Genomic DNA, 288,358 nt, shown 5'->3' with positions numbered 1-288,358 from the left:
ATAAGAACCATATGATCATCTCAATAGATGCGGAAAAAGCATTCAACAAAGTACAGCATCCCTTTATGTTCAAAACATCAGAAAAACTAGGAATAACAGAAACATACCTCAATATTGTAAAAGCAATCTATGCTAAGCCTCAGGCTAGCATCATTCTGAATGGAGAAAAACTGAAGGCATTCCCTCTAAAATCTGGAACAAGACAGGGATGCCCTCTCTCACCACTTCTGTTCAACATAGTTCTCGAATCACTGGCCAGAGCAATTAGACAGACGAAAGAAATTAAAGGCATAAAAATAGGAAAAGAAGAACTCAAATTATCACTATTTGCAGATGACATGATTCTATACCTAGCAGACCCAAAAGGGTCTACAAAGAAACTATTAGAGCTAATAAATGAATTCAGCAAAGTGGCAGGATATAAAATCACACCCATAAATCAAAGGCATTTCTGTATATCAGCAACAAATCCTCTGAAATGGAAATGAGGACAACTACTCCATTCACAATATCCTCAAAAAAAATAAAATACTTGGGAATCAATCTAACAAAAGAGTTGAAAGACTTATACAATGAAAACTACAGAACCCTAAAGAGAGATATAGAAGAAGATCTTAGAAGATGGAAAAATATACCCTGTTCATGGATAGGTAGAACTAACATCATCAAAATGGCGATATTACCAAAAGTTCTCTATAAGTTTAATGCAATGCCAATCAAAATCCCAACGGCATTTCTTGTAGAAATAGATAAAGCAATCATGAAATTCATATGGAAAAATAAAAGACCCAGAATAGCAAAAACAATGCTAAGCAGGAAGTGTGAATCAGGCGGTATAGCTATACCAGACTTCAAACTATACTACAGAGCAATAGTAACAAAAACAGCATGGTACTGGTACCAAAACAGGCGGGTGGACCAATGGTACAGAATAGAGGACACAGAAACCAATCCACAAAATTACAACTATCTTATATTTGATAAAGGGGCTAAAAGCATGCAATGGAGAAAGGATAGCATCTTCAACAAATGGTGCTGGGAAAACTGGAAATCCATATGCAACAAAATGAAACTGAATCCCTTTCTCTCGCCATGCACAAAAGTTAACTCAAAGTGGATCAAGGAACTTGATATCAAATCAGAGACTCTGCATCTGATAGAAGAAAAAGTTGGCCATGATCTACATACTATGGGGTCGGGCTCCAAATTCCTCAATAGGACACCCATAGCACAACAGTTAATAACTAGAATCAACAAATGGGACTTACTCAAACTAAAAAGTTTTTTCTCAGCAAAAGAAACAATAAGAGAGGTAAATAGGGAGCCTACGTCCTGGGAACAAATCTTTACTCCTCACACTTCAGACAGAGCCCTAATATCCAGAATATACAAAGAACTAAAAAAAATTAGACAATAAGATAACAAATAACCCAATCAACAAATGGGGCAAGGACCTGAACAGACATTTCTCAGAGGAGGACATACAATCAATCAACAAGTACATGAAAAAATGCTCACCATCTCTAGCAGTCAGAGAAATGCAAATCAAAACCACCCTCAGATACCATCTCATTCCAGTAAGACTGTCAGCCATTAGGAAGTCAAACAACAATAAGTGCTGGCAAGGATGTGGGGAAAAGGGTTCACTTGTACATTGCTGGTGGGACTGCAAATTGGTGCGGCCAATTTGGAAAGCAGTATGCAGATTTCTTGGAAAGCTCGGAACGGAACCACCATTTGACCCAGCTATTCCCCTACTCGGTCTATTCCCTAAAGACCTAAAAAGAGCACACTATAGGGACACTGCTACATCCATGTTCATAGCAGCACAATTCACAATAGCAAGACTGTGGAACCAACCTAGATGCCCTTCAATAGACGAATGGATAAAAAAATTGTGGCATTTATACACAATGGAGTATTACTCTGCATTAAAAAATGACAAAATCATAGAATTTGCAGGGAAATGGATGGCATTAGAGCAGATTATGCTAAGTGAAGCTAGCCAATCCCTTAAAAACAAATGCCAAATGTCTTCTTTGATATAAGGAGAGTAACTAAGAACAGAGTAAGGATGAAGATCATGAGAAGAAGATTAACATTAAACAGGGATGAGAGGTGGGAGGAAAAGGGAGAGAGAAGGGAAATTGCATGGAAATGGAAGGAGACCCTCAGGGGTATGCAAAATTACATACAAGAGGAAGTGAGGGTAAAGGGGGAAAAATATAAGGGGGAGAAATGAATTACAGTAGAGTGGGTAGAGAGAGAAGAGGGGAGGGGAGGGGGGATAGTAGAGGACAGGAAAGGCAGCAGAATACAACAGACACTAGTATGGCAATATGTAAATCAATGGATGTGCAACTGATGTGATTCTGCAATCTGTATATGGGGTAAAAATGGGAGTTCGTATCCCACTTGAATCAAAGTGTGAAATATGATATATCAAGAACTATGTAATGTTTTGAACAACCAACAATAAAAATTAATTAAAAAAAATATTACATAGTGTCAAACTGTCAAAAATACAGAACAAAGAAAGAATTTTTAAATCTGAAAGAGTAAAGTTCCATGACATATTTAAGGGCAATCCCATTAGACTAACAGCAGATTTTTCAGAAGAAAACCTATAGTCAAGGAGAGAATGGAATGACATACTCCAAATTGCTGAAAGAAAAAAACTGTCAACCAAGATTACTATATCCAGCAAGTCTATCCTTCATGAATGAAAAGGAAATAAGGACCTTCCAAGATAAGCAAAAAACTGAAAAATACAGGGCCATCTACATTCTTATAAAAGATAAAAGTAGCCTCATAAAATTGCTTAAGGGAGTATAATATCCAGAGGTGAAAGAAATATAACCACCATCATGATAGCATGTGGAAGTATAGATCTCACTAAAAGAGTGATATACAAAAGAAAAGTAGAAAAGAAGCAACACAAATTAAAACAACACTGAGAGTTCATCTCACTCCAGTCAGAATGGCACTTATCAAGAATATAAGTAACAATAAATGTTGGAGAGGATATGGGGCCAAGGCACACTCATACATTGTGGGTGGGACTGCAAATTGGAGCAGCCACTCTGGAAAGCAGTATGGAGATTCCTCAAAAAAACTAGGAATGGAGATACCATTTGACCCAACTATCCCACTCCTCAGTATATACCCAAAAGACTTAAAATCCGCATTTTACAATGATGCAGCCACATCGATATTTATAGTACACCAATTCACAATAGCTAAGCTATTGTGGCACCAACCTAGATTCCCTTCAACAGACAAATGAATAAAGAAAATGTAGTATATCTACACAGTGGATTATTACTCAGCCATAAAGAAAAATGCCTTTGATATTTGCAATGGATCTGGAAACTATCCTCCTAAGTGAAATAAGCCAGTCCCAAAAAAAGCCAAAGGTTGAATGTTTTCACTGATATGTGGAAGCTAATTCACAATAAAAGGGAAAGGGGGAAGAATATATATTCAATAGATTAGAAAAAGGGGAATGAAGGGAAGAAAGGGGGCATAGGAAAAGGAAGGACAAAGGAGTGAATCTGAAATAATTTTCTCTATGTACTTACATGAATATACCATAGTGAATCCCACCACCATGCATATCCATAAGAATGGGGTACTAATTAGAATAAGTTATATTCGATGCTTGTACAAGTATGTCAAAATGAATTCCACTGTCATTTATAATTAAAAAGAACAAATAAAATAAAAAAGAATCAAAATTGTCAATAAAATAAACTGCCAACCCATAAATATGAATAATAAGAAGAAAAGAACAAAAAATATATAAACAACTAGAAGAAAATCGATAAAATTACAGACATAGCTCTGTACCTTTCAATAATAACTGAATATAAATGGACTGAATTCTCCAACTAACGTATGAAGAATAGCTTAATGGATTTTTAAAAAAAAAAAAAAGACCCAAAAATATGCTGCCTACAGGAAGCTCACTTTACCACTAAAGACACATACTTACTATAAATGAATGGATGCACAATGGTATTCCAAGCAAATGGAATCCTAAAGTGGGCAATAATAGCATATATGCCAAAATACTTTAAGATAAAAATTGTGCAAAGAGACAAAGAAGGTCACTACATAATGATCAAGGAATAAATTCATCAAGATGATGTAATGATTATAAATCTATCTGCACCTAATGTCAATGCACCAAATTTTATACAATAAATGCTATTAGACTTAAAAGGGAGAGATAGGCTCCTTACAGAACATTCTGCCCCATACTTGAGAACACACATTCTTTTCATCAATGCATGCAACTTTTCTAGATCACAAATTAGGCCATGAATCGAATTTTAACAAATTCAGTAATAATGAGCCCTATCCTACACTTTTCCTGATTACAATGGAATAAAACTAAAAGTCAATTACAAGAGAATCTTTAGAAACTTTACAAATATATGGAGAATAAACCATGCAATTTTCAACAAATGGGGTAATTGAGCAGGTCAGAAGGGCAAAAAAAAAAAAATTTCTTGAAACAAATGAAAACAAAACTCAACATAACAACATTTGGAGGATATAAAAAAGAAAATACTAAAGGGAAATTTATAGCAATGAGCATCTACATTAAAAAAAAAAAAAAAAAAATAGAAACCAGGCACATTGGCACACACCGGGAATCCCAGCAGCTCAGTAGGTGAGGCAGGAGGCTTACAATGCCAGTCACAGCAACTTAGCAAATCCCTAAGCAACTTAGTGAGACCTTGTTTCAACATTAAAGAAGCAAACATAAAAAGGGCTGGGGGAAGTGGCTCAATGGTAAAGCACCCCTTAATTTAATTCCCAGTACCAAAAAATTTAAATTTAAAAAAAAATAGAAAGATTTCAAATAAATAGCCTAAGTCTCAAGGACTTGGAAAATCAAAACTGAACTAAATTCAAAATTGATATAAGAAAAGAAATAATAAAGATTAGAGCAGAAATAAATAAAATAGAATCTAAAAACAATACAGACGATCAATGAAACATAAAGTTGGTTCTTTGAAAAGATAAACGAAAGTGACAATTTTTAGTTAGACTAACCAGAGAAAGAAACCCAAACAAATAAAATTAAAAATGGGGGAAAAGGCATTATATTTGATATCACAGAAATACAAAGGATTATGAAAGATTACTATATGTTAATAAATTGGATAATCTAGAAGAAATGCACAAGTTCTAGACACATAGAACCTACCAAAATTCAACCAAGAGGATATAAAAAAATCTAAAAAGACTAATCAGAAACAATGAAATAAATCAATAATAAAAAGCCTGCCAACAAAATAAAGCCCCAAACTGGATGGATTCACTATTGAATTTTACCATATTTTTAAAGAAGAACAAACACCAATGCTTCTCAAACTATTCCATAGAACTGAAAGGGGGACAGCCCTGCCAAACTAATTCTATGAGGCCAGCACTCTACCTTAATACCAAAACCCAATACGAACACAACAATGACTACAAAAACTATCGCCCAATAATACTTTTGATGGATATAGGTGTAAAAACCCTCAACAAAATATTAGCAAATTAAATCAAAAAAGATCATATTCCATGATCAAGTTGTTTCATTTCAGGGATGCAAAGATGTTTCAACATACAAAAACCAATAAATGTAATATGTCATAGGAACAGAATAAGGATAAATCATATGATCATCTCATATGATCAGATGCAGAAAAATCACTTGATAAATTTTCACATCTATTCATGATAAAAGCCCTGAACAAATTAAGTATGGAAGGATCATACCCCAATATAATAAAGACTATGTATGACAAACCTATAGGCAACATCATACTGAACAGAGAAAAACTGAAAACATTTCCTTTAAGATCAAGAACAAAACAAAGGTATCACCATTTTTACTCAATATACAACTAGAAATTTTAGCCAGAGCAGTTAGGCAAGAGGGAGAAATAAAAGGAACATAAAGAGGAAAGGAGAAAAGTCAAATCCTTCCTGTGCACAGATGATAGGATTCTATACATAGAAAAAACTAAAGACTCCATCAAATTACTATGAGAAATGATAAACTTAATAAAGTAGCAGGATACACAATCAATATAAAAAAATCGGTAGTTTTTCTGTATACCAATAACTCTGTTGAAAAAGAAATTATAAAAGCTACCCCATTCTCAGCCACAAAAGTACGTATGTACATGCATACATACCTAGAAACAAACTGAAGTAAAAGGCCTCCACAACAAAAATTATAAAACACTAATGAAAGTAATTGAATAAGACACTAAAAGGAAAAAAGACCTCCCATGTTCATGAATTGGAAGAATAGTGTACATGTCCATGGTACCAAAGCAATTACAGATTCAATGCAATCCCCATCAAAATACCAATGACATCCTTCACAGAATTGGGGGGGGGGGATTCCCAAAATTCACATGGAAACACAAAAGACCATGAATAGCCAAAGCAATCTTGAGCCAAAAGCAAAGCTGACACCTTCACAATACCTGATTTCAAGACATACTACAGAGTTACAGTTAACACATATACATAGATGGAATAGGGTAGAGAAAACAGAAATAAACCCACACACCTACACCCCACTGATTCTCAACAAGGTTCCAAAGACATATGTTAGGGAAAGAGCTGTCTCTTTAACAAATGTTCCTAGGGAAACTGGATATCCATTCAGAAGACCACATCTTTCACCCTGGACAAAAACCAACCAAAATGGATCAAAGACCTTAACATAAGACATGAAACTCTGAAACTACTAGGTGAAAACATAGAGGAAACACTTTGACAATGGTACAGGCAATGATCTTATGGATAGGATCCCCAAAGCATAGGAGACAGAACCATTTACAAATGAGATCTCATCAAACCACAAAACTTCTACATTGCAAAAGAAACAATCAACAGAGTGAAGAGACTGTCTACAGAAAGGAAGAAAATATTGTCAACTATTCTTCTAAAAGAGGGTTCACATCCAGAAAATAGTAAGAACTCAAAAAACATAGCAATAAAAAAGTAATCCAATTTAATAAACAGGGAAGTTGTCTGAGCAGAGACTTCTCAAAAGATGAAATACAGATGTCCAGCAAATATATAAAAAAATGCTCAGTATCACTAGCCATTAGGGAAATGCAAATCAAAACTATAATTAAATGCCATTTTACCCCCATTAGAGTGGCTATTATTATTATTACTAGAAGAAGGAGGAGGAGAGGAAAAGGAAGAGGAAGATAACAATGATGACGGAGAAATGGTAGCAAAGAATTGAGAAAAAGGAGCCATTATTCACTGTTGGAGGGAAAGTAAATTAGTTTAGCTGACATGGAAAGTATGGCGGTTCCTCCAGAAACTACATATACAATTACCATATGATGCAGGCATTCCACTCCTGGGAAATGAAATCAGCATACATAAGAGATACCTGCATGCCCATGTTTATTGCAGCACTCTTCACAATAGCTAAGGTTTGGGATCTGCCTAGGTGTCCATCAACAAATGAATAATTACTCAAAAAATAGTGTATATACACAATGGAATATTATTTGGCTATAAAGAAAATAAAACTTGTAATTTTCAACAAAATAAATGGAACTGGAGAATATCATGTTAATCCAAATAAGACAGATGCAGAAAGATTAATATTGTGTGTTCTCTTTCACATAGATGGAAACCAGAAGAGAAAGTCAACCTGAAAGTAGAATAGTGATTAGCAGGGACTGGGAATAGTGGCTGCTGGGGGTGGGATGGAAGAGGGGGTCAGGTAGCATTAGTGCACACTATAGGCATGTATGGAAACATCGTGTGCACAGTTCATGCATTTCAAAAAATATGTATTTCAAAAAATAAATAAATTTCATTGTGTTCTTCCTCCCCCAAAAATGATTTCTTTTCATTTTAACTGAATACTTGTCAAGCTCAGTTGTAAAAGAAAGTCAGGAAACAAACATGTATATATTGAAAAATAAAGTAGAAAACGGAAATGAATGTTCAGATGAAGAATAAGACTTCCAATAAAATTTGCTTTTATACCCCATCTCTCCCCTTCCCAATCAACTCTTTCACATCTTCGATATCATGGACAATTCTATGACTTCCCCATAGGACTCTCATTCTATATTGAAAAATGAATTCTCATTTTCTCTCAAACTTGTTTCTACCTCTAGGGATCCTATTTCTGTTAGTAGCACCACTAGTCTAATAGTGACCCAGTATCGAAATCTAGTATTATGATTTCTTTCTGTCTTTGGTTGCTGGGTCCAAGCAGTTGCAAATTGTGCTCACCCTTTCATCAATTTTCTTATCTCATTTCTACCTTGATTACTCTTCTTCTAAGTTCCTACATCTCTTTGCCTGAAGTATTGCAACAGTGTCCTATATTTTTTTGCTATCCAAGTGTATAATATATACTTTCTTCATAATTTTTGTTTTCTCTCTCAGAAACTTCCTGCTTCCCAATAGCTGCTGCATTGGGGTGGAACTTCTTAGACTCATACAAAATCTTATCTTTTTTTTGCTTCTATGCACCAAAGTTCTCATGTTCTCACAGAAAGACATTTCATCGGAGTCTTATGTTAACCTAAGTATTTTTCACATGCATAAGGAGGGGGGAGTAAGAGTTTAAATAGCTGTCTAAATAAACACCTCCATAGGAAAAATTTAGATTTTTTTAAGTGCATTGTGGCCTTTTTCTGCAAGAGGGTGTCCTCCAACCCAGTGGTGGCATGTGTTAAGCAGGGTACATCATCTTCCACAAAAGCAAAGAGAGGTTCCATTTCACTCGGTCCATCTCTCCGTGTACAACATTGTTGGTGACTCCCTTGGGCCACTTGGATTTCCATGTATGTGTATGTTTTTGCATCTGTGTGATCTCAGCAGGGATAAATGAACCTAAGATATTAAAATGTAATTTGTTCAGATCTTTGCCTTTGGGGTGAGCACTAAGATGCTGCCATCAGCCAGAAAATTTGTGATCTAATTTAGAAGCAGTGAGGCATGCTGTCTTTTCTCAGACACTTCACAAAGCTGCGCTGGGTCCCCACATTTCTACAGTTTTATGAAAGGTTTTCTTTCAAACTATAAACAGTGTTGATTTTTTTTTCTCTACCATACCCCACGCAAAAAAAAAAAAAAAAAAAAAAAAATCACTTTAGTAAAGGCAGAGAGTAAGAACCATACTCTTTAGCTGTCACTCTGTTGAAATGCCATTGTGCACAAGTGACTTACCTTTAATCTCTCAGACTCCCTGACCCTGACTGGCTTTTTACCTAGACTTTTTTGGAGGAGATCTCTCCCTGACACTTTACAGACCAAGTTCCATGGTCAGCATTGAATTGGCTTTAAGCAAAGAATTCTAAATTGATAATCCTCATCCTCTGAAAGATTTCTCACCCAAGCATCCTTGGGTTAAAATAGTCATCTCTATCATTAAACCAAAATCAAAGGAAGAGTTTTAGTTTTTCGATAGATGATTTTTACCAATATTAGTTCCTCTCTCATCTCAGCTTACAGACAGGTTGCTAGTGCTAGTTCATTGGCTTATTCGGTTTTTCCTTTGATTTCTTAGAAAAAGAAAACCAAATGCTGGGTTTTAAAAAAGAGTACTAGAAAAACAAAAAAGCATCAGGGGAAATTTCTGGACTTCTTTCTTAACCCAAAGCATAGTTAGGATAGAAGTGGAAGGTATTAGACTCAATTTTGTTTAAAAGACTTCAGCCTAGTGAGCATTTGGATTAAATCCAATTTAGGGAAGAACCAGGAACTACAGACGGATGAGTTGTTAAACATCCTAGAAGGATCTGAAAGATTTAGAATCCCTTTGGGGACTGAAAATGTCCTAATACTCTCCTGCTACCCTCCAGGAAAATGGGGAAAGGAGCGGTTTTAATTTCATAAGTGAAATTTTACTGGGGATGTCACCGTTTCATTTTTACACAACATATTAGGCACACATCCAAAAAAGAAAGTGAAAAACAAAACCTATATCCTCATTAACTTCAGAGTCATGTAACAGCACAGTGCTAGACTGGCAGTTGAAACTCGCTGAAGTTCATCATTTCCTTCTCTTTTTCTTTCTGGCAACTTCTTGAAATACAGCTTTTCCCGAATTAGATGTGGGAGAACAGAAAGCACTGGAATCCTTAGGTCTCTGGCTTAAAAGCCACTGAGTCACACTGGTGTCTGCTGCAGACACCAGCAGGATGCCTTTTGCAAATACTAATTGACAGTTTCTTGCTGCAACTAAGATGGATTTGAAGTTTTTAAAATAAGAGAGATGTTGTCCTGTGATTCAGAAGGTACGTCAGATAGGAAGCAATTAGCAGCCAACGCAGTGAGGCAATGCACCAGCAAGGGTCTTACCAAGCAGGAAGGAAGTGTTTGAGGGCCCATGGCTACACCTTTAAACAACCTTAAAAGCAGCAGGAAATAGACACACCTTTAAAATTCTGTTCACCCCTAGTTCTCAGTTTCCTCCAACCTAGAGTCTCAGTCACTTCCTGCAAAAACCACCTCTAGCTCCTGCAACTTAAAAAGTCAGAATGATGACCCTGGGATACAAATATACATGTTTTAATGCCAATTTAACTCTTCAGTGAGAGGAATACCAGCAGGAGTATTACTCCAAGGTCTTTAATCAGAGCTCCAAATATACATGGCATTCCTTTCTCAATCCAGGATACTGAGGTGTTCTTCTTCTTTTGAAATAACAAAGATTCCATGCAGATTATCAAAACAACTTTGTGAGCTTGATTAAAAGGCGTATCAATTTCTAGGAATGGGTTTTATTTTTCAATCACATTTTCCTCTCTGAAAACCCTTATTAGATTTTCAACTCTGTGTTCTGACCATATAATTTAGCAGAATGCTGCACTTCCATGAGCCTATTTTCATCATGCAGCCGATTGTTCGTCATGAATATAAATATAATCCATAGGCTTCAACAAAATGTGATATACTTTTAGGACAACCTTAAAATAAAAGTTGAATAAATTGTCACTGAAAATTACACAGCCACATTACCTGTATTTCAAATTGTACTGATTAAGTCTTTCATATAGCCAACCCATTCAACAGAGATAATTAGATAGCATAGGAAGCGCTAGCATTATAAAATCAAAGAACTTAAGTCTCATTGTAAGCTCCCAAGTGCCAATCAGGTCTATGTCTCCAAAGTTTATAAGGCACGACTGCCACCTACTGGCAAGTATTGAAGACTGCACCGTCTGACCAAGAGGTCTTTGAAATCTCACCATGACAGGGATTTTCCCCCAGGGCGAAACTCATCACTTCCATTAGTTGTATAGCTTGTGGGTGTTGATTTTTTGAGAAAGAGACCACATTAAAAGAGGTTTGGCTTTTGTCATTATGTCTTAGGTTGTGAATGTACTATATGTAACAAGTATTTGTATTTGTTCACTTGCTTTTTTTTTTTTTTTTAACTATCACCCCCAGGTAGAAAGTAATCTCAACAAGGGCAGCAACTTTGCTCTGTTCACTAATGTATTCTATTGGGCCTGGAACAGGACCTGGCACCTTACTAACATTCACTGTATAAATAAATGAAAGAATAAGTGTGTACAATGATGTGGTCTTAAGGCAAAATACTGTATAAATGCATAGCCTAAGTTTTAAAGACAGACATGAGTTGAAACTGTGGCTCCTCTTCTTTCCTCCACACATGGAATTTTGTCACATTTCTTAATGTCTTTAAGTGTCAATTTGCTCATCTAAAAAGAACGGATAATGCCACCACAGTAGGTGAAACAATTAATTAAAAGGACAAATATTTATAAAGCATGCGACACAGAATAAATGCATAATAACTAATACTATGAACATTATTACTAAGCTCTTTAATCTTAACAGGTCTGTGAGAAACTTAATGATAACATGAAGGAGTTTAATTTTCAGAGTCCTTGCCTGTCCATCATCCTCGTCTTCAACTCCAATCTACATGGTTCCAAACTGGTGTCCATTAAGCATCAGCATTCAGATAATTGTAGATCCTGGAGGCTGTTAGGAGTTAGGGCATAATATTTAAGCAACCATTCTAAAAACTCCAACTGTATTCTGAACTGCTTGCATAGTTCAGAACTGTCTCTGGAGGGTTTATGCAAGAATTTTAATTTATATTGCAGCTGATATTACATTTTGTTGCCTGCCAGAGAACCATTTGGTACTTGCAGGGAACCCTCTACCGGTGAGTGCCTCCCACAAGCACATTAGGCAAGTGGCAGAACACCCACTCATTAAAGAGCACCCCTGTCTCCTGGAACATGAAGTCCAGGCGCCATGCTGTTGCTGCTCTAGCCACACAGCATCATGAAGAGCCCAGGTTGTTTTCGTGGTGTGCTCTGCCATCCACGGTGTTGTTTTATCCTGAGGCTGGTTCTTCTTGTGCTCTTAAGATGTTTTCAGTAGAAATTTGCACCACATGGTGTTCTCACTCACACTGGGAGGACACAGACAGAATGGTTCCCAAAGGATTTTAGAAGAGGAAGGAGGAGCTTTTCCCATAAAGCCCTGACAAACCATTTGTTCTGGCACTTTGATCAAACTACTATTCTCAAACTGGCTGACTCTAAACCAAGAGATTAATCTTAAGAGTCGTAGATCACTCAGTATCCATTCCTGGAGATAAGTGGGATCACCGTCCTCTGTGTCTCATGGGCTGCATGAAGGAGGGGAGGAAATGGGCTATGGTTTGGATATGAGTGGTATCTCCACAGGTCCATATGTTAGAGGCCTGGTCACCTGGGTGGTGGTTTTGGGAAGTCCAGTAGACCATTAGGAAGCGGGGCCTAGCAGGAGGTCCCTGGGTCATCGGGGGAAGGCCTTCAAAAGGAATGTGGGACCCCACTTATCCTCTTCTTCCTGCTTTCTTCTTGATATGTGCCCCCTTATTAAGGCTCTGCCATAATGTGCCCCCTTCACCAAATGCCAAAATCCAAGGAGCCACCTCACCTTGGACTTGAACATCTGAAATCATGAGCCAAATTAAACCTTTTACTTTAAAAGAAGTTCACGGTAGGCATTTCATTGTAGTAACGGTAAGCTGACTAATTCAAATCCTGAACAAAATCTGGGTTTGTTTAAAAAGGAAAAGGAGAAAATGGAAGCAGGCAGGCAGCTCAATGAGTGCACACAGAGATGTGTTTGGAAAAACAATGTCAATGCATTGAATTATTCCTGACTTAAAAAAAAAAAAAGTCTCTGAAAGCCAGCCACAGTGGCACACACCTGTAGTCCCAGCTAATTTAGGGGCTGATGCAGGAGAATCACTTGAGCCCAGGAGTTCAAGACCAATGAGCAAAACATGGTGAGATGCTCTTAAAAAAAAAAAAAAAAAAAAAAAAAACAAAAAACACTCCTGAAATCATTTTTAAGGGAACATTTTCTCATAGTCCACATACAAAGAAGCTGATGTACTTCATCAGAAATAGCATACATTTTGTAATGTAAAATAATCTGTAACCTTTCACTCAACATGAAATAGATTTGACAACAAGAACACACTTTTGTTGAAACACACTTTTGTCGAGTACAAGTGTCTATTGTTTCTCTGGGTCTCAGTTTCCCCACCTCTGAGTACAAGATGTACTAGGTGGGTTCGAAGCTCTGTCCAGCCCTTACCTCTCTGTCCAGCCCCCACCTCCACCTACATCATCAAATTCATGCAGATGATGACTCCCACATTTATTATTCACCGTTCAAAGAAGTACTAACATCCCGTTTTGTGAACTCTACCCTGTGAGAAACTACACACACACACACACACACACATACACACTCACACACATACAAGGGTGAGGCAGGTTCCTGCCTTCCAGAGCCTTTGTTGGGAAGAAAAAAAAAAAACAGATATAAGAAAAAGTTAGAAAATAGGGCAGCCCATGGTTGCTAAGCAACCACAAAGTGGAACAGAGGAGGAGGGCTCTGGGCAGTGAGAATGAGGTGAGGGGGAAGGTTAGGTTCAAGCTGTACCCAGAAGAGCAGGCGTGGTTCAGAAGACAGAACAAAAGGAGGGTGGAGGTACAGCCAGACACCTCGGATCGGAGGGCTGGAGTGATTTAACACCAAACAGACAAGAAGATGGTGACGAAGGATGGCGATGATGAGGCTTGATGGGTGACAACTGCAAGTTCCTGTGACTTACCAAGAGCCAGCACTTTGGTTACAGTATTTTATATAATCCTCTCAATGACTCCAGGAAGAGTGTCATCATCTGTATTTTACCCTCAATTTGCCTTACCCAAAATATTAAAACAAAACAAAAAAAAATTGTAGCAAATCAGTGATTAGAACACAGTTCTCTGAAACTTCACAGACCACTGCGTCTTTGCCACAATCTGCCTCTTTGAAATGCAGTGGTTTTCCAAATACCCCCCATGGGCCTGAAAAGTAGGCTGCATGTCTGTTACCCATGAGGTTCAACTTGGAAAAACAAAAAACTCTTTATTCATACAAATGAAAATAGCTTTACTGCTCCCACAGAGAAGGGCACCCTTGTTCGGGGAGGGATGCACGGATGATCTTAGATTACCTACTCATTAAATAGAATTACAACAGTAAAAGCCTCTCCAGGGCGTGTTAGCCACTCAAATGTTAATATCTGGGTTTATTTGAAAAATAATAACACAGAGGCAGCTTTTGCCTTTTTTTTTTTTATCTTGAAATTGGATTGAGGGGCTTTACTGGAAAATGACACAGCCCCTAGGTCACTTGCTGTTCTCCATGAGATCCTACTGGGGAGGGAGAAGGCTGGTGGGTTCACAAGGAAGCAGAAAGAGACAGACACAGCTCACACCTCGACAAGCCCCCACCCTGCTCAGAAACTGCTCATCCCCCTCTGTCACCTACAAAACAACACTTCTATGGGATGCTCCATCCAGCCCAGTATGAATCTGGTGCTCTCGGGATGGCTTCTGGGGCCCACGCATACGTCCTTCCGTCCTTCCCTGCCACCCCAGAGCATGACTGTAATGTGAAGCTTGCAGAAGACACAAACTCTTATCGTGTAGTCGGCATTGTTCAAATGGAAATGAATTTCCTGGCACTCTGCTGTGATTGCCACACACGGTCCCCAGGAAGCCATGTACCATGGCTGCCCAACTTTCTTCTCCAGCCACCGTTTCCTCCCCTACAATTGTAAAAAATGCCTTTTGATCTGTGACCTGCATTTAAAAACTGACATCTGGTGGTTAGGGTGGTAATTAGACATCATTTTAAAGTTATTTCTGCCTTGTTAACTGAGTTACTCTGTGATCAAATTATGGGATAATTTAGAGGAACTCAGGCATATTGATTGTATAATCCATAATGTGTGTAATTAATAACTACCCCCTAAAAGCTCTGTGTGAGGAATTGTAAGGATTCACATTAAACAAAAAGTCAAGGCCTGAATGGTGCTTTTTCCTCAATGCCTTTTATTAACCACACATAAAAGGGAAAGCTTTCAGGGAAGATGAAATCAAGGTTCCATGCCAGAATTTATTGACACTGTTACACAACTTACATCCTTTAATGGCCGCAGCCTGGTGTCAAGTGGAAATGCTCTTGCCCTGGGTGCCTAACAATGTCATCTTTCTGGGATGGCACATCCATAAGGAAACTCTGCTGGTGTCTTATGAATAGTATCACACATAATTTTGAGTTACAAATGGGGCCTGTCCTAGCCTTGGGGGTACAAGATGGTTTATCTTGCAATGAACTGAAGCCACAGTTTAGTCAGTATAGGACATCTCTACTCACTCCAAGAACGTTTACAATAATTGTAGTAAAGATGATGAGTATCATATCTCTGTATTCTTGAACCCTATCTTGATATTTGCCATCACACCCGGTCCCCCAAAAGATGAACACCTACACACACAAATATTATTCATTATTAACTAAGATATCTGCCCCAAACTCCTCTCTGTTCTCCTACCCTGTGTGATGGGCTACATCTTCAGACACCAGGACATCCTGACTTCGTATTATAGGAAATGTAAGATACTTGTTCAGTGGCTACTGTCTTGGCCCATTTAGGTGCCAAGGTACCTGAAGGCACCTAAACAGAAGAAGCCTCAAGAAGTAAAGACAATAAAACTTATTTTTTTTAAAAGAGAGAGAGAAATGGGGCTGCAGTTGTAGCTCAGTGGTAGAGCACTTGCCTAGCATATTGGAGGCGTGGTTCAGAAGACAGAACAAAAGGAGGGTGGAGGTACAGGTACAGGGTTCAATTCTCAGCACCACATAAAAATAAATATGTCCATCTACAACCAAAATTTTTTTCTTTTTTAAATTTATTTATTTTAATTAGGTATATGTGACAGCAGAATGCATTTTGATTCATTGTACACAATTGCAACACAACTTTTCATTTCTCTGTACACCATGTAGCATCGCACTATATGTGCAGTCATATGTGTACCTAGGGTAATGATGTCCATCTCATTCCCCCATCTTTCCTGCCCCCATTCCCCATCGCTTCCCTCCCCTTTGCCCAATCAAAGTTCTTCTATTTTTCCCATGCCCGCCTTCCCCCCCCAAATATGGATCAGCATCCACTTACCAGAGAGAACATTTGGTCTCTGGTTTTGGGGGATTGGCTTACTTCATTTAGCATGATATTCTCCAACTCTATCCATTTACCTGAAAATGCCATAATTTTATTCTCTTTTAATGCTGAATAATATTCCATTGTGTATATATACCACAGTTTCTCTATCCATTCATCTATTGAGGGGCATCTAGGTTGCTTCCATAGTTTAGCTATTGTGAATTGAGATGCTATAAACATAGATGTGGCTGCGTTACTACAGTATGATGATTTTAAGTCCTTTGGGTATAGACTGATGGTGTCAAATGGTGGTTCCATTTCAAGTTTTCTGAGGCATCTCCATACTGCTTTTAGAGTGGTAAAAAGGGAGAGAGAGACAGACAGACAGACAGATAGATAGGAAGTCAAAAAGAAGGGTCTGCCCTGCCCATTTTCATATCAAAGGAAATGTGATCTTGTTTTGTGTTGATCTTCTTGTTGTGTAGGCTGTTTGGAAACTTGCATCAATTTATCATCCTTTTTCTCTACCTGCTGATGTAACATTTAATGGGTCAGTGACAGAATCACAGCAGCTTTTGGGCTGAGAGTATGACTCAGAGGTAGAACAATTGCCTAATGTGCTAGATCCCAAGTTCAATCTTCAGCACTACAAAAAAAATATATAATAATAATAATAATAACAACAACAATAATAGCAGCCTTTGTTTGCTGAGCTCAGCGCTCCACTAAGTGCCTTACAGGCCCTGTTTTTACTTAGTCATTAAAGTAACTTTGGTAAGGCATGTGCCAACACTAGCACCCATTTACAGGTAAGTCCTGATGAACGCAGAGGTTCAGCCACCCACCCCGACTCCTACTTCTGGCAAGCGGAGGAACTGGGATACAACTGCAGGCCTGTCTGACCCCCAGGCACAGGTTCTGAACACCTCTGCTGCACCTGCCCTGTGTGCCCTCCCCACAGAACGCCACTTCTCCCCTGCAGTTCAGAGTTCCTCCTCCTCGAGGGTAGATGGAAGAGAGGTAAGGGAGGCTCAGCAGGGAAACGAGGCACTGATATCCTGAAAAAAAAAAAAAAATCAGATCTTCAGAAAATGGACAGGCATGAGAAATTTTTCGTGACAGGGGAAGCCAAGAAATCTCTGAGGTAAAGATGGCCACCACCCAATTTTTAATTGTTTCCCAGGCCGGGCTCTTTTCTAATCTAGCCCACCTATCTCAGGATGTTAGAGCTGCCATAACAAATCACAGACTGGGTAAAAGAACAACAGAAAGCCATCTTCTGGAAGTCAGATAAAGTTTTCAGCAGGGTTGATTTCTTCTGGTGTCTCTTTCCTTGACTTATAGATGGCCATCTTTCCCCTTTGTCTTTTTGGGGTCTTTTTTCCGTGTGTGTCTGGGTCCTAATCTCGTGTGTGTGTGTGTGTGTGTGTGTGTTTTGCTGGGGATCTAACCCAGGGTCTTGTGAAGGCAAGGCAAGCACTCTACCAACTGAGTTATATCCCCAGCCCCTCATCTCCTCTTCTTATAAGGACATGAGTCATATTGGATTAGGGCCCACTCCAATGACCTCATTTTACTTGAATTATTGCTTTCAAGACCCCACCTCTAAATACAGTCACAGTCAGAGATGCCAAAGGGTAAGACCTCAACATTCGGATTTGGAGTGAGGTAAGACACAATCCAGCCTCTAGCCACACACACACACACACACACACACACACACACACACAACTTTCTTTATCTCCAGACTTTTAGTAGAATCTACTAGACACACTGTCTGGAATAAGAGAAAAATATTGGAAAATGAATTAAAAGCAAAGTTGTATTCAGTAAGAATTTATCAGAAGTAGCATCAGGAAACCCAAGAAAGATATGCCAGGAAGAGTTTAGCTCTTCCCAAGATGAAGACAGGATTCCCAACTGTATGTGGGATGGCCCTTGAGAGTATTTTGTACTGTTGCTTTCGAGTATTAAAGAAAGGCTAACTCCTAAGGGCTGGATAACACTGGGTGACATAATGATGAATGGCACAGCATTTTTTCAGTGAATTACCATCAAGTCCCAGCCTACTGCTCAAATCAAAGGCCACGCGACCCTTGGGGTAGAAATTTGATCCGAATAGTCACTTCTCAATTCCCAGCCCAGTTTACCATCCCTCAACAATAAAACGGAACTAGAAAGAGTGCCAAGTGGTAGAGGTAAGAGGAACAGTAGCATCTCCGTGGATCCAAAGCAGCACCATAATTCAAAATGGCCAGGAGGGAGATCAAAGTGACTCACAAAAACTCTTTGGTTCGATCTTGCATTATGGAATTTCAAGACAGAAATAACATTATTAAATCTCCTAGCAATTCACAACCAATATTTTCAACTAAAAAATCATTGGGTTCCCCTAACCTTAAATAAGCCTATTAAATCAGTTATGCTAATAAATGGATTCCTTTCACACTTAAAAAATTCTCCTATACAATTTTGAAAAGTCACTTCTGCTGACACTGCAAAGGGAAAAAGCTTTGCTTTGATTCTCTTGCTGGGTGAATGGCCTGCTTGTGAGGCTGACTGACTGGGCCCTTGTGCCAGCATGGTGCCATGTACCAGCTGGTCAGTACAGCTGGAGAGCAGGGATATACTGAGTCCTGTATCAGAAGTCTCAGCTGGTCACTGATAAGGAAACCATGCCAGAGGCATATTTGGCAATTTGGTCAGACAAAAAATTTGATTATGTGTGTGCGTGTGTGTATGTGTATGTGTGTGTGTGTGTGTGTGTGTGTGTGTGTGTGTGTGTTTGATGGCATGAACCAATAGTTTATTGGCAATTGTTTCTCACGCTAACCACAAGCAGCACCAATGCTCTGATAAATGAAATTTGTCATCTCTTTGGAATCATATGGAACAAATACATGTGCCAAAAAAAAGACAGCCAGAAAAGAGGAAAGACAAATGAGTTATTTTACAGTATATTAAAGTGTGAGGCATGGCTCTGCACTTTCACTAACCCCCCCACCCCAACACACACACACACACACACACACTGGAACTGTTGAAAGTGAAGATAGGTTTTAAGCTCCAGCTACCCAATGCAATTTTCAGACATTCCATCTTTATTATTTATCCCCAGAAATTCCCATCAGATCAATATGTTGGGTGTGCAAACTTAAGAATAACAAGTAAAAATAAGGAAATAGAAATAATGCCCGAAAATCTTAAGCAAACTAAATATGTATATCTGAAAAGAAATAAGCGTGACCCTAAAAAGAAAATATTGAAGCTGGCACTGGAGCACGATGAGCAGCAACCATGTCAGAGTTCCGGAAGCTGTCGAGGTAGAAGGGGGTTAAACCAGTAAGGGCAGCCCGACCCTCTACAGGGCCATGCAGCAGCTGCAGGATGGAGAGGAGATGCTAAGCAAGAAACAGGAGTTCCTGGAGAAGAAGATGGAGCAGGAGCTGAAGGCAGGAAAGAAGCCTAGCACCAACAAGTGCACCTGGCGCTGAAGCAAAGAGGAAGAATGAGAAGCAGCTGGTGAAAACCAACAGGACACTGTTGGCCACCATGCTCCAGCAGAAGGCCCTGAACAACATCAAGATCAAGAACATGGGCTCTGCCACCAAGGCCACAGAGGCTTCCCACTCAGACAAACATCAATCAAGCCAAGGGGTTCATACAGCACATTGCTGATCAGCAAGAACTTGTGGAGATTTCAAGAACAATTTCAGAACCTGTAGGGTTTAGAGAATTTTGATGAGGTTAAGCTCATGGTAGAATTAGAAGAACTCAAATAGGAGGAACTGGGTAAGAGTTTGCTGGAAATCACTAGATCTGAAGCAGTCCCCCTATCAAACATTCCCTCTGTAGACCCACCATCAAAACTCACTCAAGGTCTGGGGTTGTGGCTCAGTGGTAGAGCACTTGCCTAGCACATATGAGGCACTGGGTTTGATCCTCAGCACCACATATAAATAAATAAAATAAATAAAGGTATTGTGTCCATCGAGAACTAAAAAATAAAAATAAAATTTTTTAAAAAATCAGAAGAGGCAGAGCAAGACATTAAGGAAGTAGGGAATTGGGTTGAATCCATGCAACTAGTCCAGCTGGGCTGGGCAGGCAGAATGGGGGACAGAAGATTCCATGTCTCCTGACCTCATTTCAAGGAAGCAGGGCTACATACACCATGCTCCCTCTGCATAGCATGGTCTGCACTCAGTAGGATGGGGGTTGGGGGTGGCTCAGGCAGGCAGGCAGGCAGGAAATCCTACTGTTTATAAGGTTTAATTTCTGTAAAACAAACAGAATTTGGAAATCCAACATTGAGCTGTGGGACTATACTACTCCACTGCTAAATCCTCAGTGGGAAGGTCGACTGTTTGCAGTTGAAATGATCTGAAAATGTCGTTTCTATCCTTTTAAGTTGGTTGGCTTGTGGCATTTCTCCTTGTAAGGTTTGTATGATAGTGGCAGAAAAGTCATCTTTTAAAAGCCATAGGCTTTTCCTCGTCCTTAGCTGCAATAATGCATCTGGTTTTGGTTTCCTCAAGGGTTATATTTCCATCCATCACCTGTGTAGTGACCCCTGTGTCATCCTCTCTGGCCCACTTCTCACTCCCACTCCCTTTGTCGTTTGGAGTTTGTGACACGGTTGAGATGGAGAGTGTTCCCTTGAGAGAAACTGTTAGAATTAAATTCCAGTTGTACAGTTTCCTGACATGCTCTAAGGTCCTTGTTGGTGTTAGTGATGACTGACAGAAAACTCCCTGGAAACGTGTGCAAATACCTGTATCTGGATGAATTTTTTTTTTTTTTTTGCACTATTAAACGTCTCCATTAATTTTCAAGGAAAAAAAAAAAACATTGGAAGGCACAAAATAGCAATTTTTAAGACCCCCATGCATAATCACAACATAGGGAGTCATGTGGCTATCTGATATCTCCATGAACAAAAGTAATTTCAAAGATGGTAATCCTGATACAGATATCATTTGTATTCATTAAGTCCCTTCTGGTGGTAAGGAACAGAGATGCTGGCTAGATGCAGAGTCACATGAGGCAGGAGGGGAGAGAACAAATCTATTAGAAGGACACTGGAAGGATTTTGTGAAGCTCCTGGGGCTTCATTGGCAATTTCCTATAGAGCATTGATTTTCAACCTTGATTACATAATGGAATCACATGGGTAACCTTGAAAAACAAGCAATGCACCGGCTGCACTCAGGCAAATTATATCGGAATCTCTGGGGGCAAGGCCCATGAATACGTATTTTTAAAGCGCTCCCCAGCTGATTTTAATGCATAGCCAAGGCTTGAAACTACTCCTCTGAAATGTTAGAACTAACCTCACTCAATCTTGATGACCTCTAGATCTGATGGTTTTTTGCTTAAATTTCTAAAACCCAGAAAAGAGAATGTAAGTGGTCCTGTTTATATTCATAGGTTACTACTGGAAGAAAAAAAAAATTAGCCACTATGAAGAATGCAGGGCTATGTTGGATCAGACATGGTGTTTTAGTCAGCTTTTTCGATGCTGGGACTAAAAGACCTGACCAGAACAACTGTAGAGGAGGAAAGGTTTATTTAGGGGCTCATGGTTTCAGAGGTCTCAATCCAAAGACAGCAGACTCCATTCCTTGGAGTTCAAGATGAGGCAGGACATCATGGCAGAAGAGGGTGGCAGAGGGAACCAGCTCACATGATCATCAGGAAGGGGAGAGAGAGAGAGAGAGCCCATAAGCATGGCCCCAGTGAACCACTTCCTCCAGACGCATCCCACCTGTCTCCAGTTACCACTCACTTAATCCCTATCAGGGGATTAATTCACTGATTAGGTTAAGGCTATAACCCAATCATTTCTCCTCCAAACCTTCTTGCATTGACTCATATGTGATCTTTTGGAGAACACCTCACATCCAAACCATAACACATGGCATTTCAGAATCCATATCTGTGGATCAAATCAGGCTGGATCACACCGTGAACAGCCACCCCCAAATTGTCTGCTACACCATCTATGGGCACGGTAGGAAATGTCATGCTTAACCAATCCTCCCTTCTTCTCTGAGATCACACACGGATGAAACGACCAGAGTCCAGTTTCCAGAAGGACACCAAAACATGAGAGAAGAGACAAAATAACAGAGACCTGAAGAGTCATATAAAGTACATAATGCCTGTCACACAACAACACAGACTTGTCTTAGTTAGGCTCCTCCATAAGCAGAAATGTATTTGATGGGTGAGGGAAAACACCACCGGGGGGTGGGAACCTGAGTGAGACAAGGAAGAGAAGTCAGATAGTGAAGGACATGTCATCGGCAAGTTACCCAAGTTACCTGTGAAGTTTCAATCTGCCAGGGAGGAAAATCAGGGTGGCTGTGAAGAACACACACTTTGCAATTATCCCACTCAAGAAGGGCAAGCTAGGATATTGATAAGCCAACTGCCATCAATCCTGGTTGAGGGTTGCTGGGGGAAACAGGAGGCGTTAGCACCTGGCAATTTAGGCCTACTGGGCATGGGCACGGGTCTGCTCCAGCAGCTCGCAAACACCCACAGTGAATGGGATGTGATGCTGGCATTGACTTCAGTTGGCCCACAAAGAAGTGGTAAGAGGTGAATGGATAGGGTGAGTCCCAGCAGCATCTGCTGTGGCAGGATAATGCCAAACAAGACTCAGTGGAAAGAGTGCTCAACTTCTCAGAAGGATATCTCCATGTGAGGCCAAGACCAACAGTGGTAGGAGAAGCAGATTCGAACGATATACGCTCTTTACAAGACATCAAGCATAATAGGCACACTACCTGAAATTATTAACTCACAATTTTTAAAACAGAAATTATACCTAGTGCTTAGGACTTGGTCTTTGGAGCACCACATAAAAATAAAATAAAGATTTTGTGTCCACCGAAAACTAAAAAATAAATATTAAAAAATTTTCTCTCTCTCTCTCTCTCTCTCTCTCTCTCTCTAAAAAAAAAAAAAAAAAATTAGTGCCAGCTTCTGCAGACGGAAATTCTTGCCCTTGGCCAGGTGCATTGGCAACACATGCACCTGGAGTCCCAGCAATCAGTAGGGTGAGGCAGGAGGATTCCATGAGCCCCTGGAGTTCCCTAGACTGGGCAACATAGTGAGACTTTGTCAAAACAAAAACAAACACAAACAAAAAAACTCTTGGCTCATGAGAAAGCTCTTAACGCAGAAACTATGAGTCCTCTAATTCAACAATCAGGCTGATCTTTCCTCAAGTGGTCCAATTTTTGAGTTAGGTATATGTTATAACCTTAAATAATTTTTCAGTCTTCCCTACTGCTGAGTGATCTTGTGACTGAATTCTGGCCACTAAATTCTAAAAATATTGTATGGGATTTCCAGAAAGTTCTACTGAAAACAAACAAGTGCACTTCTCTTCCATAACTCTATCCTTCTGCCTGCAATGCAGATGGGGTGGCTGGAGCTCCAGCAGCATCTTAAAATATGTGGATGACAGTTACATAATTGAGACAGTAGAGCAGAGAAGCTAGAAGGAATCTGGGTCACTAATAACTTTTTGAGTCCCTATTCCAACTTTATATTTCTGATTAACAAACCACCCCAAATGTTATGGTATAAAACAACAGCAGTTAATTATTCTAATTCTCTCTCATGGTTCTCAGACTGACTAGAGTCATCTAGACAGTTTTACTCAGGGTTTCTCACATGGGGCTAGAGTCATTTGAAGACTTCCTCACTCACATATGTGGAGGTTAATACTTATTATTTGGCTAGGATCTCAACTGCAGCTGTAAGCCAGGCACATGGCTTCCCAAAGTGCACTGGGCTTCCTCAGAACATGGTAGCTTCCATTGTCAGAAACAAGACATTGTACAGCCCTCTATGACTTACCCTTAAAAGATACCTAACATCACATCTGCTATGCTCTATCAACTAAAGCAATAGTACTTTGTGCCCAGGTTCAAGGACTCACTTTTAGAGGGAGGGAGGAAAGCAAATGGCAAGATCCTATTTCAACAAGAGCAAAAGATATTGCTGCAATCATCTTTGAAAAATGAAATCTGCCCCATGCTAGACCTGGACCTACTTCCACATGCATTTATGTGAGAATCAAACCTATTTTGCTTAAGCCAAAGTCGTTATGGATTTTTCTACCATGGACAGTCAAATCAGATCTGGCTGCTAGGCCAGTGCTCATGGTTGAACCACATTTGCTGTACGCACAGTGCTCACCAGCTTGTTTCATCTGGAGTCTCCTTCCACCAAAGATCAATGACCATGAAATTGAAAGAGGGAAAGTACTGTTAGAACCAACTCAAGCATAAACATAGCAACACAAATTGAGAGAAATGAAAACATCATGGAAAGTCAACCCATACCTTAAGGATACCTAAACTTCTGTGGCCCCTTGATAAGAAGACGCACAGTGCTATATGAATCAAAGAACCCCAGAGATTACAACTAAATTTAGTAATACTTCATGAATTAATGAGTGTCCTAAACTGTTAAAAGGGATAAGGATTTACTCATGGCAGTCTCAATAAAAATGACTTTTCTTCATATTATTACTGAAGACAATCCCTGAGAAAAGATTGTCTTGTAGGCTTTTGAGATATGATTTCATATTTTCATATTTTTTCCTTAAGAGAATCCCTGAGAGATAATTTCTTAGTTCTCCATTCCATTTTTTTAATTAAAAAAAAAACAAGGAGAATAAAATCATGGCATTTCCTGGTAAATGGATAGAGTTGGAGAATATAATGGTAAGTGAAGTTAGCCAATCCCCAAAACCAAATGCCAAATGTCTTCTCTGATATAAGGATGCTGATTCATAATGGGGATGGGGGAGAGCATGGGAAGAATAGAAGAACTTTAAATAGGGCAAAGGGGAGGGAGGGGGTAAAGGGATAGGAGAGACAGTGGGATGAGATGGACATCATTACCCTAAGTACATGTATGAAGACATGAATGGTGTGACTCTACTTTGTGTTCAACCAGAGACATTAAAATTGTGCTCTATATGTGTAATATTAATTGAAATGCATTCTGCTGTCATATATAACTAATTAGAATAAATACAATTTAAAAATTAAAACAAACCCTCCATCTAGGTATTCATTTTGACCCTAGAGGACTCACCATGTCCGAGGCAGCACACTGTAACGTCATTTCTGGTGGAGAACCTAAGTCTTAGAGGAATAATGAGACAGGAACTCTGGGTGGGAAAGCCCACTGTCTGCAGAATTATGCCCAGCCCTCCCATTCCTTTAGAGAGCTGATAATTAACATTGTTTTCCATGGTTGTTCAGCTTTAAGTCACAATATTTTTCTTGATTTTCTGGTTCTAAAATAACTTGGGGTGGGGTGGGTGGCTGGGTACAGCTCAGTGACAGAGAGCTTTCCTCGCATTCCTGGGTTTGATCCCCAGCTCCACAAGAACAAAAAGAAAAAATTGTGGAATATCTTGGCATTAACTAATACTGAATTCAGTTTGGAAACTCAAAAGGAGAAAGAGTACTTCAATTAATATTTTCTTCCTTCTTCACAAAGAAGTTAAGATACAAATCTATTTTCTCACTAGAAGTGTTTTTTGTTTCTGTTTTTTTAAGATAGGGCAAAAAAAATAAAAAATAAAAAATAAAAAGAAGAAAAACCTAATTCCTAGGAACATTTAAGTTCTTCCCCACTTGATCTTATTTGGCCTTACTGAAATTAAATCTCTACAGACGTGCCACTTTCTCCACTAAGCTTCAGGATTGTCCACAGTTTATTGCATTCAATAATGGAGTCCACATTTATCAAGAAAGTGACTCACTTTTCATTAGTACCCTACACACCCTGCACACACTCAAGCCTCAAGGAACTGGCAGTGCAAATCCACACTACTCCATCCTACATTGGCCATTCTATTCCCACAGCTGGAAACGTCTGATCTGTTTCCAATTGCCTACTTTTCCTCCCCTTTAAGTCCTGTTCTAAATGCCTCCTCTAGTAAGTCTTTCCTCATTCTCTAAATTAAAATCAATGTCTCCCTCCAACAAGTACACGTTAGAATGCCCACTGAAGACTGGACCCTGTTTTAGGGGTGAATGCTACAGTACAGAACAAATAAGCCACACACCACCATTCCGCTGGAAGAAATAAATATTAATCCAATAATTGATGAATAAATGTAAGGTTGATTGATGGAGGGTTTGACCAGTCATGCATTCAGCCAAAAACTGTGAAGTGTCTGAAATGTTATTCAATTTGCAAGTTAGCAGTCTGCCAATTTTATAGACATGTAATATCAGAAGATACAGACTCCTAGGTCAGAAACCTGGGTAGTTTGTTACACCCAAAGCAGCAGCCAGGGCAGTTCTTGTATGGCTTTGCCCAACCCTGAGCCCCACAGGGCAATGACAAGGGGCCATGTTCCCTGCTCTACAGTAGAGTGGGCCACAGAAAGTAACCCTGAATTTTCGGAGATTGACTCATAAGGCTATCCATCTCTCACCCCTCTCGAGAAAGAGAGTAGCGTGAGCAAATATCCAGGGAAGAGGAAGAAACATCATGATGACTCTGGAATGTCGAGTAGAAGTCTCCAGAGACCCAGAGACGGGTAGCAGAGGGCTTTATCACCCCAGATGTGTCCAAGAAGGTTTGTCTCCAAATCTCTCCAGGAAAATGCTACCTCTCCCTTCCAACGTTATTTGCTATTTAAACGTATCTTTCCTCAGGAAAGCCAGACCAATGAGAAATGAAAGAAATCTTCTGATGTCATGAAGATCTGAGAAGTCTTCCCTGAAGAAAAAGGTTGTGCTGAAGATTGGATAGGAGTCGATGGGATGGGGACAGGGGAACCTTGGAGAGGAAATAGTACATGCAAAGCCCAGGGCAGGAGAAACCATAGTGTCCTCACGGAAGTGCTACGTGGTTGTAGCATACATCACTAGATGGATCTGGAGAGACAGACGGGGACCAGATCAGGCAGGGCCTTGCTGCCACCTTTTAAGAATTTGGTCCCTTACACCAAGAGCAGTAGCAAGTTAAAGAGGTGGTTTAAGCAGAGAAATGATAGGATGAGACTTGCCTTTCAACAAAGCTACTCTGTGTTATGGAGGATGGATTAGACTTTGTGTTCCGACTTCCTGCGGGGACTTCAATTATGATCAATTCTTCGATCTGTTTCCACCGCACCCCGGTCTTCCTTGCAACCCCAGTACAATGCAGCCCAGTACCTGGGGATTAGTTATTATAGATGAGGTAAAATCCCACCTCTCACCTCGGAGGGTCCCAGCTAGGCCTGAGAATTAAACTGACATGAAGCAGGCCAACAGGAGAAAAGCATGCAAACTTATTTCAGACACTTTCAACATGGCACTGGGACTTTAATAAGGAAATGAAGGCTCAAAGAACCATTTACATTTACTTATCTACAGTAGTGGACAAACTGGTAGTAAATTGTAAGAACGTGGTACAACAAAGGGCATGGGCTAGGGTGGTTCATTGGGTGGGGAAGTAGCCAGAGAAGTAAGGGTTAGTATAAAAAGGAATTGACTGTCCCTCAGTCTCAGCTTTTCATCCTGGCATTTTATAGGGAGGACCCCTTTCTCAGGAGAATTTTATCTCCTGCTTTTAAGAAACAGTGAAGAGGTCAGAATGATCTTGCCCTTGCTATTTTGAGTGATTTTAATTCGAAATGTCAACATGCCGGAGTGGAACATTTTCAACTCTTTCATCATGCATCATTTATTCCTCACCTTTCATGTGCAAGAACACCTCCCCGTACCAAAAAGTGTGTTCATTGTCAAATCAGCAGTAAGAGAACTCCGCACTCTCCTGTAACTGCATTTGCAAACAAAAATGCTATTTGTCTATATTTAGATCTTTTAATCTTTTGATTTCTCTACTTAGGATACTTCAGTCTGTCCACCACACACAAGACCTAGATAAAAATTATTTAAATTTATCAAGTGTTCAGCTGCTCTGAAAAATAGCCCCTGAATTAGATTAAATCAGGGTGGTTTATGAGGACTGTGAGCTGTTTTGGGTGCCCTCGTATATAAGAAAAACAGGATTTGGGAATAAACCTAAGTGTTCATCAACAGACGGGGGAAGAAAATGTGGTACAATTATGCAATTGGAATACTATTCAGCCTTTAAAAGGAAGAAAATTCTGTCATTTGAGACAACATGCGTCAACTTGGAGGACATTGTTTTAAATGAACTAAACCAGGCACAGAAAGACAAATGCCATATGTTCTCACTCACATGTGGAGTCTAAAAAAACTGAACTCATAGAAGCAGAGAATAGGATGGTGGTTCCCAGGAGTCTGGGGTGAGAGATGAAGATTGGGGAGTTGCTGTTCAAAGGAGATAAAATTTTAGATAGGCAGAAGAAATAAATTCAAGAGGTCTACTGTGTAACATGCTTAATGTAGTTAATAACAGTACACTGTATGCCTGAAAATCCCTATGAGAGTAGATTTAAGTGCTCTGACCACAAAAAAGTGATAAATGTATGAAGTAAAGTATACATAGTCAGCTCCACTTAGCCATTCCACAATGTATGCGTATTTCACAACGTCACATTGTGCACCATGAATATATATGATTTTGTTTATCCATTAAGAGAAGTTTTTTAATTAAGAAGTTTCCAAACATAAAATATAAGCTATAGCTCTGAATCTAGAACCGAGTGAAAGATCTGAAATCTCACATAGCATCATGCGAGAAAGCTAAAACTTTAAGACAAATCCTGGAAGGACATAAAGGGGTAAGAAGCAGAGAATTCAATGTTTTTTGTTTTTTTGGTTTTTGTAATGCCTTCTTCAGAAATAGCTGATTAGTTTTGTATATAAGATACCGTTAAAAGTGTTACCTTTTGCATTTTCCCCTTCACCACAAATTTAATAACTTTATTTTCACTGCAGATCCATCAATTTTGGCTTGGATGTGCTGTGATTCACTTCCCCAGAGTGTTTGCATAATATGTATCCCGCAGGTTTCATTTCTGTAAATCACGGCTTTGTGGGGGAGATGGGGGAGGAGATTCCAGGTGAGCTCCAGCCTTTGACTAAGTTTCGAGACCAAAAGGAGATTGCATTTCCTGATTGCTAAGTTATCTCTGCTGTTCACTGAGAAATTATTTTCCCTATAACACTTCCGTTTGTATATTCGATAAAGTTAATATCTGTGAAATCAGTTGATTCTCACTGCACTAAATTATACCAGAATAGACAGGAGATTGACTTTCTGGTATTGACAAGACAGAACTCTCAATGTCTTTTGACTTATTATCTCCGGCAGTTGAAAAGAATTACAATAACACACAAAATTACTTTACAGGGTATGTTTAGAGAGCAAAGAAAATTAATGGATGGAGAGAAGGATTCTTATGATATTTTTGCCTTTTTGACAAAGATGTCTATTTTCTATCAAACCTGTCTTTTGAAATGAACTGGAGGCACACAATGTAAATTGATTTATCCATACCTTAAGAAACACCTGAAGCTTAATTGCATCTGAAATATTTATGCTTACATAAATAATTCAATGGCAAATTAATCCAGCTTTTATAATTGCATCCCATAGAGGCACATGGCTCAGTCCCAAAGACTTAATTGAGGTTTGATGAAGGTATTTAGGTCACTACAACCAATAAGCCATATAGAAACTCTTAAAGACATAAGGGAAAGAAATCTATAGCTTTCAAGCTTAGGAAGAAATACAATATTTACAGTTGATCCTTAACACTATGGGCTGCAGGAATCGCTGCTCTATTAATGACGAACATGCTAAAAACACATTGTCTTTGACATCATCTGGGAGCTCTTGGCACGCCAGCTCTTGGCACGCCAACTCCTTAATTCACTCAAGTGACACCTTTCCCCTGAGTCAGCGTAGTCCCCACATTAACTGGTCCAAGTGGCCCTCTGTGTGCAGCATTTCTTCACTATCATCAGTCATCATACGTCGAACCCAGTAGTCTCCTACATTTTACTTACTCTCCTTTAATTCTTCCCAGGGCTAAATTTGTGTTCCTGGACAGAGCTCTGAGGTAGAGGAAAGGCCAGTCTGCTCAGTGCCTATAACTTACTGGATTTTACTAGTCAGGTGATATCATTTTTCTCTTCTTCTTAGAATTTATATCATGTAAGTCAGGATCCTCCTACCTTCCCCCTCCAAAAAAGAAAAGGAAAGAAAATTTATACATTCTGTTACTTGCTAGTTGGAATAGTGGTTAAAATTGGCATCAAATTTATTTTCAAATGTTTTAAAATGTTCTTTATATGTATTTATTTATTATGATCAGTTATACATGATAGTAGAAAGCTCTTCGATTCATTGTACATAAATGGAGCAGAACTTTTCACTTCTGATTGTTCATGAAGTAGAGTCACACTATTCATGCAATCATACATGTACCTAGGGTAATGATGTCTATTTCATTCCACCATCTTTCCTACCCCTTTGAACCCTCCCCCACTTTCCTTTGCCCCATCCAAAGTTCCTTCACTTATCCCATGCACTCCCAGGCCCCATATGGATGAACATCCACTTATCAGAGAAAACATTCAGCCTTTGGTTTTTTGGGATTGGCTAACTTCATTTAGCATGATATTCTCCAACGCCATCCATTTACCTGCAAATGCCATAATTTTATTCTCTTTTAATGCTGAGAAATATTTCATTATGTATATGTACCACAGTTTCTTTATCCATTCATCTATTGAAGGGCATCTAGGTTGCTTCCACAGTTTGGTTATTGTGAATTGTGCTGCTATGAACATTAATGTGGCTGTGTCCCTGTAGTATGCTGTTTTTAAGTGTTTAGGGTGTAGACCAAGGAGTGGGATAGCCGGGTTAAATGGTGGTTCCATTCCTAGTTTTCTCAGGAATCTCCATACTGCTTTCCAGATTGGTTGCACCAATTTGCAGTCCCACCAGCAATGTCTGAGTGTGGCATCAAATTGTATAGCTTAAATTATTTAGCTACATAATCTGGTATATTCTACTCCTGATGGAACATGGAGGAATTATTGTAATTTGATTGTATAGACAGGAATCCAGGGCTCAAGAAGGTTGTGTCATTTTCTCCATATGAACAAGATAATAACATATAAAGTCAGACTCACAGGTGAGTCTTCTCCTAGCATGTGAGCAGGGACTTCATTTGACTCACTACGATGTGTCTTGATCCTAGAATGGCGCCTGGCACAGAAGTTGTCAATAAATGTTTGTCAAATGAATGGAATGTAAGCCCCATGCTGTCCACACTGTCTTCCTAGGAAATATATAAACACCTCTGCTTTGAATGTTGCTCAGTCTCCAGAACCCTCCTCCTCCTTCCCACAGCCCATCCAGCCTGTTCTGCAAACCTAGGGGACTATCACCCAGACTGTGTCGCTCATCTTTCTCCATTGTAAAGTCTTCTGGTGCAACTCTGTTCTTGATGTAAGATTCTTACACCAGCTGCAGTTGGGTGTTGGTCTTTTCTCTCAGTCCCTCGGCCTTCCTTATTTTGGCTAAACTAGGTGTGTCTGTGTTAATCTGCAGGTGGGATCCTTTTGTACAGAAGATTAAATAGCTAAACAGCAAAATTTTGGCAAGGCAGCACACTGAATCCTTTTAACTCTTACTATGACTGCAGAAAGAAAGAAAAAGTAGGTGGTAGAAGGAGAGGAAGGGGACGTAAAGTCATGCAGAAGATTCTTCCAGGTGTCCATCCATTTTCTGCTAAAAACGTCAATAGCTCATGAGACAGCACTAGCCACAGAAGGACAGAGGGGAATTCATTTTAGAGGAGGTGTCTTGCACAGTGGATTTATAGTAAAGAGAGCTGCACCCTCCAGAACTTGTTCAGAAATAAGTCACACCACCTGGCTCATGGCTTCCATGATACTCTAGTAAGGAGCAATTCAGAAGGAACACAGGTACCAGTCAGAACCTACAGCTGTAAATTATTTTTAAATCCCACATTTTTGTATGTGGAAGATGTGGTTTAAGTAAATAACTTTTTTCATCGTGTAAATTCATCTATTTCTCAGTTTTAATTTTCATTACAAAATAAAGTCCTTATTCAGGTGCACTTAAGGGCAAAAGCTTCTGACATTAACAGACACCACATAGGTGCCTAGATTGAGCTGATGAACAAGTCGGACAGCCTGAGGAGATCAGTGCTTCAGAACCTCAGACTAGCCTGGCCTTGTAAGGACTCCTAAGAAGCCCTTAAGTCCTGTTTTTCCCCAACTCTCTGCTTCCTATCTGCACACCTTTCCCATATCCTGACCCTGGAGCACAGAGTTTCCCTGGACTCCTTAACATTATATATTGGCTCCTCATAGTTTCTGCAGATGACATTTTGGGGTAGCTCTTTGCATCCATGAACCAACAGTATATTTCTGCTTCACCATATCCTGTTAGATTCTTCGAATGTTCCCTTGGACTAGCTAAAATCCTGAAGCAATGTCTAATATTTCTCTTTTATCCCCTACAGGTATAAGCAAAGGGCAAATGTTCAATATGTACATACTGAATTAAAGCTCGTTCAAGTTTAAGTTTAGAAATGCATAAAGATTTTCAGATATGAGAAAATAACAGCTAACACGTGGTTTTTTAACCTGTGTTCTGAGAATGGATTTCACTAGGCTTCCTTTAAGCGGTATGACAATTTGCATGGTAGGTACAAATGTTCATTTTTTCTGGGAGGAAGGCAATTACCTACCTTCAGCTTCTCAATGGGGCACACCACCAAAACTACAGAGCCATGTGTCAAAAAAAAACCCTGGAGTTTGCAGACAGGCAAGGAGATATGATCCTGTTGTCAGTGGGTCATGCTTCTTCAGAGCCAACCATCTTTTTTGCTACACTTACATATAATGGTTGGTCTCTTCCTTTCTGGGAGGACAGAAGACCTTCGATGGAGATGTCAGTTTATCTGAAAGCAGTGTTTAGAGGATCTGTTTATGCCCAAGTCTACCCTAATGGCCCCACTTCGGTGGTCATGGGCCTACAAAATGCAACTACAGGGAAGAAATGGAACGTGTGTGGGGAAAGCATCTAACAAAATTAGCTCACATCCAAAAAGCAAGGGTGAAGAGTCTTCTTTTGCAGAAATATTTGAGCACTTCATCAATTCTCCCAAGAGCCTCACTTCGTCCTCCAATACCCAAATCATTCTCTTTTTAAAAGCACCTCTGATGCCACTTCACAGCTGTTTTTCCAGCCTTGAGCATCTGGCAGAGTTAGACCAGTTAACAATTGAAAAAAGTGGAAATCATCCCTCACATGGAATCCTGCATCTTTTGTAAGGTTCACAGTTGCTTGTTTTGATCAGCCAGGGTGAGCATTGGAAGGTTGGAGCACTGGGTGTGCTGGATACAAGGATTAGGCAGGAAGGGAGAGTTAAGAGCAGGAATTTTATAATTGGTCAGTTAACTTGTGAATATTTGAATTCTGCTCTATTCTAACAAGTTTGCAACTGCTGTGACCCAGATAATAAACATTCCGATAATTAGGGCTCCCCTCCCTATATCTAAATGGTAATAGCAGCCATCTCTAAATAGTGGGACTAGGGGTAATAAAAAAGCTAACTGACATTAATTGAGTGTTTGCTATGCACGCAAAGCATTTTACAAGCATGATCTCATTTAATATTCACAGAAACCCCCTGAGAAAGCTACACTTATTTCCCCTGTTTTCAAATGAGGAACCTGAGGTTTAAAGAGGTTAAAACACTTATCCAATGCCATGTCAGTAAGTGGCTTGACTGGAACTCAGCTTGTCCAACTTTGAAGCCCAGAGCCCTAACTTCCCCAATTATTTGTATTTTCTTCTTTTGTACAAAGAAAGTTTATTTCTAAGGTCATAAAAAGGGGAGGGTCATTTCTTAAAACCACTGAGCATAACTATCATTTTGTATAGTTTTTCAAAGCCATATTCCCCAGTATGCCTGTGATTCCTTTGATAAGTATCAACCACCCAACTTTATTTTTCTGAACTTTGATGAAAACTGGTACTTAAATTTCTTTGTTAAAAGTGAACGTGTTAGTCAAAGGCTTTTAGCAGCTCACCAATCTATGGTTAGAAGCGTATGACCTTCATTGCTCACAAATTTCCTCTTTTGGCAGGAACACCCACCTACCTCTTTCTCCTAAGCACCTCTAAATAGGGGGGCCACATAGAAAGGGCTGAACTAGAAAGAAAAGGCCAGAAATTGCACGTTATCCTGTAGGAGACAGGAAAGACCTGTTCAGAATTTGTTTTCCTTCACTTGTAAAATATCTATTTATGTTCTTTGATCATTTGTTCAGTAGATATTAAATATTGCCTATATAGATGTATTCATTTTACATGTTATTAATGTTAGTGCTTTATCTACAGTCTTCATGTAGTAATGCAACAAACGATAATTCTAAAGAGTCGGACAATAGAAAAATCACACATGTCAGGCTATTCTCTAAGGAACCTGCTTGGAAATAGGGGCCTCTAGAGGGTGGAGGTACAGAACACTTCAGACAGACTTTAGGAATGATTGGGAGATAATGGGAAGAACATGGCTCCAGGAACAGACTGGGGAAGGCAACTCTTCCAGAAGCCCCCCAGCTTTCCACAAATATACAACAGTGTTGGTAGCAGTACTGTAAGTTCTGGTTCCATCAACAATGGAGCATCTTGACAAACCAGACCCTGGGTGGGCTGAACACCATGTGTCAAAAAGAGCAGTCAAAGAACATCATGACCCAACCCAGTGGCAGCAACAGCAGTGCTAATTGGAGACCCAGTGGGTTTATCAGTTTTCTTTCCAACTCGTCAGTATATTAGAGATTGTCATCCCAGACTGAATACACCCATTGATGAAGGGTCTTCAAAGGATGGAAGAGAAAATTTCTTAATAGCAAAAGATGGTTTTATTAGTATTCCAGGCTGGTGAAACTGAAACATGGTAAGATATATTCACAAAGTTTGTATGCTTCTTTACATTATTTTTCCATTCTATCTTAATTTAATTGATTTTTATTGAGAAGAAACTTGAGGGAGTCTTTTAGTATAATTAAACTCATCAACATTGTTTATAATATTATCTATTGCCCTAACAATAATATTTCACATTTCTAAAGCATACCCTATGTGATACTAAGCAAAACACAACTTAGGTGAATTTATTCAATCCAACAGCAGCTCCAACTCCTTTCCCCTTCACAACTGGCATATTTTTTTTTCTCTAATTTTGTATTCTTTTGGGTAATGTCACACTCTTTTTTTTATAGTATGTAGAATGAGGGCTGGATATAAATTTATTTATCTCTATATCAGTAATTAATATTCCTAAGAGTGGGGCTCTACAAACTATGACTTGTGGGCCAAATCTGGCCCACAGCCTGTTTTTATAAATAAAGTTTTATTGGAACACAGCCACATTCGTTTTGTTTACATATTGTCTATGACTGCTTTCACACCATAAATGCAGAGTTGGGTAGTTGTACAGTTGAAAATATTTACTATCTGGCCCTTACTAGAAAAGTTTGTTGACCCCTGCCTAAAAGTATTGATCATGTGATTACTTTTTTCTTGTTTTATCTCATTTCATTTGTTGTTGCTACTTACTACATTTTTTTTTTCTTCTCACAGTGCTGCAGATCAAACTCAAGGCTCATGCATGCTAGTCAAGTGCTGTCACAGGTCACCCAGGTGCTGTGTGTGTGAGCTGTGAGCATTTTGAGTGCACGAGCAGACTGGATTAACGTTGCTGCTCTGTCTGGGCTGTGCACATACGTGTCCTTTTTGCTCACTCTGCCTTTGATCTCACACAACACCTGAGATGGGTGTGGCCTTCCAAGATGTCAATCTGCTGACTGCAAGACATCACAAGCTAGACTCAACCCCCAGAAACCTGACTCCTGGCCTCATTGGGGTGGAACTTTCTCCAGTGTCTTCCCCTCAATAAATAGGGTGGTTCCAGGCGTGCCCCTCTCTTTTGTCTGCCTCCCTGTGGGAGCTGCAGTAAAGGAGCCATCGCTAAAGAATCCCAAGCAAAAGGTATTTTCCCTGTCTTAGTGTGGTTATTCCATGCCAGCCCAAATTCACCCTGACTGATTTAATAGTGTGTCACGGCAAAGTGGGGCACCACTGAGCTATATCCCACGTCCTGTTCATTACATCTTTTTAGTTCTTCTTTTCAAGTCACAGACTGAAAAGTGCCAGGCAATGAGAGAGGGGGAGGGAAGCAAGAAAGGGAGGGAGGGAGGAAGGGAGAAGAGGCAGGGAAGTTAAAGATGCAAGGATGAAAGAAAGAAAAAGTATATATATATATTCAAAATTTTTCTTCACTGGCTTTTCTTATTTTATGTCAATTACATTAATTAAAATGTTAAAACTTGTTCAAGTGAAGGCATATATATGAATCAGTTAAGTAATTTACCATCACTAATAATGGTGCACAACAAGTAGCTACACTATTCATTGCCATGCAACAATGCACGTTCATTTAGTTCCTGAATCTGCTGGAGGTTGGCTGGACCAAGTGGAATCAATTAGAACTGCTCTGCTCCCCGTATCCATCAGCCTTCTCCTGAGACCAATGGGATAGCCAAGCAGATTTTTCTCAGTGTAATGCTAGAAAGCTACAGCATTTCTTAAGACCTAGGTTCAGAACTGGCACAGTGATACTTTCACTTCATTCTAGTGGTCAAAGTGAATCACAGGGCCAGTCCTGATCCAAGGGGCAGGATATGATACTGCAAAGTAGCAGGAGAGGTGAGGCTGCAGGGAAGGATGAGAAATTGAGAACAATGAGGTAATCACATAAATAGATAGATACATAGATACACACACAGACACATACACACATACATATACATATCTTCAAATCATATGTGCATTTCTATCTTATATGGATGTGAATATTTAATCCTGATAAAGATCCTAAGAATGAGCTATCACCATTGTGGTGTCTTAAAACAGAAAGTTGGATTGAGGGATCTGAGTTGCTCAACGTCAAATAGTTTGGAATTGGCAGAAGCAAAATGTGAATCCAAATCTATTTCCAAATGCTTTCCTCTAGGTGACATGTGGATTATTAAATTCATCCAATGTGGTAGAAATGGCTAGCTGTCTGGTCAAATTCAGTCCTCGTTGTGTCTACTCTAGAAGTGTTGCTAACCAGTCCCCTTGAATAGAAGCACACAAGGCCTATTTCCATCCACAAAATGTGAGCAGACATGGTGTATGCCATGTCCAGACCAAAGCTTTTGGTAAAAAGTCTGTGGAAGGCTGGCATTATGGCTCAGTGGTAGAGCGCTTGCCTAGTATGTGTGAGGCACTGGGTTCAATTCTCAGCACCACATTCAAATAAATAAAATAAAGGTCCATCCATTTAAAAAAAAAAAGTTTGTGGAATAGTGCACTATAACCATTTTACCCTCTGTTTGCCCTTTGGCCAGTTGGAAGAAGACAACTCTACAATGAACTTTCTGAGATAATGGATGTATCATTCATCCACCTCACATGAACACTCAAAATGAGCAAGTACAACTGAGGAATAGGATTTTTAATTTAATTTCAAACGTAGTTATTAAATTAATGAGTCGTGGGGCAACAAAATGGGAACCTCATTCCCAGAATCATCAGGGACATGCAAATATCTTTTATAAGTTTTGGGGGGATGGAGGAGAACAGTTTGATTTGTCATTTACCTACTGTAACTAGTATCTCTAATAAAGTAATTCTAATAGGATTAATCAAATAGAGTACTGAGGACTGAGATTGGAAATAAATGTGAGGGCAACAGAAAATTGTTTCCTAAGTTGGCAGAACTATTTGGCAGAGGCCAAATAGTGGTCAATAACTTTGGAAAGCAAAAGAAGAAACCAATTCTTAATGTGGCTACAGTTTGATATTTCCACAGTTTCCTTCTGACTCAGGCTATAAATTAAATTCCCTTTAACTACAGAAGTAATTTGCCTCTCTCCCTGATAAACAAATTATCGTTTTGAGGCAACCTGACATACAGTACACAAACACACAGTCACCTTTTTGTTAAATCCACCAGTTCCCTAGAGTAGTGCTATCTTTTACCAGTATTTATTGTAACAACTCAATACTTCTAATGAGTTGTGAAACCCAGCCGCCCCAGACACTTCAAAACAAATAGCAGGGCTGAAGTAGCTCCTGCACACACCGCCATTCATCACTAGCAAGAAAACCGCCGTGGGAAGCCCCTGGCTTTATGGATGGGTTTATGTTAACAGTCTAGAAAATAAGCTTTTATTCTTCTAGTGGAGTGATGGGGGGGGGGGACTTGGAGCATACACTCTTAATTGGCGATTAACATTTTAATTGTGAAGGTTGGAGAAAACATTGGCATTCTGCTCTCTTGCACACAATCAGATGTAGAAATCAGAAAATGAAAAGAGTATTTTGACATTAAAACACCAGAAAACTTCAATGTGCTTTTTAGCTTGTATTTGTTACATAAATAGCTCTAAATACCACCAGGAAAGGTCACCATGGTGGGTATTAATGGCAAGGAGTCCACACTGGTGAAGGAGACTGCTGCTTTAATTAAAGCAAAGTCATGACACAGAAAATGATCCAGGCTCGGTTATCTACTCTTAGGTTTCTCTAGTACCTCCTTCTAGGAGGACCTCTTTGCTCTTGGCTATGGAGCCTATGATTAAGAGTCAGAGCTAGTTTATACAATGGCTTCTTCTCTTACCAGCTGAACCTCAGTCTCTTCTTCCCTGAGAGGACTAAATGTGCAGGTATAACATATAGCACACAGTAACCGCATATTGTTAGAATTCAGTACACGTAGCTGTTCTCTCTGAATTCAGAGATTCTCCAACCAACCTATCCAATGCTACCACATATATGTACAGTTCTAAGTGATAGGTAGCAACTCTGACCCCATTTCATCTTTAAAGCCTCGAAACTCATTCAACTGAAAATAGCTTCAAAACAAAACTAAGAATCATGGACACATTTTAGAAAGCAGATAAAAAGGAAGCTACTCCAACAGGTTCCATGCACAGGTCACTTCAGTTACAGAACAGAGCTGGAAGATGAGCAGATACTCCAAACAGGTTTTAGCCAAATATCTTTCTTTAAATTACCTTGGATAAAGATTTTACTGCTTTCCTTATTAGGTTAGTACTTTTAGTAAAAACTGCAAGCTCTTTAAGCTTTATGAAAAAACTATTGTGATCACAGAATAGATAAGAAACACAGGGCCGTCTTTTCCTTGGATTTATGTGATTTGCATGCTTTTCTTATGTTTGATATGCAGATGTCAGACACAGCTGAGACCAGAGGGGACATAAAGCTTTTTCCAGGCAGCCCAAACCCAGGGCATTAATTCAGATGGGGAGTTTCAAATATTGAGTGCCAGGTGTTTGCCAGGGATCTTCCAAGAGACTGGGTGAGATCATAAAGATAAATATCCTAAAATGTGCCCCTGTACAGTCTCACCTCTCCATTTCCTTGAAAGTCCCCTCCCCTTTACTTATTTTTGGCTATTATCTCTGTAAGGAAGATCTCTACAGGAAGGGGATTGCATAAGTTGTTACCATACAAACAGGAACTGACTGCGTATAAGCATCTTGTAAAATAGTCTTCCTATGAGCTGCTGTGTCTCAGCAACACATTATTTTTATCCATGACACACTGATCCCAGCCAGTTTTCTAAGATCCTTTGATTGAACTGTCATCACTCCTCTAAGCCAGGGATCCTAAAAAAGCATAGTTTTTAAGGAATTGGTCCACAAAAATGACAAGCAAATGTGGTTAGGTATGAACCAAGCATTTGTGCTCCTTTCCCACAGCCTGCAGTTGCTAATGGAAGCAGCCACCCAGCTAGGGAACACCTTTCCCTACCTTTTGCAGCAAGCAGGGCCATGAGACCTGCTGCTACTAAGGGAATGTGAGCAGAAAGGATCCTGTGTCGCTTCCAGGTTGAGATAGCTACAGAGACTGTGTGCCTTCTCCACAACTGACTCCTCTGGACGTCAGTGCTCAGGATGATACTGGAATCCCATGTTAAAAATAGTAGAACATTAACAGAAAAGAATCGTGAATACGTGAATCAGTTTTACAATGAAGCCACGAGCATTCCCACTTATGTGTTTTTGCTTCTGCCATCTCCTCTACCACAAAGCTGTCTGCCCTTGTCTTCATGCTATTCTGGCAAACCAGGATTACTTCTATTTTTGATTTTCCATAGCCCTTACAGAACTAATACATGGGTTCTTAAAAAAAAAAAAAAAAAAAAGATACTTGAATCACTTCTCAGAGGCAAGGAGACTACCTTATTGGGAATGCACACACTGAATTGCTATAGAGTGAAAAAAGAACTTTATCTACTGCAAAAGCTGATGTTACCTTAACTAATATATTCCACACGACCCTATGACTGGCTTCTGGCCATTGTAGGTATGAAGCTAAAAGAAATGATAATTTTAAAATGTAGTTTGTTCACACATATCTGGCAAGAATATAAGTTGGTAAAGTCACTGTAGAGAATTGCTTAGCAAAGTCTACTGAAATCAAAATTTTGTGCACTCTTAAGACCTAACTACATATATTGCCATCAGTAATGTCATCATGTTCACCAAGAACATGAACTAGAATGTGATATATACACATAATGGAATATCATTCAACCTTAAAAAGGAAGAAAATCCTGACACATGCTGTAATACGGACGAAACTTGAGCACATTAAGCTAAATGAAATAAGGCAATTACAAAGAAAGTAAGTGCCATATGGTTTCACTTTTGTAAGAGTAGTCAAATCCATAGACACAGAAAGTACACAGTGGTTGCCTGGATCTGTGGGTAGCAGGAAATGGGAAGTTTTTTTTGTTTCGTTTTTTTAAATATATATCTTTAGTTGCAGATGGATACAATAACTACATTTTATTGATTTATTTTTATGTGATGCTGAGGATCAGACCCAGTGCCTCACACATGCAAGGCAAGTGTTGTACCATTGAGCTACAACCCTGGACTGGAAGTTGTTTTTTAAAGCATACAAAGTTTGAGTTTTACAAGATAAAAAGAAATCTAGAAACTAGTTGTAGCACAATATGAATATACTATTTTAAAAGAATAATTTTACACAAATTGAATCTACAGTTTATTTGGGAAATATACAATTCATGGATTAAGTCGCCCTCAAAACCAGGAGAGGTTTGTAGAACTCCACCCAGCACCATGAGCACTGAGCTATTATAGACGAATGTGGAAGCAAAGTAGAACAATCATCTGATTGGCGCCTGTAATCCCACCTTGGGAGGTTAAAGGAGGAGGAGGATCTTGAGTTCAAAGCCAGCCTCAGCAACAGTGAGGTGTTAAATAACTCAGTGAGAACCTGTCTCTAAATAAAATACAAAATAGGACTGGGGATGTGGCTCAGTGCTCGAGTGCCCCTGAGATCAATCCCCATTAACCACTACACCAAAAAGAAAGGAAGAAAAATCATCTGATTGGCTGTAGCCAAGCATTTGTCTTATTTGGGTATGTTCCAATCATTTGGCTGCCTGTGATTGGCTAAAGCTCAGTTGTTTACAATTGGCTGAAACTCGGGTATTTATTTAACATGCATACATATTCATACATATATACATTCATATATATATATATATATATATATATATATATATATATATTCCTAAGTTAGGTTTCAATTTATTTATGTACTAAGCTAGGTTGTAATTTGTTATAGAGGAACTTAAAGTGCTTGGGCCAATGGCTTTCTGCTTATTTATTTTACTAGAACTTTACTGAACTGTGTACTTAAAAATGGTTAAGATGGTAAATTTTATGTTATGTGTATTTTATCACATTTAAAAATAAAACCATGTACTAGAGTAGCCTAACCCAAAATAGCCAAAACTGGAAACTAACCCTGTATCCTATGACAATAAAATGGATAAGTTCATTTTGGACTGTTACAGTTCAAATTTGGACAGTACATTATTACAGAGAATAAGAAATGGGTGACCTATGACATGTATCAGTATGAATAAATCTTACAATGTTATGCAGAACTAAAACTAGACAAAAGAAAGATACCATCTATTCTAAAAGGTTCCATTTATTAAAAGCATGAAAACAGGCAAAGTGCTTCAATGTTGTTAGAGGTCAGGGGAATGGGTCCCTTCAGAATGTGGCTACTATGTAAAAGGAAGGCAGGTGGGGAGTAAAGGGTAGTTTGGTATTGTTTTATTTCCATTTAAATGTTTTCATAATATAAATAAATTGTCAAAATAACATATTTCTAAAATTTTCAAAAAAAAATTATCCTTTCCAAAAAAAAAAAAAAGCCATTTTCATTCCCAGAGAAAATTATCTTCTGAAAGTTAAAAGAAGTCAAAAGTACACCCCTCTGCCTGAGGGCAGCATACCCTCTGAAGCAGCTGAGATGAATGTGTATAGAATCTGTACATGAACGGTTAACTAGAATCAGGACACCTTAGAATTTCTTATTATTCAGCAAATGGCCCACTGTATACAGATTACCTACTTCCTTCAAATTATCATTCATCTGGGAGTACCAACAAGAAATATGTTTAACAATTAAAATTCTATGGTAATTTCACACTCAACAATGCCTTGTGTTCATAATTTCAATATTAGACCTGATTGAATATGATTAAATACAGCCTATGCTTTCCAAAACGAGTTGCATGATGGATCTCAATGAACTCATTAGTAGCTAATGCTGGAGAGATCTTTCTAAATGCTAATGTTTAGCTGCCTTTGGCTCATTAATTAATTTAAAGATTGTGTAATTATCAGAGCTTTTGATTCAAGTACATCTAGCACTTTTTATTATTGGATAATGCTTATTTGCATGTGAGCATAAAAGAATTATATCATCCTAAGATGTGCAGCATAATACAAAACCATACAGGTTATGTATTTATTTAGAAAAGAAGAGAGAAAATTAGGAGATGGCTATTTTCTTAAGCACATAAGGAGCTTGAACCTCTACAAATAAATATTTGTCACCGAAATACACATAATGAAAACAATTGCGGAAATGGGCAAGGAGTCAAATGCCAGGAAGACATGAGTAAAATACCAACCAAACACAGTGCACAGACAGAAGGGAAAGTCTGGTCAGATTCAAAACCAAGATAGTCCCACTCTAGAAATTTAAGCAAGGGGAGTCCAAGTTGACAGGAATACCTTCAGTTATCATTCTTTTGAAACCTGAACTTTGGAATCTTCTTTCAAAGACCTTATGATCATCAAGGGTTGTAATAGAATTAAAACCTTCAAATATTAGTGGTTTTCTTCCATAATCAGGGGGATTTGAGGTCTGTCTGGTATCCTCCCTGCTCACTGTCAAGCAGTTTGGCAAAGTGGAGAAGAAGGAACATCATAGCTCACACGCAGGATGGAAAGCAAGAACTAAGAGCTAGAGGTGACTGGAGGAAAAGGAGAAGTGAAACTAGGAAGTATTCTAATAGATCCCACCTACTTCCCTCTGATCTCCGTTATTAGGAAACCTCATTGCACTTAAAGGTAGTGTATCGAGTACAGAATTGGAAATAAGGAAATATTTTTTAGGCTACAACTTGTTTTCTGTACTAGTGATCAAGTTTACAGATATCACCATCCCATGAGGGTGAGGTTCATGCAGCAAGACATTTATGAGAAGATTTTAACAAAAGAGAGCACAGCATAAACAGAATTTTAAGTGATGCTTTCTCACTAATTTTCAGTACATTTGGAGAGATTTGGGGGTTTATTGGGATCTCACATTGATTTTTCCATCATGCTTACAAATTATTCAGTTATGCCAGAGGAATTGCTAGGAAAGTTCAAAGATCTCTGATAGAAGAAGTCAAGCTATGGATGTGGTAGGATTCACCCTGAGCACTACTGTTCCAGACATGAGAACCATGGTATTGAGGACATCAGATGTCCCAGCTCATCCACATGCTGTCGCCTCTCAACACTCCCAAAAATGGTCTTTAAGAGCCATGTCCAAGAATGGCCACTTGCTTTTCCTACATTCATGTAACACCGTGAGCAGATAGCCAAGTATAATCCAGAGCAGTTTTCATGTTCAGTCAATTGATATTTATATAAGAAGCAAAAAGAGATGATTCTCAATTTCTATGGATTTAATTTAGTATTTTTCAACTTTATGGGGATGCAAAAGCAATACATGTTTAAAAACTGTAGTTTGAATTTTGATTTTCAACTGCTCCCAAGTTAGTGAAATGCAGTCTGATGCTCTCTTACAATGCCCAACTATAGGCTAGTGTGAGTATTCTGATAATGCTCACAGCAGCTGGGCTAAGCTATGACGCTTGGTAGGTTAGGCGTACAGGTTAGGCGTATGAAATGCATTTTCACCTTACAACGTCTTCAACCCAGAAAGTGTTTCCTGGGATGCAACCCCATTATAACTTGGAGAGCATCTGTATGAGGTATTAAGATTAAGTAGATGTAACAAAGAGATTCCCAAAATATAATGACTTATGTAAGAGAAAATTATGTCTCATAGAATAATATGCCCAGTATGAGCTGGAAAGATTTATACAAGTCAGGAACAGAGGTTTTTCTAATTGTTCGCCATCACAAAAGTTGTCAAAAGTTGTTAAATGTCCACACCTAACTGGAAGGAAAGCTGAGAAATGAATAGAATTTTCCCAGAGTTCACCCTCTGAACACCCAAAGAGCACTGTAGAGATTTTTATTCTCTCACATAGAACACATTCTCCTCTTCCCTAAGAGACAACCCAGGATTCCTTTTGGCTCCTGCAAAACTTAAAATCTGAGCTACCTGGGCAATGATCAGCCTCCTCCACCAGATCTGGATGTGTCTCCCAGTTGACAAGTTACCAGTTCATCCTCTCCCCCTACCATCGCTCACCTCTGATGCTCCCCACACTCGCAGCATTCTCAATAAACAATAGTATGTTAGACCAGGTATGCAAAACAGAAATTCCTTCTCAGAAAAAAGAAAAAACAAGCCAGGTAGAGTATGCACACCTGTAATCCCAGCCACTCAGGGGCTGAGACAGGAGGATGCCAGGTTCAAAACCAGCTTTAGCAACTTAGTAAAGCCCTAGGTAATTTAACAAGACCCTGTCTCAAAAAAAAAAAAAAAAATTTAAAAAGGCTCGGGATTTGTATCAGTGGTTAAGCACTCCGGGGTTCAATCTTAATGCCAAAAAAAGATAGAGAAACAAATATATACCTGCCATTGGTCCTTGGCAATGATGAAGTCTTGCCAGGCAGTAACTACAGAGAGCACTGGCCTGGTGGTAGTACTTCCCTTGGTAAGACTTTGGTTCTGGATTCTAAGAGGAATTCCCACATCCATTTCCCCTAAGCTTCTGGGGCCTTACCTCTAAGTGCTTGTTTTTTGGCTGTTATCCTCCATGGTCACATCTGGGTTTGGAATCATCCCTTCCCTGGCCTCTCTTTGGGAATTTCCATTTCTTTTTAGATTGCTTTCCACTCATGCAGTTTTATGAGCCTGAGGATTGTATTAGGATTAAACAATGACAGATCTGTGGTTTGTTTAGCAACATAATTTGCCCAAATACATGGTAGGTCTCTGGTTTATTGGATTCCGGTTGGATTTAATGTGTCAATAACCACCCAGAGTTCTTACTTGTGAATATTTTAGCTTGCCTTGTTCTCTGGCTTCAGAATTTAGCCATCACTCTCTCCCCACTTTAAAGACAATTTCCTTGAGGCTGTCTGACATGATAGGCTTAATCTGATCTTTGTTGCTGGATCTAACTCACTTATTCAGTTGAGAATCTTTCAAGCGGAAGCCACTGAAGAACACTCTTACTGACACCCCATCTCCTGTCTTTGTGTGATTTAGAGTAGTTGATTTTTCCAACCACATGGGTTCTCTTCTCTCCCAGCTCTCCTTGCAAATTGGTTAGTTTTCCCTGGACTCATTTATTTCCCATAATATCCTATGAAAAGCAGCAAAGAGGAGCCAGCATATAGAGATCCTGGCTCTTCTCAACTAGCTAATGATGTGACATGTGGTCTTCTTTCCAAGTAATTGCAGAGGACAATTTTACCAAATATTGCCTTGACATTTACAAGGTTCACCAGCTTTCCAGTATCTGCAATATTTATTTTTTTCATTGCTTACTATCCAACATCTAGGGCAAGGACATATATTTAAGGTTTTTGTAATGATAGCTATCAATATTTGTATTAGTTGGAATAGGAATTACATTACTAAAACAAAGACATCAAAAATAAGTGACTTCAAAAATAGATTGACTTCTTTTTCTCTCTTATTTAACAGCCTAGTGGCTGGAGGCTGGTGGGGGGAGGTCTTCTCCAGGAGATCACTGAGGAATATGAGTTTTTTCAGCCTTATTTCTTTGCATTATTTTGAGGCATTGTCTTTCATGGCAAAATTGGGTCAATGTTAAATGAATATACAAAACTATGGGAAGGGGGACTGAGGATATAGCTCAGTTGGTTGAGTGCTTGCCTTGCATGCACAAGGTCCTGGGTTCAATGCCCAGCACCACCAAACAAAGTCCAAAAATAGCAGCTTTTCTCTTAGTTAGGAAGACAGAGATTGCATATATCCATTTTGCTCATGTCCAACTGGCTCAAGTTTCATTATATGGCCACTGAATGAGTGCTGTAATAGTAATCAGAGAGGAAGAGGAAATGTCAGAAGGTATCATTTTGCTACTGGTATCATAAGAAGGAATTAGAAAGCTGACTACACCTATGAGGTACTAGGCAGGAACTTACAGGGTTAAGCATCCGTCTTCAGAAGAAACTGTGGATTGCTAATAGCCCTTCAAGTTGTCCTTTCTTTCAGACAAAGCCTTCCAGAGTTAACCACAAGGAATCAGTTCAAAACAGTTGAAATCACCCAGTACCTCCTCTAGGTGACCTAGAGGAGTGAACTTCGTCCATTATAACCTCATTCTAAGGCTAAATTCTCTATCCCAGAGGTATTCTCATCTGCCATTTTTAAACATACAACATGTGAAGAACCACGATCTTAAACTGTGCGTGTGCAGGCACACGTCCACCTCCACAGGCAAAGACACGTCTCCCCTGTATGAATGTGCCTAAGTGTCCCCTTGCTTCCTTTGTTTGGGGAGAAACTTCAAGAGTTGTCCCCCGCATTCTCCTCTCCTGCTGTAAATCATAAACCTCTCTTCCTCTTCTATCTCCTGCTTGTGCTTATTGGCTTTGCACTCGCCAAGAGGCAAGCCCTTTGTGTTAGGTTACAAATTTTAGCAAACCAGTGTGATGACCTCTAGAAGCTTTGTGGACCTATGCCAACGTGGCTCCCCACAGAAACAGTGGGCAGCAACAGCCTGTCCTGAGCTGGCTCTTCCATGATGCCAAGAGCAGGTCCCAAGCACACAGAGAAAGCACTTGGCACCTGACAGACCAGCCCTGTGCTGCCATCATCCTAGGTGAACTTTAGCAGCCACCCTGAACCTTTTGCTTAGAAGTTCCCTGGATCAATGAGTAGTGGCAGACCCTTGGGTAGGCTAACAGGATTCTGGTGATAATGTGAAGAACCTAGTGCAGAAAGTGGACATAAAGGTCAACTAGAGGTCCGGGAGACTATGACATCTCTGTTGTCGCTAATATCAGCTAGAAGCTTGGCAAATTACAAGACATGTCCATTCTGGCTGCCACCAATTAATGGATTTGGAGATGATAAAATATCTTCACCCAGCCTGAAGGGGAGACTGTTCGGGGATGTCTGGCCATGGTAAGACTCACTACAGAATTTGGGCAGATCTGCTCTAGGATAAAAAGAATCAAATCTCAGAGCTTCAGAAAAAAGCATGGCTTTTTAATATTTCAGAACCTGCAGCTATGTAAGTTTACAGCTTCAATGTTCTGAAATCCTTTGGCAATACACCAAATTTGAAAATCATAGTTGGGTAAAGTATGGCACTTGTGTTCCATCTAATCATTTTTGCCAGCCCTTCCTTATGTAGCTGGAGATAAATTTGTGACAGAAGGTTACTTGTATAGGCACAAAGTCTCCATACCAGAAGGAAGCCCATTGGGGTATCTCCGTCACTGGCAAAAAAGAATTGGTTATTTGTCAATGACCAAGAAACACATGATCTTTTTCTCTACCACATCTGGGCCACAAATGGTCTGGGGGAGACCAGGAGCAATGGCTTGAGAATGGGTCCCTAAATCACAATACTATTCTACAGCTAGATCTAGTCTGTAGAAGGAGGGTAAATAGGATGACATTCCCCACACACATTGTTTTATGGCTTTATATCAGAATGAAGGACTCTAAAAGAAGAGTAAATTAACCAAAATGAAGGTTAAACCTTTGACCAAGAAGGGAAACACTCTCCTAATGTTTGAAAGTCCTCTGAAAGATGAAGAGTGCTTTACTTTCTCCCAGGTCTGGGAAGAGTTGAATCATACCGCTCCACAAGACCCAACTCATGAACAGATGAAATCAGTCTCCTCCACACCCTCTCTGCCCAGGCCTTCTTGTTTGAAGGCCTCCCTTAGAGCCTCTGCACCTAGACCATCCCCTGATCCTATATATCCTCCTCTTCCTTACAGTATCACCAGATGAGAGTAATTACAAACCAGGAAGTGGGGTCTTCCCCCCAACAGTTTCCAGGTGGAGAGGGACATCTTGCTTATGTACATGTGCCTTTTATCATGAGGGGCATGATTGTACAGATTGTACTCTGACTTGTACAACAAGAAGACACATGGCCAGGGAGGACTGCTCTCTCTTATGAGGGGTATCTTTACAACTCACACTTCTACATGGGTAGATATTCAAACCATTGTGTCCACTCTCCTGCCTGGAGAAGGAAAATCAGCTGTGCTGACAGAGGCCCCCAAAGTAAGCTGATTAGGAGCCTGTTAATCACACTGACAACCAGGTTTGGCTGACTGCTGAACAGTGGGTCCCAGGAGTCCTTCCTGATTGGGACTCCAACACAGCTGCAGGGTGAGCTGTATTAGAGCATAATAGGAATATGCTCTTCAAAGGGATAAAAGAAGCTAACAAACTCTCAGTTAACTGATGCAAACAGAGACATTCAGCAGAGGCCATAAGAAAATACTTTGGCCTTCAGGCACAACTGAAAGAACGAGGAGAGGGGGAGCCAGGTAATCTTGGGAATCTAGTTCACACTTCAGAATGCCCCTGATATCCAGAGAAAACTCCAAATATTGGTTGTGGGCCCAAAAGCTAACCCTTCTCAACCGGTAGAGATTGCCTGCTTTGAGTAACCCAGGAGTAAAAAGCAAACTATCATGTGCACTTGGACCCCATCAAAGCTGGGACTGAACCAGTAGTATGCTTTCTGCAAGCAGGAGCGACACTGGAAGAGTTAATGCCTGAATTGTTCCCAGAGAGGGAAGGTAGGGGACAAATCCAACTCCTATCAGCTTCCCCTTGCAGAAGATGAAGATTGATGGGGCAAACAGAATCCCTGTTTGGCTTCCCTTAATATGATCCAGATTTTCTCCAAGGAACTCCAGGTTGCCTTTAATATAGCTAGAAAGGAAGTGGAGTTTATATTCAATACTGAGTCTACATATTCCATATTGACTATTGAAAAGATAACTGCCTGGGAGAGAATGTAACATAAAAGGGGTCCAAGAAGAGGGAGAAACCAAGTCTCTAACCTGTGGAGCAGGTTCAAATGTTTTAAAGCACTCATTTCTGTATATTTCTGAGTTCCCCGTTCCCCTTTCAGCAAGAGACCTGTTAACTAAACTAAGGATAACCATCAATTTTCAATAGAATAAGATGGAAATACAGGTTCCTAAGGGCTGTGGAGTTGAGTTTGCCGAGCTCTTGATGAAATAACAACAGTTCCTAAAAATGTCACTGAAAACATACTGACTCAAGTAAAACCTGAGGTCCGGGCTCAGGGGCAAGTGGCATGAGCTATCAGTGCCAAACCTGAATAAAAATTATCTTAAAACAAATTAACACTTGGCCTCCAGTAAAACAATACCCCCTGAAACCTCAGGCTATGGCTGAAACCAAGCCTGCCTGACCAGTTTCTCACTCGGGTTTAATAAGACCTTGAAGGTCTCCCTGTCATACTCTCACCCTGCCAAACAAGAAATCAGGGGTGGGAGAATATAGGTTTGCGTGGGACTTATGGGCAATAAACAAAGCTGTGGGAGACAAGTCATTCTGTAGTTACTAATTCCTATACATAATTAGTTAACTTGCCCAGGGGCAGTAATTACTATATGGCTCTAGATTTAAAGGATGCTTCTTTTGCATCCCACTGAACTCTGGGTACCAGCAGTTTTTTTGGCTTAGAATGGGAGAACCCAAAGACACACCAAACACAGCCACATTGCTAAACTGTGCTTCTTCAGGGATTCAAAAACTCCTCTATCATATTTGGAGAGATTCTGAAAAGAAACGATGGAAATAAGTCTGGAAAGTCAGACATAATGACAATATGTAGTCAGTATACTAATTATAAGTCTATCTAAGGAGGCTTCAGTAGAAGCTTTAAATTCCTTGAAAAAGGATACAAGTTCTCTAAGGAAAAGGCATAGATTTTCAAAAACCAGTAAAATATCTGGTTTATAATATCTGAAAAACAATGTACCTACCCCAAGGGGAAAAAAAAAAAAAAACAACTATCTGCTAGTTAGCCCCTCCAAAAACCCAGAAGCAATTGTGAGGAATTCTAGTGTGTTAGGCTTCTGCCATATTGGATTCCAATTTTTGAGTTAATAATAAAACCTATATGACAAATTATAGAGATGAGAGACTTATTTCTTTGAACGAGACAGACAGTGCAAACAAGCTTTTGATAAGCTCCAGGAGAAGCTGATGAGTACCCCTGCTCTAGGTTTGCCACATCTAAATAGGTAATTTGATTTATATGTGCATGAAAGATAAGAGATCACAGCCAGTGCATTAATTCAGATTTGAGGTCCCCTAAGAAGAGTAACGGTCTATAAAAATTGTATCCTGTGTCTTAGGGATGGTCACCATGCTTAAAGGCAACCTGTTTATTAATCAAGGAGACAGAAAAACCAAAACTGGGAAAGCCACAAACAGTATGAACCCCATATGAGGGAGGTCTCCAGTAGCCTGGAGACCAAAATCATCAGAGATGACAAATGGCTGGATGCTACAGTAGCCTAACTGGGTGGTAAATGTCCCCCATCTGACTACAACCTTGTTGGACACTTAACCCAGCCACTTTGCTACCTGTATCACAAGAAACATAAGTATGTGTTAATCAGCTTTTCATCACTGTAACCAAAACAGCTGACAAGAACAAATTAAATGAGGAAAAGTTTATTTGGTTTCAGAAGGCTCAGTTCATGGTCAGTCGACTCCATTGTTCTGGGTCTGAGGTGGATCTGAGGTGAGATATAATATCATGGTGGAAGGACATAGTAAATACAATGGAGGAAAAATGGTCAGTTCATGGTAGGCAGAAAGGCAAGAGAGAGAAAAAGAGAGAACACACTAGAGAAATGATCGAGTGCTCAAAGTCACAGTCCTAGTGACTGACTTAATCTAGCCTTGCCCTACCTGCCTATAGTTATCACTTAGTAGTCCTTTCCAATTATTAATCCATCAAATGGACTAATCCACTTATGAAGTTATAGCTCTTATAATCTTAATGATGTTACCTCTGAATATTGCTACATTGTCTAACACATGTGCTTTTGCAGGGGACATTACAGATCCAAACCATAATAGTACATGACTGCTTAGAACTAATAGGCTAAGTGTATTCAACCAGAAAATACTTTCAGAATGAGTCCCTGCCAAATGCTGAAGCATGGTTTGTGGACGGGAGCAGTTCTGAGCTAACAGCCAACCTCAGGCTAGTTATACAGTGGTCTCTCCATAAGACTACTGAGATAAAATACCTCCCCCAGAACTTCACTCAAACGGTTGAAATAAGACCCCTGCCCAGGCCCTGAATTTAGGAAAAGGGAGTGCATTTAACTGTACATACTGATTCCAGATATACATTCCCAGTGATCCATGCTAATAGGGTAATCAGGAAAAAGAGAGGCCTCCCAGTGACAACAAAAGACATTTAATTCTGGAAAGCAGATCCTTAGACTGCTCCAGGCAGTAACAGACCCTAAGAAACTTGCTCTGGTACACTGTGGAGTGCACCAGAGTAAAGACTCAAATAACAAAGGATACCAACAACTGTCAACAAAACAACATTCCAACAAGGTTGCCTGTGCCCCTACTGGTGAGGGGAGTGCAAGCCAGAGGCATGACTGCCTGGGAAGGACAGGCAAGTGGATATCACAGTCACACCAGCTTCCCCAGGAGGACTTAAGTATCTCTTAATTTCTGTGGATGTTTTTGCTAGGTGAATGGAGGCCTTCCCCTGCAGAACAGAAAAAGCAAGAGAAGTTATAAAAGGTCTTCTAAAGGAAATTGTCTCAAGGATTGGATGTCCTCAGTCTACCCAAAGTGACAGTGGACCTGCTCTTGTTTCAAAGACAGCAACTGGAGTCTCCCAGATGCTTAGAATACAATGGAGATTATATTATACACTTAAGATTACCTTGGCCAAATTGCACCAAACAGCTCAAGAAAACCAGTCAAAACTCTTACCTGCTGCTCTGACCCACATCGGAGATACTCCCAAAGGGAGGCCAAGCTCAGCTCCTTTGAGATGCTGTATGGAAGGTCCTCTCTGAGGGAATATGCTCTGGAATATACCCTGCTCTCGAGGTTGAATGGCAAGAAAACACATAATCAACCTAGGATGGGTAATGTCTGCCCTTAATAGATATATAATCCTCAATCTTCCTTCTCCTTCAGAAATAAAACTCTAGGGCAATGAACTAGGGAATTGGGTGCATTTAAAAGCCTAGATGTTGGGGTCTCCTCAGGATCATCCTAACTCATTTTGGACAAGGACTTATTTAATTTTACTAAGTATTCACTCTTTTCTTAAATTGCAAGGTGTAACTCCCTGGATTCATCACACCTGAGTGCGATGAGTGATTTTTGTGTTTTGTTTTGTTTTGGGGGCTCTGCCCTCCTGGTTGATCCATTCATCTCCATTATTTGACCATCTGTCTGCTTATGATGTGTTTGACCAGAAAGTTGTAACTGTTCAATGCAGTTACGCCCTAACCAATGGGACTTGCATACTACTGTAAGTAGGCATAAAACACGACAACGCTGCTGCTTTTGTCTCTGATGTTTAGCTCAGGGTGCCTCCTTATTCTGTTATGGTTCACTCGCCAATACTCCTGCTATTCTTCAAAGTAAGGACAGTGTTCATCAGTGTCACTGCTACTACTGCTTTCTGGGTCCTACCTCTTCAACCTCTTGTTTGTTCCTTCTTGCCTGGAGTGGTTCAAGGTATAAACAATGGCCATGTGGCAATACTGGCCCATACAGAGTGCCCCCTGGTAATCTCAAGACCTAATTTGTAAGAATCAAGAGGGTTTTATTTCTCTAACTCAGGGCTATATGAAGGCAACCCCACTCAGCAGGAAGCAGTTTTGTAAGAGTGACCTCCATCCCTGGACTCCTTAAGGAAGAGGAGTTAGGCATCTCAGCAGGTGCCCAGCTAAGCAGGAACTGACAGGGTTAAGCATCTACGCACTCTGCTGGGGAAAGAAGCTGTTGACTGCTTGCATCCCTTCAAAGTTGTTGTCTTTCAGATAAGGCTTTCCACGGAAAACCACAAGGAACCAATCCAAAAGAGCCAAAATGGCCCAGTCCCTTCTCTAGGTGACCTAGAGCAAATAAACTTTGCCCACGAAATCTCATTAAAATGCTAAATTCTCTGCCCCAGAGGTGTGCTTATCTGCCATTTTTAAATACCCAAGAAAAATCATATGTTGAATTGTGCATGCAGGAATGCATCCACTCCACATGCAAAGACAAGCCTCTCCTGTATGGATATGCAAAAGTCTCCCCCATAAAACTCCCTTGCTTCCTTTGTTTGGGGATTCTCCACTTCAGGAGTTATCTCCAGCATTCTCCTTACCTGCTGTAAGTCATAAACCTCTCTTTTCTATCTCCTGTGCTTATTGCCTTGGGCGTTCACCAAAGGGTAAACCCACCATGTTTGGTTCCAAATCCTACAGGAAAGCTGTATATCCTGCCAAATGTGTCAGTCAAAGGATACATCTTTACTGGTTTAGGGTAAACAAAAAAAAAAAAAAATACTTATCAAGTATACCAACTTGAAGACATTGATTACTTCGATGATAAAGAAGTTTGGACATGCCCAAGGCCCATTCTCCCATATCAAAAAATCTCCATGACCATTTCTTTACATCCCAAGTTATTTTTTCCATTACTAATAAAGCCAAAATCAAACACATTCTCCCGGGTCCAGAAGACTTCACAAACATTTTCCCAGATCCAGGCTAAATCAGAAGCTGCCCACTCTTTACCCTTTTGATAGTGTACTTGTAGCCAAACAGCAGAGACTTGTCTGGTTTATTGTTCTCAATGTGCCTTCAGGTGGCCAAGTGCTATTCTGTCCCATTCCTAACACCACTGCAGGTGTCTTCAGATGTGGCAATTTGAGTCCAATTCACTCCTGGTCCTAGGAGTAAAGAAGATCTTTCTACATCAGTTTCCACCTCTTCCTATTCTGGGATTTACCTCTTCCCATGAAGACTATCAGTCATAACTGCCATCCCTTCAGGGGATTCCATTTCTCACCACAGGGTGACATCTGGGTCCCATGACCCCAATCAGAAAAAAATAAATAAATAAAAATGCAATTGGCACATTTTCCAAAGTCTGACATATATTATCTTATACATGGCCATTTTGTTATGAATCCATTTTATTAAGTAAGCTCAGTGAAAGACTCAGTTTGTATTAAAAACTTTAAAGCAAAGGAAATTTTACATTTAATCACTCAAATGTAGAACTTTATAATGTGCAATTGTTTCTCAAATGTCAGTTCTTCTTCAGAAACAGATAATTTTTCAACTAAAATTTTTGTTTGCGGGGCTGGGGCTATGGCTCAGAGGTAGAGCGCTGGCCTACCATGTGTGGGGCACTGGGTTCAATCCTCAGCATCCATATAAAAATAAAATGAAGATATTGTGTCCACCTATAACTAAAATATAAATATTTTTTTAAAAAATTTTTGTTTCCTTTCTTTTTTTCTGCAAGTTGGTCGGGGACTGAGGTATTTGGATCTTTGGGATCACACACACACACAGTCCCTTTCTAGAAAGCTAAAATGGCAATCCTTAAACATTGGAAGTTTGAGTAATACAATGTCAACAAATTAAGTTTCTTATCCATAAGAATAATAGGGTTCCCACATCTACAGAATTTAGACAAGTAACTGCTAAGCAGTGCCATCATCAGTACTGGCTATTGTCAAAAGATGCAGAAAGGGCACCTAACCCCAAACTGAGAACTAAATGCAGGAGGTCAGAAGAAAGTTTCCTACTGCTGTTGAAACAAACTATCCCGAACTTGATGCCTTAAGATGATAGAAATATGTCCTCTCACAATTCTGGATGCCAGAAGTCCAAAATCAGTTTCACTGGGCCAAGATCAAAGTATTGGCTAAGCTGCACCATTTCTAGAGGCTACAGGAGAGGATCTGTCCCCTGCCTCTGCTGGCTGTCAGCAATCCTTAGCTAGTGGCTGTATCACTCCTCCCTCTTCTTCCACAGTCATGTAGCCTTCTCTTCTGTTTCAGATTCCCCCTTGTCCCCTTCTTGTGAGGACATAGGCGATGACATTTTGTGTCCACCCAGATAATTCAGGATAATCTCCCTACCCCAAGAGTCATGGTCACCTAAAACAACATTCCAGAGTTAGGGCACGGATATCTTTTGGAGAGTCATTATTAAGACTATCACATAAGTAACATTTCAGGTCGGACTTCAAAGAGAATAAGGAATAAGGAATGCATACATGTGTTTCTCTCTCTCTCTCTCTCTCTCTCAGTTTAGTCCTGGAGGTTTGGTTTGGGCTAAGAAATCTGTATGTGCATAACACATAATTGAAATTAGGTATAGATATGTGAAAATGAAATTGTATTTTTAACTGTAAGACCACCTAGTCCTATAAAGAGAACCTATGGCCTTGAATTCCTGGTTTAGTCCTCTGATTAGGCAGAACTGGAACAGAAGCACAATGAAAAATGACAACCATGATCGCAGTGATTCCAGCCCATTAGCTGCTCCACCACATTGACTGGGCACTCACTCAGTCTCCTCCCCAGGGACCAGATGATTTAATATTCACCTCCACGCAAGCATGTCCTGAAAAATCTATTTTCTGGCCAAGCTTTTACAATAATGAGGCCTGATGCTGCCTCCTCCCTCACGTTTGAAGCTGTCCTCATCATTCTTCCCAGGCTCTGTACATTTGCATCTTGTCTGTCTAATGAGTTTACATACTTGTTTCCACTGCACAATCTGAATTCAGGTCCATCTTTCTGGCTTTTGATAAGAAACATGTTTGTCATCAATATATTTTGTTTCCACTAAATATGGGATTCACTGTGGCAATTATCCAGAGCCATAATCAGCTGAAGTGGCAGTGAAGTGTTGGAGTTAAAATAGGGAAGTTGTGGAGTTTCATTAATATGCACATAAACACGACAGAAGAGCTTCACAAGGAAGAGCTTTGCCTCCAGCAGCTGCCAGAGCAAGGCTGCGGGAACCAACAGAGGGAGGTACATTAAGTGATGATGATGTTTTCTAAAAAAAAAACCCTAAAGAACTTCAGTATGCTGCAATATTGAACTTAATAATTAAAAACAACAAAATGTGTAATTTAAAAAGTAATGAAACTACTTTTAGGTGCATATGAGTATTTATTGCTGTTTACTTTTCTCCTTCCTAGAAAACAGAAAAAGAATAATACCCCAAAAAAAGAAGGCAGAAAAAAAGACCATTATCTCTTAATACAAGTTAATATTATTACATATCATGATTTCTAAGAGGATATTAGTTCATAGAAAAAAGGTAAGTCAACCTGTACATATTCTTTAAGTGGCAGAAAGAGTGAACCAAGTTCTGGTTTGTTTCCCATAGCTCCTTTTTATTTATTTATTTATTTTTCATACTCAAATTTTGGTATACATGTTTGTCCAAATAGTTAAGTCTGGTGTGGGGACATTTAAAAGATCTTAGAGAAAGAAATAACGAATATGAGAAGACCAAAAATAAATGCTGGAATAAAATTAACAAAATAGTTTTATTGTACGATAAAGTCTAGGGATTAGTAAAGAAAAGGGTATTTGAAATGCTTTTTTATTTAAGTCTATATCTCTATACTTGGCTATTAAAGACAGACAATATTTGGGGATATTAAGAAGTCTTTTTAATCCTTTACTGTTTCTCTCCACTTACCTTTCAGATAGGTGGTGTTATGGTTTAGATATGAGATGTCCCCCTAAAGCTGATATGTGAGACAATGCAAGAAAGTTTAGAGGTGAAATGATTGGACTATGAGGCTATTAACCCAATCAGTAAATTGGTCCCCCTGATGGTATTAACTGAGTGGAGACTGAGGGGCAGGTATGGTGTGGCTGGAAGAGGTGGATCCCGGGGGCGTGTCCTTAGGGTTTATATTTTGTGAGCTGAGTGTAGCTCTCTCTCTGCTTCCTGATCATCATATGAGCTGCTTCCTTCCACCACACTCGCCCACCTTGATGTTCTGTGTTACCTGGAGCCCTAAGGAATGGAGCTGGAGGTCTATGGACCTAGACCTCTGAAACTGTGAGCACCCAAGCAAACTTTTTCTCTTAAAATTGTTCTTTTCAGGTCTTTAGGTCACAGCAGCAATGTATTCATTACCTCCAGAGGGAATTCTTACTTTCCCCGGTCTTAAGCTCTAGAATTTTAGAGTTTGCTAAGTGCTATGGTTTGAATATGCCCTTCCCCACAAAGCACATGCTGGAAACTTAAACCTCAGTGCAACAGCGTGGGGAGGTGGAGCGTATTGGGAGGTGTTTGAGTCACAAGAGCTCCACCCACATGGATGGATTAATGCCAGTTATGGAAGGGTTTGAGGAGGCAAGTTCTATTTGTCTGCTCTTTTACCCCTGCAGCAAGAAGTCCCCCTGATGCAGCTTGACCTGGACTTTGCAGACTCCAGAAGGGTGAGCCAAATGAGTTTATGTTCATTACACATTATTCTGTCACAGCAGCACAAAATGGACTAAGTCACTAAGGAAGCAAAAGGTGGCAATGAAAGTTTAGTTGTGAACAGCTTCTGTGGAGAGACAGCAAGGAACAGTGAAGAAGAATCATCACTTCTCTGCAAGCTCTTTGGGCTTGCAGGGAAGGAGTTAGGGAGGAATTCTTTGGAAAGAGTCCTTCCCAGTTCTCCAGCAGGGCTGGCAGAAATTCAGTGGCATCCAGTGTCACAGCCAGGAAAACAAGGCAGCCTTGCAAGATGTCCCTGAGGAGCTTGTACAGCAGGGAGAATCTGTCCCTGAAGGGACTCTAAGACAGGGACAACAATGGGTGAGCACCCACTACCAGGACCACTGCTCCGTGACTACCTCAGTCTGCCTCATGCTTTGGGTCCTGGGACTGTACCTTGACCCTGAGGTGCGGATGAGATCCAAAGGAAAATCCTGGGACATTCCGGGGTTTTGCTTGGTAGAATTGGAACTTCAGCCAGATAAAAGGTTAAGTATTAGAAAATAAAGTACTTTCGTTGGGAGAATAATACTCACCACATAATGAGAGCCAAAGAATTCTTAATTAATCAATAAAATACAATGAAAGCACATGGCTCACCCAGAAAGGAGTGTGGATTTCCTGAAAGAAAAAAAGACTCAAGCTGTGGCCTGAAAAATTGTCACCAGGCAAAAGATAGCATCCTAGGGAGAAATAAAATGCTTTTGCCAAAAATCTAGAAACCAGAAGACCATAGAATAAGGCTTGAGATTAAAGAACACAAATCCTTTTACTGTATCTGAAACACAATCTACATGAGGAAAGAGAGGATGACACTGGAGATGTGGACTCCGGCCAGAACCCCAAAGGCAATTAAAAGCCACTCATAAGGGTATCATCTGAGGCTAGTAGAAAGCTTTTCTGTGCATTCAACCCCTGCTAGCCTGGGTTTCTGGAGACTTCCAGGATATGGGCCTCATTCTCACTTTGACCTGTGGGTAATCTGTGGCCGTGGTCATCACCTTCCCTCTGAGCTGAGGGCACTTACTTGCTGTGGTCTCTAACCTCACTATTCTTGGTAGACACTGGCACCCCAAAATGAGAGGGCCCAGAAACTCTTGCAGATGCTGTAGCACTGTCCACCCTTTCACATGCACCCAGGGGAATGGCCTAGGATTGTGAGGATTGATCCCAGCCTGCTTTCCTAAAGACAGACAGTAGATTCCAGTCAACTGTCTGCTGTGGAAATATCAAGGAGGCCCAGTGGGAACTTCAACAGTGTCTCTACAAAAGCAGAAACACTGAATCCTCTTTTTCTAGAGCAGGTGAAATAAGTTACTCTGTGAAATAACTTATCCATGTGGAGACTAACATTTATCAAGCTGCTCCTGTGCGCATTAAACACTTCATATATACCAATATATATGATGCCATTCAGTCCTTATAATAGCACTGAAAGGTCTGGATTATTATCCCAACTTTATACATGGGTGAAAACAGAACACTAAGGAAATGTAATAGATCCACATTTCAAAACCAGATGTGTGTAACTGCAGAAATGGTTTGTGTATTGAAGCACACCAGCAAAGTGGAGCAGAACTCTGAAAACTCCTGGGCTTTTGATACTGGACTGCAAGAAGAATACTCTTCTTCAAAGAAAGATACAGCCACATGCACCTAGTCCACATTGTGGAGAGGCAATTCCTCTGTGTGTAAGAGTTTCCAGCATGTCACAAGATGTTAGTACTGTCTGAACAAAAATGGTGGCATCTGGACATTCTGACAACACCTGGCATTTCCCTAATGCCTGCAGGGGAACTGTGCAAGGAGCTCCCTCTCTTGAGCACCACTCTTGAGTCTATTGCTACTAAAATAGCAAATCTGTTTCTTAAGTAGATCTTTTCCATAGTTATTTAGCAGAGACTAATATTCTCCAGAATGATGGTCATTGAACTATCACTATCAATTTATCATTACTGGGCAAGTTTTTTGATGTGAGCCAGGGAGAAGGAAGGCAGCAGGGAACCAACAATGGGGAGAAGGACCTCAAGCAGCTGTCACCATATCACCCTCTACTCATCACAAGGCCAAACGTCACACAGTGTCAATTCACTTCACATCATGGTCAAAAGTCCCAACACCTGAGCCATCTGTAAAGTATGGTGTTGTTAATGGAAAAATGACATAAAACAGTTATTATTTTCCAAGTCATCCTGCATATAGCTTGCGATCACCAGAAAGTGTCATACTTTATTTCTACTCTTCAGATTTTTTAAAAAGCAAACAGAATTTTAAAGAAGATGGGCCTGTGTTTATATGAGTTGCTCATTTCAGAGTCAGATTTCCATGACACCCCAATGCTTTCAATGAATAACTGGAGAATTAACTAGGACCAAATATTAGTATGTGGATCTTTTATTTCATGGACTCAACATATGAATTAACAAAACATAGTACATATACCAAAGACTTAGTCTTTGCTCTCTGGAGTTCATGACCCTTCTCCACCACTGACTTGATATTTAGTACCAGCTGTTAAATATTTACTTACTTTTGGTCTTTAAAAATGCTACGGTTGATTTTAAAGGTAATCTTTATATCTACTCCAAATCCTAAAATTCTTTTACCAAGATGGCTGAAAAATCATAAGAATATAACTTTTTCTCATTAAAAAACACTTCAAATTCTACAATTTTTCTAACATTAACTCTTATATTTTTAACTCACAATCTTGATGTTTCATTTAGGTTCATAATCTCAAATATTTATGCAAAATGTATTTTTAATTTCATTCTTAATGCATTGTCATTATTTTGTAATTTACTGTTCTTATCATCTTAGTAAATGCAAGCTGCTAATGGAGAATGGCTTGAAGTCCCATAGCAATTAGATTAACCTATCTTGATGATAACTGATTCATTTTTCCCCCATTATCAAACTTTTTAAGATGTGAGTAAGAGAGCTGTGGGTACTAAGGGAGACTGACAGTAATGGAGTTTGGATTTATGAGAACACATAACTCTACTGAATTTGCAGAACAGTAACTCCTAAAAAAAAAATTAACCCAGTAAATCAATCAACTGGTACAAATTAATTAAACCTCCGCTTCAAGAACAAAAATATTAGGTACTTTTTCCCCCCCTTGAAAATGTCTCAATCCCAGAACATTTTTCTTTTACTGACAAATAACAATATTTAACATCTGCAGAGTGTGTTGTGCCCTATGTATGAATGTGCTTAATCTCCAGAGCAACCCTGTGATGCCAGCATCGTAGCGGGGGAACAGTTTCTGGGAGCTTAGGTGAAACACAAAGCATCACCAACTCAAACCCAGATGCTCTTTCTGTTCTGATCCACTCCATCAGGGACCACAGTACAGTGAATGCTCTGGAGTTGGCCAAGCGAAGGCCCCCAGCTAGTGCAGGTGGGAACTGCTGTCTTGAGCATACAGCAAACACCCAGTCTTACTGACATGAGTTGCCATGACTAGTCTATTCATTGATTTGTTCTTCTTCTTCTTCTTCTTTTTTTTCCAAGTTCAATCTAAAAAGACATTTTAAGTACCAACCATTTACTAGGTACTTTCTTAACTATTAGTGATACATGATAAATTAAAATCAGTTCAGTCACACAGGAAGTCATTCATTCAAAGCAGTTTTCAAATGTATACAGCATGTGAAAAAGAAATGGTGTAAGGGAGGAATTTGTGGTCTCTTAACAGCTGCTTTTACACTAGTTTAACACAGTAATGAATACAGCATCTACATGTGTCTTAAAAGTACTTGCCCACCAAAGCACCTTCTCCAACTTCTGCTTTAGTACACAGTGATGCTGCAGAGATTCACGAATCATTCCATTCAGATTTATGAAGAAGCCTTCCATTTTCCCTCACTTCAATCTGATTATTCAAGACATAATCTTCACTCTAAAGAACCCTAATTTCATTTTTGGAACACTGTATTGAAAATGAAGAACACCATTTCAGACTATTTGTTTAAAATGCTGTCATTACCTGTCAAGAAGTAATTTTAGATAATTTCTTTTAAGGGAAGGTGAAGAGTTTGTAAAAATGTTATCAAGTTATAATATTAGACTTTAGAGAAAAAATTTTTAAGCGAGTTTAGATTAAATCCTCCCTGGATCTTCCTGACTATAACTGTTTACTCCACCTAAAATGTGTCAAAACCAACTGATTGCCAAAGGATAACTTATATTTAGACTTATATTCTGCAGTTGAAGATATTTAAGTAAATTTCTTTCCTCACAGGATTGTTAAGTGAGATAAACAGATGACTCATCTTATTTTTACTCTTCACCAACACTGTTGAATACAGAAGTTTATTTTGTCAATTTAGGCAGAATAAATTATTTTCAGGCAAGCCAACTACAAAGCACCAGGTGTGAATGATATTCAACAACATGTAAAAAAAAAATTTCAAAGTAAAGGAATTTTCTTTTGTGATTGATTGTGGTTCTAGGGATTAAACCCAGGAGTCCTCTGTCACTGAGCTACATCCTCATCCTTTTTATTTTTTATTTTTGTTTTGAAACAGGGTCTCACTGAGTTGCCCACGATGGCTCAACCTTGCCATCCTCTTGCCTCAGCCTTCAAGTAGCTGAGATTTCAGCTGTGTGCCACTATACCCAATCTTTTTTCTTCTTCTTTTTAAACAAAACTTTATTTCTGATTCTGAGCGACCTTCCAGCCTACTCTATTTCACTGGCTTAGATTAAAAAAATAAAAATAAAAATATGCCTTAGTATTCATGAAGATCCCACCAGCCTTTTCTCCTGGGCTGTGACAGAGCCCTCAGGCCTTCTGAAATTCCAAAGGACAGACAGGGACAGGAATGTTCCTTTTAGATAATCCTTTATTGGTGCAACAGATTAGCTCATCTGCCCTGTTTATGGCCTCCTTAGAATTGATGATTCTCTGCCTCTTTTAGACTGTTCTGGAGACATGGGAGCCTTTGGTTTGGCTGCAGGGTCCCACCTGCCTGTACATCGTTTACTGTCCCTCTCAGGATTAGGCAGACTACACGGGGGTGTGGTCTGAAAGCGAGGTGGTCTTCTCTGATCCTGCAATGCACAGCCCTTCACTTTTAGTTGCTCTTTCCCCTTGGAAAAGTCCTTGGAGACCTGGTCCGCAGTCCTTGCCACCATGGTTGAAGAAAATCTTTTTCACTTCATATTTCTTGTGACACTCTGTGTTGAAACCCCACTTTCTTCTCCAAAGGACTTGAGCTTATGGGTAACAAAACTTAGAGACCTGGAGAACATTTCTGCTTTCTGTCCTGCCATATGCCTTCCTTGAGGCAATGTACAAAAAACTTGCTACCTGCTAGAATGTCAGGAAGGAGGGGACAGAGCTTCCTGTTTATTACTCAGCAGAAGTATAGCTGCTCAGCAGCAATAAGAGTGATTCCTAATGCTAAACTCTTCAACATTTCATATTCTCTAAAACAACTTTTTTTTAAAAAAAGAAATAAGGATGGCTGCACGTAGTGATACAGGCCTGGAATCACTACTCAGAGACTAAGGCAGGAGGATCGTTAAGTTCAAGGCTGATCTGGGTAACTCAGAGAGATCTGTCTCAAAACCAAAATACGAAGGGTCATGGATGTAGCTCAGAAGTAGAGCACAAGCCCTGGGTTCAACCCATAGCACCACAACAATAAAATAAGTAAGTAAAATAAAAGAGAGGTATGATGGAATGAAATAGGCAGAATTATGACCCAACCCCTCCGCACCCAAAGATGTTCATATCCTAATCCTCTGAACAGGGTACGATACCTGGCAAAGGCAAACCAAGGTTGCAGATGGAATGGAAGCTGCTCATCAGATGACTTAAAATAGAAAGAAAATAGCTGGGGTGTGATGATACATGCCTCTAATCCCAGCAGTTCAGGAGACTGAGGCAGGAGGATCATGAGTTCAAAGCCAGCCTCAGCAAAAGCAAGGCTGCTAAGCAACTCAGGGAGATCCTGTCCCTAAATAAAATACAAAATAAGGCTGTGGATGTGGCTCAGTGGTCAACTGCAACTGAGTTAAATTCCCGGTACCCGCCACCCCCACAAAAAAGAACATGTGAGATGGTAATAGGAGAGCACTTGGTTGACTTTTGCTAACTTTGAAGACAGAGGAAAAAGGCCAAGGCAATGTTGGTAGCCTCTAAAAGTGACAAGGACTTTTAGAATATGCACTCTTCCCTAGAGACAAAAGAAAGAAATGCAGCCCTTCCCATGTTGTAGCTCAGCCTTAGATTTTCAACTGTAGAATATAATAAAGTCCAATTGTAAATTATACTTTGGGAGTTAGTTGGTTTTGACACATTTTAGCTGAGTAAATCTAAGTCTGGTCTTGATTTTAGCCCAATGGGACCCATTTGGGTTTCTGAACTACCGAACAGTTAGATAATAAATTTGAGTTGTTTTAAGCACTGTGTCTGTGGTAACTGGTTACAGCAGTCCTAGAAAATAACTACACGGGATACTGCCGCAGTCTTTCGGCTGGGCACAAATCACGAGTCTCCACACAGCTTGTAGATTCAAACAGCAATTCTTTATTCCCGAACTCACACCGGCTGTCTACAAACACGCTCTGGGGGAATCCACGTTCTCTGCCCAAATCCCCTCTCTCAAATCCACTCCTGCCTAAATCCACCCCGCATGGGCTTCTGTCTCTCAAAATATACTGTTTGACCCTAAGCACTCAAGAGGAACTCAGCAGCAGGATACGCCCTATTCCAAAAGAGGAACACCCTAATCTCCTATTATACTAAACTGCCCTATTCTAAAGGGGAAACACCCTACTCTCCTATTATGCTAAACTGCCCTATTCTAAAGGGGGAACACCCTAAACACGGATCCTGCCCTGGTCCTTGAGCAAGGTCACCTTTCAGAAGTCCTTCCACTAGACAGCATGGGAGTAAGCTGGCAAGGAATTTGTCATACCTACTTGGCTGATGGCTCCCAGCATCTCCCCCCTTCTGATTAATTAAACAACAAGTAATGTGGCTTAAGGACCGTGCCTGGTAGGTTGTCCAGTTCAACATATGGCTCTTACCCGTCATTGGAAAACTGACCTTTAGGTAACTGACCTTTAGGCGTCAGCCTCCTGTCTTAGGTTGATACCATTGCAACTGGATCATACCCGTCACTGACTACCGGTCCAGCATACAGCCATACTTGTGGATAGGTCTATGCACCAGTGGGGGGGTGAGGTTCTTTGCCTCACCTCTGTTGGCCCCCAAATTTGGCCTTGGTGCCAGTGGGGGAGTGAGGTTAATGTGGCTTAAGGACCGCGCCTGGTAGGTTGTCCAATTCAACATATGGTTCTTACCCGTCATGGGAAAACTGACCTTTAGGCAACTGACCTTTAGGCGTCAGCCTCCTGTCTTAGGTTGATACCATTGCAATTGGATCATACCCGTCACTGACTGCCGGTCCAGCATATAGCCATTGGCCCCCAAATTTAGACCATCACTAGCAGAAGGGAGGAGGATACAGAAATGCCACGACACCAAGCCAATTGACAGTTCCTTTGGAAAAATTGCATCATTGGTGACACCATCAGCAAAGATCACTGGTGACACCATCAGCAAAGATATGCCAGCATTACCACAATTTGCTGCACTAAACGTAGTTACATAGTCCAGGCAAGTTCTGCAAGCGGTTCAAAGTGGAGGAATCTATCAATCTGTCCGTCTCTTCCCAAAGTCCGTTTCCTCCCAAAGTAAGTTGACTCCTTGATTGAGCATACTTGTTGAGTTATATTCATTGGGATGAAGATAGGAATTCTGGCAATGATGCTAAAAAGACATTAACCTGAAAAGAATTATTAAATATAATGAAAAGGAAAGGTGAAAGTAAACAAACAGATCTGTTAACCTACTTAAAAAACAATCCTTAACAGCTGTTTACCTGATTTAAATTAGTAAACAAGCAGATCTGTTAACCACCTTTAAAAACAATCCTTAACAGCTGTTTACCTAATTTAAATTAAACCATTTAAATCACGTGAATAAAAAAAAATAATAATTTGGATCCATTTTCTCATGAGCGCTCCTCATATATGAAATATGGACATACGCACACACAGACATATAACACAAAACACAAATGTGCAAACAAACGTACAACACATAAGATCAATGCCTTTCTTGCTTCAGGAGTTAACATGCGAGGTGAGTTTGGATCTGATGGACCTTTTAGAATATCAAATAAAGGTCCCAACTCTCCTGTTGGTATGCCTAGATAAGGCCTTATCCAATTTATGTCTCCCAATAACTTTTGAAAGTCGTTAAGTGACTTGAGTTGATCTACTCGTATTTGAATTTTTGGTGGACGGACCATGGTTGAGGATAATAGAACTCCTAAATAATTAATTGGAAAATTTAATTGTACTTTATCTATTGCTATCTCTAGATTATAATTTTTTAATAAGTTTGTAAGTGTGGCATAACATTCCAGCAATATGTTTTTATCTTTATGTGCCAATAATACATCATCCATATAGTGAAATATTTGTAGTTCAGGATTTTGATTTCTAAGTGGCTGGATTGCTTTATTAACATATATTTGACACATAGTTGGACTGTTAGCCATCCCTTGAGGGAGTACTTTCCATTCATATCTCTGATCAGGACCTTCATGATTTAATGCAGGGATAGTAAATGCAAAACGTGGACTATCCTCGGGATGAATTGGAATTGAAAAAAAACAATCTTTAATATCTATGGCTAAAACATGCCAGGTTTTTGGCAAAGCAGACAATTGAGGAATCCCTGATTGAGCAGGTCCCATAATAACCATTTCATTATTAATGGCTCTTAAATCTTGCAATAATCTCCATTTACCAGATTTCTTTTTAATAACAAAAATGGGAGTATTATGGGGAGATATGGAAGGTTGTATATGTCCTTCCGCTAATTGTTGTTTGACCAGATCATGGGCTACTTGTATCTTTTCTTTAGTCAGGGGCCACTGAGGAACCCACACTGGTCTTTCTGATTTCCAAGTAATTTTGATTGTCTCAGTGGCCCTTTCTGAAAATCCAACCCATGTCTGTCTGTTCCTTGATCTATTTGAATTGGTGCTGCTATACCTTGTCCTTGTTTTCCTAATCTTTTTTCTTTCCTAAAACCTTGTTTAGCCCTAGTAGTGGGGGCATTAGGATTGATGTTATTTGTTAACGTCAAACCTAATTGATCTAGGACATCTCGTCCCCATAAATTTATAGGAAGATGATCCAATACATAGGGCTGTATAGTTCCCTCACAACCTTCAGGATCCTTCCAATCTAATATCATTGCACTTCTATGGGGATTAGTAGCCACTCCTAGGCCTCGAAGCGTTTGAGTGGCTTGTTGTAATGGCCAATGTTTTGGCCATTCCTTACTAGATATGATGCTAAGGTCTGCACCTGTGTCCAGTAGCCCATTAAAGTCGTGTCCTTGAATATTTAGTTTTAACATTGGGCGAGAATCTAAATTTAAAGACAACATAGCCCAATCTACACCTGTGGAGCCTAATCCCCTGGAACCTCTTTCTACACTATGACTAGGAAATTTATTATGTAGGCTGGGTATTATTAACAACTGTGCTATTCTGTCTCCAGGTGAAATTACTGATATACCTCTTGGAGAACTAGCTATAATTTTTATTTCACCTACATAATCGGGATCAATTACCCCGGGACTTATCATAAGTCCTTTTAATGTAGATGAACTACGTCCCAATAATAAGCCTACTGTCCCTTGGGGAAGAGGTCCTTTTATTCCTGTGGGAATGATTTGAATTCCCATCTCTGGAGTTAGTACTGCTCTGGCAGAGGCGCAGATGTCCAACCCTGCGCTCCCTCGGGTTTGTCTGATGAGGGATTTAATGGACAATGTGTCCTGGGCACTACTCTGATGGTGTTGCTGGGTTCCTCCATTGCCCCGTATATTTGTGGTTGTGGGCCCCGGAGCATTGGGCCCGGCTGTCCGTTTTTTGGCAACGGAGCCTGATGCCTTTCTCCACGGTATCGTGGGTAAATACCTGGTCCTTTTCCGTTTTTTGGTAAGGGAGTACCCTCTATGGTAGTTTGAGAACGGCATTCATTAGCCCAATGTCTCCCTCTACGGCATCGTGGGCAAATACCCGGTATTCTATTTCTTTGATACCTAGTTTTGTTAAATCCTCCTCCTATGGGGCAACTCCTTTTAAAATGTCCTGTTTGTTCACAATCATAGCATGTTTTTGGCCTGGTATCTAAAGCCTGTTGTACTGCAGCTGCCAAGACTTGCCCTTGTTCATTAATATCTCTACATAATTTAATATATGTGTTTAAATCTTCATGTCTCCATGGTCTAATAACCTCTCTGCAGCAACGATTTGCTTGGTCATAAGCCAGTTGTTTTATTAATGGCATTGCTTGTTCCGTATCCCCAAAAATTTTGGCAGCCGTTTGAATTAGCCTATCTACAAAGTCAGCGTAAGGTTCATTAGCTCTCTGTATTACCTTAGATAGCTGACCTTGTAAATCTCCATGTCCTTGTAAAGTCTTCCATGCCCTAACTGCGTCTGCAGCAATTTGTGCATATATAGCAGGATCATATTCAATTTGTTGCCGCTGACCCTCATAAGGTCCTTTTCCTAGCAACATTTCTAAATTTCTTTGAGGGTAACCGGCTGCTGCATTTCTCCTAGCTGTCTCTGCACAAAATTCCTCATTGGCAACCTTCCATAACAAATATTGTCCTCCATTTAGCACAGATTTACACATGCTAGCCCAATCTGCTGGCGTCATGTCCAAGTTAGTAATGGACTCGACCATGCTCACCGTGAAGGGAGCTTGGGGACCATAGGTTGTTACAGCCTCCTTTAACTGCTTCACTGTTTTAAAATCTAAAGCACGATGAATTCGCTGCCCTCCTACCTGTTCAAGTACAGGGCATGCTAATCTTTGAGGTCCTGTCTCAGGATCCCATTTATCAACTACGGGGTTTGAGGGCCACTCAGCTGTCTCTATCGGTGGGGCTGTTGGTTGAATTAAACCCTCTTGTGATAAAACGGAGTTAGTAACAGCCTCCTGTTGTGGCCTTTTTCCTAACAACCCCTTTTCCTTTAAATTTTCTTCCTCTGTCTGACTAGCTGGAGAGACCTTCTCTTTTGCTTGATCTAAAATGTCTTTCACCATATTCTGAACCTCTAACAATTTACTTAACATCTTTTCAGTTTGTTTTAATCTACTATAAAGATAACACAACCCAATAAGGTAACACAAAACAAAACTGAAATTGAATGAAGCAAAAACAGAATAAAAAATCGTTGTATCAATTTTCTCTTCCTCAGGGCCGACAAACTTCAAACCTTTAGTCAACCATTTTTTCCAGTTTGCCTGAGAAATTTCTAGGGATAGGCAGCTTGAAACAAAAACAAAATAAATCAAAAGGAGAACACATTGTTTTTTGAAATGGTCACCCATTCTCTCGCCTTCCCTCAGGGGCGAGCAATTTCACTTACCTCCAAGTTTCAGGCGTTCCGCGTACGAGCCACCAGATGCCGCAGTCTTTTGCTGGGCACAAATCACGAGTCTCCACACAGCTTGTAGATTCAAACAGCAATTCTTTATTCCCGAACTCACACCGGCTGTCTACAAACACGCTCTGGGGGAATCCACGTTCTCTGCCCAAATCCCCTCTCTCAAATCCACTCCTGCCTAAATCCACCCCGCATGGGCTTCTGTCTCTCAAAATATACTGTTTGACCCTAAGCACTCAAGAGGAACTCAGCAGCAGGATACGCCCTATTCCAAAAGAGGAACACCCTAATCTCCTATTATACTAAACTGCCCTATTCTAAAGGGGAAACACCCTACTCTCCTATTATGCTAAACTGCCCTATTCTAAAGGGGGAACACCCTAAACACGGATCCTGCCCTGGTCCTTGAGCAAGGTCACCTTTCAGAAGTCCTTCCACTAGACAGCATGGGAGTAAGCTGGCAAGGAATTTGTCATACCTACTTGGCTGATGGCTCCCAGCAGGATACTGTGGAGTCACTGCAAGAGCTGCAGCGACACAAGGCGGATTTGAGCCTACACTGTCACATCTGGAACCTGCATGGCTGTTGCCTGAGCAAGTACACATAGTTGAAAAAAGACTGGCTCAGTCATCTTCCAAGATACCTCTCCCCCACCAGCTGTCTCTTTAGGAGAGTGCACAGGGAAAACAAGAAAGTCCTAGAAAGAGCAATTGCAGGCTCCCTGCCCCAGCAGGGAAGCTGGGCAGAGGGCAAGGATGAGGCTACAGACAGTGACTACCTAGAAAGCCCTCCAAGGTCCACCAACGCTCCTTGGTGCTTTCTCTGTGACAATTATTATTCTATTCTATTTTATACTTATTCTCATAAGAATCCTGTAAACATTATTGTCCTAATTTTTTTTTTTTCAGATGAAGGAAATGAGAGAAGGTAAAAGATTTCACTGAAGCTACTAAGTGACAGAGAAGTGGTGGGTGGCCAGGGTTTCTAGATCAAAGCAAGCTTAATATTCTTTTGAATATACTATTGATTTTTTTATCACAAGGTACAGATTTTGAGATAAGAAGAAAGAATATAAAGTTAAGAGGACTTTATTGCACAGAAACAATGGATACTAAATATGTGTGTGCCTAATAAGAGGACTCCCAAGATATGTAAAACAAAAAATGATAGAACTCAAAAGTAGGCAAATCCAAACTTTCCTCAAACATTCAATACACTTTTCAGATTAATCAATAGACTAAGTAGACAGAAAAGCATCAATCATCCAGAGGAGCTAAACAAGATTTGGTCACTTGACACAACTGTCACTTCATAACATTCTAACACACTCTGTTCTAGGTTGCAAAACAAACCTTAGTAAAGCCCAAAGAACTAAGTTCATACTAAGGATGTTCTCTGAACATGATGAATTAAGCTAGAAAGAAAAACCTGAAGGGTATCTGGAAAACACTCAAATATTGGAAATTAAACAACACATTACCAACAGAAATCCCCAAAACAAACAAATGAAAACTCCCTACCATGGGCCAAATAAGAAGTCACAAGGAAAATTATGAATTATGTTTAAACTGAATAAAAATGAAAGCATAACATATCTGTAAGATATAGCTACTGAAGTCCTTGGAAGGACATGCAGAGCATTAAAAGGGAAAGTGTTCCTCCAACGGGGAATTGAAACTTCCACTTGTACTAGAAAATTAAATGCAAATTTATCTAAAACATGAAGAAGAAATAATAAAGAACAGAAAGGGAATCCAATTGAAAACAGAAAACAATAGAGAAAACAAATCAAAACTTTATTAGTTAGAAGGAGAAATAAAATAGATAAACCTCTAGCCACTTTGACAAAGAACAAGAGATGGCATAAATTACCAATATTAGGAATGAAAAAGCAAGCAACGTGTCTTAGAACTATTAAAAACCTATATTAGAGGACATTGCAAACAACCTTGACCCAGATGTTCAAAACTTAGTTTGTGCCTTTGAAAGATTTGTCCGTTGTGCATATCAAAGAAGAATAGCAAACATGGGTAACTCACCTCTACTAAAGAAATAGACTCATAGTTAAAACATCCCAACAGAACAAGTGCTAGACTGAGATGACTTCACTGGTGATTTCTAGAAACAAATAACACCAATTATTCATAAAACTTTACAGCAAATGAAAGAAGAAGGATCAGCAGGGTTTGGTGGTGCACACCTCAAATCCCAGTGACTCAGGAGGCTGAGGCAGGAGGATTGAGAACTCAAAGTCAGCCTTAGCAATTTATCAAGGCTCTAAACAATTCCGAGAGACTTTATCTCTAAATTAAATATAAAAAATATCTGGGGATGTGGTTCAGTGGTAAAGTGCCCCTGGGTTCAATCCCTGGTACCAAAAAAAAAGAAAAAAAAAAAAAGAGGAAGGATCACTTTCTAAATCATTTATGAAGCCAGCCTTATCCTAATACCAAGATACTGAAAACAAGATAAAGAACAACAAAGCTACAAACAATATACCTCATGAACATGGAACCAAATATTAGTAAAATAGTCCAGAAATATATAAAAATGATAGTACTTTATGATCAAATGGAGCATATTCCAGGAAGGTAAGACTGGCTCAATTTTGAAAAACCCATTGATGTACTCCACTGCATCCATAAGCACATGAAGGAAAATCAGGAGTATCCCAATGCATGGAGGAAGAGTATTTGTAATTTAACATTTATTCTTAACAAAATTTTCAACAAATGACTGTATGCATTTATCATAATAAAATTTTCAACAAACAAGAAACAAAATGGAATCCCTCCAACCTCATGAAAAGGCATCTAGAAAAAGCTTATAGCTAACACCATGCTTTATAGTGAAAGAATGAGTGTTTGTCTCCCTCGGATCAGGAAAAAACAATTAAAGATGTCAGCTCTGACAGCTCCTATTCATCATCATACCAGAGGTCCTAGTGAGTGCAACCAGACAAAAAGAATGTATTTTAAATGGCATGCAGATTGTAGAAAGAAATAAAAGCTATGTCCATCAGCAGGTGATGCATTATTATCTACACAGAAACTTGCAAAGAAACCCTTAAAAAGCTATTAGAACAAATACGTACATTTAGTAAATTTGTAGAATAGAAAGTCAATATACAAAAAACAATTGCATTTCTATGTATTAACAACTGGAAACTGGAATTTAAAAAACAACAGTATTGCCTATGCCAACAAATAAGAAAGATTTAAATTTGATGAAGAAGGACAAAGGCAATTCAGTGGAGAAAGGACAGTCTTTTCCACAAATGTTCCTCGAAGAATTGGATACCCATTAGAACTTCAATTCATATCTTGTACCATATGCAAAAATTAATTCAAGATAAATACACACAAGTGTAAATTTGAATACTGTGAAACATCCAAAAGAAACATAGATGTTTGTGAACACTGATTAGGCAAAGGGTCTTAGATATGACACAAAAATGATAAACTGAACTTCATCAAAATTAAGAATTCTTGCATTTTGAAAGATACTCTTAAAAGTGGAAAAAATATCTAATGAAGAACTCATATAAAAGAACCATCAAAACTCAAAAAAGGGAAACAAACATTTCGATTAGACAATAAACAAAAGTTCTGAACAGACACTGCACCATGTCTCTGGCTGGTTACCAGGTGCCTATAACCCCAGTGGCCCAGGAGGCCGAGGCAGGAAGATTGCAAGTTTGAGGCCTCAGCAAATTAGTCTCTAAGCAACTTAGTGAGACTTAAAATTAAAAATAAAGAACTGGGGATGTAGCACAGTGGTAAAGCATCCCTGTATTCAATTCCCAGTACCAAGGAGAGGGGAAGATACCTGGCTGGCAAATAAATGCATGAAAAGATACTATATCGAGATACCACTGCACACCTGTTAAAATTGGTTAACGGAAAAAAAACAAAAACCCTGACAATTAGAAATGCTCGTTAAGGATGTTGAGCAATAGGGACTCTCATTTGATTGTGGTGGGAATAAATAAATGGTTTAGCCACTTTGACGAACTTTTGCTGTATAAGAGTTAAATCTATATTTCACAGCATCTCTCAATTCTACTCCTGTACATTTACCCACATGAACTTTAAACTTCAGATCATACAAAAGCCTGTACATGAATATTTCTATCAGCTTTATGCATATCTGTCAAATGTTTGAAATGGGAACAATCAAAATGTTCTTCAACAGATGAATGGATAAACAAACTGGTATATCAATACAATGAAGTAGTAATTTGCAATAAAAAGAAATAAAGCACTGATAAACCCAACAAAGAAGATGAATCATAGATTAACAACTGAAAGAAGCTAAACTTAAAGGCTATACAATTTATCTGATATCGCAGAAAAGGCAAAACTTGTGGAAAATAGATCACTGATTGAAGGGTGAAAAGAGGAGAGGAATTGACTGCAAAGTGATTGCACATGGGAATTTTCATAGTCCCACAACTATCTCTCTACCGTATTTTGGTGGTTGGTGTAAAAATGACTCTGCATTTATCATAATCCACAGAACTGCCCATTGCAAAGAATGAATTTATTACATGCAAATTTAGAAATAATTCACCAGGGTGTCAGGATGCAATCTAGACTGATAAATGAAACCAATAATATTGCAAATGAAAAAAACAAGGTTACGTAAGCTCACTGAATGGATAGGGGGAAAAATACTGATCCAAGAAACACAACTTTGACTAGATTCTGGCAGAGTAAAGATGAAAGAGCTCTACAAAACACACTGTACTCCAGTTGGTAAATTGGTTTTGCACACAGGTATAGTTTAGTAATTCTATAAGGAATTCACCTATGAACTAGGACTGAAAAAACAAATAAAGGAATTGTAGATAATGGAGCCAGGTTACAAGAAAGAAGTGAAAAAGGCTAAAATTCAGTGATGCTTAGAGGCACAGATATCAGTATGAGTGCATTTTTTTTTTGGTACCAGGGATTGAACTCAGGGATGCTTAATCACTGAGTCACATCCCCAGCCCTATTTTGTATTTTATTTAGAGACAGGGTCTCACTGAATTGCTTAGTGCCTCGCCATTGCTGAGGCTGGCTTTGAACTTGCAATCCTCCTGCCTCAGTCTCCCAAGCTACAGGGATTACAGGCATGAGCCACCATGCCCGGCTGAGTGTATTTTTAATATGTATAAATATAAGTATACATGTGTTAAAATAGACCTGTTTACTGGCTATACCCACTGAGCAGACTAGCTCAGTATTGGTTTCAAAATACTATTCTCCAGTTAAAGGAACCAGGATTCTTTGAAGAAATGACTTACTCTGCGGCTGCGGCAGAGGAGTAGAAAAGTGCTTTATTTTAAAAAGGATGGGGACATGTGAAAAGGACACAAGAGCCAAAATGAAAGAGCTCTCACTGGGAAAGGAGGTATAACATGAGCAACAAATTAATTTTGTTGAATTTTAAACCTAAATAAAAATGTAAGGTATTCAATAAATATTTGTTGATTAGATGAAAACAAAGAATAAAATATCTATAAGTGCACTCTAATGGTACAATAAAGGGTGAACTTTGCTGAAGTTGAGAGTCTGCCTTTGTCCCTGGCTTCTGTGAAGTAAGCTCCAAACCCTTGGAAGGTACTGCTTTATAAGGGTATTTTTGTTTACCTTGAACTATATCAATAAACCATGCTAATACTGAGATTTATGGTGGGTAGCCTTGGGGCATTGAGTATTAGCTCCAACTCTGATCTCAGCCCTGTGGCTAGCCATCTACTTCCATATAACCCAGACTCTACCAAATCTGGACACCAAGGCTTGGGAGAGCTTCCCTAGCTGGCAAGCCACGTGTGTGTCCCAGGCAATGGTGAGTGCTACATGCACAGCGCCATCGGGAAAGGATAGCTAGAAACCATACTAGTTGTTTCCTGAACCTCACTCCACGTTCCTCTTACATTGGCTTTCATACATCATTTTTTTTTTTCCTGTAATAAACCACAACTCTGAGTATAATGGCTTTGCTGAGTTCCTTGAGTCCTTCTAGGGAATTATTGAATCTGAGAGTAATCTTGAAGACATATTTGCAGTTGGCATTAGAGGTGCGATTCCCAGACTGGGGTTGTAACTCAGAGGTAGAGCACTTGCTTGGCATGTGTAAGGCACTGGGTTTAATCCTCAGCACCACATAAAAATAAAATAAAGGTATCGTGTCCACCTACAACTGAAAAATAAACATCCCTTTAAAAAAAGTGAGATTCCCAAACTTTGCACTGACATAAATAAGTGATTGAATGAACACATGAATATAAGAGAAGGGATAAATCATCTTTACAGAAAAATTCCAAATAAAATGAAAAAGTGATGATGAAAATAGAAAATCACGCATGTATGGAAAGGCCACACTTAGTCCTATTAATATGTAAAATTAACATGTGTTAATAAATTTTTTTAAAAAAGAACATGATCAAAACACCACAGTAATGATTGACACAGGCTAGATGCACTAATGAAAGGGAAAATTAGAGGACCAGGCTTGAAGGAGAAACAAGCTATTTGCACAGCTTTAGAGTATTCCCCTAAAATATGCATCAACGGCCAGGTGGTTTCAACATACATCCACTGATGTCCTTCCCCTTTAGGAGGTGGAGCTTACTATTCCTTCTTGGAATATGGGCTGGTATCAATAACTCAGTTCTAATGAGTATGGAAAAAGAAAAATATGAATTTCATGGTAGAGAAAACTACCTTTGCAAAATGTTCATTTAACATTACCAATAATCATGTTGTTATTGTGTACCCAATTGTAATAAAATATTTCCTGGGATAGTCTTCTCCAAAATTCTGAACATGAAGAACACCAGGCAAAGCCAGCTTCAGGATCTATAAAATACTTAAAAAATTACTCCCCAAATGAAAAGAACATAACAAACAGGGGAGACTGATTGCAGACCTGAAAAGCACAATGACTCCATTGATGTGGTATCCTGGGTTGGATGCCAGAACAGAAAAAAGACATCAGTGGAACAACATAAATAAATTAGTTTTGTTAAAGTATTGTACCAATGTCAATTTATGAGTTGTGATAAATATCCCAAATGCATTACTGCAAGGATAAACTGGGTATAAAGGATGTATGGGAACTTAGGGCCTATGGGAAATTATGGTATATTCATATAGTAGGACACTTAGTCAAAAGTACTTCATCCCAAAAGGGAATGACTGATAAAACATGAATGAAATTCAAAATAATTATGCTGAGTGAAAGAAGTTAGAAAGTCTCCTCCCAAAGGTAGTGAACAATGTATAATTCTATTTGTATATAACTCTGGAAAGCATAAACCAACTTATAGTGACAGAAAGCAAATCAGTAGTGGCCTGAGAATGGTGGGGCAGGATACAAAGAAGAGTTTAAGATATAAGGATGTCCAAGAGACAAGAGGAAACTTTCAAAAGTGACAGATATATTAAATGGGATTATTTCACAGCCACCTACATGTTAAAGCACATAAAATTACATAAGTTAAATAAGTATTTATTTTGTTAATTAGAGCTCAATATAGCTGTTTAAACAGCTCAATACACCTATATTGTTTAAACAATGACATGGTAAAATATTTTATTAACTTAAATAAAATCATGTCACACAAAAACAAATATAGCACAATTTCCTTTATGTCAATACAAAATTTGTTTATAAGTGCATAGCAAAGTGTTCCTAACATTTGACATTAAAAGAGGCTATTTCTAAAATGAAAAATGTCCAGCTGGGTCAGCATGTGAGCAGGGGAATGAGTATAATCAGTATCAGTATGGTCATGCTACAATGACTGCAAAATCTCAGAGACTTGACTTCTCACTCATCCTACATGTCCAGTGGGGGTCAGCAGGATGCCTATTCTTCACAGAAATGGCCTAATGGCCTATAGTTAGTAGTATCTAAGAGTGCTGCTGTGCAAAGTCCAGTAAAATTTACACTGTAATTTTCTCTTATATACATGTGTTCGGACACATTTTATTTACTTGGAAATTTTGTAAAAAAAAAAAAAAAAAAGAACATGTATTACCATCAAAAGTAAGATTGCATAGAATAAAAGGTCTGTGCTGAAAAGACAAGGGCGACCAAATATAAGCAGAGTAGAGTGTTATTTTGACCATGATTAATGTTTCAAATTGAAGTCTGAAATAATTGAAATAGAAGTCCAAAGGAAAAAAACTGTGAAATATTTTTCTTAATTCTAATGCAGTTTCTGATATTTTCTGAAAATAACAGATTACAGGATGGACGTTTGGTGCAGTTCCTTTAAAAAATGTATTACTCATTTTTTTTTTTTAACCCGGGGGCGCTTTTCCACTGAGCCATATCCCCAGCTCTTTTTATTTTTTCACTTTGAAACAGGATCTCATTAAGATGCTAAGTGCCTTGCTAAATTGCTGAGGCTGGTCTTGAACTTGCAATACTCCTGCCTCAGCCTCCCCAGGAACAGGGATTCTAAGTGTGTGCCACTATTCCTAGCTCATTACCCAATTCTTGACAATGCAAAACAAACAAACAAAACATCAATGTAGTAGTCACTACATCAAGACACAATACAATAAAGTAAGAGAAGGGAACTGATTACACACACATCATTATCACCTAACCAGTTGCATGCAGAAAACCAATTATGTATTTTAAGATATTTCATCATAAAAAGATACAGTGTAAAGAACGATTTGTTTAACAATTTACTTCCACATCCCTGTCCATAGCTTGTAAATCTAATTACAACAAATTATTTTCAACAAATCATTCTGTGTTAAATGTTTTCTCCACAATGTTTTTAATAGTAAAAATAGCAACAATAATGCAATGTATGAAAGCCTAACATATGACAGTCACTGTGCTAAACTATTTAGATGACTGCTAATTCTTAAAATCACCTGATTCAAGCTCACATCCACAGGAAAAAGCTGGTGTTTTTTTTTCACTGCACTATGTTAGCGTCTCATTTCTACAATGTTATCTCCAGGAATATCTAATTATATGTAATTTTCATCACCAATAGCCTTGATGACAATCTTGCCCCGCTTATCAACACTCATATTAATAGATAACTATCTACTATCTTCCAGGCACTGTGCTAGGCTCTGGAGATCCAGAGGTAAGTATGATAGTCTTGGTCCTTTAGGAAACGAGTGATTATTAAGAGACACTTAAGAAACAATTCTATAGGAAAAAAAAAAAAAGCTGAGAGAAATGGTGACACAACACAGAGCGGAGGCAAGAAACAGTTGACAGTGAGAGTAGGTGGATGGCAAGTTTGAAGTCCTCAGCTAAATAGAGTCTAACAGTTAAGAAACGGCTGGTGTGGCAGCATGTGCCTGTAATCCCAGTGGCTCTGGAGACTGAGACAGGAGGATCACAGAGCCAGCCACAGCAACTTAGTAAGATCCTCAGCGACTTAGTTAGACTCTATCCTAAAAATTGAAAAAAGGGGTTGGGAAGACAGCTCAGTGGTTAAAAAAAAAAAAAAAAAAAAATAGGGCCCCGTGGGATGCCACAGGCCTGCCTATATAATCTCAGCAACCTATGAGGCTGAGCCAATAGGACCACAAGTACAAGGACAGCCTAGGCAACTAGTAAGACCCCTGTCTCAAAATGGAATTTTCTTAAAAAAGGGCTGGGAATGGGGCTCAGTGATAAAGCACTTGTCTAGCATGTGTGAGCACTTAGGATCAATCCCCAGTACTGCATAAACCAAGGTAGGGTACCTGTGAATGTAGCTCAATGGTAGTGCAGTTCCTTAGCTCTAGATTTAATACCCAGCAAGTGCGCGCATGTGCGCGCGCACACACACACACACACAGAGCAAATGAAAGAAAGGGAAAACGAAGAAACCTGGGGGGATTTTCAAGATGGTGCAATAGAGGAGGTAGTTTTCCTGGCTGCTCCATGGCATGAAACCAAGAAAGTAGACAGGCAACTTCTCAGCAAGGTGGGTAAACCAAAAAGGAAAAAAAAAGGCAGTGGGAACTTTACTGGAATTTAAAATTGAACAGTTGAGCAGATTGAGGACTCAGGAGATTGGATATATAAGAAATCCTCAGCAGCATAGCCTCTGCCATGGCTGACCCAGAAGCACCAACATGGTCCCTCCCCGAGCAAAGTGGAGGGATAAGGGAATTAAAGGAACCCCCATTATTAGGAGGCTTGTCTAGATACTAAGCATTTAGAGATCAAGGAGAATGCTGACTAAACTGAAAGGCTGGCAGCACAGTATCTTTGGGCAAGAACGAAGCCACCATCTTTCCGAGCAGTAGCAGCTGAGGAATCCAATTCCTGGCAAACACAAGTTTGTCCCAAAATACAAGCCCAGTAAACATGTTATATGATATAGAGTAAGCTTAAGTGACCAGGAGAAAATCAAACATGGAGAGAGGTTTACACAGGAGACAACTGGTCATGGGAACCTGCCTGGCTCTAACCATCCCCCTACAATGCTTGCAGCTGCTGGAAGAGATGTATCTGGCTGGGAAGGTAGAAGCACAGGGGTAGCAGAGATTGAGTTTGGAGACTGAACTCAAGACCAGGAAACATGGGGTCCACACGTGATATACTGTACTAAGAATTGGCTCCTTGAACCCAGGATAGATCCCTGGAGTACGTTCTTCCATCCTGGACAAGTAAGTAGTAGGCCCTAGAGGTGCACTGATTTAAAATCTCCAAATTGGCATTCAGCAAAGAGCCTGCAGCCCAACTACGCTTACATACACCCTGCTTCCAGGAATTCTGCCTGTCAGATTACCTCTCTCACTCCAGCAATCTAAAGGCAGGGAGCATCCTCCTCCAGCTGACCCCACCTAAAACTGCTGAGAGAGAAGCTGAGAATCTTTTGAACTCTAACCGAAAAAATTCTTGAATATTTCATTGAGATTTTATTTCTCTCATTTTCTTTTCTTTGTGACCTTAATAGTGTACATGGACATTTATACATACTCATATTTTTTTTTTTTTACTGATTTCTAGCATTTTTGAATCAAATTATTTTTCAGGGATCAGTTTTTTTGAGGACTAGGATGTTTGATTAGTATATGTTAGTTTTATTTTGTACTCTTTTATTTTTAAATTTTTATTTTATATACATTTCGCTTATGTTTTCTGATTCTTTTTCTCTTTTCTTCAATTAAAAGCTAATCTCTATTGTTCTTTCATTCTCTTAAATTTTTTGTTTCTATCTTTTCTCCTCCTCCCTCATAATCATCACTTCTGTCCTCTCCCTGGTTCAACATTCAAAACTGTAAACCCTTTTGCAAACTTGAGCAATAACTGATCATATCATTTGTTTATTGTGATGATTAACATTGTAGAAGTCATAATAGGAACCATTTGCTTTAATGCTCTATATTATTTGCATTGGTTGTTATTATTTGTCTCCCCCTAAACAGTAACGTACTGGAAATCTTCAGGGACACTATATGTCTCAGCATAGATACTCTATTGCCTCAGATCCACGTGGTTAGATGGGTGGACGCAGAAACAACATGGAAAAGCAAGGGAACAAATTGCCCCAAACAAGCCAAGATACTCTAATAACAGAATCCATCATCATCAAAGTGGAAGACATCTCAGAGAAGGTTAGAATATACACAATTAAACTGATCTGCAAAGTAAAGGACAGTATAAGAAGTAAAATCAGAGAAAATGCAGGAATTAAAAGATCACTTCAATGAAGAGATAGAGATTCAAAAACAAACAAACAAGCAGAAATCCTCAAAATGAAGGAAGCAATAAACCAAATTAAAAATTCAATTGAAAGCATCACCAACAGACTAGATCACTGGGAAGACAAGAGTTTCAGGCAATGAAGACAAAATATAGAATCTTGAAAACAAAGTTGACTGTGGAGATAAGATGCTAAGAGACCATGAACAGAACTTCCAAGAAATATGGGATAAACTGAAAAGACCAAATGTAAGATTTATTGGGATAGATGAAGGCTCCAAGATATAAACCAAAGGAATACACAATCTTTTCAAAGAAATATAAGAAAAAAAAATTTCTCAGACCTAAAGAATGAAATGGAAAATCAAATATAGGAGACTTATAGGACCCTAAATATACAAAATTATAACAGACCCACACCAAGGCACACTATTATGAAAATGCCTAAATTACAGAATAAGTATAGAATTTTAGAGGCTACCAGAGAAAAATGAAGGTAACAGTTAGATGGAAACCATTCTGGATCTCAGGTGATCATTCAACACAGACCATCAAAGCTCAGAAGTCATGGAATAATATAATAATATATACCAACCTCTGAAAAAAAAAAAAAAAAGGATGCTAACCAAGAATACTATACCCAGCAAAATTAACTTTCAGAACTGATGATGAAATAAAAACCTTCTGTGATAAACACTTTAGCTAAAAGAATTCAAACCTAGAAAGCTTATACTACAAAACATACTTGGTAAGATATTTCATGAGAAGGAAATGAAAAATAAAAGTGAAAACCAGCAAAGGGAGAAACTACACTAAAGAAATATTGAATCAACAGACAAAGTAATTCAAGTTAAAAACCAGAGATAAATCAAAATAACAGAGAATAAAAATCATATCTCTATAATAACATTGAATGTAAGTAGCCCAAACTCATCAATTAAAAGACATAGAGTGGAGGTTGGATTAAAAAACAAGATCCAACAATATGCTCTCTTCAAGAGACTCACCTTATAGACAAAGACATCCACAGACTGATGATTAAAGGATAGGGAAAAAACATATTATTCACATGGATTTTGTAAACAAGCAGGGTTTTTTATCCTCAGATAAAGTGGACTTCTAGTCAAAGTTAATCAAAGGGAAAAAGACATTTCATATTGCTTAAGGGAATTATACATCAACAAGATATAACAGTTGTAAATATTTATGCCCCCCAAAACATAGCATCTATACACATTCAACAAATCCTTCTCAATTTCAAGCAAATAGACCAGGGCACAATAAGACTGGGTGACTTTAACATACCCCTCTCACCACTAGATTGTTCTTCCAAACAAAAACTAAATAAAGAAGCTACAAAACTAAAAAATACAATAAATAATTTAGGCTTAATAGACATATATAGAATGTTTCATCCATCAATGATTGAATATACTTTCTTTTCAGTAGCACATGGACCCTTCTCTAAGGGGCCATATCTTATGCCACAAAGCAACCCTTAGCAAAGACAACAAAATAGAGATAATACCTTGCATCCTATCAGATTATAATAAAATGAAATTAGAAATCAATGATAAAATAAAAACTAGTGAGGCTGCACTTGTGGTCAGTGGTAGAGCACTTCCCTAGCATGCGTGAGGCACTGCGTTCGATAACTCAGAAACACATTAAAATAAATAAAGGTATTGTGTCCATCTACAACCAAAAAAAAAAAAAAAAAAAAAAACAGAAGCTATTCTACACGTGGGACTAAATAATACGCTATGAATGACAAATGGGTAGAAATCAGGGATGACATAAAAAAAATACTTAGAGGTAAATGAGAATAGTGATACAACATATCAAAACCTCTGGGACATTATGAAGTCAGTACTAAGAGAAAAGTTCACTACATTGAACTCTTTCATTAAAAAAATAGAAAGGCAACAAATAAACCCTAACATTACATCTTGAAGCCCTAGAAAAAGGAGAACAAATCAACACTAAAAGCAGAAGACAGAAAATAACTAAATCAGAGCTGAAATCAATGAAATTGAAATAAAAGAAACAATCCCCAAAACTGACAAAACAAAAAGTTGCTACTTTGAAAAAAAAAATCAATAAAACTGATATACCGTTAGTTAACCCGAGAAAGAGAGAAAACTCAAATTTCTAAAATTCATAATGAAAACGGAAATATCACAATGGACACTACTGAAATACAGACAATAATCAGAACCTATTTTGAAAATTTATACTCTAATAAAATAGAAAATCTTGAAGACATTGACAAATTTCTAGAGACATATGACCTACCTAAACTGAATCAGGAAGACATAAAAAATTAGAACAGATCAATTTCAACCAATGAAATTGAAGATGTCATCAAAAGCCTAAAAACCAAGAAAAGCCCAGGAATAGATAGATTGTCAGCTGAGTTCTACCAGACCGTCAAAGAACTAATACCAATCCTCCTTGAATTATTCCATGATATAGAAATGGAGGGAACCCTTCCAAACTCATTCTATGAGACTAGTATTGCATAGATACCAAAACCAGACAAAGACATATCAAGGAGAGAAATCTTCAGACCAATATCCCTGATGAACATAGATGCAAAAATTCTGGCAAATTGCATACAAAAACATATTTAAAAGATAGTGCACCATGATCAAGTGGAGTTCATCGTAGGGATGCAAGGTTGGTTCAACATACGAAAATCAATGAACGTAATTCATCAAATTAATAGACTTAAGAACAAGAATCACAGAAAAAGCATTTGACAAAATACAGTATCCATTCATGTTCAAAACACTAGAAAAATTAGGGTTAGTAGAAACATACCTCAACATTATAAAATTATTATATGCTAAACCCAAGGTCAATATCATTCTACATAGAAAAAAACTACATGGAAAAAGTATTTGCTCTAAAAACTGGAACAAGATAGGAATACCTTCTTTCACCACTTCTATTCAATATAGGTCTGGAAACTCAAGCCATAGCAATTAGAGAAACAAAATTAAAGGAATACAAATAGGAAAAGAAGAACTCAAACTATCTCTATTTGCTGATAACACAATAATTTAGAAGAGCAAAAAACTCCATCAGAAAACTTCCAGAACTCTAAATATTAAATTCAGCAAAGTAGCAGGATATAAAATTAACATCCATAAATCAAGTGTGTTCCTATACATCAGTGATGAATCCACTGAAAGAGAAATTAGGAAAACTATCCCATGCACAATAGCCTCAAAAAAATATTTGGGAATAATCTCACAAAAGAGGTTAAAACACATCTACAATGAAAACTACAGAACACTAAAGAAAGAAACTGAAGATCTTAGAAGATGGAAAAATCACCCATGTTCATGGATAGGCAGAATTATTATTGTCAAAATGGCCATACTATCAAAAGCATTATACAGATTCAAGAAATTCCTGTTAAGGCTCTGGTGACAATCTTCACAGAAATAGAAAAAACGGTCAGGAAATTTGTTTGGAAAAATAAGAGACCCCAAATAGCCAAAACCACCCTCAGTAAGAAAAGTGATGCAGGAGGCATCAGTATACCAGACCTTAAATTATACTACAGAGCTATAATAACAAAAATGGCATGGTATTGATACCAAAGCAGACATGAAAACCAATGGTAGAGAACAGAAGACAGAGACAAACTCACATGAATACAGTTATCTCACACTTGACAAATGTGCCATAAACATACATTAGAGAAAAGAACAAATGGTACTGGGAAAACTGGAAATCTCTATGTAGTAGAATGAAATTTTATACCTCTCTCACCCTGCACAAAACTCAACTCTTAAGTGGATCATTAGACCAGAGATCCTGCACTTTCTAGAAGAAAAACGTACACTCAAATCTCCAACTTTTCAGCTTGGAACTAAACCCTTCAACAAAAATCCTAAAGTGCAAGAAGTAAAAGCAAGAATCAATAAATGATTCAATAAGTGAATAAATGAATCAATAAACGATACAAACTAAAAAGCTTCTTCACAGAAGAGGAAACAATCAAGAATATGAAAAGGGAGAAAACCTTTGCCACTTGCATCTCAGACAGAGCATTCATCTCAAAAAACTCAACACCCAAAATCTAATAATCAGATCAACAAATGCGCAAAGGAACTGAACACACACTTCACAGAAGAAATACAAATGATCAACAAATATATGAAAAAATGTTCAACATCACTAGCAATTAGAGAAATGCAAATCAAAACTACATTGAGATTTCCATTTCATTCCAAAATGGCAATTATTAATAATACAAGTAATAAATGTTGGTGAGGATGTGGGAAAAAGGCACACTCATACATTGCTGGTAGGACTGCAAATTGGTGCAACCACTCTGGAGAGCAGTATGGAGATTTCTTAGAAAACTTGGAATGAAACCATCACTTGACCCAGTTATCCCACTCCTCAGTATATACCCAAAGGATTTAAAATCAGCACAGTATAGCGACACAGCCACACCAATGTCCACAGCAGTTCTATTCACAATTGCTAAGATATGGAAGCAACCTACGTGCCCTTCAATATACAAATAAAGAAAATGTAGTACATAGACACACAATGGAATATTATCCAGCCATAAAGAATAATAAAATTATGGCATTTACTGAAAAATAGATGGAACTGGAACTATCATGCTAAGTGAAATAAGCCAATTTCAAAAAACCCAAAGGTTGAATAGTCTCTGATATGTGGAAGCCGACTCACAATAGGCTGGGGTGGGGTGGGTAGAGTGGATGTTCAACAGATTGGACAGGGGAATGGAGGAAAGGTAGGAGGGATGTGAATGAAAAAGAGAGTAGAACGAAAAAGATATTCCTTTCCTATGATCATGAAAAAATACATGACCAGTGTAACTCCTCATCATGTACAACCACAAGAATGGGAAATTATACTCCATGTACGTATGATATGTCAAAATGCATTCCACTGTCACGTATAACTTAAAAGAAAAAAGAGAAGAAACCTTAGAGATGGTGCATGTATGTATTTCAGTATGGTATAGACTGTGATTGAATTTGGGGAGAAAATAATTTTCCCAGATGCTTGGTTCATAATGAACAACAGGTCACCCCCAGGCCCTGCCACTTAACTTCCACCCCAATCCATCTCCAGAAGATTCTCCACAACTGAGCATCCTTCACTTTACAAACAGATGTGCCCTTTTGTTGCAACATAGCTTCTCACCTACTGATGTCTACACACTAGACACAGTTAAACTCAAACATGAGACAGTTTGTTCTTGTCCTCAAGGTAGGCTGCAGTTTGTTCCCTTCAGAGAAATGGAGTCTTTCCAGACCTAAAACTTTCCAACAATGTTACCTGTACCTCTCCTAGGTATTATCCTATCCTCACTAACTAGAGGGCTCCCTGGACAGTTAAATGCTCTGCACCCAGTGTTCCTGCTTTTCTCTATCACTACCCAAGTCATCTACTTCCTAGATCTACCAAGCACTAGTGGAGAAAATAAAAATCATAATAGTGCTTTTATATATTTGGTACTATTGTATCTTCATACTTACTTACTTCAGCTGGGTTTGCAGCAAAGATCAACAAAACATCATGAAATGCCATACTCAATTACAAATAAGCTTTATTTCCTTTAAGAAAAGGGAAATATAAATGTGTAGCTAGACATAATTTCCTAAGTTCTAGGACCAAAGCAGACATGATCAATACATAGGCATAACCTGAGTAATTACCATATTTAAGGGTCAAAGAATCCTTGGGTATAAAAATCTTACCTGTAATGGGCTGGGGTTGTGGCTCAGTAGTAGAGCACTTGCCTCACATGTGGGAGGCACTGGGTTCGATTCTCAGCACTGTATATAAATAAATGAATTAAAAAAGGTCCATCAAAAAAAAAATTCACCTGTAAGAAGAAAAAGTCTACATTGGCCTTACACAACTACACAACAACTATGACTGACAAAAGTTGGTGGGTCCCACGCCAGCCATTCTCTAGTAGAGTGTGCTTTCAGAACATCTGTAAAGTTCATGAAAGATGCAGACCGTGGATACTCACTCTGCATATGTTCTACTGTAGTAGGTCTACAATAGAATGTCACTGACTCTCATGTTAGAGTCCTTGAATGACTTTAGCAGCGACCAATTGAGTTGTACACTGGTATTGAGTATTCATTTCTGGGTAAGGTAACACAGGTAGTCACAGATATGCAAGGATACAGGGAAGATAGGACTCACCAGCCCTCTCCGAAAATAAAATCCACAGGATGGTTCCAAAAGAATTTAAGCAGCCATAGTCATTTTCACAGTGATTACTGAACATCAACAGCTGTGGTAACATAACCCAAGGTACATAATGTAAATCTGTAACAGAGAAGGACAGGAACTTCTGCTCCTGAAATGTCGTCCTACCTCTTGTACCACCATCACAATCAGGGGAAGGGAATGTTCTACTTCTCATGCTTTACTATGTGGTGGGTTTAGCACTTAAAAATGCATGTGTTATTTTTTAATCTTTACAACCTGTGGAAGTAATCATTCCCCAGTTTACAGATAGACATAAGTAGATAGGTTAGGTTGCCCAGATTATCCAAGTAATTTGTTCAATTGTTCAGAGCCTGAGATGATTATGACATTACTAATGTAGGCAGGATTACTGCTTATTCTTACAGTACTGGAGACTGGACCCAGGACCTCACACATGCTGAGCAAGCACTCTGCTGTTGAATTATATTCCCAGCCTTTTTAATCTCACCATGTTATCAGGTTGGCCTAGAACAAGCAACTCTCTGGCCTCAGCCTCCCAAACAGCTGGGATTATACATATGCACCACCACTCCCAACTAATTAGGGTTCCCGTCTTTTATGAGGATCCTTTAAAGAAAGGTGGATACTGTGTATTGTTTTTTCACTCCATCTTCTAATCATTAGAGTGTCAGGGTTCCTTTTGGAGACCTCTTCCTCTCTCCCTCTACTCCTACCAATAACTGTATTATAGTGGTCTCAACATTTGCTGCTAGCCTCAAGAAAGTGGGATGGGCATGGAGAGGGAGGTTTATGACCCTCCATTTTGACTTGGCCATAACTAGGAATTGTCAAACTTTCAAGTGTGTAACAATTCTCTTGGTAGATCCTACAATTGCAGCTTCTGATTTCACATAGGGATCTGAGATGATTCCTAAGAAGTCTCCAGTTGGTTGATTGGCTTTGTTTTGTTTTGCCTTTTTGGTACCAGGATTAAACCCAAGGGCGCTCAACCACTAAGCCACATCTCCAATCCCTTTTTAAGACAGGGTCTTGCTAAGTTGCTTGATAGGCTACTCTTGAGCAGGAAAGTACTAAACAAAAATAGCCTCTGGTGATAAAATTAGCTCATATCACTTTTAATGTAATTCTTTAATATTCTATTGCTTTTGCTTCTTTGGAAACCTGATAGGGCATGAAGGTTTGAGGAAAGGGATACAATGACTGATACAAGACTCCAATATCTCTGAGTTCCTGACTATAAGAGCAATAACAGTTGAAATATGCCTATTGTTCTTAACAGGTAAAAAATCATAAACTTCTTAATAAGAACTACTTAATTTCTTTGTCCTTCATGGTTAAGGAATCTATTGGACACTGTTTAAAAGATGTAAATATGCAAATATATAAAGTTATAATAGTGACTACTACTACAAGATAGACAAAAAAAATTACAGATGCAGTCATGCGAGCTAAAGACTAAAAACCTCTGACCTTCAGGTATCTCTCTCCTTTAAATTACATTGAATGGCTTGAATCTTCAACAGTTCTGACTTAGAAAAATGGTAGTTTTAGATATTTCAATCTAATTCTTTTCCTAACCTCCCTTTGAAAGAACAGAGCCTATTTCTTTCTAGCTCACTAGTCATCCAGTGCCAGACACACTTCTTGGGACATGCTAAATACTCAACAAATATTTTAAGAAAAAAAAAATCCAACAAGAACTCAGGAATGGGGGTGGGAAAATGAGTTAAAGTGGCCTTAAAAAAAAAAAAAAAAAAAAAAAACAAGTTCCAGGAAAAAGAAAAAAAAAATGTTTTGTAAGCTCCCATATGGACTAAGAATTTGGCTCTCAATAAAAGTATATGGTATTCAGTTTGGTAGTTCCATGTACCTTAGTTAGATTTAACGTGTTTACTGTGCTCTGTAGCAGAAAAATCCACCCAAGATTAACAAAATCCTAGTTGTATCTTAAGCATTTCATCACTAAATGCTTTTAAAAAAGGCTGTTTTTTCCTAAACCCTGCCATGCCTCTCACTTGTTAGTCTAAATTACCTTCTCTCACTATTACTGAATCTATAAAACATGATTCCCAAGAACTCTCCCTACAACAAATTCCTAAATGACCCCTTTTGAAATTGCCAGAAAATGACTGAGCGGTGAGTTTTATAGATTCTTTGAAGTGGCTGTTAATCTGGGATGTGAAACAGAGTGGACTGCTGAACTGTCCTACATATACGCAGATATTTGTTTATTGCACTATTGTGTTTATGTGTAGTGGTAGAAATAGAGGGGCAGTACTGGGGATTGTACCCAGGGACGCTCTACCTCTACCACTGAGCTATGCACCCTGGCCTTTTTTGAGATGGGTGCTCATCTAGATTGCCAAGGCTGGCCTCAAACTTGCAATTCTCCTGCCTCAGCCCTCAGAAAAGCTGGGATTATAAAGGTGTGCAATTACTGTGCTCACTGTGTACCATTGATTTTAATGGGAATAAATGAAGAAAAGTAAATATACATCGAGGAGGCTAAATTTTGGTGTGTAATAGAACGCAACCATAAAAAAAATCAAAATGGCGAAATACAGTTTACATAACCAGGCAATGTTCTTTAAGGGCTTTACAGATGTATTAAAAGTTTAATCCTTTAACCAGTCTATGACGTAACTATTACTAACAACATTTTATAGATGGGGAAAACTTAGGTAAAAAAATAACAATGATGGAGGCTAGGGTTGTAGCCCAGCAGTAGAGCGCTTGCCTCGCATGTGTGAGGCACTGGGTTCAATCCTCAGCACCACATAAATAAATAAAATGTATTGTGTCCATCTACAAATAAAACAAACAAATATGGTGGAGTTCAGATTCATCCTGGGCCATTAGGCAGAATGCAAGCTCTGAAACCCTATAGTTGAAGCTACATCTACAGGGTAGTGACAACATTCCCTGATGAATTCAATGAAAAGGTGAGTTTCTCAAGTCCATGACTAAAGCCACTTAGCCAGACTTTGCCTCAAAATAAAAAATTAAAAGGGCTGCAGACATGGCTCCACAGTTAAGTGGCCTTAGGTTTAATACTTGGTATGTGCTCCTCCACCTCCAAAAAAGTCTGGAAGGATACAAATGCTACCAGCAGATATCACTGATGACCTGGTTAAGGGTTTTCAAAGGGAATCTATTATTTATATCTTGTATCTGAATTTCTTTTTAAGTATACACTCTTATAATAAAACATATGCCAATGACAGTGCCCCCTCCCACACAGGTCATCTATACAAAGCAAAGAAGCAAATGAAAAGAAACTGCACTTACTTAGTGCTACCATATTGACCAATAGGTTAAAGGTAGGGCCAGGTATTTTGTTTTAAAAATAATTCCAATGTACACTGGTATTTAACTGACAGTTTTAAAAGTCAAATAAACTTACCTCTAATTTAATCTTGATTTCTTTATCGCAAGACTTTAACAGTAGTCCCACTTTAAATCTTATTTCCAAACATTAAAATATCTCAACTTCAGCTGGAAATATGAAACTAATGCTACATAGTATATCCCCATGTCATTTTAAACTCAATTATTTCACTTTATGCCATCAAATGTGCAAGAGTTTCTGCTTTTAGCTATTCTTTGCCCTCCACTGGAGTATACTGTTCCTTAGGTAACCAAATTGGAAATCAGAAAATTAACCTAATGCAATACTGTGTATAAATTAAGCCAACAAAAACTTACACAGAAAAAGTCAACATGCAATGTGTAGATTTTTCAAAATTTCCTAAGCCAATGTTTTTCAGACATCTAATCTCAGGCTGAGTCAGTCTGACTGTATTTTTAAGGCAAGGATTTGATTGCTTGAAGTTCTCCTGCACTGCTTGAGTTCTCCACAGTGCTGCCCAGCAGTCCTCCAACCTATGCTTTTGTACTATCTTGTAGCACACTATTTCTTAACACAGCCCATTCTGATAATGGATTAGTATGTTAGAAAGTTGTTTTTAAAAACAGAACAATGACTAAATAAGAGGACTGTCATCTTTTTCAATGTAGATCTCCCCCATTGGTCTTAAATATTAAAATGTGAATTGTCTTCCCAACTAATCATGCAAACCCAACAACCAAGAAACATTAGTAATTGTCATCTGTACTTTACTAAACACTTTGTGTTTAATATATTTTAAATTATAAAGAAATTACAAGGAACTCCTAAAAAATTTAATACAAAAATATTACAAGTTAGGACAATTAAGCATTGAGATATAACATTTAAGAAGCATGCAGAAAAAGTAGCGTAGGGTTAACATTTCATTGTTGACAGGGAGCTTTGGGACAGTAGAGAAAAGCACCCTCCACGGTGGCTTTTCCCTCGCTGTACTTTTCAAAGGACTATATTGAAAAACAGTAAACTTTCATTGGCTATGTATTATAACAGGTAAGAAATCTAATCCATGGTAAAGTATAAGAACTATGAAATTAAAAGTAATCCCTTCAATGACTGCTTAAATTAATTTTAGCTTAACTTCAAGCTCACATGGACTCTAATCTTTAGTAGTCCAATACTTTCTGGAAAAGTATAAAATGCATATTAACAATCTATGCCATGCAATAAAAGTTAACCCCTTAAAAACCAAAGATTTAGTTAGCAGTGGCTTATAACTAATAAAACATGGTAAGAGTATACTTGTATTTTTTCTGTTTAAGGAAATGGAAAGAAAAGACAGAAGACCTGGAGAAAGAAGTTTTCTAAAGACAAAATACAAAAATTTGCTCAATGATTCTTCTGAAAAAGTCTGTATGTAACACTGAAGAACTGAGATTAATTAAACCTGGAAGGTGCCTACTATCATTTCTCATAGGCTATTAAGGTTGTAATAACATAAACATCCTGGCAAAGTATGGAAATGAATGTGATAAATGTTCTATATGAAGGGGAAAATATCATTAAGGATATTGAGCCTCCTGCCCTAAAAATTGCCAATAACATGTAGACACTGTTTTGTTCTCAACTGCATGCTAAGCAAACAAATAAATCTGAGGTCTCTTTTAGATTGGTTATGTGAGATAATATCCTTTAAATACAATATTGAGTTTTCAAAATAACTTAAAAGTAATTGCTATCCCTCAGCTGATTAGATGCTCTATTATTCTTTAATAAAAATAGAAAATAATTCCTTCATTTAAAAAAATCTTATCTTCTGCAAGAAGTAATAAAATAGTAGAATTTGTAATTTTATCTATGGGCTTAATTTTTAAGTATTTATCTTGGAAAACAATGTTTATGAAAAACAGTGTTTGGGGGTTCTGATGAAAGTTGTTATAATTGGTAACACTAGTAAGGGAGAAAATAGACATGTTATGAAGGCTAACTCAGAGCAAGAAGGTTTATTCTACACAACACTGGAGGAAATAAAGTAATTAAATGTAAACAGGAAATATCATCCCTCTCTCATTACTTAACTATCAAATAGACTATACAAACTACATAGATATCAAAGGTTTTATATATGTACACAGCCAACATAATATCAAAATATATTTTATTCTGGACCTCTTTCAGATCTGATTCAAATTACAGTTGTCAAAGCAATACAATGCAAAGGGAATCTGCAACAACAACAACAAAAAATGTGCCTAGAAAGGATAAAAGGGTCATTGGGGACAAATCATTGTGATGTGGAACCAAAATACATCATAAGTGTAATTAACATGGTCCAGGACAGCATAGAACATCTATATCAGTCTTCCTTACACAATAATCATGAAAACTGAACAATAAAGTTCTTTAACATGTACAAAAAACTGTCATGGGCTGGTTTACACTTTTACAACAGTTTTAAAGTTAACTGGATAACTAAAGAAATGATGCAGACATTTTAATCCAGTGCTATAGGTAGGCTCACAGAATTAGACCCAAAGGATTTGTAAAAATTAAAATGAAAACATTATAGCTACAATGTCAAAGTCAGGAAAGAGAAAATTACTTCTGTATTCAAGGATTACAGAGCTACAAAATGCAGTCTGCCTGGTTTTGTTTTAATGAGATGGGTAAGTACATCAGACTAGATACAACATGCAGAATGTTTTCTTGAACTTATCCAGAAATTCCAAAGACAACATCATGAAACAGCTTACTAGAAAAAAAAAAAAAAAAATATGCCCTAGTTATTCACCCTGCTTCAACACTGGTAACGTAAAGGCAGAAATAAAGAATGCTATCAATACCTCAGAACTACTGATATAAGACATCAAATTTCTAAATCAGTGTATTAAAAAAAGTGAACACTTCCTTTTTTTCTCTCTCCTACATTTAACTAGAATCATGTTAAAAAAACAAAACTGATATTAAATGTGACACTTCAGAGCTACTACTGGAAGGAGTAATTCATAACTCCCCTACCCACCTCCTTCCATCCCTGCTGATTCAGAGAAGGGGGGAAGGGACCAAAAACAAACCAACAAACAAATAAACAAACAAACAAAAACACCAACCAGGGTCTCTTGTAGGTTTGCTGCTATTCCCCAAAATGTTGGCATTTGCTGCCATGCCACAATGTTGGTCCACTGAAACAGGATTTCTGCGGAAACTGTTAACAGTAATTTACCATGTGCAAGTACCTTCCTTACCATATGAGAATAAACATAGGTTCTGTAGAAATGTACAATGTATATAAGAAAATGAAAACTGACTTAAAAGAGTAAATAGCACTGCATTTAAGATTTAGTTTTCTACTTATCTAATAAAACTCGTCATTTTTGCTCGCAGAAGTATGGTCATTTGTGATTCCTTTAATAGCAAAAATGCACAGTCCTCTTCAGGCCTCTACTCATTATTAGTTTACATTACTCTAAACAAAATCAGGCTACATAAACAGATAGCTCCTTAAAAATAGTACTCTCTCATTAAATCTAATTTGACAGAAAGAAGTTTAAGGAAAAAAGGAGTGCTTTTATAAGTTAAGTGAAAAAGTACAAATCTTTGGCCTTTCTCTTGACATTTTTGTATGTCAAAAAGCAAAAAACCTTCGTGTAATTCAATCTAGTGATTACTTTTGCACCATAATTTGTTTTTTACACCACAAAAGGAGGCACTTTCAGTATCTGTAAAAGATGTTTTACCCTAAAACATACTTACCTAGAGAATAATTAATTAAAACAATTTGATACGTTCTAAGACCTATTAGGAAATTACCAGTTACCACTTCTAAAAGTCATTTGAAAGTCAATAATATTACCTGATTGATTGTGGGAAAGGGGACTGGAGCAAATGTAAGTACTTAAGGGATTTCCTACTTAAAAGAAAAAAAAAATTCCTTTATGACATTTAAGAGTGGCAGCTGTTCTTTCTTCATTCTATTTTAATCAAATTTTCCCTTCCTATTTTTCCATATGATCATACATTTCTTACAGTAGCATATAAAACAATGAATTCCATAGACCAACTACTGGATTCAGTTGATCTTCAGGAATAAATTCTCAGGAAAAAAATGGGAGGAAAAATGAGTAAGAACCCCAAATATAGAACTTTACAGGCTGTGAAACTTGGTCTCTTGCAATCATGTTACTGCTCAAATTAGAGACGATCTTATTTTTTTCTATTGGAGCAGCATCGTGGCACATCAGCAGGCAATGATGATGTGAGAACAGCAGCAAAAACAAACAATTGTATGCTCACCAAGAACCCAAGCCTACAAAATGGATACCTTTCAGAGAAGTTTACACTTGAAAGACCCAAGACTTCAGGATAATAAAGCTCTGCATTTATAATCTTTATATGTCCTACTGTGGCTATTATGCATAAGTAAAATAGCTAAAGAATTAAAAAAAAAAAAACAGCAAAGATGACAATATCATAAAAATGTAGCTGTCCATTTTGACAGCTATATTGCAGAATTTCTTGACTATCTTTTAATCAGCTGGGAAAAAAGTCAATAACTGTATGCAAATGAATAAATTGTCCATATCAAAATACAAAAGTACTATCAATAATCACCTCTGACTTTCAGATTTAAATTCAGTGCAATTGACAAATGCATCACTAAAGGAAAATGCAGCTTAAACATACTCAAAACATTTGTGTCTATTCCTGGGAGCACATTTAAAAATTATTGCACAGATTTTTTTATTTTTATTTATTTTTTTTAAACAACAACAGAGGTCAACCAGATGTGAACCTCTAGCAATAAAAGCAGGATTTCAAGTGCCAGATACTCAGCATATTAGGTTTCCTACATAAGTCACAGGGTAATAAGTTCTAAATTATCTCTAATGTGATCCAAAACCCTAAAAACAGCTGGCACAAAACCATCATGAATGACTGCCTCTCTGGATGTAAATCTTAAAAAATATTATTACAGTATCATAGTCCCCACTATCAACAACTGGGGTACATATAACAATGTATTGTGAAAATTAAGTGTATTTATTCTCTTTACCTATAGCAAATGCTACTCTACCTTAGTAAAACCAAGACTTGCTTCAATCAATGCTGTTTTGTAAAAATAGCAAAACAACAAATGCTGCAAATCAAAGCTGCATTAACTTGGGTTAAATCAGTTTCCACTTAAACACAGAACACAGGTTAAAATTTTAGCAGTAAAGGCCTCAAAATAATTATTGACAGAAATAGTGTTGTAAATTTGCTAAGCTTGATAATAAACAATTCCTTAATTAAAATCTGTAAGATATAAATTTGACAACTATTCTCTTCCAAATTGACACTCCTAGATTCTTGTTAATCATGACAAACCCTGGTAATCATACACATAAACATGGCCTCATGCTAACATTTGACTGTATACTTTACTTTCAGTTGCATGAGCACAAGAGATTTGATGCCTGTTATCTTTAAGAAAACACTTGACATAAACAGAGTAAAAGACATGATAGAGTAGTGATTACTGGAAAAAAAAAAAAAATAGCAGCTTAAATCTATCTTATACTTGAAAAAAAAAAATGTAGTCACAAGTACCACAAATGCAGAATCAGAGCAGCAAGGAGGTTAGTGCAATTATCTTTTTTTTTTTTTTAATTCTGAATCACTGCTATTAAAAATACCTTGAAGCAAGTCTTTTGTTTTAAAGATTGTTTTTTAAACTAAGGTAGCAAGCATTTTGCCATGTAATGGCAGTGTTATATGCCGTTATCTTGCTTTGTATAAAAGAAAAACAACATGAGAGATTCTTAATACTGGAGTTTGGTTACATTACATAGTTAAGCTTCTATACAGAATGATGGACACTTTGAGAAGCTAATCCTTATCCAGAAACGTTTTAATCTCTTAGAAAACAAAGCAAAACAAATAAACAAACAACAAAAAACCCAAAACTACTTTGCTCCTTTTCACAATAGTGCACATTTTAACCATAATTCAGTTATGGCTACAAAACATCAGAAGATTTTTTAAAAATGTATCTTCTCTATGGTATTTAAAAAAAAAATTTTTGTGCCCTTCTAGTCTTTAATTGGCAGAAATATGTCCCAAAAAAGAAACTATTGTATTTAAGCCACATCACAAAAAAAGAACCAGAAAAAAAAAAAAAAACAAACAACAACAACAACAACAACAAAAAAAAAACAGAGCATAATACCCTTTTACTGATGTGTCTTACAGATTGCCATGACCCAAGTCATATGTTTTCATTTAATTTCAAATTCCCCCTTCCTTCCACAATATGCACCAATTGAATATATGCTCTGGGAGCCATAAAATGTACCAAACATTAACCTCTTCAAAAGAATGCATTAAAATATTTTTAAGATTTTTTTTTGTTTAAAAGGTGAAAAAAATATAAACAAGAAACTGATTCACTCCCTTACTTCATGCATCCATAATCTAAACCAAAAACAAAATTTAAAAGCAAGAACAAACTACTGCTGCAAGTTTTTTTTTAAGTCCATTTTCTCTGTACATACAAACTGCTCACTACTGAAAGGAAAAAAAAAGAATATAATCCATGGTGTCTGCTGATTCAAAGGGGGAGACAAGGCTGTCGTTAGTATCCAAAAACTGGTACATGTATGTATGGTCTGCTTTTATAACGTATATCTCTTTCTTGTTTTTCATATCCAAACTTCTAAATGCTATTTTAGGGGCACAGCAGATTAGATTCCAGCACTTGGTGAACAGAATTCACAAGCTGTGACAAAACTCTGTCATCTTCAGGGTGCAATTTTGTTTATATACACTGTATGTATATATTTCTTTTAGATTTGGCTGTAGTGGACTGGCCATGGTTCAAGTGGGACTATAGCAGTACGTGGGTCAGGGACAGTCATTTTGGCTATGTACACATTCATAGTCGGTCCATGGCTTCCAACTAGTAGCGCTATTTCCGAAGGTCTAATACACAAACCTGAAAGAAATTAAAATAATCAACCAATGTGTTCAGAATTTTTTTTTTTTTTTTTACATTTCAAGTTTAACTTTTCAGAAGTACAATTTCAAATCTGTTTCTCAGTTCTAAGTTCATGAACCTTCAGCAAAATGGGCACTTTACTAACAGAGAAGTTAAAAGATTATCTAAGCAAAGGAAACAACCATAAGCTAATAATATTGGGGAAGAAACATAGCTAGAATTATTAGGGATTGCATTGTTCATGAAAAAGAAGGGGGGAAACATACAAAATAATATTTAGCTATAGCTTCAGTATACAGCTAATGGTTTTCCATCTTCCCTCTGCTTTTTAGAGCTCCAGAAGCCATAGCTGGTATATTTTTAAAAAATGTACAAACTCATCTTGAGAGTCTTTCAATATCACACCTTACTCTGCAGAAATCAACAGCATCTAATCTTCCTTCCCTGAACCACCAACACTCTTCTACAGGAAGGAGAAAGTAGAAATAGGCATTAAAAATTCCAATTTCTCCCAGAGTGAAACTCCACTATATTTAATCTCACTAATGAAGATTTGTGTAAAAACTGTTCCTTCCTTGATTATGAAGAAAATCTTCCAGCAAAAGAGAAACTAAATTTTATTTACATTATTTGAATATAATGAACATAAAGAGTATATAGCCTTCAGGGGAGAAAAAAAAAATCAATATCACTTCTTAAAATTTACTTTGCAAACAACTTCAGTAATTAGTTGCTACTTCGATAAGCCACATTCCAATTGGTAAACACAGGTGCATGCATGCGCACACACATAAACTCACTCTCTCTCACACTCCTTTAGAAACTATTATACTTACTGAACCATCTGATGCACTGGCTCCAACTTTGTCTCCTGCTGCATTCCAGCAAACTTCAAAAATTCCACCTGTTCCCCTATAGCTGTGAACTAGAGCACCTGTCTAAAAAATGAAAAGCAGAATCTTAAAAATTAAAATTACAAATCCAACAGTGAGGTAAAAATATTACATGGTTTTATGTCTAGCAATCAGAGGCTGGACTTAGCTTCAAGTCCAAAATAAGTGCAAGTTCTGAAATGCTAGAAATGTAATGAAGAAAATCTATCAGTTTGCTCTCAAAAGATTACTCTAACACATATTCAGTTCTACTAGTGTTAATGACAACACTTGACTAAGATATCTTTGGCTTGTTTGACACAGACAATAACAGCCATAAATAAAGATTTAGTATGTGACATGAAATACATATTTGTTATTATCACTTAAAAAAGCATGAGTTTTGCTATCATGTTCAAAAACAAAATTAATTCTGTTTGATAAAACATTTCAAAGAGGAAATATAACAAATAAAGATAATCCCAATATAAATCTATTGTTTATACCATATTTATTTATTCAGTAGTCCTTAACTACAGAAGGAAATGGGTCAAAAAGGAGGATAAAATAATATTTTTATTATTATTATTAGTAGTAGTAGTAGTAGTAGTGCTGGGGATTGAACCCAGGGCCTTACGCATGCAAGGCATGCACTTTACCAATAGAGCTATATCCCCAGCCCTATACATTATTCTTGAAAGATGTTATAAGTTAAAAAGAAATGAGCAGGAACACTAATAATTTCATTGATAATTTAGCCAAATTTGGAACTAAATTATTTAATTCCTTCAGTAATGAAAACAAAAATCATTACACTGCTCTAAATAATTACAATTCAGTCCAAAAATGTATATTCCTATGAAGTCAGTCATTAATAGGGCAGAGGGCAGAGGGCAGAAGCCCTGTTTCGAGAACTGGAAAACATGAAAAATGTGCTTCTGGTACTCTGCTAGGACAAATCACAGAAGTGACCCTTGCAGTTTTATGTTACCCTAAAAAGTCAAGCAAAAGAGCAGCTCTAATTAAAAACAACATGATAGCAAACCACATACCTTACAAATACTTCCTAATATAGTCTATACATGTTAACTACTGGCGTGGAATATTATTTTCCTTTCTTTCCTCTTCAAATTCAGTCTGATGATAGTGGCACAAACCACAGATGCTTGCTATGGCTGATTTAAGAATGTGAAGGCCCAGCTGTTTCTTTTGCTTTCTACCTAAAATTTCTGATAATTTATGGGATTAATGAAAACTGAGTATACAGTAAGCCTAGAGTATAGTTAATTAGAAAAGAATGTCATCAACTAAATCTAAACTCAGCTGAGGTATAGAAAATAAAATATGTATAATCTACAGATGTCTTTGGAGTTAAAAACATACTTTTCAAAATACTTTAAGTTTTAACTGGACCACAATTAACCAAAATGGTATGGTCAACAAGTCAGGGTTACGACACTAAAGGGCAAATGGGCCAGATATTGGGAAAAGCCTCAATCATTTACCTGTCAAACACTTAAATAAGGCATTACCCAAGTAATAACAGGAAACAAATGTATGTAGATATGACAAAACAATCATCACTTTCTCCTGCAATGAAAATCCACTAGGTACCATTTTATTACTTTTAAACTTAAATTAAAATGAGGTATCTCATAAACAAAGTGACACAATAAAATATAGTTAGCTGATCAAATGCCCTTATAAGCACAGCAATGTGCTGTACTACTCCCTACTTCATTACCCAAATTTCATTAAAATTGACTTTGTCACAATGAACTAAATGAGAACTTAAAAATGGATCAAATATAAGCAAAGAGTAAATTAACGAATATATTTTAAGGAATGTATTTTGCATAGTAACATAGTAACATAAAGGTACCTCAGAATAAATTAAGAAAAAGAAAAGATGATCTTGGTAGAAAATTATAACATTTTAATGAATTTATGAATAAAAGACAAATAATGGAAATATATTTATGGGTGATAAAATTCAATGACAATGATTTCCTCCAATTTCACCTATAAATTCAAAGCAGTCATAAGCAAATTCCAGAAATGTATATGCTCTTTGCTGGAAATATTAAAGACCAAAGGCGAAGAACAGTAAAGTAACTTTATTTTGCACCATATATAAAAATCAATACCAAAGGAGTTAAAAACACATACAAAATGCTTAAAGTACTTTATGAAAGGAAGCAATAAAAAAAAAATAAATCTGAAAACTAAAATTAAAAACTTCTCCATGATAAACACCATAGTAAAAAAAAATGAAAAGACGGGAACTGCAAGATCATTGCAATCCATATGACCAAAGTGAATTTGTATTCAAAATGAACAGAACACCAACTATTCAATAGGGGTGGGGGGATGAATACACTATAGAAATATAAGGTGAGATGTGTGCACTGAGTGTATCTACTCCAAAAAAAGAATATTCAAATGGAAAATAAGAATTTAAAAAGAAATTAAACTCACCAACAATCAAGGAAGAACAAATTAAAACAAAGTATTATCCACCAAATTGGACAAATATTTAGCAGTTTGAGGATCTCAAGACAGAGAAAAATAGGAAATCCAAAATATTGCTACTAGAAGTAAAAATTTGGTATAAGGAGTCTGAAAGCAGTTTTGTAGGCCCATAATCTCCATACACATTCACAGACAAGTATGTATGTGCACGCACATTATGTATGTGTGGTAAAAGTATTAGAAAAATCTTCATTCATTTGCAAAAGAAAACACATGCAAGAATGTTCACAGCAAATGTTTATAAGCCAACCAATAAGAAAATGAATAAACAGCTACATTCAATGTTCTAGAGTAATCATCATTCTTGACCTACATGTATTCATGTGATTATAATTAAAACATAAAATGGTAAAAAATACAAGCTTTAAATGATATATACAATTTCATACTATTTATGTACAATTTGACAACACAAAACAGTTAATACATGTCAGTTAATACATCATGGGAATAACAAATACGCTGTACAGGTTTGCTTAGAGCCTCTAGGAAGGAAGAGAAAAAAGAAAGGAGGTAAACACTTTAGCTCTATCTACTTTTGTCATGTAAATGCAGAAAGAAAAGGATCTAAAACAAGTGTGGCAAGAGGTTCCTATCAATTAAATCTGGTTGGTAGGCATATGGATGTTCATAATAATATTTTGTTTGAAATATAATTAAAAGTGAAAATGAAAAACAAGACTAATTTAAATGTGTGAAGATTTATATTACTGTTATTTATATTTTGATTCACTTTTACAAATATTCTACTGAAAAGTTTTAAAAGGTTGAGTTAGGTACACAATTAGTGTCCTCTCAGACACAGTTAAAATTTGGAAACAAATTTCTAAAGCATGTACATTTAGTTACAGAATATATCCAGCACAGGCAAATATTCATAAAGAGAGAAAAAGGAAGAGCAGAGACAAGAAAGTAACAGTGAAATATCAACATTAAATATTCACATGTCAAGGGCCTCATTTTTCTAGTATATAAGAAGTAAATAGAAATCAAAAAGATCAATAACTCAAGCAACATGTGTCCTACAACTGCAAAGATGAATGAACAGACAGGTGACTGCAGAGCCTATACTATAAAAGAAATGTGGTACATGGAACACAAAAACTAAAACACGGGACACAAAATTTTTTTAACTTTTTAAAAAATTTCTTTATTTTTATGTGGTGCTGAGGATCGAACTCAGTGCCTCACACATGCGAGGCAAGAGCTCTACCACTGAGCTATAACCCCAGCCCCAGAAAAATTTTTTTAAGAAAAAGAAAGCGATAGGCGGTGCTACTTTTAGGAAAGGACCTGTACACAGCACAGTCTCTGAAAACATCATATGGATTACAAGTTTTTTTTTCCCTAATAATTCACTGTGTTCAGCCATAAAATCTTATCTCGTAATACATTTTTTTGAAGGGCAGGGGAGAACCAGAGATTAAACTTGGGGGCAATTGGCCACTGAGCCACATCCCCAATCCTATTTTGTATTTTATTTGGAGAGAGGGTCTTACTAAATTTCTTAGTATTTTGACGTTGCTAAAACTGACTTTGAACTCACAATCCTCCTGTCTCACCCTCCTGTGCTGCTGGGATTACAGGCGTGCACCATTATGTCTGGCTTCTTAATATATTTTTGATTACTCATATAGAGCTCCTTCAAAGAATTCTTTTAGAAAGTGTCATTTACTTAAATAAATGTGTCTTAAGTTTTCACACTCTATGTTTACTACGCTACTTAAAAAACCAAATATAATAATAAATAAAAATAAGAAATCTAAATCTATTTCTAAATTATGGTATAAATATGAAAATATTTGTTTTCATCTTTATTTAACTGGAAATTCCCCCAAAATGTATTGTATTTTTAGAAGAAATGAAGTAATATTGCATGAGGAATAACCAAAGGGGTGGCGGTTGGGTAAGCAAAAGCAAATGTTTCCCATTAAATCCTTGAGTGTTTTATCATTTAAATAACTTAGACATACCTGTGTGTTCCAGATGTGCACACATTTGTCAAAAGAACCACTTGCCAGATACCTGCCATCAGGACTGAAAGCTACACTGTACACAGGCTCTTGGTGTTTTGTCAAAGTATGGATGCAAATTCCTCGGTCTACATCCCATAACCTAACAGTAGAATCGAAGGATGCACTGAAAAGGGAGGTAAAAAATTTTTTATTATAAGTTATAGAATGCTTTCTCAGACTTGCTCCCAACCTCCCATAGTCTGCTATTCCTAAATGGCTTGCTACAAATCCTTTATGAGAAGCAGACTAGACTGTTAAGATGAAAGTATTTTAGAAAGTAAAAGCTAACCAAAGAGAAAGGCAGCTTTAAACCATCTCCAAATTCCTGAATTGGAAAACATAAATGGGCTAATTTACTGCATTCTTCTCTTTAAATAATCTATTTTTACTGATCCACACAAAATTGCCCATATTTTATATTTTATCTTTTTTTAAAAATGCTGATGAAATTTTATCATACTATGCCTCAATTACTTGCGTTTTAATCAACATTAGATATCACCAGTTGATATTTGATTATTTCCCAGAAATACTACTAAGAAAACCCCATGTTTAAAGCTTTCCATAAAATGTATTCTTGTAAAATAGACTCCTATTTCATGGAAACTTCCCTAATTTTCTGTCATAGTTAGTAGAAGTTATTATTTATAGAAGAATCATAAAAGGAAGAATAAAACGGAAATATCACCTTGCTAACATAAGGTTGGCATTTGGATTATTTGTCCCTGGTCCTGTTGGACTCCATTTAATAGTATAAATTTCTTTATTATGTGCTTGCAAATCATGGACACAATTGTCTTGTTTCATACTCCATATCTAAATAAAAAGGAAAAATAAATATAATTTTTTTCTATAAAATGGAAACATTTAAAATGCTATTTTGCCAGAAAATCAGAACAATTATAGGAATCAAGAGAATATTTATAGAGATTTGTATGCAATGGAATATATTTAACATTTCTCTCTATATAAAAATGATAAATTAGCTTTTAAGCCCTCTATAAATATTCACTATTCTGAGAACTTGAAGGCTGAATTAACTGTAGTTGTTCTAAGATTACTTTGGATACCTTTAGATGATGCAAGTTCAATTTTTAGATGGTGTAAGTTCAATGATCCTAAATTGTTGAATGCCTAGTTTTTATGCTGTTCCCCCCAAAATTATAAATCGCTCTTAAAATATAGAAGTGAAAAAAAAGCAACCTACAACTAATATAATGATAACTCATAGAGAATAAACTAACAGATACAATAATTAAAGTTGAAATGACCACGTGGAGAATAACTTTTCCTAAGACCAAAATGGGCCTATAGTTTATATTATTATTTATATATATATATATATACAGATTTTTAAATGCTTATTATTTTTGAACAAAAATTAACAGAAGTCTGTAACAGAAGTATTTCTTGTATTCAATACAAACATTGGCGGGGGCAGGGGATGGAGGTTTTGCAATATCTTGCCAAACACAAATAGTAACCTCAACTGAAAGAGAAATAAAAATTAGCTGAAATTCACATTTCGGTAATGTAACTAATGGAAGGCAATGAAGCGTTATCATAGTGATATTTTTTTTATGGTTAAGTATTTATAACCCGAAATAAATAAATCTAAAACACGTTTCCAAAACTTATTTTATTAGACCGGTCAATAGCAAGTAATACTATTGGCCACCACCATCTCTTGAAAAACTCTTCTCTACATACTTGCTTCTCTTTCCACTTTTGTCATTACTTCTCAGTTTCCCTTTGGAAACATCCTTCTTGAGTTGGTAATTCTTAAAGAGTTTCTTAAGATTATTCCCTGTCACTTCTTTAAAATCCAAGATGAAGAAAGGCTGAAAATTTCTAGGTCCAACCTATTCCTCCAGCTTGCAACTCAATCCATGACACTAGCCTTCTTTCATTTCCTCATATGTGCCATACACTGTCCCAAAATAATTTTTACTAGCAAACCTTGCAAGATGGGGCCAGACTCAAGAATTGTCTGTCTGAAAACACAGCAAGTACTTATAGGGATGGATGGAGGGGTCCATAAGGTTTCCAGGATAAATTTAGTCTTTTTATTGCAGAAGGAAAACAGTTTTCACAACTGTCGTATCTGCAAGGGGCATTAGTCTGCAGCCATTGGTACTGCAAAGTCAAGAATAAAACTGTATTCAGCAGAGTTAGTTAATGCAGAAGAGGAGTCCAGGTTTCATTCATTTGAGATTTGTGTTAGGTTGTTCTTTACCTCAAAATTCTTTTTCCCTAACTGAGGTATGCCATATTCTTAGGTGAAAGACCTCTTTTTGTTTGTTTGTTTGTTTGTTTTTCCACTCACACAACAAAGAAGGGGGAAAAAAATCCACATTGAAATGTGTATGTGGCATGTTCATTAGGCTCCCTCACTTACTACAAGGTTCTCTGCTATGTATGAAATTTCCCAGTAAGGGTATTATACAATCATACCACAGTAAAATCAAGTTAATACAATTCATAGAATTTTAGTAAAATGCACAAATGCTACCAAGATCTCAAGTATTTAGTGGTCAAATATTTACAGGTACAATTAAACTTTAACTGCACCAACAAATAACTTCCTAATAGTGAAGATAACTTATCACACTTATTATTATCTGATGGTTAATTTTCTGTGACAACTTTATTGAGTCACAGAAATCTAAATTAGGTAATCCAAGAAAAGGAGTTTAATACAAGGAAATAATTTTAGAAATATTGGGAAGAGTGAAAAACAGAGGAATGTGAGGTCCTTCAGAGGTGAACAACTGCAAGAAGACTAAGACTGCAGAGAAAGCAGGAGATGTTTGTCCAGTGGGAACTAAGAGATACAGAGAAGAACCTGACTGGCAAGAGCAAGACCCTTCCCAGAGACCCAGCCTGTCTTTCATTGTATGAACCCATCTGGAAAAACAGGCACAGGAACCTGGGAAGTGTGATTTGCAAAGTGAGCCCCCTGGGTTACAGAACCCAGGGCACAGGGCACAGTATGGTCAGGAATGAATCTGAGAGCAGACTAACAAGAGTAGGACAGCCATCCACACTGCTGCTAGAAGCTGAGATACACCCAGAGCAGCAAAGTACATACACAGTGCTGAGAGAAGTTGATCCACATTTACTTGCTGATTTAGGTTCGATTTTCTAGAAATCATACACTGAGCCAACTGTTTGAGTAAAGTGATATATTAAGGAAACTTTGAGGAGAAACAAGTAAGGTAATAGAGGAAGCAGGATGGAAAAAAGGGAAGAAACCAAGAAAGGATGAGGATGGGGTACTCAAATATTTGGTTAAACTCTACCTCTGGGTGTTTCTGAATGAGAAACAAGTGAAGCAGATTTCCTTTCCTAATGTAGGTAGACATTATGCAGATCTAGTGACAGATGAAATAAAATAAAAAAAGCAGAGGAAGAAAGAATTCTCTTCCCTGGCCTGACTGCTGAGATGGAACATGGGTCTTCAGCTCTTGAATTGAGACTTACATCACTGGTACTCCTGGTTCCCAGGCCTTGTGACTCAGACAGCACCAGCATTCCAGGGTCTCCAGACTGCACACAGCAGAGAGGGGGACTTCCCATCCTCCATAGTCATGTGTACCAAATTCCTCATAATCTCTTACAGATCAACCCTCTCCCCTTCTCACTTCCTATTGGTTCTATTTCTATGGAGAATACTGATTAATATGTTATCATAATTTACATGATACAGCCTTTCTTTTAATAAAATTCACTTATTCTATTCAAGAATTTTTACATATTTAAGAAAATACAAAATATGTGGGAGGGGGATTAATCATTCAAGAGTCAGCAAGTACTCAGCTAGGCTTAAATGTATCAGGGATATTCTAAACAGTCTTAAAACGGCCAGAGTAGCCATACTATGTGTACCCCTAACCCATCTCTTCCCACTAAATGAATTACCTTCAAAGTCATGTCATCAGAACAGGAGGCCAGGAGATTGCCAGTTGGGTCCCATTTGATAGCATTTACTTCATTCTAAAAATAACAGTAAATTTTCACATTTTTGGTTTACAAACTACAGTGATACTTGGACATTAAGCATACATACTTCAAAACATTCTGGAACATTATTTTTTCATCACTGTCATTTTAAAGGGGGAAAAAGATTTCTTACCGTATGTCCCTGGAATGTTTTAATAGGTCTGTCTTGTCCTAATTTGCAGACATGAATGCACATATCTGTACTACAAGAAGCAAAGGTATTGTTGCTTTGCCAGTCAACATCCAATGCCGGTGCTGGAAAGGAATAAAAGTTATTAGGTCTGCTTTTATTCCACATGTACTGAATAACAAGTATGCTAAATAACACTTAAGTATTTCATCTTATACTTTTTAAGAAACTAAGAAAAAATTTAACAAGCTAAATAAATATAATAACCATTAATAAATTTTGGTTTAGTTATTTCTATGTGAGACAAAGCCTAACAGAAAATATACTGGCCTAGTAATCTGTTGCAAAAATTACTAGCATAGGAACTTGATTTCAGACACAAGCAAGTCACTAAACTTCTCACAGTGATTCCTTATTTAAGAATGATAATATTCTACCTATAACCTTAGTATACAGGATATTATGAAGATTATGCAAGAACTTTGCAAAATTACAAGAGTTAGACAAAAGTTATTCAAGTAAGTATTACTGCCATTAACCCCCTGATAATGGAACAATGAAACATCATTAGTGAATATTTTTTCTAAGCAATATCTAGTCAAATTCCCCTTAAAAAAAATCAAATACCTCTTAAAATAATTGAACTTAAAACCTAAAAAGCTGGCTGGCATTTAACACTTAGTTCGATTTTAGTTCTGATATGATTAAAACATTCTTTCATTTTTCCCCTATTGCATGGTACAAGGCTCTCTGTAATTAGCAACAACAATTAAGGTAATGATAGCAAGTAATTGGGTTAATATGAGCCAAAAAAACCCACCGGATTTCAAGCATACTGTGGCACAGAAGCCACAGTCATTTGGGGTAGAAGTAGGTGGCTAAAAGAAGATACTTGAATGTAAAAATTACATGAAATTTAAATTTTTGTGTCTATAAAAAAATTTTTACTGAAACCCAGTCAAGCTCATTAGGTTACATATTTCTATGTCTGCTTCTGCACTGTTAAGGGCAGAGCTGACTAGTTCCACTGAAGACCCTCTAGCAAACAAAGCCCCAAAATAGCTCCTTTCTGGCCTTTTACAGAAAGTATGTCAATAGAATTTAGAAGAAAAACTCTCTAACATGGGAAGACTAAAGTTAAGTTGTACACATAGTACTCGTTATTATAATAAGACACAAAGCATTTAATAAAGGAGAACAGAAAATAAAACCATTCCTTTACTGTATCTAAGAACAGTAGTGACTGGCTATGCTTAAACTAAACATATTATAAACAGATGTTTTGATCCCTGTCATACTAAACAAGTAAAGGAATGTATCATGTATGAGAACTTGCAACAAAGTAAAAATGAACAGTCAGAAGTACAAAAAAAGATAGGAAGAGCCAGATGTGGGGGTATAGGCCCATAATCCGAATTGTTCACAAGGCTCAGGCAGGAGAATCCTAAGTGTGAGAACAGCCCAAATAACTCAGAACTTGTCTTAAAATAAAAAGGGCTGGGGGTGTAACTCTGTGCAGAATACTTGCCTAGAATGCACCAGGTCCAAGGTTCAATACCAGTATTACAATAAATAATTAGACATAAAAAAAAGAAGACTTGAAGCATTTATAGAGGGAAAATTAATGACAATTTTCAGAATTATGATGTAACATTTTAAAAAAGATAACGGACAAGAGACAAGAATGAGACTGAATTCATTACCTGGCTCAGGACAATTGGGTAAACACTAAGATCTAATGCATAGCTCAAGGAAGCTTATGGTAATGATATGATTAGATATCACCTAGTTTGGGATATATCTCTATAATGAAAAACCAGGAATCAGAATACTTTCTGGTTGAGTCAGTTTATAAACAAAAGTAATACTAGATGGGAAAGGAATATTTAAAGGGAACTTGCCACAGAACGTATATGAAATTCACCAATTCCCTCTCCATGTCATATTTAACCCTTCCCAAAAGCAACCTTAAGAAAACTACAGTGACATACATAAATTCGCCTTTAGTACAAACTTTCAAATTAAGAGACTTTATACCAATTTAAAAAACACTTGAGAATTGCATCATTTTATGGCAAGACACTGAGTAAGCTGTTGACTATATTCCTTATTGTCATAAGGTAGCATTGCTCTAGCTGGTATGTGGCCTTCTTCTCATTTAACCTGTGCTGTGTCACAGCTAACTTCAGAGTGCTTGCTAAGGACTTCCAGTGGCAAACGTCGGCACAGAACTGTCCTACTCTGCTGTTGCCTATGTACCTCATGATGGCTAATCCCTAATGACTGGTGGCATATGGTTTGGGGAGGAAAGAGGGTTAAAAACCTAGCATTGATCCAAAATGGTAGGCTAGAGGGAGGCTGCATTCTGTGTCACTCCATGACCTGGGATTCACGTAGTGGGAATAATGTTTCTCTGCAAGTGATTAGATGATCCCCACAACTGCTCCTGCACAGAAATCACAGCCGCTGTGCCGGCTTAGGTCTTCAGGCCTAAGCATCAGTGCAAAACTCCAGGCCACTTGCCCATGCAGGACCTCTGGGTGCCAGACCAGGACTACCTACATCAGCACCACATAGGACTTCTGGCTGCCCAACTGTGCAGGAATCCTGGGTGCTGCTCCCATGTGGACCCCCATCTACCAACGTGGGGCTTTCCCCAGTTGCCTCCATTTTGGTACACTATAGCCACTTTCACAGTCCACTATGCCCAGTAGCCTGCACCTGGGGATACTGCACAGGATCTGGAGATAGCTGCCAGCCACAACACACATGCCATGGAGCTACATCTCGCCACCACCTGGCCCCACCAACCTGACACCCCATTGCTGAAAGCAGCCACCTCTATCTTGAGACATCTTCATCACCATCTTTAGTTGAGGCAACCGCCAGCTTGGAACCCTGGCTAGGGCTTAGAAGCAATATCATAGTACCTTTCTTTAGTCCCCAACTCCCCCAAATCCCTGGCACCTGCTAACCTGGCACAGTGCCTGTGGCTATGCAGTCCATCCATAGCTCACAAAACGTGGCCCCAAACTGCCCAATACAAAACAGTTCTCTGCAAAGAGTGTGCAGCCCCAAAAGCAAAGACCACAAGACCTCCAGAGAGAAAGGTTCCCGATTGAAAGTAGAAAGGAAGGGGTAAGGTATAGTTAATTAGAGACCAGGAATTGTGAGGTTTACATGAAATATAAGGAGATAAGACCAGGCACCCACATCGCACAAGCAGGCCCCAAAGGAGATCCTTAAGGTGCAGTCTCCCCCATCAGGACCGGCAAGTGCTATATCCCATCTCCACCAGCTCTGCCCAGAAGACCAACCGTCCCACCCTAATAACTTTTACCATCCTGAGGGTGGATACACCAGCAAACAATTGAAAAACCCACCCATTGGATGAGAAGGGAAGCAGGAATGATACTGATCTCCAACAAAAACAATCCCTATATCTTCCTTCAAGATTCCCCCCCACTCTCTTTTTGCCCTCACATCCCCAACATTTGTGAAACCAAGTACTTTTCATGAATTAAGCTACTGAGAATCAGATTGTCTGAATGGTACAGTACCATTTGTGTTGCATATTCTTTTATCTCCTATTTTTATGTTTCTTATTTTTCTTAATATTTCTGTTTTTTGTACTCTATTGTCTTCCCACTTATTTGTATCCCCAAAATCACTCTCTCTCTCCTCCTACTACTAAATCAACTTCTTCAGATTCTCCTTTCACGCTTTCTAAGATCTAATAACTCTATACCATTACCTCCTACCCCCTCAGCATCTCATCCTACACCTCACCCATGGATCTCTGTCCACCATCAGAAACTGTAGACCGTTTTTGCAAACCTACTTTTTATATTGTAGATAATGACCGAACTTACAATTTCTGTATATTGTGACCAAAACGTAAACGTCTTAATAGCAGCTATTTAGCTTTAGGTTTTATATTTTGAGATCTGTTAATATTGTTCTCCCCCTTAAAGGAGAGAGGTATTGGAATCCTGCAGGGACACAATAAACCTATAGGGTAAAAACTATAATGCTTCATATCCAAAATGCTAGAAGGGAAGACACACAAACAACTTGAAAAAAACAAGGGAGAAAGTGCCTCAAACAAACCAAGATACTACATTATTAGAATCTATGACAAGCACAAAAGAAAGCAGTGACAGAGGAGGAGTTCAGGATGTACATGATTAAACTGTTCTGTGAATTAAAGGGGGATATAAGAGAGCAAATAAAGGAAGCAAAAGATCATTTTGATAAAGAGTTAAATAAGCAAATCAGGAAGCAAAAGATAGAGGTTCTGAAAAACAAAATACAAAACCAAACAAACAGAAATCCTTAAAATGAAAGAAACAATAAACCAAATTAAAAAAACACTAGAGAAAGCACCAGGAACAGATTAGATCACGAAGACAGGACCTCAGACAATGAAGACAAATATATAATCTTGAAAAGAATGTTGACCACACAGTAAAGACAGTAAGAACCATGAGCAGAACATTCAGAAGCATCAGATAACATAAAAAGACAAAATTTAAGAATTATTGGGATAGAGGAAGGCACAGAGTTCCAAACCAAAGGAAGGAACAATCTATTCAATGAAATAATATCAGAAAATTTTCCAAACACGAAGAAGGAACTGGAAAATCAAATACAAGAGGCTTACAGGACACCAAATTTACAAAATCACAACAGATTCTCACCAAGGTACATTACAATGGAAATGCCTGGCACACAAAAGATGGAGAGAATTTTAAAAGCCACAAGTGAAAGAAATCAGATTATATATATATTATATATATGGGGGAAAACAATTAGGATATCTGAAGATTTTTCAACCCAGACCCTGAAAGCTAGAAGATCCTAGACAACATATACCAAGCTCTGAAAGAAAATGGATGCCAAGCAAGAATCTTATACAAATAGAACTACAAACTAGAACCTGCAATACAGAACATCCTCGGTAAAATATTCCTTAAGGAAGAAACAAAAAACAATAATGGAAATCAGCAAAGGGAGGTATTACACTAAAGGAAAAACCAATCAAAGGAGAAACCAAATCAAGTTAATACCAAAAATAAACAAAAAACACCGGGAATACAAATCATGTCTCAATAATAACCCTGAATGTTAATTGCCTAAATTCACCTGTCAAAAGACATAAACTGGCAGATTGGATTTAAAAAATGAAACAACAATATGCTGCCTTCAAGAGACTCAGGTCATAGGAAAAGACATCCAGACTGAAGGTGAAAGACTGGGAAAAAAACATACCACCACATGGACTGCAAAAACAAGCAGGGGTTTCCATCTTCATCTTAAATAAAGTAGATTTCAAGCCAAAGTTAATCAAAAGGGACAAGGAAGAATATTTTATACTGCTTAAGAGAACCATTCATCAATAAGACATATAACAATTATAAATATATATGCCCCAAACAATGGAGCATCTACCTTCATCCAACAAACTCTTCTCAAGTTCAAGAGTCAAATGGACATAACACAAGAATTCTGGTGACTTTAACACATATATTGACTATTTCATCGATCAACAAGTGAATACACTTTCTTCTCAGTAGCACATGAACCCTTCTCTAAAATAAGACCAAATACTATGGCAAGAAGCATTTCAGCAAATACAAAAAATTAGAGATACTACCCTGCCTTATATCAGATCACAATGGAATAAAATTAAAAATCAATGATAAAGTTAAAAAAAAAATAGAAGCTACTCCAGCACCTAGAGACTAAATGACAATGCTATTGAATGAACAATGGGTTGCAAAAAAACATCAAAGAGGAGATTAAAAAGTCCTTAGGAGTAAATGAAAACACTGACACAACACATTGAAATCTCCGGGACACTATGAAGGCAGTACTAAGAGGAATGTTCATTGCATGGAGTTCATTCCTTAAAAAAAGAAAAAGTCAACAAATAAATGACCTACCATTACATCACAAAGCCCTATAAAAAGAACAAATCAACACCAAAAGCAGCGGAGACAGAAAATAATTAAAATAAGAGCTGAAATCAATGAAATTGATTTCACTGACAAAACAAAAAGCTGGTTCTATGAAACAATAAATGAAATTGATAAACCTTTAGCCATGCTAATGAACACAAGAGATAAAACTCAACTAACATCCCTGTTGAAAAAGGAAATATCATGACAGACACTACAGAAATACAAACGATAATTAGAAATTACTTTGAAAATTTGTACTCCAATAAAATAGAAAATATCAGAGGCATCAACAAATTTCTAGAGTCACATGATTTGCCTAACTGAATCAGGATGATACACACAAATTAAACAGATTAGTTTCAAGCAATGAAATAGAAGATGCCATTAAGAGCCTACCAACTAAGAAAAGCCCAGGACTAGATGGATACACAGCTGAGTTCTACAAGACCTTAAAGGAAGAACTAATACCAATACTCCTCAAATTATTTCATGAAATAGAAAGGGAACACTTCCAAACTCATTCTATGAGGTCAATATTACCCGGATTCCAAAACCAGACAAAGATACATCAAAGAAAGAAAACTTTAGACCAGTAACTCTAATGAACATAGATGCAAAATTCTCAATAAAATTCTGGAAAGTGTGTGTGTGTGTGTGTGTGTGTGTGTGTGTGTGTGTGTGGAGGGGAGTCTGGGGTAATGGCTCAGCAGCAGAACGCTTACCAAGCTTGTGCAAGGCACAGGGTTTGATCCTCAGCACCACATTAAAATAAATAAATAAATAAAATAAAGATTTTGTGTCCAAATACAACTAAAAAAAATTAAAATAAAGTTTAAAAAAAATAAATAAAATTTTGGCAAATACAAAAACATCAAAAAGATAGTGCACCACAATTGAGTGGGGTTCATCCCAGGGATGCAACGTTGGTCAACATACGGAAATCAATAAATGTAATTAATCACATCAGTAGACTAAAGATAAAAACAATATGATCATCTCAATAGATGAAGAAAAAGCATTCAAAAAAATACAACACCTTTTCATGTTCAAAACACTACAAAAACTAGGGATAACAGGAACATATCTCAACATTGTAAAAGCTATCTATGCTAAGCCCCAGGGCAACATCATTCTAAAGGGATAAAAATTTAAAGCACTCCCCCTAAAAACTAGAACAAGACAGGGATGCCCTCTTTCACCACTTCTATTTAACATAGTTATTAAAACTCTAGCCAGAGCTATTAAACAGATGAAAGAAATTAAAGGGATATGAATAGGAAGATCAGAACTCATACTATTACTATTTGCTGAAAATATGATTCTATAACTAGAAGATCCAAAAAATTCCACAAGAAAACTTCTGGAACTAATAAATGAATTCGGCAAAGCAGAAGGACATAAAATCAACACCCATAAATCAAAGGCATTTCTGTACATCAGTGACAGATCCTCTGAAAGAAAAACTAGGAAAACTGTCCCATTTATAAAAGCCTTGAGAAAAATAAAATATCTGGGAATTAACCTAAAAAAGGAGGTGAAAGGCCTACACAATGAAAACTACAGAATGCTAAAAAAAGAAATTACAGAAGACATTAGAAGATGAAAAGATTTACCTTGTTCTTGGATAGGCAAAATTTATATTGTCATTATGCACATACTACCAAAAGCACTATACAGATTTAATGGGATTCCAATCAAAATCCTAATGCCGTTGCTCATAGAAATAGAAATAGAAAAAGCAGTCATGAACTTTTCTCTGGAAAAATAAGAGACCCAGAATAGCTAAAGCAATTCTTAGCAAGAAGAGTGAAGCAGGTAGCATCACTATACCAGACCTTCAACTATACTATAGAGCAATAGTAACAAAAACAGCATGGTATTGACCAATGATACAGAATAGGGACTAGCCCACAAAACTACAATGATCTCATATTAGACAAAGGCACTAAAACCATATATTTGAGAAAAGATAACCTCTTCAACAAATGGTGCTGGGAAAACTAGAAATCTACATGCAGCGAAATAAAATTAAGCTCCTATTGCTCACCATGCACAAAACTCAACTCAAAGTGGATCAAGGAACTAGGAATTAACCCAGAGACACTGCGCCTAAAAGAAGAAAAAAGTAGGCCCAAATCTTCATCATGTTGGATTAGGCCCTGACTTCCTTAAGAATCAATAATGATTCTAACTAAAAACCTTCTTCTTAGTTAAAGAAACAATCAGTGAAGTACATAGAGTCTACAGAATGGGAGCAAATTTTTACCAAACGCACATCAGATAGAGCATTAATCTCTAGGGTATATAAAGAACTCAAAAATATTAACACCAAAAACCCCCCAAAATTACCCAATCAGTAAATGGGCCAAGGAGCTGAACAGACACTTCTCAGAAGATATACAACCAATCAACAAATGTATTTTAAAAAATGTTCATCATTGCTAGCAATTAGACAAATGCAAATCAAAACTACTCTAAGATTTCATCTCACTCCAGTCAGAATGGCAGCTATTATGAATACAAATAACAATAAACGTTGGTGAAGATGTGGAGAAAAAAAAAGCACACTCATACACTGCTGGTAGGATTGCACATTGGTGCAGCCAATCTGGAGAGCAGTATGGAGATTCCTTGGGAAACTGGGAATGGAACCACCATTTGACCCAGCTATCCCACTCCTCAGTCTATACCCAAAAGACTTAAAAACAGCATACTAAAGGGACACAGCCACATCAATTTTATAGCAGCACAATTCATAATAGCTAAACTATGGAACCAACCTAGATGCCCTTTAGTAGACAAATGGATAAAGAAAATGTGGTACATATATACAGTGGAATACTACTCAGCAGTAAAAGAGAATAAAATCATGGCATTTGCAGGTAAATGGATGGAGCTGGAGTATATAATACTAAGTGAAATAAGCCAATCCCCAAAAAACAAATGCCTAAAGTTTTCTCTGATATGAGAATGCTGGTCCAAAATGGGGCTGGGAGCTGGGGGGAGGAGCATTAGAGGAAGGGAGGAACTTTAGATAGGACAAAGGGGAAGGAGGGGAAGGGAGAAGGCATGGGTGTAAGAAAGACAGTGGAATTAGATGGACATCATTACCCTAAGTACATGTGTGAAGACACGAATGGGTGTGACTCTACTTTGTGTACACCAGAGACATGAAAAACTGTGCTCTATATGTGTACTATGAATTGAAATGCACTCTACTGTCATGTACAACAAATTAGAATAAAAAAAAAAAAAAAACTAGCACCCTTGGTTCAAGACTGGAATTACTCTGAAGTTACTAAATATTCCTAATACCTGGGAATCTGAACAAGATTGGGCCTTCTTTACCCAAGAAACTCATCCTTACTTGGTTGTCCCCCCTTCTTTTCCAATCTACTCTCTATTACCTCACTGCTTCTCTTTAAAAAGTTTCCTTAAACAGCGGAGTTCAGTGGTGCACACCTATAATCCCAATAGCTTGGGAGGCTAAGGCAGGAGGACTGTAAGTTTACAAGCCAGCCTCCGCAAAAGCAAGGTGCTAAAAGCAACTCAGTGAGACCCAGTCTCTAAATAAAATACAAAATAGGGATGAAGATGTGGCTCAGTGGCTAAGCATCCAGAAGTTCAATCCCTAGTGCCCCTCCTCAAAAAAAGTTTCCTTAATATATCACTTTATTCAAACATTTGGCTCAGTTGGATTTCTTGAAAAATCAAACTTAAATTAAAAGCAGTTGCAACTATATAAATGTTTTATTTTTTATTTTATTTTTTGAGCATTTATTATGTGCCAGGGATTTCAGAAAATGTAATTTTTTATGAATACAAATTAATAATTAATGAAAAATATAGTGTTATATAAGAAACAGTAAATGGTTACCTTCCTTAACTACCTCATTCCTAATTCCGCTTCCTTCTTATCAGAGGAAATTTCTTTCTGGTAGTATCCAGGATATTTCTAAATTACATGCATGCACTGTTCTTTCTTATTGTACATATCTTTTGAGTTTTTACTATAGAAGATATGATTCAGCAGTCTTGCAATTGTCTTATGTTCAATCAAGTATTTATTCCCTACCCCATTCTCCTAATGTAGTAAATTATCATTTTTATTAAGTTAATATAAATCGTGTGTGTGTGTGTGTGTGAGCGCACGCGCGTGTGTGTGTGTCTTTCTTTTTTGAGGTGCTGGGGATAAAAGCCAAGGCCTTGCGCTTGCTAGGCAAGCACTCTCCTAGCCCTTCCACTATTGATATTGCTATTTTTTATAACTAAGTAACATGGTAACTACAATGTTATTTTTTTCTTACACACTTTTTGTTTTTCCAGGAATAGTATTCAAATTTTTGCTTGTTTAGTGTTCTATATAACTATGAATTGTTTTAACCTTCACCTCTTTGCCAGAGCAGTAGATCTGCTCTTGTCTGGTTCAGACACATCAGGTGGACTACTCATTTGGTTTTCTCATGGAACCATCTGTCATCCTACCCCTCTCAAGGCTGATTGTAAGCAATCCTGCTGCCCAACTCTCATCCTGAAATTTGCTTCTAGCATCAGCGCAGGAATTCCCTTTACCTCTCTTCTACAGTTGATCTTATAGTTTCTAAATTCCAGGCCTTTTTCATCTTGGCAGCATACATCTATAATGGCTTCCTGAGAAAGAAAACACTGGGATATATACATGTTTTAAAAGTAAAGAAATATAATATGTTAAATCAAACTTAGATGAAAACTACAAGTAAAATGAACAGTGTAGTGGATGGGATAAAATGTATTCTAGAAGCTAAAAAGATGTGTGAACCCAAAGGCAGTATAGAAAGTATCCAAAATAAAAAACAGAAAACTATCCAAAGTGAGAAACAGAAAACACTGGAAGAAAGGAAGAAGGAAGGGAAGAAGAAGGGGAAAAAAAGAAGAAAAAAGAATACAGCATCAGTACATTGTGGGACAACTTGAAACAGACTAATATATAAGAATCTCACCCCACCCTCCCCCCAAAAATGTAGGAGTTGGGGAAAGGAAAGAAAAAATTTGAAAAAATAATTGCCAAAATTTTTTCTAATTTGAAGAAAACTATGAACCAAAAGATCCAAGAAGCTTAATGACCTTCAATGATAAGAAACATAAGGAAAACAATACCAAGAAACAACATATTCAAATTGTTCAAAATCAGTGAAAAGGAAAAATATTAAGACCAGCCAGAGGAAAAAAGACAAATTAGCAACAAAGAGAAAATAGAGCACATTAAAAAGAGAAAAAAGAAATAAGTTAAACAACAAAAAGAAAACAAATGACCCAATCAACAAATGGGCCAAGGACCTGAACAGACACTTCTCAGAGGAGGACATACAATCAATCAACAAGTACATGAAAAAATGCTCACCATCTCTAGCAGTCAGAGAAATGCAAATCAAAACCACCCTAAGATACCATCTCACTCCAGTAAGATTGGCAGCCATTATGAAATCAAACAACAATAAGTGCTGACGAGGATGTGGGGAAAAGGGTACACTTGTACATTGCTGGTGGGACTGCAAATTGGTGGGGCCAATTTGGAAAGCAGTATGGAGACTTCTTGGAAAGCTGGAAATGGAACCACCATTTGACCCAGCTATTCCCCTACTCGGTCTATTTCCTAAAGACCTAAAAAGAGCATACTACAGGGACACTGCTACATCCATGTTCATAGCAGCACAATTCACAATAGCAAGACTGTGGAACCAACCTAGATGCCCTTCAATAGACGAATGGATAAAAAAAAATGTGGCATTTATACACAATGGAGTATTACTCTGCACTTAAAAATGACAAAATCATGGAATTTGCAGGGAAATGGATGCATTAGAGCAGATTATGCTAAGTGAAGCTAGCCGATCCCTAAAAAACAAATGCCAAATGTCTTCTCTGATATAAGGAGAGTAACTAAGAACAGAGTAGGGAGGAAGAGCATGAGAAGAAGATTAACATTAAACAGGGATGAGAGGTGGGAGGGAAAGGGAGACAGAAGGGAAATTGCATGGAAATGGAAGGAGACCCTCAGGGGTATACAAAATTACATACAAGAGGAAGTGAGGGGAAAGGGAAAAATAATACAAGGGGGAGAAATGAATTACAGTAGATGGGACAGAGAGAGAAGAGGGGAGGGGAGGGGAGGGGAGGGGGGATAGCAGAGGATAGAAAAGGCAGCAGAATACAACAGACACTAGTATAGCAATATGTAAATCAATGGATGTGTAACTGATGTGATTCTGCAATCTGTATACGGGGTAAAAATGGGAATTCATAACCCACTTGAAACAAAGTGTGAAATATGATATGTCAAGAACTATGTAATGTTTTGAACAACCAACAATAAAAATTAAAAAAAAAAAAAACTGAATTACCGACATCTAAAAAAAAAAAAGTTAGTCAATCCCAAAAAAACAAATACCGAATGTCTTCTCTGATATAAGGCAGGTGACTCAAAATGAGGTAGGGAGGAAGAGCATGAGAAGAAATTACCTCTAGATAGAAAAGAGCGGTGGGAGGGAAAGGGAGGGAGAAGGGGAATTGCATGGAAGAGGGAAGGAGAGCCCCTTTGTTATACAGAATTCAGGTATGAAGATGTGAGGGGGGAAAAAAAAGAAGTGGGTCACATTAGTTTGGGTAGAGAGAAGTGATGGGAGGGGAAGGGAGGGGAAGGGAGGAATGGAAGGACAGCAGAATAAAATAGGCATTATTATTGCTGTGGGTATATACGTGACTACATGACCAATATAATTCTTCAACCTGTATACTCAGAAAAATGAGAAATTATGATATGTCAAGATCATTGTACTGTCATGTATAACTAATTAAAACAAATTAAAAAAAGAAAAAAGAAAAAGAAATGAAGACTTTTTCAGATTGTTAAAAGGTAAAGAATTCATAATTGGCACACCTGCACTGTAAGAAATGTTATTTAAGGCAGAAAAAAATGATACCAGATGGAGATATTTACCTATGCAAAGGAATGAAGTATGTAGGAAATGGTAGCTATAAATCAATTACTTCAATATGTATCCCATTTTAAATATCACTTCAAGACAACCAGTAATAAATAAAAGGTATGTACTGTAACTCCTAATGCAACCACTAAAATAAAACAAAGAATTACACTTAATAGATGGAAGGAAAAAATGGGATCATAAAAATATTCGATTAATACAGATGGATGCAGAAATGAAATAAAAAGAACAGAAAAGGTAACAGTGACTTTAAATGTAGCCATATCGCAAATCACATTAAATGTAAACAGTCTAAATATTATAATGAAAAGGCAGAGAATGTGAGACTGAATGAATAAGCAGGACACAACTATGCTATCTATGTCAGACACACCTATAAAGATCAACAGATTGAAAGCAAAATAGAGAAAAATATATATCATGCCAACTCCAATTAAAAGAAAGTCAGAAAGGCTTTATTAACACAGAATTAGATTTCAAAGCACAGAATATTAACTGGTGAAAGGTTATTAACTTGATAATAAAGGATCAACTCAACTTAATCAAACAAATTGATCGAAATGACATTTATAAAGCACAATGGAATTAAATTCAAAATCAATATTAAAGAGATCTGTGGAAAATACCCAAATACTCAGAAGCCAAGTAATGCAATTCTAAATAACCCATGGGGTTAATGAAGAAATAAAAATTAAGGCAGAAAGTATTCTGAACTGAATAAAAACACAAGCTATATATAATAAATTCAGAGTGGCAAATATTGGGAGGACATTAAATAGTAATTAAAGGTAAATTTAAAGCATTAAATACCTCTATTACAAAAGAAGGTCTCAAAAATCAATGAACTCTCAATATAGAGGCACTAAGCAACTCAGTGAGACCCTGTCTCTAAATAAAATACAAAACAGGGCTAAGGGTATGGCTCAGTGGTTGAGTTGCCCCAAAGTTCAATCCCTGAACCCACCGCCTCACCCCCCTCCAAAAACAAAAAAATTCAATGAACTCAACTTCCACTTTAAGAAAAATGAGATTAGTCTGACACTGAGAACATGATACATAAAAGAAGAAATAAATAAATGGAATTCATCAAAACTAAAACTAGGGGCTGGGGTTGTGGCTCAGAGGTAGACTGCTCACCTAGCAACATGCATGTGGGACCAGGTTCAATCCTTGGCACCGCATAAAAATAAAATAAAGATATTGTGTCCACCTATAACTTAAAAAAAAATTAAGACTACTGTTTTTGATGAACACTGATAAAAGAATGCAAAGATTAAAACAAAAAGAATGCAAAGATAAGCCAAAGACTAGTAGAAAATATGCAAAGTATAAACTTGATAAAGGAATTGTAACCAAGAAATATGAACAACTCAAACACTAATAGAAAAATAACCCAATTAAATAAATAAAAAGCCTTGAACAGATGCTTCACTAAGAAGATATAGACAGGATAAAAAAGCACATGAAAGGAAGTTTAGTGTCACTAATCATGAGAAAGTACATATTAAAACCAGTGAGATATCACTACACAACTATTTGAGTGGCTACATTTTAAAAAATAACTATATACCACGTGCTGAAAAGCACATGAAAGGGTGAGAATGTAAACCATTTCCTAAAACAGTTTGGCTATATCATTTAGTGGATGAGTGTTTAACTTGATAAGAAACTACCATTCTACTTCTGGTTATTCACATAGAAGAAATAAAAATACATGCCTATGTAAATACTGTACATGGATGTGTATAATATTTTTGTCTCTAATAGCCTCAAACTGGAAACACAAATTTACTTCAATGGCTGTTTAAACAAACTGTAGTACAGCCACATAAAAGAATATTAGTGGCAATAAATAGGAATATAACATTTGACATTTGTTACAACATAGAAGAATTCAAAATAATTACACAGAGTGAAAGCCAGACCAAAAAAAGTATGTACAATGATTCCATTTATGTAATATAAATTAACCTCCATGGCAAAAACATTATCAATGTTGCCTGGGGATAGGAGAGTGATACTACAAAAGTACAGGAGGAAACTTTACAAGGTAACTGATGTATTCACTATCTTCAGGGTGGTTGCAGTTTCAACAGTATATATTTATGTCAAAATATAATAAATTCATATGTAATATGACTACCACACTATCTCGCTCATCATGCTCATGAGAATAATGTACACAAGCCAGGGGCAGTGGTGCATGGCTGTAATCCCAGCACCTCTGGAGGCTAAGGCAGAAAAATCACAAGTTTAAAACCAGTGTCCTCAACTCAGACCCTGCCTCAAGAAATGGGGGGTGGGAGAAAGGAGGGACACGTGACACTGGGGATATGGCTCAGTGGTTAAGCATCCTGGATTCAATCCCTGATACTAAACAACAACAAACAAACAAGAATAATATACACAAAGCAGACCATCTCTAGTACAATGAGTATTCGTTACATGGTAACTAGTACACATAAACTTATTTCAACTTTAATTAGTCCTAGGATGTATATGAGAAACTTCTGAGGAATAGCCAGAAGCCTAAGGGAATCCTATCTGGGAGATGGCTGACTAGAAGTGAAGGTAAAAAGTAAGTAAATCAGGAAAGCCAAAACTGATGTGCTAATGCTTATCAGCATAAGCTTCACTCAAGCAAAAGTGTTTAATGTTCAACAAATACTTGCAAATAAAGTTATTCACATACTACAGAAAAATCATTTTGTGTCTTATTTGGCTTGTCTCCTCACAGTAAACTAAAAAAGACAAAAAGTAAAATGCCTGATGCTGCAAGTTTTTACTTCAAAGGTGATGCTATGCCACTGTCTCTTTGGGAAAGGAAATGTTACTAAAGATTTGAGAATAACCAGAGCCACCTTACATCTTAGCCTCTAGATCAAAACTCTTTCTAACCACAACAAAATCATGAAAGCAGCAGCCAAATCAGTTTGTACTAAAACTACTGTTCTAAGAATCATTAGGTAACTTGTTGCAGTTAACCTCCCGTGGTTACTTCAGTCAAGAAATCCACTGAAGACAGGCACAAAGGTTCTAGGCTAAAAAGGAGTAGGGTACTAATTCAGTTGTCTCACTCATCAAGCTGCATGCCCTGGTACATGGGTCCACATCATGCAAGAAGGATCAGTATTTTTTAAAATAGAAATCCACCTAAGATGGAACAATTCTAACAACACTTGAAAAGCCTGGCTTTTTATTTCATGTACACAGGAGGAATCCAACTTACATATCTAAAACAAGAAAATGACAATACCTAAATTAATAGAAGTTTATACAACATTTTCTTATACACCATTTATTCTTATCCTCACAGCAAATAAACATTACTATTCCTCATTTACAGATAGTGACAATGAGGCTCTGAAAGGTTAAGTGACTTGCTCACTCATAAAACTTGCTAAGTGAAGTGGAAATGACATCCAAACCCAGATCTTCTCACTCAAAAACCTATGTTCTTTCCATTAAATAAAACCATCCCCAACTGTACCAGGCTACAGATGCTTTCTCTATGGTATACTTCACAGAAAACATGATACTCTGACAATTAACAATCAAAATGTCATGGAATATCAGCTCCTAGAAGGACTAGTAAAAAGATTAGTATCTGATATTTCAAGATTTTAAATGAATTATAAGCTACTAAAAGTTAAATTACAAAAATGCAAGAAAGCTCCAGTTTTTATGTAAACTGCAAAGATTTACCTGAATGAAAAGGAAACTGCTGCTTGGCTTCACCAGTATGTGCATCCCAAATAATTGTAGTCTAAGATTAAAAGAAAAACAAATTTTGCTATGAAGTTAAAAGGAGTTTATCATAAATATATAAATTAAATGCCTAAGTGCATCAAAGCAGTATGAAATGTTTGAACTTAATTTTGAACAATTTATTTTACCCCAACAGTAGGTCAAATAATGCTATATACACCCCATTTTTGAAGAAAATGATCATTAAGCAATTTGATTTTTCCCTTGTGATTTTTCTTTTTTAATCAACTTACTTCAGATAAAAATTACTGATTGTCAAGAAAGTGGTAGGATTATTGGATTACTTAACAAACTCCACTGCAATAGAGTATTTAGTGTAAGATTCTAATAACAGTTGAGTTGCAATGTGGCAAATTCTTGGTTAATAATGAAATCAGTTCTCAAAACTCCGGGGAACTAAAATACTATGTATGGTAGTGACTGACTTTCTTCTTCCTATCCCATATTTTTTCTTTTCTTCTTATCGTTTTTTTAATTTTTACTAAATATAAAGCTCAAACCTACTTCCCTGACATCACACACAGTTAATTATTAACAACATGTCCTTTCCTAGATTATCTTAAACCCTTGGTTATTCTGAGGTTTGGTGGAGGGCATGATCTAAGGAACTAAAGTTGGATGGAGGCCATATTTTTAGCCCACCTAGATTCACCCAGCTAGTTAGGTAAAGAAAACTAGACAAGACCTGCATTTCTTACAGTTTCAGTTAAGCACCAGTTCAGCTACCATACTGGCTCTAGGATAACAGACTGCCTCTAGGATTGGCTTTGGAATCACTCCAGAGCCATATTCGCTGAAGAGATTTATTAGGGGAGCAAAGGTATGTTATTTCTTTATGTTTCAGATTCCAATAAAAGAGAGAAATGGGGCTGGGGTTGTGGCTCAGTGGTAGAGCGCTTGCCTAGCATATGTGAGGCCCTGGGTTCGAATCTCAGCAAACATATAAATCAATGAATAAAATAAAGGTCCATCAACATCTAAAATAAATTTTTAAAAAGAGAGAGAGAGAAATGGTCATACAGATAAGAAAGAATGAAATGAGTAGATTCAGGAATAAGTTGGCAGAAAACCTAAGAAAGCATTTCTATTTCTATTGTAAGTCCATACTTGAACTTCCAAAATGTGAATGTTTTATTTATGTGATTAGCAAAAAATAAAAAATATTACTTTCAATTATACTATGCAATACATTAACCTTAATAGAGTTTAATTTAATGTGCATTTACCTTATCTACTCCAGCACTCAGGATGAAATTTCCTTTTTTATTCCATTTTAATGCAAATATAGGGCCTTTATGCTGCCCTAAGGTGCTAGCAAGATTACCTAAAATTCAAAACCAAAAACTTTAAAATTACTTCAAACTTTGTAACTCAGATCAATAATGTTGTAAAAAGAAACACACTTCATTTACCATCTTTAGTCCATATTCTGGCAAATCCATCATATGAACCAGTTGCTAGAAGTGTACCTTCACTCTGTAAGAGAAACACATTTCCTTCAATATATAACCCAGAAAGGCCATTTAATTGTTATTAAAAACAATTCATGTTTAAATTCCTGGGTACAGCCTACTCTTAACATTCTCTGCTTAAAAATCTAACAGGGTTATCTGTGAATGCCACCAAAGAAATACATAACACCCTTCATGCTGTGAAGTTAGTGTTCTCTCTGAGCTATATACCCAATCTGAACAAAGACAGTAACTACTATGGGGCAGAATGGTCAGTGTTTTTCTCATGCATGTCCAAAGGTCTGCTGTGTTCTTGTATGTACATGACTAAGACGGAGGCAGGGCGGAGGATTGGGAAGGACATCAAGATTGCAAATTTTACAAGGATTTAAGAGAAAAATCAAAATCTTCCAAAATATTTAAGTAAAACTGGAACTTTTTGTGACTCCTCCTTTAAATCTTTTACTGTCTAAACAAGGTATGTATTCCGAATAATACTGCTGTTTCAAATTATTAGAAGACTGTTTCTTTTCTTTGTTAATAACTTCCCACTATGAGATATAAATATTTACTAATAAAAGAGCAACAAAAGGAAAACACTCAGAGAGTGCAGGCTATACAATTGCCTAGGAGTACCTTACCATGAAGAAAAATCCATATAAAATTTCTCTAAACTTGTATTTCCTTGCTGTGTCTTGCATTGATGGTTTAATAGTAAAAGTGCACTGAAGACTATTGCTGGGAAGGGAAAATACTACTGGACATACAGAAATCCTGCCTTCCTTAGCAACTTCTTGATGTTTCTCATAAGGATATTCAAAACAAGATTGCCTATTTCAGACCCCTCAAGCCACTGAGCAGTAGGGAAAGTGACAGGTGGAGTTCTGCTAGCATCTGGAACCCTCGGGGTTCTATCTGAGGAAGTGGAGCCACATTGAAGCCAAAAGTAAAAATGTCAAGTTTCCTTTAAACTACAGGTTCCCAAATGTTTTCATTCTTGGACCATTCAGCCAAGAAAATATATTATTTTTTCCTTTTTGAAAAGCCCTCACTTTATAAAACTATAATTTACAGTTCAGAATCACCAAGCTGAACAAATGAATATTCATTAACCATCCTTTTTAGTGTAAACCACAAATTTCAATAAATTGACATAATCACTGGGTCACATAAACAAAAGAAGTTTTAAGGGCTTTTACCTAAAATAAAATGAGGAGCAAAAAGATAATTCTTAGTTTTAATGTTATAACAAAAATAATAGCAATGTGCTAAACAATTTTGAATTTTTATAACTGTCAATATATACTTTATAGCAGAAAAAGGATAAAGACATTACTGAAAATTTTGGATGTGAACATTAAAAAAGTCTAGCCATGGGTTTTGGAAGAATCCCACAGAAACTGAGATCTTTAGCTAAAATAATCTTTTTTGATTAATTTTTTTAAATTTACAAATGACAGCAGAATGTATTAAAATTCTTATTACACATATAGAGCAGAATTTTTCATACATCTCTAGTTGGATACAAAGTATATTCACATCAATTTGTGTCTTCATACATATACTTTGGATAGTAATGACTATAACATTCCACCATCATTTCTAACCTCATGCCCCCTCCCTTTCCCTCCCACCCCTCAGCCCTATTTAGAGTTCGTCTATGGAATAATCATTTTTTAAAGACAGATCTCATTCCGGAGATTGAGATTAGGGCCAGGTGTGGTGGCACATGCTCAGGAGGCTAAGGTAAGAGGACTGCAGGTTCAAGACCAGACTCAGCAACTTAGTGAGGACATAAGCTACTCAGTAAGACCCTGTCTCTAAATAAAATATAAAAAGGGATAGGGATGTAACTCAGTGCTTAAACGCCCCCATGTTCAATCCCTGGTACCAAAACAAAACAAAACAAAAAAATCACAAAGGTTTGGAAGATTCCCTACCTCCCCACTTTGCTGGGGATCAAACCTAGGGCCTCACAGATGCCACTCTACCACTGAACCACATCAATAGCCCTAGAAGATTCTTTGGAGAGCCCCACAAAATACAGAGTCCAGAGGAAGAAAGGATGCTTACTTGCAGAGGAAAAGACTCCTGATCATGAGAGGGGTTGTACAGGTAACAAATATTTTTGATACTGAAAGACTAAAGATGTATCAACAATGAAATCTCACACTATAAGCCAGAGTAGCCAAGTAATCCTAAAAAACTCTGAATCATATAGAGAATCATAGAATTATAAGACTTCTACAGCCGGAATAAACCTTGGAGGTCATCTGGACTATTGATCAGTAAAAGAGAGTTAGCAATAAAATTTTTTATCAATTCACAGCTGGGGTCGTGGCTCAGAGAAAGAGTGCTTGCCTACCATGAATGAGGCCCTGGGTTCGATCCTCAGCACCACATAAAAAAAAATAAATGTATTGTGTCCATCTACAACTAAAAAATAAATGTTTAAAAAATTATCAATTCATAGTATAATGAGAAATATAAAATGTTTTTCTACACATATTCCAACAAACAACTCAATTGTTGGGGTTTTATTATGTTATGCTAAGGATTTTCATCAATTACACATTTATCTCAGTATAATTCTCATACTTCTACTTTACAGTCAAGTAACAATTTTATCAAATTATGCTTTCAGATATACTAAAGAGCTAGCAACCTGAACCCTGGTCTGACTACTGCAGGGCCATTTTTTGTTTTTAACACCATATTTCGGTGGGACTCCCACTTGTTACTATTTAATGAAATCCAAAAATATCTGAACAAATAGACAAACCCTATTAGAGATGAGACTCTAAGAGGCCAAGTATACTAGAGTAAGTACATCCATCATGAACAGTATGATGATACTCACATTCCAATCTAGAGATGTCACATCTTTGTTGCTTGGAACATCTTGCCCTCCTTCTCGTATACAATGTCTAAGTACTAATTGTGTGGAGCCACTAGTGCTATTTTCACTAAGATTCCATATTCTTGCTGTTGAGTCACCAGACCTACAAAATATGTAATGTATTTTAAATTCTCAAGAATCCCAGAATCAAAGCAACATATGTATATCCTATTATTAATCAAAACAACATATTTATATTCTATTAATAATATCCTAATAATAGGATATTACTTGTATCCTATTATTAAAAAATAGACTATTAGGGATTTTTATTTCCATCATTTTCTTCACTGTATGAAGAAAATGATGGAAATAAAGCATGATGGAAATAAAGTCCACCAAGCATTCTTGGAATTATGAAGTTTAATTAAAGCCTCTAAAATTACTTTTCTTATGAAGGAATAAAAATTTACTGAGGCAAAAATGACAACAAGCAAGCAACGAGAACTCTTGAGAAATTTAAACAACACAACACGTTATCCATTCAGCGATCTACATTATAAAGGTACTATAAAATCACTATAAGAAACACACCCTGATGCTAGGAGATCACTAACAGGGTTCCAGGCACAGATAAAAACTTCTGATTCATGGCCCCGTAACACGACTGCTTTATTAGGAGGGATTTCAACATCTCCATCCACTTCCATCATATCAGTATGATTATCTGTATCATGAGGAACAAGTAGAAAACTCCAGTTAGGTGATATGACAACACAAGGGGGGTGTGGGCACTTAATAAGCAATGTTTTCCTTTTTATAATATACAATGTAACTTTGTTATTGCTATGTCAGGTTAACTTTAACATTATTATAACTACACAGTCTTTGTCACATGGAAAATAAATTCCCAACTTAAGTAGGATACTATTTTTTAAAAGTATGTATATGAATACTTTAAGAAATGAAGGAAGCAAGGATGAGGAAGAAAAGGACTGGAAAAGATAAACCTACACATGGTTAGAATGATAAAATGGTCTGAAGTAAATATAATATATAGCAATACTATTCTGTGTTTCTCCAGTAGGGGCTGCTGATATCATTCTTATAACATTTAGAATCACCTTTATAGCTCACTGTGAGAGCTTTACTTTATTTGTTAATAACTAGCCTTGTAAATTTTATTCACAAATTAAATGCAGACGCAAAAATTCATTTAAAAGCAGAAGAAGGGGTTTTTAAATATTTTAAAAGAAAATAAAAACAATAAAATAAATCTAGCTTTGTGGAGCTTTAAAAAACAAAACTCTATGATAGAAGTTAGGGCAACAAGCTGGTATAAATGAAATAGTTAAAAGTTATTTCAATTTAGAAGATGGGGCATTTCAAGAAAGCAAAATATTTTCCCTGAAAAGGAGTCTACAAACTTTTAGCTCACTTGCTATAGTATGTGCTCCATTCTCCTCCCCATTTGCTGTGTTTTCTCCATTTTTTGCAGATCCTTGTTGGTTGGTGGCAGCTGCAGCAGCTGCAGCAGCTGCTGCCTGTTGCTGTGCAAGCTTATCTCTATAAGCTTGTTGTCTTGTTTGTACTACATCAGGCATTACGGCATCGATCAGGGACAGAGACTCTATGGGTCGACCATCAAACAAGGTACCATCCTGGATACAGAAAATCATGAGAGGGGAGAAATAAAAGGTACTATTTAGGGTTACTTATATTCAATCAACAGCAGAAATGAAAATCTTCATTTCATGAAAGATATTTTCAGAACTCATGCAAGGAAGAACGGACAGAAGGACACTTTAGGAGACAACTCCAGCTGGCTGTTCAAATTTTCCTTTTCACTTACTTCATGTTGATTAATGCTGGAAAGATGCAGCTGAAATATAAGAGGTCAATGCTGAAAATAAGAACATAGGCCCAGATGGTACAAAGGTTTTTGATTCTAAAATTCTGTTTGTCAAAAAAAGACAATCAATATGGAATAGTTATACAATTTTAAGTGGCTTAGTGCCACATTATACAGCCAATCCTCTGTATCCACAAGTCCCAATCTATAGAGTCAAACAACTGTAGATAGAAAATATTTATGGTAAAACTTACATGTACTGAACATGCACAGACTTTTTTCTTGTCATTATTCCCTAAACAATACAGAACAACAATTGCTTACATAGCACTTACATCATCCTAAGCACTCTAGATGATTGAAAGTATGTTATATGTAGTACATGCAAATAATACACCACTTAATATAACAGACTTTAGCATTCACAGATTTTGGTATTTGTGGTGGTGGGGGTCATAGAAACAATCCTTCAGGATAATGAGCAGCAATCACACTTCTTTAAGAAATTAAAAACTTTTAAAATATTTTTGGCTGGAAAATAAAGTTCCTTGTGATTTGATTAAAATATTAAAGCAGAAATAGGCTTCAGATATCATGCCATATAATCATCTCATTTTATTAATGATGAAATACAAGCACAGTAAGATTTAAAGACTTTATAGAGTTAGTCAATGGCAGCTGGGATCCCTTAACCCAGTGCTACTCAAAATACTACCCAAGTACCAACAGCAAGGCCGTCACCTGGTAGCTTATATGAAATGTTGATTTAGGGCTAGGGGTGGAGGGTAGTTCAGCAGCAAAGCACTTGCCTATTCAATAATCTCCAGCATCAGGGAAAAAAAACAAAGAATCAAAGCTAAAAAATAAAATCTCTGAGGGCAGACTCAACAATTAGGGACCAACAAGCTCTCCAGTTAAGTCTTCACTGCTCTGATGTTTGAGAAGTTCCATCAGTAATATAGGCTAGTGCTCTCTGTTTTATAAAATTGCTATAATTTCCAATGCTCCACTTTATTAACATTAGGAAGTTCATAATTAATAAAATTCTCCAGTGAGCACAAAAAGAGACACAGTAATGAGCAGCAAGTAAGAAACAGAAACAATGCAAATTAGTTAGGAACATGCATATGTAAAGCCTGGTTCACTTACTAGTGAACATGTACTACTGATAATCTATAGTAATGTGATAGAACATGCTGAGTTACAAAAATTCAGCACATTTTTTCTGAATTAGATTATACTAAATTATTCAGAGGAAAAAAAACATTTTAACATAAATACAAACTACTTACTAAAACCAACACAGATACAGTGTGGAATATTAGGATAAATTCAGACAAAATTTTTTGGCTAAACTGAGATTCCGCCTCTGGCCAGTGGTGGAACTTGCTTTCACCCTTACAGTAAAGCATACTTTGAAAGAGAAAGTGCTAAAAGACAATAAAAGACATATTTCAATTAGTACTAATGGATTTTTTAGTCATAGGAATGAGGAAATCCATAAATAATGTAGTATACTATGTATTTAATAAACACAGATACAGAAATCATAAGTGTTTCAGCTAAATTGTAGCAAAAGGGGAACAATTTAATTTCTCAAATGAAAATAAAGAAAACAACTCCACATGTTCTGACTCCTATCCATGTATGAAAATATTACCTTAGATCAGAGGTATGCAAACTTCTGTGAAAGCCCAGTTAGTAAATAGTAAATATTAACTTAGACCTCATAGGTCATAGGTCTCTGTTACAACTACCAGATTCTGTCATAAACAGCCTATACAAGAATAAATGAATGTGTCTGTGTTTTAAAACATTTATATAAAATCAGGGACAGATGGGATTTGCCTCGTGCATGCACCACAGTTTGCTGACACCTGAACTAAACAAATTACTTCATATGTGGATCTTAGACAATAGTCTTAAGAGCTGGCTTCAATTATAAATTGCTTCTAAAATCAGGGTATACCCAAACAACATTGAGTTTCCAATTCTCCACATAAATTTGGTCTCAGTATTTCAATACAATGCTGGTGTGTTAATGAAAACCATTTCCTACTGCTTACTTATAAAAACTTATATTAAGGAAAATAAGTTACAAATAATAGTCCTTATACCTGTGATCCAACATGCCTTGCTTGAACAATCTGATACAACAGGAATAATACCCTTTTGTTTCTATTAAGCCAAGGAAGTTAAAGTCAGAGACAATGAGAAAACAGACGTGACAGCTAATTTAAGAACACATTTAAGAATTAGTATTTGAAATAAGTCTGCCTTACCTCGTTAATACTAACTTCTGCCTCTACATACTGTAGACCTTTCTGGATGATAGAAATCAATGCAGCAGGTGGGACGAGTGCACCATTTATATTAGACTGACTTATATGGCTTTCTATACCAAAGGTAAATGCTGAATGAGAAAACCCTAAAAGCAAAAGAAAAGGTATGAGTATTCATTTTCCTAGTGCCAACAAGTTAAATAACATGAATTAAAAGACTTCCACAATCGTTCAAAATTGCATTCCATCATTTAAATTCTAGAATGATAGCTAAGGTCAAGTGTGTTTTAAACAAACAAATAACAACAACAACAAAAATCTAAATATGGTAGCCTTTATGTATTTCCCTTTCTCCTAATTACTTAAAGTACTCTTCAAAATTTCTAGTACCTACTGGATTGCTTGGCTTCAAATTTTCTAAGCTGCAGCAGTGATACATAACTTTCCTCAACAAAAACATCAAGTTTAAAAAGTTAAAAAGGCCTTTGGAAATCATGTGATTTAATTACTTCACTCAGGATAATTGAGACCACAAAAGACTGACACTTAATATTTCCACGGTGTATTTAATTTTCTACATACAAATTGTCTAACACCTTTAATATAATGAAGCTTTTTCAAACTACTTCAGAAATAAAAGAGAGTATAATGAAAGCAAATTTATAAATGAAATTCTAAAATTTAAATTTCTTTATGTATAAGCCGAGTGTTTAAATTATCTACTTTTCATTTGAAATACTTAAAACCAGAATATTCACTTAACAAAAATCTCTTTAGTTAGCCTTATTTTTTATGAAAATCTAGTCCATACTCAGAAGTTCTAGGAAACTAATAGACCCAAGAGGGGTTGCTCTGTTTAACAAAATATTCACCATATTTTATCAGTAAGGGAGCAATTTTATAAGTCTTGTAAAACAATACCATTTGCACACATAACATAGAATTTTAAGAAAGTTTCAAACTAAAAAAAGTAAATGAATGAGTTTGGTTCTTAATTAAACTGACTTAACAATCTAAAAGTTTATCCTTGTTTTTCAGTGTTTATACATGGCTTTTTGTATTTTATGCTCCTACTCTTAAGGTTCTTTGTGGTACCTATGAACAGTTTACAATAAAACACCATGAGGGTCACAAATAGCATGTAGCTAGGAAATATTTCAATTAGTTCAGATAGTCAAAGCACACCTAAGCTGATATTCCTCAGGGCTCTCTTCTCTCCTTAGAACACCTAACCCTAGTACATCCATACATACTGGTAGAGGGAGAGGTAAGAAGTGAAAAGACATTACCTTTAAAAGACCTGGATTTTTTAACCTCCTGACTTTAACTACAGGCAAAATTATTATGATTAAACACTTCATAGTTTTCAGCTTAATGTGAGTTCACAAAAATGATTTTTAAAAAATACTAATGGGGGGAAAAAGCATCATTTAAAACCGTCTTATCAAGAAACCTACAACTCCTGGAATATGAATAAGTCTCAGATTGCCAGGGTAGAAAGCTAAGACTAGGGACTCAGGAGAATTCGGAGAAGGAATTTGAGATAAAGCAATGAAATCCACAAGCAGTAAGGCTGGAAACTCCTGTTTTTAATACCCTGCTACATGCTAAATAATTTCTTCAATAAATCATAACTAAGAGGTGGGTAAAGCCAAAAGGCCAAATGGTTCAGAATTTGAAACAACTTAGAGATAGAAGATACCATTCATAGTGAGGGCCTACACAATGTGTCAGCTGCCATTCTCAAGTACAGAATTTATTATGTTTTCATCTGAATCACCAGGTGGGGAAAACAGCCTCTAAGTAGGAGAGTAAAGACTCAAATTCCAACACACGCTACTGTTCCTCTTTAACCAAGTCAGAATATAGACAAGGATAGAGTTAAGGCAGAGAGACAGTGAACACCTGCTCCTGAGTACATCACTGTATTGTGTTCAACTCAGTTTCCTAGAAAGTAGCATTATACAGTGCATGAAACATTATATCTTAGCTGTATTTGGCACCAGGGTTTTAAAAGTGTGTTGACATATATAAGAATCAACAATTACACAAAGTCCATGATTTCTGTATATTCTGTTCATGGGTACAATTTATTCAAAGTTGCTACATTTAGACTCTATTTAATTTGCTTATAATTTAAACTTGAAGTAGTACTATGCCTATCTGAGAGTTTCAGGAGGAACTATGCCCAATTCTGGATGGAATGCTGTATACATCTTGATATTATTCTGTCAGGTCAAGAGAGAAGCCATCTTAGATCCTCATATACATCCCAACTTACGCAAATGTGTTCAGGACATTCTCAATGGTAACGAAACAATCCTGAAGTAGTCATTAGCATCATTTTGGAACTTCCCATTAATGTTTACCCGAAAGAAGTTCCAGTTTACATGCTCAATTATAATGTTCTCTCTTGTTTTTTTTTTAAAAGAGAGAGAGGTAGAGAGAGAGAATTTTAATATTTATTTTTTAGTTATCGGCGGGCACAACATCTTTGTTTGTATATGGTGCTGAGGATCGAACCCGGGCCACACGCATGCTAGGCGAGCGCGCTACCGCTTGAGCCACATCCCCAGCCCTATAATGTTCTCTTCATTTCAGTCAGAGGCAACCTAAAATCATTATGTTCAACACTACTTTTATTCTTCTCTTCTTTAAAAATTTCCCCCTGCCTTAGGAAATTCTGCCCTCACTTCATTATACTTGAAAGTCGTAATCATAAAGTTCCCACCTCTCCTCTGGCCTCTGGCATTCAACCATTTGCCAAGCTCTGTCATTTTACCTCCAAATTCCATCACTCCACTGTCTCTTGACTCTCACTCGCCTATTCTTTTCTGCCAAAAGAATGTGCAAAATGTTTATGCACAGCAACTGCCACACTAAATAGCTATTACCTGTGTGTCTATGGTTTATGCACATGTCTGATTACTAGACTGTACTGTCTGAGTAAAAGGGTTTAAGTCTAGTAAACCTTTAATTCTGAGAAACTAGCATGTCACCTGGTTTACCAAGTAACTCTATAAACATTTGTTAAATGAGAATGCAATTCTACCATAATGTATTTTGGCATATCTAAAAATCTGTGACTCTAAAGAAGCATATAGCTTAACTCTTCTTTGAAAAAACATACTGCTTCTTTAGAAGTACAGATCTTACTTAGATATGCCAAACTACATAAGGTAGAAATGCCCATTTATTATAACAAATGTTTAATAGAGCTTATATTTCTAAAGGGATCTTAAATGTGACCTGATGAAATCTTTAGTCAGACATACAGTCTTCAGGTAAAGCAAAATCTGACATGAATAATACCTCTGTAATACTCAATAAGATAAGTAAGATTTAGGAAATAAGAAGAGGAGAAAATCTAGAGACAATGTGGCTGAAGACCATGAAGTTCAGTACACAATAGTAGTTTGTGACAGAGATATAGAGTAGCAGGTATGTGCCTGCATCTGTGTGTAATGTTACACAGGGGATCAAAAAACAACCGTTCTCTGTAGTTCTTGTTCCAGAAAGTGTTTTCCCTCTGATGTTAGAGATCCTGTTCTTGAATGGGAGTCAGTTTTCCAGAACCAGCTACTCTACTCTGCACAGGGAGCACAGAAATAAGAAAATGGACTTTGAAACACCATTGTTATGGAATAGGGTGTCTGAACCAGACCAAAAGATTTTTTAAAAGGCAAAGCTTAACTATGAACACAACACAGAGTCCTAATTTGAGGGGGTGGGGTGCAACTTTATTCAAAGTCCTATTAAATTTCAGATCAGAAAAGTGTATCCCCAGCGCCTCCAAAGTGGAAACCTATTTCTAACTCTGCCCTTCAGATCCAGATTTCAGAAAAGGTAAAAAGAAAGTGGGTAAGGGATGTTAAGGGGGACACTAGATATTGAAGAGTTAGACCCAGCACTTACACACTAGATATACAATTTTGTGCCCAGTATTGTCCTTCAATATAGGGCTGTAGATGTAACTGTGGTACAGTGCTTGTCTACAATACATAAGGTCCTGGAACTAAATCCCAGCACAGTAGAAAAATAAAAAACAAAGAAAACAGAAACACAAAAAACACTTTATACAAATTCTATTTTCGGAAATAATTTTAATGCTATCATGATATTCAGTCAATAAATATATGTGGCAAAGAATTATTCATACCAATAGTGAACACCTTTTTCAGTGCTCACTATTTAAAAAGATTCTTGCATCAAATATCTGTATGTATAGGTTTTTGCCATAAATAATTTTTTTCTTTCTTCTTAGGAAAGATTCCCCAAAAGCTGAATGGAACATTAGCATTTTAAAGAGTTTCACGATTGCCAAACTGCTTTCAAAAAAAAATTGCATATATATATATATGTGTGTGTGTGTATGCAAATTTATAATGCCACTAAAATCTATACACTTCCTTATATCCTTGAGATACTGGGTATTCTTTAAAAAAAATTAAGATTAAACAACTCTGGCAATTATCTCAAAAGACCTCTGTCCTTCATAAGTATGTCAGCAGGAATGAAAAACTGATTCGGAAGTATAAAAGTACCTTAATTACCGGCACTTATGATAAGTACTTGCTGTTTACTTTTAATTGAATAAGTATACAACAACTATATATGTCAAATCAAGGTCACTCCACCTTTTATTATAAAGAAAAACTATGTACCTACTTGTACTTCTGTAGGTAGTCATTTACTCATAAAATTTAGAAGGATAATTGAAGGTGGACATATCAGATACTGAGCTCTTTTCTCCTGTTCTTCATGGCTAGAGGCACATTACTGATTACCAAGTTAACCTAACTCCATCCAATCCGATGTTACAGTCTACTTATAAATGCCACTGGAAGTGAGGTATGAAGGAAGGAATGATTATCTATCCCAGTTACCCTTATTCAAGTCAAGAAAAACTACACTGTAATCTGCTGACATTTTTTTTACTAACCATTAATGGGGCTAATAGTTTAATAGCTAAATGAGATAAATGAATGAATAAGCTATGTGTAATATAGGTGAAGACCTTAACTTTATACATATTATTTTCTGCCTATTTTGATGTTTTCTAAGTTGAAAGATAATAATATATGGTTTTGATGTGTGATCTTATAAACAAATACAAGTCGAGTATTTATATGAAATGCTTCAGACTATGTATGTATCAGACTTTGGATTTTGGAATATTTGTACATATATAATGAGATATCTTATGGATGAACTCCAAGTTGATACACAAAATCCTTTTTTTTCCTTGGGTGGGCGGGGTTAAACAAACAATTGAACCTCAAAGCATACTACCTCTGAATTCCAACCCAAGCCCTTTTTGTTTTGAAACATGGTCCAACTTGACCAAGCTGGCCTTGAACATGTGATCCTCCTGCTTCTGTCTCCCAAGCAGCACCACATTCATATGTGTGCCTCATATACAGTCTGAAAGTAATTTTACATAATATTTTTAGCATGCCTACATTTTTTAAAACACATTTATTTTTTAGTTGTAGGTGAACACAATACCTTTATTTTATTTTATTATGCAGTGTGGAGGATCGAACCCAGGGCCTCACACACGCTAAGCAAGAGCTCATCCTCTCAGCCATGACCCCAGTCCCAGCATGCCGGCATTTTGACTGATATCATTCACATGAGATCAGATGTGGAATTTTCTACCTGTATTTATTTTACTGGCACTCAAAGTTGTTGGTGTTGAAGTATTTTTTTATTATTATTATTAGTTGTTCAAAACATTACATAGTTCTTGACATATCATATTTCATACATTTGATTCAAGTGGGTTATGAACTCCCATTTTTACCCCGTATACAGATTGCAGAATCACAATGGTTACACATCCACTTTTTTACATACTGCCATTCTAGTGTCTGTTGTGTTTTGTTTTTTTTAATTTTTATTATTAGTTGTTCAAAAGCATTTTGGATTTCAGATTTTTGGATTAGGGATGCTCAACCTGTTCAACATTTGAGTATTAGTGCCATCTCATAAAAGTGGTGTGGTTGATGCAAGGCCTATATACTGGATCTTTTTTAAAGTTTAGAAAAGTGAACAATGAAAAGAGGTGAAGTGCAAAAGAAATGAGATGATCTTTCATCAATCAAATGCTACATATATCATCACCTTCAAATAAACAATAAATGTATGTAAGATGAATCTCGTTCTAAAACATTAGAATTTTTTAAAGTAGCGTGAAAATAACTTATTTTTAATAATGAAGGCATTTTGTTTTTGCCACTTCCAGTTAGTCTTTCAATCATAAGCAGCAACTGTTTCCCTGGCTTCCAATAGTCAAACACATCAATAGAGATGCTATGGAGCTCTTAAACATGTAAGATGATAGTCTAATAAAGAATTCTCCAACTAAATACACAATTTAAGCAAGATAAAAAGCACATTTGCATATAAAACGACAAAAAGGAGGTTCATAAAAAATTACCAGGAACAATTTCTTCAGAAAAAAATAAACTTTAACTGACAAGAGTCATTGGTGAGGCAAAAGAAGGAAAGGGTAATCTTAGGAAAGAGAGAAATTTTAAAACATCCTACTCCAAGCCTCTAAGGTATTTATCTGCACATAATTGATAAATGTATAAGTTTTGGGGGCAATCAAATTAATGCTAGTTGGCAAACACCAATTAAAGGGAGAATGCTGAACCCAGTCAATCATCTAGTATGACATACAGACAGTACTATATGTCAAATGTTTTCAATTTTCAAGTCATCTCAAAAGGGAAAAAGTGTTTATTTCCTAGGAAATATACGCGAATATGGGTCTATTTCATATAAGTGCAGAATGGTAAACACCAATTAATTACCTTAGGTGCACTTTCTAGAGATAAAATTGAGAAAAATTAAAAGTCATAACATTAATAAAATCCCAACAATAAATCTACTTTTAATTTGTTTTGATGTGTGAGGAGATGGCTGATTTGGAACAGTGAAGTCCATTAAACATTCAAGGCTGATGATCACAGTGTAATCTCTTTTCAATAAGGACTAAATTTTATGAATGAGGAAAATGATTCTCCGAAAAGGTATGTAATCTGGGGGAAGGAGATGGACTTTTAACATATAATATCTTCTAGTGCTGATAGTAGTTATTAAAAAAAAAAAAACTTAACACTAAGCTAATTTAGGGAATTTTATTCCCTCAGGAGATAGAAAACACAGTCCAAGATTAAACACGGCAGAGAAGAAATGCTTAAGATTCTTACTGAAAAATATTACTTCGAAAGCATTTTTGTATCAAAGCAGAACAAAACTTTCACAAAGTGTCTCTGAACCTGAGGGCCTTTTAGACAATTAGATAGGGGAGGAAATTTTATTTTTCTTATTGGAGTCTTCACAAACGAGATCCTTCAACACCTTTGCACACATTCTTTCTTTGCCTTGACTGCTCCCTTTCTCCCACCCCAATTCAATCAATGCTCTTTTGTAAGGAAGGAAGCAGTGTTAAGATTCTATAGTTTCTTTTATATTTGCTTTAAATCTTTCAAAAGAAAACAGTTATAATCTGCAAACAATGTGTCATACTGCTTAAATATTTAATGATTAATTCTCAATAATTATCCTTCATAAATTATGGTATTAAAAACACTACTCCCAAAATAACCCTGAAAAGGAATTCTGGACCAGGTTACTCCAAACTTGAATCTACTGTAAAAATCACCAAATTTATGTATAATCAGGAATCAGAACCAAGAAGGAGCTTTTGGAATACATGACGTGGCAAGCAACCAGATCTACAGAATCTGGTTATGGGTGAGAGTCTGGATTCTTTGTGAACCCTGTCCAGAGTTCACGGAACTATAAAATTCTTAAAACTCTCTACTGCCTCCCGTTTCTTGAAGTCAATTAAAATCTATGTCTCATGGTAACCTTTCTGACAAAAATAATGCCTCGTTGGTCCCGGTAAAACTTGGTCACAACTACAGCTACACCACTCTTTAAGGCAGCTAGCTCCTCTTTAGAAGCTAGTTTTGCACTCCAAATCTCAGTGCATGTACGTTTCATACTTTCTACTTCATCTTGAGGAGTTACTAATTATAATTTTTTTTCAAGATATTCGGAACATGTTACCTTCCTGGTGTCAACTCTGTTGTCAAGTTTCAACTGTCCTTCAATTAAAACAGACCACTGGCTTTCAAACATTATTACACCTATGAATCATCTTGGGGCTTTGTAAAATGCAGATTCCTGGGCCCCACTCAATGCTTCCTACCTGATTCTGATACAGGTGGTCAGAGGATCAGACTTTAGAACTCTGCTAAAGACTGTTCCTAAATTTATAAATTTTATGTTGTGTATCTGAAGAATAACAAAAAAGCACACCTAATGGTGCAGGAAACAATTCTAAAGGATTTAAGATATATATCAGTCCATAATACAATGATTTTTCAAAAATATACTGTTTGCTTTATTTTTACTGTGACTTAAAATACCTTAAAACATGGAATTTAGAAGGGGTTTCTCTGAGAACATAAGCAACTTTAAGGATGCTTTTGATAATATTTCATCACTCGAACTCTTTCAGAAATTAAACCAGAATATTATTTTACTGCCCCTTTTTCCTCATTATATATTCTGATAAGAACATAAAATATCAATTTGTAGACTTCCACTTGGAAACAGGAAAATTTGAACACTCATTAACACTCTAATCTCGATTTGCCCTGCTTCACCTCAGCACAAGCTGAATGAACTGCAGAACACTGATGAGCTGTTCAACTGTTTTTGAACTCCAAAACCTTCTATGGTTCAACCTAAATTGCTGCCTTCCTACTATATCAATAAGCTTTTATAATATATTTCTAATCTATCTACCCTTCAGTTGTAAAAGTTTTTGTTCAATTTGCAAGACTTTTGTCCAAAAGACTCAAAGCTCTGGCTTAAAGAGGTGGTCAGGTTTAAAAGTAGAAAACACAGTGTTATTCCGATAGAATAAACTCTTTTCCACTTTGACCAAAAGTATTTTATATGTCACATAGAAAATAATCACCAGGTCACTACTTTTTCACTTTATTAGTCATTTTATCTTATTCAAATCAATATTTGGAAGTCTTCTTACAGATCGACCTTCCATATCAGTTTAAACAAAACAAGATCTATTAATTTTAAAGATTCATAATAAGTTATTATCTGTTGGTTGGTTGCTTCCTTCCCTGAACTTCCTTCTTGGTCCCTGTCTTCTTAGCTATTCATAGAGGAGCAGTAAAGGTTCTTGGGAATAGAAAATATCCACCCAAAAGAAAGACTCAGACCTAGAATACAGATGGGGACATTTTCAGCAAGCAATGGGGTTTAAATCTAAGGCCATGTGGTTCCCCGAAAATAAAAGAACAACTCCCTAAGCCCTATAAGAAGGGCTTAGTATTTTCTCAGTAAAAAATTGCCTAAAAATCCAGTCTAAAAATCAAAACCTAAGAGTTCAATGTCCTAGAAGTTTATATCTCTATTGTATTCCTTCTGTCTTCCCTCACATACTACTATCAAAATTATCTTTTTTTATACCACATCTCAATCTACTACTTAAATGCACTTTAAGGTATAAATTCTAAAATTTAATCTCTAGATTAGCTGTTGACATTTTTAACTAAATTATTCCATCTAATGTTAAAAATCTGCATTTATCATTGCAATCTATCTTTATGACTGTCATACACTCCAGCTATATTGAACAGTTTTCCCTCTTCTACTTTTACATTTTTAGCTTGATCCATTCATTTTCCCTTGCAGTAATCCTTTTATTTTCTGCCTAATCTATTAACATATCTAGAAAACTTGGTGATCAGGGATTTACTTAATATTAATTGCCAATGACTTAATGATCTGTGTTTATAACCATGTCCAATACATTCATCAGAATTCATATCCATGATACATTTAATCAACTGGGATAATACTTAGGATAGCATTCTTTAAAAACTACAATTAATTTAGCTTTTGAAATGCTAACTGCAATTAGGACCAATAATATTTAACTGAGGACACTGGACATACATTTTCAAACTGATGATATCTGAGTTTATATGTTCCTACTAAACATGTGCAATAATCTTATTTAATAACAAATTATAAAAATGGCCTTTTAACAGAGAAAGACAAACTGGTTGTTACAAATATTTGCCTGAGATAATTCCAACATATTTGAAAGAGTCAGAGAGTTAAACCATGCAGTAAAACAGCTTTAAAATGGCAGTCCAGACATTAAGGAAACATACAAGGTTCAACAGTTTGGACTGATACAAATTTCAAATGCATAAAAGATTATTTTGAGAATATTAAAATAATTTGAGGCCTATTTACTTTATAAAAGTACTCACCTGACTCTTGCAAGTATCTATATACCAAGAAGTTGACCTCATCACTGCTTATACTCATCTTTATTCCCACTTAAACCATGAGGTCACAACACAGGATATAACCCTAAAAATAAAACAAAGTTAATTAAGTATTTTCTCAGTAAAATACTGTTAAACAAATTGTAAACAATGTTGTAAAAACCATTTGATTTTTATTAAATGATTTAAAATGAGGTTCTATATTGCCTAATAATAATCCCTAAAAAAGTTACTTCCATAGTTAGCAAATGATTACATGATCAAAACATGGCTGCTGCTATTTTTCTGCAAGGCAACAATCAGCAAAATTTATAAAGAGGGCTTCAACATCATATTTTAATGTATATCAAATAACATTTTTATATTATTTTTTTCCTTTGCTCTCCTTAAGTAGAAAAACAGTAAATTGTTAAAATCAAGAATATTACTTATTTAGGAAAAGATATTTTGAAAACACTGGGTAGGGGAAAACACCAAGTCATCTACTCTGGCTTTGTCTACATAATTTGGCAGAATTTGACGTCTCCATTCTGAACATTTATGTAATGTTCAAATCTCAAAGGTTTGTAAATTTGTATGTGGCAGAGAAGCTGAGGAAAAATTTCCTAAAATCCAAATAATACTCTTATTGGATATATAAAAACCTTGAACACAGAATGGGTAAAAAATATGACTTAAGTGTATCTAGTTAAACTTATCCATTTTTTTTTCATCACAGAAATAATTTAAAGAAGAGATCAACAAACTTTTCTGTAAAGAGCCAGACAGTTAAATAATTTATTCAATTTTGCCAACCATACGGTCTGTCACAACTACTCAATTCTGCCGTATGTTGCAAAAGCAGCAACATGTAAACAAATGAGTGTGGCTGTGTTCCAATAAATCTTTATTTATGGACACTGGAATTCAAATTTCATGATAATTGCTGTGTCATAAAATATTAGCATTCTTTTGATTCTCACCACCCAAGCACTTAAAATGTAAGAACCTTTCTCTGCTGTGGACCTTAAGGGTAGTAGACTGGGTATGACCCACAGACAGTACCTAACACTATGGACTTAATGATAATAACTGTCTCACTATGCCATGGGTCTTTCAAGGATGCACAGGCGTCTAGGGACTCATGCTTTAAAGAATGCTAAACTGAAGGTAAGGAAGGAAATCCCTGCAGAGTTGCACCAGAACATTTAAACATTATCAATCACACAGTGCAAGGAGAGTAGCCCTAAGGTTCTGCTCCCATCATCCAGGAAGGTCAAATGTACAATTACTCATATTACTTTGGAGTGATGTCCAAACAAGTGCTGATTAAATGTGTTAGATAACAAGGAAACAAACACTACAAAAATAATGCACTGAGCATTTTATTTAGATATTTTTAATGCATTTACTCAAAACTATAGTTGAGCACTTTGAATGGTACAATGACAGGTCTTGAAAATATGAATAAAAAGGGTAGACTAGTGACACACCTTATGCCCTAAAAAGTTGTTGGGAAGAAAGACAATTAGTTAACTACAGGTTGGGTAAGAAAAAGTAAAGGAAATTGAGATCAGACAGAACCTAAGGTTGAGGGTAGAAGTAGGCAAAGAATGTAAAATGTAGGTACCTTACAAGCTTCTTTAAGAGGCATATTGGTGAATAAGTTTTCTTTTTAATTCAAAATATCTGAAATATATCTATTTATTCCTATTTATGTGCATACTACTTCTTATTAATTTGAATGTTAAGGAAAATGAAGAATAATATTCCCATTTATAGATTACGTGCTATATAATATATACATGGCTAGCTAGTCCTTACATCATTTAATTTCCTCTTCCACAACATTTATTATCTTCCTCATTTTAATATGACAACAATAACATGAGTGTATGTGTATGAAAATGTTATTAAATACTACAATTTGATGAATTCCATGGTGGGGGGGACACCAAAATAAATACAAAGAATTCTTAGCACTAGAGGGTCCTGTTGCTAATTTCAAGACATAATGTATATTGTCAAGTCCCATGTTCAGTGCAGACTATCACTGTACAGTTTATATGAACTATGATATAAATAAATGACAAAAAAATATGATCAGCCAGCCTCTGCTATCACATACAATTCCCACTTTTAGATACAGAGTAATCTACTAGAATTATTTTGTTTGCTGTGTATGTGTTTTCAATCTACTGTGAAGCAATCAAAGTAGGTTGATAAAAACAGGTCATCTGTGGCCAGGCTGCTCACTGGGTTATCACAGCCAATTTGGTTAAACTTGTTAAAACCAAGACACAATGTGATAATACCACTTACATTAATATGGCGGGGCCTATTATTATTATTATTATTTGGGGGGATGGTACTGGGGATCAAATGAAAGGGTGCACTACCACTGAGCTATAACATTCCCAGCCTTTTTACTTTCTGAGATAGGATCACCCAGGATGGCCTCCAACTTATGATCCTCCTGCCTCAGACTCCCAAGTAGCCAGAATGACAGTCATGATCCACCCCATCCAGCTCTAGAATTGTGCCTTTTAACTATAAAATCACAGTAATAATGAACAACAAGGGGTGTGTGCTGTGTGTATTAAATCATCTCAGAAAGTAAGTAAACCCTGTTCACAGAAGTCATTAAGTTAAAATGAGGCCATGTGGGTAAACCCTAATTCAATGGAAAGGTCATGTAAGGACATAGAAGGCATCCACTTTTGAGCAAAGGAGAGAGTCTTCAGAATAAACCATTCCTGATAACAACTTTATCTTGAATATATAGCCTCCAGAATTGTGGGGAAAAAATAGATTTTTGTAGTTCTGGCCATCCAGTCTGCAGTATTTTGTCAAGGCAGCCCCAGAAAATCTAAAATATTAATCATCATATATTATATGTTTCCTTCCATAGAGACAGGGGCTCTCTATGTTACCTAGACTAGTTTCAAACTCACATGCTCAAGTGATCCTCCTGCCTCAGGCTCCAGGGTAGCTAGGACTATAGGTACACAGGAGCATGATGGACTTCATTATCACAGATTCTTAAAAAAACTCTCCATTTAATCATTTGATACCTTTAAATTTATAAGTTAATTCACAATTGTTAGAATCTACCTTTTAGAAAATAAAGACTACCTTTAAGACGATGAAAGGAACATGTTGTATCAATATCAATCATGTTCTGCCCAGTAATGTCCCTTTTCCCCTCAAAAAAAAAAAAAAAAAAAAAAAAAAATTCTTCAAGACATTACCAAAAAGTGCTTTGTCCTTCATTTCTCACCTCATTTAAATAATTAAAACCCTAATGTTAGGAAACACCACTTTTTTGAGTATAAAATATCATATGGTGAAGGAAGGTAAATTTTAAGACCTAACTTTAATATCTTCTAAAAGATAGTTTAAAACACAATAAAGTATACTATTAAATGAAATCCTATTTTATTCAGTATTTTAAAATATATTTGTAAACTGTAAAGCAAATACAACATGATTTAGATATAATTAGACAATCTCAAGAAGAAACAGTAAGCTCTAAATGAAATGTGTTTCAGCTTATTTTAATACAATAACTAGTCGAACAATAATAAACAAAATTAAATCATTTGATTTCTTAAAAGCATCAATGGCAAAGAGTATATTTACTTTGTTGTGTTTATTAGCCCTGAAAACTGAAACTGTTTTTTAAAATATTTTAAGGATATCGTCTCTCACAGCTGTCTGTAATATTAAGCCCAAAGAGATACATACTTAAAATGAGAATAAATGCTGTTTATATTTTTAAACACTCAATCTCATGAAAATTATTTTATTCACTAAAAATGAAAATATCCTTTTAAATAAATCATTGGTTCTTCATCTCATTCATAAGCTATTTTTTTACAAAATGTCTTTAATAATTTGAATATAATATCTTAGTGAAAAGTTTATGATTTCTTCACTCCCCACCCAGAGAAATAAATGCATGTTTAAAACAAAATAGGTAGACAAGATAGTTTATGAACTGGCATGGATTTTACCTTCTGATTTTTTTGATACATGCATATTTTTCAGGTAAGTTTCCCAAGCCTATGCCTGGTAACGTGTATATTTTACATAAAGGGTAATTTTTATAAGCAAATTTTATACTGTGAGACTTTTCTGGAGCCAGAGGCAGTTGTTCTGTTAACAGATTAATGGTCACCGTAGAGCTAAATAATTGGTGGATGTTAAAAAATTAAAGTATAACTATAACTTAGAAAAGATAAGCTTCGGGCTGGGGTTATGGCTCAGAGGTAGAGCACTCGCCTACCATGCGTGAGGCTCTGGGTTTGATCCTCAGCACCACATAAAAATAAAAAAAATAAAGACATTATGTTCACCTATAACTAAAAAATAAATAAATAAAAAAGAAAAGATAAACTTCTAAACTACTTTTTGTTTCCTTCCCCTTTTTACTACAATCCAGAGCTCTCAATCACAAATTTAAGAAAATATGCAAGAGAGGTAAAATCACAAGCAGCCTGTATAATTTTATGCATGCCATGTGAACCTTTCTAGCCTCCACTTCTTCAGGAAACTGAATTTACATTGTCTCTTCCCCCTTTCAACCTTCAGTAATTGAACTGGCACAATTTATAGAGTATTATGGATGAAACCTGCAGGTCACAAGAGAATACCAGGTAATACAATAATTTTAATAAAGTATTTTTTCACACCTAAAAAACACATTACAATATTTTTTTAAATGGTCATATCTCCAGATGGGCATCTTCAAGAATTAGGGGTTAAAAAAAAAAAAAAAAAAAAAAAGAGTCCATCTCATTAAGAGGGCTGGGGTTGTAACTCAGTAATAGAGCCCTTACCTCACGAGTATGAGGCACTGGGTTCGATGCTCAGCACCACATAAATACATAAAATAAAGGTATTATGTCCATCTATAACTAAATAAATAAACAAACAAACAAAAAACAGAAACACACAACCAAACATGATACTTACTAGGACCTATCATCCTTTAAAACACTGACATAGAACAATAGATCAAACCAATTATTCACTAGTAACTACTGGAATTAGTCATCTATGGATCACAGAATTATGATGTATACTAGGAAACTGCAAACTATAGCCTATTTGTCAAACTCAACTTATTACCTACATCTTTACAGCCCACAAAGTAAGCATGGTTTACACAGAACACCTTGTTTTTTTAAACAGAACATCTGCAGTCCATCTGATGATAGGAAACACTAATTGATAATCTTGGTAGAGGGCTGGGGATGTGGCTCAAGCAGTAGCGCGCTCGCCTGGCATGTGTGCGGCCCGGGTTCGATCCTCAGCACTACATACAAACAAAGATGTTGTGTCCTCCGAAAACTAAAAAATAAATATTAAAAAAAAACCAAAACTCTCTTTTTTTTTTTTTAAAAAAAAAAAAAAAAGAAAGAATCTTGGTACAGCAATTTTAATACCTCTCAGCAAAGTATCTAGACTGGGAGCAGTGAACTTTAAAACCAATGGATATTAGCTACAGCCCTCCTTCAATTTATATCCAAAAGACCTCTGAAGAGCTACCACATAGTTAAAAGATGTTGACTTCAACTTCCAAAATAGAAGGGAGTACTTGTTTACAGAGATGGTACCTAAGATTCTTTCAAAATATAAAAATATTTTTCTAAAAGAATAAGTATGTTGAATAATTCAACCATTTATAGTCAGGGTGTATAGATGGGGGAAGGGGTACAAAAAGTGAAATCTCTAAGGAAAGCGAAGACAAGGTCTACTTCTGGACCATCTTTTTAATAACTGAGGGGTAGTCAGTGACAGGACTTGAGGTAAACGAACCACTGCCAGCCTGGGAAAGCAGAGAAAGGCAAGTATGAAAATAAAAATTAATTAACATTAAACAGGGACGAGAGGTGGGAGAGAAAGGGAGACAGAAGGGAAATTGCATGGAAATGGAAGGAGACCCTCATTGTTATACAAAATTACATTTAAGAGGATGTGAGGGGAAAGGAAAAAAAAAAAAACAAGGGAGAGAAATGAATTACAGTAGATGGGGTAGAGAGAGAAGATGGGAGGGGAGGGGAGGGGAGGAGGGATAGTAGAGGATAGGAAAGGTAGCAGAATACAACAGTCACTAGTATGGCAATATGTAAAAACGTGGATGTGTAACCGATGTGATTCTGCAATCTGCATACGGGGGTAAAAATGGGAGTTCATAACCCACTTGAATCAAATGTATGAAATATGATATGTCAAGAGCTTGGTAATGTTTTGAACAACCAATAATAAAAAAAAAATAAAACTCAAGATGCTAGAACCCTTCCAATTGTATGAAAAGCTCTGAGTTTGTATAAACTGGAAAGCTAATGAATTTTTTTATCCAATTAAAACAAGCTAGCTTATCATTCTACCTTTGGAATATATCATTAGGACATTAAAGGCTGAAATACATGCTAAAGCTTTAAAAAGCAGTCTGTCAGCAGAGTGGAAAGGAACTTTGTTTAATAGTATAGGAAGAATAAAGAGGGAAAAAAATGTAACTAACTGATGCAGTAAAAGGCTACTGGATAAGAAGGTAAGGTTATTTCTTGTTTCCCAAAAAGGGGGTGGAAATCCTAAGAAAACAATAAAAAGACTACTTAGCCCTAAGTAAATCAAAACAACTGTCCATGATTGGTTATATTCAGTCAATTCTTTGGAAAGATAGGAGTAAAACTGTACAAAAGATCATAAACCAGCTATTAGTAAATCTGGAAAACAAAGGGCAAACGAGATTGGTAACAAACATAAATTAAAGAAGACTTTCAAGTCTTACTGTAAACTGGAGAACTGGAAAAATGGATAATCCAAAATACATTCATAGTTGTTGAACATCACTCACTTTATGATCTGACAATGGGGAAAAAATAAAATAAAGTGTGAGACCTAAAGATAAAAAAGGGAATACTTGAGAAGGTAGGTTTTTTTTGATATCTTTTCAGTTTATCATTGCTCATCCAATCTTGCAAAAGAATGGTCAATGGTGACTAGAATAATTAAAACTACTAAATACTACATTTAATGTTTATTAGTTACTTATTTTCTTGCAATATATGTAACCCTACCAATTCACTCTTCAAATGCAGCTATGCATATAACTCAGATATTTTTTAAAAATAGATCTGGCATGACACTTATAAATAATCCATTATACTTGAAGATTAATATAATCATATCTAGCCAGGCTGTCCAAGAACAGAAAGGAATAAACAACTTAAAAAAAAAAAAAAGTCATGGTAGGTTAAAACAAAATGAGTTGAGATGGTAGAAAGCAGGGCTTACCAAGAGGCTTTAAAAGTTTCACTAACAAAATTTTATATGTCCAAGTGAGGTATTGGCCAAAGTCAAAAGGTTTCGCCCATGGCTCCTCAAAATTTGGTGTACATTAGAAACTTCTGAGAAGCTTTTAAAAATTCTGATGCCCATGTCACACTCCATATATCTGGACATATCTGGATATGGAAGACAGACAGCAGTATTGTTCAAAGATTCTAAAGTGAATACAATGTACAACCAAGTTTGGGAACTAAAATATCCAAGTAAAAATATTCTGGTAATGTGTGTTAATTGTGACGATTTTAAGAGAAACAGCTCTTTGGAGTACAAAGTACTCAAAATCCCTATTTCCTTCCATATCATTTTCCTAGGTAGTCATAACAAAGTAACACAACAGAATTATTCTCTCATGGTTCTAATGGCCAGAAATCAAATGTGTTGGCAGGGTCAGGTACCCTCCAACACCTCTTGTAGAAAATCATTTTACACATCTTCCAGCTCTAAGGCCATAGGTTTTCAATAGCCTGTGGCACCAACAGTTCATTCTCTGCCTCAGTCTTCACATCAACCACCCTTATGTTATAGCCTTCACATGGCATTTTCCTCATAGTGCATGGGTCCAAATTTTCCTCATTTTATTAAAACATCTGTTATATTGGAATAGAGGCCATCCCAATGACTTCATTTTAACTTGATTATAACTGCAAAGATCCCATTTCCAAATAAAGTCACATTCATGGGTGGTGAAGGTTAGGACTTAAACATTACCTTTGGGAGACAAAATTCAATCCATAAAACCTTCGAACTTCCAAATTTTTCCTACATAATAACTTTGTGTTATATGGTTTGATGCATTGTTCCAGCTTAGAAAGAACTAATCAAGTATGTTGTACCTTTTCAGACTGGAAGGGACAGGAGATTTGAAGGTGTGATTCTCAATCCAAGCAGAGAGCATCAATTCTGTCAAGCAGCTAGACATCCCCCATTATTATCCAATAAATGTGTTTTGTTTTTTTTTTAAATTACCTACCCTCAAATAGTTTCTTATTCCCTAGCTATTGGACTTCTATAGAACTCCTCTATCAAAGCCCTCAGTTTTTAGCTTGGCAGTAAACTCTCACTAATATAGAAACCTATAGCTATAGCTCACATTCCTTCCAGCACCCTTCTAATCAAGCCAACAGTACATCAGTTTCCCAACTGCCATAACAATGTACCACAAAACAGGTGGTTTAGAACAAAAGAAATGTATTGTCTCACAGTTCTTGAAGTTAGAAGTCTGAAATTAAGGTATGGGTAGGGCCATGTTCCCCCTAAAGGTGCCAAGGAAAGATATGCGCAGGTCTTTCTTCTAATCTTTCAGGCTGCTAGAATGAAATACTTCAAACAGGCAATAAATAAAAGGAATTTCTCACAGTTCTACAAGCTGGGGAGCCCAAGTCTTGGGAGCTACATAACTGGTATCTGGTAAGGGATTCCTACTTCAGAGATGGTGCTTTCTTGCTGTGCCTTCAAGTGGTACAAGGGTCTGGAGAGTTTCTCCAACTTTTTTTTGTAAGAGCATAAATTCTATTCATGAGGGCAAAATCCTCAAGGCTTAATTACATCCCACCTCTTAATATCACCGCAATGGGGACTGGGTTTCAACTTGAATTTTGGAAGCCATATTCAGACCACAGCTCTTGGCTTACAGATGCAACACTCCAGGCACTCCTACATGTTCTCCCTGTGTTTTATCCAAATTTCCTCTTTAAGATTACATTCTGAAGTACAAGTATTCTAGTTAGAACTCCAACATATTAACTTTGATGGACAAAATTCAACGCAACAACTAAACTTAAAAAAGCCCACTATTTTGCCCTTCCCATGCTGTAGATAATAGGTATAGACAAGGGCTAATAAAAGCCTTTCTCCCTTACCTTCAATTATCCATCAACCTGACTTTCAGATAATCCTTTAAAGTGAAATCAGAACTAATATTAATTATGATAACTAGTTGGAAGAAATACATGGGTATTGGGGTACACAGTAGTACCTGCTTCCCTGGAGGAAAACATTCCAAGACCCCCAGTGAATGCTTCAAACAGCAGATAGTGCCAAACTCTGTATATGCTCTAATTGTTCCCTATATATACAGACCTATGATAAAGTTTGATTTATAAGTTACAGGTTAATAATAAAATTGAACAAATACAACAATACATCAAAATTAAACTTTTAGCAATACTGCCCTTACACTGTCAGACCATTATTAACTAATTTTATCCCATCATTCCAGTTACGGAACACACAAAAACTTAAACATAGTATATAATATACAATTTCATAATAGTATATATTAATATTAGTTAATAAATATGTAAGCTCTAGATTATGATTTCAACCTATTTTAATGAACTATGTCTATTTCATTGAATTATGTGCATAATTGAAAACCTAAGACTTGATGGATGAAATAAAATAGGGTTATCTGAATACAAGCAATTTAACACTGAGATTCTTTTTTTTTTTTAAAAGAGAGAGTGAAGAGAGTGAGTGAGTGAGAGAGAGAATTTTTAAATATTTATTTTTTAGTTTTTTTTCAACTGACACAACATCTTTTTTGTTTTGTACGTGGTGCTGAGGATCGAACCCGGGCCGCACGCATGCCAGGCGAGCGCGCTACCACTTGAGCCATATCCCCAGCCCAACACTGAGATTCTTAATCTGATAATTCAGATGGCTACAAAGTGACTATTGGATTGGCAGCATATGTAGGATGGTTATGCTAGACAAAAGAATCATTTGCATCTCTGACAGGATGAAGCCACATATTTCATCATACCACCCAAAACAGCACACACAAATTTGTTATTTTCCATTTAATATTTTCAGACTGTAGATGACCATAGGTAACTGAAAATACAGAAACCCAAACTGTGGCTAAGAGGACACTACTGTAGTTATTGTTCAGAATTTAACCACTTTTTTCTTTTCCTACCATAGAATTATTCACCCGCAATTCAATGACTTGAACACTGGTTGTATGACATACTTTGGGCCAATGGAATTTGCACTGATGTGAAAAATACCATTTAAGAGACATTAGTGTGTCTACTAGCTTTATTGCTTTTTCCTTCTGCTATAAGATTGAGCATGTCCAACTTCATATGAAGCCTTCTCCAAAGTCCTGGATCCCCAAATGTGCAACCCACAGTAAATCCACATTATCTATATGCAAGGTGAATAAAAAATAAATCTTTATTACTGTAAACCAATGAAGCTGTTATCATAAGGGAAATAAATACACTTTAAAGTGGTATTTTGGGGCCTACTCATGGATCTCAATGGGAGAGCACTTGCCTAACATGTCCAAGACCTAGGATCCAAGGCCCTGGGTTTGATCCCCAGAGTTTGCCTCAGTGTGTGTGTGCGTACGCAAGTGCACACACACAGAATCCCTGAAACAGTATTTGGCTGCATACATCCCTAGGATGTATGACCTAGGAACAAAAAAGAATGACAAAAAAATTTTACAGTGCTTTCATTAGTCTTGTAACATTAATTTGAAACTCTTTAGAATATAAAGAAATTATGTTCTACTCATCATAAAACAAAATTTTCAATAAGACAATATATATATAAATACAGAAAAGGTTTTGCCTCTTCTTCATGGTATAGTATTCTTCAAATTGGCTGTATCTGAAGAATATACAGCAATATCCTAGAGATTACAAGAAGTGGGAGGATGAATGTGCCAAATTATCCTAGAGATAATTCTCCTTGATAGTAAATAGTTTGAATTATTTTGCTTTCATTTAAAATTTTATATGATGGAAGTGAATTAAAAAATAGTTTAATGATCACATTAATATTTTCAATAAAATTCATACAATGAAAATAAAGCCTTAAAATATGTACTCATAGTCAAGCTGAAATATACATTAAAAACTAGGGATTTATTTTTCTCTTACTAAAAACATTATTTTCCTTACTAAAAACATTATTTTCTCTTACTAAAAACATGCAATACCTAGTTCTAAAAAGACCCATAGCCAATTAATGACAACCCAATTGGTAATGAGCACACCATGCCTACATTATAGTCCCTTAAAATAAATATTTTTCACTTAAACAAATTGGAATTCCTTAGAGTAATGGCCAATATCAGGGCTGAAGCAGGAAGCCTGAAATAGCAGGTCCCCTAAGAAAGCAAAGAAACTATCAAAAATGACTGGTATCACAACAAAAAGAGAAGGTAGCCAACTTAAAGGGACTCATTTTCATCAGCCAAAGATGGTCTGAATAAAATAAAGAACTACTACATTAAAATATATTAAATGTAGTTCTTAATTTATAATATATTAAAAACTAAAAATGAAATATCTTGTTAGTGTACTATCAATTCATTATTCTAAAAATTGATAACCAAGGCTGTCAGGTAAATACCTGCTTTTTCAGTACAAATTCTATTTCAAGATAGCCCAATACTAATTGTAAATCTTTTCTTACAGAATTCCATCTAAGCAACAGAGAAGCATAAAATACATATAATTAGGAAATGACCATTTTGTTCATCTCTAGGAAAATAATATCTCTGGACACAATCATGTATGGTCCTTAAATGTATTAGGGGAAAAGCTGTTCTGAAATTTTATAATGGATGATGTCTTAGTTCATTTGGGCTTCTATTAACAAAAATATATTAAACTAGAAATCAAAATTAAGGTGCCAACACACTTGGTGTCTAGTTACAGCCTAACATATGGGGGTACCATGTTAGCGCATCCACATGAGATGAAAGAGTAAAAAGGAGACAAATGAACTCCATCAAGCCTCTTTTAAAATCCTCCTGACCCAGTCACCTCCGAAAGATATCAACTCTTATGACAACTTGAAGATTAGATTTCAACATGGATTTCAAAAAGACATTTAGACCACAGCAGATGGAGCAGGCTAAAAATACTTGAACCTACTAATCAATATCAGTATCACTGAAAGTGAGATAACCAGAAGGTTTATGCTTCAAGGCATGATGTACAAGGAAAAGGACCTTATGATCAAAGATTAAGAGTGAACTTAATCAAGTCTCTAACTACCATTTTAGAGAAATCACTGAATAAGAAATGGAATATGCTCAAGCACACAATTACCTAAAGCCAAAACATGGGAAATATTATAGGACAAATACATCAAGTTCTTCTAAAAGTGAAAGAGACTAACAATGCAGTACCCCCAAAGCAGTATGTATACCTTAACTGAATTTTGACTAAAACTATCATCTGAAATTGTCATTCAAGACAAAAGAAATAAACATTAATTCCCTTTACCTCTTCCAGTTTCTCATGGGCTTACATCATTTCTGGACTACTGGTGAAACTGGTTTTGAAAATCAGGATGGGGTCCCCTTTCCCTAGTGTTGAAGAATAAAACTGAGAAATGCCTAGGCAAGAGCAAGAATTTTTATTTAAAGAATAGAACAGAGAGAGATACATCCAGAGAGGAAGGGTTCCAGAGTTTGTGTACCAGGGAGTGGGGATGACTTGACTTTATTATAAATTTTAGGTTTCCTTTCTTCTCTTATCTTGGCTAAGCAGTGACCAAAAGCCCAGAGAGGAGCTGCCTGGGGACACCTCTTCCTATTTTCTCACATCTGCCCTAGAAAGGTAGGAATGGAGCCACCAGAGGGGTACTCATTAACAATTCCTTGTTGGGAGGAGCAATTTCCTGCAAGCAGGTGACCTAGGCAAACCAATCTAAATAATCTACTATTGCTACAGTGCCTGGTCACATTGCAGTAGTTACCAAGAAGTAATGAGAGTATAACCCTTAAAAATTGTAGTCAAATGCTAAGAAATAGTAGCACAAACAAAAGAAAAATTCCACAAACTTTAAGATGTTTTTGCTTATTGGTTTTTTATTTTAGTGCTTGGGTGGAATAGAGGCCACCACAGACAGTAGGAAGTACTCTTACCACTTTACTATAATATCCCAAGCTAGTATCTAAAACTCTCTAAGTAAAAATTTTAAAAGTCCAAAAAGAAATTATTAGACTTTATAAAGGGTTAAAATAGCTATTGGTATAAAAGTAAATGAGAGGAATGAAGAACAGCAGCTGGTGAGAACAGCAAATCACTTTTGTGTTATTAAAAAAAAAAAAAAAGCTCACCCTGTATATGATGTTGCTGAGTTCCATAAATACAAATATCAAGCAGCATGATGTAATAGAAACAGTCATGGACTGAGTTAGGAGACCTCTGTTCTAGTCTAAGGCCTCAGTTTTCTATCTGTAAAATGAGGACACTGATTTAGATACAGCAGTCCCCCTTATACACAACTCCCTTTACAGTTTCACTTACCCACAGTCAATCATGCCCTAAAAAATATTAAATGGAGAATACAGAAGTAAAAAACTGCTAAGTTTAAAATAACTTTTATTACAGTATATTATTATGATTATTATATTTAAAATTTATCACTGTTAATCTTTTACTGTGACCAATTTATTAATTAAAGTTTATTATAGGTATATATTCACAGAAAACTAGCATATTATATACTAGTGACCAGGGCTACCTGGGTTTCAGGGTTCTAGAGGGTCTTGAAATGTATCTCCACAGATAAAAAAAAGACTACTATAATCAGCAAGGGTTTCCTCTAGCTTTATTGCTGAATAAGTCTATAAATTAATTTGGAAAGAAGAAATAAAATGTAGGATTTTTGTTAGGTGTACAGTTTAAAAGGACACAAAATTTTAGTTGCAAAAAGCAACTACTTTATAACTTTTAACTTCTAAGACAGTTTTCAGGACATTCCAGCCTTGTTAATATTATCATCTAAACAGGATTGGTAATAAGTAACCAAATTATGACATGAAAAGACTTACTTTTTGGTCAGACACAATGCCCAAGTGAATCTATAAAACAGAACAGAAACACTACTGGGCTAGTTCTTACTTTAAGTGATAAAGTACCTTATTACTATATTCGAATAAGTTAACCGGATAAAGAATAAAATGACAAAAAAATAATCGCAGTAAATTAAACAATTTTAATATGCAGTAAAAATAATAATTATGCTTGTGATATCCTTCTGTATTAATGACTATATTTTCCCTATGTGTAACATTTTTTTTAAAGCTAGCTTCCCCAAAATACAACTCGGCTTCTCTGACAACAAGACTAATTGAAAAAAATGATTTGTTTTAGGTAACATATAGAAACATAAAAAGATAGAAAACTAAAACACAAAGATCCTTATCTGTGTTGAAAAATCAAATTTCTATTGGTAACAAATAATAGGCTTTGGTCCCTCAAAAACTGGTGGTTTTCTAACTGCAACTTCCTGGATATAACTAATTGGTTCTAGCTAATCCTCCAGGAGCTAGCAAATTTAACCATTAGTTTTAAGTTCAAAGATACACTGGTGTTCTGTTTTATGTTTATTTACTTAGAACTTATGATGATGCAAAAGTTTTCACCTGGTAGACTTAGAACTCCCAGAGAATGAGTCAAAAATTTATTCAGAATATCTTTAAACTATAATGAAACATTTAATGAAAAGAAAAACTTGTTTCTTAATGTTTGTGTTAATGCAAATTACCTAAAATGGTTTTAAAATAACTTGGCATATACACAATTTCATTTCTCAATCATTTGACTATTTCACTTTGGCAATACATAATAACATAATATTCAGAGTCACTAATAAAATTTCTCTCTGATTGGTAGAAACAAAGACAAAAATAAAGCAACCATGATGGGAATGAAATTTTATTCTTGGCTAGTCTTTAAATGGTTGAGCTATCCAAGTGTTCCTGAGATAAAAGTCTCTAAAACAAAACTATCATTTATACTGTATATTTTCCATTTTAGTTTGGGTATTATGACTTATAATCCTAATGGGCTGACCAAATAACATCATATTTCATGGCAAATAACAGAAATGATACTTTAAAAGGTTCTATTTTCGTTTTGAGCTGTTTTCAGCTATTTTTTTCCATATACCTTACCTCCCACATCACTTTTTCAAAGAGACTTAAACATTAATATATTTAATAATAAAAAAGTATAGATATTATGAGAAGTATTTTCTTTTTTAAAAAGGGAGAGAAAGAGAGAGAATTTTTTTAATATTTATTTTTTAGTTTTTTCGGTGGACACAACATCTTTATTTTATTTGTATGTGGTGCTGAGGATCAAACCCAGCGCCCCGAGAATGCCAGGCGAGTGTGTTACTGCTTGAGCCACACCCCCAGCCCCTGAAAAGTATTTTCTTTAGTTAACAACATACAGATGTAAAGCAGCTGCTGCAAAAATTGAAGGCTGGCTGAAATACTGGTAAAATATTCTTCTGTAGAAAGGCACAAGTACAAATAATAGTAATTGAAGGAGAATTTAGCTAAACAATTAGTTGGTATGTGACATGATTGTGAAGTCCACTTGATTGCTCCCAACTAAGTTTCTTCTTTCTCTTCTTTTTTGGTGGTCCTGGAAACAAATCCAGGATGTCACCCATGCTACTGGGTAAGTGCTGTACCACTGGGCTATAACCCAGTCTACCAGAATAGCCTTCCTAAGAGTAAAATTAGCAAGGATACAATTAGATATTATAGGACTGCATTTAATAACAATATGCTTGTTTCTCAAAACTTTATAATAAAAGAACCACAAAATCCTGAACAGTGATAATCTACTTTTTAATCTATCAACAGTCATCAATAAGTTACTGTATTTCTAAAACAAAAACTATTTTTTAAAACACAATCTAGTCATTACAAACTGGCTAACAATTCTAACATTAAAATCTAGACAGCATTTCTTTCCTGAAAAATAAATACAACACACTAGAAGATGTCATAAACCACACTTCACAAATGACAACTGGGCAATTAGAAGAGTAGGAAGAGAATCTAATCATTTCCTATAATAGCATTTTTAAAATGTGTTTAAAATAAACAAACCAAGGGATCATCACCTGTTGATCATACCTGAATAAGCACACTCTATGTATCCACCCTCTCCAAATGTAAAATCTTAATCTGTGCGTGACCAGCATGCTAGCTTCACACTAGAGGTCCTAAGCATAGAAGTTAACTAGTGAGATCAAAATAAACACACATAAACTCAATTTACCTTTTTCTTGACCAGGTCAGAGATGGCCCTCCCCGGCTCCTGCCACCTGGTGGGGTAGTAAGGTTTACACAAGAGACTAGCAGGAGAGAGGAAGGGCATGCCAGAGAGTGGCCTTTTATTGGGGAACAAGAAATTCAGGGGAAAATACCATCCAATGAAGGTTGAGGGGAACAGCATTCCAAGGTCTGCTGAGAGCCACAGCCTAGGGATGATGGCACATGGCTTGCCAGAAGGAGTGGTTGAGAGGTGACGCCAGTGAGCCATTAAGATGATGATAATTAAGTTAAGCTGTGTATAACTGCTGTGACTGGATGATGCTGGATTGAAACAGGTTGTGTATTCAGTTGTATATAAACCCTTGCTGTCCCGCAATAGGGCGGCTCCTACAGTAGTTCCCCACCTTATTCGTCAATGATACATTCATTCTAGGACCCCCAATGGGCCTGAAATAACAGATAGTACCAAATCTTATACACACACACACACACACACACACACACTACATTTTTCCTAAATATAACTATAGTTTATAATAAGATACAATAAGAGATTACTAATAATTGGAATAACTGAATTGGAATAATTATAACAATATACTGCAATATAAGTTATATGAATGTGGTGTCTTTCTCAAATTATCTTACTATAAAAACTTTCCACCGTTCACATGAAGGAAATACAATGCATATCCAATCTGTCAGCATCACTACTCTTGCACTTTCAGGTAGTTAATAAGTAAAAATAAGGGTACTTAAATACAAGCACTATGATAAAGCAACAGTCAATCCAATAACCCAAATGGCTACTAAGTGAATAAAAAGTGGAGAGCATATACAGAAAAGATACAGTGGGACAAAGAAATTATCAAGATCCTGGTCAGGACAGAATACCACAGTTCAAAATTTCAAACAATTTTCAGAATGGCACATAGTTTAAAACATTAATTGTTTATTTCTGCAATTTTCCATTTATTATTTTCAGGCTGTGGTTGAACTGGGTAAAGGAAACCTTGAAAAGTTAATATATGGATACAGGGGACTGTTACAAATTGTCACCCTGTTTCACTCTCAGTTTTATTTATACTTCTATCTGCAAACTAAGTAGTTCAGAATTTGATGCACAAGCAGAAACAAGTCACTGATGAACTCTGAACTATTTTCAAATTTTAAAAAATACCCATTTTTGAAAAATGCCACAAAAACATATATTAACAATAGAAACCTGATTTAGAGAACATCTACCGACTAGCTTTATTTTTATATTTATGAAAATTTTCAAACATACAGATAAAAATATTTACATAGCAACCAAATGGCCTTTAAAATTAACATTTTTTAGTATTCATCACAAAGTCAGTCATCAAAATACTTCCTACATAATACTTCAGCTCGCCCATCATTGATATGATTAAACATTTAAAGAAAAAATTCACAAAAATATAATGAACACATATTAGCTATACCATTCAAAGAGTTCTGCCAAATTCATATAACTGAAATCCCTAAAAGAACACAGAATATTAAAATCACCCTCGTAAAACTTCAACTTTTACTTTTCCCATCCCTGTCAACTACTACTTTTTTCTCCCAGCATAAATTATTAGTTTTGTGTCTTCACATTTCTACAACAACAGATTAGGTTTTTATTATGTCATATATATGGAATCACACATTATGTCCAGCTTTGTGTTAAGACTATATTCAATCAACATAGTGTCTTGAAATAAATCCATGTTGTTGCAGGTATACAGTTTGTTCTTTTCAATTGCTCAATAGCTTCAGGTCTGTTTATCCATTTTCTAGTCTGCAGATTAAGGATCAGCCACACTGTCAGCATGGTTTTCTGAGATCCCCTACTCCTTTCTCCTGCATAACTCCATAACTCTACAGCCACTGTGGTTAACTCCAAACTCTTCTGATTTCTCTGCCAACAGGATCCTGTCCTTAAGCAAAAACACTGAAACTGGAAGTTCCAATGTCTCTTTAAAGAATCCACTTCAGTCTGCTTTATACTTCTTTTTGGTTTGATCTACAGTAATCTTATAATGCTTCTTTTTTCATATGTTGCCCAGAGACTATAGTCATATTTGTGGGAGGTTTTATCCCAATAGGAGGTTTTACCCTATGGGAAACAGTATTCTTTTTTTGGAATTAAAACTTTACTGTTCTTCTGAACACATTTGTTAAAACACAGAATTGACCTTTTTGTTGTGTTTTTCCCACCCTCAATATCTTGATTAAGCCAGTTCTTCTCAATGAAAAGAGCTAAACTAAACCAGGAAATATGGTCTCTGGTAATGAAGAGTAAAAAATGAAATCTAGGCTAGAGGGAATTCAGAAGGGGATCCTATAATTCTGTATATTAACCAAAATAGGTCCCAAATTCACTCCAAAGTCTTCACAGAGCATATGCTTCTTACTGCACTGGTCAGGTCTGCAAAACTAAAGATGAAAGCCACAGTTCAAGTGCCAAACTAAGTCCTTTGAGACCAATTCAAGGAGTAGCCCCAAAGCAACATAGTGAAGGCTTTGAAAACTGAAATGATTCCGGACTACTGCCCACAAGCAAGACAAAGTTTAATGGTCTGGAGCCCAAGATATAGCTCACAGGTAGAGCACTTGCCGAGCATATGAAAGGCCCTGGGTTCAATCCCCAGAACCATAAAAAATCCACAAAAACAAACTCAAGACTTTGTAGTCTGAGCCTAACCATCTATTATCACCTGCTTTAAATTTTAAAAATTACAAATTAAAAAAACTAACATTGTCCAGAGCTGGTACCATCCAAAATTAAATAAACATACAAAGATCCAAGAAAAGCCGACCAATTGTGACAATAGATGCCAAACTTGAGAAGATCCAGATGTGAGAATTATCAAACAAGGAGGCACTTGAAATGACAGAAAAGAGATGTTTTCTTTATAAGTATAAAAAGAAACAAATGGAAACTTTACAACCAGGAAAACAACATGGAAAAATAGATAACAAAGTATAGAAAAAGGAGAGTAACAATGAAAATAAATGATCTTCCTAGGTAAGAGACTACAAATAGAACAGAATTATAAGTTTTAATACATGAAAAATTTCCTGAAATAATAAGTTGTTTAATTTTCAACAAGGACACAAATCTAGAGAACTGTCACCAAGATGCTTTCATCCCTATCATTCTATCCTCTCCTGAGGTCCCATGAAAACTCTTTACATTTCACCTCTGAAGAACATTCGCTTATGCAGAATTTAAAAGAAAATTAAAACTAAGAATGAGATCCGATTCAAGTCTTCGTTCAGTAACTATGACAAAAATATACAATATGGGATAACTTCTATAAGCACTACTTCCCTGTTTGTAAAATGAGGACTGACTCAATATGCAATGAAAACTGTTTTGTAATAAAGTCCAAGGATCTAATTTTAGGAACCTTTACAAGAGGGTCATTCCAGTCTTCCCAAATATTAGCATTACCCATTTTCTTCAGTATTCTGATTACCGGTTTCCAGCAGACAGGAGGAAACTGACAGGCAAGGTAGTTGTAATTTCAAAGGTCTAGAACACCACCTTCCAACAGATATATCGTGCAAGTCATCATGCAAAACCACATATGCAAATTCTAAATATTCTAGTAACCACATGAAAAAAAGAAGAAAAAGAAACAGGTAATATATTTAATTGGTAATATATTTAATTTAACCCAATACATCCAGAATATTATCATTTCTTACACAGTCCCTTCTTATGCACAGTTTCATTTACCCATAGTCAACCAAGCCTTGAAAATATTAAATAGAAAAATCCAAACACAACCCATAAATTTGAGAAAACATACAGTATACAGAGAGTATGGTACTATCCAGTTTCAGGCATTCAAGATATGTCTTAGAACATATTCCCTGCGTGTGTGTGTGTGTGTTGGGGGGGGGGGGGCTGCTATTATCATTATTTTACAATTAGATGTGTTCACTTTTTTCTAAATAAAGCCTTCAAAAGTTCAACAAGCATCTTATATTGACACTGAATATCAATTCTCACTAGTCATATTTCTGAGTCTCAACAACTACATATTCCTAGTGGCTACCACACTGTACAGACTAGGTCTAGTAATATAGGTGAAAGGGTGGGGGAAGGAAGTAGAGCCAACAGCAAATAAGGGCCAAGATGTCTCAATATAAGTATTCTGGCTTACATGTACACATACACAAACTGTACAATGGTACTGAAAGTGTCTGCCCTTTTGCACAATATAAAATAAATCCTAATTTTGAAATATATTTCCATTGCTATACTGTAGCTAGAGTCTATAATTTTTTCAAATGGTGGAAAAAAACTATAAGGTACTATTTTAAAATAAATAAATTAGGGAATATTTATTTTTAGGAAAAATATCATTTATTCTATCCTGTCTGCAATTAAGGAAAGAAGTTCCTATAAGGCAAATATGAAATCCCTCCTTCAAAAGGAACTAATCTAAAGCTTACTTAACAAATTCTGGATTCTTTACTCCAGAATTCCCCCCAACTGCAATCACCAAATTGTTTTTCAAGCATATTACAAATCAACAACTGATCTTTGTGAGAATCTGGGGTCCTGCTTTATTTCGACATGCCATGGTTTCTATCTTCTGCATATTAGAACTGAGTACAGACATATGCTAAGAGAGGAGAAGGCTTGGTTAAACAGAAATAATGGTTTCCTTGTCAATAAAATGGAGATAAAAACAACTTTGCAAAAATATTTAAGATATCTACTCTTAACACAGAATACATGCTAACCGTTTCATTTTTAGTACGATTTTTATTTACTTTTTCAAGTATAAAAACACTTTCAAAAGACATGAAAATAATAGGGAACTATTCAGGAAGAGAATGGGAATGGGTAGTAAAGAAAATAAAAGGGAAGGTGAATAAGATCAAATCACATAGACATGTATAGAAATTTCACAATAAAACCCATTATTTTGTGTAGTTAATGTGTGCTAATCATTATAAAAATATTTTCTAAATTAAATCTAAATCAATATTGTCTTTTGGAATTTCTCTTAAACATCTAAAATATTCCTATTAACTTTAAATTGTCAAAAAAAATCTGTTAAGTTCACAAACCCTTGTGCTTCAAGTCACCATTAAAAAATATCAGGTTGTGGACTGGGGTTGTAGCTCAGTGGTAGAGTGCTTGCCTCACATGCGTGAGGGCCCTGGGTTCAATCCTCAGCACCACAAAAAAATAAAGACATCATGTCCATCTACAACTAAACAAATGTTTTTTAAAAAAAAAAAAAAAAAATCCAGTTGTGAGGAATTCAAAATGATCCCATTAAATATTTACCTGGATATCTCTTTTACATACTAATTTTAGCATATTTCTTTCTCTTCAGAGCAAAGATTAAAAACTATACAATATTATCATATGGAAGGATAAATGGATAAAAAGAAGGAAGAATGGGGACAAAAATAAGAACCCTCAATGATTTCAATATACCTATGAAATAATCAATGGTCTTCAGTTTCAAATTTTATGGCTATATTGCTAAGACTGGACCAAGCAAACTGATATAAATGGCCAGAACCTAGTGAGACTAAATTAATAGACTATGGAGAGTTTGAGAAGTCAGTAAAACCTAAAAATATGTAGATAATGCTCAGTAATAAAACCCATTTTAATGTTACTCCATTAAAATTATTCAAAGTATGAAAACTATTTTTTAAATAACAATAGCAATTTACCACAATATAAGGATTGAATCCATGTGAATATCTGGAGTTTGTCTTTCAAGTGATAACAAAACACCTCAGGTTCTATTTTAGACTTTTGTTATTGCAGCCTCAGATCATCTAACAACAAAGAAACAAGGGATTGTTAAATATACTCCATTTTGTGTGTGCCCTTTTCTTCATTTAAAAAAAAAAAATTTAAAGTAAAACCCTATAGGACTTACACCTACCTCTTCAATATACCCTCTTATTGTTGATTTGAAAAATCAGCTCCCCAGAGGCTTAAATTAGGATGAATACTTTACAAAATGCTATGCATACTGCAGTGTCATCCATTCTTCACAGTTCATACCACCTCAAAGTCACGCAATAAATGATAACAAATGGTAAATGACAATGAACTTTTATACAACCAGTAGAACAAATTAATTTATACATGATACACTTAAGTGGCAGACAATAAGAGAACAAATTACTGGCTCCTCAATATGCAACAAACTACTTCTGGGTAGGTAGCTACCTCTTCATTGGGACACAATACTTTTGAGCTCTTACTCTTAAAGTGGCAGGCCACACTTAATTTTTATCAGTTCTTTTAAGGATAATCAAATTCTGACAGAAAAAATATTAAAGAGATACAAAGAAGCTGAAGAATGTAGATGATTTGCTAATTTACAAGAAGAACTGGAATTGGCAATTAAATGGAATATTCATGGAGACAGCAGAGGCTGGCAGTGCCAAGGCCATATCCCACCTTCACTCAACTCTCCTGAAGAAAATTTCCACTTCTCATTACAAAGAATCTGGCATCTTTACTGACCTTAGGTCAGGTCATAAATAAAGTGCAAAGGAGTTGATGCCCTGCCCTCCCCAAAGCGTAACCTCACCAATAAAGAAAGGGGTTGATAGAAAAAAATATCCAGACACCCTTGTCCCTAGAGTAGAATAACTCAAAGAAACACTGTAGCCAAATTGAGTTGAGACTCTGCACAATAAATCCTTCTCTTTGCAGTGTTTTGGTTCTCTTCTCTAATCTCTGCTCTCCCGCTGGAAATTTCTAGAATCATCTTTCAAAAAAAAAAGTTACAATTAAGGGTCTAATTCTGTGAGAAGCAAACCTTCTAAAACTACTCAGTTGGGCCTTATTAGTAGTAGAAAGTCTTGTAAAACCAAATTAGTTTTTAGAGCTTGTTACATACATGGAGTATGAGGGATAGATCCACAAGATCGAAAGGCTTCTTCTATGTTTTAAGATAAAAATACATCTTTGTAACAATTCAAGGAAAAAAATGTGAACAGCTCTACAAAATATGAAGTTTTGTGAATTAGAGTCATAAGACCCCATAAACAACCAGCGGTTTCCATCCTCATATCAGATAAAGTGGACTTCAAGCCAAAGTTAGTCAGAAGGGACAAAGAAGGATATTTCATACTACCTATGGAAATTATACATCAACAAGACATAACAATCGAAAACATTTATGCCCCAAACAATAAAGCATCTACATACATCAAACAAACCCTTCTCAATTTCAAGAATCAAAAAGACCACAACACATTAATACTGGGTGACTTTAACACAACTGTCTCACTCCTGAATAGATCTTCCAAACAAAAACTAAACAAAGAAACCACAGAACTAAATAATACAATCAATAATTGTATTATTGATTAAGGAAAAAAACTTATTAACATATAAACATATTAAGGAAAAAAAACTTCAGACCAATATCCCTGATGAACATAGATGCAAAAATTCTAAATAAAATTCTGGCAAATCGCATACAAAAACATTAAAAAGATAGTGCACAACAATCATATGATCATATCAATAGCTGCAGAAAAAGCATTTGACGAAATTCAGCACTCCTTCTTCAAAGCACTAGAAAAACCAGGGACAGTAGGAACATACCTCAACATTGTAAAAGCTATCTATGCTAAACACAATGACATCATGCTAAATGGATTAAAAATTGAAAGTATTCCCCCTAAAAACTGAAACAGGACAATGATGCCCTCTATCACCACTTCTATTCAACATAGTCCTGGAAATCTAGCCAAAGTAATTAGAGAGACAAAAAGAAATTAAAGGCATACAAATAGGAAAAGAAGAATTCAAACTATCACTGTTTGCTGGCAACATGATTTCATATTGAGAAGATCAAAAAAAAAATTCTATCAGAAAACTTCTAAAATTAAATAAATTCAACAAGTATATAAAAATCAATAGCCATAAATCAAACTGGTTGCTATACATCAGTAATGAATTCACTGAAAGAGAAATTAGGAAAACTATCCCATTCACAACAGCCCCCAAAATAAAATATTTAGGAATTTTTCTAACAAAAGAGGTAAAAGACCTCTACAATGAAAACTGCAACACATTAAAGAAATTGAAGAAGACCTTACAAGATGGAATGATATGATATCAAATTTAAAAGTTTCTACAGAGCAAAGGAAACAAATAAGAATTGGAAGAGAGAACTTACAGAATGGGAGAAAAATCCTTCCTACCTCATATTCACACAGAGGATTAAAATACATAATGTATAAAGAACCCAAAAAACTTACCACAGAAAAATAAATAAGATAATGAACAAATGAGCAAATGAAAAATGAACTAAACAGATACTTGTCAAAAGAAATTCCAATAGCCAACAAATACATGAAAAAAATGTTCAACATTTTTTAGCAATGCAAATTAAAACTATACAGAGATTATCATCTCACTCCAGTTGGAACTGCAGCCATCAAGAATACAAATAAGAATACACGCTGAAGAGGATACTTTTATATTGGTAATAGAACTGTAAATTAGTATAATCACTATAGAAATCAGGCTCCTCAAAACATGAGGAATGGAACAAATATGACAAACTACCCCATACCTTGATATTTTTCCAAAATATCTAAAATCAGCATACTATAGTGATACATGCGTACCCATAACAGCAGCAGCATAATGCACAAGAGCCATATTATAGAAGCAGCCTAGGTATCCATCAACAGTTAAAGCAAATATGGTATATATACACAGTAGAGTTTTATTAAGCCATAAAGAAGAAATTATATCATTTTCTGGTAAATGGATGGAATTGGAGAATATCATGCTGAGTGAAATAAGGGTCACATGTTTTCTCTCATATGGAAACTAGGAAGGAGGGGAGGGCGGGAAGGAGTATGGGGACTGTAGGGGAGAGGGGGCAGCTCCTTACCACAGAAAAGAGAGCAGTGGAGTGGCAGAAGACGGTGAGGGAAAAGTGCCAAGGAATAAAACTGATAAAATTAAAAATATGATATTGTGTGCATGTACCAATAAGTAACAACAAATCCAAATGTGCATCATTATAATCCATCAATAAAAAGGAAAAAACACTGACAAAGAATTTACATTTAAAAAAATAAAATGCTATATCTGTATCAAGAATACCATACACATATTTCGCTTCCCCCAACCAGAAGCAATGAACATTGTTAGCACTAGATTGTGGCTCTGATTACTATTTTTCACTAAAAGGAACCGAGGTCTTCTCAGAGACAGAGCTGATTTGGGGACCAAGGAAGAGCATGCACAAGAGATTATAAACATCTTGTATGAACAATACCAGACTAGTGGCATCATGTCAAAGACTCAAAATCAACTTGGAAAGCTTCCTCTAGTCAAGACAATCTGACATTAATAAGAATGCTAATACAAAGCAGTAAAACACATTTTATGTTTACATGTACAAGCTCAAAATAACACTGGGAAAAACAACAACAATAAAAAAAACCCTTAGTGGTTACCTTTCCAGGAATCTAGGTAACAACTAAGTCCTTGAAAATCAGCAAAGAAAGGAAACAAACAACATTCCAACGTAACTTACCTGCACAAACAGAACTGTGCCATACAGTAACCAAATATCTGATGGAAGTTTCTCTTTACAGAAATATCACAGCTAAGCATGATGTCATTTGTATATTGACATTTTAGTACATTCTTAAGGAAATAATGAACCTATACAATGATCATGACAATATCATGAATGGAATCAACAAGTGTTATATGCCTCTTCATGGGAGCACTTAGCACCACCTATGAAATATTCTGCCTCCCCAAAAGAGGAGCTGTATATCTAATTAGGATTTGCAGAAAATACAAGGAAAAGAGGTACTTTTTTACTACAAAGATGCAACTAACAAAATATATAATGTGGGAAGTTTTTCAGGACAAAAAAAGGGGAAAAAATTAAATAAACGGGTAGCAGCATAACCTGTACATGGCAACCAAGTAAAATGTATGAATTGTGTTCAGATTCTATAGAAACATTATTTAATAGCAGTTTAGGAACAACTAATTTATGTTGGTGATATTATTGCCAATACCTCACATCCATTAGGATGGCCACTCTCAAACAGAAAATTCTAAAAGTTGTTTAGAATGTGTACACACTGTAATCTTGGTGTACTGTTAAGGCTAAGGTGGGGATGTAAAATGGTGACACTGCTACATAAAAGTGTATGAAAGTTCCTCGAAAAAGATAAACTAGAGCTGAGATACATGTAAGCCCAGTGACAGAGCACTTGACTACCATGTGGAAGGCCCCGAGTTCAATCCCCCAAACTTATTTTAAAAAAAAAAAAAATTAAGACTAAAATTACTGTTAAAAACTGCAATCCCACCTCTAGTATTCCAAAAATGAATTCCAAAAGAATTGAAACTAGGATAACAATGAAATATAACACATCCATGTTAACAATAGCACTATTCACAAGAGCCCAAAGGTTGAAGCAATCCTAATGTCCATCAACAAATAAAAGGAGAAAGAAAATGTGGTATGTATAGACAACCAAGTATTATTCGGCCTTTTAAAAAAAGGAAATAACGTTATAGGCTACAACACAAACTTCAGGACATTATACTAAACAGAAGAAGACAATTTAAAAAACTCAAATATTGTAATGATGTTATTTTATGAACTATTTAAAGTAGTCAAACTAACAAAGCAGTAGCAACAAGAAGTAAAAAGGCTACTGCCTGGAACTGGAGGAAACAGGGCACAGGTAACAGTTATACACCATGAAAAAAAAATTCTAGATATCAATTACAAATCAATATGAAAATAGCAAACAAAGCTGAAGTGTATACTTAAAATGGTCAAGATGGTAAACTCAGGTAGGCAAGGTGGTAGACACCTATAATCCCAGCTACATGGGAGGCTAAGGTAGGGGATCCAAGTTCCAGGCAAGCCTAGGCAATTTAGCAAGACCCTATCTCAAGAAATAAAAATAAAAGTTATGCATGTATGTAAATTACATACATACATACTGGGGATTGAACCAAGGGGCACTTTACCACTGAGCTACATTCCCAATGCCTCACTCCCCCCTCCCTTTTTTTTTTTAATTTAAAACAGTGCCTCTGTAAATTGCTGAGGGTTTTTCTAAATTGCTGAGGCTGGCCACAAACTTGTAATCCTTCTGCCTTGGCCTCCCAAGTGGCTGAGATCACAGGTATAAGCCACCATGCCAAATAAATACAATTTTATTTTATTTTTTAAAGAGATAGGGATGTAGCTCAGTAGCACATCACCTTCCCAGCTTGCAAGGGGCTGTGTGTTCAATCCCCAGCACTCTATCTACCTCCTCTCATACATATACAAGGCGGTAAACTTAAACTTTATATTATTTGGTTTTACCACAATTTTTAAAAAGTATACTTAAATCCTTTTTCAAATGAAAATGAAATGTCAATTTTTAAAGTGAAATATGGTGCTGAGGTTGTGTATTCTTGATAGTCTATATCTCCTATAGACAAATACTGAAATATTTATGAATAAAATTATATGATACATTATTGAAAAACTTCAAAATAACCTTCCAGTGGGAATTGTTATGGGCACACGGTTGTTAAAGACAAAACTGGCAACTACTGCAGCCAGATAAGAGCCTATTAGCACCTGCCTATTCTTTCCAAATTAATAATAGGTCAAGGGGTTGGGGTTGTGGCTCAGCAGTAGAGCACTCGCCTAGCACATGCAAGGCCCTGGGTTCAATCCTCAGCACCAGATAAAAATAAATAAATAAAATAAAGGTGTTGTGTCCAACTACAACTAAAATATAAGTATTTTTTTAACAATAGGTCAAAATAATTATACATACCTATTGGCCAATGGGTCCTATTAATGCAATGAATAATTACAAAAGGAGTGTGAAACATTCATATAGGAAAGTAACAATCATGGACATTTAAGGTACAACTTAAAGTAATTTGTGTAGTAATAAGTAAGTGTAGTGATTTGTGTAGTAATAAGTAGGTAAAGAGTAAAGGCAAATAAAGATTATTATAAATCCCTCAGGGTTACTGTATCAAGAACAATGATAATTTTGTTGTGAGTGGGTATAGGTGTACTGAAGGTAACTACTTATTTCCCTAAAGTATTCACATATAAAATTTTAAAGGAAGAACATAAGATACAGTAGTCGCCCCTTATCTACTAGGGCCCCTAGTGGATGTCTGGAACTCCAATGGTCCTATATATATCATATCCCCCCTCTATATGCCTACAACACTACCACATAGTACCAGAGTTAATCTGTTCTTCCATGCTGTATACTCTGGTATTTCTGTATCACTACTCTTGCTCCTCTCTTTGGTGATAAATATTATGTAAAATAAGAATACCTTTAACATAAGCATTTTATTACTGCAACAGTTGATCTGACAACTCAGATGGCAACTAAGTGACTAATGGGCAGGGAAGGCAGATAGTGTGGCTATGCTGGACTAAAGGATGATTCACATCCCATGCAGTAAAAAGTGAGATTAATCAAGACTTTAGATTGAAACTCAGAATAGTGTGCAATTTTAAGCTTGTGAATTGTTTATTTCTAGAGTTTCCCATTTAATCTTGTCAAACCATACAGGAAGAAAACTGAAATGTTAGAAAGTGAAAGTGCAGATACAGGGGGACTACTGAACACTATTACACAGGTTTAACAGCAGCACTATTTCTAGGAAACTCACGATTTTGAACCAATCTATAAATTTACTAGCATATTGTACAAATATGTAGAAATAGTTTCTGGATCGTCAGGTAGACTACAAGCACGTCTGTTGTCATCTTTGCCATCTTTATCTCTTAACACTAACCTATGTGTAACGAACAATAAGCTTAAACTTCTGTGATCATGATATAAATACGATTTCACGGGTTTTCAATGAAACCGGCGAATATGTTTGGGATAATCTAATCAAACATAGTCTATGATCTGTTCCAAAAACAAAACAAACAGGGTAGTCTATGTGAGTAGCACATTTAAAATTTACTGGAGTTCTGGCCTTAGAAGAAATAGTTGGTGGCACAGCACCTGCAACTAAGTCACACAGCAAGTCTGTGCAAATGATACTCAGGGAAGATATAACACAGTAGTAATACTCCAACAACCAAGAATATTAACATGTTTCAAATATGAACTTCCAACAAAAAAGCTAAGAACAGACCACAGTAAGAGCTGATTTACCTGGAGCAGTTCTAACAAAATGAGAAATTCTGCAGTGCTTCATGGGAAACAGCAAATGTAATGACAATTAATTGGTCACCCAAGCAATCTAAAGGGCCTAGTGCTTCATAAATTGATGAAAAAATAAAGTCACCCTCTGTGCTAGCTAAAGCTGGGGAACATTTTTTTTTTCTTCAACCTCCCCTACCAACTACAGGGGGTAAGAAAATGAAAAGGGAGGAGCAGATAGAGAATGGGAAGGGGAAAAAGAAAAAAATCCACTTCTTTCCACAATAAGAATTCAGAAAATAATTGAGACAAAGGAAGTTTTCCTCTTCATCAACACCCTTAAAGAATCATTTCCTAGCAGTATTTTCACAGGTATCTTACTTATTCTAGTTCTTGTTAACTCAAACTGATAAACCTATGATTACCTATCAAATTCTACAAAACTCAAATCAGTTTCTGTATCTCCCAGATTTAATGTTTAAAACTAAAACTAAAAATAATTAAACTTTTCTTCGGCAATACACTATAGAAAACATCTTTAAATAGAGGATATTTCTAAGCAATTAATTCTTTGGCAATGTGAAAATTGGGCCTAGAATGTAGCTCAGTGGGACAATAATAATTAACATGTGCAAGCCCTGAATATAATCGCCAATATCAAAAACAAACCAATGAAACTTCATTCTCCTATTTGATCCCCTAAATATACAGCAATTCTATTTAGGAAAGAATTCACTTCTGTAAAGAAAAATCATTCTGAATTGTACTTATGTAAATGAGATCACTTAGCATACAGCTAGAATAAACCTTAGAAATGTAATCCAATCCATCATCTAATGTTTATAAGAGCCCTTGCCAAAAGCCAAAGATTCCTAGCATATTCAAGAAACAGAGCAAATCCCAAACCCTACAGAGCCCAGTAGTTTTTGTTATACCAAATGGCTGATTTGATATTTATATTTCAAGCGAAAGATTTGTAATAATCCTTTTAAGTAGACAAGAATGAGTATCTAAATATATTTGTTAAATAAAATGTAAGCAGAATTTTAGCCATTTAACTGCATATAACTAAAAATATTAAGGTAAACTCAATACCCAAAAATTGAGTAAAATGCTGAACAGAAAACAAAAGACTACTGAATTTTAAGTGAGAAAATTCTATTTGTGGTTTAGTTCATTTGACAAAACACAATGCTATGTAAGACTGATTATTAAGAGGTAATAAAAATTATACAAAATGGAACCATTCTGATTATTAAGAGGTAATAAAAATTACACAAAATGGAAATCCTTAAAGTAGGGGTTTCTTTTGCTAAATACTCAAAAATTATTTCAACTTAATTATACGTTTTTAACTTACTTAGTTTTAAAATACATGCACTCTGCCAAACTGTTGAGAAGTTTTAGTACTTTCAAGATAATAACAGAGTCTTTAAAACACTGACAATCGGGGTTGGAGAGAGTCTTACCATTGGCAGTGCATTGATGTAGGGATGCGCAACTGAAGATCCGGTACCACCGATCACAAGAAGCTGTTGCCGATTCTAAAAAAAAAAGGAAAAGTATTCAGTGTGCTCTAAAATAAGTTCAGTTTAAGATTTTTCTATACCATCCTACATGTTTGAAGTATTCTTTATTTATGCCTGTAATGCACCCCCCACCCCACCCAATGAAAACCTCTCAAGCATTAAAAAAAAAACAGCAGCAATGTTTGAGTGCCATTCAGAGTATATTTAGAGCACTTCTAAGAGGTTGACATAGTGAACAAATAATGAGACTCAAAGAGATGAATCTGCAGAGTGCTCTCAATCCCAAATTCAGCTCAACACATTCCAATAAGTACTGCACTGAGGTCCAATATACTATGTTCATAACAAAATCATGAGCTATAAAATTGGTATAAACTTGAACTTCTACATATTTTGATTAATAATAAAAAGCAACAGACAGATAACTGGTTTTGCAACAATTTCCTTCAGAACTTGTTAAAAATCTTTTCAGAGTTCACATTTTACAGAGTATACCTTAACCCTTTTCAATTGTTAAATTTCAGTGCATTATACCCCATAAACCTTTCAAGCAACTGTAATCCCACACTGTCTCAGAGAGAGGACACTAGTGGCAGGCTGACCACCAGTACAGTTCCCCATGTGCTCAAGCACAGGTCTATAAAGTGACGGAGTAACACTGCTAGTCTATTTACCTAAAGGTTATTGCTGTGAACATCATGACTGGGAAAGAACTTACGTTAGTAGTTTATAATGAGCAGTTGTACCATTCTGTTTTTCATTCCTATTCTTCCTACATGCAATTTTTTTACAAGAATCTTTAGGCAGCATTTGCTTAATATACTAGATAATTCATAAATCTACATAATGAACGTAAGTAAGCGAGATAATTCACAATAGTAAGCTAAAATATATGGCAATGAAAGAACTGAAATGCCACTGGTGCTTTGTGCAGTCCTCACTCTACTACAAATACCATTATATACCACATTGTACATGCCCCCCTGATATTAGGAACAAATGAGGGTGCATATTTGAACTCCTGTATTTAAATATTAAAACCAAAATGCTTTAATCAAAACTGAACATATACAGCAACAGATATTTGGTTTGACCCATTTGTACATATACAACACACATAAAAACACATATACCTTTTTGAGAATACTAAATTAGATAATTCCAGTTTTTTACCCCCTCTCCCTCTTTTCTCTTACTTTACTAATAGTCACTGAGTCTTTCACCACCTTTGCAGATATCTCTCAGTTTTCACTTATGTTTTTCCTCTACCCTTATAATCATTCCTTCATTTAACATTTCCTTTTAGTCTATAGTTCCTTAAGTAAGGAAAAGACTACAGTAGTGATTTAATAAATAATTAAATGATTAAATAAATATCTGATTCTGGGATTTGAAAGGTAAATGAATCTGTGGTAAACAGTGTGCCAACAGATGTACCAATTAGCACATACAATTCAACCTGAAAATCTGAAGAATTTCTAGAAGTATATACAAGGTCATATTTCAATTTCTGTCACAAATGTTTTCCTAGTCAACACACTTATACATACCCTGCCATTGTGCAATGCATTTATACCATATATTCTAAAGGAATTTTTAAAGACATTTATTTTATAAAGTGATAACAAAAATTAGAGATGCATTTAAGATAATATAACAATGTGTGCTAAAACTATTTATAGCGAAGTATTTCCTTATTCAGTAAACAAAATATGTATTTTATACCTCTCCCTTACTAATCTCACTTAGCATCCCCTACTCTCACCATAGAGACTGTTCTCTGCAGTCTTCTGCTGTCATGATCCTGTCATTCACCCACCAGAACCATCCTTCTGTGGTTCTATATGCAAGCAAATCTAGCCCATTCTTTCTCTCAATGTTTCAATCCAAATTAGCTTCCTCCCTTGGTTATTCACCTCACTACTCAAAGACAGAAATAAGGGGGCTGAGGATGTGGCTCAAGTGGTAGCGCGCTCGTCTGGCATGCGTGTGGCCCGGGTTCGATCCTCAGCACCACATACAAAGATGTTGTGTCTGCCAATAACTAAAAAATAAATAAATATTAAAAAAAAAAAGAACACCAGAAATAAGAACACCTTCAGCACACTTCCCTTTTCAGAGCTGTGTAGTACCTTATTCTTTTATCATGTCCCAACCCCCATCAAACTTCTGGAGAAGTTTCTGGTCTGGAGACCAGGAATTGATTTATTCATTTTACTGTTGTTTCTCCACAGCACTAAGAATAGTACTCTGGACATATATAGTTCATATATAGTACACACATTTCAAAATAAAACCAGTAGAGACTCAAAGCACAAATAAATCACATTGGTGAAGAATTCAACAATGAACTGCTATTTTGAAAATACTGAAGAAAGCCTGGTTATACCAATAATTTTAGTTCTGCTTCCAGGAGGCAGCCAATAAAAGTTGATCTTTCATCATCATTGACCAAAAAAAAAAAAAAAAAAATCAAAAAGCACATGATGAATCACACCACAAAAACTACTTTATACCTAATTGCTCCTCTTGTAACAAAATAAATATTTTGCTTCTATAATCTGTATTTCAAAACATTTTACCTAAAATAAAGGAGTAAATTTAGAATAGGCTTTCAGCATAGAAAGATGCTGATGACTACACAAACACCTAAGATCTGCCCACCTACACATAATTGGTAAGATTTTTTTTAAATTGTAAATATTCTGTGAAATGACAAAATGTACTTTAACTGATCTTCAGATGAATTGATTTCATCTGAAGAATCCTCTGAAAAGCAAATGGACATTAGGAACCCTTTCCCTAGGAAAAAGTACAAACACAACAAAAACAATAAGAAAAATGTACTTATTATGTAGGGCAGCAACAAAATCTAATCTCAACCCAGTGGCCACCAATAAATTAAAGAAAATATATGTGGCATGCTTAAAGAAACAGAAGCTAAAGATGAACTTTTAGTTAATGTGAAGAATTTGGAACAATCATCTGAAAAATTAAAAGAAAAATATAAGAATCTTAACCAGAATTGATTCAGCATAGAAAGATTTTTACTAAATGGGCTGTGTATGTAGCTCAGCATGCACAAGGCCCTGGGTTTGATCCCCAGCACTGTTAAAATATACATATCTTTTTAATTAAATGAACTCCTAGAGGGGGAGGTCACAAATGAAATTCAGATTAAATTGCTTAGTGCATGATTGATAGCACAACAGTAATTACCTGCAAATAGATCAATTAAAAGAGGAATATATTTGCAAATCAGAGTTCAGCTGAACCTCCCTGATTTGATTCATTTTACAAAAATAAACTTTATTAGTTGCCTTCAATATCACAATTCCTAATAACCCACTATACATATATCAAAACCGCTGAAGCACTATATTCTGTACCCCTAGCCCTATCCTTATTTCCCATGGAGTTACATACAGAGAGAGAGAGAGAAAGAGAGACAATATTCTACACTATCAGAAACTAAGGTAGATAGAAAGGAAGAAGGGGGATAAGCTATAATTGACCCTGAAATCTGACTCAGTCAGAATAAACACATCTTTGCTATTATCACATATGTTTTCACTTCTCATTGTTATTCAAATGACTTGAGGAAAAACAGACTCAAAATTTTGTATTGTAACCCCAATTTTCTAAAAATAAGTCATTCTTAAGGCCACACATCCACATAAGTAAAGAACAATTTAAACATGCACTAATGTCTAAACATCCAGTTAGTACTTCAGTCCAATTAGTTTCAATGGTAGGTAGCATCATATACGGTTAAATATTTTATTAAACTTACAAAAGACAAAATACTGCATAGGAATAAAATAAGTTCTCAGTATTTCAAAATTTAACCGTCACAGAATAAGCAATGCAAATTAAAGTCAATAAAAATCACAAACTCAATCTAAAGGAAAGAGTTAAAGATTTGAGGAATTTCAAGTGCTATTATAAGCCAAACTTATAACTGGGCACTAACATCAACCCATCAAAAGCCTTTAGTAGTTTAATAACTTCCAAGAATAGAGAATCTGAATTAGAACTTCCACAAACTTTAGTTTGATACTAAAAACATGACATTAAAATATATAGACAGATATACATGACTGTCAGTTTCTTTAAAAATGTGAGCACTTCATTAATATATAATTACAACTAATTTCTTCTTCCACAAAAAACAAGGTACTAAATTAATGGTACAACTTACAATGCCTCAAAATACTTCAGATTTTACATTATTTTCTTGTTAGCACAAAGCTGCTACCCTTTGTTATTTTAATAAAGTAGTTTGGGATAATGAAACCAGTAGAATGGTAAAAACATAGTGAGGTCAGACAGCAGTATTAGCATGATTTTTTGAGAAATACTAGAGTGAGGACAGGGAAATCAACCTATATTGTCAAAGACAACACGATCAGGTACATTGGCACTTAAGTCAAAGAGAGAATTCCTAGACCTTATTAGCTTTCTCACTCTCCCCAAGGACAGAATATTTTCTTCAAGATACCAAGAATTTGAAAAGCTAATTAGGCTACCAGAACCCAAAAATCATTCACCAGGATGATACCTTTTTAGCAGAAATGAGAATAGCTCTGCCAAGGATGGTGGGTCTTAGTTTAACTCTGAACTATAGAAAGGACCTTCCAGATTCAATTGGTCTAGGGTAGAATCTGCAAGTTAATCATATCCTCTAAAAGCTCCCCTGATAGGGACCAAGAACCATTAGCCTATGTGGAGGGAAAGGATCTAATTAGAGTCTTTTTTTTTAACAGGAAATGGACACAATATCTTTATTTTATTTGTTTGTTTGTTTGTTTGTTGTGTGGTGCTGAGGATCAAACCCAGTGCCTCATGCATGCTAGGCAAGTGCTCTACCCCTCTCTGAGCTACAACCCCAGCCCCAAGATTCTAATTCTTAATCTACTGTTGGGGAAGAGAAGCAGAAGAATGATTTCTTTCAAATATCAGACTATAAATGAAGTAGTTCTCAGACATAGAGAAAAATACTATTATCAAGAGTAAATTAAGCTCTGTGTGGTGATGCACACCTGTTAATTCCAGTGACTCCGGAGACTTGAGGCAGGAGGATCACAAGTTAGAGGCCAGCCTCAGCAACCTGACGATACTGTCTCAAAATAAAAAATAAAGAGGGCTACGTATACAGTTCAGTGGTAAAGAACCCCTGAGTTCAATTCCCAGTACAATCAATCAATCAGTACATGTTTTATTAATTTTAAGATTAACATTGAAAAACAAGATAAACTCAGATAATCTGTCTTCTTAAAACTGAACGTGCAAAGGAAAGACAATGATGATGAGGACATCATAAACAGAGATCATGACTATAAAACAGGAGTTACCAAAAAAGACATGAAGGACACCAAAGGTGCACTGACTTAAAAAAGAAAAAGAAAAAAAAAAAAAAAGGACTAAATAAGCTTCAGCTATCTGTGACAAATTTTAGAAAGGTACTTTTTTTCTACTCACTATAATGGAGAAAAAAAAAAAGTCATATAAATGAATGGCCACAGCAAACAAAACTTGGCTCTATCACCCATCTTGGAAATCATCTGGTTAGATGGATGATATGGGGTTGGTTGGTTACATGTGTGTACTGTCTCTTCCAATTCAGCAATCAAGTGTGCTATCAGGGCCAGCACTACCCTCTGATTCCTGTGCAAATCAGACTCTAGCAGAACAAGTTGGGGAAAGGGGGAGTCACAGATATAGGGGTAAAGAATCTTGATCTATGGGTTCACACAGTTTGAGTTGAACATCCTGGCTCTGTACACTAGCTACGTGATTTAAGACAAATTACTATAACTTTTCACTGCCTCGGTTTTTTTAATCTGTAAAATGAATAATGAGAGTTTAATAACTTAACATTTATGGAAGTCCTAAACAATGAGTGGCATGGGATTCAGGTGCAATTATTTGTTAACAATATAAACAAGCCAAAAGAAGTACCTTTCTCTGAGAAGACACAGTTGTATATCAGAAAAATTGCATGGCTGACAACATGGCCGGGACTGCCATGAATACCATGCACCTGCGGCTGGGTACTTCTATGAAGTTCTGCCATTTACACTGTGCTATCTGTGTGCTGCTGTGCCTGTAGAATCCAGTTATAGTATTCCTTTTGTAAGTTAAAAACTTAACACTCAAAACATTTTCACAGTTGATAAACTTTTTAATGATAACAGATTTGAAATGTGCCCAAATGTAACCAATGTCTGATTGGTGTAACCTCAGATTGACACTGAACACATCTGATGTTCCTCACTGAAGCAAAGAGCCTCTCAAGCACATTTTAAAAACAGTGTCTTTGATTTTTAGCTAGTGATGAAATAGGATAAGCCTCTTTAAATAAAAAATTAAGAATAAGTCATCAGGAAGATACTAAAATGAAAACTTCCACTTTGAAGTGCTTTTGACACAAATTTAAAAATACATATATATTAAATTAGGTGTTAGTTTCAGAGCTCTAAAATGTTATGATATGGACTGGGGATATAGCTCAGTTGCCTTGAATGCACAAGGCCCAGGGTTCAATCCCTGGCACACACATACACATACACACACACACGCATGCACGCACAAAAAGTTATGCTTTTATTTATGCATTTTTAAACTTTCGTGTTCACATATAAGTCTTTTATGTTCAATCATTCTAATTTTTTTCTCTTTTATTTATGCATTAAACTTTCTGGATTTTTCCCCTTGAATATTATCTTCGGTAGTTGCTGGTTGAATACTTAGACACAGGAGTCACAGGCTCAGAGGGCTGAATATAACTATAACTACAGAATCTGAGTTTTCAGACATTGCCATGCAGTGAGTTAGGGGTTGGTATCTACGACCAGAAAGTAAATATTTTTGGTTTTGCGGGTCGTTTGGACTTTCTTTCATAACTATCTAACTCTAATATTAAGTAGTAAAGCAACGAAAGACAAAACAGAAATGAATGGGTATTTCAATAAAATTTTATTGAGAAAAAAAAAAAGCAACAAACCAGATATTATCCACAGCCATCACTGATCCTGAAGCAATTCTCAAAACCACTCAAAATTCCACAAATCCAGGATGCAGCATACAACTTTTAGGTTAAATGAGAGAAAGTCTTCTTTAGTCAAAAAGACTAACGAAGTATATCAAATCCTTATTAAAATAATGTCCACAAAATGTATATAACCATTCTTCAAAGAAGAAGTTTTCTAAGGCAAAAATATCATCTTATATGGCAGCCATTTGTATGACACATGGTGAGGTCACAGTCAATGACAGACCACATATATAAAGATGGTTCCATAAGTTTATAATGGATCTGAAAATTTCCTGTTTCTGTTTACCTAGTGATATTACAGCTATCATACTGCCTTAGCTAACCCATTACTCTCATGTTTGTGGTGATACTGATGTAAACAAATCTACTTCACTGCTATTCATATAAAAATATAGCATAATTACATACAGTATGTAATACTTGAAAATGATAATAAACAACTATGTTGCTGGTTTATGCACTTAATACAGTTTTTTTGTCATCATTTTGAAGGTACTCCTCCTACTAAGGAGTAACTAATAAGTAAACCAGACTTCTGGGACACAGGAAGAAATATACTTTAGAGCCTAAGTTTGTCTTTATGCAAAATTAAACAATTGGGTTTTTTTTTCCTCTTTAAAAAAAAAAAAAAACACCTAAGATTTAGTTTGCAATAGACACTGTTGTATCTATTGAACTGTGGGGGGGAAGAAATGGGGAAAGTAGGAAGAAAGGGCATGGGAAAAATAACTTCTCTACTAGACTTTATGTTAAGTTACTATTAATTCAACAATACTGAAACAAAATACACAAAGGTCCTTGCCCCTGCAATGTTTATATTCCAGCATTATTTTTAATTATATGTAATGTTAGAAGATGATAGCGCGGGGCTGGAGATGTGGCTCAAGCGGTAGCGCGCTCGCCTGGCATGCGTGCGGCCCAGGTTCGATCCTCAGCACCACATACAAACAAAGATGTTGTGTCCGCCGATAACTAAAAAAATAAATATTAAAAATTCTCTCTCTGTCTCTCCCTCTCTCTTTAAAAACAAAAAAAGAAGAAGAAGATGATAGCGCTATTAAAAAAAGGAAATGTTGGGGCTGAAGTTATGGCTTGTGGTATGGCACTCGCCTAGCGTGTGTGAGGCCCTGGGTTTGATCCTCAGCACCACATAAAAATAAATAAATAAAGGTATTGTGTCCAACTACAACTAAAAAATAAGTACTTTTTTTTTTTTTTTAAAGGAAATGTTCAAGCAGGATCATGGTCTCAAAAGTTGAGCGGGAAAGAGGTATCCCTAATCTGCAACATTAAGGATGGCCAAAGACAAGAGATTGTGTGTGCTTTACTAAAGGGATAGCAAGATTCTCAGAACCTATCATGTGTACTACTATATTGTCTGTGCAGGCACTCACACATGAAGATGTATCTTATCTTGGTGCTGTCAGTATAGTGTTAGAAATTATACCTACAACATTTGTGTTCACATATAAGTCCTTTATGTTCAATCATTCTAATTTTTTTCTCTATAGCTGTTCTTTATCTCCTTTGTATTGAAGAGTCACAATTCCTAGGCCTGGTAATAGGCATTATAAATTATAGGCTCATTTAAATATTTAGCATTATGGAGGCCACCATAATAGATGCTAAAGAGAAGATAGGCTAATTCAGATCCTTACTGTACTAACTTTACCTACTTTTGACAATATGAGAATAGTAACAACCTCCCTCAGTAAAGTGATACTTTACTTAAAACCTTTGGCCATCTTTTGTGGGTAAGAAGGTCTTTGGAAAGAGATCTGGGACACCTAAAGGAAGATGGCTGAGAATTTTAAGATCTGTCATCTGCTGTCCACTTTCTGCCTCTTATCAGCAGTGTGATCTTGGTCTAGTAACTTCTTTGAACCTCAGTTAACTTGTTTTTGGAATAGGAACTTATAATATCTACTGTAAACGTGGTCTGAGATTTCAATGATATCAACTACACAAGCAACACAAAGATGAATGCTTATTTTGTCATCTCTGTTAAGAACAAGATACTCAAAAACATTTAACCTCTTGAGGGCCTCAATCTCTTTGTGCATAAAACAAAGGGGACTGAACTAAACTACTTTTCTTAAACTTTCTTTTAACTTTCATATCATCAAAACATGTGTTCTGTGATATTTATAAGATATTTTTAGTTTACTGGTTTGGGTTTATACCTGTGCTATTTCAAAGAAGGCAAGAGATTATTTTCTTCTTTGTTTTGAAGGGCCTGGCTTTCTGTGAAGCTAGCTACATTTCAAGTCTTCTAGGTTTATTGGCAGTTAATATGATATGGAACTCAACAGAAGGTAATTATATCCCTATCTTACCCCTTCTATCACACCCATTTATTTCTTGCTTCCCCTCTCCTACTATCTGAACATTTTATGTCCTTGTTCTAACCAAACCAAATTGCTTATTTCTTTCCACATTGTTTAATACTAGGACATTTCACATAAAAACCTTAAAAATACAACTGTAAAACACAAATGTCGTCTTCTTTATAATTTTAATTGTATAATGCATTCACTTATTCAATAACATTTGCATTGTCATCCACTTCACAGATTCATCTGTTTCTTACCAAATACCAGGAAAAAGGGTAGAGAAAACTACTCAAAACTAGAACAGGACTTCAAAGATACAGTGACTCTACCACTTACTGAGGACGAAACATTAGGTTGGTTATTCAATCTCTCTAAACCTGTCTACACACCTGTAAAAGGAAGATCATAATATTATCTACTTTCAAAGGGGTTATTGTAAGAACTACACAAAAGAATGTGTATCAAACATTTAATAGTATTTGGGGCTTTAAAAAGCACTTAATAAATGATAGCTATTGTTATCATTCTAAGATTTTGTGATAGAAAGCACTGAGCTGTCCTTATTAGAACCAAAGATTTGCTATAATAAACTATCAATCCATATATGCGATTAGAATGCCTAGAATACTTGGTATGCTTATAAACATCTTGCAACTTACTTTATAAAAACAAAAATATGGTTTATTTTTAAATACTGTTACAGGCATTCTGAAAACAGGATATTTCTGAGTTAAATATTGGATATAAAATAGAGAGGAAAAAAGATTACTGAAATAGTTAGAGGGGTGGGTCAAGAGTATGGTATTAGGGCCTCTAGCCAGCACAGCAATACATAACCATATTTAAAATTTAAATATGAATGTTTTTGTTAAAGTTTATGGCTCCTAAGAAATAATACCCATTTTAATACAATCACAACCAAGTACTTATAATGGGTATTATATAATCAAATGTCCATTTTTAAACAAACATCAATCCAAATATAATTATTCCTGTTTTTTGGCTTCCAAATAGTAACTAAGAAGCAAATGAAACTATTGCCTAAATCAGCAACACTGGATTCCTGGGAAAGACATTTTCAGTAATGGCAAATAATGGGTAAATTTAATAAGGCTTCCATTAAGCCTCCCCCATAATTATACAGTATTTTAAAATAGTACCTTTTATTTTGGTTTTGAAAGTCACATAGATTATTAAGTGAATAGTGTGAAATTATTTCCCTTCCAGATGAGACATCAAAATAATTTTAAAACATTAAGAGGAAATAACTTGTAGATTTCCATTCAAGGTTGTTCCTTACAGACGATATAAGCTCTCCGTTCTCTTGGATGTTTGCTACCTGGGATAAATTAATGTGTTCTATAAATTCTATTAATATGCATCTTCTCTAGTGCAATAATAAAGATGTTAACAGTTTGATTCAGTCTAACTTCAAATTGCTCTAGTACAGTGACTAATTTTCTAATTTGAAAGAAGTCAGCAAATCCCACTTGGAGTTTTAATGAATTCCACTTTATTTCCATGTCATTAATCAGGAGAAATATAAAGCAAAACTGGCTATTTCTTTTAAAGTACAGAGAAGCAGCATTGAAGAGCAAAATGGATTCAATGAGAAAGAATGAGGAGAATGACAGCCAAAACCCAGTGAGTCTTCTGACCCCATCAATTTGCTATTTTTCATAGTACGCAAAGTAGTAAACAATTTGAAACCAAGACTTTTTCAAATGGGCAATAGCCATTATAAACTGTCGCTTACTTTCTTTTTCTTATTTAGAATTTTATCCACTATTCCATGCCAGAAACTAAGGACTTATTTATAGAATGCTCAAGCAATGACTAACCTAACTCACACTCTAAAAAGTAGTTCATTCCAGGCCAATATAGAAGGCCCAGACCTTAGTCGGTTCTTTCAAAAATCAATCTCTTCAAGTCTCTAAGGTATTCTTGAATATTCATTCATTCAATAAGAGTTTATTTAAGGATCAGGCATGGTTACTGGGGATTTTACATTCTAATAAGGGAGATAAAAAATCTAGTTGTAACCACGCTACACATGCAAAAACATTTCACAAAGACATGATCAAGCATATTTCATTTAAATAAGCTGAAGGTACACAATAAACACTAACACTAAACCCTGAAGAAATACAAACGTAAAACAGTAACCACCAACAGAACCAAAACTCAAGTTTGTAACTTTAGGGTCTTCTCACAGACAGACAAGACTAGAAATGAACCCTCAATGTTTCAATATGATATGCATTCATTACTGCTATAGTACTTTATTTTTTAAAAAGTACAAAAATCTTCTAGTTTTCCAGGGCCAAGAAATAAACTACTTTCACAGAGATGGGAAACAGTAATTACTACACATGTCTTCCGCAGGCTCCCATCCCTGATATCTTCCACACCAAGTCTTATTACTCAAAGTCACCTAATGAGGTCCTTTTTGTGGTATTTTATCCAAAGGCATGACTAAATTCCCAAACAAAATTAAAATATGGTTTGTCAGACCTTTTCACTATTCAAAACAAAGCCCATAGAAGGAAGGGAGAAGAAAGGCCTAGGAAGAATCTCTAGTGTTTCTTGTGAAATTTCTAGAATTTCTTGTGAATTCTTATTAGGCTTAAAAGGATGTTTACTGTAAAGTATCACAACTGTTCACCTATTAGCTATTTATTGAGTGCCAACCATTTGCCAGGCATCATTTCAGAAACTAAGGATATAGCTGTAAAGAAAACTCCTTGAGGGGTGTGTGTGTGTGTGTGTGTGTGTGTAGGAGACAAACATAATATACACATTAAAATATATGGGGAGTGTCTTATTTTCTCAATTTCTCCAAATGAAATCTCGTAAAATCAAGAGATATGTTTTAGCACTCAAACCAATGGAGTGTAATGACTGCAAACCAGAGGTAGCAACTCCAGATAACAAAAATAGGACTTAGTGGACGCATAAGCTCATAATAAAAAGAAAGAAAAACCTAGATAATCATTAAGTTTTGAAAGAAACCACAACAGTTTCATGTAACAAGAATATTTTATACCCTGTGCAATTAATTTTGTTCCTAGAAAGTCTGCCAGCAACTTGTGATCTAATGTAGTGATCCCATTTCCCTTTCTTCAATGAAGGATTAGATTCCTACATAATTAGAACTTCCCTTGATTTTACTATAAAGTGACTAAGGGGAGATAGTTTATCAATCCTAAGGCAGAAAGACCTACAATCTTTGATTTTCAAATATGACATGACAGAATTGTTAAAAATTTTTAAGTGCCAAAAGCCATTCACTGCATTATGATATGCTGCTGCTTTTAGGTCTGGTCTCAGTGAACAACCAGTTTTGCACATCGTTTAGTTCCTACTTGTGTGACTTTTGGTTCTTACTCCAAGGTCAATACCATGGTTGGATGACTGAATCCTTAGGCTTATAATGAATCTGAACATCAACCTCACTCACATCCTTGAAGGTCACTTTATTGCTGTCTTTCCTTTCTTTCCACTAAGTCTTGGTTTGTTAAATCAAATTTCAGGGAGAAAAAAACTGGGATATTCTCCTTAAGCAAACTGTCTACAAGCTATCATCTCAAAATGCTGTATTAAGGCAAATCTAGACCACTAAGTAACTCACCAACCTTCACTTCAATAACTATGAGGGCCAATTCCCACCACACCAATTCTAAATGTCACACATAACTACAAAGATCCTGCTTATAGAGTACATAATTGATAACCTTAAAATTTCTCTTTACTTTCTAACAGTGTGTCCCTTCCTAACCTGTGAAATAGGTTTATTTCCAGTAGTACCTTCTGTATTTCAGTATATTTGTTATAATGGCTATTAGTTTCCCTCTCCCCCTAGAGTTTGTACATTTTTCAAGATCCTGTTGATCTCCTTGCTAAAAGCTTTTCCTCACTACTTTGTCCTGCCAGTAGTATTCCTCTCTGAAAAATGCCAGTCAAGCATTCATTTTACAGTGCTGGAAAATAAAGTCCAGAAGATTAAATAATTTAACCAAAATTATACAATTAACTAGTGATAAAAGCTGGACTGTATAATCCAAACCTTCAAACTTAAACTCCAAGGTTTATCTGTTCTTTTAATCGCCTCATTCTTAACACTATTTTCCACACTAATCTGACCATATCTCCTCACACATAAAAATTTTCACTGGATTCTCCACAAGAATGTTAGACATTTATCCAACATGTCCTTCAAATCACATGCCAGGTGCAATCTTCTCCAGCTGAACTTCTTTTTGTCACTTCCAACCAGCTGATTTGTCTCTTTTCCAAATTAACTTTATTTTAATCACTGTCATCTAGCATAGTATCTTTGGACTTCAGATGTTATCTCATTTGCTTCCAAATCAACTTGAAGAAACAGTAATTTTATTAGCCTTATTTCATAAGTGGCCCTAAAATCTCAGGTTACTTCCTTACATTTACACAATTATTCACTGTAGGTACTTCAGAGAGTCAAGTCTAGGTTGACTTTGCCTCCAAAGCCTAGGTTCTGTAAATATAGCATACTGCAATTCTTTTCTAAGAAATAGACTTCAAGACTCCTGACCTCATTCTTGTTCCACAACTCTTGCCTTTATAATTGGTGGCTTCTTTCGTTAACAATATTAAAATCATAGTTAATATAATCTGACCAACTGTGAGGAACCAATCAAATGCACAGAAAAGAGAATATTCTTCAAAACTACAAATGTCAGAAAAGATAAAGAATGACTGAGGAACTATATCAGATTAAAGAAACATAATAACTAAACTTAATGGGGGGCTGGGGATGTGGCTCAAGTGGTAGTACGCTCGCCTGGCATGCGTGTGGCCCGGGTTCGATCCTCAGCACCACATACAAAGCAAAGATGTGTTCGCCGATAACTAAAAAATAAATATTAAAATTCTCTCTCTCTCTCTCTCACTCTCTCTTTTAAATAAATAAATAAACAAACAAACAAACTTAATGGGTGTTGATAACTTAAATTAAACAGAAGGAAGATTGAATTCAGTATACTTTGAAATTTTTCACAATAGAAGTTCAAAAATAAAATCCAAACTTTTCAGTGAGACATCTTCCCAGGTGTTAATCTCTTCCTGTCCAGAGCCTATCCCCTCCAAAAAGAAGTCAAAATTTGACTTCACACATTTTTCAAAAATTAGTCTCCCTGGGGTTGGGATTGTGGCTCAGAGGTAGAGCGCTGGCCTAGCACATGTGAGGCCCTGAGTTCGATCCTCAGCACCATATAAAAATAAATAAATAAAATAAAGATAGTGTCCAGTTACAACTAAAAAATAAATATTAAGAAAAAATTAGTCTCCCAAAAAATGTGCAACTTTTTAACTAGACTAAAAGTTATGTAGATTACAAGTTACTTATGCATTAAGTTTCTTTAAAATACTAAACTCCCTGACAGAAGGGGTCTAATCTAATGATTAACGTAAATTCTGTAGTCTAACAGTATTATATAGTTCCTTTCCATCATTGACTCTGAACCCTGGCTCTCTTTGACACATGGGAAATAAAATTCTCACAATCTCACTGAGCCTGTTCATTTAGATAAGTAAAGTAGGCAGGGCTGTTTTTGTTCAACTACCTTCATGTCCGACATACTTTTAGATTTTTACCTTGGTTTAGCTAAAGATGTTAAGATGTAAGAGTGGTTCTTAGCTAAAGATGTAAAAATGCATGGAATTTGCAACCAAAAAAAGAACCAATGATTTCCAGAGACCTGGAATTATTATAAGCCCTAGAGAAATAGCATTTGAAGGAAATACAGTAAGAAGCAACCCTCATCCCCAACCCCACAGATGAACAAATTTAGGATAATCCCAGCATTTCAAATGATGTAAAAGTGAAATCATTAAGAGTTAAAAATCTAAACTATTAATAAGGTTTTATTCTATTAGATGATATGTTTAAATTAAGGCTCACTATACTATGTTGATTTATTCACAAACTGCTACTTCTAATATTAACTGTTTAAAGTTTCTTATTCCATAATATTGTTTACTAAGTAGAATACATTCTACTAGATGTTACAGAGTTAAACAATCAAAATATTTCCTCCTCCTCTAAATAAAATCTATAACTACACTGTAAGACAGATGTAAACACTATAAGCCTGTGTCAAAGCATCTAGAAATTTAGATAACAATATCACTCTAGGCTAAAATAACAAAAAACGTGCTATGACAGAACCAAGAAAGTAGCATCAAAAAGTTCACCATGTTCCTATTGCAAAGTAATGATCCAAAGTCCCTAACACTATCATGAAATCTGCCTCTCATACAGGTGTCAAATTCAGCCATATATACACACTAATCTGAACTCTTGTATGCTCGAAGAAGACAAGAACTGTAACCATACAAGCCCATCAATTCTGAAATCACACTGGTGGAAATTCAATTTTGCTGGGATAGCTTTCATATAGCTATTACAGTCAAGTATGAGGAAAAGCAGATCTCTTGGATCAATGGCTTCCTGCAGACAGAGCAAAACAAGGTAGTTGCAAAGAGCAACTGGTCCCTTAAATAGTCATCATATCTGCAAATTAATGAGCAGATCATTCATTATATGTGTGCAGAAAGGATTGGTAATCAAATACTAGTCTTTTTGTGCTCATCTACAAATATCAAACAATTTACATCAGCATCTTCATCTTCCAACTCTAATGGTATTTTTAAAAAAACAGCATAGTATAGTTGAATGTGGGGTACATTTTAACACAATGAACCCCTCTCCAGTTAAAAATCAGGAACAAAAGTCAGCCATAGGAAAACAACCTGTGAGTTGTTTCCCACACATGAAGTGTCTTCTATAAATGCTGTGACTAAGAGGAGGGGAGATGAAGTGTTATACTCCTGATAGAATCATGGAGAGAAATCTGCTGACAACCATCTTTTGTTTGTCCATTTAAAAGCAGGCAAAGGGGTTGGGGTTGGGGTTGTGGCTCAGCGGTAGAGTGCTCGCCAAGCAAATGCAAGACCCTGGGTTTGATCCTCAGAGCCACATAAAAATAAATAGATAAAATATTGTAATCAATTACAACTAAAAAATAAATATTAAAAAAATAAAAAATAAAAGCAGGCAAAGGAAAAAATAATTTTATTGGCAAATTTGAACAGCCTTTAAAAAATAAATATTGGGGCTGGGGATGTGGCTCAAGCAGTAACACGCTCCCCAGGCATGCGCAGGGTGCTGGGTTCGACCCTCAGCACCGCATAAAAAATAAATAAATAAAAATGTTGTGTCCACCGAAAACTGAAAAACAAATATTAAAAAAGTATCTCTCTAAAAAAAAAAAAAATAGTAACTTTAGAAAACTTACCACACTAAGAACAAATCTTTTTATCTTTTAATCATAAGAGAATACATATATAAAACAAAAATTCTAAATTTAAGTCTTTATAAAGTACAATTAGATGGTGTCTTTAATAGATTTGCTCCAACTGTTCACTGAGGCATATCCAAGAAGTTGTACTTCCATGATATTTTGGAATAATCTTTAAAATAAGGGAAAGCTCCTACAATTGAGGAAATAAGATAAATTTTAAAACATGGAACAGGGGATGGGGCTGAGCGGTAGCACACTTGCCTGGCAAGTATGAGGCATTGGGTTCGATTCTCAGTACCATATATAAAGAAAGTTCTATCAACAACTAGAAAAAAAATTTTTAAATGGAACAGGCTCAGCCTAAAAGGTTTTACCTAATTAAAAGATTATTCCAAAAATCTCACTTCAAAGAAAAAAGACATTTAATTTTTTCATGCTCCCAATTTTATTTTGAGCAATAAAACTTTTTTGAAGTTTAAGAGCCCTGTAGCTACAAGATCCTTATTCTGTTTGAAAGCCAGGTGTTTCAATTCATTCATTTGCGTCAATCAGATTATATTATCATGATGTTTCTCAAAGCCCCCCTCAGAAAAAATGATTCAAATACACTCATTGAAAGTACAAATATGCACTATTTTCTCCCAAATACATTTTTAACAATCTACTTTGTTAATGGATCATTTTAAAAGAGCGTAATTCCCTGAATCAGTAATGGTGGCTTTTTTTATTTTCCTGAAAAGATGTCAATGAAATTCTATTTACACTATCACAATTTAGCTTTTGCTGCAATTCATAAAAGTTTCCTTTGTTCCACAATCTAAAAATTACAACCATGCAAAAATTTGATGTTACACTAATACCTGAATTTCTAATTCTCAACTTAACTTTCCCTGTTGCTACAGTGGCCTCATCCCCATTATCCTTTGTGTTACTTGGACAACAAAGTTACTCTGAGGAATCCAAAAAGAAAAGAACTGGCTGAAGCAATGAGACTAATTTTTTAGGGTAATGCACAATAATGCTAGCTAGTGAAAAACTGGGGTGCTTCTACAATCTAATCCTTCAACACAATAACCTTCTGTTTTCCCTCACTCTCATTCCACTACTTAACAGAAGTCTGGGAAAGAATGAGCCCTGAAAAGAAAAGCTTCACAGATGTGAAATGTAAACCATAACTTGATCAAGTGATTTGAGTAACTCAAAATCTCAGAACTCTTAATCTCTATTTCAATGTAGAAATCTTTTCTGTACTATTAATGATAACCTATCATCCAACCCCACTTGAGTTCCTTCAGTAAGTACTCACTCCCAGGTGAAGGGTGACATTTTGCTATATAGCTCTAATTGTTTTCTTGATTCAAAATCTACCTATAATTTTCACTTACTGTCTCTGGGGTTGCACAAAACAAGCTAAACTCCGCTCTCAAAGTACAGGAAAATCTTTTCTCCCAGTCTCCATTCCCAAATACACATTCTATTTCCCATTTTAAAAATTTGCAATGTTACAATTAATTACAAAACCTGCTCCAGTTCGTATCCTTCTTTAAATGACTCCTGAATTGGAAAACTGTGCTTGGACAGAATTTTCTTTTCCTCAGTATTTAGTAATATTTATTCTCCTAATTTGGATAATGGATTAGTAGCAAAATTCAAAATCTATTAAACTGCTAGTAAGATTCAGAAAGTCTAGATAAAAATTCATGAAAACTTTGTCGTTTTAACTGAGGCTAAAAAATAGTACTGGGGTAACTGGATATTCACATATAAAAGCATAAATGAAGAGGCTGAAACATCCTCAGCAAAAAGTGAGGTGCTAAGCAACTAAGTGGGACCCTGCCTCTAAATAAAAATACAAAATAGGGCTGGGGAGTGGCTCAGTGGTTGAGTGCTCCAGAGTTCAACCTCCGTATCCACAAAAAAGAAAGAGAGAGAGAGAGAAAGAAAGACATGGAACCTTACTTCATTCTTCATTCCACATGAGAAATTAACTTAAAATGGACTGCAGACCTAATAGTAAGAGCTAAAACATTAGTAAATCTTTATGACCTTAGATTTGGCATTGGCTTCTTAGGGACTAAAATCACAAGTTGCCATAGAACAAAAAGGAAACTGATATTATACAAATTTTAGCATTTTCCCTCAAAGGACACCATCAAGAAAGTGAAAAGACAACCCAGAGAACATGAGAAAATTTTTGTGCATCACTTCATAAGGACCTATATCAGAATGTGTGAAGAAATATTATAACTCAATAAAAAGAACCCCATTTTAAACTCTGAACAGTTAATCCACAGAAGAATATACCAATTGCCAATAAGAACATGAAAAAATGGACAGCATCAACAACCATTAGGGAGATGCAAATCGAAATCACATTGAGCTACCACTTCACACCTACAAGGATGGCTACAAACAAAGATAGTAATAAATGTTAGTGAGCATATGAGAAATTAAAACCCTCACATCTTGCTGGTAGAAATGTAAAATGATGGCGTCACATGGGAAAACAATCTGACAGTTCCTTAATTATTAGAAGTTAATTAGGAAATATGAATTGACAAGGGCTAGGGGTTGTAGCTCAGTGATAGAGCGCTTGCCTAGAATGTTTGAGACACTGGGTTCATTTCTCAGCACCATATATAAAATAAAGGTCCACTGACAAAATAATAATAAGTGAACTGACATTCTCAAAAAGCACTTAGTGTAAAACTGACAGGTATCACAAGATTTCACAATATGAAAAAACACAAGGATGCATTTCCTCTGTGTTACTACAATAACTCAGTATAAAATTCTAGGTGGCAATGAAATAGCCAGTGTAGTTGACATATCAAGGAAGAGTGCTGGCAATTTTCTTGGTTCTTTGTTTTGTTTTGTCTTTTAATGTATTAAGAATTGAACTCAGGGCCTCACACATGCTAGGCAAGTAGGCAGATACTCTACTACTGAGCTACATCTCCAGCCCAATTTTCTTTGTAATTAACCACAAGACAATTAAAGTAGCTTACTAGATTATTCAATTTCTATACATTGGAATTTTAAAGTTAAAAAAAAATCAATTGTCCTTCAAATTAACAAATGAACTTATTCTCAATTAGCAAGGTGGAAAACAATGACCTTTAATCAAATTACAGAATGAGCTAGTAATCATAATAGCTTAATAAAGCTGATAAATATCATACTTTACAAAAGGACTAGAAATGCCTACTGCTCTACAAGAAAGAAAAGTCTTATCAAACAGATTGCTAGGTCCTGCGCCTAGACTTTCTGATTCTACTACTGTATATGGGATTCAGCCAAGAACTGGCATTTCTACCAAGTTATCAGGAAATATTAATTTTGCCAGGATACAACTCTAAGTACTCTACTATCCTGAATTATCTAGCAATATTCTCTTTAGGAAAAAAAAATAGTAATAATATTAATAATTCAGCAATCATTTGTCAAGCTTCATTTATCAAACAAGGGTTATACAATAAAATTAAGATACATGAGAAGCTTTTAAATTGTCAGAAATTTCTGTTATTTTCTCTAACAAATGATTCCCCCAGGATAAATACCTGCTTACGCCTTTTAAGCCTCATTAATTTATCACCTGTGATACCATATAACACTGACTGCTAACCTGTTTTATTTGTTCAACTATTCATAGTCAAAACTCATCTCACCTATTAAAAGTAAGTTTCGTAGAGCCTACTGCCAGACATTCTCATAGCTCTCCAAACTCTCAACACAACTTCTCCACAAATACTGAATAAATGTGCTCAGTATGCAATTACAGGGATATACTAATTTTAAGGGTATGTTAGTATTACATTGTATAAACACCAAATCTGTGTTTCTGTTTAACCTATGATTGACTCCAAGGTCAAAACAGACAACTGAAGGGATCACTGTCTGAAGAATTATTAAGCCCATTCAAAGAGTTTGAGGTTGGTTGTTTGTTTAAAGATATTTTAGATGGTAGTGTGTGGTCATAAAAATGATCAAAGCAAGATGAAATCAAGGAAGGCAATCTTAGTGCTTTGCAATTGTTACATGACCTTTAAAATTCTACCAAAATATTAAAAACTCCCTTACTGTTATAAATGTATAGAAAAATAAAAATTACTATAATTTAAAACATTAGAAAATCGTCAATTATTTTCTTTGTACATTAACTTATCAAATACTTTGAAGATCACTTGTTTTCTCACGATATAACTAACGATGTAGAGCAAGCATCTTTTCTAAACCTTGGGGAACTGTCTTTGAGACCAACTTTTAATATTTTACCTTTTGTACATTAGATGTAATGAAATGTCTCCCAGAGAAATTTCCTTAGTGGAAAGTGTTTGCCAGCTTCACTCCCTCTGAATCAGCATCCTTCTCATTACAGCCACTTTCCTCACATGTATCCTAAGTTCACCTTCACTAAACTTTTCCAACATATCAAGAGTCTACTGAATAAGGACAGTGGGAACACTCTAATTTGACACGTCTTTGATTCAAATTTTGCTTTGAACATTATCACTCTTTGTTTATTCCATGTTCATCTTTGTTGACATTAAGGTGTGATTTAACCAACATTATGGGATGCTTAGAAAACAGAAGGCCCATGGGAAAAAAAAACAAGTTAATGTAAAAATTATAATAATTACAAAAAATTTAATTATACAAAATCAAAAGGCATGACTATATCTTATATCACAAATGATTAACTCCCTTTATATATAAAGATATCCATAAAACAAAATGATCCTCTACTTATGAATATGGGAAATAAACAGATTACAGAATATAAAAATGGTAAAGTTTAAAATGTTAAAAGCTGCTCAATTACTCCTTGTAAGAGAAAGGCAAATTAAGATTTCACTGAGAACTTCTGATACAACTTGGATGATTTTCTCAGATATAAACCTGAGCAAAGTAAGCAAAATAAGCCATAAGTAAGAGTGCATACTACGGGGCTGGGGATGTGGCTCAAGTGGTAGCGCGCTCGCCTGGCATGCGTGCAGCCCGGGTTCGATTCTCAGCACCACATACCAACAAAGATGTTGTGTCCGCCGAGAACTAAAAAATAAATATTAAAAAAATTCTCTCTCTCTCTCTCTCTCTCTCTCTCTCTCTCTCTCTCTCTCCCCTCTCTCACTCTCAAAAAAAAAAAAAAAAAAAAAAGAGTGCATACTATACAGTCTATATTAAGTACAAAATAATGAAGCGTTGACATTAAGTCAGGATAATGGTTACATTCCCAGAGGCTAGGGATGGAGTAGGGATGCTACCTGATATAATACTTATACAGATGCTTTCAATTTGTGAAATCCATCAAGCTGCACTTTGGGTTTTATGTATTATATATATTTTATCAAAAATAAAAATCATATGTATTTTTTAAATGGAAGATACCAGTATGGTAAAGTTAAAAAGGTTCTATGACACTTTGTAGTATTACACTAATACACTGCTGGTTAAAACGTCTAAGTGCCCAGCAGAATATAAGAAGGTCCACTGAGGGCTGGGGTTGTGGCTCAGCAGTAAAGTGCTTGCCTAGCATGTGCGATGCCCTGGGTTCAATCCTCAGCACCATATAAAAATAAACAAATAAAATAAAGGTATTGTGTCCAACTACTTCTAAAAAATAAATATTAACCAAAAAAAAAGGAGGAGGAAGAGGAGGAGGAGGAGAAAGAAGGAGGAGGAGAAAGAAAGAGGTCCACTGAGACCCATTCTAGGTTCTCTGGTTCAAGGAGCTCATGCACACATCAGTAATTCTGATCTCAGAGATGACGATAGACATATAGTCCTGCAAAGGGATAACAAGGGGAGCTCATCCTCTGCCTTTTCAGATCCACTGCTGTGAGGCAGCCTTTGACTGTGATGTACCTGTCTTTAATGCAATTGTTCTTGGCAACAAGAACAAGATGGGGTCATTCATCTTCTTTGGCAATCATTCTTTGCCTGTCACTGTTAACAGGACCAAAAATCAAATACAACAAATTCAAATAAGACTGTATTAACTGTGATTTTTAAAAAATTAAATAGAATGAAATAACAGTTGAAAGCCATAGATGCAATGAAATTAGAAAATATTATCAGAAAAGGCTGTGAGGATATAATGCAGTGAGGTCAAAACATCAAGAATGTAAGCAAGTGACAAACAGGATTAAGAAATTTTTAGACAAAGGGCCACACACAGCAAGTACATGACCCCTAAGGTAAGAACAAGTATGATCTGAGAAAAAAAATTGTGAAGTGTGGCTAGAAAGTGGTACGCAAAGGACAAACAGTAGAAAATTAAATCAGGCAGATGGGACAAGATCACAGAGGATCTTATAAATTTGGATTTCAATTAAGCAAATAGCTTTATTAAATGTCTTTGTTGCTCTTATCTGTTCATATAGCCTTTTTCTCTCCCACCAACATTATAATGCCTCCAGAGTGAATGTTCTAAGAAAGAAATACAATCACATAATTTCAGAGCTTAAAATAAATGAATCTAAAATCCTTGGGTCAATATTCTCTTTATTATCTCTCTCCTCTCACGTTACAGTTTCAAGATACATGCTTTAAGCTGTAATTCCACATTGCTCCAAAGTTCTCACTTTTTATATCAAATGTGTTTCCCAAAACACACTGTATAGTCTGACTTCAATTCTCTCTCTCTCTCCCTCCCTCTCCCTCTCTTTCTCTTTCTCTACCATACAAATTAACACCATATTGAAGGTCTGGTTTTGTGTGTGTGTTGTTGTTTAATTCCTCTGATTTGGCTTTAGAGGAACACAGCTTCTTTGGTCTTGGGATTTTCAGTTATGTAACCCTTTACTCCCTGGCGAAAAGGCTGAAACATAACTCAAGCTGGGCAAATCAGACATGCCCCTAAATATCCAATATAAAGTGACAGAAGCTATAAAGAGAAATAATTGAAACTGATTCTTAATCACTGCTCAGTTAACCCACTGATTTCAACAACCTAGATCCTTTGTTCTTCGGATTTTCTTCAGTGTACCACTACATATCCTTTCTCTTTTTTCATCATTTTACTAGACTTTCTAGCTTGCGAACAAAAAGCCAGGGGTCAATAAACCAAGAGTATGACAATGATCAGTGGAAGTCATGATGTAGCAGGAACCATAAAGCAGAGTAGAGGCTACTCTAATGGGATTACATACAGGAAAAGAAGAGAACTGAGCTAATAATGGCAGAACACTAGACTGCTTGTGGCTCCTGAGGGGAATACATGATAATTCAGTCCCTAAGACCATATTACATTCTAGAACACATGCCAATTATCCATAAAGCCAAAAAGGAAAAATAATCATTTATGGTCAAAATAGTGCTGCAATTCTCTTAAACAGCAGGCTTTGGAGCTTTAAAATCATTCCTGTTTTCTTACATCCCTTATGTCTCCTTAAAATAAAAACCCAATCAGCTGGAGGTAATATGAGAGAATCCACCCTTAGTCTGATACTTTACTTTGGGAAAAAAAAAAAAAAAAATGACACCTCTATGATTTCCCCACTGACTTCCTTCCTTTCAGGTTTTTTTTTTTTTTAAAAGGGGGGGGGGAGAATTTTCTTAACATTTATTTTTCAGTTTTCGGCCGACACAACATCTTTGTTTGTATGTGGTGCTGAGGATCGAACTTGGGCCACACGCATGCCAGGCGAGCGCGCTACCGCTTGAGCCACATTCCCAGCCCCTCCTGTCAGTTTTTAGACCTCATATATACTCTACTAACATCCTTCTCATCTTGCATGCAATTATGCCTATGTGTTCCTACAGTTAAATGTTAACCTCCACAAAGGCAAAAATAATGTCTGAATCTCAGTGCCTACTTAATACCTAGGATAGAGCAAAATTAATGACAATAATAGATGGCTTCTAATATTAAAGAGGGCTTCTAGCCACCTTGTATTTCTAATTCTCACAGTTGTGCTAAAGATGTTATTATTCCCTGCAAAAATAGACTCAAAAGTAGGAAATTACCCAAGACCACAAGCTAGAACCACCTAGATATACTTAAATTCAAATCTTCCATTTTTCCACTACTCCAAAGATCAAGATCTAATTCACAGTTTTCAACCTGCAGGTCACAAACAATTTGTATAACATGAAATTAAAGTCAGATCCTTTTATAATGAAATAATATGAATACATCACATGAAGGGCTAATACTATTTCACGAAACTCTAATTTCAGTTTTATATACACACATACAGGCAGCAATATTAAATGTCAAAAAGTCTCAAAACTATGGACACTAGCAATATTACTGTTGTATGCACTGACATATCAATTTTCATCAAAAATTAATGTTTAAAACATTAGACTCGTTAAGATCCTTCACTTAATGTCATATATATATATATATATATATATATATATATATATATATATATATAAAATAAATAAATAAGCAAACAGTATTTAAAAGGTCTTAAGTAAAAAGGCATATGGGGTTAGGTGTCATCTCTCTCCCCCAGTATATTCAGATATTTCAGTATATCCTGAAACTACACTGCACATCTATAAGATGACGAAGAACAAAAATGAACTAGCTGTTCCTTCTTTCATTCTTTCCCCAGGGCTTGTCTTTCACTCTTTTCCCTATGGCTTTTACTAAATCATTTTCCAAAAAATATTCCCCTATTTTGATAACAACCCAATTTTATCAGTATTTTTATGAGTGAATGGAGAAATATTGTCCAACATACACCCTCTCTTGAAAATAATTGCTTCGCTTACATGTATAACCTGATAGCACTCACATAGCTTATAACGATGTGTTACGTATTTCAAAGAAGGAAAGATTCTGAATGCTCCCCAACACAAAGAAATGATAAATGTTTGAGGTGACAGAAATGCTAATTACCCTGACTTGATCATTATATACTGGATACATGTATCAAAATATCATATTGAACCCTATAAAAATTTATAACTATTAAAAGGCAAGCAACCTCAGGAAGTAATGGCAAGCAATGACTATGGCTGTGCATGTTTTCTTCGGTAAGAGAGCTGATGGCCACAGAACAGCAGAAAGTATTATGGCACAGGCTAAGAATTAAAATACTCTTTGTTACTGGGAGGAAGGGAAAATGACTTCTTAATTCCTCTTAAGATGCTACACCAAAAGAAATAATGCACATTAAAAGGCAGGTATAGGGCTTTTTAAATCATTACAAATAAATCAACTGTAGTTCAAGGCTGAATAATGAACAAATCTAGCTCTCCTCCTTCCCAACATCCCACCAAAATGGCAGAAAACAACTTAAATTTAAATTAAATTATACTACTATTGCAAAAACAGATGTTGCTGGATTATCATAAATTTTAAAGATTTCTGAACAGATACAAAGTAGAAAACGCTGAGGGGGGAAAATAGACACTATACAAGATCCAAGTTATAATCAAACTAATCACATCTACAAGAAAAAAAATAAAACAATAGGGTACTTCAAAGGGTACTGTATTACCCATATTCTGGACAAATAACCTCATCCTCTGACCTTGTGAAAGGAGATGCTGGTGGTGGCAGCTTCTTCAGTTAGAATAAAATAAGAGAAGTGATCTCTATATAGTGGGAATTTTTGCCTGGTTAAGGCTTCCTCTGAAAATAACCAGGCCTGAGAAGTAAAGATGATGGAGAGAACACCAGACTTATAATGTAATAAGAAACCAAAAGTGCTCGGAGAAAAAGGGGTAGCAAATAAAAAGAGGGAGAGAGGAAAGGAAGAGGCTCTCTCAATATCATGCAAGTAAAGAGTTACCCAAGTCAAAAAAACAGGATGCCACTCTGCCTGATTTCCCTAGAAGGAGAGTCCTGTGGTTCATACCAGACACAACTTCACATAGAACCCATCAACACCAAAATTCACCATGCAATAGAGGCCCGATAGAAAAAGAATCACCTACTGCAACAGGAAGTTGCCAATATTAACAAAGATCTACCAAACAATCCTGAAACCTAATTGTATAAAGGAGAAGAGCCAGATGAATAGCCAGAACTGTTAACTGAGAACCAATAACAAGAAACAGAAAAGTGTTTTTGCATTCTAATATCCTCAGAGGGTCTCAAGAAAACATTGCAAGATAAATTAGGCAACATTTTAAAAAGAAGTATTAGCAATGGTTATTAAGAACTATTAAAGCAAAGTAAATGTAGTTGAGAAACAAAATGGGTATGGCTAAACACCAAATTATTTACCAATAATACAAGGTTGGTTGAAGCAATTTCCCAGAAGGGGAAGCAAAAAAAAAAAAAAGGAGAACAGAGATAGAAAACAATTTAAAAGGGGAGGGGGGCTAAGATCAGGTGAAAAGCTAAAGAAGGAGTTCCTTATCAAACTGAAAAGACAGAGTAATAGGGGAGAGAGGGATAACAGAATCATATTTGTAAAACTGAAGAATACCAAGGAAATTTCCGGAGAGAAAATAGAATCACTGTATCAGTCATCTTCTGGATCAGAAACATTGGTTTTAAAAGATCTGGTCAGTGTCCCCAAAGTTCTAAGAGAAAAATCCTTGAAACTAGATTCTTATTAACCCAAAGCTTTCCCAGCAAGTATGCTACAATCAGGTTCCCAGGTGTGCTGCCTGTGGACCCTAGTGTAAGCAGCTTATTCATTTTCTATAAATACGTCAGGACACTAAAACACTGGAGAACACTGCTCTCATAAGCCAGACTTACCATGGAGTCAGAGACTCCGTTTCAGACATTCAAAAATTGAAACTTTACTTACACGAAAAACATGAAAAGGTAAGCAATAAGCAAAAAACGAATCCAACAAAACACCAGAAACAATGATTGCTGAGTGTGAATAAAAAATAACAAATGAAAATTAAAAAGAGCAGGTACACCTTTCACTAACAGGAGAGTCAGCTTTAATAGTAAAGCAAAGGTTAATGACATTACATTTTCTTCCTCATAAATACAATAAATAAGAATCGTAACAATTAATGGCTGTTTTTTTCAACTTTTTGAAATCACACCACAGGAAAAAGGAAAGTACAAAATTAAGCCATCTTTGGTGAATGGAATGAGCCCAAACGAGAACTTTTACATGTCACTTTATAGCACATCTGCTCTATTTGGTTGGTTCACTCATTTTTACAATATACATGTATAACATATAAAAGATAAACTGCTAAGGGGAATAAAAGCTGGGCATTTTCATTTTAAAAGTTCCTAACGGCAATTTTCACAATTAGCTAAAAGTTGGACATTTCAAATATTCTTCAATAGGTGAATAAAAAAGAAAATGCAATCTATGCATTTAATGAACATTACTAAGCCTTAAAATGGAAGGAAATTGTAACACATGTTGCAACAAAGATGAACTGTGAAGATATTATGCCTAAGGGAAATAAAGCTGTTCATAAAATGACAAACTGTATGATTCCATTTATATGGAGTACTCAAATTCATAAAAACTGAAAATAAACCAGTGGCTGGGGGTGGGAGGAACAGGAAGTTGTTCTTTAGTGGGCAGAGATTAAAAGAATTTCTTGAGATAGGTTGCACCACACCACATTGTGAATGTAGTACGGAACCACACATTTTAAGATAGTTAAATGATAAATTATGTGTATTTTACCGTTTAAAAAACTTTTAAGCGTGGCATGGTGGTGCATACCTGTAATCCCAGGAGCTCAGCAGTTTAAAGCAAGGCACTAAGAAACTCAGTGAAACCCTGTTTCTAAATAAACTATAACAAGGACTGGGGATGTGGCTCATTGGTTAAGTGCCCCTGGGTTCAATCCCTGATACCAAAAAAAAAAAAAAAAAGTAAAATAAAGATGAATTTAAAATGATAAATTAATGAAGTCAGAGAAAGTCAATCTCTACTAATTCAGAGACTTCAAATTTGCCAATTTACCTGTTTGCTAAAATGTATGTGTGCCAAAATTAATACTTTCAGCACTCTTAAGGTCATACACAGAAGTGTGCAAAACAGCAAAAACCTGGGGTTGCTCAGTTGAAGTCAAACAATGCTGCATTCTGCCACTACACTGTAAACAAATGTTTAAATTTGTCTCAGCCATTATACTGGGAGAAAATGTTCTCTATTTGATCTATTTAGTGCCACAGCTTTGTGCTTTCTATTTGTCATTTCACTATTTAAAACAGCCCCTAAGCATAGTGATGAAATGCTATTTAATGCCCTTCAGTGAAAAAAGGCTGTCATGTGCCTTATATAGAAAATATCTGTTAGGTAAGTTTCATTCACGAGTTGTAGTGCTGTTGGCTCTGAATGCAATAACAATGAATCAACAATATATATTAAATAAGGTATCTTTTAAACAGAAGCACAGAAAATAATTATTATCTATCAGTTGACAAAATTGTTGTGACCAGAAGTAGTTCACAGGAACCTAATCCTGTATTTACCTAGGAAGAGTGACTCAAATATTGACGATTCAATGTCCACAGCAACTTTATAGAGTACAAGTACTAGAAATAATGAAATTTGTATTTATTTACAAGTCAAAAAAAAAGGACTATTAAAATAATAATAATTTATTTCAACTACTTTAACCTTAATTTTAAAATTTTAAAAGGCTAATGAAGTTTTGTATAATGCATGAAGGAATGATGAGGGATAAACTAAAAAACAGATACCAGCTAACCTTTACTAAACACTTATTTGGCAGATACTTCACTAGTAAGCATTTTTACTATGTCTTAATGTGAAAAGCACTTAACTTGGTACCCACAAATGTAGAATATCTTATGAAATTCTTACAACCAATCTGTGAAGTAGGTGTATGAGCAAATGTAAAAGTGCCACCTAATTAGTTAGGTCTGAATTCTATTAGGATAATTGACAATTATACAAGATGGATCTCTCTCAGTTCATTCAGGCCATAACAAAATTATCAACTGTGGGCATCTGTAATGAAATGCATACTGAAACCAAGATTTTGGGAACCAAATAAGAGACTACAGTAGAAAAACATGAAGGCTATGATATAGATATACAAGGACAGTAGAATGGGATAATTACTTTTGGAGGGGGTGAGGTACTACGTACTTCACCACTGTACAACTTCTCCTGTCTTTTCTACTTTTCATTTTGAGTCAGGGTTCTTTTAAGTTGCTGAGGTTGGCCTTGAACTTGTGAACCTTCTGCCTCAGCCTCTTAAGTTTCTGGGATTACAGGCATGCACCACCATGTCCAGTAAAATAATAATCCACCTGGCTAGAGTATAATTTTTATTATTTTTTCCACAATGCTAGGGATGGAAACCAAGGCCTCATGCATGCCAGGTAAATTCTTTACCACTGAGCTACATTCCCAGTCCAAAGACAATTACTGTTAAGAGTGTTAATAAGTTCAGAGTCTAAACTCTTTGACTCAAGACACCAAATAGAAATGTTTAGAGGGAAAAATGATTAGATTATGAGTGCTGTGACTTAATTGGTCTATCCTAGTTTGAATGAATTAAGTGAGAATAGGCAGATGGAGCATGGCTGAAGAAAGTAGGTCTCTGGGGGAATACCATTGTGATTTACGTTTTGCCCCTAGTACCCCTCCCAACTCCTCTGCTTCAAGGTCACCATGAAGAGAATAGTTTTCTTCAGCGTGCCCTTCAACAATGATGTTCTGCCTCATCTGGGGCCCAAAGCAATGTAGTCTGTCAACCATGGTCTGAGATCTCTGAGATTGAGCCACTAGTGCAATTTATTCCCCTAAGCCGTTTTTGTCAAGTATGCTGGTCATAGCAAAGAGAGGTTGACTATCAAAGTATTCTGTTTTGGTTTTTTTTTTAAAATGGTGCTCAGGACTGAACCCAGGGCCTGTACATGCAAGGCAAGCACTCTACCAACTGAGCTATATCCACAGCCCTCGAAATATTCTTAACATAAAAGAATCTTTCTCCATTCTCTAGAGCAAGGATTAGAAGAAATTTTTCTGTAAAAGTTCAGGTAGTGATTTATTTTAAGGCCTACTAGGTAGATCTGACATAACCACTTACCTGTGCCCTTATAAAATAAAAGCAGCTATAACCTAATACACAAATGAATGCAGCAGCTATGTTCCTGTATGACTTTATAAAATATGAAAATTTGAATTTCACTGGTTTTCACCCATCATATATTATTTTATAAACCCTTTTTGGTTTTGCCAAAAACATTTCTAGTTTGTAGGTCACATAAAAACAGGTGGTGGCCTACATTTGGCCGCAGGCTGTAGTTTTCCAACTCTTGCTATAAAATAAAAGTCAAAAACCAAATAACACAGTCTGATTTTATAATACCAAGTGGTGCCAGGCAAGGTTAAATAAACAGGAACCTATTGTCATCAAAATAAGTTTGTCTGCAGAAACCCTGGATAGTCTCTAAAACCATAACATAATACCACATGATCTGTACCAAAGGTATGGAAAGTACAATTCATGGTCCAAATCTGACCCATTCCATTTTTATTTAAAGAAAAAAAATTATTGGGACACAGACACATTCATTTATGTACTCTGTCTAGCTGCTCCAACACAACAATAACAGCTCTAGTTTTTTTGTTTTGTTTTTTGTTTTTTTAACAGTAACTGTGTACATCTGGCCCCCAACAGAAAATGTTTGCTGACCCCTTTCTATACAAATAAACAACTGTGTCTGGCATACAGACAGGTTTGACAAAGAAGACATTAGTCACCAAACAGAAAAACATAGCCTCTCAAAGACCCTCCCGAGACCTAGAGCCTCTGGAATGAAGGAAAGGCAAAGTATCCTTCAGACAAGGCTCTATGATTACATCAAAAGTACTATAATTTTCCTCTTGGCAACCCACTCCTACTTCTTAGGGAACCATGCACCTGGAAAGTGAAATACCCAAACCTATCTGGGACTATAAAATCTAACTGTTAAACTAACTCCTGAAGACCTAGATAACACCACTATGTTGTTTGTCAGAATGGAGGACTACAATGTTCAAAGAATTTGAGGCTTTGGCCCAAGTCCATTTATTAGTGTACCAATCCATCTATCTTACAGCTCATGGATATTTTCCCAGGTAATGAATGCAAAGCTTAGTCTCACCAACAGATAAAATACCTCCTGATACCATGAGAGGTGCAGTAGTATGAAAGTATTTTATCAGGAAAGGTGAGATGGAGACTCTTGGAGCTCCCCCCTCCCAAAAAAAAAAAAAAATCCCTGGGAGAATTATCAAAGAATTCAAAGCTACAAAGATTGCAATCCCTATTAGATATTTACTTAACAAAACTGCTGATGCAGAACACAAATATTCTTAAATAACAACATTATTTTAATGATTTTATCAATGATTATAAACATAACCAGTACCCAAATTTGATCTGTTTAGTACAGTACCTACAAGCAACTATGGGTCTGACAAATTGATTCTCTCTACAAACAGAATCCCAGAAGCAATTGCTTTTCAATTGGCTTTTACAGTAAGTATTATCTATTCACTATATTTCAGGTTAAATCAACTTTCTAGCTTAATTTATTTCACCACACCAGTGGAAATCACACTGGTTCACTACACTGATAGTATCTGGCCAAAAGGGCTTTGTGAGGGGGAAACAGCAGTACACTAGATGACTTAATAAGACATGCATGACAGAAAATAGAAAACAGGTACCAGGAAATAAGGTCCTGCCACCAGTAATGCCGTTCTAGGGATCAGTGAACTGTGATATGTCAGAATATACTCTCCAAAAGATAAGGCAGTATACCTTAAATCTCCTACAACTATGAAAGAAACAAAAAAGCTTTCTGGGCATCTTGGGATACTGAAAACATACACACAGACTTGATCTGTGTGTACTACTCACTGTGTGTTCTATTCACTGAGTGATCTGAAAACCCACAGTTTTAAGCATGGCCTAGAGGAAAATTCTCACCCCAATCCATGCTACAATACAACTAGCTCTATCACTTGACCATGATGAGCCTATGACTTCAGGGATAATAAAAGTATAAAAGATCAGTGCCATGAGCACTGGCAAACACCTCAAAAGTAGCACAATCTAGACCACTAAAAAGGGCGGTCATGTCGTCTTTGCCAAACCAAAATATTCTTTTGAAAACAGTTCTTATAATTTTTATACTTGTTCTGATAAAGAATGAGGACCTAACCACAGGTAGTTATGAAACATGGGATGCTTATTACAATTATCTGAACTACTACATTAAAACTGACACAAGATGAAAATGCTCATTACCATGTGGTGATGGTACAAAAAAGACAGTGTTCAGGCTAGTTGTGAAACAGACACACACAGACTTTATCTGTGTGTACTACTGTGTGTTCACATTTCCAGTGTCTACTCCTGACACACTGTTATTTCTTCATAAAACAAGGCTTATAACTACATAGGGGATTCTCTATGATTAGCTGAGAAAGAAAAACATGAGCCTGGATTATAGATCACTCTGCACAATATGCTGGTACAATATAGAAATTGATTCTATCCATCATCTGGGGTAGCTCTTTTCTTACAGAAAAGCTTAAAAAAAAAAAAAAAAAAAAGTCATCCCACTGAGCAAGCAGTGCATTTCACTGTCCACACTGTAAGGAAGGGAAAAGAGAGTGAGTGAGGTACATACTGCTTCTTACATGGAGACTTAATCACGAGGCTAGATTTCCAGCTTATATCCTCAAAAGAAACAGAATGAATTTGAGAGATAAGTAGGGGCTAGGGACATAGCTCAGTCGTAGAACACTTGCCTAACACATGCAAGGTCCTAGTTCAATCCCCAACACAGCAGAAAAAGAATAATAGAGATGTATATGGACCTGTTAGAACTGACTAAGTATAAAAATACTTTTGTCCCACATGGAAGCTCACCAGAAAGTCCTAACTGTGGCAACTTCTACCATCATGTTGAATCTCATAAAGATAATCTATCCCTTGCAAGGCAATTTGTATGCTCCCTAATGAGTGACCTCAGTGCCTTATGAATGCCCTCGAAAGAAGCTGTAATGGCCCAAGAGGAACTCAACAAGTTGTATCAACTTGTACTTCTCACCAAGGTTGATTTAGCTATGCTGCTACTGTCATCCTACTCTGGGTTACAATCTGGTAATAATTCAAAAATCTTAGTATTTTGCAGCAGTGGTTTCTAAACATTTTAGTGTTACTGGGGATTGAACCAAGGAGTGTTCTACCACTGAGAGTGGTGTTCTACCACTGAATGTTCTACCAAGTTCCTTTTATATGTGTGTCTGTGTATGTGTGCTTTGTTTTTTGAGACAGGGTCTCAATGAATTGCCCAGGCAGGCCTTGAAACTTGCAAGTCTTCTTTCTCAGTCTCCCAAGTATCTGATACTACAGATGTACACCACCATGCCCAGCTTAATCATCTCTTTAATCTCATAAAAACTGAAGACCCAAAACTTTTTTATTTAGAGCTATATTTAGTATATTAGGAATTAAAATGAAGAATCTTTAAAATGTATATTTTATGCATTCATTTTTTAAATAACCAATTACATGTTAACACAAATAAAATTTCTATTTTAAAAGATTTTTCAGAAAAAAAATATATTAAGAAGAGTGATTTACATTTTTGCAAATCTCCTTAAGTACTGCTTTAATATAAGACTATAGATATTTTATATCTACTTCTGGATCTGATCGGCTACAGCATGTTATTTTGGGTGAAAAATGAAGAAAATCCAACCTCACACAGAGTAATTGAAGAAAGGAAAGTTCTTTATAGACTTTTCAGACATAGATACTATTAATCTTTTGACACTAAAGCAAAACTCAAGTGGTAGTTTCTTAAAGGTTCACTGTGATGTGAAATCTTAAACCCTATCAAAGAACTTTTCATAGAGTCACATGAAAAGCGTGTGGTCTAGCAGTATGGGTTGTTTATCCATGATTTTGTAATGCCATTCACCATTTAGAAAATATGGATCAACTGAAGTAAGCAGGTGTGTGTGTCCGTTTTTCATCACTGTGACCCACACCAAACAAGAACAACTTTAGAGGAAAATAATTTTATTTAAGGCTCAGTTTCATAGATTTCAGTCCATGGATGGTCAGCTTCATTGCTGGGGGGCCCAAACTGAGGCAAACCATCATGTTGGAAGGGTTGGTAAGAGTGCTGCTCCATTCATGTCAATCAGAAAAGGGAAAAGGAAGGGGTCACAGGGAAGATGCACCCTTCCAGGGCACACACACCCGTAATCCACTTGCTCCAGCCATGCCCCATCTACCTGCAGATAGCACCCAGCCAGCCTGATTAGATTAAATCTCTCACAGTCCAATCATTTTATCTCTGAGCATTCCTGCCTTAACACAGGAGTTCCGGGCAGACACCCATATCCAAACCATAATAGCAAGCCTACCACATGTTAGTGTTTCATTGTAGAGCAGCAAATTGTTAACATTCACTATCTATACCAAATTAATCAGAAAAAGCCTAAGTACTGGTTCAGTATTGCTGATAATTTTCAAAAATCTTAATTTTCATTTGAAAGCTCAGATTTTATGTCAAAAGATACTGTCAGCTGTTTTCCCTAAAGTAAAGGGTCACTTAACTCATTCGAGAAAATGTCCATCAAATGCACATTGAATCACTACTTCAAGTGAAAATGAAGAGCCTAGTTCAGCATGTAATTCATTCACACAAGTGCTATTCTCTGTGAAAACCATCATATAACTGCATTCAGAAGTTTTGTACACAATCCCTGTTTCATTATGAAGATTTGTAAAAAAAAAAAAAAAAAAAAAAATGCACGCTAAGATCAAGATTTTTTTTAAAAACCTTTATTACTTCATCAAACACATTCTTAAGTAAAAATTGCCACGAAAATATGTGGTGATGGTAAAGTTACTACACTGATTTTTTTTCCTAAGACGCCAACAATTTTCAAAAGAGTCACTTTTGAACCATAGTGCAACTGTCAACACTGTGAAAAAGGCACTTAGTACTATTAAAAATAATTTAACCCTGAAAGGGTCTTGGGTTCAAAACTAGCAGCATTTCGAGAACCACTATTTTACTAAGACAAAAGCATACTTGTCATTTTTGTTATGTAAGCTTTAGATTTGCTACGGGAATTTTCTTCATTCTGGAACCTACTAAAACAGCCTGTTTCACTTGTGACAAGAGAAAAAAATAAATCACTTCATGCAATGGCTCCTAATGTTTCCATTTAGACAGGATATATGCTACTTGTATTCATCGAGCATTGGCCAAAACAGGTCCCATAATCAAATCTGTTGCCAACGAAAACAAAAAAAAAAAAGTTCCCTTTCCATGGAACAGATAGTAAAACCTGAAGGGAGAACTTAGTAAAAGAGGAGAAACAAATTTTTTAAAAAATACAATCTTCTATCGAGCAATAAATAACTGAGTTCTAAGTGTTCCTCACCTTTACATCAAACAGAAGCACATTTCACAAAGAACAAGCAGCCACCTGGTAGCAAAATTATAATAATTGGTATCTTCTCATTTTCAAGAAATTTTTCTCTATAAAATAAAAAATTTGCTTTTGTAATACATCTTATTCTGGGCACAGGGTAACAAAATAATATTTACAAATTTTTTTTTTAATAGAGAAAGTATTTTAGGTTCTAGATAAATTCACATACCAACTTAGAACACAAGCTTTACATAAATTCAGGGTTGTTAGCTAAGAGCTCATTATAGCTGTCTGATATTTAAAAAAAAAAAGAGAAGATACATTCATACACACATGTACATAATATAAACAGTGCTAACCATTTCCCAGTGGCTGAAATGCAGAATATCTAGCAATGAAACAGTAGTACCATCTGCATTCAGACTGAGTATCTAGTACTAAATGCTCAGTATCAGTGACTTTCTCAAACCTAGTTCTGCAGTTTAGTTTTGAAAATGTTTCCAAAAGCCTGAATTAAAGCCTGTATCCCCAAAACTTCCCAGTGACTGTGAAATACCTTTATTAATTCCCTAGACTGATTACAAAAGCTAGGGTGAGTTATGCGTTCGTAATGAAGAACTATAATTTATAATACTTGCATTATTGTTCTTTTTCATAAAAGAAAACTGAGATTTAAAATGGTTGGGTAAAAATAATACAATGGTTGTGTAATTTACTGATACCAGACTTTGTGGATTTCAAAGATTTATTTTGCTAATTTTATATTTACTAATTCTGCAATTATTTACCTAAATAGCATAGGGAAACAACTGAAACACTTTATCATCATTGCTTTTTTTTTTTTTTTAATATTGTTTAGTTGTCAATGGATCTTTATTTGTTTATATGTGGTGCTGAGAACCGAACCCAGTGCCTCACACATGCTAGGTAAGTGCTCTACCCCTAAACCACAACCCCTGCCCACTCATCATTGCTTTAAAATATGAATTGGCAAACTATAGCCCATAGACCAGATCCAACCTACTTTTGTATGGCCTATAAGCTAAATAATTTCACATTTTTAAGTTTTGTGAGGGGGAAAAAATAATGTGAAACCATATGAACTTCAATTTCAGTGTCTACATAAATAAGAATGCACTGGAACACAGTCATTTCTACTCATTTAAATACTGTCTATGGCTGCTTACCACTACAGTTGACCTCAGTAGTTGCCTTAAATGTTTGCTTTCTGAAATTTTACAAAAACACTGTGCTAATCTCTGCTCTAAAATTCTTAAAAACGTGAGGAAACAATAATGTAAACAAATCTGAAAGTACATACATAGATATTTGCACTCTCCCAAGTTCTCTACTTTGAGAATATCAATCTGCTTCCATACAAAGATAGACATCAAACTAGAAGTTAATGTCAAAAAGGGCTGTTTTCAGAACAATTAGGATGCTGGTAATCAAGAACCAAATGTACCCTTAATTATGCTTCTTCCCTAGAAACTGAAAAGGCCAAGGGTAACTGACACTTTTTCAAACTAACTGGCACTGAATTTTTAAAGGGGGTACACAGGAGAACAGGATTCAAAAACACAGTAGAACAACAGTGTAGTATAAAAGGAGTTGATATTTTAGCAGAGAGAAGACTTATCAGTTCCTTAAAACTAAGTAAAATGAGCAAAACAGAAATTCAAAGGTAAATGATAGTGCGCCTGTAAGAACAACTCACATACCAAGAAGGGTACTTTCAATCCACATCAAAATTCAGAGATCAAAATTACCAGGTCACTAAAATTGAAAAATGACCAGTCCCAATCCTTTTCTACTCTTTCAATAACTGTCCATCAAAAACAATAAAATCATGTCTCTTTGATCCAGGCACTATTTTTCATGGCCATGTAGTTGAGTATTTTAGAACTATTCTTCCCACTTGTAGATAGTATTCCCAGCTTTATCTGTCCGCCTGCAAACCCCATTGTGGCTTTCCATGTGGAAAAATCAACACCTCTGTTCAGATGCCCTGCAACTAACAGAAAGGAATCATTTAAGGACAATTTTTGACATAATCCTGCTTAAGGTAAGCTTCAAACCCAGTACAGAAAAGCATTAGCAAGCAACAATAATCACAAAGTTTTTTTTTTTTTTTTAATCTTAGTTTCCTTTAAAATCAAGGCACAAATTACAACTTGTGATAATCTGAGACAACCTCACTGTATTGGAATGTGAGTTGATATTCATAATTTAAAACTCATTCTTCCCTGGATATAAAATTGTATATATTTCAGGGAAAAAAAAACAATTAAAAAAAAAACTCACAGGATCTCAGAATCAGAAGACATTTTTAAAGATGCTGTCAAATTCTTTTTATAGTATCACTTGTCCCAGGTGTCACAGTAAAATCAATGCTGGGAGAAGAGCCAAATCTATGACTCCCAAAGGCACACCTTTTTCATACTGAACCCTCTCTACTTATGAAATATTTTTTAAGCATGTTTCTCAGTATAGCTTAACTTTTCCAGTGTGTATGAGAGGCAATATTAAGAAACAGGTGCATCTGATTCTATTAGTTGGTAAATGGTTTCCATAATAATGTAGCAAACAGGATGAGTGTGCAACCAGATATATACCCAGAACACCAGCAGTTTATTTCCCAGTCTCAGCTACTGTGAAATCTCAAAATTCTTTAGCACCCAAGGGTAAGAGAGTTTTTCTATTAGAGAATGCAGTCCTAAATACTGCTAAATATAATTTGTTCTAGGTTGGTTCAAAGAGACAAGAATGTGAGGGAATTCAGGAATATATTAAACATAATCATAGCAAATTAAGTTACTCATTTGGCCTGGCTGTGCTGAAACACTTCCTGCACAGATGGTCCCAGCTATTGCCCTTCCCTTTCAGCCCACAGGACCTGTCCTTAAGTTGCTATCTTCACCCTGCATCATACATTTTACTCTTCACTCCTAGGCCATGATCATCATTCTTGGTTTGCCCAGAGCCACATATTTGACTGATGTAAGCCATACTCTAGGCAGCTTCTACAGAAAACTGTTGTGACCTTATTTATTTTCCTCACCTACTCAAGTAATGCTGGACCAGGATTATACATTTCTTCTTTATTTTCTATATAGATTTCTCTATCATTCTAATAGTTTTCTTTAGAGTTTGCTATGCCATTCACTTTGCTCTTCATTAGCCCTAATTGAATTATAATTGCTTCAATCTCCCTCTACTTCCCCCACCATATAGCTCTCCTAAAAACTTCTTTTAACTCTTCCCCATTCCCTCTCTCATTCCAATTCAGCTGAAGCTACCCCCATAGAACTACACAACTTGAAGGCTAGTTTATAATCAAGACGTATATAAGTATTATCTTTTATAGCCCCAAAAAAGCAGCAAACTGATCTGCACTGCACCCCATATTTTATTAATGACAAGCCAAGGTTTAATACAGTATTAACAGTGTTCTCCACCAAGAACTCCTCTTATTTAGCATTACCAATCCTCGTTTCAAAAATAATTTATCAAAGTATGTAAGGAATAAAACAATATTAAATTAAAACTAATGCATAACACAAATAAGAATAAAATAGGACATAAGTACCATACTATACACTACAAATTCCTATGTACAAATGTGAACAAGGAAAAGGGCCACTACTCTGGCAGAGAAGTTATTCACCCTTACAGTATGATCCTAAAATATCGTATTATATAGAGACTGAAAATCCTATTGCTATGAAGTTGCTTCTAGGAGACAGTTCATAAATAATAACTAGAGCCAGGTGCAGTGGTGCATGCCTATAATCCCAGCAACACAGGAGGCTGAGACAGGAGTATTCCAAGTTGAAGGCCAGCCTAGATAACTTGTAGAGACCTGACTCAAAATAATAAATTAAAAAGCACTGGGGATGTAGCTCAGTGGTATAATGCCCCAGGCCTCAGTACCCCAGTACAAAAGAAAAATGGAAAAAAGAAAGATAGTGGAGGAGAGAGTGAAAGAAAGAGGAAAGGAACAGAAAAAACAGCAGTAATCAAGAAGAGCTAAGAAGCTGACAGGCCTGTAGATGAATTCAGTTAGGAAATTATCTGTGATGCTTCATGCATCTTGGCTGAGCACTGCCACCTTAAAGAAAACTGAACAGCCACTAACAATCCTAAAGATATAAATCCAAAAAATTAATCTAACTTCTCTAATGTAATACTAAATAAATACTCTTCTAAAATAATTGAATATATCAAAGAACAGAACATCCATCTTATAAGCCACATTTAAATTACTAAGGCCTCTCAAAGGACACATTATCTTCCCGCCTCCAAAACTAAAGCTATAAAAATGCAATATGGCTGGGCACCATGGCGCACACCTGCAATCCATGGGCTTGAGAGGCTGAGGCAGGAGGATCTTGAGTTAAAAGCCAGCCTCAGCAACTTAGCAAGGTCCCAAGAAACTCAGAGAGACCATATCTCTAAATAAAATACAAAGGGGGTGGGGGTGGGGGAGATTGGGAATGTGGCTCAGTGGTTAAGCACCCCTAGATGGTTCAATCAACAATACCTTAAAGAAAAAAAAGTGCAATATGCTCTCATCATTAGAATTCAAAAAGCTTTAACAGAAAGATATCCTGCTAAGGTTTTAGCTCTACAACTCTAAAATGTGAAAAGAATAATTTAATTTCTGTAGTGAAGATTTTTTTACTTATGTGACACTTCATTGAATGGTCAAAAAGGAGACATCAGTTTCCATCATGGGTTTAAAATGCTAAGCCTGATTCTTGCTACTGAGGAAAAAAAGTAAAAAAAAAAAAAAAAAAAAAAGATCACGTCTAAAACTGAATAAACTAACTTCTTGAAATTATATTAATTCTCTAATGCTAAAATCTTACCACAAAAACAGTAATAATCACGTATAACACAATTTGGAGTATACGCTTTATAAAATAAGGACCCTCTTTTAAGAGACAGCATATATTATCAGAATTAAATGATTAAGAAAGAAATACCATAAGTCAATATATATGCAACTTATACACACAAAAAAATGAAAAGTCTGATCAAAATAACTACTTGAAAACACAAAAGACAAAATTCTCACATTTTCAGTATTGTGAGTTCTTTTATCCCTTCTCTCCTCTTTCTTAACATATGCCATTTATGGCATCCCTTTCAAGCACTAAAAATACATCATTGCTTAACAGTCTAGTGGAAAAGGGACAGGGGAGTCACCCAAGTAAATAATTATAATCAGGGTCAGTATTGAGGAGAACCACCTCCTATGAGATCAAGAAAGTCCCCTTCTATGCAAGAAACGTACTGCTGCCACCTGGTGCACAGGGCTTGACAGAGACTGAGGATGACCATTTGTGTGTTTAGGACACCCGCCCCCACAACCCCTTTAGTTTCCAGACACAAGCTATGCATCTTTATAAGAACTCATGTATTGCTTGTTTATTTAAATTGTTTAAAAGCCTAACAAATAGCTCAAATTCATTGATACCACCATGTTAATGTATCTATTCTCCATAGTTGAACTGAAAAATATTTATTAGTGCTTAAGAGCATGGCTAGAAAGCTATATTTGTATGAGTACACTACATTATCTGAGAAAGGGGGGGAAATGGGAAGGGAGGGAATAAGGCTGCATTTTTTTTGAGGTGCTTAGACAAGACACATGAAAATTAGAGAGCTACTGGAAGCCCCCCACCACCATCCCCACTGCTCATGGGATCTGATAAGCAGAATTATCCAGTATGTAGAGACAAAGAAGAACCAAATACCATCCAGAACAGTCTCCACTAAGTCCTTAGTTCCTAGTTCCAATTTCCAATACCAGAATACATCCCTGCACCAAGTTTTCATGAGATGCTTTCCATTAAATTTTCCTTTTTCATTCAGCTCTATTATTGCTTTTTATGTCAGAGAGTCCTAAATCACAAAACATGTTTGAACACTTAAAACACACTCTAAAAACATAAACAAATAAAATGTATTACATACTAAACAAGCAAAGCCAGGTAACAATCTTTAATATATAAATAGATACAAACACAGCTAGTTTTAAGTTTCTGTTTTGTTTTGGAAATTTTAATTTGTGCTTAACACCACAATATTCTACTTGTGTTATATTCTTTGATATGATTTCCTGTTCATCTGCTTTGTTTATATATTATCTTAATAACCCTTTGGTCAGTTCTTCCCATCTTCACTTTTTATATGGTTGTTTTGCTAGTCTATGTGCCCTAAGTTTTCTTTTCCCCAAAACCCTGACTGAAGAAAGTATATTTTTACAAGCAGCTGGTAAACAGATTATTTCCCACAGCTATCTCACATTTTTACTTACATTGTAAGTTAATGAGATTAATTCCATGTCTTAATTAATAAAATGCAAGTAAAGAATTCTGAAATCATCAGTAAGCATGTGAAACCCTACATAAAATGAAATTATTGTAAAAGGACCATTAATATCAGAGAAAATTCCCCCAAGCAGCACTGGCAAGTCCATGAATATTCAGAAGGCAATATACAGTTAGCATTTATGAAACTTAAATATATAAACACACAAACACCATTACTGAACAGGACAATCTGATTTATTTATTGAGCTGGGAAAATAAAAGTTCAAACAGATAAATCTTGGGGGGGAATGCATTACTTTGATTTCACACTGTACTTATTTACTGTAAGAAAAGACTAAAATCAAGATTCATCTTACATGTTGGTCAACTACTATTATGTTGTATTTGTAAACACGCAAACAGATCAACTTTTACAGAATGACAGTCAGTCAACAACTTGGAAAAAAACCTAAAACGTAAGTAGGCCAAACTCATTTATAGCAAAAAGTTAAAAGGAAGGAAATTGGGAGCTAGAGAATCAGACATGTTTTCCAAGAATCCTAAAACTAATTTTTTTAAAAAAAGGTTAGCTCTACAATTGCAAAGGCAGCTTAAGGACACACCACTAGTGGCTTTTAGCTCTCCATATTCATTTAAGAAACACTCCCTACTAGCACTCTTCATGGCACTCAACAAAGTGGAGAAACATCAATGAGTCAAAAAGAGGAAAATATTTAGCCAATTTATTTCATTTAAACTTTTTTCCCCTCATATATGCAGAGAGTAGTATGTAACAAGACATTAAATCTAAAAGAAGAAAGTTTACATACAAGAAAATGTCAGTTTAATTAACAGCATTTTTCCTACTTTATGAGGATATGCCAAATAACAAGATGTCTTATATTTGATGGCACATTAGATTCATTAAAATATGATAATCTCAAAATGGAAAAGAGGACTTTCAATTTTATATCAAGACACTCAAAAGCAATTTAGGAAGAATGACAACTGTAACCAAATTTTTATTTAAATCTTAAAATTATAACTTTTGTCAGTCAAAAGTAAAAAGACATACCTCAAACAAGTACGAATACATACACATACACACACACACATTTTCAAACTCCTATCGCAACAGGCAAATTTCTCTAAACTACAAAAAAAAAAAAAAAAAACTGCAATTATTCCAAGCTCTGTCATCCAATTAAGAATCATGTACCCATTAAACACACACACACACACACACACAGACACACAGATCTTCAACACTGTAACCAAGACAATTCAAATTATAAACACAATGAGGCATCACTAGTTTCACTTAAATAACTGAAAGGGAGACCAATACATATTAAAGATATAGAGCAATTAGAACTCAAACATTGATGGCTGAAATGAACAATGATACAACCACTCTGAGGAACTGTGAGCTACTAAAATTAAACATACATATACTATACCCTATTACCCATCAATTCCACCTCTAACAGACAAAAAAGATGTAAGTACTTCAGAATGTTCACAGCAGTTTTATTTTAAATAGCCCAAAGTTGAAAACCAAAATGTCGCCAGATGTAGTGGTGCACACCTATAATCCCAGCTACTTGGGAGGCTGACGCAGGAGAATGACAAGTTCTAGGTCAGTTTGGGAAATCTAGCAAGATCCTGTCTCAAAAATCATACTTTAAAAAAGAAGGAAAGGGTAGCCAAGAATGTAGCTCAGTGAGAGAACACTTGCCTACCAAGCACAAGACCCTGAGACCAATTCCCAATACTGAAGGGGAAAAAAAGAAAAATGTCTGTCCATTAACATAAATAGTAGTATTATTATGTTCATATATATATATATGGGGGGAGAGGCAGAGAGAGAGAGAGAGAGAGAGAGAGAAAGATATGAAAAACTACTGCTTGATACAACATAAATAAAGCACTGTAGTCCCAGCTCTTTGGAAGACTGAGGCAAGAGAATCACTTGAACCCATGACAGTCTGGGGGATGTTTTTAAAAAAAAAAAAAAAAAAAAACACAGATGATGTATAGCTAACAGTGGATACCTCTGGTGAGAAAGATGCTGACTGGAAGGAAGGACAAGGGAGTCTTCATGGAAGATTCTGTATCTTAATCTTGTTAGTAGTTACAAGGGTTTAATATACATTTTTAAAAATTGCTAAATCATAGACACAACTAAAGAACTGCTGAGCTACAAAGAAGAAAAACTGAAGGAACAAAGATTCTGAAGGAACTTTCTGGGTGATAAAAATGTTTTAAGGGCTGGGGTTGTGGATCAGTGTTAGAGCACTCACCTAGCACGGGTGAGGCTCTGGGTTCAAGTCTCAGAAAAATAAATAAATAAAATGAAGGTTTAAAAAATGTTGTAAATGTTGACGGGGGTGAGTTTCATGGTCAGATGAAACTGTCAAAATTCATCCAAATTTTACACTTACACAATATTTGTCCATTTTACTTTAGTAAATTATACCTCAACTAAAAGAAAGTTTACTGAGTCATACATTTTGAATGCATGTATTTCACCTTATATGATGCTCTCCACCATATTATAATGCTTTAAGAAAGCCCTCGATAGCTGCCAAGCAGATGCAACATGCTCTTAGACTTCCTGGCCCCTAGAATCATGAGCCAAATAAACTTCATAGCAATAACAAAAAACAGAGTAAGATAATACCTAAAGAAATTAAATACTTTGATAAAAATGTATAAATGCAAGATCTATAATAGGAAAACTTCAAAATTTGATGAAAGTATTCAAAGAACTAAATAAATGGAGAGATGCCATGTCCATAAATAGAACAATCAATACTGTCAGCCTGATCCACAGATTCAATGCAATTTCAATCAAAATCCCAGCAAGTTATTTTGTGGGTATCTTGTATATAAAAGATGCAGAATAGTCAACACAACACTAAAGGAGAGAAAAACAAAATTGGAGAAACCTAAGACTTATAAAGCTACAGTAATCAAGGCAGTGCAATATACATGAAAAGTTAGACAATATCAATGGAACAGAATAGAAAGCACAGAATTATACCCACATAAATACAGCTCGATTGACCTTCAACAACAGAGCAAAGACATTCTTTTCAAATAGGGTGCTGAAACTGGAGCAACTATCTGTACATCTACAGCATAGAAATTTATAATCTACACAGACCTCATCGTATTCACAAAAATTAAGACAAAATGGATCACAGACCTAAATGTAAAACACAAAACTCTAAAACTTCTAGAACCTAGGGGAAAAAACCTAGATGACCTTGGGTATAAGAGTAACAAAAAAGACACAATTCATGAAAAAAGTGATAAGCTAGACTTCATTAAAATTAAAAATTTCTTGGGCTGGGGTTGTGGCTCAGCAGTAGAGCATTAGACTAGCACATGTGAGGCCCTGGGTTCTATCCTCGCACCACATAAAAATAAATAAATAAATAAATAAATAAATAAAGGTATTGTGTACAACTACAACTAAAAATAAATAAATTTTTTTTAAAGAGAATCTTCTCTGCAAAAAAGACAATACAGAAAATAAGCTACAAAATTATGAGAAAATACTTGCAAAACACATCTGATAAAGGACTGTTATCCAGTGCTAGAGATCAAACCCAGGACCTTCACACATACAAAGAACTCTTAAAACTCACCAGAAAGAAAACAAGTAACTCAAAAAGTGGGTCAAGGATCTTAACCAACACCTAAACAAAGAAGATATACAGAGAGCAAATAAGCACATGAAAAGATGTTCCACATCAAATATTATCATGTGTATGCAAATTAAGGCAACAATGAGCTATCACTACACATAACCTATTAGAATTGTCAGTCAAGAAGACTAAAAATTTCAAATGCTGGGGAGATGTTATGCAATGGAATTCACATTCTCGGCTATTTAAAAAATGCAAAATATTTGGAAGACAATTTGGTAGTTTCCTCTAAAACTACATATCCTCACCACACCTTCCAGCAATGTTTCTTTGTATCTACACAAACGAACTGAAAACTTATGTATACACAAAAACCTACGCACAGGTGTCTATAGCATCTTTATTCATAATTATCAAAACTCAGAACTAATTGGGATCATTGGTAGGTCACTGGATAAAGGGGTTCAGTCAGACAAGAGAGTATTATTCTGTACCAAAAAAGAAATGAGGTATCAAGACAAGAAAAGACAAGAAGGAAATTTAAATGTACATTACTACATAAAAGAAGCTGATCTGAAAAGGCTTCATACTGTATACTTCCAACTATAGGGAACTTTGAAAAAGGCAAACTATGTAGACAGAAAAAAGTCAGTGATAGTCAAGGAATGCAAGTTGGAAAAAAGAGAAATAGGCAAAACACAGAGGATGTTTAGAGCAGTGAAAATACTCTCCATGGGACTGAGATTGTGGCTCAGTGGTAGAGCACTTGCATGGCATGTGTGAGGCCCTGGGTTCGATCCTCAGCACCACATATAAATAAACAAAGTGAAAACTCCATTGGCAACTTAAAAATATTTTAAAAAGAACACAAGTTTCTGTCACAGGTAACTTAAAAATAAATTATGAGTCAGGCATGGTGGCTCCCGCCTATAATCCCAGCTACTTGGAAGCCTCAGGATCTCAAGTACAAGTTTAGTCTCAGCAACCCAGCAAAGACCCTCAGGAACTTAAGACACAATCTCAAAATAAAAAATAAAAAGGATTAGGGATATAGCTCAGCAGAACAGCACCACTGGGTTCAATCCCCCAAATCTCAAAAAAAAGTTATGAACTCCCTTTTTTCAAAATTATATTTACAAGTGTTCACCAGGCTGCACAAAATTCTAAGAAATATACTTCAAGTGAAAAGAAATCTAAATAAATTTTAAAAATACAAACCATTTTCTAAATTCTCCAAATATAACACACTTCTCTTTATACAAAGTTGTACACATTCAATTACCATACCAAAATATACTACTTAAAATATCATGTATATAAAATAAACGCCAACTGTCCCTGAATTATATTTACCTATTAAACTTAAAGTCTCCATTATTTGATTTACAACTAAAGTATTCATTTCAGTAAAATCTTTAGATACTTTACTATTATTTTATCCAGTAGAAATATATATGTGGGGGAGGGGACAAGCAATTGTTAGCCTACCCTCTCTGCCTTTGCCATACCAATCCGATTATCCTCCATCCACATGGCCAATCATGTTAAATTTAGCATTAGCTTTTTCACTGTCTCCTAACCTACTGCAAAATTAACCTTTTTTATTTTAGGATTCTTGAATCCCTAAAACTTGCTTGCAAGATTACATACACACACATTTTATATGTCCTTTTAACAAAATGAAAACCCCATTCCAGTTGTTAAAGCAATGACAGTGACTACATTTTATCATTTTCTTAAATTATTCATTAATCAATAAAGAAAAAATGGACATTTATCACTCCAATACACTGCTCATTAGAGACCAAATTCCACGGGTAACCATTTTTTAAAGACTTTAAAATCTAGAAAGCACACCTTATGTAATCATTAGTCTAAAGAAGAAATAACTATACCACACTGCAGTCACAAACACACAACTAAAATGATTAAATTTTAAAATAATCTGTGCTTTTTAAAAATACTACATTATATGTTCAGATTCAGAGTTACAAAAACAATACAGTTCACATTTCAGTCATTATACAAGGATTCCTGGAGACAACATTAAAGCAGGAAAAGGCATGGTCATGACAGATACCACCCATTAAAAAAACTATCCAAAATAATTCTGTCACATTAAAACACTTTGGAAACTACACTGTCATAGTTTGAATATGAGGTGTCCCTCAAACGCTCCTGTGTTAATGCTGGGATATTCAGAGGTGAAATGACTGGATTGTGAGTACCGTAACCCAATCAGTCCATTCTAGTTTGAATGGACTAGGTGGTAACTGTAGGCAGGTGGGACAAGGCTGAATGAGAGTAACTGGGGGTATATTCTGGAAGGGTGCATCTTCTCTAGGGACTCTTCCCTTCTCTCTGGTCCCTGACTACCAAGAGCAGAGCAGCCTCTCTCTGCTACTCAGCATGAGAACCAGAGTAATGGAGTCAGTCAACTATGGATTCTGAAACCATGAGACAAAATAAACTCTTCCTCCTCTTATTTGTTCTTGTCAGGTATTTTTGGTCAGAGTGACAAAAAGCTGACCAAAACACATGCATTATGTGTAAAACTAGTCAAAGCCACTTTAAATCACTATTATAACTCTAATTCAAGAGAGAAATCACAAAGACTTCCAGTAACAGAGGAATAGCACAAATTTTCCATGAGTAATATAAAGAACAAATCACACATATGTCCCTGGGTTTCCAAAAACTAATTCCCACCCATTCTTCACTGGTCAAAAAAGTTAGAGGTTTGGGGCTGGGGTTGCAGCTCAAAGGTGGGAGCACGTGCGAGGCCCTGGGTTCGATCCTCAGTACCACATAGTACCACATAAAAACAAATAAAATGAAGGTATTGTGTCCAACTACAACTAAAAAATAAATATTAAAAAAAAAAAAGTTTGGGCTGGGGGTGTGGCTCAAGCGGTAGCGTGCTCGCCTGGCATGCATGCGGCCTGGGTTCGATACAAACAAAGATGTTGTGTCCGCCAAAAACTAAAAAATAAATGTTAAAAAATTCTCTCTCTCTCTCTTAAAAAAAAAAAAAAAAAAAAAGTTAGAGGTTCTAAAGGATTTAAAGTAGACCAAGATCAAGCTGCATAGGCATAGTCAACATACATAACAGGAGATAAGACATCCACGACAACCATTTCTTAAATCCCTCCACCTAATTCATTTCTGTCCAATACTTTTATCATACACAGCCCAGTGGCTCTAAAAGTGCAGTCCTCAAACTACTATCACTTGGAGCTTACTGGAACTGTAAATTCTAAGACCCTTTCCCAGGCCTACTGAACAGAAATGATGGGAAGAGGGATGAGTAATCTGTGTTTTAGCAAACCTTCCTGGTGATTCTGATCCACAAAGTTTGAGAAACACTGTCACAGTTCTTAGTTAATACTTTCACTTCTCACCTTTATCAAGGCAACAGATTCTTAAACCCCAATACATCCTTTAAGGTGCTGCCAGGATGCTAAGATTACATTACCATGACACTCTAAATCCTTCAACAGGTCCCTCAACTTTCCAATGCCCTAGGTTACCCATCAGACTGGACCCAGGGTCTCACTCTACCACTGAGCTAAATTTCCAATCAGTGGATTCACTTGTAATGAACAGAGTATAGAACACGAAAAACAGCTGTTTCACAGTAATAAAACCTGACACACATGACCATATCCATCTGAAGAAGGTTAATACCACTGTGATAAGACATACCCATATATACCCTACTCCCTTGATACAAGGCAATGAGGTAGACATATTGACTCTGTGGTATTCTTCCAAAGTACTCATAAATTCAATCCAACATTAAAATTATCAGAAAACCCAACACTGTTTTCAAAACTGTCAAGATCATGGATAATAAGGCAGACAGAAATTGTCACAGATAAGAAAAAAACTAAGAAAACAATTTAATGCAACATGGGGTCCTTGATTGGGTCCCAGAACAAAGAAAAGATGTTATTGGGGGAAAACTGAGGAAATCCAACTGGAGCCTACATTTCACTATTGTATCGATGTAGCTTAGGTCGTGTGTGTGTGTGTGTGTGTGTGTGTGTACCCCATTCCAGTTGTTAAAGCAATGATAGTGATTACATTTTATTTTATACACACACACACACACACACACATACACACCATGGTTATAGAGAACCACAGAGAGGTTGGGTAAAAGGTACATGGAAACTTTAGACTATCTTTAAAACTCTTCTTAAGCCTTAAATTATTTCACAATACAAAGTAGTTTATTTTCATTTGTTTTGTCTTGTTTTGTCACCAGGGATTGCACCCAGGGGTGCTTAACCACTGAACCACATCCCCAGACCCCTTTATTTTCCTTTTCTTTTGAAACAGGTCTCTCTCTGGGTTGCTCAGGAGAGATTTGAACTTGTGATCCTCCTGCATCAGCCTCCTGAGCCACTGGGATAATAGGTATGTGCTAACACTCCTGGCCACAATAACAAGTTTATAAAAGCAATATACATATGTTATGGTCTGAATGTGAGGTTTCCCCAGAAAGCTCACATGTGACATAATGCAAGGAAGTTTTGAGAAGAAATGACTGGGTTAGAGCCTTAGCCTAATCAGTGAGTAACTGAAGTGGTAAGGGTGTGGCTAGAGGAAATGGGGTATGGCTTTGGCTACATATTTGTATCTGGAGAGTGCAGTATCCCCCTCTCTCCTCTCTCTCTCTCTCTCTCTCTCTCTCTCTCTCTCTCTCTCTCTCAGCTTTCCAATCACCGTGATGTGAGCTGCTTCCCTTTGCCACCCTCTCCTGCCATGATGTTCAGCCTCACCTGGAGCCCTAAGGAATGGGACCAGCTTTCTATGGACTAAGACCTCTAAAACCATGAGTCTCCCAAATAAACTTTTCCTCCTTACAGTTGTTCTAGGCAAATTCTTTAAATCACAACAGCAAAAAAGCTGACTACAACAGTATATAGTAACAATCAATATATAATATATAACTCACACTAATGTTGCCAGATTCTAATAACTTTTCGTATTAATGTAAAATCTTTAGGAATTTTAAAAATATGAGAATCATGATGGAAATGAGATTCCTCATTCTCAAGCAATTTCCCATTCCTTGCCCTCCTATTTTAGCATTTATCTATTAGCTATACAAATAACAAGTAAATTCTCAATCTTGATCACCCCCACCCATTCCTCAGAAAAACAAATCAGAGAAGAAAACCTTAGCTCTTAAATTTCCAATTGTTTTACATAATTGAGAAACATTGATCATTATACCATACTATACCATGTGGTGTCATTCACACCTATTAACACTACCAGCTTAACTCTCCCCCCACCCTCAACTCCCATTCAGAGCTAAAGACCCTTCCCTCCCAAATCCTTATCCTCCATGCACTACATCCAGGGATAAAATATAATCCTGATGTTCTGCTTAAAACCCTTCTCTAGTTCTCATCAAAGAATGTCCAAACTCTTCAGTGCAACAATGTTCTTGCTTATCTTTCTTATTCCTTTCTCATTGCTTTTCAATTTACAAACCACATGCTAGACATAAACCAAACTGTTGGCCAGAAAAGATCACACTGTTAGATACCTTCATGCCTTGATACCCTCTCCTCCTATCATACAACCTATACATCTAATTTTTTTGCAAATTATTTTATCATATGAAAATTCTCAATTAGTTGTCAACATGTCAGCTCTTGAAATTTTAGTATTATTAAACTTATAGATGAACAGTATCTTCTCATGTGGCGCTATTTCTTCTAATTCTCTACAATGAAATGGGATATAACTTATGCATGTGAAACTCATGAAAGAAAAATTAATGAATAAAATTTTCATATTCAGGTATCTAAAATATATTCTTTGAGACTAATATTAATTGAAAATGAGTCTGAGAAATGCCAACTGTTTCAGCCAGGTGTGGTGGTGCACACCTGTTCTCCCAGCAGCCAGGGAGTCTGAGGCAGGAGGATCACAAGTTCAAGATCAGGCTCAGCAACTTAAGAGTGGACCTTAGCAACTTAGTGAGACCCTGTCTTAAAAAAATAAAAAGGACTGAAGATATAGTTCAGTAGCAAAGTACCTCTATGTTCAACCCCCAATACTCGCTCCCCACTCAAAAAAAGGCAGGGGGACTGTTTAGGCAGATATCAGTATTGTATACTTTCCCTACAATCTGGCTCAATACAATTTTTAAACTATGCATGTAATCCTAAGATCATAGAACATTAGATCCAGAGGACACCTAGGAAACCCAGTATAATGTCATAAAAATGAAGGAAATGAAGTCTAAAAGAATTTAATAATCTCTTAGGTCACAGAAAGTTTCTTCTATGTAGCAACTCATTTTCTTATTTTGGTAAGCTAATTAAGCATTTTTAAAACTTAATTTTGTTACACATTAAAATTATTCAAGTGTCTCATTAGGATAAAGACAGTTACCTTCCTGAGAGGTTAAAATATCCCCTAAACTTGTATAATGAACCTGTTGACAATTACCTAGTGCCTTTAAATATCTAAATTAGCAATGTTAATACTAAAAAGAATACCAAAATAAATTGCATCAAATTTTTATTTTACATCTCATTTTAACAAGACAATTCATCTGAAGACCCTTGTTAGCTACAATCAAAGTACATAATACTACAATTACTGCCAGGCATAGTGGCACATACTGATAATCCTAGCTACTCAGGAGGCTGAAACAGGAAGATTATCAACTTCAAGGTCAGGTGGGCAACCAAGGGTAGTAGAGTTAGGGATGTCACTTAGTGGTGAAGCACGTGCCTAGCACATACAAGACCCTGAGTTCAATCCCCAGTACCTCCCACAAAATTACAATTAGTATCACATGAGTATCCTCAATTTTTAATTTTAAAAATGAATTCTTTATTTGAAAAGGCTCAGAGTTAAAGATCAAGGAATATGTCACTTCTGGATAAAACAGAACTTTAAGTGCAACTGTATCATGAATTAAAGGCCCAATCTTCCCAACTAAAAATGAATACAAAGGTCAGTTAGGGAAAAAAGGGGTCTCCCTAGACACTCTCTTATTTACTTAACTTTCACAACCACTATTCTTGGCCTCCTCTGAGAACTTGGGAGAAATCAGTTTTAATGTGGCCATGTGGGCACCTTCCAAAACCAAATTGATCACAGTCTTTCAAGTTTCCAAATTTAAAAAAAAACAGTTGTCTCTACAAGAGAGGAAAGAGAAAATAAAAATTCAGGCACTGTCAATTTATATTTCTACTGTGTAAAGAAAGCCAATCTACTATGAAAGTATAAAACCAACTCAAAAAAAAAAAAAAAAAAACTATAGGGCTGGGTTGGGGTTGTGGCTCAGTGGTAGAGTGCTTGCCTAGCATGTGTGAGGCACTGGGTTCAATTCGCAACACCACATATAAATAAAGGTTCATCAACAATTTAAAAAATTAAAAAAAAAAAAACCGCAGGGCTGTTGACAGAGACGTTTGGTAGCATTAAATTGGATCTGATTTGGATTGACAGAAAACCCAGCTGACTTGATGTTCTTCCTATATATAAATGTTCAATCCACTTTTGGATTCCACTTTCCAATGAACCACACCTCTCTTGGATGAAACCAAAAATAGAAATTGGGTTACTATAGTACAACTAAGAATTCTGACTCAAATGCCAACTTGAGGAGATAAGCATGATTAATGATTAATTAATTACACATTGTATGTAAATGTAAAGGATATTTCTTAAATACAAATGATGGTACCTAGCCCTCAAGTTACTTGAATAATGAAGTATGTATCTTTAATTGAAACGAAATATTAATTTCTTAAAACCTAGCATCTATGGGGTCTGGGGTTGTAGCTCAGCAGTAGAGTGCTTGCATAGCATGTGCGAGGCGCTGGGCTAAATTCTCAGCACCACATAAAAATAAATAAAAATAAAGGTATTGTGTCCAACTACAACTAAAATAAATAAATAAAAATCTAGCATTTATGATTAGCACAAATGACATTTTAAGATCAGATCATTAATTATTCCCTTTACCTGTTTTCTAGATTGATTCAAATACCATCTTTAAGAACATTCCTCTAAGGCTGGGGATGTCGTTCAAGCGGTAGCGCGCTCACCTGGCATGCGTGTGACCCGGGTTCGATCCTCAGTACCACATACAAACAAAGATATTGTGTCACAAAAAAACTAAAAAATATTAAAATTCTCTCTCTCTCTCTCAAAAACATTCCTCTAAGAAAAACATACAGCTCTCATCATGTCACTGGGCTTCCAAACATAACTACTAATTTAACAAAACCTCTTCTAACCCTACCCTGAACACCCTCTTTGAATAATTTATTTTCAATATTCCACTGTAAGGATGAACCAGTTTAAGAATACCAGCAGGTGACAAGAACATTCCTAAGACATTAATTCACTCAAATATTTACTAAGTCCCTGCCAGGTTCTGTTCTATGTACTGGGGACAGAGTGACAAGACAGAGCCTATTTCTGTTCTCATGAAGTTTAAATTCTCCAGGGAAGAAAATAAATCATCCATTAAGGCTACTTCATTAGGAAAAAAGATAAGTGCAATGAGAAGGGTCTTATGACTAAAAATGGTTGGGAATGTGCAGCTGCTTCAGTGTCACCTCTTTGGTGTAATGGCACTGAAACTGAAATATGAATGACATGAAAGAGTAAGGTATATGACAATATCAGGGCAGAACATGAGGCAAAGGACAAAGTAATTAAGATGCTGAGACAGAGATAAACTTGTTCAATGAGTGTGGAGTTGGTATGGCTGAGCACAGGGAACAAGGGGAACGGTACTCCTAAAAGGTTTGTGAGGTGCCTGGGGACCAGATCACATGGGGAAGGGGTGGCTCAAAGGCTAAGGAAAAATGTCTGAACTTTATGCTGAATATGATGAAAACGCCTTCTGAGGAAGAGGAAAGGAAACTGACATTTCCTGAGATCTCTACAGTGCCAGACAAAACCTTACACACACACACACAGTGCTGTGCATTCTGTAAGACAATATATACATTCATGAAAAACTTCATTTTGTGCAAAATCACCTGTTAAAAGTAACAGCTTTATGAAATTTAAAAAAAAAAAACAAGGCTAAGGGAGACATTCAAAACTTATGCAACTTTATAAGCAAAACATTAACAAAAGCAATTAAAACCCATACAAAATACTAATAAATTTTTAATGTTAAATTCCTCATAAATAATTGCAATATACAACATTAAGTTGGGGGGGGGGTGTAAGAAAAAGAATACTTGAGACTGGTCATGGTGGCACAGACCTATAATCCCAGCAACTGGGGAGGCTAAGACAGGAGGATTTCAATTCCAAAGCCAGCCTCAGCAACTTAAAGAGCAACTAAATGAACTAAGTGAAATAAAAAATAGAAAAGGGGGCTGGGGTTGTAGCTCAGTGGTAAAGCACTTGCCTTGCAGGCGTGAGGCCCTGGGTTTGATCCTCAGCACCACATAAAAATAAATAACGATTTTGTGTGTCCATCTACAACTTAAAAAAAAAAAAAAAGGAGTTGGGGGGCTGGGAATATGGCTTAGTAGTAAAGGATCCCTGGATTAGATCTCCACTACCAAAAAAAAATAATAAATACTTGAGAATGTTGGTGCACATAGGCAAAATGCACAGAGATCGGGAAGAATCACACAATAACTTTCAAAACTGAAAACATGGCCAAACTAGGCCAAGAGGAAGAAAGAACTCAAGAGTGACCTCCATGGCTTGTTGCATTCAGCTCTTAGCGTACTTTGAGCTCAGTTATTGCTATTTGGTGCAAAACATGAATACACAAGAGAAAATGTATAAGCCAGTGCAATTTCCTTATTATACTCACATAACTCCCCTATTTACAATTATACAGAGCCCATTCACAAACAGACATACACTGGAGTAAAACCAAGTGTTCTTTTTAACTTATGCCATCTTTGTATTCCAATTAAATCCTTGTAAGTATTTGGTATTTTGCAACTAGAGGAACTGAAACTCCAGAGAGATAAGTAAAAATGTATCCAAATTTTACAAAGAATACAACAGAAGATGCAGAATGTATTCTGAAATCAAACCAGAAACACCCCCGCCCCCATTCACACTGACTACTACTCTTACAGTTCTGGGAATGGAACCCAGGCCTCACACATGCTAGGGAAGCTCTCTACCACTGAAATACAGTCCCAGCCCTCACACTGACAACCGTCCTGAAAACTACGGTTTGAAGATGGCTTCAAACCTAACTTTTAAATTATATCATAGGCATTCATAGTAATATTTATCAAAAGTACATGAGTATGTTGTTACAGTCTAAAAATAAAAAACAAAACAAAACACACTTTCTCACTTGTAGGAAGTCACTGCTATGCTAAAAACCAATGTATTCACTACTAAAACATATGAGTCATCTAGAAGAAAACACAAGAAAGGCAAATGAGGCTAGCTGAAACAAGGCAACAAGATCCCCACAACATCTGACCCAAAGAGGGGAGGGTGGAAAAGAAATTAGAAAATACACCTGCATACAATGAGTAGAGTATTTAGAGATACCAAAGACCAAGTTACCTACCTGAGCAAGAGCACATTGGTCCAGACAAGCAAACATAAAGCTAAAAAAGCCTGTAGGATGCATTCATTCCCCCATTTAGTAACATTTAGGGGAAAGTGAATATTCATCTCTTAAATGTACTATCCTTGGTGATTTTAAATTTACCAATGAATTTTTAAAACATTCATTTTTAAGTATTCTTTTAAAATACCACTGAAATATTGTAGCAATCATTTTAGTTCACTTTTAAACTGAAAATCCTTTCTTCCCTGACAACAAATTAATATTTCTATTAAGCAGTTCAAATGCCTCCCTTAATGACAAAAGGGTACCTAATTTGGAAGGCTCTCCTAATTTGGAAGGTTCCAAGTAAAAGAATCAAGGAGACCAAGTTCCCTCATCTTAAACTTCTACTCCAAATATCCCAGGTCTCAGAATATTTTGATAAGTAAAAAAAATGTGGCCCTGCTCAACATGACAACATGGTGTTACCATCACCTACTCTTATTCAAATTATGACCTTCATCTGTCTTCCAATTGTCTTGTTACCACTTATCAGCATCAAGTGAAAATCTAAGGCTACCACCAGTCTACACTCAATAGTAAAACACTGGAAGAAAGTGCAAATTGTTTCCACAACAGACTGTAACTAAAGTAAGAGAGGAGGAAGCCAAAATTAAGAGGCAATCTGGGCCACAGACTCACTTATAGAGCAAGGGCTGGTTTAGGACTTAGAGCATAAACATCCTCTCAGCACTGGGGGAAAGCCAGACTCAAAGGCAAAGGCATCAGAAGATTTATGAACTGAGAACTCATACCTTGAAGGACAGGATGCTGGATCATCAGGCAGACCCTCACAATTTTGGGGGGACTGAACTCAGAGGCACTCAACCACTAAGACACATCCCCAACCCTACTTTGTATTTTATTTAGAGACAGGGTCTTACTGAGTTGCTTATTAGCACCTCACTTTTGCTGAAGCTGGCTTTAAACTCACCATCCTCCTGCGGAGCCACTGGGATTTCAGGTGTATACCACTGCACAGAGCCAGACCCTCACAATTCTTACATATAATAAACACAATGAGTCCAAGGGGCAACAAATTTGTGAAATTGCGTGGGCTTCTAGTTTTATATATGTGAATCATCTTAAGATCAAAGTTCTACTATATTATAACTATAACTCAGAATTTCATGTGTTCAACTAAAATTGAATGGCAAGTCTATCAGGTATCAGGCACTCTACTAGGTGCTGAAAATAAAATGAGTGAAAGACAACTGTCTTCAAGGAAGGCTCTCCCTAATAAGAGTCCACAAATTAACTCTGGATCAAGGAGAGGTCTGTGCTAGAAACAGAGACTAGAGGTCATAGATCAGAATGTCAGTTTAAATATCACAGAAACTTAATCTTCAAATAGTATAATTTCATGCAACCAACATGTTAAGGCATGTTCATTTTTGCTTAAAATAGTATAAAGTAATTATCCAAACTTTTTCTCTAATAGGATATAAGAAACCTACTGTAACAGTCATTCCTGTTAATCATTACTACCCTTTTATGGGAAATATTCACGGGTCTTAATCTGCAGCTGCTTGCAGATTTCCCAAAAAGTCTTTATGCTTACATTTATTAGGCATCAAAATTCCTTTTATCCTTTGTATCTTACTTACAATACACACCTTACAAAACTGGTGTATCAGAACTTCAGAATCCTAACACAGCCTTAGAATACTAAAGACACAGCAACAATAAATGGGACTTATCTAGGCCTCCATCGTTCGGAATGTCAACTTGTTTCCATTCTGAGAAAATCACAATTCTATATTCCTTTGACACAGCATTTTCTAAATTCAACGAATAATAAAATCATTATTTTTAAATACTGAAATGAGGAATGGTGATGTAGCTTGGGGATACAGTATTTGCTGAGCATGTATGAGGACCTGGTTTTCTTACCCCAAAATATAAATAAATAAATGCCAGTAGCAGTGGCACACACCTATAAACCCTGCTACTTGGGAAGCTGAAATAGGACGATGGCAAGTTCAAGGCCAACCTGGACAACTTAACAAGAATGTCTCAAAATAAAAAGGGTTAAAGATATAGTGGTAAAGCACCACTGGATTCAATGACCAGTACCACAAATAACAATAATAATAAGAGGTTTATAAAAGTATATTTAAAATAGAAAACAGGGGCCTGCACATATAGTTCAGTTGGTAGAGTGCTTGCTTCATATGCACAAGGCCCTGTGTTCAACCCCCAACCCCACCAAAAAAAAAAAAAAAAAAAAAGCGGAGAGGGACAGAAAATTATGGAAAATAACTGTGTCTGGTGTTCAAGTATCAGCTCCTGAAAACTTATTTCAGTTTCTTTTGTATATATACATATCATGTGTTGCACCATATGTATTTTTAATAAAAGTTCATGTCATAGTTTGCATAAAATGTAACATGTATATGTATATGAAAGACACAAGCAGTACTGTTTGATTTCCTAGGAACTGGAGAAGAGGAATACAAATTCTCCCCACCACCACCACCATCCCAGTATTAGGAATTGAACACAGGGGTACTCTACCACTGAACTCTCTATCCCTTTTTTATTTTTGAAACAGTGTCTCATTAAGTTTCCCAAGATGGCTTCAAATTTATGATCCTCCCACCTTAGTTTCCTGAATAGTAGAGATTACAGGTGTGCCAGTTTATTTATTTAAAAATAAAATTTTTAGTAGTTGTAGATGAACAGAATGCCTTTATTTTATTTGTTTTTATGTGACGCTGAGGATCTGTCTCACACATGCTAGGCAAGCACTCTGCCACTGAGCTACAGCCCCAGCCCCAATTTACTTTTTAATGAAGGTAGCAATTTTCTTTTTCTTGGAATGTCAAAATGTGATCACATTCAATATAAAATACTACGCAAAAGAACATGGTTATCATACATTAATGAAGCTCCATAGTACACAATCTTATTCTATACTGAGCAATAAAAGTTCAGTTACCAAATGCAGTCTTAGCCCTCTGGATTAGAAAGTCTAACATTTATAAGCCATCTCATCTCTGTAGTTGGCACAGCAGCCAAGACAGGTTTACAGAATAAGTTGTCAGAAGAGGTGTCAATTTTCCACCTCTCTTCAGCTGTTTCTGCTACAGCTAGCAAAGGCCACCAAGAGTAGCTAACATTTATTTATTAAGTACCTCCTCTCTCTCTCTGCCATACTCTATGCTACTTTACATGTGTTCCCATTTCAATGCTCACAACTGCTTTGTGAAGAACTAATTATCCATTAGTCCCATTTTTCAGATGTGGAAACCAACTGGAATAGTTAGATATCTATTTCCCAAAGCCCTAACGGTAAATAGGAGTGACAGGATTCAAACCAGGTATGCAGGGCTCTAGCTCTTCACAGCATCAACCAAGAGTGAGAGATTACTGCCAGATCAGATCCTACTTCGTCCTCTGTTACTGATGAAGAGAGGGCCATGGCTTCAGGATTGCAAGCATTAAGTAACTGTGCCACAGAATTAAAATTAGTGTTTCTATCTCCTTGAAGTTAATAACACATTAAGTTCACAGGTCACAGTAAGGTCCATACAATATCAGAATGCACAGTTCCATAAGGCCCACTGTACCCAAATGTATCACAATTCCTGAAATCAACTATTAACCTATGAGAATCCCAATTTTCACCTGATTCCTAAACCTTTGGAAGACTAATACCTTTGAAATAAGACAACACTTATGTACTTCTGGACAACAAAACCTCCTTTGAAAGCTGGCACTGAATTGTTTCTAATTATCAAGCTTGGACAGAATTCATAAATCGCAAGTTCAGCACTGGTCTGTTATTCTGCCAACAAATCTGAGGAATAAAAGTGTTTCCAATCATGTCAAGCATGGTGGACACACCTGTAATCCCAGCTACTTGGGAGGCTGACACAGGAGGTTCGCAGGTTCAAAGCCAAACTCAGCAACTTAGCAAAGTATCTCATGAGACCCTGTGGTAAAAGCACCCCTGGGTTAAATCCCCAGTACAAAAAAAATATGTATATGTGTGTGTGTATGTGAGAGAGAAAGATTTGTGTCTGTGTGTACACGTATGTACATACGTACATACAGTTCTACTTCTTTAAAAAACTGCCTGAAAAGCACAAGATATTAACAATTTTTGCTCTTTTGACTGTCCAAATTCAAAGATTACAAATTCTAAAGGAGATACTTTGATTTTTCACAATTACCATTCTCAAAATGGTATATGAATATATTTAAATAATTCAAAAGATTATAAATGAATAAGTCTCTCCCACACCTGACTAAATGATCTGTCCACTCCAGCCCCACCCCAACACCACTGCTGGTCTTTTACACATCTTTCTACATTCGATAAGCATGTACAACAAGCACATACGTAAACACACATACTCTTACTATATATCCCTTTTTAAATTAAAATGACAGTAAACGATATTGGATTTCCCAATCCCTTGTTTTTTAATTAGACATTTTTGAGAAGAAACTTTAAATGTCAGTGAAAAACACCAAATCTAAACAAATCTATAAGGGAACAATTCACACACAAACATTTCTCACCAGATGTCAAAACTTTGTGACTTCTGTTGGCTGGACACAAGGAAGTATAAAATCAAAGATGTAATACCACTGTGGGCCTATTTGTTGTTGTTCTTCTTCTTCTTTTGTTTTTGCACAAGAACAGGAAATCTCTACTTCCCAGACACAACACCAGACTACTCCTAACCCCATTCTAAGATCTTATAAATGTTCATTGCTTACAGAGAAAAGTGATTTAAATAAACACTGTACTAGGGGGAAAACATGTATATTATATTTTGTTATTAAAGGGTGCTAACACTGGGAAGAGTGGCACACACCTGTAATCCCAGCAGCTTGGGAGGTTGAGGCAGAGTTTAAATCAAGAGTTTAAAGCCAGCCTCAGCAAAAGTGAGGCACTAAGCAATGCAGTGAGACTCTCTCTCTAAATAAAATACAAAATCGGACTGAGAATGGTCAAGTGCCCCTGAATTAAACCCCCAGTACCAAATAAATAAATGGTGCTAAAGAACAATTCTATAGCCACAAACCATACTTTAAAATTCATACATAAGTTCTATTTCATAAAAGAATAATTATGCAGAAACAGAAAAGGATATTAAGGAATTTCATTATCTATTACCATGACCCAAATGCCTAATACTGTGAGTTAATGGCATGTCAGAAACTAAATAGAAATCAAACAAAATTAGCCTACACTCTACTCAATTAGTCTGTTCAAATTAAGGGAACACATAGAACACCTCCCCCTAATTCATCAGCTGTGTTCTATGTGTAGTTAATAACCAAAATGCTCTATTATTTTAATACACATCAGGGCATGGTGTTTGCTCACTGCTAACAGAGTGCTTTCAAGACTATTGTTCTACAGAAGACTATAGCTTTTGAGTCAACTATTAATTGAAGCAAACTTTCCATATAAATATCCTTCAAAAATTATTAAAATGACCGAATCTTAAAGAGTTTTAATAAAGGAATTAAAAGTATTAAATATACTCAATCAATCATTGGTTGATTGAGTATATTTAATATACATGAGCAAATTTTAGGTAACATTTTATCTGATCATATTGATAAACATATTTGTAGAAGTGAAATGATTTCCCCACACAACCATGGTTTTGCTCAAAAAAAAAAAAATTACTAAAAAATCTGCTCACTTAATATTGGATCCCTGTTAAAATGCTACTCACCATTCGGAGAAAATACATAAAAACACAAAACATCCACTTAAAACAGTGTAGAGTTCACTGTCTCTTTATAATGCCCCACTCTTTAGAATACTGAAAAAAGGCAAGGGAGAGAGACAAAGAAAGAAGTAAAAGCACTAACTGATATCTCTGACCTCTGATGAAACAAAGAATATCAAGTAGAATGATATCTACTCCTAAAGAGTTTTTTAAAAAAATTACTGTATTAAAATTTTTAAACATCCTGTTTTTAAAAGTTTTAACACATCCAGAGTAAATTTCATACAAATAACTGTTCTATTAAGATAATGGAATAACTATCTTTGACTCTTGACATTCACATTCTCTTCTTTTTCTTAAACTCTACCTCCTACAAGAAACCTACAAGCCAGGCATGGTTGCCCATACCTGTAATACCAGCAGCTAGGGAGGCTGAGGCAGGAGAATTCCAAGTTTGAGACCAGCTTCAGCAACTTAGAGAGGCCCTAAGCAACTTAGTCAGACTCCTGTCTTAAAATAAAAAATGAAAAGAGCTGGGATGTAGCTCAATGGTAAAGCCCTTCTGGGTTCAATCCCCAGTATCCAAAACATGAAAATATAAAAAAGAAAAACGAAACAAACCTTCAGTAGACAAAGGGGGAAAACAGGCAAACTTCCCAGTTTAAATATTCAACACCTACTCTTCCTCATTCATTCCTCAATTTATTCATTTCATGTAAATCTTGTCCTTAATCTGGGTATTCTTTCTATATTTACTGAAATTTAATTACTGACCTTTCAGCATGACTCTCACAAAATTCATTATATTATTTCTGAGTTACAAAACTAAGCTCTCAGAAAGCAACATAGCTCATTTTGACTCAAAATCTTGCAGGAAGCTTTCATTTTAAAACTCTAAAAATTTTTTAAATGTTGAAAAGTTGTAACACTAAATTAGTTACCTGTAGAGTCAATTACCCTGGTTGGTTAGAACGAATATCGCACAGGTCTACTATAAAACTTATTGAAGGAAGATGGTTAAGATGACATTCTTCTGGTAGATTAAACCCACTTATGCTGTATAATAGACACACTCTATATTGAATATTAATATGTTAATAGTATTAGCCCAAATGAGATTCTAGTGTGGTTAGAATGCTATATGATGTAACAAGAGTTAAAGCTTTAGAAAAAATTAAACAAACAAAAAACCTATGTAGGTATACCAATGAGAAAATAAAGAAGAAAAGCCTTAAAGATTTAGAATTTCAAAAAATTCAAAATTTTAACCATATTTATGCCAGCCTACAGATGGAGCATCCCTAATCAGAAAATCCAAAACTTTTGGAGCATCAACATGACCCCACAAGTGGAAAATTCCACACCTGATTTCCTACAACTAGAGAAGTCAAGCCACCGGCACACTGAAAGTACTATATAAAATTACTTCAGGTTATGGGTACAATGTGAATGTGAAACAAATGAATTTCATGCTTATACTTATCCACAAAATCAAATCTGAAAAAATTTTTCAAAATCTGAAAAACTCCAAAATCTGAAACACTTCTGGATCCAAGACTTTCAGATAAAGAATAGTTGATCTGTAAAATCAGATAAAGTCAACTCAGTGTGACATGGTTCCTAACTATGTTTTGACTCTCTACTGTGGCTACTATTTCACCATTAAGAGAACAAACCTATATCCACTTTCACCTAACTCTTAAGAATTGACAAGGATTTTTTCCTTCACTCTGGCAGTATTAAAATTCAAATAAACAATTAAATGTAAATAATACACCTAAACCTTGGAAATCTAATTCAAAAAAGAAGATTCTGCCTTATTAGTAATAGTGAAATAGGGCTATCACTGCTCTCATTTAAACAGAGGCCCTGCATAAACAATTCATTTTAACATGAAAATACTATTATTTCAGCTCTTAATTTAAAAAAAAAAAAAAATTCTTTTAAAAGGAAAACAGATTCTTCCCTTCTAGAATTGTAATATGTAGTTGAAACAACATGCCACATGCCACAGAAACAACAGATATGCAGTTTGTTATATTCATTAAATGCAACAGGATCTCAAAGAAATATCCTGAGTCAAGACAGCCAGAAAAGACATTACAGGAGTAGTAGGACTGAAACTAGGCTATAAAAAGGACAAAGGGAAGGAATGGAATGAACAAAATCACAGAAATTTGTAATGAGTATGGCAAAACTGCAGGATCTGAAAGACAGGCAAGAATCCCAGTTAGGGAAGAATGGGAAATAAAGCTGACTAGGTAGAATGACACCTTAAAAGCCAGTCTGAAGCATATGAACTCAATCCAGTTGGCACAGGGAATCCATTATGGGTTTTCCAGCAGGGGAGCTGACATAATGAAACCAGTATTTTAAATAAATTACACTGTCAGTAGTTACAGAAGATAGGATAGAGAAGAAAGGTTGCTCAGGACAACCAACTAAAAAATTAAGGCAATAACCCAAACCTAATGACCATTCCCTCACTCATTCATTCACTATAGACAGTAGACTGCCAGGTAAGAACACTGGCATAAACTATCAGACAAACTGAGCCTACATCCCTACTCCTGCCCCTCACTACCTAAACCTCTATTTTCCTGTTAAATTAAGGATATCAGCTGCTCAGAGTGCCACAGTACTTGTTAAAGCACCAGTACAGTCTTGATCATTGATTATTATGAGCAAAAATCACTGCTGAAATAAGAATGGGAAATGAAATCAGGACAAGATTTACAGGTATTTCAGAGGAAAAGAACTTTCCAGACAGAACTGAAAATATGGAGCAAGAACTCTGGCAAATGGTCAAAACTAGAGGGGAAAAAAAAAGCCTACTTGAAGTAATCACTCCAAACTAAAAGGCAAATCCTAGGCTCTGCTGAATCCAGCCTCAAAGGAGTTACACATTTTTATTTTAAGATTTGGAAAATGTTCCAAATGGTGCAAGTATATTTAAAAAATCAAAACTCAAGTAAAAGAATAGCAACAAAGGCATGCAAATGGTCCAAGACTATATCCACACCAAAAAGTAGTGCCCAGTGTTAACATTCAATCTAATTCTTCAGGGTGTATCTAAGCCCTTATTCACAATTTTGAGAATAAATAAATTATTGCTTTTTATTTCAAATGTTCCCAAAACCTCAGGAAACAGAACTGCAAAATTTTTTTTGACATTATGACCCTACTAAAACTAATAACAAGCAAATAAAATATAATACAAAGAAATGAACCTCAAAACCAAACCCATCCCATTACACTTAAGGGATCTTGGTATGCCAAGCATCTACACATATTACAAACATTTAACTCAATCTTCTCAACTGACATAAACTATCAAACAAACTGAGCTCAATGACTGCCCCATTCATTGGCCAAGTGAAATAACTACACAGCAGGAGTTACTACTACTCCAAGATCACACAGCTAGTGAGGGATACAACCTGAGTTTGAATCGAGGCAGTTCTCCACAGGGACCCTCATTTAAACCACTATACAACACAAAAATATAAATGCTATTTCCTACACAAGTTTTCAGAAATGTACACTTTTAAGTTAGGCATACTCTTATTTGCTCTTCCTTGTTAATTTCATGCACAGATTTATACTCCATGTATGTATGATATGTCAAAATACATTCTACTGGGGCTGGGGTTGTGGCTCTGTGGCACAGCGCTTGCCTAGCATGTGTGAAGCTCCGGGTTCAATCCTCAGCACCACATATACATAAATAAAATAAATAAATAAAAGGTACATCAACAACTAAGAATATTTTTTAAAAAACATTGTACTGTCTTCTATAACTAAAAAATTGTAAAAATTTTCTAGCACAGAACAGAACATTTTTTTTTTCTTTTGGATACTGTAATTGAACCAGGGGCACTTTACGTAACACTAAGCCTCAACCCCAGGCCTTTTTTTTTTTAAAGACAGGGTCTAAGTTGCTTAGGGCCTCAATAAACAGGCCTCAAACTTGAGATGCTCCTACCTCAGCCTCCAGAGTCACTGGGATTATAGGCATGCGCTACCACGCCTGGACCAAAACAACATTTCCACTGGTGGTATTTCAAGAGGCTACTTTCACCACTGCTAATCTCAAGGTAGGAAATACAGCAGCTAACGAGAAGACTGCATTTTATTAAATAGTGCTAGGGAGTTAAGCACAATGATATGAATCCTACAACTTTCATTTATCCAGTACAATCACTTGACCCAGTTAGTAGAGCTACAAAACTGTAAAAATATAAATGTGATTACAAACACAGTTTTTGTAGGGCACAGTGACACACACCTGTACCTCCAACTACCCAGTAGGCTGAGGCAGGAGGATCAAATTCAAGGCTAGCCTGGACAAACAGGGAAGAACAAACAGGGAAGGAGAAAACTCAGTGGTAGAGGACTTGTTTATCATACACAAGGCCCTTGGTTGGGTCCCCAGCACCAAGGAAAGGAAAGATTTTTGTAAGGATATCTACAAACCAAGACTAAAAAAGAAACTGGGAAAATCTATTGCAAATAAGGTCACCACAAAAGAACACAGACTGACATGGTTTGAATCCTAGTATACCACTGAACATTTTGGGAGCCTTGAACAAGTGAATTAACTTCTTTGCACCTCTGTTTCATCCTCCACAAAGAAAGCCCAAAACTACTGACCTTAGCCTAAGGTCTAAATGACACAAAGCACCGCCCACCTCCTAGAGCACAAACCAGGCTGAGCCCCTTTCCTCTGTCTCTATAACTAAAGGACAATTAATTGCCCTCCGAGTACAATCTCAAAGGCAATAGGTAAAGCCAAATTCTTCAGCATCTACTTTCTCAAAGAATTGTTTTTGTATCTTTAAACTTCAATTTTCTAGTGGTGGTAGAGCAGGAGATAGTGCCAAGGTGGTCTGCAAATGGACCACTTTTAACCAATTCTTTTCTACAGTTCTTAAGGTCCTATCCCTTCTCTGCTATGGGAAGGTCTGAATACAAAATACAAATGCCTCATGTTAGATCCGTTCTTTTTTTGCATTAAATAACTTACACTATAAATGTTATAAATGTCAAATTCACATGTACTAGAAAAATACAAAGTCCCAGGCAGTGCCAGTATTTCTGCCATTCCCCCACACTTCCTCCAATTCACATTCTCCTCTATTCTTTTACATAAGTAACTCTGAAATTGAACAAGCCAAACAAATAATTTCTACTAACTCCATCTAAAATGTGTTCTAACAAATTCTTCATAGTAATCCTGCTATAAGTTGTTGTGTAAAGGGGATTCCTTTGCCAGCTACTCATCTGACCAGGTTATATTTATACAGTATTGCTATATATGAACTAATGTATTTAATCAACAGGTTAATGTTCCAAACGTTCATTACTCACAGCTCCTTTTGTCAGTAACCCCATGTTTATATTAAGCTGCTGCCCTTTCTCATTTACTTGAAAGGTTCCCAGTACAGAGGAAGCAGTTTTTTCTTGTTCTCTTGGTAGATAGGTATCTTGGTAACTGTGCAAAAACGTCCATTTGTGTTGAGAACACAAGTATCATGAAGATTCCTGAACATATGTAAAAGTTATTAAGATATTTTAACACTTCTATTACACAATCAATAAAAAATAACAATTTCCATAAGGGGGCCACTCCAGTTTCTCCCATATTAATAACCAAAACTGACAGAACAATGTTTTAAGCTGATGGTGAGCTTAGCAGCAATTTTTAAGCCATTAACGAGTCACAATAAGTTCCTCCACTGTAAGCAAAACTTTCTCATGCCCATACTGTTTTCATCCTCCATACAGTTCAGCAATTTGTTCTAAATACTATAATCTGATTCTAACTACTCAAATGGCCAAAAAAAAAGTAGTTATTTATGGAGTTAATGATTGCAACTGCATACATCAGACAGTACAGGATAGCAGAAATGAAAAAAAAATCATATAACAAACAAACAGGGAAAACCGATTTAAAAGCAAGAGTATAAATACACAACACGCCTGACCGCCCTCAGGCATGTTTTCTTTCTGCCTCCCCTCCCCCACTGGTAAATGCAAACTATTTCTAGAACTCCGAAAGATAATTTGGGAAGCTTGCCATTAACTCATGTGATTCAATCCAACATATACAATGTTTTCATGGAGACAAAGCTGCCCTGCTTCCCTAAAGATCATAAAACTTATGGTGAGTAGATACAGTCCCCAGGAAGTCAGGATTAATGAATTCACCAATGAGCACCGGTCTTATTTAACAAAAATGAACATGAATCACACTGGGAAACCCAAAAAGTCACTGTCTTCAATGTGTAATCAGGATACTTATTGCAAGTCGCTTTAGTAAGAGGATAAAAATCCTAACGATTAGACCTTATGTTATCCAAACTGGAGTCTTTAGGGAAGAGAGGTGAAGATGATTACTCAATTGTATTGGGGGTGGGGAGACATTAATACTAAAGATTCAAACTAAAAATAACCCATCATTTCACCCACCATATTTTATTAACAACATGTTTAGATCAGCATAAGGCTCCTGTTTGGAAAACAGTAAACTTCCCTAACTGTAAATTACATAGGTATCACTACAACTGGTACCTGCAAAGTCCACGATTTTAAGTAAACTCCAAACACGCAGAATATATAATTTTTAACTAGGTTCTAAGACTTACCCCCCGTGTAATCACCAAATTATTTTACAGAGTGTGGATAACCTAACAAAGAGATATTTCCTAAAAGCCATCACAACCCAAATTTTTACAGGGAACACATCATTTCCACAATCTAAATTTAATTCCGGTTGCCACTGCAAAGTGATGCCTATTTCAGCAAATTAGGAACTTCCAAAAATACTGAACACGTTAACGCATGCATGGCTTTCCTAGTGCTGCCATTTACGATTAATATTTCGCTTAAATAAAAGTCTGCTTCTTTTAAAAAAAAAAATGACATCGGTTGCAAAGAGGAAGTTACCGAGAAACCACCCTCACAACGTGGCCTTTACACTGTCAGAAAATAATGTGACTCTGTGCCACCCAAAACTTACCAGGACGCTGGCAATAACTTTGCCAATTCTACACTTCTGAACCCAACTTCAAAGAGTCTCTACCAAATACCTCCCTAAGAAGGCAGAAAGCGCTAAGTTACAAACAAACACGTCCCGGAGTGAGGCCCGGCGGCCGCGCGCCCCTCCCCCCGGCCGGCGCCCCCGCCCCGGACGCGCGGCCCCAACAGCCGCCCGCAGCCCCCTGCACTCCAGCCGGGGTCGCCGCGCAGGGCCAGGGAAGCGCCTCGGCAGGGGAGCGGATTCTCATCGCAGCCCAAGGTTTAACAAAACAGCATGCACCGAAAGGAGCCTTCTCCTCTGCTAAAAATAGGCTATAAAGGAGTCGGCCTCATGATGGCTCCTTGATTCAATTTGCTGCAAATTCTTTCCTGAAAGCCTTGCTCGCCTCACATACACACGCACAAAAAGGGGGTGTAAATGCACGAAGGGTGGAAGAGGGGGAGAAGGCCGAGGTGCACATTTTCCGAGAAAACAACAACATAATTAGGGTGAGGATCCCCCGAGACCAGGAAAGGGTAGGGGGTGGGCAGGCACGTGAGCATTTCAAAGAAGCCTGAGAGGGAAAGGGGGGATGGGGGCACCCTAAATGCCCTCCCTCCCTTCCCCTCCCCCACCTAAGCCCCAGCTCCCCAAAGGGCCAAGTTGAAAAATGCATGTTCCGCGGGCGCCCCTCCCCCCCCCCGCGGCCCGGGGGCCCTCGGCCGCCTCCGGCTCGCGCCCCCCGCCCCGGCCCGCGGCCGCCCCACTCCAGGGTCCGGCCCCCGGCGCTTACCTGGAAACGGTGGCCTCCAACGCCGCTCCCCCCTCCCGGGAATGGAGGCACAAGGAAATTCCCCTCCTCGCCGCCGCCGCCACCGCCTCCAACCACCCCCAAAATAACCCCTCCGGGGGGTGAGAGGCAATTATAACCCCGGCGAGCGGAGGGCGCGGGGGATGGGCGCGGGCGGGCGGGGGCGGGGAGCGCGGCGCGGGTCCCCAGGTGGCGAGCGGAGGTGCTCCCGCCGCGGGGGGAGGGGCGGGGGCGCACGCGGCCGGCGGCGGGGGGAGGCGGCGCGCGGGGGAAGGGCGCGAGCGGGGAGAGGAATTGAGGCAGAAGGTAAAAGCTGTTACTAAGGGAAAGAGCCAAACGGTTCGGAGCAGCCAACGGCTCAGACACTCAACACTGGGGAGAGAGGAATGGGGACCAGCCAGGCACAAATGAGCTCGCGAGGCCCGCGGCGGCGGCGGCGGCGGCCGCGCAGCAAAACAAACCCGAGCGGCCTGCGCCGGGCGGGCGGGCGCGCGGGGGAGGGGCCGGCGGGGGAGGGGCGCGCGGACGCGGGCGGCGGCGCGGCTGGGGGGGGGCTCCGCCGGCCGGCTCCCGCCCTCCCTCCCGGCCCGCGGCCGCGGCGCTGGGGGCTGGGCGTGTGCGGCGCATTCTTTTAAAAAGAAAGCTAGCTCCGCGGGCTCTCAGAGGCGCCCGGTGGGCACCGGCCGCCGCACCCCGCCCCCTCCACCGGGTGGCCGGGTGCGGGGCGGCGCGGGGGAGGCCGGGAGGCTCGCGCCGCAGCCGGTGCGGAAGCGCGGGTTAACTTTCCCGGGGAGGCCGCGGGCTCCCCGGCGGCGCGGCGCGGCTGGCTGGGCGGACACGCGGTGGGCATGTGCGGGAGCGCGGCGCCGACATCATATGGACATTTGTTTGCGAAAAACCTCGGTGCACACCTTTGTGTGCGTAAATACATGTGTTTCTCGGAAGCGTACCTGGAAAGGTGCTTATCTGTAATGAACGATTTTCAAAATGTAATCCAGATGACCGGATCTGTAGAGAAAACATGCACACAAGAAAAGGTTTTTGATACTAAACACAAAACTGTAATCGAAGTGTGTATGCCCAAATGTACTGTGAATCAAACATATGGTGGTATTTATCATCTGGTGGGTCTGTTCGAAAGGTTTAGTTGATCGGTTCTCATTTCACAACAATAAAATAATGTAACTATATATACATATATATCAGACAATGCAACGTCAGCAGAAGTTTATCCACTTTGTGTACTTTTTGCATGTGTATAGCACATCAAGGCAGATTATAAAGTGTAACTTAGATCACTGATAATGCGACATTATGATTGAGGGAAGGAGTGCAATGTTTTGTTTTTTGTTTTAAAGCACATTTGGTGTTAATCTTTATAAGCCCCTCAGAAATCAGGGGTGAAGGGTGCTTCTCACACCCGGTATACACCTAGGACATAAAAAGCAGCCACCCTTTAAATTTTAAGATATGACTTAGAATTTTTTTTTTTTCAGTTATTACAGTTTTCAAAGTAAAATAATATTTTCTCAGGCTGGATAAGAGGTTCTGTTCTCATATTTTTTTTAGCAATATTTGGAAGTATGTGGTAATCATCTTAAAGCAAGTCTTTCCTCTGAATAATCAAGAAACCTAAATTTTTACACAGAGTATTATTTGAAATAACTTTAACCACTCTGGACTCCAAGTCACCTAATAATTCATTAGTTAGGCAGGTGATTTTGTAGCCAAGGTCAGTGTCTTTCTCCTTTAATGAACCCATGGTTGGGGGAAGCAGCCAGAATCCTTTTCCTGACTAATCCTTTTCCTGACTAATATAAGAGGATGGGGGGAAGGGGGGGGCAGGAAAACTATCAGAGAAAATAGAGTGGGATTGGAAACTCCCTTCCAACCACTAAAAGGAGAGTTCAAAGCATATCAGTGGTGTGTCCTTAGAGCTATTTTCATATATGAAAGAGGGAATGTTAGATTAAACAATGTCACCTGATGGGAATTTAGATAACTGCAGGTTTCCAAAACACTCTGCAGAGTGTACAGGGAAACAGCACAAATAAAACCAGTTTTGTATTTCTGCAGGATTCTACAGCCCATGCTTCTTTACCCCAGAACAAAGGTCTTATTTCAGGTGCAAGGAGAGTATAATTATCTTCCTACTTTTAAAAATACTTTAATGAGTTGACTAATGATACATGTCACTAAAAATTATCCTCCTTAGAGTGGTGTTTCTGGGTTTTGTTGTTGTGGTGGTGATGGTGGTGCTGCTGGAGATCAAACCCAGGACCTTGCACATGCATGCTAGGCATGCTTTACTGCCAAGCTATGTCCCCAGCCCTTGACCTAGATTGTTTTTGAAGTTTCACATTGTGCCACTTGCTGCTACAGATGGGTCTTCTCTAGACAACAGCTACTATAAAATCAAACCACTCTTCAGTAGATAAGGACTTCCCAACCATACTGATTCTTAAAAAGGTCATTTTTAGAGCCAGACATGGTGGTGCATGCCTGTAATCTCAGTGGCTGGAGGCTGAGGCAGGAGGATGGCAAATTCAAAACCAGCCTCAGCAATTTAGCAAGACCTTAAGCAATTTAGTGAGACCCTACCTCAAAATTAAAAAATAAAGAAAGACTGGGGATTTGACTCAATGGTCAAGTGCATCTAGGTTCAATCATGGTACCACAAAACAACAAAAAGGGTCATCTCCAAACCTGTGGCCAGACTTATCCTCTGCTTAAATGACTCTTGCTCTACAAAGGACGTCCTACCTTGCTTTAGAGTCATAGAGTCAAGAATTCCAGCCTTACACCAACTTACTTCCTAAAGTTGTTCAGTGTTAGTTGAGCCTCATCACAATGATGATAATAATAATCTATGCAAATTACTTAATTTGTATCCCATGATAAATATCAGCAAAGTTGGGGATCTGTACCACACTTAGTTGTTCCAGTAAAATGCACTTTGCCCACCATTACTAAACCATACTCATTGAAGACACCTGAAATAGTTAAATATGGAAACAACTTTCATTTTCCCCCAACTAGTGGTGTGTTACATGAGACTATTTTTTCATCACTTTGATTTCTATATTCTGGAAACCTACCTGAAACAGCAGTGGAGCTTTAACATTAAATACTCAAATAATGATCCCCATACAAAGGCATGTGTTGCCTCCTCACTCCTCTGGCCATTCCAGCATATCCAGCACCTGAGATCAGACGCAGCACCAAAATTCAAACAATAATTAGACCCTCGAAGGGAGGTAAGGACAAAGAATTTATCCTGGGACTGGGGTTGTGGCTCAGCAGTAGAGTGCTCGCCAAGTGCTCGCCTAGCATGTGAGGCCCTGGGTTCAATCCTCGGCACCACATAAAATTAAATAAATAAATATGTATATTGTGTCCAACTACAACTAAAAAATAAATATAAAAAAAAGAATTAACTATCCTTACTAATTTTCAGTGCTTATCCCAAGCCAAAAAGGGTTATGCTTTGAATACAAATGTTAACATGTTTCTAGAAAAGAGAAATTACTCTGTTACTAAAAAATTCTACAGGAAAGGGAGACATTGTTAAGAAGGTTCTCTTGAACTTTCTAGCTGATTACTCAACAAAAAGAAACCTCATATCAGCAACTGTTACCAGAAGTTACCTGTGTGTGTGTATATTATAAAATGACTAAACAAATCCTGACTTGTTTTACTTCAGTAATACTACACTAGGGAGTGTGGAATGGCAAGACACTACACCTCGGCAACATTCATCACTCAAAAAACAAAACATTTTACATTTAAAATGCTTTAATCCCAGGCCTACAGGATCTCATTACTATATGTATGTTTAAAACCACCATGGTGTTTTAAATTGTTTACATTAGCTGGCCTACGTAATTAAAGTATTCAAAACAAACTTAATAGCATGAAAAAGATATTTGATACCTCAAGTATTATCTGGTGCTATAACACATGTTGTATTTTTACTCACCCTGGAAAGCAGTGGCTTTCTGTCTGTAGCATTCACCCCCAGGCATCTTGCTGATCCCCTCTGATATGTTTCTGTTTCACATTGACTGAACTTGTGCAATTCATCTGTGGTTCTTCAGGCTCGTGGCTTTTGCCATTCAGACTGATGCACATCTTGGCCATGTGAACCCACATCTCAACATAAGAGTTCATTTTCCTGTCTGTGCATAGCATGCTGCTTGTGACCTTTACTCATCAGTGGAAAACTTGTCTCAGTTTTCCATGCCTCTGTGACCTGATTTCATTACAACCATGAACTATACTTGGGAGTCTTCGTTTAAATTACAAAGGAAACCCTTAACTATCTCACAAGTATTTATCTCAGATAATGGAAATGGCAGGTTATATCTTGTGTTTGTGACTCAGGATGAACACAAAACTAATCCCACACAGCATAATACAGGGTATGGCATGACCGATCACTTACCTACATTGACTAGCCAGGTAGTTCCTCAGGCAGGTCTTTGAAGTATTGATAGTTTGCCTATTTGTTCATTCATTCAACAAACTTTTATAGAATATTTATTGTTTTACTGTTCAGTCAACAAATGTTTATTGAATGCCTACTATGCAAGGCAGTGTTGGGGAAGCTGTTATTTTTTGGTGCTGGGGATCAAATCCGGGTTCTAGGGCATGCTAGGCAAGTGCTCTACCACTGAGCTATATCCCCAACCCCCAAAGCCATTTACAGTGAACCAAATACAGCCCTTATTCTTCATGAATTTACCTTCCAGTCTCATGTTGAGTGGAGCTTAGAAATATATAGTCAGACTTTCAAAAAATATATACATCTAGTTAGATTATACTTTGTTACCACAAAGACAATATAAAAATAGCTTAACTAAAAATTTACTCTTATGTTGCTGACATTCAAATGTAAGAGTAAGTTGTTAAAGACCCAGATTACTATCTTAACACACATCTTCTACTGGTATGTAAGATGGCTTTTCTAGCTCCTACCATCACATTCAAATTCCAGTTGTTGCGATAGAAAGGAGATATGGAGGACTGTGCCTTCCCTTTCCAGCGTCATGTTCTCAATTGCATTTATGACCCCCGACTTCATTGGCCAGAAGATAGCAGTTATCACGCTCAGCTGCAGGTAAGGCAGGCAAAGGGTAATCACACTTAAATAAGGTTGGAAGGGGGCTGGGACACATGTTATTTTAGATAGGTAGTTTAGAGCAGGGTGTTTGGTCAAGATGACATGAAACCAGAAAACTAAACCAAGCAGAAGAGTAAGTGTGCAAGTATCAGAAGAAACATTCAAGGCAGAGGAAATATTAAATGCAAAGGAACAGAGCGGGGGAAATGTGCTGTACCTTAGAAGTAAAAACAATGTAATTTGGCACAAAGCAAAGAGTGACAAGAGGCGGGTCAGGGACTACATATGAAGGGCTTGTTCCTTCTCCTGGCATAGAAAGCCATTAGAAGATTTGGGTCAAAGAAGTGACTTGATCCACCTTCTATTTTATTTATTTATTTTTAAAAATTCATTTAGGTATTGGGAATTAAACCCAGGAGCACTCTGCCACTAAGCTGCACCCCTAGATCTTTTTTATTTTTATTTGGAGACAGGGTCTCACAAAGTTGCCCAGGCTGACCTTGAACTTACAGTTCTCCTTCAACCTCCCAAAGGCCTCAGCTACTGATGCCATACTAGAGGGTACACAAACATGTTGTCCATAACAGATAAATAATATTACTATCTCAGATTAATATGAAGAAACTAAAGTATTGAGACCCAACAGTTTGTCTCAAGTCTGCTGCAAATAGCAAAAGAAGAATCTGAACTCAAGGCTGTCCAAGTGCATTGTCTGCTTTTTTGCTGAGTGAAACTAAGCAGATTAAGGCAGGAAAGCACAAGTGTTTGTTAAGTGCTTCTGTGAATGAAGAATAGCTGAGAAATGCAAAGCAGGAAAAAGGAGAAATGGCTTGAGGGGAAGAATCACACCTTCATCACATTTATATGGCCCACATCTCCTATATTAGAATCTAAGAAATGTTAATTGAATGCAGACTTGGTCATAATCAATCAGTTGGACTTCCTCTGTTGCACTTCTCAATACTATTAGTGCATCTACTGATTAGAGAAGGAGACCTTTGTCCCACTCACTCCCACCTCTCACCACCACCTGGCATGCCATCTTGTGGCAATGTGGGTTTGGCTATTCCTGAAGACAGGTCTTGTAGACAAAGAAGATAATAAAAGTCAGCCCATTGCATTTATTACAGGTTTGAAAATCTAGTTTTCCTTTTTGCTTTGAAATTCAAGTTACAAATCTAACTCTCCCTTTTAAAAGAATATTTACAGTTTGGTTAATTAAATTCCCTTGAATTATTAAACTGCATTTATACATTAAATGCATTCAATTTCCTTTTTAAAATACGTGGGTTGCTTGACAAATAAAAGAATCACAGGTAGTTAAATAATTCTCATAAATATGATAAACTAATTATAAAATGTGAATCTTAAGTTCTCAAAACATTACAAAAACGTTTACATATTTAATAAAATTCTTATATATCTTTTCAGTTAAAAACCACACATCTAAATCAATTATGGTCCTCATTTAGATGTTTTAATTGGTTTCATGAGGATATTTATTATTCTAAAATGTCAAATCATCTTAAAGATGATAAAGTGTTAAAATACAAATATGCACAGAATATCTATCTATTTATTTATTTATTTTTGTTACCAGGATTGAACCCAGGGGCACTTAAATACTAGGCCACGTCCCCAGCCCGTTTTTTTTTTGTTTTTTTTTTTTTTTTTTAAATATTTTGAGGCAGGGTCTCACTATATTGCTTAGAGCCTCACTAAGTTGCTGAGGCTGACTTTAAACTTGCTATCCTCCTGCCTCAGCTTTGTGAGCCTCTAGGATTACAGGCATGCACCACTGTACCCAGCTCCCAATAAGACACTTTTAAAAATCTTGCAAACCTGGTGGTCTAAGGAACACAGTTTGATAAATAGCATTTGGTATTTTTTTTTAATTTCTTGACCTATTTATTTATTTTGAACATCAGGGTTTAGATATGCAACCAAATGGGCTTCCTAATATTTCCCTTCCCTTAAGTTTGTCCCACCTAGCCACAGGCAAAACTGAACAGTCACAGCCCTTCCCTGCAGTGCAACTTCTCACCCAAGGACAAAGGGCAAGGGAACATTATGTCTAGAGGTGAGGCCCCTCTAAAAGAGTCACTGACCAGCTGAGCTCACTCCTTTTCCTATAGTCCTGTAAACCATTTGTCCTTTGAGGAAAAGGAGTCAATGCAAAGACTTCAGAGAACTCCTCTGAACTCCCAAGTGCTCCCTGCCCTTTATATGCAGTCTTCTATTGTGAGTGTTCCTTGAACAACAACCCAGGATGACTGCATGTTTATTATTGTAATCAAACAAAACAAATTTGATTTTATACATATTTAACAATAGGCATAAGGCTAGATGAGAGACCAGAGAAACTGGATTGTGGACCTACCTGTACTATCACTGATATATGTTCTTAGACAAGGCTTCAAACAACTCCAAAACTCAGTGTCCTTATTGATGAACTAGGAACCACATTAACTATATTGTTTCAGAGTGGATATTCAAAATATTTATCAGACAGTTCTAGGTGGCCACCAACCCATAATAGAGAACAACAAATATACCACACCAGATCATTCTGCTAATTAGAAGCCTCATAGCACATAATCTTCATTTAGTTCACTCATGGATGCCTACCCTGAGCCAATATTTCACAGGATTGTTGCATGCATCAAATTATTTATGAAAGCAGGCCCTTATCTTAAAAAAAAAAAAAAAAAAAAGGTGTTTTAGTCAATATTATTCTGTATAGTAAAAGACACAAAGAACAAGAGAGTTGGGAATTTCTCAAACACATTTCACCTATCCTATGGAGAAGCCTGCCTAAAACTTGAGAGCAGATTTCACTTTTTTGGGGGGGGGCGGATGCTAGGGATTGAAACCAGGGCCTTGTGCATGCTAGGCAAGTGCTCTACCACTGAGGTACATCCCCAGCCCTATAGACTTTACCTTGAGCTACATTGGCCTAAGGAGGTAAAGAACCCAGCCAGAACACAGATCTTAACTCAAAACATCAACAATAGTAAGAACTAGTACTTTATTGAGTACTTAGAGTGTGTTAGGGTTTCTTCTAAACAATCTTATGTAGATTAATTCATTAATCTTTTCCCACCACGAGGTATAGCAAACAGATCCAGGCCTAGCAAGGGAGGCAGGGAACTATTGAAGGCTAAGCATCTAGAGAATTGTGAGTTCACCGATCCCATGAATTTTCTCTGGAACTACAGGTCTCATAGGCCAAAGGAGTCCCAAGGAGGTGACCTTTCCACTGCTCCTGCAACAGATGCACAAGGCCCTGAGTTCCATGAGCTCCTGGCTGATGAGAACCCTAGTCCCGGACCATGAAACTTTTACAGCCTGAGGGGGGACAGCTCTAAATGGCAAGAAAGAAAAATAGAGGAAGAATCAAAACAGCAGCCCTTTCCTTCAGTGGGGTGTGGGGGGGACCACCTAGTTCCCCAGGTCAATGGATCTGTCTCTGGATATGAGGATTAACTGTACTTAATTGAGTAAATGAACCTGGAGCTAAGGGCTGGACTGTGCTCTTTTCTGGAAAAGAAGAGAAGGTGTTAAAAAGAACCGAGTACAGGGAAAGGGCAAGGGCAACCAAAAGGCTCTGGGTTAGCAAAATTTACTGTCAAATTGTAACTATTTCAGGCTTCCCAGAGGATGTTTTCTTTGTTGTCCTCCTCCCTCCCAACCTTTTAAAATATACACACTATTCATATCAGGAGCTAGATTTCCTCTGTGGGTTATAGTTTGCTGATTTTTGCTCTAAAGATATAATCTGTAAACTGTATCTGATGCTGCCTTCCTCTCTGGTGTTGGACACTTAACTTGAATTAGGTCCTCCCTTGAAGTGAGAGAGGTACTCAGACGAGGAAAGGGGCATGGAGGTCTGACTGTGGTGATGCTTCATGGACCCTGAGGTATGTTCCAGTGAGATACTTTAGGACTAACTCTGTTTGGCAACCCAAAGGTTTGCTCTGGGAATTTTCATGCCATGCACAGTTGCACACATGAGCAACTCTGCAAGAATTATGTTTCATGCCACATTCCATTTGGGAACTGATGCCCAAAACAACATTGCAGAGCAATGAAACTCAGCATTACTCTATTCCAGGGAAAATGGAGTAGCAAACCTTCTTTCTCAGAACCCCAAAATGGGACATCTCAAAGTCTTTGGAAAGAGCTTGTCCCAGCAAAAAGGAAGTATACCTTGTAGTAGACTTAATTCTTTTATAATGTCTCCTTTAAAGAACCCAGCTTTGCAATAAGGAAGCACCATTGACATACAAAGATAATCAACTTCATGTATCTTGTTATTAAAAGGACAACTCTTTGAGTCCTTGTCCTACCCTCTGTCCCAACTATCTTCCCCATAGCCAAACATGAAAGTCTTCTTTTCCCACCTCAACCGTGAAGTGTTGACTACTAAATCTATTCTTAAATAGCAACAGAATTTTAAGGTAGGACATTAAGGGGAGGGGAGAGAGTTTATTAAAAGAAAGAAAGAAATAAAGAAAAAAAGCACATTCAAATCCAAGAATCTAGCCTGAGTTTTAATGTGTCAGAGACATTACTTATGGTGGAATACAGAAAAAGATTATTGGTCTGGGGCTAAGGACAGAAGAGTTTTTAATAGGAACATGAAGTTTATGAAGAAGAAAGTAAGAAGGAGGAAGACTGCAGGCAAACACTCAGTGGGGAAGCTTTGGTTACTGTATCTTAGAGGATGGAATGGCCACTGGTTAGGGCAGAAAGATCTTGGGAACGATTTCCCCCATTCCACAAACCCTACTGAAAACTGGCCTAAAGATGTATGGAGAAGCATCTCCTGAACTCATTGCACAGCCTGTTCAACAAGGCAGCCCATTGAGATCTCTCCAAGGGCTCCTGTGTGGACTTCAGCATGCCTACCAGACTTCAGATGGTAAGAAGAGAATTGCCCCGCAATGAATTTTAGAACTACGTTTCATGAAGGTTTAAAATTATAACTGATTATCTACTTGGAATAGACTAAGTAAATTGGTGTTTGGAACTCTGAAATAAATTTTATCGTAGAGATCTCAAATCCTATGAATTGATTTTTTTCAAAGTATATTTGGAAATTAGACCTAGCATCTATCTATGTTTCTTATCTTCATTAACCTCCTGACTGTGCCTGCTTACTTTCCAGCTCTCCTCCAAACATTTGTATAAGGCAGCTGAAAAACCTCTGAAGCTTTATGTGTTCTGGCTCCTGCCCACCCCTTTGTCTCTTCATGTGCCCCCACTGCCCCTGGGCTCCATGGGGACAGTCCCACCAAGTTTTTGAATCACAAATGCACCATGCTTCTCACCACCAAGCCTTTGCCATTGGAGCAGTAGCTTCCTGGGACATCCTTCCTTCCAAACTGCCAACCTCCACACCCTGCCTTCCACTAGTTAGCCCTACACTTTCTTTTTTTTTTTTTTTTTTTTAAAGAGAGAGAGAGAGAGAGAGAGAGAGAATTTTATTATTTAGTTATCGGCGGACACAACATCCCCGCCTGCATGTGGTGCTGAGGATCGAACCCGGGCCGCACGCATGCCAGGCGAGCGCGCCACCGCTCGAGCCACATCCCCAGCCCTAGCCCTACACTTTCATTCCTCCTCCAGGTCTCAATTCAAGCATCACTTCCTTGAGAAGACTTTGCTGATCACTTCTGATGAGGTTTAGTGTCTCTATTATTCATATACTCTCTTTTTACAACAAGACTCTGCTCCTTCCCTATACTAATCACACAGTCCTATGTGGCAGCCACCTTGCATGTATTTGCTGATTTGATTTATAGTCTCTCGTCCACTAGATCATGAGCTTCTTGATGGCAAAGATTATGTTAGATTTATTCATTAATGTGCAAATCACAGAGTAAGCATTCAAGATGAGTTACTATTGTTTCATACACCTGAAGTGGCAGATCAGCTTTTCATTTGGATTTGTTTAGAATGCTATCTGTATGTTTACTACTTGTAAAATTGACAAAAAATAAAATATTATCAACCACTGCCTGATGCCAAGCCAGTCAATCTGATAAACTCACACAAATGTGAGAAACAAAGCTATTAGATAAATATGGAATATTATTTAGAAGAGTCAATTTGTTCATGAGTTAGTGAGGGGCATAGTTGGGGAGATAATTTTATAGCATAACAAGGGACTATTATGTAGTTTGGAGATAAAAAAAAAGAAATGTTAAAATAAAAGTTTGAGCTCTGGTTCTACCATTAGGTGTAGTCTTACATGTAGAAATATTGTAGGTATATAAAAGAATGTTATAAAAACATTTTAGATATGGAAGGCTTTCTTTTTTCTCTCTGATCATTTAAAATATGAAATTAGAATATTAATAATAAGTAAGATCCATCCCTAAACTCTAGCGATTTTTAAGCCTAAATCAATATATGTTAAAACATTTTTCCCCTAAAGTGTATTTTTATATATATATATATATATATATATATTTTTTTTTTTTATTTAACTCATCCATAGGCATATCAGGCTTATACTTGGTGAACTCATAAAGTGAGTGCTGCAGCCTGATTTAATTTAAAACAAGTACATAATAACATGTAAGCAAAGGCTTACAAAATGTACATTATAACCAAAAGGTTTAATAAGTAGTATTTAATTTTTTAATTTTAATTTTATTTTTGGTACCAGGGATTGAACCCAGGGGAACTTAACCTCTGAGACATATCCCCAGACCTTTTTGTTTTTATTTTAAGACAGGGTCTCACTAAGCTGCTGAGGAGTTCACTAAATTGTTGAGTCTGGCCTTGAACTTGTGATCCTCCTATCTCAGCCTCCTGAGTCACTGGAATTACAGGAGTTTGCCACCATGCCCAACAATATTTCATTACTGTTCACAGAAATGTCTCAGAGAAATTTGAAAATGCCAAGAAAAGTAGGAATGGTATTTAAGGCTCTGGCCAACTTTATATTTGAATATAGATGTTTGATCTAACCCTTCTCAAAACGTGTGTTATAAAGCAGATGCTGATAACTGGAATAGACATCCCAATGAACACATCCGTGCACACAGGTGAGGGAGGAAAACAGAGTTTAGGGATTTATTTATTTTATGTGGAGATTATTTTCTTCAATAGTAATCCTTTGATTCAACATTCATAAAAGAAATCATTTACAATTTGAGCAAAATAACACCAGATTCCTGCAAAGCTATAGAAAATGACTTGTGGGGGCTAATAGGAAACAGGGACTAGAACTAGTGTATGGAGCCTTTGTTCTATTCCCAGGGGTTGACACTCCTTAGAATGCTCACAAATCACTACTTATGACTCACACACTTCCACCCACTCCTCTTCTCCAGGCTCTTAATTTCACCAGGGCTTCTTGTGTTATCCTAGGTTTTTAAATGCACAGTTTCCCACTGTTCTCCAGTCAAATGCCTTCTCTGTTTGTGAAGACCTTGTAAAAGAAGGACTAAGGCATTGTAGACCAGGACATTTTTCACCCAAACTGACCTAGATTCTCCTAAGTGATTCATTTCTTGATTGCCTTTGAGGTACCAACCCCTCTACTGGTCTTGTTTGCCCCATCCCTCCTGCCCTCAGCTACCCGAAATCATGCTTCCATCTAGATGCAGACTATGACCTATCCTTAAACAATAAGGACTCATCAAAATTCAAAATTTGTCTGGTTTGTTCCCTATCTGAATACGTCCTCAAATCTGTCCAGTAGTAGTTATTCCAACCAGTTGCATTTCATCCAAATCCCCCCACCCCAGGAATCCAGGTCACCTTATGTGTCTTCCTTTGGCTTAGATCCTCTGATCACAGTGTTTCTACTGCCCTTTCTGCAGTCCAAGACATGAATATAGGGCGATGGAAAGCCCTGATCTATATCCCAATGTCTGAGCCTCTTTTGACCTGAAAGGTTGCTAGTTTCCCAACTACCCCTTCCTTCTTTCACCTCCTATCATTCTACCCCTGCACCCTGTCCCCAAGCATCTTCGCACATACCTACACACTCAAGAATGCACACACACATGCTACAAAGGAAATATTCAGATTGGCATTGCATGGCTAGGATATGTAGTTTCCTTTTCTATTGAAGAGAACTACTGCTGAGGTTGTGGGGATACTACTGAGAGAACAGTAACAGCAATTTTATTGACATAGACTGTTGGGGGGGGTGTAAAAACCTGGGTAACCAATGAAAGACTTGCTTTCTGCCATCAGAGAGCTCTGCCCAATTCTCCAAATTGATGGCTACTACCCATCAAATCCCATTAACAGTGGACAGTTCTCTCAACAAGTGTGTATTACTTCGTTTCCTCTGAGCAGAGAAGAGATCTATTTCTGTCTTTTTTCTTCCTGATATGACTGCCTTTTCCACCTGTACCCACCCAAGCTCCCTCATTTATCCCCTGCCACAGGGTAGTTTCTAGTAATTCAAGTGACTGGCTCCAGAGCCTTCAGAGGAAGTCTAGCATTTATAATGCAACTATTCTAAATGCTACCTTCTTAGGAAGAATCTTCCAGCAGACAACTAAAGCTTATTAGACACTAAAATGAGTTATGGAAGAAGGTTTAGATTCTCATTCCCTAGAGGTTTTTAAAAGCAGGACGGATTCTCATCTGTCTAGGATGATTATGTGGGATTGTGCTGGTCGGCCGGGGGATAGACCAGCTCATCATCCACGAATAATATTTATTAAACTCTTGGGCATTCCTGATACTAGATGCTAGATTTCACATATATATTAAAAGATAATTTTAAAAACACAGCCTCTACTCTCAAAGAAGTTTTAAACTAATAAAATAAAAGGTTTGTATGGCATAAAAAAAAATAGAATGAATGTCAACAGTGCTTTAATTTCCCAAATCATTGTAGGTCTTTCGTTTTCTTTCTCTACTCATGCTCCTTAGTTATGTTTGGGAATTATGCAGAGCAAGATTTTCAGTAAGCATATTTTTCTGGTTCAGATTTTCCAGGAGCTTGTGAATGATGCAAAATGTGAGCAGATATCAGAAGAATTAAGTGGGGCAGAGAGCACATAGTGGCCTCAGTTCTTCCATGCAGAAAGCAAGAGGCTGCCGGGTTTGGTCTTAAAGGATCCTTCACTGTCTAATACTTTAGGATTCTAGGCCATGTGGTAATTAGGGTCAAGGTGGTGGGGGAGGCGGGGAGACTATAAGGAGGTGGAAAGAAAGCAAATTATTGAAGATTTTCCCCATCAGAGCCATAAAATTATATTGACCAGGAATCTATTTCAGGCCAGGTTTTCTGTAGACAAATATGGTTATGTTCTTTGAGAGCCAGCAGAATCATGGAAATGCCCTCTGGCAGAGAAGAACACAATTGATGTGCAAGCTTAGCTAGAACCTGACCACATTCCATCCCACTCCCTGAGCAGATCAGAGAGGCTGTGACCCTGTGCTCTGTTATCTCAGATCTATGCTGTCCAGAATACGTAGAGCTCAGAAAAACCAAGTTGAGGTTGCACTTATGCATTTATTCTTATACTCTTACAAAGAAGTCTTTTTCTAGGTTACATTTTTTTTTTCCTTCTTACTCACAAGAGCAAAGTCCTAGAGGGCCTCAGCCAGCCCAGCCAGGTCCTTTGTGTCCTTGCTGTGTAGCCAATTAGAACAAGGTACACTGTGCTTCTCTTGGACCCAGTGCTGCACCTGGGTGCAGGGGTTGGCCAGAGGGAGCAGGCTAGATTGCAACCCCCTCACACCACTTGTGCAGGGCCCAACCTACCTAGCAACAAGGCAGCCCTGTAGGGAATGAGAGAATCTTGAAGCACTTTCCAAGTGTGTATCTCTGTACAAAGCAAAAAACTGATTAGATATGCTTTATGATTTTTTCTAATTCATCCGTGTATGGAGAAATATGGATAGATGAAATCTCATCAGTATTTACTTCTAAACATAGTCCCTGGCTCCCACCAGTGATGGAAATTGAATCTAGGGCCTCAAGCACTGAGCTACATCTCTAGCCCTTTTTTATTGCCAGGGAGGGTGGTGTACAGGAGATTGAACCCAAAAGTGCTTAACGTCTAAGACACATCTCCAGCCATTTTTATATTTATTTTGAGATGTGGTCTTGCTAAGTTGCTTATGGCCTTGCTAAGTTGCTGAGGCTAACTTTGAATTTGTAATCCTGCCTCAGATCACAGACATATATCACTGCACCTGGCTTCTAGCCTTTTTTATTTTTTAATTTCGAGACAGAGTCTCACTGAATTGTCCAGGTTGCCCTCCAACTTGCAATCATCCTGCCTTGGTCTCCCAAGTCACTATGCCTGGCTAACCAATAGTCTATTTTTTTTTTTTTTTTTTGCTATTGAAAGAAAAGCATGGACAAACTTTCCCCTGAACTTTCAGGAAAGCTTTTGTTGTGCTTGATAAGAGTTATTATAATGTGTTCTTTATGTTTGGTTTGTTGGGTATTTTCCTCTTCCAGGAATGCACAGGCAATGGTGGGAGTTAGTGACCCTTCTGATGTCCCTTGGCTGGACCTCCTACTGCCGCCAGACACGGTGAGCTATTCTCAGTTGTGGTACTGGGGATTGAACCCAGGTTCTGGGTTCAGGCCAATGGGTTGACATTGATCTGCATCCCCACTGGCTACACCCCTACCTCTTTTTAAAATTTTTATTTTGAGACAGGGTCTTGCTAAGTTGCCCAGCTGGACTCAAATTTGTGATCCTCTTGCCTCAGTCTTCCAAGTAGCTGCTGGGATTACAGGTGTATACAATACCACCTGCCTGGCTTTATTATTTTTAACTAAAACATGTAATTTGAATTTACATAGGCAAACAAACATGAATGTAAATTTAATTTTTCAATGATTCAATCAATAGTTAACTCATAGAAAAGAAAGTAGGTATCCAACTAATTTGACTCAAATTGAAAAAAATTATGCAAAAATATTCCCAAATTAGATAGTGAATAATTGATGAAGATTCCATTTTGTTTAGTCAACCATTTAATCTACTATATAACTTATTAAATATTTCAGGTAAAACTCTCAGGTTGTAATTTTATCTACTTCTTGAGATTTTAGGCTTCTTAAACATTGTACAACTAAAGTTATTTTCAACAGTAAGGAGTTGATCTTTCTCTAAAACTCTATAACTTATATTGGTAAGATAGATCATTTTTAAATAGCATTTTCTTAAAAAGCTTTATTTTAAAAGATAAGTTTCCAAAGTTTCTGACAGCACAGGCGATTTTAAATATGGGACAATGTGTCATGGTGCATCTTTGAGTCAATGAATTGATTCTCCTACCAGTCATCCAGTGGATATTCTAAATTTCAGAGATAAAACTAATTTTATTCCTTTATAGTCAGCTGTTAATGGTGACCAGTTTTAGGAAACAAATACATACAAATGAATTGTTAGTGCTCTTGAATATGTGGGGGGAGCGGGGAGCAGAACCCATCAAAGCTTCCTTTGGCTGTACCAAGCCCTTGGGATAAGGCAGATTCAATAATTGCAGGAGGGAGACTAGAGCTCAGATTTCCTCCTGAGCTGTGAGTCTTTGAGTAATTTCTTAACCAGTCTAAACATTTAGTCCCCTTGTTTGTTATCTGAGGAAAATATCTACCTTGCAGAGTATTTGTAAATATTATAAACATCATATAAATTATTAATCATATTGTTTTTCACAGTAGATGTTCAATAAATGGTGGCTGGATATCTGAGCGTATTGTTTTGCTCTTTCCTCAGATTATAAATTCCTTGAGAGTAAGAATTACAGCCCCAGGTACAGTTTGTCCCGTACTGCTGATGATCAATAAATATTTGAGCTAAAATTTCATTTTTGAAAGGCTTTTAAAATAATCTCTCCTTCAGAATTTTAGCTTTTTGCATCTGACTTGTCTTTCCCTTCAAAGTCCTAAAATCTAATTTCTTGGTATTCAAGAGCATTTTCTCTTTTCTTTTTTTCCTTTTATACTGGGGATTGAACCTAGGGGTGATTTTACAGCCTCTTTTCTTTTTTTTCCCCAGTTGCTCTTTTTGTGGATAGAAGTCCCAGTTGGCTTGCTGCTCTTCCAGGATATGGTGTTGGAGCTATGGATCAGTTAGGTAGTGTGGCTGCTGATGATGGGCACTAGAACATCTTTAGGAATAAGGGACCACATCTTTCCCATAAGCCCTTTCTCATTACTTTAACCCTAATTAGTGGGCTACATAATCTTGCTGGTGGATTCCTAAAATTGTGTGTGTGTGTGTGTGTGTGTGTGTGTATTCAATGAACTTCATTTTGTTTATTATATGTGGTGCTGAGATCAAGCCCAGGGCCTCACACATGCTAGGCAAGCGCTTTACCACGGAGCCACAATCCCAGCCCCCTAAAATTGTCCTTTTGTTGTTGTTGTTGTTTTTCCCTAAAATTGTGTATTAAAAGGCTTCCCTACCTCCCTCCTTTCCTTCCACTGCCACACCAAACGTAAATCCATTCCCTTCCTGACCTAAAGGACTGCTTTAACAATGCCACTTTCCTGTTTAAGAACCATAATAGACAACTAGTGAATATCTATTTAGTCTCTTCCATCTTTAGATCTAGCTTTCATTCCCTGTCCTTTCTCCTCCCTCCAACCAGTTATCAGTCTTCCCTATTCCTGTTTAATGCTTCTATTCTAGTTCAACAGGGCTACTTGCATTGATTTGTTAATACACGAGTGGGCAGATGTTGTGTAAAGGTGTCTATATGTTTACACCTTGATTCTTCTTTGGTTTGCAGGGGTTAGAAACCTGGGAGTAACTTTTCTCATATTCTCTTGTCAGCAGGGTTTCAGGTACACTTTGAGCTGTGCCAAGCAGATATCTTGATGAGAGATTTGGAAGGCGGAAGAGAGTGGGCTACCATCCTTGGCTTTTTCTTCTATTAGTGGTTTTGGGCAGACCTTGAAGTCGGCAGGGTTCCCAGCAGCCTCTGATTCTGGGAGGCAGAAGCTCTTTGATGCTTTGTGTAAGGATGTGCCAGGCACCATCTAGCTCACCAGGGAAGGTATAGAATGAACAAATAATAAGTCGAGTAAAATAAAGCTCTTATTAACATACTTCTGCCTCAACCATTTCCTTCGTTTTTATTTGTGATTGAAAGAAAAACAGCTCAGGAATTTGGAGGAAAGCTAGGTGTTTTTAAATAGCAAGTAAGTAGTCAACTACTAGACCAAGAGCTTTTCTTTCTTTTTCTTTTTTTTCCCCTCCTCCTCCTCCTCTTCTTCTTCTTGCCTCTTTTTTTTTTTTTTTGATTGGGGATTGAACCCAGGAGCTCTTAACCACTGAGCCATATCCCCAACTCTTTTTATATTTCATTTTTAAAGCAACGCGTTAAGTTGTTTAGGGTCTGCCCAAATTGCTGAGGCTGGCCTTGAACTTGCAATCTTCTGATCCTCCTGCCTCAGCCTTGGAGGCACTGGGATTATAAGAGTATGTGACCCAGCACCCAGCCAAGAATTCTTTTTCCCATGTTACTGCTTTTATCTATGACAAAAGATAGTTGGATTTTCTACAGGGAAAATAGTACAATTGGGACATAAGAGATATATTGGATAATTTAATGTTCTTAAAGCCATAGAGTGATTTTTTTATCATTTTTCTCATTTAATATTATACTGAATATTATAGGAATTTCAAATGTGTTACTTAATACACATTTATCTGAATTTAAAAAATTAAAGAGGGACATCCTTTACATGGAGGTACTTGGAAATTCTTTAAAATACATCATACATACATACATAAATTTGATTTATCCATTTCATTTCTACATCCACTGTCTGCCCCCACACCCTCCTCATTTCATTCCTCCATCCATTAGGTCTGCCTCCCTCCTCTGCTCCTCCCCCATTCTACTTCCTGTACTCTGTTGTTCTTTTTTCACTCGTTTATTTGTTTATTTTTAATTTGTGCCTTATAGACACATAAGGGTGGAATTCACTGTGGCATATTTGTACATGCTCATGATTTTGTTAAATCATTCTGAATTTCTTTCCCTTTTCCATCCCTCCTCCCTCCCTCCTTCTCCATCTCCTTCTATCCACCAATCTTCCCTATATCTTTATGATATCTGATACTGTCACATACACACTTTTTTTTCTATTATTTTACTCTAGCTTCTGCATATGAAAGAAAATATTCAACCCTTGATTTTCTGAATCTGGCTTTTTTCACTTAGCATGATGTTCTTCAGTTCTATCCATTTACCAGCAAATGCCATAATTTCATTCTTTATGGCTTAGTACAACTCCATTGTGTATGTATACTACATTTTCTCTATCCATTCTTCTGTAGATGGTCATCTTGAGTGCTTCCATAATTGGGTTATTATGAACTGCTATAAACATTAATGTGGCTGTATCACTGTAGCATGCTGATATTTTTTATTTCTTTTGGATAAACACCAAGGAGTGGGTGATATGGTAGTTTCATTCCTAGTTTTTTTTTTTTTTTTTTAAAGAGAGAGAGAGAGAGAGAAAGAATTTTTAATATTTATTTCTTAGTTTTCGGCAGACATAACATCTTTGTTTGTATGTGGTGCTGAAGATCGAACCCAGGCTGCACGCATGCTAGGCGAGCGTGCTACCGCTTGAGCCACATCCCCAGCCCTCATTCCTAGTTTTCTGAGGAATCTCCATATTGCTTTCCAGAGTGTTTGTACTAATTTGTAGTCCTATCAATAATGTATGAATGTACCTTTCCCCCTACATTCTCACCAGCATTTATTATTTTTTGCATTTCTTAATAACTGTCATTCTGACTGGAGTGATATGAAATCTTAAAGTAGTTTTGATTTGCATTTCTTTGATTGTTAGAAGTGTTGAACATTTTCCACATATTTGTTGGCCATTTATGTTTCTTCTTTTGAGAAGTTTCTGTTCTTTTGCCCATTTATTGATTGGGTTATTTGTTTTGTTTTGTACGTCCCCGTTTCTAAAGTGGAAAATAGGAAGAATTTTTCAGATAATTAGATAACAAACTCATTCATAGGTATATTAAGGTATTTAACTAGGTCTTTGAGGGCTTTCTAAATTATTCTTACCCTTTATTTTCTATTTCTTAAAAAATAGCAATTAAAATTTTAAATCTACTATTAACTACACAAGGAATTCACATTACAAAAATTCATATTAAGTATACCGCATTGCAAACATTTGAACCAGTAGAGATCAAGTGAAGGTCTCCTAAGAGTGTTTCTCTCCTTTATGAAAGATAAGGATCTGAGCACACGGACCCTTTCTGCCACTGTTACTCCCAGAGCTTTATTATTTATGTATTATGCCAACTCTAGTATTGTTATGGTTGGCAAAAAATTTTAGTATTTTGTAATGTTAAGTTTTAATGCTTGTAGGTTAATTCTAAACAATGAAAAGTCAGGGCTGGGATATAGCACAGTGGGGGAACACTTGCCTAGCATGCACCAGGCTCTGGGGTTGATCCTAAGCATTGTGAGGGGTAGGGGAGGATAAAGAGCAATAGTAGCACTCATGACTACACAAATATTGCTCACTGCTGAGATAAACAATAGGATGTATTTCTTTCTGTATTGTTCTAGTGTTCCATATTGACTGGCAAAATTTTTTAAATTACAGGGTTTTTTAGTGTAATTTTAATTAGTCTGTTCTAGTCAACCAGTTGCTCAAGGTCATGGCACATTTAAAAATCTTAGCATCAGACCTTTTCTTATGGAGTTTTGTTTTTATTTTTCCTTGAGTTTCTAATTACCTTTGTCTCATTTTTTTCCCCCTCCTTCTATGTGTAAAAACCTATGACATAGATGCACTGTCATTTACTTTACACTTCAATGTTGTTGAACATTTTAGGTCATTTTCCTTTTTGTCCCATAGGAATAATGTTTCAATGAAAATTATCAAAATGCATATTGTGCCTGTGCATTTTTGGGGTTCATACAAATTTCTATAAAATAGAAATCTAAAGGAGGAATTGCTGGGTTGAAGAGGATATTCAATTTAATAACGACTGGTAAATACCCTTCAGAACAGCATTACCATCTATTGTACAGCGCGACTTAGCCTTTGTTAGTCATTTTTATTTTTGCCATCTATCTCATTGCTGTTTTAATTTGCTTTTGCCTCCTCTATTACTGAGGGGAAAAAACATTTTTATAAGCTATTGATACTTGCAATACGTTATTATTAGGTCTTTTTATTTTTAGGATTTTTTACATATTTTGGATGTAAGTTCTTTTTTCTCAACAAGTTAGGCATATATCCTTCTAGCATACCAATTGTCTTTTAACCATGCAGTGTTTTTGTCAAAGAGAAGCTTTAGTTTTCAGGTAGCAGAAAAAATCAGTTTTTTTCCTCTAGAGGCTTTGTATGGTGTCTTACTTCAGATAGGCTTCCCTAGCTCACAGTAATAATAATACTCTCCTGTTTGCTTGAAAATACTTATACAGAGTTCTTTTAATATTTGGCACTTTACCTTCTGTGAAATTTTATACACACACACACACACACACACACACACACACACCCTGAGGTGATCTTCATTTTGTATGTGCATAAGACAAGTGATATACGAATATTACAATTTATGTGCAGAAAGGCCCTACAGTAACTGATATGCTCAAATTCGGGACCCACCAGAGACCAAGATCGATGTAAGCAGCAAAGAGGTGTTTATTGCGAGCTAGCTGGGTCCTCCACGCACACAGCAACTGGTGACGCTGAGAGGCCCTGAGCCCAGGGTTTACAGTAGTTTTATACACTCTTTGGGGAAGACAGGGACTTCACATAATCATAGCATCTCTTAGCAAATCATCACACACTGCAGGAAAATCATAAAACAACTCTAAAACATGATTAGCACATTAACTGGCGGGAACAAGTTGGGTAAGGGTGATTGGTCAGTACCAGAGGAGGATTCCTTTGAACTGATTGGTCAACCACCATAAACTACTGGGAGGGTCATCTGGCATCCCAGGTATTTCCCTGTCTCATGCTGATTGGTGGCTGCTAGGGGATTGCTATGGGTCCCCACCTAGCCTGACTGAGTTAGGGACACCTGGCCACACAGATCTCTCCTGTTATTTGCAGACAAACAGCTCAGCAGGGTGGGTATGTGCGTAGAGGTGCTCTGTGGGTTTTTCCAAGGACAAGGGCCACGCCCCCTTCCTTGGATAGGCTTTGTTCTGAGGTAGAGGCTGGTTTCTCAAAAATGGAGTCACATCAGTTTCTCATAACAACTCTTCCCTGCATATTTAAAATTATGCCCCTCTCTCTTTCTTATTTCTCTCTCACACTAAAGGCAACACTGGCCACTGTGTGACATGCATTATGGACCTCGCTAATGTTAAGAGCAATCCCAGTGTCTACTAAATATCCATTCCTTTTTATCTCTGTGGAAGCCATTACTAGTGTTCATCAGTGTCCAGTTCTCTCCTGGGCACAGAGATGATTATTTCTTAGATCCCAAGAGTTAGTTGGGGCCATCTGACTAATTCTGGCCAATGACTCTAGAGAGGAAGCAGTGTGTCATTTACAGGTCTTTTCAGGCTGAGGTAGAGGTGGAGAGCCCTGAGTGACCTTGTGGCTTTTGTTCTGAGCTCTCCTCAGGGAGGGTGGGGCCTCTGAGGAGAGGAGGCACTATGTGGAGGACAACTGCCAAGCTGAATAACTGAACCTACAGAGGACTTGCTGTAAATGAAAATATTCTGATACATTAAGCCACTAAGATATCTGGGCGCATTTATAACCACATTGGAAGGCAAATGAGTAAGGTATGACACTATTTCCTGGGCAACCTTGATGCTTTTTTTTTTTTAGTTCTTGGCGGACACAACATCTTTGTTTGTATGTGGTGCTGAGGATCGAACCCAGGCTGCACGCATGCCAGGCAAGCACGCTACCGCTTGAGCCACATCCCCAGGCCTTGATGCTTTTTTTTTTTTTTTTTTTTTTAAGTTGAGAGTTAGCAAACTTTAACACTGTATCACTTGAAACAAATCATTTGCAAAATACCTTATAATTGATTTGAGAAATACCAATATCATTTAATTCTTATTTAGGGATATTTACTGAGCACCTATACAGAACCAAGCACTGTGAGTACAAGGCCAACACAGGAGACTGACCTTTCTCCTCTTAGAGTTTGGCAGTAATCCCATAGAGGAGGCTGTATGGTGGGAATTGTTAAGGGTGTGGCTTTGGAGCCAGATGCCTTAAATTTGAAACCTGGCTCTGCCTTTTACTAGCTAAGTACCCTTAGGCAAGTTAATTAACCTCTCAGTTCCCCTTTTCATCATCAGTTACAATTAAGAATAAATGAAGTAAAGCATGTAAAATGTTTAGCACAGGGCTTGACAATATGCACTCAGCAAGTATTAGTTATCACCATTAGGATCACAAACCTGGAATATACCCAGGTGTGTTAGGGGTAATGTAGAACTATGCTCCCAAAACAGAGCCAACATCATCAAATCACATCTCCAGCCTTGAAATTTATCTCCTGTGTCAATACAGCATACTTGCCATTAGAAAACTGGCCCTGGCCGGGCATGGTGGCACATGCCTGTAATCCCAGCAGCTCGGAAGGTTGAGACAGGAGGATCGAGAGTTCAAATCCAGCCTCAGCAATGTTGAGGTGCTAAGCAACTCAGTGAGACCTTGTCTCTAAATAAAATACAAAACAGGGTTGGGGATTTGGCTCAGTGGTCAAGTGGCTCTGGGTTCAATCCCCAGTACCAAAAAAAAAAAAAAAGAAAAAAAAAAAGAAAAAAAGAAAGAAAACTGAAGTTCTAAGGCAGTAAGAAGTTGGTATCATGAAAAATATCTTGTGCTCTCATTTCTTTATTTTAATTTCTTTATTATTATTTTATTTTACTGTAGTACAGGGATTGAACCTAGAGTGCTTAACTACTTCATTTTTTAATTTTGAAATAGGGTCTTGCTCAGTTGCTCAGGCTGGCCTTGAATTTGCCGTCCTCCTGCCTCAGTCTCTCAAGTTCCTGGGATTACAGGCATTAACCACCATGCCCAGCTCATTCCTTTACTTTTAATGTTTAATTTTTAATGATCTGGGGAATCAGGCTTAAAACAACCTATTTTTAGATGGTCTGTAAAAAAATGATGTCTAGTTCATGAACTAGCTTTAAAAATATAAGAACATTGAATATTGAGTTCATAGATAAACATTGCACATATACAATAGCTAAAACCATGTAGATACATACACATCTAAATGTAGCACTTTCTATGGAACATTCTAGATTTATTTTGAACCCTGAACTTTATATTTACCTGTTACCCAAGGTCACAGAACTAGTAAGTAGAAGAGATGAGATTAAAATCACAAACTCAGCAAATGCTCTTTCCATCACCACCCTGTGTCATAGAAGAAATAATCACCTTTGGCTCACTAGAACTGCAGTCAACAAGGAAAAGATAGTAATATATTACACATGCCTACAGTTTTATTGCTAGACCATATAACCTTATCTTCAATGGAGGTTTCAGTATTTTCTCTGTAAATACAAACCACTTCCTTTGTGCACCACTATAGCTAAATTATTAATAAACATAGTAAAGGCAAGGTCTTTGGTGAAACTGTAGATCTAATATTAGGTCAATTACAAAATCTCACACCTTTCCTTCTATATAAAACTGCTATATGTTTTTACTGTTATAGCCCCTTCTACCGTATCCTTCTAAACCACTAATCAAGTTCCTCAAGTGGAGGGAAACTAAATAACATTTACTGTGAAATTCACATTTATATGTTTGGAACCGTCTTCACAGAAACATAGATCTTTAACAAATACACAATTAATTCAAATATACACATCATACAAGCTTTTATTTTAATTTTATAGACCACAAACACAAAAAATACTCCCAGAAAAGTGTATCAAGGAAAAGAACTACAATCTTCTCATCATATTTATTTTTGTTTGGGCTGAAGTTTGGATCAAGAGAAAATCACTACCTGGTAACAAGTTGCTCCCAGAGCCATAAAACTTCTAGATTTGTATGTAAATGTGTTGTGTGTATGTGTCGATTGCAGTTGAAATGAGGTTGCTGTCAAAGTATTTGAAATATGATTAGCAAATTAAAAAAAAATTCTATGATCTCACTATCCATAGAAAACTACTGTCAATATTTTGATGTATATATTTTCAGAATTTTTTCTATATGTGTATTTACACATATTGTGACTATTTTTCTATAGATGTATGCATCTCCATTGTCATTGCTAAAAGCCATATATTTTCCCCTTGCACCATAAACATATACTGTAATAAAATATCCCCTTGTTAGTCAACTTTACTATCATAAATCAATAAATCAAATCAATTTAAATCTATAAATCAATAACTCAAATCAATTTAAATCTATAAATCAATAAATCAATTCAATTTAAATTTATAAATCAATAAATCAAATCAATTCAATTTAATTATTGGTAGAATTGCTGAGTCAAATTCTTCAGTACAAGATACCAAAACAATCCCAGGTAAAATCATGTAGCTAGGTCTGCTGTTCTTCCGGGCTGACTCCTTATCCCTCCATTCTCCCCTAGGAATGGTAACCTTGAGGAACATGAATATACGAATCTAGGGGATACAGTTATTGGCATTTGAATCTCAATTCTGATTAGTACCTAAAATAATTACTAGGTGTTCATGGGATATGGATAGTTAGTTTTAATCTCAATTCTGACTAATACTTAATTCTGTGAAAACCATTTCCAGCTATGTACTCTCTAAAATGGAGGTTTGACAGGTCAGCTGTTTATCAGAATTACCTGAGAAATTTAATATATGCTCCTGGATCTTGTCCTACAACATGAATGGAAATCTCTCAGGTAGTCCTTGAGAACCTGCCTTTTTGAAAACTCCCTGGACTTCCATCGCGTTGCAATCTGGGACCCACTAGGCCAAGCTGCCTCCCAGGCCTCTCTTCTGCTGGAACCCATTCATACTTTTCACTATCTTGTTTTGTACCTCCAGGCTCCACACAGCTTTCTCTACAGTCCAGTCCAATTGTGTGTAATGGTAGAGGAAAAGCAAGGGGAAATGATGAAATAATGCACCCATTAAAATGAAAAATTCTTGAATAATTTTTTAAAAAGGAAATGAAGCCAGTCATGGTGATACACACTGCAAATCCCGGGGACTCACGAGGCTGAGGTGAAAGAATCTCAAATTTGAGGCCAGACTCAGCAACTTAGAAGAACTTGTGTCAAAATAAAAACATTTTTTTTAAAAAAATCTGGAAATATAGCTCAATGGTAAAGCACCCAGGGATCAATGCCCAGAATCTAAATGAAATAAATAAGTAAATAAATACATTTAAAATGATAAGAAATAAATAAAAAGTAAGTTAAAACCAGTTGAAGTAATCTCATTTCTGCTACTTCTTATTGGCTTAAATGTTGATTCACATTTTATTGTATTTCAAAGCCTGATTGAGGTTTTTCCTCGTGTTTAAGCAAGTACGATGTAACAAATGGCAAGTAGGATGTCCAGTTTACAATTGAAGAGTCCAAAGTCCCTTGTAGTTCCTAAAGTCTATGATTTTGTTTCCGATACTGTTATAGATGCTAGAAAAATACACACACAGTTGACAAGTCCAGCTCTCTCACTCCATAGGGAACATGCTAATATAAAAGATTTATTGAAATGCAGCTATTTCTGGGGGAATGAAGGTAATATACTGATTCACAGGCCCAGTCAGTCAACCAATAATAATTTAGAATGCAGAGTTTATTTATGATCTTCTGTTTTCAACTGTTTTTGAATATCTGATCAATAAAGCTAATAGAAAAGGCTCAGAATACATATGTAATAGATTCATTTCTCATTCTTCAAGAGCAGAGAAAAATATCTCTATCTCACCTCAGTTTCTCAATCTTTACATCTTTCATTTCTTGAAAGAAATAAAATCAGTGATTCAGAGTAGAATCTTAGAATCTATGGGTTTTTGAAAAGTAAATAGTAATGGAATTTGCTGGGCATGGTGGCACCCACCTGTAATCTCAGTGGCTCAGAAGGCTGAGACAAGAGGATTGCAAGTTCAGAGTCAGCCTCAGCTACTAAGCAAGGCAGGCCCTAAGCGATTTAGCAAAACCATGACTCAATATAAAATGTTTTTTAAAAAGGGCTGGGGATGTAGTTCAATGGTTAAGCACCCCTGAGTTCAACCTCTAGTACCAAAAAAATAAAGAAATAAATAATAATGGAAATTAACTTTTCTTCATGATTATAGTAAAATGAGCATTATGCCTATTGATGCTTATAGGATAAAAAGAGGTCACAATTTTTAAAAAATATTTACTTTCTAGTTGTAGTTGGACACAATACCTTTATTTTATTTATTTTTATGTGGTGTCGAGGATCAAACCCAGGGCCTCGCACATGCTAGGCACACACTCTATGGCTGAGCCACAACCCAGTCCTGACGTTACAAATATTTTGAGACCTGTAAATATCATTTTATGTGAAAAGAACTTCATTATATCAGTTTATTAATTAAGACATGTTTAACCATGAGATCCTAATAAAAATCTGAGCCTTTGATTCAGAGATTATACTACTATGATAGTATCTGCATTTTCAGTGAATTCTTTCTATTAAATATCAGTTCTGTCATAGATGATTATAATTATACAATATTCTCTTCTGTACCCTCAATCATCTGATATGTTGAGATTTTTGGCTCAGAATTAATATATGACAGAGTCAAGCATTTTAGAAGACTTAAGGTGCTGAGTTGTTTTCTACACAGTGCTTTTCTTAAAATGAAACATCCCATAATAAAAGCATCCAAGGTGACAACTGCTGAGAGCCATTTATCTATAACTTCAACAACAAAGCTGGTGTTAAACATAAAACCATTAATAACATTACCCAGCAAAGAAAGTATAGTCCAGGGTACTAACTTAAGCTCTCATAACAAACAAAACCAAAACAAGAAAAACCCTTGAATTAGAATTGTTCTTTAGAACTAATTTACTATTGGGGATTGGAGTGGAGAATGGGAATTTGATTTTCTCTTCTCACGGAGAGAAAAGACTGTCATGAAATTAAAAAGCTGTAGACAAAAAAGCCTTTTCCCTTTTTGTGTGTGGGGGGGAACTGTTTTAAAATCCTTCAAAGCTCAAAGTTCTCCTCAAGTGATTAGAATAGAGAGGAACTCTCCCAGTTTTGCTCCTTTCCCCCAGAATCCTGTGGGGTATGAAAGGAGCTGACTGGTGAGATGTATCCTCTACTCTGATTTATAGCCATTTGTATTTGTGTTATCTATAAATTTGCTGTGGTGGCAACTGTGTATCTGTTGTGTCTTTCCAAAGAGTATTCTGAGTATTACCTCTGGTACTTTCATTTTTTCTTAGAGTTGAAGAACTTCTAAGAAAAAGTGTTCCTTGGATTGTGTAAAGTAAATTCCTTCACTCCCACATTCAGTAAAACCAACTATACAAAAAGTAACTTTTGAGAGTGGGGGGGCGGGGTTGTAAATTGAATGGAGGTTACATTTAATGTTTGTTGATTCTACTAGGAACAGAGAGAGTTCTCAGGAAATGGCACGCATGTCAATACATCCATCATTCCGCAGAACCAAGAGATCAGTATCAATAGTGACCTAAGAGTACACCTTAGTAATCTAGGGGGTGGGGGCTTTTGACTGGAATGGCGTATTTGGATAGAAATGGATGATGAAACCCTAGTTGCAATTAATTTACATAAATTATCCAGAGTTCCTGGCCCTGTCCTTGGGTGGTAGGTGATTGGTGTATTTGACAGGATGATACATATTTTGTCAATACATATTTCAAACTCAACAATCAAAATTCCAGAAACCCTTGATAAATTTCCCAGTCTATGTTCAGCTTCATCAGATGAAAACAGTGAAGAGAATTCCAGACCCTAAGAATAGACCCTAAGAGAAGGATCGGTGAGGGTGCCTTATACTCTTACCTTACAATTCACACTTCATTCATTCATTCATATTATTCAAATAATATTTAGTAAGTCTCTCCATAAGACTAAGGTAGACATGTCTTTGCTGTTATGAGCATTATGACCAGTAAAGATGACATCCTAGAGTCAAATGTGCTTACAAATACGTAACTGTATATGTTCTGTGAAAAAGTATAATATATAGTTGGGAATAGGAGTAAGTCTGAAGATCAGGCAAGGGGCTGGGCATGTGGCTCAAGCGGTAGCGCGCTCGCCTGGCATGCGTGTGGCCCAGGTTCGATCCTCAGCACCACATACCAACAAAGATGTTGTGTCTGCCGAAAACTAAAATAAATATTAAAATTCTCTAAAAAAAAAAAAAAAAAAAAAAAAAGATCAGGCAAGGCTTGCTTCCCTAAAAATATGACAGTTGAGTAAGGGTTAGATCAGATCAGTTGAGTGAGGCAGGAAGAAGGAAGACATCCACCAAAAGAAATAACCGTTATAAAGACTCTTCAATAAAGGATATAGTACTTTAAAAATTGATCTGTTCTTTTTAGTTATACGTGATGGTAGAGTGTATTTTGACATATTATACGTACATGGAGTATAAATTCCCATTCTTGTGGTTGTGCATGATATGGAGTTACACTGGTCATGTATTCATATTTGAACATAAGGAAGTTTTGTCTGATTCACTCTACTATCTTTTCTATTCCCATCTCCCCTCCTTTCCCTTCATTCCCCTTTGTCTGATCCAATGAACTTCTATTCTTCTCTCCCCTCACTCTTACTGTGTGTTAGCATCCGCATATCAGAGAGAACATTTGGCCTTAGTTTTTTGGGGATTGGCTTATTTCATTTAGCATGATAGTCTTCAGCTCCATCCATTTACAGGCAAATGCCATAATTCCATTCTTTTTTATGGCTGAGTAATATTCCATTGTGTATATATACCACATTTTCTTTATCCATTCATCTGTTAAAGAGCACCTAGGTTGGTTCCATAGCTTAGCTATTGTGGCTTGAACTGCTGTAAACACTGATGTGGCTGCATCACTGTAGTAGGCTAATATTAAGTCCTTTGGGTATATGGTGAGGAGTGGGATAGCTGGGTCAAATGGTGGTTCCATTCTAAGTTTTCTGAGAAAGGAGATAGTACTTTTGAAGGAACTGAAGAAACATAAATGTGGCTACACACAAAAGCAAAGGAGAGAGAGGCATGGAAGTTTGGAGAAGCAGGCAGAGAATCCCAAAAGTGTTCATAGGCCACAGGAAGATTTTAATGTTTATCCCAAGAGCAATGGAAATCCAATGAAGGAATTTAAGCAGGGGAAAATACATAATCAAAAGTTCATTTTAGTTTTGTTTTTGTTTTTGCAGTGCTGAGGCTTGAACCCAGGGTCTAACACATGACAGGCAAGTGTTCGACCACAGAGCTATATTCCCTGTCAAATTCTTACTTTAGAAAAATCTTTTGAATCTTTCCTACTTAAAATAGGTAAACTCAGAAACTACTGCAATTGTTCACATATACTTATATTTATACAATTGTCACGTCTTTGTGTGAGACTGTCTTTGCCCAATCCCCTTGAAACCCAGAATACAATAAGACCTTCCTGTACAGACCTGAAATTTGCTTGTTTCAGTATGGATACCCTATTTCTCCTTGAGTTGAGGACACATTTAGACTAAATATAACTCCTAAGAAGGCATTTTGCAGTTATATTCTCTTTCCCATTATAATTTAAGATTGATAACATGGAAGCAGCAGTTCTTAGAGAGGGCATCCAGATAACTGGATAATAAAATATTGAAAGGTTATATAAATAGATCATTGAATATAATAAATATTTATGGTACCCATGAGTGAAAGGAAAACGTGTATAAGGAACCGTACGTGAAAATGGGGAAGCAAGACTAGAATTTTTCCTTTGGGTGGAAGGGTAGTATTTTTCTGGAGGAAGGCTGGGCTTCAGCAATCTAAGCTGCGGTATTATCTTGTAGAATTCATGCAATTGTCCAAGAAAGGCTGGGAATGAGCTTATCAATGTATAAGGCCCTGGGTTTGATCCCCAGCATTGCAAAATAAATAGTCCTAGCACATCATCCTAACATGGGTACGAGGCTGCCCCTTAGTTAGGGTCAGGGATATTGGTTCTTGCCATGTTTTCCTCCCTCCCTAAGGTGGTAACCTCAGTCAAGTTTATGATGATTTACTAGCCATCAGGAAAGGAAAATGGGAAGTGAAAATCAAACCTATTTCTTTTAGGAGCATAACCCACAGTTGCACATGCTTCTGCTCACACGTCATCAGCCAGAATTTGGCTACACAACCAAGAGAAACTGGAAAATTGACTCAGTTGCCGGAGAAGTGGAAAACAAATATTGGGGACAGACAGACGGCATTCTCACCTACAGGGCTGTAGGTAAATGAAACTACCTTTACAGAACTTACTGTCTATTGGAGGGGGAAAGACATTAGACTACTAAATATTTATTTAATTATAGCTGTCTAATACATAATAACTGTAATTATACGTTGAGGTACAGGTGCCATTAGAGTCAATAACAGAGGAGTCAACCTAATCTGGTGGATGGGCAGGGATGGGACTGGGGGCCTATGGAACACTTTTCCAAGGAGACAGCATCAAGACTAAGCCTTGAAGGAGGATGAAGAATGAACCAGGGGAAGAGCAATCCTAGCAGAGGGACTTAGGAAGAAGCGTGGTACGTTCTGGAGACTCAGAGACAATGGCCTAGAGAGAAAAGGGAAAGAAGGAATGGCCCTCAGGAGAGCAGAAGTGGCTGGTGGGAAAGCAGAGTGACTGGAGCTGAATACAGAGAAGAAACTCCCGAGGAGTTTTACTAGAGGAGTGAAGGACACAATTTGCTTTATAAAAAGATCACCTAGCTGCAAAGTGGGAAATGTATGGGCTGGGACAGTGCCAGAAGTGAGAGACCAGGTGACAATAAACCAAGTGGAGATGGAAATCAATGGAAAGAGCCGAGGTTATTTCAGGAAGGGTATCGGGAGGATGAATTTTTCTCAGTTGTCATATGTCTGCAAACATCTCTATTCTACCCCCATAAGTAAATGCTGGTTTCACCTGGTTTGAAGTTTTACACAATTCTCATTTTCCTAGAATAGGGAAGAGGTCACTTAACTATTTTCTAATAATGTTGTCAAGTAAAGTCTTATTCCAGTCCATTCTTGTTCCTTGGTACATTGTTTTGGGTCTGAAAGCTTTTAGAATGTTCTTGTTTTCCTAAGAATCTGGAAATTCACCAGTATTTGTGTTGATTAAAACTTTTCTTTTTTCATTTGTCCTGCTTTATCTGCAGGCTCAAGTAGCAGAGTGAAACTTCTTGATTTTCTTCAACTCTGGGAAATTATTTTTATTTTTTTTTTCAGGTATTTTGCTTTCAAGGAAGCACAAACTTTAATGATAAAATTTTTAATTAAGTTACATACATAAGCAATCATTTTGTTGAAATTCTTTTTTTATATATTTTTTATTTATATATAAAAGTGGAATGCATTACAATTCTTATATATAGAGCACAATTTTTCATATCTCTGGTTGTATACATAGTATATTCACACTAATTTGTGTCTTCATACTTGTACTTTGGATAGTAAGGATCATCACATTCCACCATCATTAATCACCTCGTGCCCCTCCCTTCCCCTCCCACCCCTCTTCCCTATCTAGAGTTCGTCTATTCCTCCCATGCTCCCGCTCCCTATCCCACTATGAATCAGCCTCCTTATATCAAAGAAAACATTCGGCATTTGGTTTTTGGGGATTGGATAACTTCACTTAGCATTATCTTCTCCAACTCCATCCATTTACCTGCAAATGCCATGATTTTATTCTCTTTTATTGCTGAGTAATATTCCATTATGTATGTATGCCACATTTTTTTATCCATTCATCTACTGAAGGGCATCTAGGTTGGTTCCACAGTTTAGCTATTGTGAATTGTGCTGCTATAAACATTGATGTGGCTGTGTCCCTGTAGTATGCTGTTTTTAAGTCCTTTGGGTATAGACTGAGGAGAGGGATAGCTGGGTCAAATGGTGGTTCCATTCCCAATTTTCCAAGAAATTTCCATACTGCTTTCCATATTGGCTGCACCAATTTGCAGTCCCACCAGCAGTGTATGAGTGTATCAATTTATTTGTTTCTGTGATTTTAAAAAATTTGTTCTTTTTAGTTATACATGACAGTAGAATGGATTTTGATGTATCATACATACATGAAGTATAACTTCCCATTCTTGTGGTTGTACGTGATGTGGAGTTACACTGGTCATGTATTCATATATGAACATAGAAAAGTTATGTGTGATTCATTCTACTATTTTAAACTCTGGGATTGAACCCAGGGCCTTATGCATGTGAAATAAGCACTCTCCCAACTGAGCTATATCCCCAGGAACTTTTCATTATCTGAAATATCCAACTAGCCTATCACACTTGATATTGGCATGAATTTTGAGTTAAGAAATCTTTTTTTTTTTTTTATTGGTTATTCAAAGCATTACAAAGATTGCAGAATCACATCGGTTACACATCCACATTTTTACATAATACCATAATAGTAACTGTTGTATTCTGCTACCTTTCCTATCCTCTACTATCCCCCCTCCCCTCCCCTCCCATCTTCTCTCTCTACCCCATGTACTGTAATTCATTTCTCTCCTTATTTTTTTCCCATTCCCCTCATGAGTTAAGAAATCTTACTTTTGATTCTTTAGCTCACTGATTTTATCTTTGACTGAGTCTATTCCTTATTTATCACATTTATTGAATTCAGAAACATAAATTTTCAGTTACAAGAAGAGAATTTTTGTTTTTAAAAAATCAACTTTATAGAGATAAAACATTCATACAGTAAAATAGTCATTTTTAAGTATACAATTCGATGGTGTTTTAATGTGACCCCAAAGGTTCATGTGTCGGAAGCTGGTTCCATAGTGTAATGATGTTGGAAATGAAGGGACTGTTGAGAAGTGGGAGCGGCCCTCCAAGTGGATTAAGTAGCTCTCATAGGACTCTTGAGCAATCTCCGGATCCAATTGTTTTAAGAGTGAGCCTGAACCCTGAATCACTCTGTCTTGTGTTTTGAGATGTGATCTCCCTTGTTCTGCATGCATTCTACGGTGACACAGCTAGGTGTGGAGCTTCTCCAGGGCCTGCACCATGCTATTTGGACTTGTGGCATCTAAAACTGTGTGCTAAATAAACTGCTTTCCTTTATAAAATTAGCTGGCCTCAGGTGTTTCATTATGCCAATAAAAACCCAATACTGGCGGGCGCAGTGGTGCACACCTGTAATCCCAGTGGCTTGGGAGGCTGAGGCAGGAGGAACGTAAGTTCAAATCCAGCGTCAGCAAAAACAGGGCACTAAGCAACTCAGTGAGACCCTGTCTCCAAATAAAATACAAAATAGGGCTGGGGATGTGGCTCAGTGATCGAGTGCCCCTGAGTTCAATCCCCAGTATAAAATAATAATAATAATAATAATAATAATAATAATAATAATAATGTGTTTCAACAAATGTACATACCCATGTAGACATCACCCATGTAAAAATCAAGATACAGAACATTTCATCACCTCCCAAATTTCCTTTTGCCTTGGTGCAGTTGATCTCCCCCATTCTTTTCACCCCAGGCAACCATTGACCTGAGATGTATCACTATAGGTTAGTTTTGCATGTTCCAGAACTTCACTTAATGTTTTTATGTTTTGCATTTTGCTAACCATAACATCTGAGTGATTCTTTATGCTGTTGCATAAAGAAGTAGTTTGTTTCTTTTATTTCAAATGAGCAGTATTTCATTACATGGATATATCACAATTTACCAGTTGAAGGACTTTTGAGTTGTTTCCCACTTGAGGCTATTTTAACTGAACTTACTAGTAACATTCATTTTCAAGTCTTTGTTGTATTTTATTATCATTTATACATTTCTAGTATGTAATAATAATGCACATCTTTTCATGGCTTTATAACCTTTCATATATATTCCTGTTTGTTCAGACATGTGTCCTATTTTTATTTTTAATTTTTAACTGATACACAAAAACATAAAAATTATATATATATATATATATATATATATATATATATATATATATATATTAGTATCATGTAATGTTTGATACATGTATATATTACTAATTTTTAAATCAGGTTAAACATATTTATCTCCTCGTTTATCATTTCTATGTGGTAAAAACATTCAAAATATTTTTTCTATCTTTATGAAATGCATAATACTAATTGTTATCTATATATTTTGTCTATTTCAAAGTAGACTTTTGTCTTCTTATTGACTCATAAAGATTCTGCTTATGAGTCCTTTATATGTGTGGCAAATGACTTTTTCCTGTCTGTGGCCTGACTTCTTAATTTTCTTAAGTATTTCTTGACGAGCAGTACTTTTTAAAGCCTAGAGAATTTTTAATTTTGATGAAGTACAGATGACAATTTTTTCTTTATGGTTAGTGCTTTGAGTGTATGATGTGAGCAAAAAAGGTTTTTTTTTCCACAGCTGTTTGGAGACATGGATATCCAGATGTTTTAGCAAATTTATTGAAAATATTATTTTTCTCCTATTGAATTACTTTGATGCCTTGGTAATAAAAGATAAAGTGATCATAAATTTTCTTCCATAGACTTTTGCCATGATATTTTGTGTTACTTGTGGACTTTCAATTTTGATTCATTAATCTGTTCATCTTTACATCAATACCAGACTTTTGCTTTATAGTAGATCTTGAAATCAGGTGGTATAGATCCTCTAATTATGTTTTACAAAATTGTTTTGTTTGTTCTTGGTCTTTTACATTTTCATATAAATTTTAGAATCAGTTTGTCAATTTATGCAAAAATCATCTCCGATTTTGGTTGAGATTGCATTAAATCTATAAGTGACTTTTGGAAAAGGTATCTCATAGCAACCTTTAGTCCTTTGAGCCACGGTCATGGTGAATGTCTCCATTTACACGGGGCTTCTCTAATCTCTCTCAGTAGTGCTTTGTGGTTCAGTAAATAGACTACTATGGTTTGAGTTTGGAATGTCCCCCAAAGTCCACATACAAAGCATGGTCCCCAATGCAGCAAGGTTCAGTGCTGAGATGTTTAGGCAGTGGTTGGATCATGAGAGCTCTGACTGCAAATGGATTAATTTATTGATAGCTGAGTGGATATTGGGGAGTGGGACCTATTTGAAGTGGTTCATTAGGAGAGGCAGGGGTTGCCCTGGAAGGATTAATTTTCTTCCCAGCACCTTCCTTTCTCATCCTCTCTGCTTCCTGGATGCCATGAGTTGGGTAGCTTCCCTCTGCCTTGAAATTTCTCCTTTAACTTGTTCCTATCAGGTATTTTGGTCACAGCAACAAAAACTGGCCTAAAACATAGGCTTTGCATGTACTTTAAGTTTGTGTGTGTGTGTGTGTGTGTGTGTGTGTGTGTGTGTGTGTATGTTTGGGTGCTATTTAAAATGTTATTTACATTTTTTATTTCTAATTATTTGTTGCTAGTATATATAAATACAAGTCGATTTTGTATATCAACCTACATTTTGTGATTATATTAATCTCAACAGAACTTTTTTCTTTTTGGGGGTTGGTACTGGGGATTGAACCCAGGGCCTTGTACATGCAAGGTAAGCACTTTACCAACTGAGCTATCTCCCCAGCCCTGTGCCTATATTAAATCAAAGTATTGGTTCTATTAATTGTTTTTATATTCTTCAGATATTTTCTATATTTATCATCTACAAAGGGAAGCAATTTTTTCTTATTTTTCTTTTCAGTCTATATGTGTTTTTTTTTTTCTTGCCTAATTTTACCAAACTAGGATCCCCAATATACTGTTGACTAGAAGTTGTAAGGACTGTCATCTTAGCCCTTATTATAAACTTAGATGCAGCCTGCAGACTTTTTATAATTGTCCTTACCAAAATTTCAGGAATTTCCTTTTCTTTTTTTCTCTTCCTAGTTTACTGAATTCTTGTTTTAAAATCATGAATATGTGTTGGATTTTGCCAAATTATTTTTTTACATGTATTTTTTTTTACATCTATAGATATTATCATACAATTTCCTTCCTATATCCTGTAGTCTGATTTTCAGTTTTAAACATTGTGTTATGGCATAAATCCCACTTCATGATTTCTTTTTTTTTTTTTAAAGGAGAGAGAGAGAGGAGAGAGAGAGAGAGAGAGAGAGAGAGAGAGAATTTTTTTTTAATATTTATTTTTCGGTGGACACAACATCTTTGTTTGTATGTGGTGCTGAGGATTGAACCCAGGCCGGACACATGCCAGGCGAGCGGGCTACCACTTGAGCCACATCCCCAGCCCCCACTTCATGATTTCTTTGTAATTATGAAATGCATGTTTTCATCTATGGGTTTTGTTTCTACATTCATTTTTCTTTTCCTTTTGAGTAATATTCTTATCTGGTTTTGATGCTTATAAAATGAGTTGGAGATAAGGGTAATGCTTATACATGAGATATGTATAAGATTAGCATTACTTCTTAAATGTTTAATAGAATTCATGAGTGAAGTCATCTGGGTTGAGTTGAGTTTGTGGAAGGGTTTTATATTAGAAATCCAATTTTGTAAATAGATAAAAGGTACACTCAGATTTTCTATCTCCTTGTTTTTATTTTGGCAGTTTTTTTTTTTTTTTTAAGGAATTTGTTTCCTCTAAGTTGTCAAACTTATGGGCATAACCTTCTTCATAATATTCTGTTGTCATCCTTTAAATATCTTATGGGTAGTAATGGTCCATCTTTCATTTCCAGTGTTAAACCTTTGTCTTTTTCTCACTTGCTCTCTCTGTCTGTGCCTCTGTGTGTCTGTCTCTTGTCTCTCCCCTTCCTGTTCTTTTTGTATCAATATATTCATGGATTCATCTGTTTTACCAATCTCTTAAAAATCTAGCATTGTTTTGGGAATCTTTAAAAGATTATTTTTCTTTTCAGTATTTTACTGATGCCTGTTCTTTATTTCCTCTCTTTTTAAATTTCAGTGTTCTCCTTTTCCCAGCTTCATAAGAGAGAACCGTGGATCACCATTTTAAATCCTCACTTCTTTTTTAACAAAAATACTTCACTGCTATACATTTCCCCCTAGTTGTTCACTTAGCTTCATCCTAAATACTTTACTATACTTTAGTATAAATGAGTTTCTACTTTCCCTTTTTCTTCTTTGACCATTTAGTTATTAAAAAATATGCTATTTAATTTTCAAATTTTTGGGAATATCCCACATATTTTTATTCTATAATTTCATTCTGTTGTCACTGTAGAACATACTATATTTGATTTCAATTTCCTCAACATTTACTAAGATATGTCCTGTGACCCAGTATAAGCTCTGTTATAATGAACATACCCTAATGTGCTTATGCAAACATCTCTGTCCTACAGTAGTTGTTGGTATAATGTCCAATGCTATTGTGATCAATACTGCTGTTTACCCATTCTGTTTCTTTACTCTGTTGTGTTAATCCATACTGATTTTCTACTTGTTATATTACAAGTGAAACAGAAGTGTTGACATCTTCTACTAAATTGTGAATTTATTAGATGCATATACATTTAGATTTGTTCTCTTCTTTGTGAGTCAACCCTTTATTATGAGCTGTACTCTTCTGAGAATATTTTAACTGAAATTTACTTTGTCTAATATACTCAGTCACTCCTTATGTTTAGTGTTTGCATATTACATCCTTTGATGTATTGAAATATTTACATATTGTAATTATTGATAAGATAGATTTTGTTGAAAAAAATAATAAACTTATTATTGTTTTCTGGTTACACCATTTCTTTTTCCTAGTTCTTGAACTGAGAGTTATTTTTGTTTTAGTTTTTCAGTTTTCTACTGAAATTTTTACTACATTATGTCCATAAAAAGTAAAAGTAGAATTTTTACTACATTCTATTTATTTTCAGTTTCCCACTTGTTTTACTTATTGTCTTCCTCTTTGTTTTATTTTTATAAAATTTGTTCTCAGGCTCTACCTTTAAATAATATATTCCTTCTTGTGTGATATGTAATGATTTTGTAATGTGCGAGTGTGGCTAGGCTAACCTGGTTGCTAGAATTCCCTTCTTTTGTTTCTGGTTATGATGGACCATGGGGGATACCTGGAGTGAAATCTGAGGGCAGAAACTAAACAGTATTCGTGTTGCTTTTATTTTCAAAAGGTTGTGCAGGCATGCAAGATGTAATTGCAGCTCCTGTCACTTACCTTCTGGCTGGCTTTGTCACTCTGGGGCAACAGCCTGGTACCACTGCTCTACTTCCTCTACCACCAGTCTTCCTTCAGCTTCTTTGAATCTTGGTCAGCTGTGTTTGGCTCTCTGACAAAGGGTGACGCTTTTCTTAAAGAATATTCTTCATTAAATTTGGAGATGCAGAGAGGCTGGGACAACTCTAGTTCATTCAGATTATACTTGTGCATTCCTATTAGTTGTGACTCTCTTCCATTTTTTGTTTGTTTGTTTTTTTAAATTGTTCCCTAACTGCTTTCTTGAGATTTCAAGTTTCAGTGGTAACAGCCTTGTAGGGATTGTGAGCTGGCTGCCCATATTACTTTAAGATACTTCCCTGTACAGAATTGTAGCATTCAAAATCTTTATTAGTTATCTATTGCAGTATAACAAATTACATCAAAATTTAGCGGCTTAAAAGAAAAACAGAAAAAAAATAAATAAAATCTTTCCGTTTCGGAGGGTCCAAAAATTGCAAGTGGCTTAACTGAGTATTTCTGCCTTGAGGCTTATCATGAGGTTACAGTCAAGATATTATCTGGGGATGTAGTCACCTGAAGAGTTTATTGAGGCTGAAGGAAATGCTTCCTAAGTGCCTTGCCCTTCTGGGTAAGAGGCCTTAGTTCTTCCCCACAGAGTTACTCTGCATAGCTAATTTATTGTTTTCATGATATAGGAGGCTTGTATTAGGACATGAATCCCACTTCATGATTTCTTTGAGAAGGTAAACCAGGAGGGCAAGCCAGAAACCATGGTGCCTTCCACAACTTAACTTCAAAAACAATACCAAAACATTTTGGTAGAATTCTTTTGGTCACACTTTCACCAGATTCAGCGTGAGAGGGTGCTATACAATTGCATGAGTATCAAAGGTGAAGATGATCAAAGGCCATCTTGGAAAAGATGTTAAAATCTGACCTTACAGGTCTATCTTCTCTCTCGTCCCTTATGCTGCTATTTTTACACATTTCCCATATGTTTTTAAAAAAATATTTATTTTTTAGTTATAGGTGGACACAATATCTTTATTTTATATTAATGGGGTGCTGAGGAAGGAACCCAGAGCCTCACGCATGCTAGGTGAGTGCTCTACCTCTGAGCCACAGCCTTAGCCCTACATGTTTTAAATGCTAGAATCTATTGCTATTATTTTTGCTTTAAATAGTCAACTCTCATGTAAGAAATTAAAAACAAAAGGAAAACAAGTTTTTTACAAGTACTTTGATATTTATCACTTCTCCCACTCCTCATCCTTTCTTCCCAGTATTGTTTTCTTTCCATCTAAAGAAGTTAATTATTTTCTTGTTGTACAGGTCTCTAGGTCTGCTGGTGAGAAATGATCTCCTTCCTATTGTTCTAACAGGTCTTCACTTTGCCTTCATTATCGTCACTAGATGTAGAATTCTAGCATGGGGAAGTCTTTTTTCTTTTAAATCACTTTAGAGAAGTTACTCATTGTTTTCTGGTTTGCAGCATTTTTGATGAGAAGTCAGTGGATTTAAAAATCATATATGTAATGTGTCTTTATCTCCGTCTGCTTTTAGGAATTGTTTCTTTATCTTTGAATTACTGATATTGGCTTATGATGTGCCTTGTCATTTCGGTTTGGGTTCTCTGGGAAGTAGACTGTGAGACAATAGTGTTCAGATTGCTCACTAGGAAGTGCCTGTGGGTCCCCACCTGTGGGTACAGCTCAGGTTCAGCAGGATGTGGGCAGAGGAAGACATGGAACTATGAGGGAAGCCCAGCAGCCCCAGCTAGCCCCACAGGACACTCTGGATAACTACATCAATCACTGCATGTAAGCCCCACCTGGGGGCACAACCTTGCTTGAGACAGACTTTTTCAGGGCTCAGAGTTGGGAAGGAAGGGCTCACAGTTGAAGGCTGTCTGCCCACAGCACACTTGGAGTTGGGATGACAAGTCTTTCCTTTAAGGGGGTTCGGAGTGGTGTGTTTCTATGTGTAAAACACTTGGTGTGATTTTCTGTGTCATTTGACTTGGAATTCATTGTACTTTTTTTTTTTTTTTAAATATAAGTATTTGTAGTTTTTATCAAATTTTGGAAAAATGGGCTAAGAGTTCTTTTATTTATTTTTTTTTAACAATTCTTGTGGAGGTTGGAATTAATATTCAATAGAGTACACATGTTTTAGCGTATGATGGGATGAATTCTGAAGTACGGGGTATAAATATCCATGAAACCATTGCCCCCAGTGGAGAAAGTTAACATGGCCATACTCAGTAGCATTCCTTATGCACCTTTAAAATCCCTTCCTCCTGCTGCTCCCAGTTCATAAGCAACTGCTGAATTGTTTTCTCCAATTAATGATCAGCTTAGGGTTCCTGGAAATAGAATTGTATAGAATTTACTCATTTAATCTAACATCCTGCCATCAGCACAGTTATTTTGGGATTCATGTGTGGTTTTACATTCATTAAGAGTTCATTCCTGGGGGCTGGGGTTGTGGCTCAGTGGTAGAGCACTTGCCTAGTGCGTATGAGACTCTGGGTTCGATCCTCAGCAACAAGAAAAATAAATAAATTAATAAAAGGTAGTGTGTCCATCTACAACTAAAAAAAAAGAGAGAGTCCATTCCTTTTTCTTACTGAGAAGTATTCCATTGTTTGGAACATTGAAGTGTTTCTAAATTTGAGCTGTTAGCAGTAATAGAAGTAGATCTGCTGATGAAGGTCTGTGTTTAAGCCTTTCATAGGCATATGCTTTTCTTTCTTTCTTTCTTTCTTTTTTTTAAATGTGGTGCTTGGGATTGAAGCCAGGGCCTTTGTGCATGTGAGGCAAACACTCTACCAACTGAGCTATATCCCCAGTCCTCTTTGGGGTTTTTTATTTGTTTGTTTATAGTACTGGAGATTGAACCCAGGGGTGCTTAACCACCGAGTTACATCCCCAGCCTTTTTTTTTTTTTTCTTTTCTTTTTTCTTTTGAGATAGGGTCTCACTAAGTTGCTTAGGGCCTTGCTGAGTTGCTGAGTCTGGCCTTGAACTTGGAATCCTCCTGCCTCAGCCTCTCAAGTCATTGGGATTACAGGTGTGCCTCGCCACACCTGGCCATATATTTCATTCCTAATGGACAAATAAGAATGAGTAGAATAGTTGGGTCATATGATATATGCATATTTAACTTTTAACAAACTTTCAAACTATTTTCCGACTTATGACACATTCTCATAAGTCTCAAAATCAGTTTGTCAATTTCTGATGGGAAAAAAATGACTGCCAGTACTTTGATTAAAACTTTACTCAATTAATAGATCAAAGTAGAAAATTGACATCATAACAATATATGGTTTTTTGACCCTTGAACATATTATATTTCTTTCTTTATTTATGTCTTTACTTTCTGTGAGGACTGTTTTTTAAAAGTTTTCAGTGTAAAGTTTTATTTTTCTGCATTTTATAATCTTTATAGAATTTCTGGTAAAATTTTCTCTTTATATATATGTAATTTAGCTCTAGAAATTTTGTTCAGCTCTTCATAGTTTCCATTTCTCTTTTCATTATATTTATATTTTCTTTTTAAGTTCTTGAAAATATTTATTTATAGTATTTTAGTTGTAGATGGACACAATACCTTTATTTTATGTTTTTTTTTTTTTTTTTTTTTAATGTGGTGCTAAAGTTTGAACCCAGTGCCTCACACCTCACACATGGTAGGCAAGCGTTCTATCACTAAGCTACAACCACAGTCTTCTTGAAAACATTTTTAATAGCTGTATTAAATTCCCTGTCTAGCGTATCTGTCATTTCTGAGTTTTTTTTTTTTTTTTTTGCGGACTCACCCACCCACTCTCCCGACTCTTTCGGGGAGGTGTACTAGGGATTGAACTCAGGGACACTCAACCACTGAGCCATATCCCCAGCCCTATTTTGTATTTTTTTTATTTAGAGACAGGGTCTCACTAAGTTGCTTAGTGTCTTGCTTTAACTGGCTTTGAACTCTCAATCCTCCTGCCTTAGCCTCCCAAGTCTCTGGGATAATGGGTGTGCATCACTGCCTGTAATGGGTTAAATTTTCTTGTTTCGTGAATGTTTAGAAAGTTTTCATTTGAAGTTGGACACTGTAATTATGTTTCTAAAAAATTGTCTTGTTTTCTTTTAGTTTGTTGTTTCCTTTAAAGAATATTGAGGCAGTTTTTCTTTTCTTCTTTTTTATCTGTGTATTAACTCCTGTAACAACAGCTTGCTCTATTTGAGGCTTACTCTTATACCTTGTTAGGTCAAAGTAGGCTTCTCAGGACTTTTGGAATTTTGGTTCACATACTTCTTTCTTTTGG

At 36.6% G+C, this 288,358-nt stretch overlaps 1 protein-coding gene across 2 annotated transcripts; it reads right to left on the bottom strand.

Moving 5' to 3' along the window:
- Positions 1-93,564: 93,564 nt before the first annotated feature.
- Tbl1xr1 (TBL1X/Y related 1) lies at positions 93,565-244,798 on the bottom strand. 2 transcript variants are annotated; one of them, XM_076867629.2, is made up of 16 exons: positions 179,593-179,667; positions 174,491-174,565; positions 143,417-143,519; positions 133,089-133,234; positions 130,393-130,615; positions 129,549-129,681; positions 128,976-129,117; positions 126,077-126,140; positions 125,891-125,988; positions 124,602-124,662; positions 107,954-108,075; positions 107,740-107,814; positions 104,507-104,634; positions 103,777-103,942; positions 99,236-99,337; positions 93,565-98,396 (listed from the first exon to the last, which is right to left on the bottom strand). In XM_076867629.2, the coding sequence occupies exons 3-16, from the start codon at positions 143,472-143,474 to the stop codon at positions 98,370-98,372; spliced, it is 1,545 nt and encodes a 514-aa protein (XP_076723744.1). In that variant the 5' UTR covers positions 143,475-143,519; positions 174,491-174,565; positions 179,593-179,667; the 3' UTR covers positions 93,565-98,369. The 2 variants fall into 2 exon arrangements, with proteins under 2 accessions (XP_076723744.1, XP_076723746.1); XM_076867631.2 differs by lacking the exons at positions 143,417-143,519; positions 179,593-179,667 and adding an exon at positions 244,695-244,798.
- Positions 244,799-288,358: the final 43,560 nt, after the last annotated feature.

Source organism: Callospermophilus lateralis, chromosome 10, assembly GCF_048772815.1.
Source record: "Callospermophilus lateralis isolate mCalLat2 chromosome 10, mCalLat2.hap1, whole genome shotgun sequence".
Taxonomy (NCBI): domain Eukaryota; kingdom Metazoa; phylum Chordata; class Mammalia; order Rodentia; family Sciuridae; genus Callospermophilus; species Callospermophilus lateralis.
Note: the sequence above shows the minus strand (reverse complement) of the source record. Positions and strands in the feature narration are given on the sequence as shown.

What these genes read in the sequence shown, in the direction of transcription:
- Tbl1xr1 (XM_076867629.2), bottom strand. Translation starts at nt 143,474, where the DNA reads ATGAGTATAAGCAGTGATGAGGTCAACTTCTTGGTATATAGATACTTG. An exon ending in TAGATACTTGCAAGAGTCAG is followed by an intron (nt 133,235 to 143,416) that starts GTGAGTACTTTT and finishes TTTTGCTTTTAG; the next exon opens with GGTTTTCTCATTCAGCATTT. An exon ending in AGTGATCTCCTAGCATCAGG is followed by an intron (nt 129,118 to 129,548) that starts GTGTGTTTCTTA and finishes CATATTTTGTAG; the next exon opens with GTCTGGTGACTCAACAGCAA.